The sequence below is a fragment of the Cricetulus griseus genome, chromosome 2, assembly GCF_003668045.3.
Source record: "Cricetulus griseus strain 17A/GY chromosome 2, alternate assembly CriGri-PICRH-1.0, whole genome shotgun sequence".
In the NCBI taxonomy this organism is placed as follows: domain Eukaryota; kingdom Metazoa; phylum Chordata; class Mammalia; order Rodentia; family Cricetidae; genus Cricetulus; species Cricetulus griseus.
This window is the reverse complement of record NC_048595.1, coordinates 60,711,124-60,999,481: the sequence shown is the minus strand read 5'-3', so window position 1 is coordinate 60,999,481 and position 288,358 is coordinate 60,711,124. Positions and strand designations below refer to the sequence as shown.

Genomic DNA, 288,358 nt, shown 5'->3' with positions numbered 1-288,358 from the left:
GATACCCAGTGTACATGTGAAAGTGACAGAAGATAGGACCACGAACACAAAATAAAATTTTAAATAAAAGAGAAAGGAAGAAAGGAATAAAAGGAAAGAAAGAAAAGGAAGAAAAAAAGCAAGATGATATTGATGATATTTGGTAGCTATTCTGTGAACAAAGCAAATCAGCATAACCACTGACCAGAAGGTGAAGAGAAACTAATGGAGTAGTCGCGCCACCTTGTGACAATATGTGGCAATGCCACCAGTGGTGCCTGCTTGTCTCAAAGTCAACTCTGACAAAATTTGCAAGCTATTTCAGGGTACATGTGTGTTGCCTCAGATGTTTTCAGCTGTTTCTCTGCTTTCATTCCCTCTTATTCCCCCCAAACTCATTTTTCATGGCCTAAGGTGTTGGATCTTTCTAGAATTTTAAAAAATAAAGCAAATGCACTCTTGCATGTACAACCAACTTAATATAGATGTGGTCTGTTTTTATGGTTTGTTTTTGTCTGTATGTCATCCATCCATGAATCTATCTACCTATCTGACATGGTCTTAGGTAGGTCAACCTGGCCTTAAACTCAGTATTACTTCAGGTAAATTCCAGAATGACCTGGAATTCCTGATCCTCCTGCCCCCACTTTCCAAGGCGGGGTTTATGTGTATGCAACCCCTGGTTTAGTGAGTGGGCTATTTGTTGTTGTTTATTTGTTTATAAGATTTATTTATTTTAAGTGTGTGAGAATTTTGCCTGAACATGTGCTCAGTGCCTTTGGGGCCTGGAAGAGGGTGTCAGAGCCCCAGAAACTGGAGTTATGGTGGGTTGTGAGCTCCCATGTGTATGTGTGGGGAGGGTCTCACACCAGAGAGAGTCACTGGTCAATACAGGAAAACAAAACTGACAGAAACAGGTAAAAAGGACACACACACACACACACACACACACACACACACACACACCAACCAGGGGTAGCCTCTACACCAGGAGTGGTCTCTACACATTCATCCCTGAACAGGCAGAGGGATCCAGTGATGTCTCACAGGGATCTGGGCACCAGATCAGCAGTCATGTCTGACCTCTCCTCTCTGTCCAAATAGAAGGTGCCTTAACCAGACTCACCTCTGGAGGTGACAGACCAGGAGACTTTCCAATTTGTTTCCTTTTGGGGTGGAGGAGTCAATTCCTCCATAAGGCATTAACTGATCAAAGGGGGTCTTGGAGACCTTGAGATCAGGTTGTGCCCCCTGAAGCTCCTTGAACATTGCACCCTTCCCAGATCTAAGGGGTTCTGAGATCCCTGGTGTCTTGTGGTCTTGCTCTGGGGATCTCTGTGGGATCTCCAGGAATGCTGTGGGGTATTCACCAGAGAAGATTGTTTGGGCATGGGCCAATAGAAAGTCTTTACTGGGCTGCTGTCGACTACACTGGGTGCTAGGGATCCCAGTGCAGGACCGAGCCTTTCTTGGGGTGAGATTTGAAGCACAAAAACCATGTTCTGGGTTGAGATACTGCAGTCAACAAGAACAGTTAGCCAGAAGTGGAGTGACAGAAACCAAAATGCAAGGTGAGTACATTTCGAGATTTTTCCCAGAACTATGGACTTTGATGGATTCTTTGTTTTCATTTTTGGCAGGTGGTGCTGTCTATGGGCTGAGCTTTACAGTCTGAATAGCACTTCCGTCATGGAGTCAGTTATCCTAAGGTCTGGGGCCCTGTCCCAATATGACTGACTGTGGCCTTGAGCACAACATACTGCCAGCCAGTATATCCTCACTGTGCCTGGACCCCCAGACACTGCTTTTTTTTTCTATTTTTTTCTTTTTTTTTTAAATCATTTTTTATTTGAATTAGAGGCAAGATTGTTTTACATGACAACCCTAGTTCCCTTCTCCCTCCTGTCCTCCCCTAACACCCCCCCCACTAAAACCCTACCTATCACATATCCTTTTTCCCATTCTTTCCCTGACTCAACCCAGACACTGCTTCTTTAAGGCAGGAAGCAAGTGAGCTTGTGAAAAGGGGGGATCTTGGGATGAGGTGGTGCTCCAGCGGCTATAGACAAGATTCAAGACCCATCTAACTTGGAAGAACAGCGGGCAGTGAAGTTAGCAAGAGCAGTTTGGCACATTCAGGCAGCCCAAGCTGAGTCAGGGCAGGACTCCTATTGCTCCCAAGGTCATTCCCCAGAAACTCTCTCTGTGAGTTTCCCGAGGATCACCAGCCTGCCAATCCTAGATGGGTTTCTGTGTCCTTCCTGTTTCCAAAGCAGTTTGTCTTTTCCTACCATAGATGCACCCAGCTGTTCCTGTATTTGCCACTGGAGAGGAGGAGACACGTGGCTCCTTCTCAAGTCTAGAATCAAGGGACGATAAGCAGCACATGCCTGTCTCCAGTATTTAGAAGTAGTGACAGGAGGTTTCAGCTGCTGGCTCATCTCCTATCAGTGCTCTAAGTGAGGCTCACTCAGAGTGTTGTATCTAGTTCTTGAGTGCATACACAAAGAAAGTGAGCGTGGTAGTTTGAATGTAATTGGCTCCCATAATCTCAAAGGGAGTGGCACTATTAGGAGTTGTGGCTTTGTTGGAGAGGATATGGCCCTGTTGGAGGAAGTGTGTCACTGTGGGGGTGGGTTTTGAGGTTTCTTCTGCTCAGGATACCACTCAGTGTCTCAGTTGACTTCCTGTTCCCTGCAAGATACAGGACTCTCAGCTCCAGTACCTCATCTGCCTGCGTGGTGTCACCATGCTCCCCATCATGATGATAATGGGCTGAACCTCTGAAACTTTCAGCGAGCTGCCCCAGTGAAATGTTTTCTTTATGAGTTGCCATGGTTATGGTGTCATTTCACAGCAATAGACACCAAGCCAAGACAGTGAGACAGCAAGACCTGAGGCCTGATGAGTTGCTGTAAGGATCGTGGGGAACCAGTCGGGGGAGTACTATGCCCATCAAGACAGAATAGGCTGGGCCAAGGCAGGGCTGGCCTGCAGCCGCTATTATGTACTCTGAGGGTCATGACTGTGAGGGGAGGGGAGAGTTCCAGTGTGCTCACAGCTGGTCCTTGGCACCGGGAATGGGGCCTAGCACGTAGCAGGCGTGTGGTGTCTCCATGGGATAGTTAGTTTTGGTGTTCAATCCAGTGTCCTTAAAAACAGTCTAGCCTGGCTCCCAAAGGTTCCTCCCGTCAGCCCAAATCAGAGTCCTCATTCTCACCAAGCGTTTCTCCTTTGTCTGACGTTTGAAGAGGACGTGAGAGCGGAGCTATGCCTTGTCTTACCTCCAAGGCTGAGCTTGGCATGTGGCCACGTGGCTGTGTTCAGCCAGGGAGGCCCCATGAGTGGCATCTGGAGAAGTTCTAGCCAAACTTGTGTCACTCTCTCCTTTGTTTCTTTGTGCTCCCTGCTGGTGAAGTGTGACAAGATGACAGGTCCATCCAACTTCCTACCCTTTCTTCTGGATAAAGAGAACCAGCGGAATAAAAGTGCTTAAGCTGCCCTGGCAACCATTTCCGTAGCTCTAGGGCTGCACTGTCCTCTTGGACTCTGTGACTTTGGAGAGGATTCTGTCATCTGTCTGAGCCCTTGAAATGGGGCTGGTGCCGCTGAAGACATGGCTAATTTCCTCTCAGCGGTCTGGGGATTCACTATGCATTCCAGACTGGCCACAGATTCCTGATCTTCCTGCCTCTGCTCCCTGGTGCCGAGATTACAGGTGTGTGCCTCCATTCCCAGCTAGAAGCTAACTAGAATTAAGTTCAACAGCCATGTCTGACATTGGAGGGCACTGGACAATGGACAGAGAAGCCTACTGTGAGGCTCAGAGGAGGGGAACTTCAAGGAGTCCAAGTGAGGTCCTGCCCTGGAAGTTTTCTCTTGGCCCTTTTCCAGGGGCTAGGGTCAAGAAAAGACTGAAAACCAGGGTGCCCCGGGCAGTTTAGAGTGATGACAACATTCATTTCACAGTCACAAATTGGGCTAAGGGCATCATAAACCCTAATCCACCCTTTTAAAAATTTTGTTCCTGGGATCTTCCTCCAGAGAGTCCCCATGGACTCCTTGTGGACTTTCTAGGCCTAAGGGTCAGGATGTCAGCTTCCAGGATAGAAACCAGAGGTCCGGCTTTTGGCTGCCTAGGATGGCCACGAGGTGTCACTAGTGGTTCTGCAGTCCCCATGGAAGGTGGAGGAAGTGCGAGGTGGGAGCTGGGAACCCTGAGTTGCTCCTGAATAGTGGAACCTGAATTTTGGACAGTCTTAGGGACACCCAGAGGTCGCTGTGCGTGGAATATTCGAGGGAAAGCATGACGGGGCTCTGAGACATTTGCCCTGTGGCTTTCTGCCTTGTTGGGTTATTCTAAGAGACCACTTTGCCTCCCTCCTGCGGCAAAAAGGGCTTTGAAACACCTGTTCCTGCCTCAGGGGACCCCGAGAGTGATCACCCTGGGCAAGGAGATTGATTTCAGTGCTCAATCCCTGCTTAGCTTTCTCTGAGATCGTCCTGGTCACCTGTGAGTGAAGGTCTCAAAGGGGAGGTGAGAGAGAGCCTGGGTCAGGTGTGGGCGTAGGTAGCCAAGGTAGCCACCTGCTTCTGGTGTGGCTGCAGGCCGGAGCGGGGCGCTGGCTGAGCCTGGCCCCGGTGCCTGTGCCACAGAAAAGCCCTGTAACACATTTTACAACTTTTACCTTTGCCTTCAAAATGATATTTTAATTTCTTGTTTATTGATTAGATACTAGGGCTCATACAACCGGTAGTTGATTGAATACATGTTTGAGAGCGACCAGGTCAACAATTCTTGCCACATTTCCAATTTTCTGGGGAGGGTCGGAGGGAGGGAAGGAGAGAGAGAGGGAGAGAGAGAGAGAGAGAGAGAGAGAGAGAGAGAGAGAGAGAGAGAGAGAGAGAGGGAGAGGGAGAGGGAGAGGGAGAAAGAGAGAGAGGGAGAGATGGAGAGAGAGAGAGGGAGGGAGACAGAGGGAGAGACAGGGAGGGAGGGAGAGGGAGAGACAGAGGGAAAGAGAGAGGGAGAGACAGAGGGAGAGAGAGAGGGAGAGAGAGACAGAGGGAGAGACAGGGAGAGGGAGAGACAGAGGGAAAGAGAGAGGGAGAGACAGAGAGAGAGAGAGGGAGGGAGACAGAGGGAGAGACAGGGAGGGAGGGAGAGGAAGAGACAGAGGGAAAGAGAGAGGGAGAGAGAGAGGAAGACAGAGGGAGAGAGAGGGAGAGGGAGAGAGAGAGGGAGAGGGAGAGACAGAGGGAAAGAGAGAGGGAGAGACAGAGGGAGAGGAAGAGAGAGAGACAGAGAGAGACAGAGAGACAGAGGGAGAGAGAGGGAGAGGGAGAGAAGGAAAGAGAGAGGGAGAGACAGAGGGAGAGAGAGAGGGAGAGACAGGGAGAGAGGGAGAGGGAGAGAGAGAGAGAGAGAGAGAGAGAGAGAGAGAGAGAACATGAGAGAGCGCTGAATTGCAATTATCTCCAATCAGCTGCTTTTAGCCTGTGTCTCCCCCATGCAAAATTAGGCTGCACCAGGCAAGTCCTGATATTCAGACATTATTGTGGATGTTTTCCTGAGGTGGGGATATGTTTTGCTGGTAGACTTTGAGTAAAGCTGATCCCTTGGGCCCTGTGGATGGATCTCACCAATCTATTGAGGCACAAATAGAAAAAAAGCATAGCTTCCTCTGAGCATAAGAGAAATTTCCTCTTATGTACACTGCTCACTATCATCAGCCACAGTGTGGCACCGTCTTCCTCACTGGGAAATATCAGTTGTTCTGGTCTCTAGCTCATCATCTGTTAAGTGGAACCACATAGCCTTGAATTTTTTGTGTCCCCAGCCTACCATGCCCCCTGTAGGTGCTGGACTTACCAGTTTATATAATTGTGTGAGACATTTCCTTATAATAAACCTCTTTCCATCTTATAACACATGCGGTGAGTTCTGTTTCTCTGGAGACCTCTTGCTATTGAGGAGCATTAATGGAAAGTATGAAACCAAAGTATCAAACCAACAGCATCCAGTCAGTTCTCTATAAAGGCTTCTTTGCAACCAGTATCCAGTTGGTGCTCTATAAAAGCTTCTTTGTAACCAGTATTCAGTTGGTGCTCTATAAAGGCTTCTTTGTGATTCAGCTTCTCAGCTCTCTTGCTCAAGCATTAAAAAAAATCCCTAAATTCATAGATTAAATACACTAGAGATTACCTCGGAGGCACCAAAATTCGACAGTATCACATTAAGGAAAGAAAACAAGGTACTTCCTCTTGGAGAAATTTGATCAAGAGCTAGCTCAAGTTTGAATTCTCCACTTTTCACTCTGTGTCTTCTATCTGTCTCAAACTTGTGGTTTCTGGCTTGTCTGTAATCTGTCTGTTGTTTGTCTATCATGTCTGTATGGAGTATGACTCTCTGTCCCTCTGTGTCCCCGATAGAAGGGTTTTGCTTGGTATTTATTGATCAGCACAGAAAACATTGCATGGGGAAAGGAATGAGGAATGTATCACAGAAGTTGCAACAGAGTTTTCCAAGGGATGAAGTCACTGATTCCAACTGAGCCCAACGGAGTCAGACAGCAAATAGTAGTGTAGCATTCTGTTTATCAAACTGCATCCATATACTCTTTCCAGGTTTGTGGTGGGCATTTATTGTACAAGATTTCCTTTGACGTGTTTGCAATGTTCAGCAATTTATCACCATGACACACACATGTACACTCATGTATCCCTCTGAGTCAGGGCATAAAAGAGTACATAACTTATGATTACAGTTATACATTAGCTTAGGTTGTAAAAGCTGATTACCTGGGAAATCCAAGGCATGTAAGGTTGGGTTTTACATTGTTCTCCACCCCTTCTTTTGATTTTTCAAGACAGGATTTCTTTCTGTAGCCCTGGCTGTCCTGGAACTCACTCTGTAGACCAGGCTGGCCTGGAACTCAGATCCATCTGCCTCTGCTGCCACTTCCTGGCTTACATTGTTCTCTTAAAGGCAGGTTAGACAAATAGACTGAGTGCACAGTAGGCTAGCAGCCTTAAATCTTAAATGACCTCCATATGTGTTATTAACCCTGTCTCCGAGGGCCAGCAAAAGTTCCAGTGTTTTAGAATGTAAGCAATATTTTCCCAAGACTATGTCACTCCATTAAGGAGAGGCAGCGCTCTTCCTTGGAACTTGGAAATCCACTGGCCAATCTCCCAACATTTTCTACTTTGAATGGACTGACTGCCTGGCTTCTGTCACATTATCCCTTCAAGGGGAACACTTCCCCCATTTCTCCCTTCACCCGCCTGTCTCTGGTTTCCTGAGCTTTGGAATGTGAGGTAGATGGCTGTCTCTGTTCCTTGTCACAAGTTTCTTGGGGTAGGTAAGAGTGAGAAGCAGCAGTTCCCCTCCCCCCACATCATCCATAGTCTCTATGCAGCCTCAGGTGCAGCAGTGCCTGGAAGGCGACAGGGTGGGTGTGTTATACTTTTTCAGATATAGACCTCTTTTCAACCCAGTGCTTCTTAGCACTTGGTAGCAATTAATAGACTCATTTTAAAGCAGATTTAAGAACTTTTATGTCGCTAGTGCACTTTGGAAATCTAGAATACTTTGCTACTTTTAACTCCCCCCCTCCATTTTTAATTAGCATTGTAACAAAGCCACATAGGGTCACATTTGAACCACAGGAAGGTTAGTCTACATGTTGATTTTCAGGGGCCATGTCACATATGACCACATGTAAATAAGCTCCCGTTTGTCGCCCTCTAGTTCTGTGACTCAGAAGCCTGCACACATTTCTATTGCTCAGGCCTTGTGAGTCAGATGGCTTTGTTTTCAAAAACTGTTAAGTAATAACTCATGTAGAAGTTTATGTGACATTCATGCATGGTCAAAAGGTTCAAACAACAACACTAACAACAAAATACAGGGACTGGAGAGATGGCTCAGTGGTTTAGTGCATTTGCTGCCCTTGCAGAGGATCCAGGTTCAATTCCCAGCACCCACATGGCTACTTATAACTGTCTTATAACTCCAGTTCTAAGGGATCTGGTGCCCTCTTTTGACCTCTGCAGGCATCAGGCACACATGAGATACACAGGCACACAGGTGACACACAGGCATACATGCTGGCCAAACATTCACATACAGATACAAAACCAACCAACCAACAAAACACAAAAAAATCCTTGTCCTCACATCCCAATGGCAAGGGTCAAAACATAACTGGTCTTTTCAAACCCATGTGTCTGGAGATTGCCTCCTCCTGTTCACCCACAACTGTCTTAGTTTTAGCATCAGGAGTTCTCTGTTTCAGCAAACCCCGTGTCTTGTGCAATCTTGGAAGTCAGTAGCTCTCCCTCCATCTCTTTCCCCCTTCCCCACAAGTTATCCTTGAACAGGTATAGGTTTCCCCTGCCTTTGAGCTTGTACAAATGGGATCACACACTATTCCATTTATGATTTATCCCCCTCCCGACCCCCTCATCATTTGTGGGCTTCGTCTTATTGATGTGTGTCATCACAGTTCACCCAGACTCACTAGTGACAAATCATCCCGCAGTCAATATAGCAATGTCTCCGCTCCTTTGTTATCGTGAGCAGTGCCCCTCAGAGCAGTCTTAGATGTCCCCTGGCACAAAGGGACAAGATATTTTCTAGGCTGTTGGTGAGAAGTAGTCTTTTTCTATCAACAGTGGCTGGCCAGCCAAGGGCCAGAACTCCGTAAACCTCCCAATCTTGTGAAATCCTTGTGTATGTGCCTGTTTGCTCCAACCCTGGATGCCAGAAGTTCCAGAGACTTGACTCTGTCACATCCTTCCTGTTCCCACTGATTATGAATTAGCCAGTGTGTCAGATTGTGAGGTCAAGATCCCACCATGGGGAGACACAGTGACCGTCTGCATTAGGATAAAAACCGAGTGACCGTGAACACCCCGCTCTGTGTCCTTGCTTATCCAGTTTGGATCCTTGTGTTTCCTGATGAGAAACTAAACTGCCTTGCTGAGTTACTTTCACTTTATTGTGTGTGTGACACTGGAAATATTCCCTTTTCCAACATTGCTTACTTGAGATATATAGTTAGAGGATAAGACAAGTATATCTTTCACCTTACCTTCAAATTTAATTTTTTTAATGAAAAAGTGATGTTATTGAAACCTCCCACCCCACCTCCCCAAAAACCATTTTTTTTGCTGTACGGTGGTGGCACACACCTTTAATCTCAGGCTGATCTCTGAGTTCGAAGTCAGCATGGTCTACACAGTGAGTTCCAGGACAGCTAGGGCTACATAGAGAAATCCCGTCTCAAAAAACAAACAACAACAAAAAAGGGATGTTGTAATTGGAGTAACAGCTTTGCTACTCACTGCTCTACCAGAGACAGGAATTGGTGAAAGAAAATAGATTGATTCATTTACAGTTTGAGCCAGAGAGACAGGTGTCTCACAGTCTTGCCTGTAGCAATGCTAGTTTATGGAAAAGATGAAACAGAAGCCAAGGAATGCCACGTGTAGAGTCTGCTGTGAGCTAAGCTATGCTAAGTGTGCAGTCTATAAGGTTAACCTTCTCCAGGGAGACAATCCCACCTCTGCCGCCGAGGCTTTGGGCTCTTCTCACCAGCAGCATGGGATTTCCTGGAGAGACTACAGCTCCACACAGGGCCCCGGTGCTAATTTCCACAATCAGCAATTATTGATAATACCTGTGTCCCAGGGTCTACTGTTGAGACTTAATTTTTTTTTTTTTGGTTTTTTTGAGACAGGGTTTCTCTGTGGCTTTGGAGGCTGTTCTGGAACTAGCTCTTGTAGACCAGGCTGGTCTCGGACTCGCAGAGATCTGCCTGCCTCTGCCTCCTGAGTGCTGGGATTAAAGGCATGCGCCACCACTGCCCCACTGAGACTGAATTCTTCAGAAGCTCATTGGATCTTCTAGTAACTCAGTGGGAAGGCTTACCCATGTCTTTTGTGCATTAGCTTTTCAATGGACCTTGTAGTGGTTTGAATGAGAAGGTGTCCCACAGGCTCTGGCATTTGGTCCCTAGTTGGTGGTGTTATTTGTGGAGGCTTAGGAGTTGTGGCCTTGCTAGAGAACCACCATTACTAGGGATGGGCTTTGGGATTTCAATGCCTCTCCACGCTTTTCAATTCACGCTCTCTGCTTCTTGCTTGTGGTTCAAATGTTAGCACTCTCCATCTGCTCCAGCTGCCATGTCTACTGCTTGCTGCCATGCTCCTGCCAGGGTGAATTCTTATTACTTTGGAACCATAAGGCAAGTAGACCTCACTTCTATAAGTTGTCTCAGAGATGGTGTTATATCACAAGACCACTGAAGCTGACTAGGGCAGGCTGTCTGCCTTTTTCTTCTACATTTATAACTCCACTTGTTTTGTTTTGTTTTAAACACAGGGCATTAACCCTGGGGTTAAGTGCTGAGATTATGTGTGTACCATACTCAGCCTACTTTTTGGCTTTGTCAAGGTTAAAGCAGGTTAAAATTGCTTTCAGAATCAAGGGGAAGGACTAAAAATCTGAAGAAATATGTGTATCCATGAAAAATGTATTTTTTTTTGTTTTTTTTTTGTTGTTTTTTTTTTCTCTTTTCTCTCAAGTTAGCCAGACAAAGGCCCACATATTCTGAACCTCCCTTTCCCATTTGCATAGATTACCCAGTCATGCCAGATTGGGAAGTTGAGCTCCTGCTGATGGATTGAAATGAAGTTACCACCTATATCAGGAATAATAGGCAGATGCCATCTTAGACACATGTGCATGCTAGCCTGGGTTCTGCTGCCCACACCATTTTGCAGAAGGAGATTGCCTTGCTGAGTTACTTTATTTTTGTGTGCTCTTTTGTGCAACATCACACTTACTCCTACAGATCTAAGACTTGGGCAATGAAGAGCCAGAGCAGAGAGATTTGTTAGGCAAGCCCCTTAGTCCTGTTTCCCTGAAAACTGCTAATGGCATGCACTTAAACAAGAGAGCTGTTAGCTTCATCTTTAGTGGGTCACAGAAGTGGAATCCCATACCTGGGGCACCAACTCTAGCTGGAAACTCATTCAAATGCAAATGGACAAACCTCACAGAGCTCTAGCTCTGGAATGAGACCTGCAATTCTGGAGTAGCCAAGTCCTAAAACACTGTTCCATGCAGGAGGAGCATCGGTTGACCTGTCGTTCTGCAGGTAGCCGGCTCCTCTTCCTCTACAAATATATGCTAGAAATGGTGGTTTAAAAGAAGATACTTGGATCCCTGGATAATGAATTTTTGTTGATCCAGCTGAGATTGCTCAGTTCCTCAGCTTATGGAGCATTCCAAGAACAGCTTGGACGTGACCAGAGCATTCCCCCTGCCAGAAGGAGCCATCAACAAGAGGCCAAAAAAGACTGTAAGGGCTAAAGCTTATGTTTTAAGTTTAAATTACTGTGCCTAGGAGATCTATAAAACAAAAATGCCTCTAACCTGTAAGCCCCACTTGCCCAGGGACAGATAGACCTGTAAGCCCCACTTGTGCAAGGACACACAACTTCCAGGAATTCTGGGAGCTGTTGTTCATTTAAGATAGCAAGCCATATGTTCTCACATTTGTAAACAAGTTTGGTTGCTCCAACTGTACGGGATGCACTAGATCACAGGTAGGCAGGGAGGTACATAGGCAGAAAGTACATTGGGATGTATGATTGCCCCCATTGCAGGAAGGTAGGAAGTATGTAGCCTTGTGGTCTTTCCTTTATAAGCACCTGACTAATGTAATTTGTGGCCATTCTCTGGGAATCCCGGGTATGGAACTGGCTAGTGTTCATCATCTTTACCAGTATTTAATAAATCTCACTTCAAATTTGGCTAAAAAATTGTGGTAGTGATCTTGATCTCACCCAGGGGGGTTTACAAGACCTCCTGAATATTTGTGGAGGTGTTTTCAAGGATTGTGTCCAAGTGTTTTCCTGAACCCATGTTTTAAGAATTCCTGTATTTGTGGTTCATGAGAGAAGAACCTGTTAATTCCCATCCTAGCAAGGAGGGAGAAACCATCCTCTTCGAGTTTTTCCTTGTCCATGTCAGCAAGAACCAGAATCCTGCCATCTGTTCTAGGGCATGATTCACTAATACCTAGGTTCCCTTCTCTGGATTCTTTTTCTTTGGAACCTCATAGGAAGCTGCTGGATCCAGGGCTCTGCCTGCGTTCACCAGTTCTTGTGCAGCCACAGAAGTCTGCTTGGACTGCCAGGCTGGGCACTGCTCCTGGCTTACCCTGGACTTGCAGGCAGGACAGAAGGGCACAGAAGACTGAGAGGAGGACATGGGAAAGGAAAGGAGTGCCTCGTCCTAGAGTGGCTAAAGTCTCTGACAGTGAACTGTCCAGAATTCCAGAACAGTTAACAGAAATTTTTGTGAAGGCTGTCTACATAAAGATATTATTCCTTTTCTATAGAGATATTTCAAATAAGAATGTTAAAACAGTAAAGAGTTGTTCTTAAGACCTAGGTGTGTATATATATATTCTCTTTTCTCAACTGCAAATCTGCAGTTTTCTAGGAATCTTACAAAACCCTACATTTACAATAAAAGACATGTCTTGTATTCCTTGTGCAACCCCTATGACCCATGCTTTTATGTAATCGGATTGCAATTTGTTCCAAGGTACCTCTAGAGCTATGTTATAATCTTTATCACTAAAGAGGAGGCTGGGGAGACAGCCCTGGCAGAGGACATGAGTTCAGTTCTCAAGTGTCTCACAACTGCCTATAACTCCAGTTCCAGGGGATCTGAGACTCTCAGTAGGCATAATTACACACACACACACACACACACACACACACACACACACACACACACATTACAGTATTCCTCCCCACATCACATGCACAAATAAAAATTAAATAAACTTTTAGAAAACAAAGGGAAAAAGGAGATGGAGGTGTATCCCTTAAAATCCCCTTGAACGATGTGACCTCAGAGGTTGCCAATTGGACATATGGCTACTCTCTTGAGCACAACTCACTCTGAGAAGCCCACTCCACCCTTGGCTATGTGCCATCCTTTTCGTAAGCACCTCTCCCTTTCCCCAAAACTTATGTTTAGCTCTTTCTAATATACTTCAGCTCAGCTCCATGCTAACTTGTCTGACTTAAGTCACTGTTCTATTCCTGTGAAGAGACCCATGACCATGGCAATTTACATGAGAAAACATTTAATTGGGGGCTTGCTTACAGTTTCAGAGGGTTAGTCCATGATCATCACAGCAGGAAGTGTGTCAGCAGGCAGGCAGGAGGTGCTGGAGCAGGAGCAGGAGCTCAGGCTTTATATCCCGTTCTGAAGGCAGGAGGCAGACAGGGAGACTGGGCCTGGAATGGGTTTTTCAACCCTTAAAGCCTAATCTCAGTGATACACTTTCTCCAACAAGGCCACACCTCCTGATCCTTCTCAAACAGTCCATCACCTGGGAACAAAACAATCAAATACATGAGCCTATGGGGGCCATTTTCATCCAAGCTGCCACATAGTCCTAAAGCTTTTTCTGTGATGAAGTCAAGAGTCCAAGAGTCACCTGAGTAGAGACTTCATATAGCTGCAGACTGCAGCATGGAGTTATGTCTCTGGTCCATGCCCAGCTGCTTCTGACAAAGTGGACAGAATGACTTCTGGGGTGTTGGCTGATGGGGAGAGGGTTCCTCATCTGTGACAGCTGTGTGACATGGAGGGATGGAGAGGCGCATATGGAGGTGTGAAGACCAGACACTGTTTTGTCACCCGCTCTCAGCAGTTTCTGGGTCGTTACCTGTAGTTTAAAATGCCTCTTCTCTTTTATAATTATTCCCTTCACATACAGTGGCTGTGAGGTTTGGTAGCCGATTCACCACACATCTCCCCAACTCCAGCTAATGAGGCCAAGAATGACCACAACTCAAGTGGAGCCTGCCAGCTCCTTGTCCCAGGAATCTGGAACTAAGGGAAGTGCCACTGTTTGTACATAGCCAGCCTCGAAGTAGCCATGTCCCTCAGTCTACAGATGGGGTCAGGGACAGTCTGGGTCAGACATGGCAGACAGCCTTGATAACCTTCCCGGTCCTTCCTGAAACTCTTTAGGGTCATGTGAAATAGTGTCTCTTGTGCTAATTTATTTTATTTTTCCTATCTTTAAAGAGTTGGGTCCTGATCCTGATCAAGTTGTATTGTGTTACTTAAAGCCAAACAGAGAATCCAGGAGTATAGGATTAATCTGCAGGGAGGATTATTGGGCAGAGTTAGGTCTCAGGCACACGGAACTAAAACAGGTGCTTCCCTTCCCCCACCCCGCTGTCCTCAGGACAATGAGAGCATGGTAGTGACTGGACACAGAATTTATTGCTATGCTCACTCACAGCGACACAACATCACTGCTATTTAGCAATCTATTTCCTGTCTTTATTAGCTCAACACATTCGAGAGGGGGAAAAAACATGAAAAAAACCCGATCTTCCCTGTCCCCTCCCTCCGCTTCTGAAATCACCACTGCAGCTGCAGACAGATGTGTCTGTGTGTAAAATGTGCTTTGTCCTTTGGGAGGAAACAAAGAATTACCGAAAGAGCAGCAAGCTGCTTGTATTGACAGAACGGGAAGGGCTGGTCAGCATCCACTCTTCCACCTTTCCTCAGCATCTTTGCCTTTGTCTGGATCACAGCAGCTCAGCTGTCAGGGTCTACACACATGGTCTGTGTTAAACCTGCCTAACTCTGATGTTCTAAACGAGCCTGATTCATAAACTCTATCTGCATGTGTAAGTATTTTGAAGGCCTTGTCTTTCACAGGGACACAGGTCACCCCAGGTTCCAAAATTCATCTAAAAGAATTATTTTTGTTGTAAGTATTGGGAGATTTTGGAGACTAGGAGCAAGGTGAGGCAGGGGGTTGCCAGTGATTTTCTTGTATGTCTAGCATACACGCCAGCTTCGTGTCCTAAATTTGCTACTTACTAAAACTATGTGGTTCTGGGCAAATTATTCTCTCCTTGGAGAGTCTCTGTTTTTGCACAACTTGGGTAATGAATGGCTACCTCATGTGGATGCCCTGAGAGTAAACAGTTTGAGCAGTGGGCGTTAAACTTGATTGTCCATTCATTTGAGTGACTGGAGGAGTTTTTTAAAAAATTGCTGTGCCAAGAAGCACCCAGATCAATTAAATTACAATTTCTGGGTGTGGGAGCCAACCATCATTTTTAATTTTCTTATGTTCACAGTGTTCAGCCTGATATGAGACAGTGAGATAGTATTTGTTGTTTTTTTGAAAATGTTTTTTCTTAGTAATTTTTAAATTTAAATTAGAAACAAGCTTGTTTTATATGTGAATCCTAGTTCCCTTTCATGCCCCTACTCTTCCCCCCCCCCCACTAACTCCCTATCCCATTCCCTTTCTGCTCCCCAGGGAGGGTGAGACCTTAAATAGGGGATCTTCAGAGACTGTCATATCATTTGAAGCAGGGCCTAGACCCTCCCCCCATGTGTTTAGACTGAGAGAGTATCCCTCTATGTAGAGTGGGCTCCCAAAGTCCATGTGTGTACTAGGGATAAATACTGTTCCACTACCAGAGGCCCCAGATTAACCAAACCTCCAAAGAGACAGTACTTCTAATAATCATTCACTGTGTAACAGCTGCTTTTAGGAATATAGCTAAAAGTTGATCAAAAGTCTCCCAGAATTAATAGACTATTAAGAGTCCAATTCATTTCCTTTTGAATGTATTCAGCTGACTGTATGTGAGCCTTCCCCGAGTGCCAGGCTTTGTACCAAAGTGTCTTTTTCCAATTCAAAATAAAAAGTTCATACTACGTTCAAGAGGAAACTTAAAGACTGGAGAGATACAGCTCATTTATTAAAGTGCTTGGCATGAGTCCCAGTTAGCTTTAGCTGTCAACTTGACTCAATCTAGAGTCACCTGAGAAGGGAATCTCAATTGAGGGCTTGCCCAGATCAGATTGGCTTATGGGCATTGGAACTATCTTGATTGTTAATTGATGTAGGAAGGTTCAGCCCACCGTGGGTGGCACCATCCCCTGGGCAGGTGGTTCGGAGCTATAAAAGAAAGCTAGCAGAGTGAGCTGGAGTGAGCCAGCAAGTGTTGTGGAATGTGATTTTAACAGGACAAAGATGTGTTACATTTGTTTATGCTGCAGAATATTACTTTAACTGTGTAAAGGTGTGTTGCAATTGTTTATGCTGCATTTGCTTAACGATGTAAGGATGTGTGTTTAATTATGAAAAGCTGTGTTACATTTTTTCCACCTTGCCTGCCTAAGGTAACTGATTGGTCTAGGAAAGAGCAGAATGGCCAATAGCTAGGCAGAGAAAAGATAGATAGGGCTCTGGTGGACAGAATAAATAGGAGGAGAAATATAGGTTCGCAAGAGAGAGAGAGAGAGAGAGAGAGAGAGAGAGAGAGAGAGAGAGAGAGGAAGAAGGAATGAGAGAAGAAGGAAGAGAGCCAGCCAGAGACAACAAGAAGGTAAGAAAAGGTAGAAAGCCCTGAGGCAAAAGGTAAAGAGAAACAGGTGTGCCTAAGCTAGGCAGAGCATTCAAAACTAGTATGTTTGTGTGTCAGGATTTCGGAGTTGGTTGGTGGCCCCAAAGGAAAAGCCTAGTACAAGCAAGAAGCATTACTCTGCAGTTCCCGCTCTTATTCCTTGGCTATGAGTCAGTTCCTGGGTCACAGATAATGTTGTGTGGAATACCAACATGTCTGCCTACAAGTTCTACTTTGAGTTCCTGCCCTGACTTTCCACAATGATGGACTAAACTACAGGTGAAATAAACCCTTTCTTCCTCTAAATTGCTTTGGTCAGAGTGTTTCATTAGAGCAAAGAAATGTGACTAGAATACCATGCCACAAGAGGACCTGAGCTTATGCCCAGAATCCATGTGAAAAACCAGTGTGGTAGCATCTACTTGTAATCCCAGACACTGAAGGGAAGACAGACAGATCCCTAGGGCTCATTGGCCAGCTAGGCTAGCCTACTTGGTGAGTTCCAGGCCAATGAGAAGCACTGTCTCAAAAAAATCATAAAAATCCCCCCAAACCCAAGGTGTGAATGGGTTCTGAGGAACAACACCCCAGGCTGGCTGTCCTTTGGTCCCCTGCAAGCATTCTTACCTATACAAATGTACATCCCCACAAACACGCATAGGTGCATGTGTGTGAGAGTGCAAAACACACACACACACACACACACACACACACACACACACACACACACACACACACACAGGTGTGGGTGAGGTTTAGGTTCTCTAGGGCAATCTGGCCTTCCCATTCTTCATGCCAACTGCTTGCTAGCACCATTGCAGGTAAACTTCAGGCACTTGGTACTTCTTGGAGTCATCCCAGGCCTTCCTGGGTCTCTATGCCCATCCCTGCATCCTCTCCTTTGTTAGCATCTCTCATGCTTCTCATCTGGAAAAAACTCACAAGATGGAATTCCCAAGCCTGGACTTGACCAGATGGATGCCCGGCATTGATTGGCTTTGCCTGTTCTTCTATAACAATTGAACCACAGCAGCTCTTAGTATTCCCAGAGTGCCTTGCAAGGAGCAAATGATGACTTCTCAAGACACCGTCCGGCAGGAGGGTGGCTCAGTGGTCTACTCTGCATGCCTCACTCTGATGAAAAGTGCTCAGGCCCAGGCAGGTTTCTTTCCATCTCTCTTGCATATCTGTTTCTATTGTTCCAGGATTCCGTGGAACTCCATGTCCCCTCAAAGGGAGCAAACTCTTGGACTATCCAAAGCAGCAGGGCCTCAAAGTCTGCCTCCACAGTGACACACTTCCTTCAAGACCACATATACTCCAACAAAACCATACCTCCCAATAGTGCCATTCCCTTTGGGGGCCATTTTCTTTCAAACCACCACAGTCACCATACATTGAATGGTGCTGACCTTAAAGGCAAACCATTGGACAGTTACATGAATGGGATCATTTTCAAATTTACTCATTTAATATTTATTTATCAAGTCTCATATTGTACCATGTACCCTGCAGAGTATTGAGCTAGAAGGATAAGTCAAATATGACCTCTGCTTGTGTTAGCTCTTGCTGCATAACATATACCTGAAAGTTGGTGGCTTAAAAAGGAAACTCTTTAGTGAGCAGTGGTCTGGGTCAGTATTTGGGCTGTGTTCAACAGATCACTTTTCTGGTCTTGGCTGAGCCTTGCTGGGATCTGTGGCCAGATGTCCTCTGGGGCCAGTTATGGTTAGCTGGCTCAGGGAACTCTTAGCTAGGGTAGCTCAAGTCTGACCCATATCCTCTCTTCTATGATGAGCCATCTTGGCTCATTTATGTGTAGTCAGCTGACTCTAAGAGAAGTGGAAACAGCTCTCCTGGGTTCTGCACTGACAGGATATAACAAGGTGCCATTGTAGGTAGTCTATGGTCAAAGCAGGTAGAAGGTCAGCCCAGTTTCCAGGGAGGGGTGAACACCCTTTTCACCCTATCTTAAAAAAGTAAATGTATTTCTAGACAATTTTTCACTCTACAGTAACACATGCTAACCTGAACTGGCAACCATCTTGCCCCTATTTCCTGAGTGCTGGGACTACAGGCAGGCATTGTCATGCCCAGCAGATTGCCTGTGGAAACTCATTGCTAAGGTATTCTAAATAAGTAAGGGAACAGTGAGGGTGGTCACAAATGCTCTAGTTTCCTGATGCTTGGAGCTCATGGCTGGTGAAAAAGACACAGAACTGTGTCAAGTATTTTTAAGAAGCACCTTCCCATGTTCTCTCCCTTCGTCTTTCCCTCCCTCCCTCCCTCCCTCCCTCCCTCCCCCTCCCTCCCTCCCTCTTCCTCTCTCTCTCTCTCTCTCTCTCTCTCTCTCTGTCTCTCTCTCCCCCTGTCTCTCTCTCTCTCTCTCATTCCTCTCTCCTCTTCTTCCTCCTTCCATTTCCCCTCATTTTCTCTACTTCTCTCCTTCCCTCCATCCCTCTATCTTTAACTCAATAACATTTGACACTTTACATCACGGAACTCTAGTAACTAATAATAAAACCCCTTCTATAATGACGACTCTGTATATTTAATATTTTAATCTATAAGAATAGGAGCAATGCATGGACTCTCAGTACCACTAAGATGCTGGTCTATCTTCAGGCGTTTCAGGGTACCATATCTACACTGTAATAGTTTCCAATTGTACCTTCGGTTTGTTAATATATGCTCTTAAGGTCTGGATATGAAATACCTTTGGGATGGTTGATTTTTGTCAACTTGACACACACTAGAGTCACCTGGGAAGAGGGAACCTCAGTGGAGAATTGCCTTCCATCAGATTGATCCATGGACTAGTTTGTGGGGTGTTTTCTTGATTTGGGATTGATGTGGGAGGATTCAGCCCACTGTAGGTGGTCCACACCTGGCCGGGTGGTCCTGGATTGTATTAGAAAGCCAGCTGAATGTGAACCTGGGAGCAAGCTTCCATGGTCTGTTTAAGTGCCTGCCTGAAGCTTCCTATTTTGAGCTCTTTTCCTGGTTTCCCTCCATGTATCCCATAAACTGAAACAAACACTTCCCCTTTTCAATTACTTTTGGTCAGTTTTTTTGTTATATATATAGATTTTAATTTAAATTAGAAACAATCTTATTTTACGTATCATTCCCAGTTCCCTCTCCCTCCCACCCTCCCATGCTCCCCACGACCCTTCCATCCCACTCCCCTTCCATCCCACTCCCCCATCCACTCCCCAGGGAGAGTGAGGCCTTCCATGGAGGATCTTCAAAGTCTTCTGTCACATCATTTGGGGCAGGGCCTAGGCCCTCCCCTGTGTGTTTAGGCTGAGAGAGTATCCCTTCATGGGGAATGGGCTCCCAAACTCCATTTGTGCACTAGGGATAAATATTGGTTGTACTACCACAGGCTCCATAGACTGCCCAGGTTTCGTAACTGATACCCACATTCAGTGGGCCTGGTTCAGTCCTATTCTGGTTTTGTAGCTGTCAGACTGGAGTCCATGAGCTCCCCCTTGTTCAGGTCAGCTGTTTCTATGGGTTTCCCCAGCATGGTCTTGTTGGTCAGTTTTTATCAAAACAACAGAAAGTAAACAACAATCCCCTAAGCAAGCTTGTGAATTGAAGGCTTTGTTTAGAGGCGATTGGTTAGGAGGGTACTAATCTCATGGATGGCTTCATCTGGTGACTTTCTAGCTGAAAGAGCTTGCAGGAGGTGGGGCCTAGTTGGAAGAAGTAGGTCTTTGGAAGGGTGACATTGAGAAGTCTATTCTGTCCTCCGCCACCCTCTCTGGTTTTTTTGCTTCTCTTTCTTTTTTTGCTATGCATTCTCCATCATGTCCCACACTTATTCCTGTCCCACAGCACAGGCCCACAATGACGGCAACAAGTGGTCATGGACAGACAGACATCTCTGATGCAGTGATCTGTAACAAGTTCTTCCATTTGCTGTTTCCTCACCTTGGGGAAAAATTGACACAAGCACTGTGCATGCACATCTTTCTTCAGCTGGAAACAGACACTATCTTGTTAAGATGCACAGGATGAAACCACCAAAAGCGGCAAATCCCCTCGCTTTTAAAGGGAAAGGCAGTGAAATGGTGTCTTTTCTAAAGTCAGGGAGATGTGACTCTAACCCAAATCTTTCAATGCCTTAATATTGCTACTTTTCCCTTGAAAACCAGGAGTTCAGCACTCAGTCTAGCCAAGGTCCTTTATGTGTGTGTGTGTCATGAGGCAGCACCAGGTGAGAATTAAATGTGTATTTGACACACATGAACTGCTAGATGAATGGGGCCCATTCGGATATTTGTGAACATGCCCATCTACCCTCCTACCTGGGGCCTCTCTCCTGTTTCCACTCACCACAGCTACCTTCCTGTCCCTACAAGTCCCTCTTAATTTCTTTCTGTTCCCCTCTCCCTTCCTTGTCTCAGGCTCTACTGCTTCATTTTTATACATGTTTGAGAACATGTGATACTTCCTGTGTTTGCCTCATCTCACTGAACATAATGCTCTCCAGTTGCATCCATGCCATTGAAATTGATGTGATTTAATTCTTTTTCATGGCCACGTACTATTCCACGGTCTAACTATACCACGTTTTTGTTCATTCATTGCTACGGGGCATCGGGGTTGGTGCTCTCTTTTGGCTTAGTGTACCTTTCTGACACTGCTCTGGAGGCAGGGGACCTGGGACCTGATTCTTCAGGATGCAGCAGTGCTAGGGCTTCCTCTGGGGTGTGTGTGTGTGTGTGTGTGTGTGTGTGTGTGTGTGTGTGTGTGTGTGTGTGTGTTGGAGGACTTCATGCTGCATGCACTCTGAATTGTGTGCAGGAATTATCTGGCCTCTTGCTCTGGGATCAGAGGCCACAGAGGCCATTTTGCGACACTGCTGTCCTCTCTGTCCTTATCTGTAGAAGTAGTGAAGCTGGATGGCTATTATCCCTGCTAAGTTCATTGTTATCCATCGAGCCTGTGGTGGATCTGTTTGGTTCTGTTCCTTTAGCATCATAAGAAATGAGGCAGATCAAGAAACAATTGGTAAATGATCTGATGCAATGGGTAGCTCTTGTGTGAGCGTTTGGCTTCTCCTTTGAGGGTGTTAAAGTTCCACTCTTACAATATATATATATATATATATATATATATATATATATATATATATTTTACCATGTCACCCTCCACTGGGTCACAGGATAGCTACTCAACACATGTTGCTGTTTAAATTTCAATTAATTAACACACAGGAAGGCTTAGTCCCCAACAGCATCTGCCACACCATTTTGAGGGTTCAAGAATCCCGTGTGCCTAGGTAGCAACAAATAAGGGGCTATTTTCACCATTGTGGAAAGTTTCTTTAGATATTGCTGACAGTGGCTTGGTGGGATTTGTAAGGACTTGGTTTTCCTAGTCTAATGCAACTTGGTCCAAATCTCATTTCCCTTCTAGGTAGCTAAATGACCAAGAATGTCACTTGACTGCCCTGAGGTCACAGCTCCTGAATCTATTAGTAAGTGATTTGTCTGCTTCCCAGAGCACTGTGAGGATGAGGTGGGATGGTCCAGAGGCTGGTGTGTGGCTGTGTCACTGCTTGTTACTTACACAGGGCAGCTTGGTTTCAGGGGGAAGATTGCTGTATAGATGAACGCAGGGCCCCTGAATTACTGAGTAGGTATTTTAACCTCTGTATGTGTTGGCTCTTACTAGTGTCCATATAAGAATAGTTCTCACCTCAAAGGGAACAAGAGAGTTCATATTGGAGCTAATATGAGTGACCAGGATGCAAGAACACAGATTTGTTACTGGAATATGGTGATATTCCAGTGTGGTAACCACTTCAGGGAAAAAAATTAATAGTAACAAAAAAGAAAGTTAGAAATTGAGATTTTTTTTTCAGATATCAGGTTGGAGGGTTACAGAAAACTGGAAAAATCTCAGCTCTCTGCTGACGTTCTTAGCTTTTGGTGGAAGCTGTAGACCTGTTTACATATTCTAAAAGGACTTAGCTAGAGGTCATTGGATGCTAGGTCACATGAAGAGGTGAGCAATAAATGTCTCTTTAGGAGTCTAAAAATAGCCCAGGATAATTTGACTCTCTGTAATAATCTGTCCATGGTTAGTGAATCAGCCATGTAGGGGGCTTATCCCAGCTACAGCCTGCCCTTGGGAACTTTAGTCCATCTGCACAGCTCATGCATGCATGCTATAAATCACTTTCCTTCTCTCAAACAGGAGTAGTGGGATGGTGGACATATGTGGAGGCATTTGAGAAAAGGTGGCACAGTGGGGCCCCAACAAAAGCAAGACCTTTCGGGTGTTTTTCATTGGGACTGCTTAGTGCTTAGAATACAATGCTTCATTTCTGTGCAGGTCATTTAGTATCATTGTGCTGGCTGTGAGACATCAGATGATGTATCAGAGTCACATCACTACTTCAAAACATTTTCATATATACATTTACATTATTATTATTGTTATTATTTATCTTGTGTACATACATGTATGTGTGTGGAGTGTGTTGCCACTTCATGGATGTGAAGGTCAGAGGACAACTTGCAGGAGACAGTTCTCTCTTCCCACCCTGTGGGACCCCAAGGGATCAAACTCAGGACCTCAGACTTGACAGCAAACATCTTTACCCTCTGAGCCAACTCCTCAGCCAATTTGCACACATTTCCAAAGCCCCCAGGCAGGACAGTCTTGCTCCTTTTTGTTAGATCCCTTGAGAACCCACATGAAGTCACACTTATTGTTAATGGCTTTATCTCTGCTTTTTCTGGTGATATTCTGATGACATCTGGCTGTTTGGATCCCCTGTTTCTGTTCTCTGTTACTCCTTGGCTACCTGGTAAGAAAGCCAGGGGCTGGCCTTGGGGACCAGCTTCCTAATATACAGTTTTGCCAGTAGAGGGCAGCATCATCAAGAACTTCTTTGCCATTTAACTGAGTAGGTAGGCAGTCAGCCTGCTATCTCGCTCTTGCCTTCTCTCACCTTGCCCTGCTTTTGGCAGTCACACAGAAAAATTTTCAAAGTGACTCTGTTGTTCCAGCAACTGATGGCCAGGAGGGTGGCCCACGAAACAGCAGCAGAATTGGCTGGAGGTCCACTTGCTATCTCTACACAGCCTGCGTCTGGCACTGCTCTGCCCCTGCAGGAGGTGGCTGTCTGGGAGGCCCATGCCAGCTGCCCACTCCTCAGACTTTGCTCACACATCTCCTCCGTGTGTTCTTGTCCCTAAATGCCTCTTCCCAGAAAGAATCTGAGTCAGTCCCTTGTCATTAAATTAGTTCTTGCTAAACTATGACAGATGTCAAAGCAGCCATGACATAACTATATTCTCCCTGCCCCCCTGCCAATAGGCAAAGACAGGTAAGGTGCAAGAGGAAGAAAGCTGCCAGAAGTTCAGAGAAGGGAGATGGCTTGGTTGGGCAGCTCAACATCCATCCCTCCTGGCTGGGGAGATGGCAGAGAGGAGTCAGACTCAACTTGTCTAAACAGTCCTGAATCCTTTGCTTTAATGTTGCTTCAGAATGAACCATCCTTGCTCCCTATTTCTTCCCCCAGGGACCCTTTGGCTTGCCCTGCATGGCTGTGTGCTTGCAGAAGTCATGGCTCTGCTGAGGAGATTTTTCTTGGTCCAGACTGAGTGGTCTTCCCTGGGACACTGGCTCTTATATGGTGTGCATTTAGTTCTTATTCTCAAACTTTCAATCAGTGATTCTTGACACACTGCCCCCTCCCCTTCCTCCCCAGGCTTCACAGGGGCTGGACTTCTCTCTGAAACCCATGGAGGTTATTCTTAGTGGTCCCAGGGTCTGATTTATTTGGGACCCTCCTGTGGATGACTTTACACTTGTCCATGACTGGGGTCCTGGGGTAAACCCTTTCTCAAGGATATGTGACATATGCTAGATCCAATATCCCACACAGATCTCTTAAAACCCCAGAAAACCTCTCCTCACTCAGGATGCCAAGCAGGCTCCAGGAATTCATGTGGTCACTTGTACCTTCTTGGTGGGGATAAATCAGTTAACAATGTCCCCTCAAAATTATCATCAAATCCTGGGTGAAGAAAGGGCACTTAGTACCTTAGAGTGAAGAAGAACTGCTTACAAAACTGCTTACAAAACCAGGCTCAGACAGGAGAGCAGGAATGGGCAGTGTGGGAGGTCGCTGGCTGCTGTCAGGGATCTCTCTCTCTCTCTCTCTCTCTCTCTCTCTCTCTCTCTCTCTCTCTCTCTCTCTCTCTCTCTCTGTGCTCGGCATCTGTGACTCCTCTCCCTAGATGTCTCCTCTCTCCTCCTCTCCTATGAAAATCCTCTCCTTCCAAACTCAAGTACAAAGAAGCATGACAAGGTCCGAGAGAAGATGGTTCAGGGCTTCAGAGAGCTCGCTGCTTTTGCAGAACGACAGAGGTTAGTTCTTATCATGTTGGGTGACTCATAACAACCTGTAACTCTAGCTCAGGGGATCCAGTGCTCATTCGGGTCCCTGTGGGTGCACGCGCGCGCGCGCGCGCGCGCGCGCGCGCGCACACACACACACACACACACACACACACACACACACACACACAGTGCTCTCCCTATACACATAGAAAAAAATATGGATGGTTTTCTCTGGGCTACCCTTTTAAAGATATTTGTGTATAATGGAAAGCTTCTGTCCAACACAGACAGTATGCCACAGTGAACTCCTGAGCAATCATCACTCTCCTCAGCAATGCTCAGTCAACAGACTGTTCTTGTACCCCTAAGTTATTTTGAAGTCAACCCTAGCTATTTCTTTTCACCATGTCCCCTGCTGGGGAGAACTTTTGGTGGCAGGAGAGCATCCAGACCATTTTCCACCTTTTCTCTGCATCTTTCTCTCTTTCCTAGCAGTCTTCCCTCCTTATCACATTGCGTGTGTTCCCCCAATAGTACCTTTCCCCAACTATTGCTAGGAATAAATACTTCCTTTTCTCAGATCTCTCATTCTTCCAGTGTACCTCAGAGGCCATCTCTTCTCTGGATAAAGTGAGACCCTCCTGTGAGAGCCAATGGCACAGCAGTGTCTGTTTATAACAATTGTTTCTGGGCAGTGTGTATGGCTTACCACACCCCGGAGAGTGTTCTAGGAGGCTTTCAAGAAACACAAGTTGATTTAATGAAGTCAAACAGTTATAGGTTATACACAGGGAAAGTGCGGCACAGAGATGTTCCGAACACTCAGCGTGTAAGTGGCAGAGCTGGGATTCCGCGCTCAGTCTGTCTGGCTGCTCACTGTAGTCCAAGGCCTGTATTTGATACCCATTTGCTTCTGTCAACTGTGCAGACTTGGGGAACAGGGATGGGAGTCATTCTCTTTTGCACTCTAGGCCTGAGCCCTCACTCCAGGCCTGAGCCCTCACTCCAGGTCTGAGCCCTCACTCCAGGTCTGAGCCCTCACTCCAGGTCTGAGGCCTTACTCCAGGTCTTAGCCCTAGGTGGCCGGACTGCACATTTGTGGCTGAAAGCATGTAACATAGAATTCTGTGCACTATCAAGGCACCAGCTTCCTAGAGCCAGCTATAATTCCTATGGTAATAAGGACCCTTAGCTGAAAAGATTAACCTTTTTCTTAATAACCAACACTTGTTCCGAACTTTTCCCTGAACAGAGGCAGTTTTCAGCTCTCACCTGGGTTGGGGAAATGGACCAGGTTAGGTTTTACAGGAATAGTTTACAAGCTTCCAGGTACCTCTGATTTGCAAACATGTGCAGACTCTTGGTTGGAACTTGTTGAGCTGCAGAGACAAGACACCAGAAGTCAGTTTTAGCAATGACCCGGAGATGGAGGAGGGATTTGAGGATGCTGGGGACAGACAGGTTTCTCTCTCCACCTGGAGGATCTTCTCAAGACCATGCTAGTTTAAGGGGAATGAATATAATTTTTTATCATTTTCCTTGTGGTCAGCAGTAATTTTTCCTTCCCCAAGGACCAGCACAGCTATAATTGCAATGGATAGCATGTTTGGGTGAGCCTATAGGAAGAAACAGAGACAGCCACATGTTCACATGTTTCCCTGACCCAAGTCAGCCATAAGGGCATGAGTCATTGCCTTGGGAGGCTGACAGAGTTGTATGCATGCACCCCAACAGTTTTGTGATATGCCAGGTCCATACCTAGTAGTTTTTTTTTTTTATTTTCTGTGGTAATTGTTGTTTACTGGAAATTCTAAGACTAAATTTTCAGCAAAACCTTTACCATTTCATGTGCAATTCTCAGCTAATTAGAGTACTATAATTTACTGTCTGGCTATGAGCTAACCAAAGACATAAACTTTAAGTCTTAAATGAGCAGGTTTCTTTTCACAGTACCTACCTCTTTCTTTCCCCCTCCCTCCCTACCTCTTTCCCTCCCCCTCCCTTTCCCTCCCTCCCTCCCTATTTGTTCTTCCTTCATGTATTACATATCATGACCACCGTTTCCCCTCCCTCCCCTCCCTCCACCAGATCCACTCCTCCTCTCTTTCCCTTCAGAAAAAGGTAGGGCTTCCAGAGATACCAACCAAACATGGCATATCAAGTTGCAATAAGACTAGGCACACGCCCTCATATTAAGCCTGGATGAGGCAACCCAATAGGAGAAAAAGGGTCTCAAAAGCAGTCAAAGAGCCAGGGACAGCCCCTGCTCCCACTATTAGGTGTTCTATAACAATACCATGCTACACGACCATTAACATATATGCAGAGGACCTAGGTCAGAGTCACGCAGGCTCCCTGATTGTCACTCCAGTCTTTGTGAACCCCTTTGAGACCTGGTTGATTCTGTGGGATGTCTTCTTGTGGTGTCCTTGACCCTTCTGGCTCCTACAATCCTTCCTCCCCCTCTTCTGCAGGATTCACTAAGCTCTGCCTAATGTTTGGCTTTGGTCCTCTGCACTAGTTGCTGCTGGATGAACCGTCTCTGATAACTGTTATACTAGGCTCTGGTCTAGAAGTATAGCAGAGTATCATTAGGAATCATTTCATTCGCTTTTTTTTTTTTTGCCGGTCATGTTTGGTTCTACCATAGGTTTCCAGGCTATCCAGCCTCTGGGTCCTCACCCTCCAGGCAGTGTCAGGCATGGGTTACATCTTTTGGCATGGGTCTCAAGATGGACCAGTCACTGGTTAGTCACTCCCCCAAATTCTGTGCCAACTTTACCCCAGCACATCTTGTAGGCAGGACAAATTGTAGGTTGAAAGTTTTATAGCTGGATTGCTGTCCCAATCCCTTCACTGGGAGCTGAAGATGGCCAGTTCAGGCTCTGTATCCTCTATTTCTAGGAGTCTTTGATAGTGTCACCATCATAGATTTCGGGGAGTTCTATTGCACTAGGTTTCTACCTCACCCCTGAAATGCCCCCAATTCCAGTTGTCTCTCCCAATACTCTCTCCCCACACCCTTTCCATTTGGTCCCTTATGTTCCCATTTCCCTCTCTCAGAGAGATCCCCTTGTTCCCCCTTGAGTCATCCTTGTTACTTGGCCTCCCTGGGTTTGTGGGTTGTACCATGATTATCCTTTACAGCTATTATCCATTTATAAGTGAGTACATAGCATGTTTGTCTTTCTGGGTCTGAGTTACCTTACTCAGGATGATTTTTTTTTTTAAGTTCGATCCATTTGCCTGTAAATTTCATGATGTTATTTTTTTAAAAGTTGAATAATACTCCATTGTGTAAATGTACCATGTTTTCTTTATCAGTTCTACAGTTGAGGGACATCTAGCTTGTTTCCAGTTTCTGGCTATTACGAAAAAAGCTGCCATGAACATAGTTGAGCAAGTGTCCTTGTAGTATGATTGAGCATCCTTTGTGTAGATGCTTAAGAGTGATATAGCTGGGTCTTGAGTATTGATTTCCAAAGTGGCTGTACAAGTTTGCACTTGGACCGCAATCTCTCCAGCATGAGCTGGCACGTGTGTGTTTTCTCCATTTTTAAATTTAAATTAGAAACAAGATTGTTTTACATGTCAATCTCAGTTCCCTCTCCCTCCCCTCCTCCCCTGCTCCCCACTAACACCCTACCTATCCCATACCATTTCTGCTCCCCAGGGAGGGTGAGGCCTTCCAAGGGGGGGTCTTCAGAGTCTGTCATATCCTTTGCGGTAGGGCCTAGGCCCTCCCCCATGTGTCTAGGCTGAGGGAGTATCCCTCTATGTGAAATGGGCTCCCAAAGTCCATTCCTATGTTATGGATAAGTACTGATCTACTACAAGAGGCCCCATAGATTCCCCAGGCCTCCTCACTGACACCCACATTCATGGGGTCTGGATCAGTTCCATGCTGGTTTCCCAATAATCAGTCTGGGGACTAAGAACACACCCTTATTCAGGTCAGCTGTTTCTATGGGTTTCACCAGCGTGGTCTTGACCCCTGCACTTGTGTTTTTGATCTTAGCCATTCTTACAGGTGTAAGATGGAATCTCAGAGTTGTTTTGACTTGTATTCCATGATGGGTAAGGATGTTGAACAGTTTTTAAAGTGTTTCTCCGCCATTTGAGAAGTTGGTAAAAATCTTTTCCCATTTGGTGGGCTGCCATTTTGTCCTATTGACTGTGTCCTTTGCCTTACAGAAGCTTTTCAGTTTCATGGGGTCCCACTTATTTTTATTTATTTATTCATTTTTTTTGATAGTCAATGGGAAGAATTTATTCCATTGTCCGCTTTTTAGGATTTGTTGCTAGCTAACATATGTGCTCATTTGTAGTAGTAAACATGATATGTGCAAATATAACATGAGGGATTTTTATTTACATCCACTATGTTTCAAGATCTGATCTCAAATTTCCCCAATATCATTACAAATACAGATTGACAACTTAAATTTAAAGCCACACAAAGTTAAAACAAGAACTTATTTCTCATTGAATTACAGTATTGGAGAATGGCAATGGTGGTTTTCACAGTTGATGAGTTATATTTTCACATTTGAATTGGACCTTGCTTAGATTATAGTAATTACAATATTGGATTGTTTATCTTACCCAAATTCAAAATGATTTTAAAATAGTTACATTAAGGTAGCTTTCTTTCATTGGTCAAGTTTTGTCAAACAATTTGTGGAAGTATCAAGATGAATTTGCTATACCTTTAAAAGGTTGGTATTTTGATTTTATAGGTATGACGTGTGATGTATTTAAAATAGCTATAATCTGGCAATGGTCACCATTATTAGTAAATTGCTGGAAGCAGAATTTTAACTAAGATAATGTCTTCATTACTATGAGTTACTTCCCCAGTTTTTTAATAACATAATTCTTTATTGATTCTTTGGGAGTTTCACATCATGTACCCCAACCCCACTCATCTCTCCATCCCTCCATATCTGCCCCTTACCACTGCAGCATCTCTCCCCTAAAAGGAAACCCCCCAAACTAATTAAACTAATTAAAAACAAAAACAACAATAACAATAACAACAACAAAAACACCATCACTCCTCCATCTTTCCAACACCTTTCCATCTATCCTAGTGGTATCAGGAGCTGCAGTGTGTCACATACTATAACCTTTTGTCCAATCAGTACCACCAGCAAGTGTTCATTGTAATGAGTCATTGGTCTGGTTCAAGGCTTCTGGTATACCATCATTACTGGGTTCTTACCAAAATTCCTCTCAGATATCCTGCTGTTGTCCCAAGTCATGGAGATTCTATGGCTATCATTCTGCAGGACCAGTCCCTTCACGTGCTCCAGCAGGTCATAGATGGAATAGATGTTAGGGTGGGCCAACCCAAGGCCCAGGATGTGGGTATGGGTGGTAACTGAGCTGGACACTCTGGGCCACTAGGACTGTTCTCTCAGGCCCAACTCTCCTAGTCCCATGTCATTGGGGTCAGCTGTCTCATGCTGGTGGTGGTGGGTAGGGCCATCTCTCCTGAGTGTGGGGCCAGCTCTCCTTCTGCATTGTACAGTGAGGGACAGGGACAGCTATCCAAGGCCAGTGAAGAGTGGGGCTGGTTCACCACAGTTCCCAGATTTCAACATACATGGTTTCTATGAACCCCTGTGGTAACACGGGCCATGGACATCAACAGAGACCTCAACTGCAGCAGGCACATGGACCCAGATATGGCCCTTAGCAGCAGCCCAAGCCCAGACATTACCATAGTTCTGGTGGCAGCAAAGCCACACAGATCAGTATGGCCCAAGTGGCAGCATGGCCCTCGGATACCAACATGGTCTCAGGTGGCTGGCCAGACCTGGGGCATTCATATAGCCCTAAGTGGTAACAGGAGCCATGGACATCAACTCAAACTCTGGCGAGGTAAGGCAATGAACCCAGACATAGCCCTCAGTAGCAGCCTGGGCCTGGATATCACCATGGCCCCATGGATATCACAGTTCAGTTTGGCCCCAGTGGCAGCATAGCCCTCAGACATCAACATGGTCTCAGGTGGCTGGCCAGATCCTGGGCATCTGCATGGCCCTTGGTGGTAACAGGAGCCATGGACATCAAGGCAGACTCTGGCTGAGGTAGGGATGGACCCAGACATGACCCTAGGCAGCAGCTGTGGCCCAAATGACACCATGGCCTTGTGTGATAGTACAGATCACTCAGATAGTCATGGCTCCCATGGTCGCATGGCCCTCAGACACCAGTGTGGCTATAGGTTGTGGCCTAGAACCTGGGCATCCATGTGGGCCTTGGTGGCAAGTTGGGCCATGACATCAACACAGACTCCAGCTGTGGGAGGAGCATGGACCCAGGCATGGTCCTCGGCAGCAGCCTGGGCCTGGATGTCAGCATAGCCCTGGTGGCAGCACAGACCACTCAGATCAGCATGGCTCTCTGGTGGCAGCATGGCTCTTGGACACCAGCATGGAGTCAGATAGATAACTAAATCCCAGACATCCACACAGTCTTCAGTGGTTACTGAAGGCATTGATATCAACACAGATTCTGAATGCTGTAGGGCCACAGACCCAGACATGGCCCTTAGCAGAAGCTCCAGCCCAGGTGTTATCATGCCCCCCAGCGCCAGGATAGGCCATTTAAATCAGTGTAGTCCTGGGGTGGCTTGGGCCTTGGACACCACAACGGCCACAGGTGGTGGCCCAGATACTGGGTATCCTTGTGACCTTTGGTGGAAATATGAGTCATAGATGTCAATACAGATCCCATTTGCAGTAGGACCACAGGTCCAGACATGGCCCTTAGCAGAAGCCTGGGCCCGGACAACACCCTGGCCCTGGGTAGCAAGCAGGTCACTCACATCAGCCTACTTCTCACTGCCTACACTTCTTTGGTTTCTCCTCTTTCCACAGCACCTGAGCCGTTCTGCTTCTCTTTCTTTCCCATTTCTCCACCATATATTTGCTCATCATAATGCCACCTACCCACCCAGTGCCACAAGGCCTGTGAATACCTTCAGCCAACACAGGGCACAGGCTGGCCTGTGGGTATCTTTCACCTACTTCAGCTGCATGGCAGCAGGTGGGCAAGGTCCCATTTATTAATTGTTGATCTTAAGTGTCTGCGCTATTGGTATTCTGTTCAAGAAGTCATCTCCTGTGCCAGTGCATTCAGGCAGTTCCCCACTTTCTCTTCTATCAAGCTCGCTATATCTGGTTTTATGTTGAGGTCTTTGATTCACTTGGACTTGAGTTTTCTGAAGGTTGATAGCTACAAATCTATTTGCCTTCTTCTAAATGTTGACATCCAATAAAACCAGCACCGTTTATGAATATGCTTTCTTCTTTTCCATTGTATGAATATGGCTTCTTTATCATAAATCAGATGTCCATAGGTGTGTGAATTAATGTCTGGGTCTTTGATTCCATTCCATTGACGAACCAGTCTTTTTATGCCAATACCATATGGTTTTTATTACTATAGCCTTGTAGTACAGCTTGAAATCAGGGGTGGTGATACCTCTGGAAGTTCTTTAATTATACAGAATTGTTTTAAATATCCTGGGCTTTTTATTTTTCCACATAAAGCTGAGTATTGTTCTTTCAAAATCTGTAAAGAATCATGCTGGAACTCCAATAGGGACTGTGCTCAATCTATAGATGGTCCTTGGTAAGATGGCCATTTTTTTTTTTTTACTATGTTAATCCTACCATCCATGAGCATGGGAGAGCTTTCCATCTTCTGATATCTTCTGTAATTTCTTTCTTTCTTTAAAGACTTAAAGTTCTTGTCATTCAGGTCTTTCACTTCTTGGTTAGAGTTAACCCAAAATAGTTTATATTATTTGTGGCTATCATTAAGGGTGTTGTTTCTCTGATTTCTTTCTCAGCCTGTTTGTCATTTGTATATAGGAAGGCTACTGATTTTTTTTTTGAGTTAATTTTGTATCCAGCCACTTTACTGAAGGTGTTTTATCAGCTGTAGGAATTCTCTGGTAGATTTTTTTGGGTCAATTATATGTACTATCATACCATCTTCAAATAGCAATACTTCAACTTCTTCCTTTCCAATTTGTATCCCCTTGAGTTCCTTATTGCTCTCACTAGACCTTCAAGTACTATATTGAATAAATATAGATAGAGTGGGCAAGCTTGTCTTGTTCTGATGTTATTGGAACTTTTTTGAGTTTTTCTCCATTTAATTTGATGTTGGCTATTGGCCTGCTTTAAATTACCTTTATTATTTCTAGGCTTGTCCCTGATCTCTACAAGACTTTTATCACGAAACTGTGTGGGATTTGTCAAAGGCTTTTTCATTATCCAATGAGATTATCATTTGCTTTTTTCTTTCATTTGTTTATATGATAGATTACATTGGCAAATTTTCATATATTGAACCATCTTTGCATCTCTGGGATGAACCCTACTTGATCATAGTGGATGATCTTTTTGATGTGTTCTTGGATTTGATTTGTGAGCTTTTTATTGAGTATTATTGCATTGGTGTTCATGAGAGAAATTGGTCTGTAATTCTCTTTCTTGGTTGAATCTTTTCTGGTTTGGGAATCAGGGTGACTCATAAAAGGAATTTAGCAGTGCTCACTTTGTTTTTATCTTGTGGAATAATCTGAGGAGTATTGGTGCTAGCTCTTTGAAAGTTTGGTAAAATTCTGCACTAAAACCATCTGGCCCTGGACCTTTCTTTTTTTTTTGGTTGGGAGACTATTTTTTTCTTGAGGAGTCACCATACTGATTTCCAAAGTGGCTGTACAAGTTGGCACTCCCACCAGCAGTGGAGGAGTGTTCCTCTTTCTCCACATCCTCTCCAGCATAAACTGTCATTGGTATTTTTGATTTTAGCCATTCTGACAGGAGTAAGATGGTATCTCAGAGTTGTTTTGATTTGCATTTCCCTGATGGCTAAGGATGTTGAACACTTTCTTATGTGTCTTTCAGCCATTTTAGATTCCTCTATTGAGAATTGTCTATTTAGTTCTGTACCCCATTTTTTAATTGGATTGTTTGGTGTTTTGGAGACTAGCTTCTTGAGTTCTTTGTATATTTTGGAGATCAGCCCTCTGTCAGATGTGGGGTTGGTGAATATCTTTTCCCAGTCTGTGGGCTGCCATTTTGTCTTGCTGACTGTGTCCTTTGCCTTACAGAAGCTTCTCAGTTTCAGGAGGTCCCATTTATTAATTGTTGATCTCAGTGTCTGTGCTACTGGTGTTATGTTCAGGAAGCAGTCTCCTGTACCAATTAATTCAAGGGTATTTTCCACTTTATCTTCTAATAGGTTCAGTGTGGCTGGGTTTATGTTGAGGTCTTTGATCCATTTTGACTTAAGTTTTGGGCAAGGCAAAAGGCTTGGGTCTATCTGTAGTCTTCTACATGTTTGCATCCAGTTATGCCAGCACCATTTGTTGAAGATGTTCTCTTTGTTCCAGCGTATATATTTGGATTGTTTGTCAAAAATCAGGTGTTCATAGGAGTGTGGGTTAATATCAGGGTTTTCAACTCTATTCCATTGGTCTACCTGTCTATTTTTGTCCCAATACCAAGCTGTTTTCAGGACTATAGCTCTGTAATAGAGCTTAAAGTTAGGGATGGTGATGCCTCCAGAACTTCCTCTATTGTACAGGGTTGTTTTGGCTATCCTGGGTCTTTTGTTTCTCCATATAAAGTTGAGAATTGTTCTTTCAAGGTCAGTGAAGAATTGTGTTGGGATTTTGATGGGGATTGCATTGAATCTGTAGATTGCTTTTGGCAAGATTGCCATTTTTACTATGTTGATCCTGCCTATCCAAGAGCATGGGAGATCTTTCCATTTTCTGGTATCTTCTTTAATTTCTTTCTTTAGAGACTCAAAATTCTTACGGTATAGGTCTTTCACTTTTTTGGTTAGTGTTACTCCAAGGTATTTTATGTCGTTTGTGGCAATTGTAAAGGGTGATGCTTCTCTGATTTCTTTCTCCACCAAAAATCCAGAGCTTTTAAACATCTCTGGGTTGAGCACAGAATCAAAAGGCCCCATTTTTGAGAAATGGCATTCACTTTTTGAGGCAAGGAGAGGAATGTAGAAGCAAGCTTCCCTTAAATGTGGCTATGCTTGTTAGCTGTGATGAAAATAACAGATCTTCAATCTCACTCCAGTGAGGAATCTAGCTACCAGGACATTAAATATCTCACCTAAGAATATGCCTTTGGGGATATGTTGTCTCTCCATTTTTAGCATGTAGAAACTTGTTTTTAGAGAGTATGAAGGCTCTGTCCAAGGAGAAATCCAGATACTCAACAAAGTTCACAACCAAAATTGTCCAAGACTGATTATTTGCAATGGGACGAGGAAGGAGCCATCTCAAAGCTTGAGTTTCAGGAGTTTTCCATTCACACAAGAGGCTACTTGAGGAAATAATGCCAAATAGTTTTTCTTGCTTGGTTTTTGTTGTTGTTCTTTTGAAACAGGTTTTTACTCTCTAGCCCAGGCTAGTCTGGTATTCAGTATATATCTCAGGCCAGCTTTGAATTCATGGCAATCCTCTGCCTTAGCCTCTTAAACACAGGGCTTATAGGCATGAACCACTACACTCAGCTTCCTGCCTGAGTATTAAATTTTGTCAAGGTGTGGAGTTTGGTGTATGTGAATGAAGTTACTTGTCAGTTACACAATACTTGACAAGACTATAACAGGGGCTACAAAGGTAAACATTAGCAGACATCTTGAGGTAGTGGACTGAATTAAATAGAATAGTAGTGATTCTCAACTGGGTTCTAGCCCCCCCCTACTATTTTTAGGAGAAATTTGGCAATGCCTGAATTTGTTTTTTAAATAAAACTGGTACCTATAGTGTAAAACATCCCATAATCTACAGCACCTATCAAGTCATTTGCTAGTCTCAAATGTCAATAGGTCAATATTGAAAATTATGTGATGGAGGTGTTAGGAACAGAAGGTTATAAGATTCAGTTTATGTTTAGACAACATGGCATTGATATGGATATCTGGTATAAGTCAGATAAAACATGGCTGACATTGGACATGGGGGAAGAGGGCTATGAGTCAGTACAAAATGGCTAACACCAAAGTTCAGGCAACTGTAAGTATACAGTGGTGTAATCTGTTATATAACCATTTTGACAGAGTGCTACTTTTGTATGGTTCTATGTAAACGTGGGTTTAAGGTTAGGTCCCAGATTCCTTAGCCTCTGTCTTTGCCAGCCTGCTGACCTTCATCTGTCCTAGGTTTGTAGTATAGTGGAGACACTAAGCTGTCAGTAGTAAAGTTTAGAACTATGGTCAGCATAGAAACGCAGGAAAAGAATAAAGAATCCAATGAAGTAATAAAGAAATTAGTTGAATATAATTCTATGTGATACATACATACATACATATATACATATATGTGCGTCACATTGTGGTTTAGGAATTGGTTTTATAATCATGTTATCATCTGTCTGTCTGTCTGTCTATCTATCTATCTATCTATCCATCCATCTTCTGCAAACAGAGATGGGACTGTTGAGTTCATGGAACCAAATGAGGGGACGAAGGATTTTGATAGGAAACCAGTAACATTGACAGGAACAGTGACTGCAAAATCGAATGGATGCTGAAAAGTGTGGGCAGGTAAGGAGAGGACACCATGGTCAGTAAGTGGGAATGGGCTCAGAGTCAAGAGTGAAACACCATCAGCCGTGGTTCCAGTAGATCTGTCCTCGTAGCATTTGGGACCCTGGGACTTTTGTGTTATGTCAGGGACTGATTCTCTCAATGGAAACTGACGGATGCAACTCAGTTATTTTACCTGCTCCAAGATGGCAGACCTGGGAAGATGCTACAGGAATGTGGAGATGACAAAACAAACCAAATTCATAAAATCCACACTGGTATGGTTTAGGAATCAGTTTTATAATCATTGGAGTATTTAAGTGTATGTTTACTTCAGTGTTTGAAAGAAATTTGACACACTGGATAATCTGATTATATTTGAAATGTGTAATTAGGTGTAGCCTCATGACTTTTAAAGAAAGATCTGGTTTATACTGTCAATAGTATTAAAATGCTTATGATAACCGAGTTTGATATAATTTAAATTTTATTTGTCATAAGAATTGCTTATGACATAGCAGATTTTGCTGTTTTGGTTTGTAAATCTATCAGGTTTTTTAGGCATCTGAGAAAAACTCAGTATATCAAATGCTGGAGAGAGTTGAATAACTAAATTTATAAATGACTCATTTAAAATTATAAGCCAATTAATCATATTCAAATAAAAAGATGAGCATATATGTTTATATAAAAACATTAGATTTATAGTGAGACCTTTATATTTTTATTTTATAAAATTATTTATTTATTTATAAGTTAAATAATGTTTTGCCTGCATGCATGTCTGTGTGAGGGTGCTGTATCCCCTGGAACCAGAGTTGTAGACAGTTGTGAGCCACCATGTGGGTGCTGAGAATTGAACTCAGGACCTCTGGAAGAACAGCTACTGCTCTTAACCACTGAGCCATCTCTCCAGCTTCCTCTGCCCCAGACCTTATTTCATTTTTTTTTTTTTTTTTTGATTTTTCGATACATGATTTCCCTGTGTAGCTTTGGAATCTGTCCTGAAACTAGCTCTTGTAGACCAGGCTGGTCTCAAACTCACAGAGATCCGCCTGTCTCCTCTTCCCAAGTGCTGGGATTAAAGGAATGTGCCACCACCACTCAGCTCTCAATCTTTTTGAGACAGGGTCTCATGTACTGGCTTTGACCTCACTGTGTAGCCGAGGATGACCTAGACGTCGTGATCCTCCTGCCTCCACTTTCCAAGTGTTGGGATCACAGGTGAATGCCATCATGCCATGACTTACAGAACATTTTTTTTTTTAAATAACAAGACTTTCAAATTGACATCAGAGACAGGTAACCGTGGTCTTTGGAATTTTCCTTTCCAATAATACATTTAATTAAAACCTAGTTTCCTAGGAGTAGATTTCTTAGTGGACAAAATGACCACGGATATGTAAAAGCTCAGTTGATATCAGCAAACATTCAAGAAGTGAAAGATGCAACTGGCAGTAATTCTGCATGCCCCTTGTGGGCTCTGAGACCCTGCAATGAAATTGCCATCACTGAGTGTTTATTTCATGAGATGCCGAGGGTCATGACCTGATGTAGGTAAGGATCAACACCTCCCTCCAAAAAGACACACTTAGTTTTGGAGTCAATTGTTTTATTGTTATTATTTTCACACTGAGGAGACTTAGTTACATAAAGTGTATTCAGGAGGTTGATTATCAGTAGTAGAAGTACAAGGATGCAGACAGTGGAACATGGAGGAATGCCCTTTATCAGAGTGAGAGCATGTGACCGAAGCACACCACTCCAAACAGCCTATGTACAGGTGCAATCCAAATTCCAGCTATGTACAGACAGAGTCACAGAGTAAATGACACAGGGTCGCTGTATATCTAGCCAGCCAGCGAAAACTGCTCACAACAAACACATAAAATGAGAAAAAACAACTTTAAAGTGCATCCAAAGGAGTCTTGAGGGGTGAAGACAGGGGCTAAGATGTTTCTTTAGCATCCAGGAAAACAAAGGCAGTGTGAGACCCTGACCTCCTCTAAAAAGATCCTTCACAAAAATGGCATTCGGATATGTTTTGATCCTTCCAAAATATATTCATTAAAAATTCTAGAAAAACTGCTTTTATTCTTTTGAGTGGCATAGTTGTTGTATGTATTTATTGGGTGAAATATCATGACCAAATCTGGGTCATAGGTTCTGCTCGAGTGCAAGAAAAAGGTATAGTTGGCAGTAATTTTGCATTTCAAAGCAGAAGATTTTGAGTACATTATGATATTTTAAACATAACCCGTTTAAAAGACATGTTGTGTCTTGTAGGCCACATATCTCTGTTAGAATCAACATTAACAGTATTTTCTGTTTTAAAAATATGCAAATAACAAATGCATAAATTTTTTTACACTAGCAAAGGCTTCATCAAACCAGGAGGGTAGTGTGTGTTACTCTTACTTTTTTTGCTGTTTTTGAGACAGGATCTCATGTAGCCAAAGTGGGCCAGGAGTTTCCAATCCTCCTGTCCCTGCCTCCTCTGTTCTGGGATTGCAGGTGTGATATCACACCTGGCTGCAACTCATATTTTTCATGCACCTCTCTGTGTCTGCATTGTGAAGATGGAAGCTGTTGCTTGTGGAGACTTGGAAAAAAAAAAAAACACGACTCGGTACAGGGACCACAATAGATTCTATGCAGAATGCAACAGAAACTATTCTTAATGGACAGCCTGACTCTTTGAGAACCTTTGGCTCCTAAACAGCCTGTACTAGAGGAACATCAGTGCCTCTGTATGTCCTTCTCTTTAGGGACAACTGTCTGTTACAGTCTAAGATTAATGAGGTTGTTCAATTTAATACTTGGGCTTATGTAGACAATTTAGATACCTTGTTGTGGTGGATTGTTCTAGGTTATTTTGTGCCTTTTAGTCATTATATTAGCTTTCACGCGAATTATATTACAAAGTGAAATATTAAAGGTTTTAGTTGTGGGGACATCTGTGTATATACGTGTGTGAACAGCTTCCCATCCTGGTCAGAAACTGTATTTTAATAGAATAGGAAATAAACCACCACTGCACTATGGAGTCTGTTGTTCTCACTTGTTCTCCCAGGGACATAGACAAATTTAGGTATATGCTATTATCAACAGGTTGCATATCTGTTTGCCATTTTTACAAGGGAACTTCTTAGACCCAACATATATTTATATAAAAACACAAACACATCCTAATTTTTCCAGGCATGTTTGCTAACTATCCATTTCAATTTCCATGTGGATGAATCATGCTTTACATAGCAAATGGATTCCAGAAAAAAATAATCTAGGATTTTTAAAAAGGAAGTATTTTCATTGTGGTAGTTTAACTTGCTACTTAAAGAAACCATGCGACAAGCTACTTTGAAAATGAAGAATGCTTCTGTGAAACAAAGAATTTCTTTGATTTTCAAACAGTTTGATTAAAATATACACCTAAAAATTTATTAGTAGATTAGGACTGTCTAGAAGAGTAGTTGAAACTAATAAAAAACAGAACAGATAAACATTTTACAACAAACAACATACAGAATGACTCATGGACTGTTTATTGACTATATTCAGAAGCCCTGAATATATGCATTATTGGTATTTTATGGCTTTAATTAAGACAATCGTCTCTTATGAAATACTATAAAGTGCAATATTAAAAAATTAAAAAAACCCAAAAGGCATCCACTGTCCTTCAGTTTTTCCTGATGGTAAGAACTGGAGATGTACTGAATTAACTGGCAAGGACTTCTCTGTTTTAATTCACACATGCAGTTTCATTCTGGAAATGATTTTATTCTGGGATTCGGACTTATTTCATTTTTCTCTTGTTAGTATGGGTGTAACATGATTTAAGAAAATTAGTATTTTCTTTTGGCTAGCTGAGTGTTTTACAGATCTGTAAAAGCACCCAAAGCCTTCATTACTTACATATCCATTATGGAGAAATTGCTACCCAAGAGGAAATTTTCATCTTTTGTTGACCAATTTCCTAGGTCAAGAAGTGTCCTAACTGTTTCTATCAACCTACTGAGTGGGAAGTAAATGCATTGTGGGACTCAACAAGAGGAGCTCCAACCTTTTCTCTGATTTCTCATTTAAAAGGAAAATGTTACTTCCTCTGGGTAATCAGTACAGACAAGCACAAACCCAGAGTCTTGGAATAATCTAACATGGCTCCCTTCTTATTTCCTTTGTGGCTATGGAATGAAGATGCAAGATGCAAAAAGAGCTGTGACCTTAACCTCACCAGCACTCTATGATAATGCTGTGCCCAGTGTTCATCTTGACACCAGACAACCAATTCCAGTTGGTACCATGTTCAAGTCTACTTACTGGTCCTTGAAACGTGTTTCTACTATTGTGCTCACTGTGGTAATAGATTCTGTCCACCATTCAACAGCAATTAGAATGGTCTCCTCCAGGGAATAGTCATGCACAGAAAAGTGTTGTTGGGGGTGAAGGTCTAGAATTTTTGAATATTTACATTGAGGAGGAACAGTGATAGCAGCAGGAAAAAAGGGAAGAGGAGAAAAAGGAGGGGGAAGGAAGAAGAAAACACCTAAGCAAACAAAAAAAGGTCAAGGACACTTTTGATGAAAATAAGTAGAGGGTCCCACAGTAGCAACTTTCAACCATGTCATGGATAAAGATCAGAAAGTGTTCAGATGCAGTTGTCTTCTGCCATGAAGGAAAAAAAATGGGTGAAGTCATCATCTGGGTGATCTTTGTGAAGCTGGATGGGGACTTTGCAGTCAGTGTTAAACACTGACCTTGGGTATACTAGCATCTCTTTGCTGATATCCCATGGTTTAATATTGGTGCTCCTTTGTATTACAGTGACCAGCAGACAGATTCCCCTTCTGGAATCAGTCCTTGGTGGGAGCCCACACAAGCCCATGGCACTTTTCTGTCCTTATGCATTTATTAATTTTCCAGTCTAGCCCATCAACGCTTTAGGAAAAGTGCTTTGGCTTAGGCAACATGCTTCTCCATTCAGTCCCTCGCTGTACACTAATTTGAACCCATCTGTCTAAACTTTCAGGACTGGTTTGGTCTCTCAAAAACTGGCTAAGTCATGCATGTGTTTGTCCTTTGTGTGGCCCTCCCTCCCACTCCTTCTTAAGGACACTCATTAGCAAGATTAAAGACTTTGGTGAGTGACATTTAGGTATTTTGGAGCAAGGTTGATTGTCCGTGTGTAAGAAAGGCATGTGGATGCGTGCTGTCTGGGAGGCCTACATGGAAAGCAAGCCGCTTCCAGATGTAGTAAACATGAGCACATCTGTGATTCATACAAGTCCATGTCCTCCTGTTGCCGAGGCACCACAGCCTATGTAGACCCAAAATGCCCAGTGACATGAAAGAAATACTTCAAAGGTGCAATAGTAAGTATTGAATCTGAGCTGGCTGTATTTCCTTTATTGCTTTTCTTGTTAGTTATGTATTTCAAAGAATATGAGGCTGTGAGATTAAAAAGGACCACAAAGATCCAGAGGCAGGAAACTAAACTCAGACAGACACTGGGGCAAGGCACGGGAACCCTTTTACCTGAGGCCTTCTTACTGTGTGGTTTTCAAATAAACCTAGGACATGTATAGGCTCTAGTAACTGTTTAAAAATTTCTGCTGTTTGTAACCACTTTAAACATCACAGATATATATATATATATATATATATATATATATATATATATTTCAATTGCTTTTTAAGAAATTCTATTACATGTAAATTATTTTTTCCTTTCCCCCCTTTGATTTTTATATCTCCACCCCACAACTCTGTCTTAGTGGGAAGGCCTTGCCTGCTAATTGAAGAAAATGTTGTGACAGAGGCATGGGAATTGAGGATGATAGCTTTAAAGATTATTAGGCCAGGTGAATATGTGTGCAACTAGGGGTCAGCTTCTATAGCACACTTTTTCTGGAACAGGCCTGCTGTCTGCAACATGCTACTTGCTGAAATCACAATCGTAAAAGGAAGGAGGGAGGGAGGGAGGGAGGGAGAGAGAGAGAGAGAGAGAGAGAGAGAGAGAGAGAGAGAGAGAGAGAGAGAGAAGAAAGAAAGAGAGAGCGCGCACCCACTCTGGAATTCTTATATTCAGACAAGCATCAGACCCTATGAAATGCTTCAATGTTATTATTTCAACAGAATACTTCAAATTACATGACAGTTGTCTCTTCTGTGATCAGTTTTCAGTTAAGGCAGTCTGGGTGTGGACAACCTTTTATAGGCCCTATTTTCCTTCACCTTAGGTTAGAGAGGTATTTACAAGATGCAGGAATTGGGTGGTGGTAGGGAGTCAGGCAGCCATTTCTCTCTGGCCAGGAGCAGATGTATACTAATGGTACCAGGAATCTAATCAGCGAGGCAGCAGTTTTGCTAAAAGGCCTCCAAACCGCCCCACTCATGTCTTCCCTAGGAAATAAATTCTAATGGCCGCTGTCAGGTGACACCCGTCAGAGGCCTTGTAAAGCATTTTCCTTGAATATGAAACAGTCCTTGCCTCTTTCATAGCACTCTGAAGTTAGACATCAGACATTCTGCATCGTCTGCCGAGCTCATCAACAACCCTGTCCCTGAGTCTCTGAACATGTATTCTGTTATGCTGACACTGCCTGGCAAGTTGGGAAGTTGAATAGCACATTTAATCTCATGCTTCATCTCATCAGGAACTGGCTGGGTCCAGAGGGCAGGTGGATATGTCATGGGCATTGTTAAATGCAAATCTAGGGGTTTCTATTTTAGAATCCTTAGTTTGGACCAAGTTTCTCTTCTATTCCAGCCTTGCCTAGGGCTATAGGAGAGGTGACAGCAAGCAAGACTAGCTGATTTTCTGTGAGTAAACAGACACATTTGGGTATAATTCCTTTATTTTAGGATGGATGGTAAATTTTGGCTTTAACTTTTGGTATTATTTTATACCCTGGTCCAGAGAAGCAAAGAGATGACAGTCTAAAATGTCCTCCCATCCCTCTTTTGCATATTTTTGCCTCTCTGTAAGCATTAGGATACAGCTGGCCATTTCCTATATTCTAGGGGTTAGAATATTTGAGTGGCATTTGAATGCTTGTGGATGTGCATAGAATAAAGAACCTTTAGTTCATAAATATTCACTTTAGTCGGTGGGCATAACTTGTCTTTCCCTTGGCTGTCAAATTTGGTGCCCTTTGCTTTAGAATTCTGAGTGTGACTGGGCCAAAAGGGTGACGATATAATTGATATTGTATGTCTGCAGATCTGGTACACCTGCATACACCAACATGCAAGAAAGAAATTAGAGATGGTCTGAAACTATCATGTACAAAGCAGTTTTACAATGATGTGAATGATTCCAGGTCAACGTGCTCACATATCCACATACTCAATGAAGGCAGCAAGAACCAGCAGTAGATGGTGTCTGAGTACCATTCAGTGACAGTGAACACTATGGAGGTGGGGACTGGTTTTGGGAATGTTGTCTTCTCAAAGCATCTTTTCACTAAAGACCATAACACTCCCAAAGAATCAGAATTCCCAGCTCCAAGGCAACTGGAGTGCTTCTTGACTTCTTGGTGAGGACACATGTAAGTGTGGGGATAGTAATGGTGGGACCAGATACTCTGTGATCTTATTTTACAGTCTATTTGTAGTTGGTTTTAAACAATTATCCATTTTAAGCAATAAACCAACGAGAAATCAGAATTTACCCATCAATCATCATGCAGCCAGGAAAACAATCTGAGATTTTAAAACTGAAAACCCACTTTTCCTTTGTCTTTCGAAGGTAGCAGCATAAATGCTTGCTTTAAAAATAGTCTAACCTTTGGTGAATGGGATGTGGGTTTCTCTCTCACCATTGAAAACTGCCAGCATTCAGGAAGCAAAGACAGGCAGATCTCTTTGAGTTTGCAGTCAGGCTGGTCTACAGAGTGAGTTTACAGAGAGAAAAAAACCAAACCAAATCAAACCAAACCAAAAATCCAACTTTGCATTGTTGGATATACTTGAAAGCCAGTTGGCAGACCTTTTAATTTCTTGTGTCCCCAGAGGGCCTCTACTTTGAAGTATCTTTTGCTTATGAGTGAAATGGTCTTGGCTCTGCCTGCTGTTACCATGCTCTGTAAATGAATGGAGGCTTTGTGGATGGAATGCTAAACTTGATCTGGTGTATTGGGCTACCTGGCCCTTTCATTCAGCTTTGAGCTCTGCATCCTGCCTCCCTGTGTGAAGTGTTAGTCACAACACAGCCAGGCAAGGAACAATGATAGATCAGAACTTGAATGCATGGTGACATTCTCCATGTATGATGGGTTCTAATTTACATGTAGCCACCTTCCATTCACCTTTTCAAGGATTTCAAGGAGAAAGCATGGTTTAGTGAAACGTAAAACTCTGAATGTTTTTTTAAAGTTTAATTTGTCCTGCAGCTGCCAACCCATTTCATTTTCTACTGAAATAAACTGGAGAAATTACACAAGATGTCAGATGAGCTTGGGAGTACTCAGTGAATGAGATGATCCCATGTGAAGCTGAGCAAACTCAGTAAACCATAATTTGTGAGTGACTGCTTCAAAGCAGTGTAAAGAAACCATGGAATACAGTCTCCAGTTCGCTGGAACACTAGAGTTCCAGATGGGGTTATGATTCGGGTGGGACACAGATGTTGCATGGGTCAATACCAAAATCATGACATATACAGGATTTGGAAACTGTTCTGGTAGGGGGGACAAAATAGGCATATGCCTCTGCAAACAAACCTGAACGGTCTCAATCAAGTACAGTCAGTCATTAGTTTAGCTCTACTGGGAATGATTCTTAGACACTGCAGCCCTTTGTGACCACACTGAGAAATGCTCCAAGAGCTGTGCCCTCATGTTCCCATCAGTGGCAACTCCCACTGAGCACCTCTGCTGGGCGGGGTTTCTCAGCACACATCTCAGCTCTCTTGGCAGGACTTTGGACTGTGTGTGAGCCCTTGGCATGAAAGCATGTCACATGACAATCATGGCTAAGATTGCCCTTGTTATTTTGATGATAACGGGCCATGCACTGGAACAATATTAGGCTCAGTTTATATAATTTTGTTGTCTTAGAAAAGCACTAATTTGGTTTTTCATTCATATCATCTACTTGCATGCTGGGGCAATACAAGAAAAAGCAAAACAAAACAACCTAACCTTCATCAGTCCCCCTTTGGTTGCTACCCGGTCTGAGTTTTACCTCTGTCCTAAGGAATCCCATGGGTATCAGTCAGAGCATCTCAGTGGGCATGAGCAGATGGGTTCTATTTGGCTTGTGAGAGTATTTTAGAGGTTCTAAGTCGGGCTCCTACAGACTTCCTCTACTGAGCTCTCCTCTCTGCAAACTATTTCACTAAACTCAGTATATCTAAGCAGGCTGGAGACCACAGCAAAGAGCGCTTTGCCTACTGATTCTGTTAATCCACCTTTTGCACTTGAGAGGCAAAGCACAAACTGAAGGTTGAAGGTTGATGCCCCTCTTCAAATAAGTACTATAAATATGCTAGAGCTATCCCTGAAAAGATGCATTTGCACTTAAATATATATGCTTTTATATATATATAATTTTTCTTTCTGTTTGTGTACAGTTATGTATTAATCTATAGGTATAGGAGAAGAGGTATAGTACAGATACAGGCAGGATTTGTATGCTCATGTGTATGTATTTATAGTATTTATATTTATATGCATGTATAGCCTCTGTCCTCTTTTGTGTCATCACAATGAACGTACCTCCGACCAGCGAGGAGTACCTGTTAGTGGTGATGGAGAGACGGTTCTCTTTGTCTCTTACATGGAATCATTTCAGCAGGCAGGGGTGAGGTGCCTGGGAAGTGAATGGCCCCATGAGAATCCATCCTTCCTCCAACCCTCCAAGAAGAGACGCTTGCCTCCCAAGGCTGTGCACAGGCTGCCTCTTTTCAAGACTGCAAGGAGCCTGAGCCCATAGCCAGGAGGGACCATCATGCTGTTGGTTTAAGATATGGCTTTTCCACTAGATGGAGACAGGGCACTCGAGAACTCTGTCTTCCAGGAGGACGCTGACGACCAGGAACACGAAGTAGAGGCCAAACATGATGAAACCGAGTATTTTGTTCATTCGCCATTTGCAGAGGGCAATGGAGAGAATGACAAACAGCAGCATGATGAAGAGAAGGACGATAGCACAGAAGAGGCCATTGCTGCTGACAGTCACTGGCTTGAATCTGTGGATGATGGTGTAGAGGAGCCAGGGCAAGGGCAGCCTGAGAGGAAGAAAAGCAGGCAGGAGAGGGAGGAGAGAGAGAGCAGTCAGGTGTGATGAGGAGGCACTAGAAGATGACAGTCTATGGCTTGAGGAGGATGATACTTTAGGGTCACTAGGACAAATGCCTGGCTCAGAAAACTATGTAAAGAAGTCAGGGAGACTTTTGGAATCTTGACTTGTTTCCCGACTCATTTGTTTTCTAGTGGAATACATCAAAGATGTGACTGCTACAGGTGACCTTGGGATTTGATCTGAATTAGTTTTTGTTTTCTTCCTGGGGGGGATTACAATGTGTTCCCAGCCCTGAAAAGATGAACCACGATTTGCATGGGTGAAGGGAGGAGAGGACAGCAGAAAGGGGGCATAGGAATGAGTGTGAGGATGGCGAAAAGACAATCAGACCTCCAGAGTGGAGATGGAGTAGCAAGGACTCCTCTGAGAACCTAAAATGCAGAGAGGTTGCAGGGTGGTGGTGGTGACCAAGGTACAATATGTCAGTCTGAAGTTTATTCTGGGAAAGGTGGTGACAATCATTTATTAAAAAGGGTCTTGGGCTGGGCATAGTGGTGTATGCTTTTAATCCCAGCACTCAGGAGGCAGAGGCAGGCTGATCTTTGTGAGTTTTGAGGCCAGCCTGGTCTATATAGTGAGTTCTAGAACAGCTATAACTACATAGTAAGACCCTGTCTCAAACAAACAACAAACAAGCGAGGTCTTATATTTATAACGAATTAAAAACTTTATTATAAAATTTACTGCCAGTTTCCTTGCATTGAAATGATCTTTGAAATCTGACAGCACCCACTGTTTCCTGATCAGAGCCACGACTCTTCGTATACAGGGAAGAGCCATTGCTGGGGACACACAGGATTTAGAATCATGGCTGTCTATCTGAATATTTATAATTATAGTAGACTTTTTTCCTTTTGCACTATAGGACATTCTCCACTCCCACCCCTCCACTTTACCCACTCAGGTGAGTGTAAATTTGTAATGCAGCATGGTTTATCCCAGAATAACTTCTGTTAAAAGCCTGTCCATTCTAGTAGCACTTATTAGACACTACCATGATTCTCTAATGGGCTAGGCTATGTTGAATTTGGTAGGGGATGCTTGAAGGGCTCCCAGACTGGCAGGGAGAAATAATTGTAGTGATAATACAATATGGACAGTCTATAAGAAAAGGGGCTCCTGGATTTGAACAGACTCCAGACAGAGAAGTCAGTTTCCTGGACTGCTCCTCGGTGGGCTCCTCGGTGGGCTGCAAGCAAAGGCCCCAGGAGAGGGCACTGTGGTGACTGACAGCAGAGTCAGACAGTGAAGGCACACAGCCCAGGAGAGGGCAGTTTGGTGACTGACAGCACAGTTAGACAGTGGAGGCACATAGCCCAGGAGAGGGCACTGTGGTGATTGACAGCAGAGTCAGAGAGTGGAAACTCGGTCAGTTTTTACTCTCTGGTCTAGTACTTGTCCTCAGGAACCATGCTCTAACCCCAGCTATGTTTACCACTGCATTAGCCCTGTGCCCTCCAGTTTCCATATTCAGGAACAAAGTTGATAACACGTGATCCACATGACTGTTGTGTGTCTTAAGTTGCTAACTGTAAGCACTATGAGCAATAGCAAACATATATACAATGGCTTAATGCAAAAGGAAAAAAGACAGAACATTCAAAATGTTCAATGAGAAAGTGAACGCATTTTAGTGAACGTCCCAATTCCAGGTTCAAGAGACCTATTATCCTGGGAGCATAGAGACTCTGTGACTTAAATTTCTCAGGAGTTGACATTTAGGGTCATTTGTCCTCTACTTTTGACAAGTTAGATGAAATGGGAGAGATAAAAGCGTCCCTGTCATACTATTTCAGCCCAGATACACGGAGGAAGGCCTAGACCCTCACTGTCCTTGAGGAGCGGGTGGAAGGTGGGTTGGGGGGGTTGGTAGGGGGCATGGGAAGATGGAAGGGAGAGGGAAGGGGTGATTGATATGTAAAATTACATATCAACAACAACAACAACAACAAAAAGAGTCCCTGTAAATCTGGTTCACTACAGATTATTCGTACTGAGAACTCCAGTTTGCTCAGCCTGGGGGAAAAGATCTCATCTTCTGCCTTTCACAAAATCTGGGTTGCCAACATTTTTCAAGCAAGGAGACAGGATGTCATTTCTGGGCCTGGATGTGTCCCAAGCTGCCTTTGAATCCAATCTTATCTGGTCAGGATGGTAATTAGGGAGTAGAAAAAAAACCACGAAATTGCCAGAGTATTCCAGTCCTATCAGGGCAGAGCATATTCCTAACTCATGGAGAGTGTAGTTATGAAAGAGAAATTCTTACTTTCTAGAACATTCTGTCTATGAGTTTCTGCTGGCTTAGAGATGACTTCATTTTATTAAGTTCCTAAAAACAAACAAACAAACAAAATATCTGGTAAAATGGAATGGTGCTCCCAGGAGTAAGTTTTTGTTGGCACTTGGGTGAGTTTTGGGTTCAGCTAGCTCATGTTTCTACAGCTTCTAGCAAGACAAAGACAGAGTTGGAGCAGGTGCACATGCTTATAGAACACCATACTCACCCCACGGTGATGTCAAAGATGTTGCTTCCAACAGAGCTGGACACAGCCATGTCCCCCAGCCCTTTTCTGGCCACTATGACACTGGTGATAAGATCAGGGATAGAGGTCCCAGCCGCCAAGATGGTCAGACCCATGATCTCTTCACTAATGCCGATTGTTTCTCCAACCTGAATATCATGGCAAGGACACATGTGAGGGCTGGAAGCCACAGAACCCAACATCACTATGTGATCTCTTTCTAATTAGTCCCCCCTCTGATATAATAAAAAAGAACAAGCTGCAGTCACTGATAGAGGAGTTTGTGTGCTTTAATATCCCATCCCAGGGAGTCATTGACATGCACAAGAGGATTAAACAGAGTGTTTCAAATAGTAAAGAGCTGGAGAGACCCTGACTGCAGCCACCATACTGTGTCTTCTAAGAGTGTCTGGGAAGCTGCAAGATTCATTTGAAAAGCTTAGGCTTTGAACCTAAGCCTAGCACCTGACAGTGCAATCAATTCCCAAGGCTCTTCAATCTACTATTGAGTGCTAAGATAGTGTCCCATTTTTTTCTTAATATCGCCAATTATTTCTCTCATCTTTAAACACTTATAACCTCTACTGTTTCCACAAGGAACTTGGCATTGGGTGAACTCAGGCTTAGAAATATAAAACTGAATCAACCAAACAGTTATGTAGAACTAACAGCAAGGAAGTCAGAGGGCCTTGTTGCCAGGGCTGCCTTAAGGACTTGACCAATTGATAATTGTGCCCTGTGCAGTGTCTTGATTCTTGCTTTCTTAGCTATCAAATAGGGATAACAATACTTACTTTACAAGAAGGTTGTGGGATAAATGGTAGTTTTCAGGAAATCCCTTGTAAGTACTACATCATTATTGGAAAATGAGCGGTGCAGTATTCTATTTCATTATGGGCTTTGCTTAAGACTGCTGGTTGTGTTTGGATAAGTGGTCTGGCCTCAGATAGAAGATCCATCCATCCATCCATACTGGGGATCAAACTCAGGGCATTGTACATGCTAGGTGAGCACTTTACCACTAAGCCACACATCTAGCCATGGTTTCTTTGAGATAGTATCTCACTATGTAGGCCAGGCTAGCTTTGAAGTTAGGATCCTCTTGCTTCTGTTTTTCTGCCTCCTGATTCTACCATAGTGACTGTAAGCTGCCACACACATTTCCTTTGTTTCTTGAGCACCTTATTTTGTGGGGGATTTTAAAAAACCTTATACATTTTCTGGAGCTGGTAAATTACTGTTATCAAAAAATTTAGACAATGTTTTCCAATAGCCTACTTTATGACATCCAGAGTTTTTTAAAAAAATAAATTAATGGGGAAAATTACACACAGGAATAAAGGATTTTAGGGAACAGAATACTTATTTCTAAATCTATTTTTGATTATAAGTATATAATATCGTGATTCCTGGTAACTTAAAAGGAGGCTTTTATTTGACAGTTGGCTCCCAAGTCTATTGAGCTGACTCAGTCCTCCAGGCACACAGATTCACTGCCTGACCCCAACTAGAAGTACCATGGCAGGCAAAGATACTTGCCACCAAACCTGTAAGCTGAGTTATATCTCCAGGACCCACATGGTGGAAGAAGAGAAGCAATTCCAGCTGTCTTCTCTCTGCCCCATATCCACAAATAAATGTAATAAAAACTTAAGAAATGAAAAAGAAGTAATCTACATGCAAGCAGCATCCATACTGTGGATTATATTATGTTAGAATATTATGTTACAAAGATTTCTGCTTGAGTTGCTTATTTGACTTTCTTAAAAAATTGTTAAGTAAGGGGCTAGGATGGCTTGGTGGGCAAAGGCTCTTGTCACCAAGCCTGATAACTGATCCCCAGGGCCTACCTACTGGAAAGAGAGAAATGACTTTGGAAGTTGTCCTCTGACCCCACCTGTGTGCTGTGCCATGTGTATGTCCAAATACATAAAATAAATGAAAAAAAGATTAAATAAATTCTATCTATCTTGGGATTAGAGTTTCTAACCATTTCTGAAGTAGTCCTAAACATACCTGTACCATATTGTACTGTGTATTTGCAATATGCAGGGCTCTCGGGCAATTCTAAAAATAATGATCAATTCTGAAAGACATTGAGGATGTGCTCCATCATATACTCTTCTGAGAATTAGTTCTTCATGCAACAACAAACAAGCAAGTCCCTCTGAGTAGTATGCAAATGTATTCAATCTTTAACAAATGGTTAAGTTATACACACACCAAAGAATTGTTTTAAGATTTATGATTTATCATGAGTAAATGTTTGACTTGTGTGTTTGTCTTATAGGGCATACCTCTGGGGTTGTGTAAAACATTTCCTCATGAGAGGAAACAGGTTAAGAAGCCGCCTGCTGTAGGCTCTAAGCGCCTACTCGCTGGGCAAATGAGTAGATCCACTCACACTGATGATTTCCCTGGGCAACAGGAGTGCCTTGCTTGAGCAAAATGGTCTCCTTTGTGCTGACTAAATGATTTTCACCCTAAGGAAGCTGCAATTGATTTACTACATTCTTAATAATTGAAATTCTTAGAGGGAATGCTATCACAGTGAGCATTTAAAACCACACCATTGATATATGGAGTTTGAATGCCACTCCTGACAGACACGTCCAAAACTGAAGAGAAGCATGATTGTGTGGTTAGTATGGGTTAGTCACCTACAGCCCAAGATACTTTCCAAGTCTCTGAGGAGGCTAGGTTTGAGTTCCCAATTCTCTTGCCTCTACCTCTCAAGTGCTAGGATTCCACACATGTGCCACTAAGCCTGGATGTTTGGTCATTTTTCTTATCAACTATAAACTCAATTTATTAATCTCCATGGTGTAGACAAGGATTGTTTTCCCCTCAAAGCATCTGAATCTGTGTGCAGGATTAAAAACAAGATAAAAAACAAAGAGATGTGAACTGTCCAGCATGGAGTAAACACTCAACAAATAATGGTTTCCACTCTCATCTTTGAGAATGGAAGTCCTCCAATCTCACTTATTCAAGTTTTTAAGCAGCAATTTCTGAGATTGTATCTTGGGATCAGCATTATGACTGGTAATGATTTAAAAGCGACAAAAATGATGCACATCATTACATTTACAAATTGAAGCTCAAGGATGAATATTTTGTCTTCAGGGCCTTTCTTAATAACCATTGTTAAAAGGCTGGTGAGGGTTGGGGAGGTGGCTCAGTGGGTAAGAGCAATTACTGTACAATCATGAGTACCTGAGTTCATATCCCAGGCATCCATGTGAAAAGACCTGTAATCCCAGCATGGGGCTTTGGGGTAGAGACAGGAAGAACACTGGAGCTTCCTGCCTGCCAGCCTAGCTGAGAAATGTCAATATATAGGTTTAGTGAGAGACCCTGTCTCAAGGTCATATAAGGTAGGGAACAATAAAGGAAAACATGGAAGACTTCCTATACCTATCATATGGACTCACACATGTGTGTATCATAACACACACACACACACACACACACACACACACACACACACACCACACCACACTACACACACAGAGCTGGGGACAGCCATGCTCAGTTTCTTGTCCAAGACAAAATAAAGCTATGAGGTAGGCAGAATCCTAACTTTCTTCCCAGCCCTGGTTGGCCAGGTCTTAGGTGACAGACAATAAGAAACAGCCACGCTTGCCTTCCTCCACATAGTTGTTTAACAGCTATGCTGATTTGATTTCTGACCACCAAGATAGGGGACTAGGAAAATCCAGTCTATACACACTCAGTATGGTGATAGTTTCAAAAGGCAAACACATTGAATGACCACTTGACAACCAAGACTAGAGACAAACCAGGAGGATGAGTGCCACCAACAGTCTTACCTGGTGTGCCCACCACACCATCAGGTAAGAGAAAACTGCAATCCAAGTGATGGAGCCAAAGAAAGTGATAGGGAAGAACTTCCTGGAAGCCTGCAAGACAACCAGAAGGGAGAATGTCAGTATTGTCCTCTGTGGTGGAGTGACAGTCCAAGGCTAAAGCCACCTTTGCCATTGCCGTGATTTCTCCCACATTTCTTACTTCTTCATTGGATTAGCAATCAAAAGATGCTACCTGCCCCTAATCAAACTGGGAGAGGAAAATTCATTCTTGGAAATTGAAATTGTGGGAGCTGAATGGTTGTAGAATTGGGAAAGAAAGCTACCTTTTTCTATCACTTCCTTCATCCCTCTTTCCCCCCCTTTCCCACTTCTCTCTTTGAGACAGGGTCTCATAGCCCAGGATAGCCTAGATGGCCCACAAATCATTATGTAGCCCAGGTTGTCTTCAAATCCCATCTTTCTGCTCCAGCCTTCTGACTGTTGCAACATGTGCACTGTGTTGGGATCTGGAAGTCACTTCTTGAGAGAGTGTCTGTTTATGTCTGTAGCTAGATGCCCAATGCCCTCTGCTTCCACCCTTTATAAGCTCTGGATTCTTCTGTCATTCCTTCTGCTAAACATCTTGCATCTTCCCTCCATCTTTTCCCTTTTCTTTAGTTTGCTTCCAACTTCACCAGAGTCAGGCCATCAGAATCTACTGCTGGCAAACCATGTGTCATGATAACTTATATGCTAAACCTCTTACATGAAACAAAAAATTGGAAGGATTAGGAAGGTTGGGAATGGATTAAGTCATCTTAGAGTCACATGAATTACCAGGAAAGGCAACACCACAGATGGCTGGTGATAGCTAATCTCCAGAACACTAACCATACCCATGAGCTGAAGTAGACACAGGTGGAGATGTCCAATAAGGGTGATCCCTACTAGGGAAGGGCAGGTCAGATATCGTTCTTGGGAACGTGTTCTCTCCAGTGTGCCACTCCTATCGATATTACAAGTCCCATTCTGCTTACAGCACTGGACTTCGTGGCATATTGGGCTTGGACAGTGTGAGCACACTCAAAGTTCCCTTAGAACATCAATCAAAACTCAGACACTTAGAAATGTAGTTTTTCAGGGTCAATAAGATAGCCCAGTGGGTAAAGGTGCCTGCTGCCTAGCCAGACAACCCATGTCCCATCCCTAGAACCCATGTAGTGAAAGGAAAGAACCAACTCCTGCAAGTTCTCTTTGATCACACAGACCAAATAAATGAACGGGTGAATGAATGAACAAACAGACAAATAAATAATAAATGCAGTATTTCTTACTCGATCCATTCCAGGGAAATTGTGGCTTGCACTGAACTAGTTTCTGCCTTGATGGAAAACATGGGACATACTGAGATAACAGAATGCTTTTTGAGAGCCCACCACTTATTTTTGCCAATACTTTTAATTTCAAAGCTTTTCTATGCTGAGAAAACCATACACTGTGCTTTGATAATGTCATCCAGTTTTGTTCAGGGCAACGGCTCCTGGGGTTGATGTGGACAGCAGCTGTCTCTGCTGTCTGAGGAGCTGGTCTGGGGAAGTCACAGAGAGTCCATTCTGCCATGCATTTGAAGGCTCATTGGAAGAAAAAATAGACTCATGTGTGGCAATCTTTTAAATGTGGAGCACAATGAAGACATGCTCTATGGTTCCAGACCAGGTTTGCAATCTCCTTGTAAATTCCAGGATTAGAGTAAGTCTTTTTGTTATCATTCACTAAACCCCCAGACTCTACAAGAATCTTTTCTCCCTCGAAATGACTGTTGCTTCAAGAGGAGGTATTCTCTGGGGTGACAGTAAGACCAAAAGGGCATGCGCAATTGGGAGAGGGCACCCTGTCACAGTGAGCAGGCCAAATTTCACCTCTAATTACTTCCCTATGCTCCTTCTCTTTCTTAGAAGAAAAGTATAAGGACTCTGGTCTGTTCTGGATACCTGAACACTTCAATGAGTGATGGGAAAACACTTTTTTTTCAGAGTGGAGTCTATACCTTCACTTCTCGAGGCAGATTTCTTGAAGGCTGTGAACTGAGTTCTTGAGCTAAGATTCTCTCAGCCAGAGTAGACACCAGGCTTGCCAAGGCAGGGACTGAACTGACTGGACCTCCCAGCTTTTTCCTTCTGATTGTGACTCACTGTCTCTGAATTCTAAGTGGGATGGAGGTTTCAGTCTCCCAGGGTCATTCTCTGTCATAGGAAGAAAAGGGCAACTCTTGCCACACAAGGCCACCCCAGAATCCAGCATCAACTAGACTAGTTCTCAGTGTGGTATGAGAATCACAGAGAACTGTTATCTACTTTATGGTGAACGTCCATACCTCATGTCCTGGAACGTCTTCGAAGGCTATTCTATTTCCAGGTTCATTTGCTTACTAACTATATTCTTACTGTTTATTTTTCATTTAATATATTTTTTAAAATATTTATTTATCATGTATAAAACATTCTGCTTCCATGTATATCTGCACACCAGAAGAGGGCACCAGATCTCATAACAGATGGTTGTGAGCCACCATGTGGTTGCTGGGCATTGAACTCAGGACCTCTGGAAGAGCAGTCAGTGCTCTTAACCTCTGAGCCATCTCTCCAGCCCCATTTAATATATTTTTAAATCCCCTGTTCATTGAGAAGACATCCTCAGTCAGAATTGAAATATTAAGATTTCCTTATATCACTGAACTGTAGAACATTCCCAGTCAAATGGACAAAGGGATAAGACTAAGGATGTAAAGAACCAAATGCAAATCAATCCATTAGTGAAAATCTGCCCAATTCGATATTTGATACTTATGATTCTGAAGATAACAATTAATAATTAATAGGCATCAAAAAGACAAATGTTGAATTAGAGGCTTAGTCAAAAAATACTAAAAACAAATATTCTTCTGAATTTCAACTCTTCACTATTGACTAGGAGCAGGTAAAGACTGGATACCTACTCTATACCCTACTCTTCAACTAGAGATGAAATTCAGGTCTGCTGACTACACAGTACTTATACCTAACACGCATATTTTACCAATGCTTCCTGGAAGAAAACAGGGTCCAAACTGGCCAAAATGCATCCGGCCACAGGCAGAGTGAGTACCACCATCACCATGCCAGGCTCTATGCACAACATCAGAAAATAAAAAAAGCATCAGGAATCAGAGGCCAGTGCTCCAGCTGTATGGCCATCTGCCTCCCCAGCCTCCCATATTGTTCTTGCTTTGGAAGTTGCAACCCTTCATGCACCAGCAGTTTGGCTAATTGTTTCTCTGTCAAACTGCCTTACCATGCCCAGTCTCACAATCCAGGAAATCACTTCTCTAATTTCTGTCTAGACCATTCTCCTTATTTGGACTCCATGGTTTCACTCTGGACATCACTGCCCGGGAGCATCTTTACAGGTATTAGGTTACCAGTCTCATTGGAAGAGAGAAAATAACCCTGGAAGTCAAGGTCTAACACATCAGGTTATGATCAGTAACGGTGGCTCATCCTGACATCTGGTAGGATAGGCCTCATACCAATTAGCAAATGAGCAAATTGTGACCATGTGCTGTCCATTTTGTTTCTAATGTAATGGTTAGGTAGCTAATTGACAGCTAATGTTCCCATTAGAAGCTTTTAGTAGAGCAGCATGATATTGGCTTGAAAAAAGTCACTGGACAATAGCCGGCTGAGCAAACTGGCCATGTCCTTGCTGTTCTAAATTTAATAGTCATTGAGCATCTACTTTGTGCAATGGTCTGAAGAATATGCTTTTGGTGGAAGGGATGGGAGTCTTGCTATGTAGCCCAGGCTGGTTTCAAATTTATAATTGTCCTACCTTGGTCTTCTGAGTAGCTGTGATCACATGAACTTACCATTAAACCTGGCTTGAAGTATTTTAAACTTATATATTTATCTATCTGTTCATTCGTTCATTCATTCATTCGGGTAGGTTCATGTTTATGCATATACAGATGAAGGTCTGAAAACAACTTGTGGGAGTTGGTTATCTCCTTCCACCATGTGGGTCCTGGGAATCAAATTTAGGCTATAAGTCTTGTTATCAATTGCCTTTACCTGCTGAGCTATCTTGCTGTCCTTTGAAGTATACACACTTTAAGAAGTTTTCCACAACAACCCTAATAAGACTCAAAGTATGGCCGCTGGGTTACGATAATGGGGGTTGAAATCTCTGCTCCCAAGTGCACACTGGGATTTTCACTTAGAAAACTATTTAACCTCTGTAAGTTTTGGTTTCTTCATTTGTAAGACAGAGGGGAGTGGCAATACAAATTTAAATGTTCTGAAGAGTCCTGTCCACAGAAAGTCTAGCAAAGCACCCAAGCCATAACAAGGGCTCTGGTAGCAATCATTGTTGTCACTGTGCATTGTTGTCATTGTTGTCCTCATTGCAGTTTTTTTTTCTGATTTAGTTTATTGGAAGCAATATAAATCATTAAATTCTCGTTAGGAACATATGCATATGTGGGAATGAGGTAAAGAGGGAAGGGGAAAGAGAGAAGAAGGGGGAAGATGGGGAGAAGATATCATTGAAGAGGGGACATTGACAAACAGAAAAATCAAACATGGTAAATTCAAGGACTTTGCCAAGATACGTGGAGAATGATCTGCTATACCTACAAATAGAAAACAAACAAAATGATTAACATTTTTGCAATTACCTGTAATGACATTGCCTTATTTGGGGGGATTTGTAGCTATATTTTTATGCATTTTTTCTTTCAAAATTTTGTTTTATTTTAATCATTCATGTGAGGGTGTGTATGGGAGCATGTGCCCATGGAAGCCACAAGTGTTGAATTCCTAAAGATCTATAGTAACTTAAAGTTGTCAGTCTCCTTATGAGGCTAATAGGATCAGAACTTAGGTACTCTGTTGAGCAGTAAAAGATTTTGTTTTGGTTTTTGGTTTTTTGAGTTCAGTCAATTGTCTCAGTTTATTTAATGCCCTTTTATTTTGTGACACAACTTGTTTATACTGTCCCCAGATCCATCCCAAGATTTAAGAGACGACCAGGCTGATACCTGGGGAGGCAAAGTGATTGTGGATGTTGGGTATGGAGGAGGCTTGGCTTTCCTCTTAGTAGCTAGCTGTGACTGAACAAACCACTAAACCTCCCTGGGTCTCAGTCACTTTAATTCTTGCTACATCATGTGCGGCTCCTGCTAGATCATCAATAAAAACTTGGTGAATAAATAAATGACCAAAAATGCAAATTACTAGCTGGGTATTCAGGTTCCTTTCCAGTTCTAATGGATCATATTTTCCTATCTTAAGAGATACACTCCTCCTTTGTATGAACATCCATCTCAGGACACGAGAGAAAATAACATTGAGTGTCTTACTGTTTCTTATTTTCACTTTTCATCAAAGGTATGTTTTGCATCAAGATTTACACCTTAGCCCTTTCTGTTTTCAAACAAAGTTGTTAATTTAAGAAAACTATAAGTGTGAAGCTCCTATTTAATATCTGAGCTGGAAGTATGTGTGATCCAATAAACAGCACCATAAAATTTGCATAGAAATGATGTAGGAAGGAATAAAAACAAGTGGGAGTAATATTTATTCTGAAATTAGAACTATACAATCATGCATTCCATGTAATTACTGGTAAGGTTTGGGATGTTTATCTCCATAAAGAATTAAAAAAAAAAAAAACTACTGTAGAGATAGCTGGTGGGCCCTAAGGAGGAGCAAATGTCTGTTTGCTAATTTTCCTATTCTTTTCCCTCTCCCTTGATAGTACCTCCAGTGGCCTTTGCAGACAGGACTTAAAAAACAGTACATTATTCTGCCTCTTCCATCAATAGGTGAGCTCTATTTCTCTACCCTTAGGTGTCGGCTGGCTTTATGACTGGCTTCAATCAATAGATCTCAAGAGCATTTCTTAGTTTTCATTCTTATAGCTCTTGTCTTTTACTATCCCGTGACTAAGTTCAGATCTGACTGCTTAAAGATTAGAGACCATGTTGAACGCAGGCAGACTGTTTCACTGAGATGCTCCTATGGCAATCTGCTCCCAGGAGAACTGTCGGGCTGAGCCTAGCACAAACTGTCAATCCTCAGAATCATGGGCTGAAATTAGCTTGTCTTAAGCTGAGTTTGAGATGGTGTGTTACAGAGCAAAAAGAAAACTGACATAAGAAACAATCTAATAAAACTCTCCTCTAATAGATATGATCAGGGAATATCTTAATGTCTCTTGTATCTACTGGCATGGTTTCTTTCATTTGGCCTCTTGTATGTGCAGAGAGGGCCACACAGTTTATCTTTCAACCAGTATGCTCCCAGAGTAAACTGAGACTATCACAGGCGAGTTGGGGTATACAGTCACCTTTGATTTGCAATATCATATTGAGGAAGATCTCTTTATGCTGTACTTAACAGAATGCCATAGCTGGTAAGGAATCTAGAGATCTTAGAAATCTTTATCAATAGTGGATAAAAATGGAGTTCAGAGAAGTATATTTCCCAAAGTTGCTCAGCTTACTAGGTAAGATAGGGAGAGAAAACTACCAGAGTCAGGGTAGTGGAATGAAAATGATCTAGAACCAGGAGCCTTAGGCTTGTCTCCATTAACTGCTTCTGTGAAATCTTGCTTTCAGTTATATGTAAGTGAATTGGTTAAGATTACTATTGCTGTGATGAAACACCATGACCAGAAGCAACTTGGGAAGGAAAGGGTTCATTTGGCTTACACTTCCATCACTGTTCATCATTGAAGGAAGTCATGGCAGAACTCAAACAGGGCAGGAACCTGGAGGCAGGAGCTGATACAGAGGCCATAGAGGGATACTATTCATTGGCTTATTCCTCACTGCTTGATCAGCCTGCTTTCTTATAAAACCCAGGACCACCAGACCAGGGATGGCACCACCCACAATGGATTGAACCTTCCCCCATCAATCACTAATTAAGAAAATGCCCTTCAGGTTTGCCTACAGCCCCATCTTAGGAAAGCATTTTCTTAACCAAGGTTCCCTTCTCTCAGGTGACTTTAGCTTGTGTCAGGTTGACATTAACTATGAAGCACAGGAAGTATGCCTTGGTTTAGTTATTAAACTTAAATATAGAGACTATGAATTTTGTTTTATTAAACCCTTTAAGAGCCTATGTTGTCCTTAGTGCTGAATATTTGCTGAAGAAAACCAAAGATAGCCACATATTCCCTTGGTATTCTCATTGCTTGGAGTAGCACACAGAAAACCCAGAAAGAGATAGAAAATAATCCATTTCATATTACGACTGGTGTTTGGGGAAGCAGGGAAGGTGATGGCCAATCTTCACTGTCTTGACTGGATTTGGAATCACACAGGAGAGATACCTTTGGGCTTGTGTTTGAGGGCACTTCCAAAGAGGTGTAGCTGAGGCTAGCCTCAAACTCAGAGATCCACCTACCTCTGCCTCCCAAGTGCTGGCATTAAAGGCATGCACCACCACCCGGCTGCCACTATGTTCTTTTAATTACAGCAGGTGTTTTGGCCAATAGAGTATAACTGAATTGTCACTACATAGCTTCAGAGACAAGTGAACCAAAGACCATGCAACTTCTGCCTTCTGCTGTTAGAATGCTCACTCTTGGAGGGCATTGGGCTATTCTGGGGCCATTATGCTGTGAGGAACCAAAGTGCAGAGACAGGCCATGTTTGGCTACTCTCATAGACAACCAGCCTTCACTCCATCTCTGCTCAGGTTCGGAAAAAAAATTGGCAAAGAAGATGAATGCAGTTCTCAGTTGGAAGTCACCTCTAACCATGCAAGTCTTCCCAGATGGAGTTCTAGGCATGGTGGAGTAGAGATAAACCATCCCCAGTGCACCCTACTTTAATTCCCATCCCACAGGATTTGTTAGCAGAATAAAATGGTGGTTGTTTTACACACCTAACTTCTTGGGTGATTCACGATGGCTAGCCACTGAACAATCATTGTGACTGAAGTTTCAGCCATGTATGACAAGAGACACGCTGGCATCACCTCATCTTTTAACACAACACAACTGGAAATAGACAATGGTGGCTACCATACTTGTTTTATTTTCCCCAAGGGAGCTGTTTAAACAGAGGTTCACTCACAGGTTTTCGGACATCAGGTAAAGTGATCCAGAGAGGGAACACGATGGGAAGAACGATCAGGAATGTGACCTGCTTGCGGGCGTTGGATGGCCAGGACAGGCTGAGGGGTTGGTCATCCTCTTCCTCAGCAGTCTCTGTGGCTGGCTGCAGAATGAGAGGACAGCTGTAAACAGGCAGACCCTTGGGGAGTGCTGGGGATTTCAGACAGCAAGACTGCAGAGCAAGTGAGGGTCATCCAGGCCTCACTGGGGCTTCCCAGGCCACCCAAGCTGCTTTCACAGCATTCTTTCTCTAGAAGCACCCCATATGTCACAGACCCAGGCTCAGGAACAAACAGTTCACCACTCCACCAGAGCACTGTAGAACTTTCTTTTCATTCTTTGGGTATCTTATGGGTTTTTCAGGTTTATCAACTGATCATTTAACATTGACTGTGGTTACTACTCATGACTTTTTTTTGGATCCAACAGTTATTCAACTGTTCAAAGTAACGAGTTGCATTATGATATTTCCATACACACATGATGTACTTTGAGATAATTCACCTTATCCTTTCAGAAAAAATCTTCTTTCATGAACAATTTGTGATTAACAGTATCTGCTGACATATTGACCTATGACCTCATCTCCTTTTCCCTAGGGCTGTGTTAAGTGACTTGGACTCCTTGACTCCTTGGGAGGAAGAACACAGGGGAAAAAATTAAAACCCCTCTCTTCCTCCTCCATTCTCTCCTCTCCTTCCCTGCAACTGCTATTCACCAGGTACAAAGCTTACTACAGAAACAGTTTAATGACAATCCAGGGATGCCCTAGCTCTCCTCACCCAAGAATAAACTCCGAAATGTTTGCATGGATGTTCCTAACTCACTTAACCAACTGGGTGAATTCTAAACCATTTTGCTTGTCACCAAAGGCACAGTATACAAACACACACCTCAGGACTCAGATGAGCAGGGCCAAAGCCTAGTATATAGCACCCACCCTGCCCGGCTTCTTAGGGGCCTCACATATGGCAGCCTACTGTCTGCATTTTGCTGGCCTCTGCTGCAGTCAGCTGCTCTCAAAGTCCCAGAGGAAGAAGAGACAAAATGTGGATCTGCCCAGCAGGATGAGCACTGGTCATGAAATGGAGCATAGAGTCACCCCCATAGCACTGCTGACACCAACCATCACTGCCCACCCTGCTTGTTTAGACATGCAGCAGCAGCAGCAGCAGTAGCAGCAGCAGCAGCAGCAGCACAGAGCACCAAATCTAAAAATATCAACAGGCACCTTTGCTGTGACATTTCCTATAGAAACCACAGAGAGCTTCTTGCAGGCTTGCAGCATTGCTCCCACAGCCTCTTCTAAGTAGCAGCAACAACTCTTCAATGACTGTGTCCCTAAGGAGTGGCAGGTGGGGAGGGTTTGGGCCACAGGTCTTAAGGGAGGGAATATTGAACTAGAGGTCACAGCTGGGTATGTATAGATTCACAGTAATACTACTGTTACTTTCTTTACTGTCACTCAATAGGGATGGACTAAGGGCCTGTAATTGTTTACAAAATCATCCACACCCTTCACCCTTCTTCAGGATACAAAACAAAACCAACAAAACAAAACAAAACAAAACAAAAACCCAAGGGGTTGAAAGCCATATTGAAAAAGACTGGAAATAATACATTTGTGGCAGTGGGTAAGAATCCTCAAAGTACAAATGCAAGAGAATTATAGGGATTAGGTAAAGAAGTTGGTGGTATATTTTGGTTACACCAAACCCTCATCAAACACACACATCACCCCACTCCAACCCCTTTGCTAATGTGACACAGAAGCTGTTCTGTATACCGTTGTCTTTGCTCTTTCCTGGGGGCTCTGTCCCTGATTCTAGTCATGTCACCCTTGGAGGAGAGGTAACCCACAGTGAAAACCATCCCCTATGAGCTCACACACCTAGGTTGCCATCAATACAAGAATGATAATCTGTGCATCATGGGGCAATGAAGACTAAGAAGGCTGGGGCATATTACACTTTCTTCCAATGATGTCTTCCTCATGTAACCAAATGAATGACTTTTCCTTCCACACCTGATAGGTATTCAAGCAATCAGCACCAGTACCAGTCTCATACCAAGTAGGGGGTTTAATCCAGCCGGACTGGTTTCCCCGAAGACCAATCAGCCCATCAGATGAATTTGCCAAGCTCCTCTTTCTGCCTGAGTAACCTCCCCTCCCCTCCCCACTCTGTCTCCTACCATCATCAACAATTTAGTGACTTCTCTCTAAACGCCAAACTACCCTTTTTTGAGAAAAGACAAAAGCAACTCTTTATGACTCATATCATTTTAATGACACCAACAGATGGTGACATTTCATCAATAACCCTTCTGCTTGTAACCTACGGATTAGCTCTTTTCTCCATCTGCCAAAGTCACCAGGCAGGCAGCGCCGCTAGCAAATAGCAAAAAATAATTGTCTATTTGGATGCCCAAGCTCTAAACACACTAGTGTCCAGTGCAAACAATTAGCTGTGTTGTATAAGGTCCAAGGGTGATGTCTAAGGATGCTGTTGCTAGGGCAGGAGTGGTCTAGGAGAAGAGGCTGTGCTTTAAGCTATGCCAACAGAAAACTTCACTCTTTGTGGGGACCAGTTCCTGCTTCAGGGAAGTGAAGGGGTCTAGAGCCCTGGGATGGATATGAGAGGTGCCTCAGGAGCAAGCTGTCATAACACCTCAGAAGGAATTGTTTTTGTTCTCTTGCCAAGGAAATTTCATTTTGGCTCAATGGGCAACAGCTTGCAAGTTGGCTAGAGACACTGCAGAAGAACACACTGTTCCAACAGGAGATACAATGCTTGAATTAGGCTTGGCCCCAAGCAAGAGGCCATTGAGGTCAGGGAAATGAGTTTTCAACTTTTCCTAGAGTTGTGGCATGCCAGCTTTGACCTTGTGATGACCCACTCTTGCCTCCTAAAGTGACTGAAAAGTGTCCCTAGGAAATACTGGAAGGAGAACAGGCTACAGCTGTATAAGCCAGAAAGACTCCAAGTGATTTTTGATATAAAGGCTTAACATGGTTTGCTATCTGCTGGCGTCCTATACAAGGCCTATGGTTACACAAAACTACACTAGTGACTAGATCTTTAGGACCTTGTCATCTCTGATATTTAAAACAAACAAATAAATAAACCTTAGAGGAAAACACCTTACTCCTAATACTCCAGAAGACAGAGACAGGAGGACCCCAGTCTTTAAGGCCAGTCAGGGCTATATAGTGAGCAGCAGGACAGCCTGTAAGAACTGTAAAGAGAAATCCTGACCACACACACACACACACACACACACACACACACACACACACACACACACACACACTCCTCTCGCTAGTTTCCCAAGGGATGGATGTCACACTGGTCCTCAGATATTGGGATGGGAAGAACAGGCATCAGAGTCAGGACTTGCAAGCTCCAGTTTCCAGCTTTCTCAGGCAGTCTCTCCCATCATCTGAAGATTTCCCAGGGTCTTTAGGTATGAAGGTAATCATGAAAAGTCTAGAGCTCCTTCACCCAGACTGTATTGCATTTAAAAGGAGAGGCAAAACCAGATGATCCCAAAGCACTGACCGATGGCTACTTGTAACACAAAAGAGAATCTCATGGGGCCCCACCCATAAACAAAGAAGTGCAGGCAATTAAGTAAAGCTGAGAGCAGGAGTAGTAAGTAGTCTCCTCCAGGGGTGAGTCCCTGATTGTTTTCCAACATCAAACGGTCATCCAAGAAATCAAAAATACATAAGGAACACTCAGTGGACTGAGCAAGTCATGTTGATGCACACACTCATATATGCACCAACAAAGAAAAAGAGGTCATGTATTTTCGGGGAACATGTGGAATGTTGAAGGAAGGAAAGGGAGGGAGGAACGATATAAATAACTTTAATTTCAAAATATTGAAAAAATGAAATGCAGGTGCTATAGTGACTATGGGCTCTCAAGCCCAGCTCTTCTGCACCAGCGGTTTTCCCTGGGTAGTTGAAGGGGGAGGTGGCAGCCAAACCCAATAAGGAGATTTTATGTGGGCCTCATTGTTTGATGCTACCCCAGACTCCTCTAACTGCGAATAATCCCATTTTGGCTACTTTAAAATGGATATCTAGGGAACATTGTAGAAAATGAACAAAACCCTTTACAATAATAAACCTTCCTGGGACAATGTCAGCAAGAACAGAAAGGGGAGCGGAGTCAGTCTCAAACTCTGTCATTCAGTGTTTGAAGGTCATGATGCCTCCAGGGAAGACTGCACAAAAAGCCAGCACCATCTTAAACCTGAGACTACCTGTCTCCCCTTTCATGCTTGAAGCATTAAATAGAAGCTCTTTGGTAACATGTATCATCTCTCAAAGTAGGTCTCCATGGGAACTGGTGACAAGGTGTGCAGCACTGGGCAGTGAGCCTGTAAGACGCTCCCAGGGGACATCCTGATGGCACCATATCTAATGATGGAACAGCTGCAGGAAGGCACAATAAACACAGATCCACCCTTCATATGGTTCCTATGAAACAGAGAGTCAGACAGAAAGCCGTTTAAAATATGAATTCTGTTCTAGAAGGTTCCCTTACAACATTGGTGCTACAGAAGAACTGCCTGAAATGATTCTTGCAAAGTACTTAGAACAGTACTTGGCACACAGCAAACATTCAGAACATGGCTGCTATCACTCTTAAAGAATAAATAGTCGGGAAAATAATTTCTTCTAGGAGAAAGCAATCTGATTAGGTGAATTATCATTTCCAACAATAAAGCCCTACAATTCAATTATTTGATATGAAAGTGGAAACTGCAATGATTTTCCCCCATCTGTTCTCTCATCCAATATTTATTATTTGTTGACTGCAGAGATATCAACAATCTAATTTTCTTCTCTCTTAATTAAAATGGATAAATAGAAGGCTCTGTAAACAAAGGGGGAAATTCCACAGCTCTGAGGAGAACCATTATTTTATTCAGTAGGTAGCTTTGAGCTGACTTTCTGTCGGAAACTGAGCTTCTAAACAGATGGTAAGACTCACAATATTGTGACACCTTGACTCTGAGTTCTGTGCAGACTTAAAAACAATACCAGTTCTGGGATTCTCAAAGGCGAAATTACCTCACATGCACAGGAACTCTTTAAAACAGTGAATGGCTCTTTGGTCAAAAACCAATTGGCTAGTAGAATGCCTTAAGAGACTTCCACAGATGTCCATCAAATATAAACACCAGTCCACCTGTGTTTGGCAGAGGAAATGGTGCAAACTGACTGGCTCCATTCTCCCACAAAATGTACTGGCCAACAGTCCACCTGTGTTTGGCAGAGGAAATGGTGCAAACTGACTGGCTCCATTCTCCCACAAAATGTACTGGCCAATTTGTAGAGGCTAACACGCTAACAGATTTCCTTGTCAACTAACTGCAGAAATAGAACATGGGTTATGAACAGGACTGACCCACTGTCCTGGCTACTTTTACGTCAACTTGACACAAGCTAGCATTATCTAAAAGGAGGGAACCTGAATTGAGAAAGTGCCTCCATAAGATCTTCCTGTAAGGCATTTTCTTAATTAATGATCAATGGTGGAGGGCCCCGCCCATTGTGGTGCCATCCCTGGGCTGTTGGTTCTGGGTTCTATAAGAGAGCAGCCTGAGCAAGCCATGGGAACCAAGCCAGTAAACAACACCCCTTGATGGCCTCTGTATTAGCCCCTGCCTCCAGGTTCCTGCCCTGTGTTAGTTCCTGCCCTCACTGCTTTTGATAATGGACTGTTATATGGGAACTGTGAGCTATGAGCGAAATTAACCCTTTCCTCCCCATGGTGCTTTTGGTCATGGTGTTTATCACAGTAATAGCAACCCTAATTAAGACACCCACATACACATTAACTACTGGCTTATGGCTCATTTGATTTCATAGACTTAAAATCTCCGGGTCACCATGGAATCTGAACTTCTGGGATCTCAAAGCTGCAACTCTTGGACCTGTCAAACATGGTATGCTGAGTTATGTTCAAAGCCATCTCAGAATTCTGGGATGGTTTTCTGAAGGGCTTTACTCCTCTAAAGAACAAATTTTTTCATTTGCCTTTCCTCCATGAAAAGGCAGCAAAACCAGGGAAGTCTTGAAAGAAGAAACATTTTTAGAGCAGGTGAAGGAAAACCACAGTCATGTATGGAAACTTCAGTTACCCAGAGGGAAGCATCAAGTCCTGGGCAAATACAAAACACTAAAGTATGTCAAGACTTTCCCTAGCGTTTGGAGATGGGGACTCGGAGGAAATTAAGGTCAAATGAGGTTGTGAGGATGGGGCCCTGACCCCAAAAGATTAGTACCTTATAAAAATTAGTACCTTATAAAAATTAGTACCTTATAAAAATTTACCTTATAAAAAGAGATCCTGGAGTGCTTGCTTGTTCCCTGGAGTATCCCTTAATGCCTTGGCTTCTGTCTCTTCCCTCTGTACCTCCCCTGTCCCTGCAGGTGTGCATGCATGGAAGAAAGGTCATAGGAAGGCTCTATAAGAAGCCGGGAAGAGAGTCTTGACCAGAGATCAGAAACTTCTAACCCTCATAGCCATGAGGAAAACAGGTTTGTATTGTCTAAGTCACCCCATCCATGATATTTTTATTATGGTTGGCCTGAGTAGAATGATAGGATGACCATATGAGTATCTATTCTTTCCAACATGTCACTGCTGAGTATGTGCTTTGGTTTTGAAAAAAATTGTGTTCGATTAACTTAATCTGCTTTTCAACTGTCCTTTAAAAACTCATTTCTGAGTCTTAGAACAACCTACTTCTGTGTTCTGAGATTCTCACTGATCTTGCATTCATAATTTCTACCACACGTCCTTCAACCTCTTTAGTTTGTCCTTGACCTCTAGATCCCTACCCCTTGTCTTTTATACACAAAGTGAGTTGAAAGGAGATGGAGTCAAATGGTATCCCACTTTAGAAGGGGTGCGCCATCTGAGACGTCTGCCTGGCTTTCTGTGTGGACACTCTGAACTGGCAGGGCTGATCTTTAACTAGAAAACAGATTTCCTTAAAAAACAGACACATTTGCTGCAGGTGGTAGGGAGGGATTCCCTCCCCTCGTAATGACATTATAAATTTCCTTTACATATAGAAGGAAAAAATTCCAGCATCATACATTTAGCACATAAAAACATAAAATGAGGTTCCACTGAGCGGTGGCACCCCCAAAACTTCATCTTGTACCAGACATTGAACCAAAATCAAGGTTTCAACATACGTTGTTGTGAGTGACAGAGCCATTGTTGTGAGTGACAGGAGCCATTTCCAAGCAGGCAGAACAGCACATGAGGGTCTCATTGAAATGCAGATGCTCTCCTCTGTGCGCATTTTGCCCAAGCGATTCTGAGGTGCAAGCTATGGTCCAGATAGATTTCTTTCTGCATTGCTGCAAACTGGTTTTGGTGTGTTTTCAGGGATTTGTGAATATTGCTGACACACTCATAAAAGATTTGTCCACACAGAAGCTAGTTGGAGATTCATGAAAATAATCGTAAACTCTTAGTATCATCTGGATTAGAATGATCCATAGAAATAGTGTATTAATGCTGATACTTTTTCCAGAGTGGTAATGAGGCTTTCCATCCTTTCATTGATAGTCAGTCACTGATGCACCATGTGAAAGATGAACAGATACTCTCAAAATTCCTCAGAAAGTAAATAATTATCATCAAGGTTCTCAGCGAGTAAGGTATAATTCTTTGTCAATATTCAAATTTAGGAAGATTTTCAAGAGTCTTAAATTTATATCTATTTCATGCTTAAACTATGTTAAAAGGCCTTTGAGTGAATCTTAAGCACTTGGTAAATATTATCCAGGTCAACAGATGTAGGAAACAGATCTCAGTTTTTTTTTTTTATTAAAAATATAAACTGACAGAACACTATTATCTGCCCTGGAAATGGCAGAGTCAGCAAAAGGCCTTAAGCTTTGCCTGTTTTGTGATTACTGTTGGGTTTTCTCTTCACAAATGGGTTCTTTTCTAAGAAAGTCACCCAGAAGATGGACTGGAGAATCACTTGCCATTCCATTGCCTTCACAGTAACATCTGGCCACTTTCTCCCACTACTGCCCTATGGCCTGGCTGTGTCAGATATGGAGATACTTCTCAAGGTTGTTAGAATCCTCTCACTGTGGTCCATGGATGTCTCAAGAGATGGGCAGTTTCACTAATAGGGAAAAGTGATGCTGTTTCTAAACTTCCACAGTGGTTGACCTACTCCATCCACGTGCATCCCCACAGATTAATAGGAGAGCATGGGGTCCCTGTGCTGGACTCACCACTGTGGAAAGAGATGTCTTTTGTTATGTTAAGGGGACTAATTTTTAGAAGAAAAAGAAAATACGGATTCCAGGTACCACCTGCATAGGTAATTTTGGAAATTCCTATCATGCCTGACAGTCTGAGCCACTTGCATTATCAAATCTTTCCAGGGAGCCCTCAGATCACAGCAGCACCAATCTGCAATAAACGACAAACTTTGAAAATGGTACTTTGTTTTTCTAAAGCACCCTTGGAAACCTAAATTTAAGAGGCAGGAGATATTTTTAAGCATTTAATTCTTTTTTAAAAAGGAAAAATTTAAACACACAGTCACCTCTATCACATTTCCTCTCTTCATCCTTTACTTAGTCACCCAATGGGGCTTGCAGAAAGCAGGTCTTGAAAAAACTATTGAGTTTAGGGAAAGTATCCCTATGGAGAAATACATCAGGCCTGCTATAAAATGAAAAAAAAGAGACAGCTTTGATACACTATGGAGATGCTCAAATTATAAGGTGAGGAAATAAGAAAAGAGGCTGCATTTTACAAACCCTGTGTCTGTTTGTCATTCTGCATATTATCCATCCATCCATCCATCCATCCATCCATCCATCCATCCATCCATCCATCCACACATCCATCCATCCATCCACACATCCATCCATCCATCCACACATCCATCCATCTATCCATCCATCTACACATCCATCCATCCATCCATCCATCCATCCATCCATCCATCCTTCTATTCAAAGATGTAATTTCCTTACCCCACAACTAAAAAGAGGACAATTAAGACATTCTTAAAGACAGAGAAATCTCAGGTGAAATCAAATCAAAGCTGAGCACAGATAAAAGGTCATTCATGCCTTTAATCTCAGCACTAGGCAGGTGGATCTCTGTTGTGTTTGAGGCCAGCCTGCTCTACATAGTGAGTTCCAGACCAGCTAGGGATATAGAGTGAGACTCTGTCTCAAAAGAAAAAAAAACAGGCACAATTTAAACCAGGGAGCTCTTTAGCTGGATCCTGAACTCTGCTGAGTGTACCTGCAGGATTTAGTAGCATCACAACAGTGAGCATGCAGCTGCAGCAAGGAGGCAGCACCATGGGACATGTGGCCAAGAGCCATCACCTGAGTGTTGTTTAGAATGGCAAAGTTAAAATGTAGCTAGGTGGTCCTGTTAACTACCCAGTTCTGGGGATCCTATCCAGAGCCCCTCACATGCACTAGGTAAGCTGTCAAAATTAAAACGGCAGAAAATGTTAGTGTCTGTCTATGCCTACGGAAATTATCCATTCTGAAAATTTGCGTTGGATGCAAACCTATGGCAGCTCTAGTCCACTTCTCTGTGCAGCACTGGGAGGGCAGGTGGAGAGAAGAGGATAGCACTGAAGTGTGGAAAAGGCTATGTCCCTCTGTAGTGGCATGGACTAGCACGTAGCAAGTCTTCTGCTGCACAGGGCTTTGTCTTCCATGAGGGCATTTTTTCATGTGCTCTTCCCAGTCATGGGCCATGGAGTGTCTGTGCTGGAGAAACCTCTGAGCCAAGGGGCCAAGGTGAGATCAACTCCCTTGTAAATGGGGATTTTTTTTTTTTAAATATAGCCGGTCAATTAGGAGACAGGTTGAACTCTTAGGAGAATAGCAACAATGAGTGTGCAGCATGGGCTCAGAATTTCCATGAATAAAGTTGGGATGCACACCCCACTTGTCATAGAACTTGATAAAAATATAACTTAGAGAGACACAAAACTAACAAAACAGAGGCACCAAATCATTTCTGAGAATCTGTGCCAGAGGGTCCTGATTGAAAATCTTGTTTTTTTTCTTACCCTGGAGTTGTAACCCCATTTCAACCTACCGCCCATTCTTTCCAGACAGGCAATCTCAGCCTTCTCTACAGTGTCCCCCAAACCCCCTTTTCCTGTTTACTTGTTATGGCCAGTTTCTGTCATAGCTTCTCAATTCTGGCTCTGAGATCCAGCCATGTTTCACCTTACAACCAATACTTGGTTGAAAACCTTGTTGTTTCTGCTACTTAATATCCACCAAGAAAAGATTTTTTTTTGAGGTATTACCAACTTCACTAACACCCCCCCCCCACCATATGCTACTGTATGTCAAGAACTGTTCAAAGAGAGACTGAGCCTCACACTAACACTATGAGATAAGCATTTTTTTTTTAAAATTACTGTTTTTATAGAGAAGGAATGTGGAGAACAGAGAGGTTAGTACCTTGCTCTGGGCACATAATCATAAGAAAAAGGGCTGGGATTTATACTCCAGTGGTTTGCCACCATAATCTATCCCTGAATAACTAAGGAATATTGCTTTAATTTAACCCATCATCACCATGATGTATTGGAGGATGTGTTTGAACTCTGACTCTCCTGCCTACACTTCCCAAATGCTGGGATTACAGGTACCCCCTTTTTGTGGTGTTAGGGGTGGAAGTCAAGGTTTTGTATATGCTAGACAAGCACTCTACCTACTGAGCTATATATATCCCCACTCCCAATTTAACCCATTATTATTTTTATTGTTATTGCTCTATTTTTTTTCTGACCAGGCAATTCAATTACTTGGTTCAAAATGCAAAACATGCAGAAGGGAACACATAAAGTCTCTGGAGGGTAACTGACACAGCTAATTTCTCCAGCAGCATCCCAAGAAAAGGCTTGTATGCTGATCCCTCTATTTTCCCATCAGCATCAGTCAGTGTACCGTTGTATCTCACGATCTAGGATACACTTTGGCACAGTGCCTTTTCACTTAACAACACATACAGAGGATCGTTCCAAATCGGAATAGAAGTACTTTCTCTTTAAAGACTGCAGATGGTCTATATTGGGCACAAGCAGTACCCCTCCCCCGTGCTCCACAAAGGGCTAGACAGTAAATATTTCAGGCTTTGGGGTCCATATGGTCCATGTTCCATATGCTCCTGCTTCCTTTTTTTACAAAAACATTTTGAAAACGTACAAACCACTCTCGCCCCTTGGGTCATATAGGCACAGGCAACAAGCCAAATTGGCCCATGGGCCCCAACACACTGATCCCTAAGCCTCTGTGTTCTTGACTCATATTTCTCAGTCTGGTCTTTTTCTATTATGCTGTCCCCCTTATTTTTGTGGTACCAGAGGTGGAGACAGGACCTTATGCGTGCTAGGCAAGTGCTCTACCACCAACCTACATCTCCAGCCACCTGGTCCTTTCTTGAACGGGATGAGCTATCTTCTTGCAAAACATCCAACAGCTGCCATTGGTTCCTAAATCCTTCAAGGTTCTTCACTCTCTAGAGCTGGACAGAACATACAGCATGTTTCATAATGCACATTTATCTCCTCCTCTGGGTCTACTGCACTGGTTCAAGTGCCATCAACTTTTCCCCTCTATCAAACCTTCAGGGACCTCTCTGCCTCACTATGGCTTTAAATATAGTCTGGATGCAGCCTCAGGAGCATTCTGGTAGTGCCCATATATCTGGGATGTCCAGTGGTTTGTTGCTGCTCCAAAAGAATCAACACCCCACCGGGCGTTGGTGTCGCATGCCTTTAATCCCAGCACTCAGGAGGCAGAGGCAGGCGGATCTCTGTGAGTTTGAGGCCAGCCTGGTCTCCAGAGCGAGTGCCAGGACAGGCGCCAAAGCTACACAGAGAAACCCTGTCTCGAAAAACCAAAAACCAACCAACCAACCAACCAACCAAACAAACAAACAAAAAACCCCACAAAAGAACCAACATCCCATTATCTAAAGTCTAGCCACCCTGCTGTTGTCCCCTTCTTTTGGCTCCCTCTGCCATCACAGGAATGCTGTCTCCAAACAAGCCACGCTCATTTTCGCCTCATAGTGCTGTACCTTTGAAGGATCCTTCCATAGGTTCACACTCAGTTTGAATGACACCTCCTTGGTGAGGCTTTCCTGAGGCTCTGCACTTCCCTGTGCCCTCATCCTCCTTTGCCATCGGTCTCAGCTCTGCTGGGACACTGTCTGACCCAGATGTACAATGAGTGCCTTCCGGTCTGATGGATGGCTAACAACCTCAAGCTAGTTTACACTTCCTGGGGTGTGCACTTCTTCTCAGCTTGGTTTACAGCCTCCAGTTCTACCATCTTGTTCAGCAATCATTAAACATAAGTTTTTGGACACCTGCACAGGTTGTCATTTCATTTCTTTCTTCTCGGTGTTACAAATTCCTACCATCCATCAATGCCCAGCTAAAATGGTATGTGTTCTACAGTTTTCATATCTTCCCCAGATAAAATCAATTTCTTTCTTTCTTTCTTTTTTTTTTTTGGCAGGCTCCCAGAGCACTCCACTGTGCATAGAGACCTCCATGATCACTCTGGGCCATTATTAATTACCCAAACGTTTGTTGGCTGACTTATTTATATCCTGAGTATACATAGACAGCCCCTTTCCATTTTTACCTGGAAGGAATCCTTAAAGGAAGGGGTGAATGCTGTTTAAGCAGCCAGTTTGGGCATATGATTTAAGTGGAGCATGGGGCTCTGTACCAAAGGCTCCTTTAGCTTTCACAATAGCACCAATGACGTAGTGTTTTCAGGATCTGGGCTTTAAGTAGGAGGAGGAGGGAGGGAGTGCCCAGTCAGATTGGCCACTTGCCCTGTGGCTCTGGAATGCATCAGCAGGTCACACTGTAGTCAGCTGTGGTGATGACTTTTTGATAGCTCGACTGCTCTCCAGTCAAATTAGCGCAAGTAAGCACACACATCTCTGCATCTCCCTGCACTGAGACCTGGGGCAGCTCTGTGGACAGAGGTCAGCAAGTCTCTTGCTCCCATGCAGCAAGGTCCTCCCTAAAAGGGACACAGATGTCCCTTGGCCAGCCAGATGGAGTGGCATGGTGATGAGGTGTCCCTCTGCACACCTGTGACTGCGCCAGACCCAAGGGCAGCCAGATGTCCTTGGGGCTTGCCTCCTGCCACCACATGCTGCTTATCCATGTGGACATAAGCTGCTCTGCCAGATCACTGCTGAGCTGACGTGGTGGCAGCCCAGGGCTCTGGGCAGCAGGGTGAGAAGGCAGAGGACACAAGGACAGACAGCTGAGCTCTCTTCAGATAAATGGAGAGACTCTCCTTCTAAATTGCTCCTAGAGATCGGGGCAACAGGTGAGAGGCAACGTGTTTTCCCCAGAGGGCAGAGCGTTTTCTGATATAAAGGAAAGAGGTACCAGACTACACTGGCTGGAGGCTCTGTTCTCTTTGTGGGGACTGTACAACAGCTCACTGAGAAAATTTTGGGACAAGACTGGCCTGCAAACTTTAGGGTGATGCTATCCGAAGTATGGTGCTTTGGCCAGAAGCACTGTCATCACCGGGAAGCCCAGTCCACTCCACACTCTGGGCCTGAGTCCAGCACTCAAAAGTCAGAATCTACATTTATCATGGCTGGTCTTCCCTATCTGCTCTGAGAACCTGGAAGTGCCTTTCAGTCTGTGCAGCTTTGATGGAGGCAACTTGGTTAGATGCAAAGCTGGGGCCCCATGCTGTAAGATTCTGATTTATTTGATCAGGACAAGCCCAAATATCTTTTTCCACTGTTTGAGCAACTGTGGCATTGCTCACAGGCAGTGCTCGTGGCGGAAGGAGCCCAAGCACTGCATGGAGACATGCCTGAGATGGAGTCTCAGCTCACTCTTCATGACTAGGTAACCCAGTTAATCACTTCACCTCACCCAGCTTGGCTTCCTCAGCTGCACGATGCAGGCACCAATGCCTGTACCTTCAGCTGGTAAGTGTCAGGATGGGCATTCTTTAAGCATCCAGCACCACATATGGGCATGTAGTAGATGTTTGACAAATGGTAGATACTAGTCATTACTTCCAGGAGGCACAGTTCATTGGTTGTGGTTGAACAGTGGGTGGGGCCAAAGAGTATTAATTTCAACCACTGAGGATCTCATGGAGCTGTGATGACAATGCGTTTTCTGCTATTTATCACTGGCTTTACAGACATAGCCATCAAGCTTTCTCATACATTAGCTCATGCCTTTTCATCCCCAGACGCTGATACAGCTGCCCTTTCCTTTGCCCTGAGAAAACAATGGCTTACATAGTTTACATATTCATTCAACGGACACAGAGTTTCCTTCATGTGAGGCCCTGCGAAAGACACATATGCACAAATCAGTTCCTCCTTGGTGTCCACACATCTGGGAGCTGGGCCACCGAGGAACCTGTACTGTCATGCTCAGGCACCGTACCGGGGCATCTGTAGCTTCAATGCTGTGGGAGAGGTTTCCATTCTGCACAGGTTCCGAAGCCTCACTTGATGGTGTCATTTCGACCTCTGTGCTCGTGCTGTTGGGGAGTTCGATTTTTTCTGTGGCATAATTTAAGCACAAAGAGAACAATCAGAATCAATGGGCAAAAGGGCCATGTTGGAAAGAATGTTCTAAAACATTGATCAGGTGAGGAGAAGGCATCTGAGACCTGAGCTGGTGTTGGACACTGGTAAAGTGTTTTCACCATTCGCCCTGTGCGGCCCCGTGTTCTGGTTTCCACCACACATGACATCACTGAAGGCCCTATCAGCTGCCTTATGCAAGGACACAGATACATATCTTTGACATTTAGATAGAGACTGAGATAGCTGCAACAGCACACTCTCACCCCACAAGGGATACTACGCTGTGCTCTGTCATCATCAGCCTGCCATCTTCGTCAGGCCCCTTTTCTGGGCTGGGACACCTCCTCTATGAAGTGAATGGTTCCTTGTGGCTGATGGCCAGGCAGGCACTGCTTTCAGTTCTAATACTTTCAGTCTTCATGCTACAAAACTGCCCCTGCCAGGAGGGGAGAGGGGGGAAGGAGGATTTGACCACCTGTCTCTTTTTACATCCTGAGAACACTCACAGCACATTCTGCACTGGCTGTCTTGTTCCAAGAAAAGCAAGGGGGAGCTGAGACAAGGAATAAGGACCAAGTCTGTAACACTTCTCAGACACAGAGAGGGGAGGGATAGAAGGAAGGATGGGGAGAGAGAGAGAGAGAGAGAGAGAGAGAGAGAGAGAGAGAGAGAGGAGAGAGAGAGAGAGAGGGAGAGAGAGAGAAGAGAGAGAGAAAGAGGGAGAGGGAGAGAGGGAGAGAGAGAACCCATAGATCAGCAAGTGCAGTCGTGAGAGAACAGAAGAGGCTCAAGGGTGCTGGTTAGGCCCTGAGACTCCGTAACACTAGGAACCAGATGGGCCTGTTTTTCCAGTCTCCCTCTACAGCTTATGCTTCATGACTCTCAGCAGAGGCCTCAACCTCTGTGGCATTTGGATTCCTCACCAGTCGAATTTCAGTAGTGGCTGCTAACAGTGCCACTACTTCCATCATTGCTATTGCTGCTACCACTGCCTCCTCTGGTAAGTGCATGTAAAGCACTCAGAACAGAGCCTAGGCAGAGCCAACAAGCCAGGCATGAATGATCTGATTCTCTCTCACTGCAATTGCCTTTTGCAAAATATTTCTTCTAGGGCTAAGAGAAGCACCTCCAGGTGACCAGTGTTCAGGCCCCATTAAGTTCAACTGGAACTTAAGTGAGCGTGAAATAGAAAGTCTTCCATTGAGACTGGAGAGATGGCTCAGCAGTCAAGAGCACTTATTACTCTTCCAGAGATCTGAGTTCAGTTCCCTGCATCTATGTTGGGTGGATCACAACAGCCATTCATTACAGTTCTAAGTGGTCCACCACTCTGCTCTGGCCTCCATGGGCACCGGTGTCTATGTGGGGCACATGTAGACACATAAAAATGAACATAAATTTTTTAAATAAAGAAAAAGAAAGGCACTGGCAACAACTCTGCTCAGTGTCAGGAGGCATTGCCTGTATGGTGCTGAGTTAGGAGTCAGGGTTGCTGGACAGCAGTCTGCTCAGCTGCACCAGATGTAAGCAAACATAGGATGCTCATAGGAGAACAGAAGGGTTTTTTGCCCCTTCCAGTAATTTCAGAAGAACCAAATATTTCTGTCATCAGTGCACACGAAAATAGAGAGTTATGTGGGGCGGAGCATAGTGGCACATGCCTAAAATCTCAGTACTTGGTAGGTAGATGTAGGATGATTGCCACAAGTTCAAGAGTTCAAGGCCAGCCTGGTTTAGGTAGTGAGACTCTATTACCCGCCCCCAACAAAAAGAACTTCATAAAAATGTTTGGCTCGAAGCAGTCAAATAATTGAAGTACTAGGGAAATGCTCATGAATTCAATTGTGGTGTCCTGAGGCACAAATGATGACATGGAAAGTGTAGGAATTTGGGTTTCCCTGATCCACCCATGATTCATAGTGTCGGTACTGTGGGATACTCTTTGCTTGTAGCCATGCTGAGTTATCTCAGTATGTTTCATTCAGTGATTTAAGCTAAAGCATACTAGTTTTGTGGGGGACATGAAAGACCTCATACAGGCCCAGTAGCAGATTGCTAAGGCCAGGCTCGATCCCAGAATCATAGGATCCAAAGATGTTCCAGGATAGACTCAGACAAATAAGAACCTATGTCACAGTCACAGCCTCTGACTTGAGTGTGCTTTTAAACCACATTCTTTATTGTCACAGAAAATATGAAAATAAATCCTGGGGTTCCTTTGGAAGGCATAGATTTTCCATACACATCCTGTTTGGTTACCACATCCTTCACTGGCCCCATCAGCAGTGGGGTTCCTTGGAGTTGTATGTCACGGATGATTAAATCTAAGCCTCCAGTCACCGGTCTGCAAAAGGAGGTCTGGGAATGAACCCAGCCACATAAATCTTCTGTTCCAAGCTACTTCATCCCACAAAAGTAAAACCAGCAAGCAGAGTAGAAAAAGTAGCCTTTGTAATTGAACCTAGAATGCAGATGCAGAGCTTAACCAGGCAATAACTTTCCCCGGTGACCTTACAACACAAAACCAACACTCTGCTCTGTCTAAAAAAATGTGTTCAGGTTCAGGTGGCAGAGGGGATCAGGCGAAAACCTGCAATTCATAATGCAATCCTATCCTAGTCAACATTTGAACTGATTTGGGTCCACTTTCTCCAAAGACATTTAGTTGACTCTTGTCTGTTCCCTGGCTGAAAATTTTGCCTGGGCTAGAATTCAGGATGGTAGGAGAGACAGGAAGTTGCCTATGGAGTATTTTGAGGGCAAAACTGTTGAGATTTGTCTGTAGATAATTTTAGTCACTTGGGCAATAGCTTCATTTACAGCATGGATCCAGATTAGGCTAAATTTAGTCTGAATTTAGAATTGAGAGCTATATTATAGTTACAGACAGGAGAAAGGGAACATGATGCCCCAAGTTAAAATAAGATGCCTGAATGTCACAATCTGGTCACACAGGAGTTCTAGAAAAGTCAGCCAAGACAGACCTAAGCTGATTTTGCCTAACTTTATTTATTTATTTTTTACCTGTGTATTTGTGTGTGGTGTGAGCACATGTGTACATGTGTTCATGCATGTGTGTGTGGTTGTACACTGTGCAGATGTGTACGGAGACCAGAGGTTGATATTCACTTTATTTACTGAGGCTGGGTTTCTTGGGGAACCCAGAGTTTGCTAATTTGTCTAGTATAGCTATCTATCTTGTCCTGGGGAATCTTCTGGCTCCTAAATGTTGGGATTGGGTGGGGCCACCACTCCTATCCAGCATTTATGTGAGTGCTGCCAATTTAGGTCCTCACACTTGGGCAGCAAGCACTGTATCTGCTGCTTCATCTCCCCAGACCCCATATTGTTGAATTTTTGAGAAAGAGAAGACAGTATGGTCTCAAAAGGACCCTGCTGGGGTAAGTGAGTGGTAATTTGGTGGTGGGGGTGCAGCAAGCAGTATCATAGAAACACAGTTTCATCACCAGTTAAGAGTACAGAAGCAGGCCCCCCATCGCTGGCTAAACATGACTTGGGTGTGTCTCTCTTTTTTTGTGGCTTTCCGAGAAACCAAGTGCCTGTCACCTCTTGAACAGAATGCCTGGTGATTTGGTTAGAATTACTGCTGCCCATGGACTTCCCTTAGCTTTATTGGTGACATACATGCACATTCCTGCCCTGTCTCAGCGAGAGAAGAAGAACTCATTTCATTGTTTAAGAAGGGCCTGGGCTGGCACTGGGTTGGGGTGCCCACACTGGGTTCTGTCTTTCTGTATCACACCTGCCAGCTTACCCATGGAAATCTCTGTACCCGCCCCCTGCTTACCCACCATGGAAGGACAAGGGATGGATATCCCTTACTCACCCACATGATTGGCAGCCCCGTTCTGCCTCTCATTCTCATCCACTTGGCATTTCTTCTTGGCAATCTTGTGGAGAATTGAAGCTTTTTCTCTGAATCTCCCTGAAGCAAGAGAAAGTGTCAGGAGAGAGACAGAGTGAGGGGGAAGGATTGCCAGAGCAGGGCTGTGGCCTCTCCACTTAGGTTGCATTACAACAGTGACCACACACTCCATCCGACCCAAATGTCTTTCAACCTGTATGGAGGAGGGCACTTTCTTACCTGGGTGGACACTTCAGTTCAATTCTCAGAGAGCGGCAAGCTGCTGAACCGTAGGGGAGAGGTGGGACTTAGACCTCCTTCTCCCCTCCCAGGTACTCATAAATGCATGAACACATCAAGCATCCCCCCCTCACGACACCCCCACTGCTGAGATGCCCAAGAGGCTGAAGACCCACAGCTGCTTTGGAATTAGATGCTCATCTCAGATTTGCTTTGGGCAACGGCTGGGAAGGAAAGCCAAGCCCAGCAATCTTTTGACTTGACTTTGGTTTTCAAGCATTTGTCATTATTGCAGCTTCCAAAGGAGTCAGGGACAGACACCACAGCTCTCCAGATAAGCCGAGTCAGCTGCAATTAAAGCATCAAGGCGGCGACTGATTCCATTTGGGGATTTAGGGCAAAGAATGATCAACTGAGCATGTTGGTGATGAGACACTTTGGGAAAGGTGCTGGACAAAAAACACACCATGCTCAAAGCAATCACTGTAAACAGCTGTGCCAGAAGTGTAGCGCCTTGTTTCTCCTTCATTATTGACGTAATTAATGGGTAAATGCATGCGATAAGCACACAAAATAGGCATGCAAAGTGTAGCCATTAGGGACACAAAGCACATCTCTCTTTTAATCTTTGATTTTCTTCCTTGGGAACATTCAAAGGTACAAAAGATTCTCATTTTAAACTGATTACTGCCTAAATTCCAGCATGATGAGTTCCTCAAAATATCCTTAGCCCCACAATTTTCTACTAGACTTTCCCTTTTTCTTTTCTTTTGTTGGCTGTGTTACCTAACAGCATATTATCGGGGGATCTTATTCTACTTTTCAAGTTAGAAGCAAATCATATGAAAATATTTCTCTTGGAGAGGGCGTCCTCCAAGGCTTGGCATGGCAGGCGAGCACCCAGGCCTCTCCCTTTGCCATGTATTGGAATCATGATGGGTTCGAATGACAACTTCTATGATAGGCTCAGAGTGATGAGCCTAGGTGAAGGTGAAACAGAATGGGGTCATTTCTGCTCACAGCTTCATTAGCTACTAACCTAAAATCTCCTTTTTCAAAAACTGTTTTGAGCAACACTATAAACTCATGAATTTAAATTTATTTTGTTTCAATCCATTGCATTTTTAAAACATTGTTTTTAAATTGTGGAGGGCATATACCTGCTATGGTATACATGTGATCAGAGGACAACTCATGGGAGTTAGTTCTCTCTTTCTACCATGCGGGGCCCGGAGATAGTAGTCAGGATGTCAGGCTTGGTGGCCAGCACTTTTACCCATGAAGCTGTCTTGCCATCTTTTATCTACCTTTGTTATACAAAGGTGTCAGTCTAGGCAATGAGTGTACTGCACAATTGTTCTCTCAAAGAGAGAACATTGTCAGGGAGACAATGAGAAACAGGTTAGAATATGGCTTGGACTGTGGGACAGCTAATTTTGATGGTCAACTAGACTGGGTAAGTGGTATGGAGGTTACTGGTCTCTCCACCACCCACTGTGTCTGTGAGTGGATTTTCAGAGAGAACAGATTGTGATGACCCCGGCCTCATCTGTGGCTTACTCCATTGATGGTAGGCCAGTGGAGGTGGTGGCACTGTGGCAGGCAAGATGTCATTGGAGGAAGACATGCCTTTGCGGGGAATAGCTAGAAAGCCTGCTACTTCTCTTTGTTTCCTGGCACTATGAAGTGAGCAGCCTTTGCCACAGGCTTCCACTGTCATGATGCTCTGCTTCCGCTTGGTCCCAAGCAAAACAACCAGATGATGAGGTATGGAGCCAGAATAAATCATTGCCACTGTGATGGAGAACTGATTAACTCAGACCACAAGGAATGGGAAGGATGAAGCATTGGGCAGGTGCTCATTCTGGAAGGTGGTGAACTTGTTTCTGTTTAATCTACATGGCAAACTGTGGAAAGAAAAGGGGGAAGGAAAGACACTCTGGGGACTAGGAAAAGGGGTGGTGGTGGTAAAAGGGAGCATGAAAGGAAGGGAAAAGAAAAAAAGAAGAATATGAAGGAGGCAGGTATGGGTGTGACTGCCTGGTGATGGCCCAGCACTCGGCTGCCGAGCATGTCCTGGCTGCCAATCACTTCCTTCCTGGCTGTTGACTGGAACCTTCTCTGAATCCTAAGCAGATGGGGAAGGTGCTCTTTTGGACCCTGCAACTTTAAGCCTAAAGGGCTTACTCTGCATGAAGACAAGCTCAAGAAGTTCCTTAATCCTGTGTTTTGTGCCCAGGGGAGGCAAAAGGAGGTTCTGTAATTTCATTGGGAGTTTCTGCTGACAAAAATCTTTCTGCTACGTTGTGTGTGGGATCCACTTTTGAGCTTAGCTCATGGTGTGGGTCTATGAAATAAACAGATCAAACACACTTTAAAACTTCGTACAACACAGTGACAAAGCAGACAAGGGTGTGGAAAAAAGCAAGTCTGTGTAGGCTAACCTAGCCCAAATCATTCCCTCAAGTCACGAATCACAGTTGAGAAGAGGCACCTGAAAGCAGTTCTCATGGATTGTCCATGCTCACAGCTTATATATGTGCCAGACAGAAATGATTTAAAAAATGGACCGCCAAAGTAGTCCAGTTACAGCCACTTGCTTTTCTTTGAGCATCTTTCAACACTGAGTTGGCCATACCTGGTGTGATTTTTCTCAAATTCTGCAAGAACTTTGGCAGAGAGAGCGGGAAACGATGGTGTGGCTGGGGTGTTGCTCATCTTAATCATGTGTGTCACTTGTGTGTCACTATTTTCCCGGCGGCAGTGGGTCTCCTAGTTTTCTGTGCTATTAAAAGAAAAGCCTGCTCTGTTGCCTTTTTCTCTTGGGGTTTAGTCGGGTGCGCAACCCAAAAGAGCTGCCAAGGAAGGCACGGAATTCTTCAGTTTCTTTCCTTCACATTGGTCCCCTGTTCTGACCTGCTGACTATCCTCATTCGGAATGCTGCTGATGACACCCCTGTCTAAAGGATTTTCTCTAGAAGCTTAGTTTTTTAGCAAGGTCCACCTTCAGCACTCTGCACTCACAGAGCCCGCTAAGGTAAGGTATGCTTGGTTCAGTGCCTTGGATTGGCACTCGAGTTCCAGGGAATCCTCTAAAAATCACCTCAAGTGTTAGGTCCACATTTAGGTGGGGGCACAGAGGGATGGGCGTAAGAAGCATGCGGCTTTGTGTCTGGCAAGAAGGAATCGAGACACCTTTGAATACTTTTCAAGGTGAACCACAGAGTGATTTTTTTTTTAAAGCCTGATTCAAAGCAGCCTTAAAAATAGCCCTCGCTGTGGTGCAAACCCTGAAGGTGTTGTCTTTTTATATAGCTACAGATATTTGTATACTTAGAAGTCTCGGAAATAGCAAACTGGGCTGGCATCGTGAGGCACCTACGTCAAACCTGGTACACAATTTTAGTATAGTTTAGTTTGATCTGAGATGTCAAGAGTACCAGCTGAGTGTCCTCACAGGAGGGTGTGTGAGGGGGTGGTCAGGGAGCTTGGAAGGAAAAGAAAGATGGGAGCTGAGGGCTGCTGGGGAATGAGAACAAATCGAGAAACACAGCCACCTAGATCCTTGGCTGGATCTCTTCAAGCTAAAACTGAATTCCCATGTCCCGCTGTGAAACAACCTAGAGGTCTGTTCACTCAAGGGCTATAGACTTGGCTTCTGTCCTGCTGTTAATTAGTTAAAACAACCCCTTGGCAGTCCTTCACATTTCCCCCACCAAGCCTGTAACAGGCAAGTGTCAAAAGGGACCCTTTGGGCTTGTGATCAGATCCAGACTGCAGCCTGAGCCTCAGCAATACAGGGGGAAAAAGGCACAAAAGAGACAGATGTAAGGGGAGCCAGTCACTTAGAGAAAAGAAAAATGAGCGAGGCGGGTAGGGGAGAGAAAACTTGAAAACAACTCTTTTCAAGTCTATTTCTGTGTTTCCAATTCTGCCTTTCCTGTCTCTTTCTTTGAAGTTCAGGGCTTGGCAGGTAGCTTCGAAAGCCAAAGGGCACCTGAGCTCCTGTCCCCCACGCTCATCTATGGCTTCTTTGTCTTTCCTTGTGAAAGCTCTGACTGGAATCAGGCAGACAGGCCCTCCTCATTCTGACAAGGCTTTGACAGAACTGAGGTGGTGCCACCGGTTGTCCCAAGAGCCTCTCTCTTACAGAAAATCGGAGTTTTTCTATTTTCACATTATTTCAGCCTACTTCTCCTTCCAGCCCTCACTTCCTGAGTCCCACCAAGCCACTCTACAGGACTAATTCAGCCAGCTGGTGTGTCCCTCCTCCCCTTCTTCTCCATCATTCTAGCATCCTCAAGGATAGACACATTGGGTCGTATTAATCCTTCCTTGGTTGAAAGGTCTGCAGTGGATCTCCAGAATACTCCAGGTCAGAGTGAGTATTCAGGTCCTTACAGTTGCCTGCAGGATTCTCTCTAATACCTGACCACCCAGACCTTGTCCCACCCCCTTCTTGCTCTGCTCCATCCAGGCTAGCCCCTTGTCCCCACTGTCCTTGCTCTGCTCTGTCCAGGCTAGCTCCTTCCCCGTTTCTTGAGAACACTGTGCACTCTTTACCTTTGGGTCATGACACTAGCTGACCTGCTCCTGTGCAAAACCCCCTGTCCCTCCCCTCTCCCAAACCAGAGGTTCACCGTTTTGCCTTTTTATAGTATCCGTTCAAATGTCACTGTCTCATCCTGGCCTCCCAGAGCAAACCTTCTGTATCATTTCCTATCCCAGCTTACTTCCTCAGAAGCAGATATTCCCATTATTGTTATTACTGATGTTTACATATTGCTTTCTACGGGTGGAAAAGCTGGGTGAGGGCAGAGTCTTTTATCATTGTTCCCTCTTGCACTCAGCAGAACTCAGTAAACCTTGTGCTCATGGTCTCCAGGCAAGTAGATAAGGCTAAACTTAGACTTCCTTCCTATTGACCATAACCTAAACTCAGGCCTCTCGGAACCTTCCAAGATTAGAGCCGTGCTGGAACAGAGAGATGTTCCAAGCTGAGAACTTTCTAGTGGCAACTAGGAGATAACTTGGGTGCAGTGAGTATTTGTAGTCCAGCGATGAAAGGCAGGGCTCATTCATTTGTTTCCCTACTCTGTGAATTTCCAGGGCCAGCGCCCCAAAGAGTCTTTGGGATAGGAGAGAAGGTTTAAGGAGTGTTGTGAAAACCTGGGGACTGGGCTCTGCCCGTCCTTTATATGTGGCTCCTCACTTATGAGGGACTAACCTGAAGGTTTCTGTTGTTACCCACCTCGACTTGTTCAAAATCATGGCCTTATGTCAGCTTCCTAGACACATACCCATTTTCACCACTAGAGGGAAGACTTCACTGAGAAGGGGCCTTCTCCCAGCCATCATCTGTCCCTCAACAATGTCAGGCATAGGGATGGATCAGTGGTTAAAAGCAACAATTCTTGGCTCACCAGATGCATACTGCAAAGAAACCCTCCCTGTACAAAATTGGCAGTCCTGAGAAACTTCCTCTCAAGCTAGCCTTGGAAATCTTAAGCAAACCTGTGCTATGTATTCGGTAGTGTCTGGTGGGTTCATCTGGCACCCCCGGAGCATTCAGCCTGGATTAGTCATAAGGCCTTCAGCTTCCTGCTCTAACAGTAGAGCCTTCTTGCAGGTCAGCAGGGGGTGTGTGGAAGCTCAGGGAATAAAAATGAGCACAGAGGCTACCTAGCAGCTAGGATGGACAAATGGATCGTTCTACAAACTGTGGGAAACAGTAATTTCTTAAATAGGCACTGGCTCGATTTTTATTCTTTAAAGAAAAATGTTAGATACTTTTTAAAATTTAAAGACTAATAATTTTATCTTAAACAAACTTAGGATTTTATTCACCACTAAATCTGTTATTGAAATACAGCGTCTGAATTATTTCCCTCATTCTGAGAATCATCATGTGAACGATCTCCTATGTAACATTGACATTATTGAAACTAACCTACCATTGTAAACTGTCTTTAGTCAATTGTGAGTGAATTCCATAGTAGAAGTGTTCACCATAATTCAATTGTCATTACATTTATAGATATGATCATATGAGTAGATCTGTAATGCATGAGAAAACACATCTGTCCAATGTGAATTTATCATATTACATCCCTGAGCTAGTTAGCTTATCATGGGGACCATGAGCACACTTTTGTAATCACACTGAAACATTTCCAGTGTTATACAAATGTTGGTATTTAAATACTGACATTTCTGTTTTTAATGTTACCAGTTTACAGACTTTCTTCTCACAGACATTGTATCATCTTCAATCTTCAGTATCTGCCTCTTCTCTCAAGTTCAAGGTCAGGATACAGGCCCTTTTGGGCCTTCCCTTCCTGTTGGCACTGCTCTCTGACAGTCTTCTTGCAGGCACCCCACTTGCAAGAGCTAGCATGCTGGTCCCGTGTCCTTAGGCTCCTTTGTTCACATGTGAACTGCGCACCTGCTGTCTGTCAGCATCCCTCCAGGGAACATACCCTTTCTTATTTTTTGCCTCCATAGCACCTGATTTCTCTGTAGCATCTGGCTTCCCTTACCCCATCCTCAAAATCATCTTTAATTTTCCCAGCCCCTAAGGGACCTCTTCAAATGTCAGAAATCCTCAGAACCCCTTCTGGTCCCTCTTCCCAGAGGCCCCAGGGCTAACACCCCATCAATGCCAACACCTTTTGACTCTACCTTTGAATGCTAAGCCTCCTGGGCTGCTTGCTGTTGGCTCTAGCATTTTCCCTGGATTCTAGTTTTCATAGTGCCTCCTGCACTCCCATTCATCTCCCACATGGCTCCCAATGCTCCATACTAAGTGGTTTTTCTTACTCTGCCAGATTCCATGTTAGGCATCATAGCCTTCAGGGATCTCTTTCTTCTATGTCAGCACATTGCTATTTGTCCTATTATGGAGTTCATCAGAGACCCTTCCAAATATTTTTCTGACCCTCTCCCTAGGTAGCAGACGGACATCCAGCACAGGACAGCATATCTGTTCCCCAATGTGAGGCTTGCTCTTTGGGGGTTTGTGGATAGGGGGTTTGTGGATAGGGTGCCACTGTTATAAACAACAGAGAAAGGGGTGCTAGTGGGTTGGTGAGGAGGAGCATGAATTGTTGTTTTAAACTCAGTCCTCAGTTTACTTTTGGGGAGTGGGCAAGAAAGAGGGAAAGGCCAGAGACACACGGCAGAAGCCTCAGGGGACCGCTGAAGTTCACACTTCGGTAGCTTTCCAAAGTTTAGCAGCATTAATAGTTTCTCTTGTCATCTTTGGAAGTGATATCTAATGAAATTCAGGGAAATTTGAAGTTGAAAAACTAAAAGTCTTATAGCAGGTTTTTACCACAGTGTTTCAGGAGACCTGGGGCCCCTGGTGAGGCTGAGAAGTTCATGCTTGTTAGCTTATCAGGGAGCCTGCTCTGTTTCAGGAACCTGATTCTGTGACCATTTCCAGCTGTCAGAAAGAGACATGGTTCAGGCAAGGAGGACTCAACAAAGCCCACCTGAGTCTCAGATTTGGATTTCTAAGCTAGGTGGGCCTGCCTATGGAAGCTTTAAAATCTGTCTTGGTTTCCATCACCTGGGTCCTTGTGATGAGCTAAGAGATGAATGGATGAAAGTCACTATTGACAAAGTAGGCTGCATACCTACAGGCCTGCCAACAGTTAAGCCAAGTATTTCCTAACAGGTGGCAAGGTCTTGTCTCAGGCAGCTCATTAAGGCTTGGACCTGGAGTATGTCTCTGCAAACTGGTTTAAAAACCACAGACTAACAAAAACCCCTTTCTGCTGATGAGGTAGTATTTCACCCAGTGATTTATCTTGATGTAAAGTAAAAGTCATTAGATTTGTTAAAACTTAATCTGCAGCAGTCACTATTTTGTGGCTTTTTAAATGTCATCTGTTGCCACCTGGGTTTCTTGTATATAAGGATTGGCACTTACTTGAGTTCCTAGTTTTTCTGTCCCCCCTCCATTTTCCCACCCCTTCTCCTGCAGTCTGTAATCTTGTCGGTTTGCAGCAGAAATGCCAGCACAGGCCAGAGCTCCTTAATTCAAGGTGCAGAGGCCCATGATTAAAATGAGACAATTCAGTTCATCTTATAGTAATTCTTAAGAAAAACTCACCATGCTTAAGTGAACATGCCAGCTTCCTTTGGGAATTCCTTCCTTCCTTCCTTCCTTCCTTCCTTCCTTCCTTCCTTCCTTCCTTCCTTCCTTCTTTCCCTCCCTTACTCCCTTCCTCTCATTTATTTATTTATGAGCACAGGTGTTTTGCCTGCATGTCTGTCTGTACACCTTGTGTGTGTCTGGTACCCATTAAAGCCAGAAGAAGGTGTCAGGTCCCTGGGGGCTGGAGTTACAGATGGTTGTGAGCTACCATGGGAATTGAACACAGGTCCTCTGGAAGAGCAGCCAGTGCTCTTAACTGCTGAGCCATCTCCCCAGCCCCTCTTTCTGACTTTTCAGAGAGAAAGAGACAGAGCTCCATGTGTGTTGGGGGAATAATTAATTTAGAATAACAGTATTCTGGTTTGACTGATGAAGGCAAGGCAACCTAACATCGTGGGCTCTAGGGATGTCAGAAACAGACAGGGTGAGGCATCCACAATTTGCCTTCTGCTGCCATTTAACACCTTCTACATATGCAGTGTGGCAAAATCCGCCTGAGCTTGCCAAGTCTGATCTTTCTGCTTTTACTGCTGACAGTTTAGATCAGGAAAATAAGATGCAATGCATTTGAGCAGCAGATGTATTCTCACAGGAAGAACTCCCTGGTCCCAGACTTCAGGAGAATGGCAGCTTTGCCCACAGGGCTGGGGCCGGTCTCTCTGACAGATCCAGTGCCTGGTACTAGCTGCTTAGCTTGGTTATGCACGTTTGCTATTTGTCTTTGTAAGATCTAGTCCCAGGGAGACACTTGCCAGAATACATCCCTGAAGAAGTCATAGTGAGTTCAGACACTTGTTTTCTGGATGAAGCCCAGCTTTCCAGAAAGCATCTGTTTAAGTGCCCCCCAAATTCCCTGGCCATGGAAGGTCAGACTGGATGGAGTTAACCATGAACTGGAATGAATGAAACATAACACATATTGGAAATGGTGTCTTGTGCATGGGCTCCTGCCTTGCTCACTGGAAGGTAGAGAGGGCAATGGTGCCTGTGTACATAGGGGACCAGCTTTCCTCACTAGAAGGTAGAGAGGTAGTCCATAGTGTCCTTGGCAGACTATCTATGACGTTGTCAGAAGTCTGGATGAGAAAACTGGATGTTCTGGGTAGGAGGAACAGCCTTGTCACCTAACTTTGAGAGGACAACCACTTCACCTATAGCAGTACCCTGGTTTTAACTCTACTCTGTTAAAAACCCATGTTTCTAAAACGAGTAGTTAGAAGGTAGCTCTATTACAAAGTCCATCTGCTTTACAATGGAGCCAGGAAACGTCTCTCTTCAATGGGCTTATTTAAATCTTGTCTTTGAGGCTCTCCCAGGCACTACAAATGGGAGTATAAATTGGTGCAGCCATTCTGGAGGGTACTTTGGCAGTGTCTTTCAGAACGTGAGATATGTGTGCATGCTCTATGATCTGGCATTTCTGTTTTCAGTTATTTGTATTATGTGTATGAATCTACACTGAAGCATTTAAAATATGGGCCCAGAAAAGGACCACCCAGCATTGTCACAATAACAAAATGAATAAAACAAAATGAAAATATCTCAAATGTTCATTGGCAGGAGGCTGATTGAATCCACCATGAAACAACTATGTAGCAACATACTATGTAGCTATTAAAAAAGAATGGGGTATGTCTGAATATGCCAATATAGATAGGAGTCCAAGGTGTAATTAATAAACAAAAACCAAGTTAGGACAATATACTCAACATGTAGGATTATGCTAAAAGATTAGGAGGTTAAAGGGTAAGAAGATACTTCATAATCTTCCTTATGGAGTGTCTCTCTCTTTTTTTTTACTTTTGTGTGTATGTAATGTTTTTATAAAACATAGTTTTAATGAATTTAAAATTAACTTGTGATTAAAATTTCTACTTTGATAAAAGTTTGGTTTAGAAATCAAAAGGGAACATAACACCTCTTATTCTTTCAAAGGTCTAGTAGCTGTCTTTCTACTTCTTGTGAACTGCACCAAACAAAACTTAAGATTTTTACCTTAGGTGTGTGACCCAGGAAGAACTTACTACTCTCCAGTTTGACCAACTACAAGGTCAGGTGTTCAGAGATTGAAGTAGATTGTAAGCCATCGAGTGATGTCATCCTTTCTAGAGGACAGTCAGAAATATGAGTGAGGGGTATTGGGTGTCCAGCATCTGAACACTCCTCTCCAGAGAAGGGGATTTGGATCTTTCTAAGCCAGGGCACTCTGCTAAGGATGCCAAGCAACATCCTGTCATCTCAGTAGAATGTCTGCATCATCTCAGCATCTGGACCACATCTCCAGATGGCTTTGAATGTTCCTAACCTGACATAACCTCCCAGTGTTGAAGGCAGTAAACTTCCACTGTCCTTGACTTCTCCTCTGCAAGTTTTGTTTTCTTTCTTCTAACTCAAACACTATGTACAGATGTCTCCCTTTCATCATAGCCTTTGAAAAAAACTCCCTACTCACTCCTTGCTGTTGGAACATCTCATCAACCAGCAACTCCACCACCTCTACACCCCAAAACACTACCTAGTCTTCCTTTTAGTTTCCTTAAAGATTTTAAACCTTTTCATCATTCTCCACCATTACTCCTGCTGCCAATCACAGTAACACGACAACATCACACAGGAGAGCCACCCTTAGCTCCTAACTGCTAATCTACACATTTCAAGACATGTTTTCTGTCAGCCACTTACCCCTCCACCACCTTAAAGCTAGTCTCTAGACCCCACCACTACTGTCACCTCACTATCTCCTAAACTGGCCTTCCTACTACAGTAATGCCCTGTTCTCACTGGTCCACGAATTGCTACTCTCATCTGTTAACTGCCCCCTTTGGAATGTTATCTTCTTTGGCTTTTTGGGGACATCTTCCTCACCTGGTAGCCTTCCTACTTGGGCCTCGTCTTTCTTTGTAGATTCACAACTTTGGAGTCAAAGGTCAGTCTGTGGCCATCTTTTCCCATTCACAAGTCACACATCAACATCCAATTGTGTAACTTTAGAGAATATAAGTATGACTTGCAAATTTACATCTATACTCCATCTGACAGCTCTCCCAAGCGCAGCCTTTTATAAAACCCTTCTCAGTATCACTGTGTGGTTATCTCTTGGGACTTTCAAAGCTACTACAAGCTCACATATAGCTTGTCTCTATCTCAGCTGTCCTCACCCACATAGGTATCTGAAAGTGGGATCACTAGACTTCAAGTTGCCAATCAGTGTCTCTTCTGTTTTCGCTTCCTAATGACTTAATTCTTAAGGGAGTATTTTACCAGGTTTTAAAGAAAATCTGCATTTCCAGTCTGTTTTGAAACTAGCCATGTGACAAGGGTTGCCTGTGCAATGCTAAGTTCATAGTGATAAGTGATGGTGGGGAGAGCAGTGGAGGAGGACTAAAATCTAAAAGTTTTATTGAAAAGACTTTCAGAGAGGGTTCCTTGAAATAAAAAGAAAATATCTGAGGAGGAGGGCTATGGCTATTTGAGGAGTTCGGGCTGTGAATATTTGAAGGGGTGTGCTGTGAATATCTGACAGGAAATGGGGATATGGAATAATTTTGACCTTTACGACTTCTGGGACTATGGATGTGATGTTGGAGCTTGTGCAGCAGACATCTTGGACCATGAGGTACCCTTAATGTACCTTAGGGTGTTGAAGCAGCAGGGTGGATAGAAGGAGACTGGATTTTGAATTATTATAGGGCTACCACATATTCCTGGTCCTACCCTTGAGAGTAAATGAACTTCCACCTGATTAAGACATCATTAATTTAATTTTTTGCTATTTATTGTTGAACCAATCCTATATGATAATATGAGTGTATATAACACAGTCAATGATTAAAGCAATGATTAAAATGTATAGGAAAGGCAACAGATAACCCAAGGACTTGTTTTATCTCTATGGTTTTAGAGGATGTATCTGGGGCAATGGAGAACACTCCTGAACAGTATTTCAAAATCCAACTGTCTTTGAAAGAGAAGTGTGTTAGCTCACAGCAGCTAAGAACACTGGATGGATGAAGTACTAAGAGAGTGGTTGGTGCTTTTTGTTTGTTTGAAACAATTTTTTTTTAAATCTAGCCACTTACATAGTTTAGTACCCCTGTGATTCATGGAAGACATCAGTAGTTTCTAGGGTAGGTAAAGGAGCTGTTGGTTGCCATGAAACAGGCTTAATTTCATTAGGGAAACATCAGGGAAAGGTCTTCACAATTTTTGTTCTCACTATCACAACTTTTTCTACTTTACTTTAACTTACACAAATGAACAATGATTGATTCTTTTAAACAGTGGTAAAACCTTCTCTTCTGCAAATGGCTCTGTTAAGTGGCAATGGATTCTGGACAATACGATGCAAGCAATTTTCACCACATATCACTGCTTTCAGTGATGTCAAGGAAACTGTCCAGCTTCCTACCAGTCTCCATTAAATGCTGATTTCCAAAGAGCAAAAATGATTACTTATGCATATTGCCTTTGCTTTAAATCCATTATATAAACTGGGGCTTGGGAAAGTAGGTCAGTCTGGGATAGAATACTTGCCTAGTATGCTTGAGACATTGGGTTTAGCTGAAAAAATGTTGAGCTAACTTTTTCTTGTGTACATTTGTTTATTTTGGGGAGGGTTAAGTGGGGTTTGTACTATGGTGTGTATCTAGAGATCAGAGGACAATTTGTGGGAATTGACTCTTTCTTTCCACCATGTGGGTCCTGGGGATAGAACTCGAGACATTAGACTTGGTACCAAGTGGCTTTACCTGCTAAGTCATATCACCATCCCTAAAGTAGTTTATACACTTGCATTTTGAGCAAAGTTGAGGGAAGAAGTCTGTAGTGGCATCTTGTTCCACCAGTGGACTTGGGGTGGTGGAACAAGCCACACCCTTTAGGATTTGTCTACCACCTCAAGTCATGATCAATTCATTGAGAATTCTCCAATGTGAGAATGCTATGAAATGTGTATATGCAAATGAGAAATGAACTACGGATTACTCACTTTAAAGATTTGAAGTTGCTCTTCCATGAATGTACAGTATTATTTTCTGAGAAGACAAGAAGATGGCGTCTCCTTTCTCTCTCTCTCTCTCTCTCTCTCTCTCTCTCTCTCTCTCTCTCTGTGTGTGTGTGTGTGTGTGTGTGTGTGTAGCTGATGTCATGGAAATACAACAATTAGGGTCATTCAGCAGAGTTTCCATGAATGTCTTGTTCCCGAAGCAAATACAGTCCCTGGGAAAAGCAAAGCTCACTAACCTCTCATGCTTATAAAATGCCTCCTAAGCAGCTTTTATTAAGGGGACACACTGGTTAGACAGCTTATCATCTTGGGACACAGGAGTGAAGCTGTGGAGGCAATGCTTGATTGGAGGCAGGGCTGGGGCTTTGGGGACCCTGCCTGCTCCAGGTTCCCAAGGCTGAGAGATGGACCCTGCTGAGTGCTCCAGGATTAATGTCTTAGAGCCGTTATCTCTCTTGTCTCCCACTAGGCATAAGTTCTCAGAAATAGTCTTTGACAGACACAGGTCCTGATCCTACCCTAGCACCATGTCTGTCCTCATGCTGATGAGGACTTGGGCTGTTGCATCTGTTGGGGCACTTTGTTACAGAAACAAAAAGAAACAGGTGGCAGACATTAAGACTTTCACTCCATGCACTGTATGTAGCCAACTTGAATGGCAGTGCTCCCAGAGCCACCTGCACAAGGCAGGGCTGAATGTCAGTGCTCCCAGAGTCACCTGCACAAGGCAGGGCTGAATGTAAGTGCTCCCAGAGAAACCTGCACAAGGCAGGGCTGAATGTCAGTGCTCTTAGAGCCATCTGCACAAGGCAGGGCTGAATGTTAGTGCTCTCAGAGTCATCTGCACAAGGCAGGGCTGAATGTCAGTGCTCCCAGAGTCACTCACACAAGGCAGGGCTGAATGTCAGTGCTCCTGGAGTCACTCACACAAGGCAGGGCTGAATGTCAGTGCTCTCAGAGCCATCTGCACAAGGCAGGACTGAATGTTAGTGCTCTCAGAGCCATCTGCACAAGGCAGGACTGAATGTCAGTGCTCTCAGAGCCATCTGCACAAGGCAGGGCTGAATGTCAGTGCTCCCAGAGTCACTCACACAAGGCAGGGCTGAATGTTAGTGCTCCCGGAGCCACCTGCACAAGGCAGGGCTCAATGTCAGTGCTCCCAGAGTCACTCACACAAGGCAGGACTGAATGTTAGTGCTCCCGGAGCCACCTGCACAAGGCAGGGCTGAATGCCAGTGCTCCCAGGGCCACCTGCACAAGGCAGGGCTAATGTTGTGCTCCCCAGGGCCACCTGCACAAGACAGGGCTGAATGTCAGTGCTCCCAGAGTCACCTGCAGAAGGCAGGGCTTTAGTGTGACTTGTACTGAGTTCAGGCCCCACACCACCACTTCCTGTCTCTGTATTCCCAGATGAATCACTTTGCTCCTTGGAACCTCAGTTTCCTCCAGTACTAAGATACTTCTGTGAACCTTGATTTGTTTTCCACTGTCATTACAGCTTACCCATGTGGTCATGATGCTGGGGAGACAATACAAAGTTTACACAGCCCACAGGCCTGCACCCAGCAGGTGAAGGTAATTAATTCAATGCCCGAATGGCCTCCTTGCTTCATCTTTCTCTTGGCCCAGTCAGTTGGTCCTTGCTATCTCCCTTCTCCAGTTTATCCCATATCTATTGACCTTCTAGGAATCATTCAAAGACTACCCTTTTCATAAGAATCTTCTCTCTTCCTTACTGGAAGATATTTTTCTCTACATCATCTTTTGAACCTCTCTGGTGTTTACCATTTTCTTCCTGGTGCCTCAGTCATTCTGTGTTATTGTTTCCCTTTGTCTATAAGTTTCGTAGGAACCAACTGCCTGCTCTCCAATCTTGTTTCCTCTGAGTACCCAGTGGGATGCCTAGCACAAGTAGGTGTTCAAAACTAATGTGCCAGCTAGGATAGTTCTGTGTATATGAGAATCTCCATCTTCTCTGGAGATGAGATGGCATGTATAATGCAACTTTCCATTTGATCTACTCAAGGGGGACAAAAAAGATTTGTCCCCTGCAAGAAGCTGACCTTACATCATGCTCAGAGAATCCCTGTAAATAGTTGTAAATAATGACTCATCACATGAGCTAACATTATAAAGCCTTACTGGAGGGCTAGCCACAGTGCTAAAACTATAAAGCTGCGGAAATGGAGCGGAGAATTTCCCAAAGGTGGTGAACCCATAGTTATTGCCCCAAACACCTCCATTTTTATGACATTCCCTTAAATTGAATAGTATGGAGAGTTGTAAATCACAGTTATGATTATTATTTTTAAGTGAGAGGTGAGAAGTACCTGAGAATATGTCTATTGTCATATCTGAGGGATCTATTTTGACTCTGGGTCTCCTTGAAGGATCCAAGAATTAGGTTTAAGCCAAATTTGGCATGTCCTGCCAAACAGTGTGGTCTGAAACTCTGTTCAACAATATCCTTTACGTTGGATATCTCAGAGGGATTGCTGTGTGTTTGGAAGACTTTACTGTTTCAGAGGTTTTCACTGCAGATAAAGGGTTAACCTTAGGTAGCATTTCCAGGATGGTCCCTCAAGAAGATCCACTTAAGAAAGATTTCTCCGACCAAAGCAGCCTGAGAATCCTGCACAGCTGAGCCCTCTGTGTGATTCCTTGTAGACTGTGGTATCTCAAAGCCAAGGACCAAGAGTCACCTGGTAAAGAAATCTAAGTCAAAGTCCCTAGTGCTTCAAACATGGCTCCTTCCCAGCTTTCCTTCCTTGTTGTTCAAATATACCTACTAAAACCACAAGACACTATTTCATGGAATACTGCTTTAGTTCTTACTTGCTTATAATGGGAATGAATGGTTAGCCAGGAACAAGACACTAGGAAACACGTGAGGGGAAGGAAAGTCAGAGATAGTGTTAGAGGTGACCCACGAGGCCACCAAAACACGTGGCCAAGCTTCCTAAGGACCACCCTTGGTTCTTAGTCCAGACAAAAGTTTGACTTCTATCTTCTTCCAAATCTCAACCATCAGCAGGTAATATTATCAGACTTCGAGGACCACTGCTGTATTTCCATGTGATCTAACTCTGGGGTAGCAGAGGAAGAGGAAGGAGATTCTGCATAGCAGCATTTGCTCAGATGGTTATACAAAGAGGAAGGAAAGAAACAGAGAAAGAGAAACAGAGATTAAAGGGACAAATGGGAGTTGGGGCTGGTAGGCCATGGGCAGGATGGGAAGGAGACAGTGGAGATTAGTGACAGGCCAGTAGAAGTTAACAAACCCTCTCCCTGAAGCCAGGAGTAACAGCCATGCTAGGCACCTCCTTTAATGTGCAGAGAGCTCTTTCTGTCCCCTGGTGGAAGGGCACTTTTATAGGCAACCTTCTGTTCTTGGGCCTCTCACTGCTCAAAAATCTGCATTTCTCTGGCTGTTGGCAGGACTCTGCTGAGATCTTCTTAGAAGCCAGAATTGCAAGGGGTTGAGGAGGGACTTCCTCTTACCCAGAACTGTCAGACGGTCCACTTTGGGCATGCAAAGCAGCTAGGAGATCTTTGGCAAACTAAGGCAGCTAAGAAATACTGGAAGCAAACGCAAGATATGCAACACATTTGGGAATTAATTGTGTTGAAGGACATCCTAGGGTACCTTCTGACTGCTTGTTAGTATCAGAGAAAGAGTCACATAAAAATGATTTTTAAAATAAACATTATATATTCCTCAAGATGTGGAGATATGTGTGGGGTGGAACATTGGCTAGGATAAGAAGACAACTCCCTTTTCAATAATCAAAAATTTCAAATTGCTGTTCTATGATTCTGTTCCAGAATTAAGTAATTATGAAAAGTGATTCTCCCTGGAACAAAGTTATCCTCTGAGATAGGGACTGGAATTCATTAGAAAGTGCATTTTAAAATAAATCTCTATTTAGGAAACTGTTCAAATGGCTCCCTGACCTCATAGAGTGGGAATTTCATATAAATTACTCAGGGCCTTGGAATGCTTGGAATACTCTGGCCTATCAGGTAAGTCTCTTGTCAGAGTTGGCAGGGGTGGCAGGGCCTTAGGACACAAGCCTACAGCTCTTTGCTTGAGAACTTGGTTTCAGGCTGGTTTAAGTTGTATGTGATACTTTAGGTGTTTCATTGCTTTGCACAAACCACAAATCCACCAGAACTTAATCCCCCTCTGAAATGTAGGGCATCTCAGGAGAGCACTGGGAAGAAGAGTTTCTGTATGTTCCTGTGAGTGCGTGGGTGTTGATTTGTGCTTGCATTGCCGACACCATTTCTCTGCGTGTGTTATATAATTGGGATGGTTTGATCGTTTGAATGGAGTAACATAATTACCCATGGTACTGCACGTCTCTAATTCCAACTAAACACAATGGCAAAAACTAGACAAAATGTGGAACTAAAAAAAAAAAAAAACAACCTAAAATCAAAACAAAAAACCAAATCACACAATGTTACTGAGGTCATGCAAAGAAGAAAATAAAAAGGTTAAAAATGGGCAAGCAACAGACACTGTAAATGAAAGGAGGAAAAGAAAAAGCCAATGGCATACAATTCTGAAATCATTCTTACCTTCTTCAGTCATTGTGTCATAATATTTTAGTTTTCCATATGATCCAAGTTCTACAACATCACAGTAAAAGACACAAAGATAAGGCACGAGCTATAATGCAAGAACTTGTTTTTACACATTCTTAATTAATCAGATTCAGAGTTATACTGTCAAATTCGGCAATCGTAACTATATGGAGATGTGCAAACATGAGCCATGTGGCAGACGGCTTCACGGCCCATTTTTCAGAATCACTGAAAATATATTATTCAACAGAGGGTGGGCTGGGCCCTGCATAACAGAATAGGACACTTTGTTCAACACGAAACAAAACAGAATACTTGGCAAAGGTGTTTCAGCCCAGGCCTTGCCTCACCTTTTATACAGATGACACTCTAGGAGGAAAGGACTGAGCAAGGACAGCCTTCTAGAACCAGAGAACCTTGTAGACACTTGCCATCTTCAGTGGCCTCCAAGTCATTACATGGCTTTCCAAACCCCCATCAGAACCATCTCTTAGAGAGTTAGGAGGCTACCTGGAGAGAGGCAGTGTGAATGGCCCAATTTTAGCTCTCCTATCACTGGAGATCTCATAGTTTAGATGAAACACCAAGGGCCACTTGATGCTGGACGAGCTGCCAGTGGTACCAAGGGCACAGTGAGGCATCTTCCCAGAGCAGCACACCTGGCTGAGACAGGTGAGAGAGTAGCACAACTTGGAGGCCCACTGTGGTGCACAGAGCAGGGGTTGGGGAGCAGCCTTCAGGCTTCTGAGTGGAGATGACCCTGGAAACCTGTCTGTACTGGAGATCACTTGGAGGCAGGGATGGTTGGAGTCATCTGGTGACTGGGGGAGGGGGTATGTATCATTTCTCTTTTTCTTTAGTTTCTAAAGAAAAACTTTGATTTTTGTTCTTTTCAAAATTCCAGATTATTTTGAACAACGTTATAAGCAGATTAAAAATGTTTTGGTTGGCCATAATGATGTTCTACTAATAATCTTCAAGAAATATATGCTCATGGTCCACTGCCTTGGCTAGATACCAAAAACCCACACATGAATCAACCAGTAATCGATGAGTCTGTGTGAGATGCAGGAGCCTGCTTAAAGCAGATGACAAACATCCCTGCGATGGGTATTTATACCATACATTCTCTTTCTATATATTCCTTCCCACATGTCTAATTTTATCTAAAGCTATTTTGATACACCAGTGTAAAATTATGCCCTTAGGGAGAAAAATCTCCCCATCTTTATGTTCTTATGAATCTTACCTAGTCTGCCCTTTGTTAGAATCATTGCAAAAGAAGCAGATGCTTCAGTGAGAAGTTGAGTTTTATGTAAATAAGAATTATTTTTGGAGATTTCTAGGGATTGCTATTAGTGAAATATTTTTTCTGTAATTTTAAGAACAGTTGGTGTGTATGTTTACAAAAGAGAGAATTTTTAAGTGATGTACATATTTCATAAATATTAATTATATGTTCATAGTAGCATTTCAAAATAGGCATGTGTGTCTGTGTAATCTTGCAGTAAATTGATAAATTCTATCAGCCAACTAATAGTGTTTTTTTTTTGTAGGTGCCCTTCCTTCTGCCAGATAAAGCAGGGGAATAAACAGCTGGAATCCACTATGATCTGCTTAGGAAACAGGATGTGGGTGACCCTGTGTTTGCAAAGCTGGCTGTCAACCATGTTCTGCACAGAGATGTCACACCACTGCAAATCTTTCTATACGCAGCCACCTGTTTTCATGTATTGATCCTAATCTTGAAACATCTGTTCATGGCAGATGATATTGTGTTGAATTTCATCTTTAGTGCAACCATATATAATAAATACATTTACATTACTTAATTGTCATTCTATGTTGACACAGAATAGAAACTGCTCACACATAACAAGCCTCACAAATTCTTGCACCATGGCGATATCTAGATTGTTTCTGAGCTGCGTCCTTGGATGATGAATGGGACAGAGGGACAAGAACAGGGCACACTCCATGGAAAAAACAAGGCAGACAATGGGGGGATGAAGGCAATGAAAAGCTGCATAGCAACACATTACATGGTTATTCAAGCAGTAGGAAGGAGGAAGCCAAAAGGGATAGTATTCACTCAAGCAGAGGGGGACCATATTTGTGAGAAAGGATGGAGGGTGAAATCAACCCATTAAAACACAGTCTTCATCACTGGCTGCCATGGGATGGTGAGATGGAGAGTTCAGCAGCCACATCCTGAGAGAAGCAGGGCAGCATCTCTATGAGCCAGGCAGCCCTGTTCCCTGATCCTGGGGCCATGGGTGGTGCAGGGTGAGTGGTGCAACATGCAAGCAGGACAAATACAGTGTGCGTGCAGAAGCCAGAGCTCCTCACACATCTGGCTACTGGCCCATAGCCCAGGGATACCTCACGGAAAGTGGTCTCAGCCACTGTTTGCTGACAGTCTGTGGCCAGGCCTAGCCTGACTGTAAGGGCCCAGAAGGCATAATGAAAACTCACCTGTGTAAGAACTTGACCTCCAAATCACTCATCCCCACAACCCATTGACATCTTCTCAGGCCACCTTCATTCATCTTGCATCTGTCTGTCTGTCTGTCTGTCTGTCTGTCTGTCTATCTATGTATCTATTCATCCATCTATCTGTTTTTTGTTCTTGTTTTTGTTTTTGTTTTTTGTTTTTTTTTGATACAGGGTTTCTCTGAGCAACTCTGGCTGTCCTGGAACTTGCTCTGTAGACCAGGTTGGCCTCAAATTCAGAGATCCACCTGCCTCTGCCTTCTGAGTGCTGGGATTAAAGGTGTCTGTGACCACTGCCCTGCTACCTTCAACTTCTTTGAACGAAGATTGAGTTTCTTGAGGAAAGGAGAGGAGAGGCTGAGAAAGCTTAGAGGGTTAATGTTTGGTCCCACCTTGCAGCGTTCACTGTAGCAATTGAGTAAGAGGAAGCCAGGACTGGAAGAGTGGTGTGTCTCCCAAGTTTGCATTCTAGGAGTCACCTGGTGCCTTTTATTTGAAAGGTTTCTCCAAAAAGAGCATGTTTGGGGTGAGCCTATATCTGACTATGGATGACTTCTAGTATAGTGTCATACAAACCCACTGATGCATGCCTTCATTGGGCAAGAAGGCTGACCACTGACAGTGCCTACCATGGTGTTATACTAGATTTTGGGCCATCTGGAGATCTGGGAGCCAGGGTGGGGACTCAGTTCCTAGATCTCCAAGGAACTGAATGCTTTATTGTCTTTCTGTTCACCATGCTCCATGCTTGCCAGCAATCTTTCTACCTGACTTTAAGGGGCTGGACTCTGTGTTCTTGTTCATACCTCACACTGAACAAAATCAGAGAAGGGGTTTTGCTTCTAATCATAAAAGTCTGTACACAGAGCAACTAGGCAGCAGTATCCTCTCCTGCCAACCATCCTCTGCTGTCTCACCAGCAACTACCCCACCTGCAGGCTCTGCCAGCACCTGGAGGGACAGTGACAGCCACAGGCCCCAACTGCACCTGGAGGAAGAGACCCTAACTACACCTGGAGGAAGAGTGCCCACTAGAACTACAGGCCCCACCTGTACCAGTTGGAGGACGAGATCGTAGACAGCAGTATAAGAACACACTCAACGACACAAAGAGCAATATGGCACCATCAGAAACTATTGGTCCTTCATCAGCAAGACTTGAATAGCCCAACACAGATGAAGCAGAAGGAAATGACCTTAAAATAAATTTATGAAGATGATAGAGGCCCTTAAAGAAGAAATGAAAATTTCCCTTTGAGAAATGGAGGGAAAGACAAACGAAAAATTGGAATAAACCAATAAATCCCTTAACAAAAGCCACGAAAACCAAGAAAAAACATCCAAACAAGTTCAAGACTTGAAAATTGAAATAGAGGCAATAAAGAAAACACAAGCAGAGGGAATTTTGGAAATGGAAAATCTGGGTAATTGAACAGGAACTACAGATGCAAGCATCCCCAACAGAATGCAAGAGATGGAAGAGAGAATCTCAGGCATTGAAGTTGCAATAGAGGACATGGATTCATCAGTCAAAGGAAACATTAAATCCAACAAATTCTTAACGTGAAACATCCAGGAAATCTGGGACACTATGAAAAGACCAAACATAAGGAGAAGTCATCCAACTCAAAGGCACATAAAATATATTCAACAAAACTAAGGAAAAAAAACTTTCCCAACATAAAAAAAGAGTATGCCCATGAAGATACAAAAGCTTACAGAACACCAAATAAATTGGACAAAAAGAAGTCCCCTCACCATATAACAATCAAAACACAAAACATACAGAGTAAAGAAAGAATACTAAGAGCTGCAAAGGAAAAAGGTCAAGTAACATATAAAGGCAGACCTATCAGAATTACACCTGACTTCTCAGTGGAAACAATGAAAGCCAGAAAGTTATGGACAGGCATTCTGCAGACACTAAGAGACCACAAATGCCAGCCCAGCCTATTATACCCAGCAAAGCTTTCAATCACCATAGACAGAGAAAACAAGATATTCTACGACAAAACCATATTTAAGCAATACCTATCCACAAATCCAACCCTGCAGAAAGTACTAGAAGGAAAATTACAACCCAAGGAAGTTAGCTACACTCACATAAACATAGGCAATAGATAATTCCACATTATCAAAAGTCAATAAGAAAGGGAAACACACACACAATACCACCACCACCACCAAATCCAAAACTAACAAGAATCAACAATCAATGGTCATTAATATCTCTTAATATCAATGGTGTTAATTGGTCTATAAAAAGACACAGGCTAACAGAATAGGGAGATGAAGGCAGCGAAAACATAGGCAATAGATAATCTCACACCAGTAAACCCCAAAGAAGGGAAACACACAAACACTTCCACCACCACCACCAAAACCAAATATAACAGGAGTTAACAATCATTGATCATTAACATCTCTTAATATCAATGGTTTCAATTCATCTGTAAAAAGACAGAATGGATACAAAAACAGGGCCCATCCTTCTGCTGCATACAAGAAACATACCTCAACCTCAAAGACAGACATTACCTCAGAGTAAAGGGTTGGGAAAAGACTTCCCAATCAAATGGACCTAAGAAACAAGCCAGTGTAGCTATCCTAATATCTAGCAAAATAGACTTCAAACTAAAATAAATCAAAGGAGATGGAGAAGGACATTTCATATTCATCACAGGGAAAATTCATCATGATGAAGTCTCAATTCTAAACATCTATGCCCCAAATACAAGGGCACTCACATTTGTAAAAGAAAAATTACTAAAGCTTAAATCACACATCAAACTCTGAATACTAATAGTGGAAAACTTCAACACCCCACTCTCACCACTGGATAGGTCTGCCAGACAGAAGGGAATTTAACAGAGAAGGGAACTAACAGATATTAAGTCTCAAATGAACTTAACAGACATCTATAAGACATTCCACCCAAACACAAAAGAATGCACCCTCTTCTCAGCACCTCATGGAACCTTTGCTAAAACTGACCACATACTTGGTAACAAAACAAACCTCAACAGAAACAAAAAATTGGAATAACCCCCTGTATCTTATCGGATAATCACAGATGAAAGTTATAAAATTCAACAACAACACTAGTTGCAGAAAGTCCATAAAATCATGGAAATTGAACAATGTGCAACTGAATCATCACTGGGTCAAGGAAGAAATAAAGAAAGACATTAAAGACATCCTAGAATTCAACAAAAATGAAAGCACAGCATACCCATACTTATGGGAGACTATGAAAACAGTGCTAAGAGAAAGTTCATAGCACTAAGTGCTTACATAAAGAATGTGGAGAAATCTCACACTAGTGACTTAACTGCACACCCGAAAGCTCTAGAACAAAAAGAAGCAAACTTACCCAGGAGGAGTAGAGGACAGGAAATTAGCAAACTGAGGGCTGAAATCAATAAAATAGAATCAAGGAAAACAATTCAAAGAATTAAGGAAACAGAGTTGGTTCCAGAAAATCAACAAGATAGACGAACTCTTATCCAAACTAATCAAAAAGGAGAAAGAAAGAGAGAGAGAGAGAGAGAGAGAGAGGGATGGAGGGAGGGAGGGAGGGAGGGAGGGAGAGAGAGAGAGAGAGAGAGAATATCCAAATTAACAAAATCAGAAATGAAAAGGGAATAAACACAACAACAGACACTGAGGAAATCCAGAGAATCATCAGGTCATACTTCAAAAATCTGTACTCCATAAAATTGTAAAAATGTAAAGAAATGGACAATTTCCTGGATAGGTACCGCATACCAAAATTAAATCAAGATCAAATAGACAATTTAAATAGGTCTATAATCCCAAGGAAATAGAAACAGTCATCAAAAGTCTCCCCCCCCCCCCCCAAAAAAAAAGTCTAGGGCCAGACAGTTTCAGTGGAAAATACTACCAGAATTTCAAAGAAAGCTACTATCAATACTCCCCAAATTGTTCCATGCAATGGAAGGAACATTGCCAAACTCTTTTTGTATGATGTTAGGGTTACCCTGATACCCAAACCACCCAAAGATGCAATTAAGAAAAAGAATTATAGACCAATCTCCCTGTAGAACTTTGATGCAAAAACACTCAATAAAATACTGGCAAATCAAATCCAAGAACACATCAAAACAATCATCCACCATGATCAAGTAGGCTTCATACCAGAGATACAGGGATGGTTCAACATACAAAAATCTGTCAATGTAATCCACCATATAAATAAACTGAAAGAAAAAAACCACATGATCATTTCATTAGATATTGAGAAACCCTTTGACAAAATCCAACACCCCGTCATGATTAAGATCTTGGAGAGATCAGGAATACAAGGAAAATACCTAAACATAATAAAAGCAATATACAGCAAGCCAATAGCCAACATCAAACTAAATGGAGAGAAACTCAAATTGATCCCACTAAAATCAGAAACAAGACAAGGGTGTCCACTTTCTCCATATCTATTCAATGTAGTACTTGAAGTTCTAACTAGAGCAATAAGACAACAAAAGGAAATCAAGGGGATTCAAACTGGAAGAAAAGAAGTCAAACTTTCACTATTCACAGATGATATGATAGTATACATAATTGACCCCAAATATTCTGCCAGGAAATTCCTACAGCTGATAAAAACCTTCAGTAATGTAGTAGGATACAAGATTATCTAAAAAAAAATCACTAGCCCTCCTATATACAAATCATAAATTGGCTGAGAAAGAAATCAGAGAAATATCACCCTTTATAATAGCCACAAATAACGTAAAATATCTTGGGGGTAACTCTAAGCAAACAAGTGAAAGACATGTATGACAAAAACTTTAAGTCTTTGAAGCAAGACATTGAAGAAGATATCAGAAAACAGATCTCCCATGCTCTTGGATCGGTAGCATCAACATAGTAAAAATGGTAATCTTACCAAAAACAATCTATTGATTGAATGCAATATCCATCAAAATCCCAACAAAATTCTTCACAGACCTTGAAAGAACAATACTTAACTTTATATGGAAAGAGAAAAAACCCAGGATAGCCAAAACAATCCCATACATCTGGAGGAATCACCATCCCTGACTTCAAGTTCTACTATGGACCTATAGTAATAAAAACACCTTGGTATTGGCATAAAAAAAAGACATGTGGATCAATGGAATCAAATTGAAGACTCTGATACTAATTCACACACCTATGAACACCAGAGTATTGACAAAGAAGCCAAAATTGTACAATGGAAAAAAAGAAAGCATATTCAACAAATGGTGCTGACATAACTTGATGTCAACAAGTAAAAGAATGCAAATAGATCCATTTCTATCCCATGCACAAAACTCAAGTCCAAGTGGATCAAAGACCTCAACACAAATCCAGGTACATTGAAGTTCATAGAAGAGAAAGTGGGAAATAGCCTTGAATTCATAGGCACAGAAGACCACTTCTTAAATATAATACCAGTAGCACAGACTTTGAGAGCTACAATCAATATATGGGACCTCCAGAAACTGAACAGCTTCTGTAAAGCAAAGAACACAGTCAACAAGACAAAATGGCTCCCTTCAGCATGGGAAAAAGATCTTCACCAACCCCACATCTGATCTCCAAATTATACAAAGAACTCAAGAAACTAGATACCAAAATACAAAATAATCCAATTAAAAAAGAGGTACACATTTAAATAGAGAATTTTCAACAGAAGAAACTCAAATGACCAAAAGACATTTAAGGAACTGCTCAACATCTTTTGTCATCAAGGAAATGCAAATCAAAACAACTCTGAGGCACAATCTTACACCTGTCAGAATGGCTAAGATAAAAAACACTGATGACAGCTTATGCTGGAAAGGATGTGGAGAAAGGGGAACACTTCTGCACTGATGGTGGGAGTGCAAACTTGTATAGTCACTTTGGAAATCAGTATGGTGGTTTCTCAGAAAATTGGGAATCAGTCTACTTAAGGAAGGGGAGAACAATGAAAGAGATATCTTGATAGAGGGGTCATCATGGGGTTAGGGAGAAACCTGGTGCTAGAGAAATTCACAAGGATGACCCCAGCTAAGAGTCCTAGCAACAACAAATAGGGTGTCTAATGGGCCTTCTCCTTTAACAGATTAGTGATTACCCTAATTGCCATCATAGAAACTACATCCACTAACTTATGGAAGCAGATGCACTGGGCTGAGCTCCCGGAGTTCAGTTGAAGAGAGGGAGGAGGGAATCATATTAACAAGGGGGTCAAGACCATGATGGGGAAAACCACAGAGACAGCTGACCAGAGCTCATGGACTATGGACTGACAGCTGGAGAACCTGCACGGGACCGAACTAGACCCTCTGAATGTGGGTGACAGTTATGCGACTTGATCTGTTGTGTGTGTGTGTGTGTGGGCTGGCAGTGACACTAGGACCTATCCCAGAGGCATGAACTGGCTTTTTGGAGACCACTCCCTATGGTGTGATACCTTGCTAAGTCTTGAAACAAGGGGGGGGGGGTCTTGGTCCTGCCTTGACTTGGTATTGCCAGACTTTGTTGACTCTCCAAGGAAGGTCTTACCCCCTCTGAGGAGTAGATGGGGGATGGGTAGGGAAGAGTCTGGGGTGGCAGAAGAGGAGGGAGGGGGAACTGGAGTTGGTATGTAAAATGAAAAATACTTTTTTTTAAAATAAAAAATAAATCTGTGAATGACATCTGTATACAAATTTTCAAGAAGTGTAAAGGAAGTTTCACTGTCTTATTTTTGTTTTGTGAAATGTGCCATTTAGAAACCTTTAGAAACCAGGCAGTGTGGCACACAGCTTTAATCCCAGCACTCAGGGAGGCAGAAGTAGATCGGTCTCTTGTGAGTTTGAGGCCATGAGTTGCAGAACACCTAGAGCTACACAGAGAAAGCCCTATCTCAAGAAACAAACAAACAAACACAAAGCAAGAAACCTTTAGAAAGTCATTTTACCTAGAGCACAGAAAGCAGTGGGCATTGCTTTGATTGAATGAAGTTTATGCTTTATCTTCTCTCTTTAAAAAATTATGTGAATAAGAATTAGTATTTGGGGCTCCTGACTTTGGCCTTTCTCAAGGAGCACATGGTAAAGATTTCTTTCCTCAGCTTTTTTTTTTTTTTTTTGAGGCCTTTGACATTCTTCATCCCACAGCTGTCACCAAACCCTAGAGATGAAAGCAGCAGAAAAAGGACTTCTCATGTTTGAAGATTTAAAATTCAAATGTATGAAATGGAAAGTCAATAGAAGGGTATATGCTGAGTTCATTTGATTTGAATGAAAACTAGAGGTGGAGAAATAAATGAGAATATACATTTATTATTTAAGTGTCATCTCACTGGAAAAAATTAATGGTTGATCCTTTATTCTTTTCAAAGATCCAGCTCTATTTCTAGGTCAAACCTGGAAATCAAGGTTTTCTTAGAACTGACTGTAGCTTCTTGGTAAAGTTTCCCAGTGCTTATTGAAACGTAGGGATGAGTACTAGCTTGTGTGGAAGGGCTATGTCCAGCAGTGCATGGAAAAAAATGGGATTTGAAGTTGGAGCTATAGTTTTGGACCCAAGATCTGCTGCTTCTGGGACATGTGAGTCTGAGCTAGGTATTTCCTTTCTCTGAATGCTGGCATCCTCAGCTGTAAAGGTACATGACAACTGCTTTGTCCTATAAGTGAGGCAGCAGTGAAGGGCATACTGGATGACCCACACAAGGCAGAATATGAGAAGTTGCCATTATTGAAAGTACCACAAAGATGAGAACCACTAAGATGTGGAGCAGGGCAGTGAGACAACTTGGTACCTTATCTAAGCTTGTTAAGACAAATTCAATATGACCAAGATATTTTCAATATTGATTTGTTGTTCAATAGCAAAGGATATTCATCATGTTGGGCCAATACCTAACATCTCTTCCTTAATGCTGAAATCTTCTCTCAGACCTAAGGAAAATCAGAGCACATACCAAAAGGAGAGAGAGGATGTGACACGTGGTCCTTTACCTGCCAGGTGCCGATTGGAGCCCAGACATTTCCCCTTTGAATGCTGGCCAGTGAGCTGGTCTCTGGCTAACTGGTCTTATGTTGGGAGCAAAGACTCTACTTCACTTTAAATCTGTCTAAAACAGAAAACTGAGTTCTCACACCACATGCTGCGCTCTCCTCACGTTTCCCAAATAAAAGTTTTCAAATGTACAGCTCCCCAGAGACAGTGATATTCAGAATGCTTTGTGTGTGGAGTTTCTCTGGACTTAGTAAAATCAAGAAGGTCAACATTGATGCCCAAGGTTTTCGACTGTGGCCACTACAATATTGCTATACAGATTAAGAAGACTGGACAGTTTAAAGATAGGCTCAATTGTCATGAACTGGGTAATCCTCCCATGCCCCTGTGCCTCTGTTCTTTCTGTAGAATGCCATATGGGGCACATGGAGAGGCAATCAGGGGCATTTCTATAGGATCAGATGAAATGATCAATAAAGCACTTTGGGCTGGGGTGTTACAAACATCTTTAACAGTTGGTCTCCTTCCACTGTCTGCTGAAGGTCCGGCAACAACATGTAAAATTTAGCTTAGTGCAAAGTAGTAAAGTCCTATCTGAAGGCTAAATATTTCCACGGTAGATATTATTCATGAGTACTTTGAGATGTGCAAATGAAAAAACTACCTACACTTTGTCTCTTATACACATAATGTGGTAAAAGGTGCATTGGAAAGCTTCCAGAAGCATGTCTGCAATGTGTTAATTTAGCCCCAGAATGAAGGTATTCTATAAATCTGAGGATATCATTTCTTCCTTTAACAATGGACTAAATGCTTGCTTCGAAGGTTTTATTTATCTGTTGTTACTTTGGGTTTTGAGACAGTGACTCATGTGGCTCAAGCTGGTCTCAAACTTGAGACTTAGCTGAGCTCAGCCTGGAACTCCTGCTCTTCCTGCTCCTCCCCCGACCCAAGTGCTGAGATTAAAGGCATGCACCTATCAGCCAGCGTGAATGTTTCTAAACGACAGGACTAGGGTTGATGATTTGTAATTTCCCATAGCATATAGCACTTGCACTGATTGTAGATCTTACTGTTTTGTGAGGTGTTTGGAATAAATTGGTTACTACTTTTTTTTTTTCTTGTGACTCCTCATTTGAAAAACTTTTCTTCATACTAAACATAAGTTCTTAACTGAAAGGTATTTTCTAATGAAGCCCAATTTTAAACTTTTTGGATGAACTTTTCCACACATGCACACATACATACATACATACATACATACATACATACATACATACATACATCACACACACACACACACACACACACACACACATACACACACACACACACACACACACACACACACACTTTGTATGGACTACCAAAATTAATGGCTTTTTCTTAAAAGGTTTTCTTTGGTCATTATTCTTTTGTATCAAATCTTCCTGAGCAAAAGAAGTATTTTTTTTAAATTAGGAAAGAAAACAAAAGAAAACCCAAACCACTTAAGAGATGGAGGTTAAATGAGGAAACAACCACAAATCCAACTTCCTACTCCAGTGAGAAGGGAAGGAATATTTTAACCTTCAAATTCAAAGCTTTCAAAGCTTCTAGAGTACTGACTCATTACAGCAGCTCTGCTTGGCATTCTGTGGGAGACTGACATTCGAGATGAACTTCCCTATGCGGCTCTTCAACACATCCTTGGTACACAGTTGCCTGGGGAGAGCTGAACTCAACATGTGGAACACATATGTCATACACGAGGTGTTAGCAGAGATCGATTTTGCCCTGTGGAGTTCTTTTTTATCCAAATCTTCCAAACCTATGCTAAAAGATACTTCTTTTTGTTCTATGAGCTTAAAACCTCTCCTTTAGGTTTTCAAAGCAAGGGAAGAACTTGACAAGTGAAAATAAAGAGCTGACCTTGGGGGCACTGCTAGGGTTTGGGTGTGTCCTCCTGAATTCATGAATTGTAACTTAATTTCTAATGCAGTGAAATTGGGAGTTGGGTAATCAGACAGGTTTGGGTCATGAGAATTGATTCTTCTGGCATACATCAATGCCACTATGAAAAAGATTACCGGGGTGGTTTTCTCCTTGCTTTTGCAAGCACCATTCAATGCCTTCAGAGGACATGTGTTCAAGGTGCCATCTTGAAAGCAGCCAGCCACCTCTCACTAGATACCAGATTCCCGGAACCACCAGCAACAGAGCAACACAGTTCTGTGCCATGTAAGTTACCCAGTCTTAGGCATCCTGCTAAAGAAGCACAAAATGGACTGGTACAGTAATCCTACACCAGCTAGTGAGTTCCAAATAGGATGCATGAACTGGACAAACATACACACTCACACACACACACACACACACACACACACACACACACACACACTCACACACACACACACAGACACACACAGACACATGCACACACACACACACACACACACACACACACACACACACACAACTTTGAGCTCTTAGAGAGGTACCACTGATTTTCAAACCCTCTGAATCCATCCTTTTGTGAAATTCTTACTCTCCTGTTTCAACTTCCCTGCAAATCCAAGTCTCATGGTTTGTTATTGCCAACATTTTTGTCTCCTCACTCATTTGCTTCCTGGCTTATGTACATATGTAAATGGATACTGCAAACACAGCATTCACAGGTCTTTTCTAGATCTAGATACCTGGGTTCCTATGTGAAATCTCTAGGTTTTCAAATACCAAATTTAAAAACATCTAATAAATCGAAGCTATATCCGGCCCATCAATTTTGTAGCTCTTGCTTTAAAATCAGATTGCTTAGTCCAATTTTCTTACAAACATTAGTTGAATGAAAGACACATTCAGGTGGCTGGCATGGTGGGGATGCTTGCCAGACACTTTTCCTCATCAGATCAAGGTCTGCTTCTTAGTGCCACAGCTGGCTGAGAACAGGACTGAATCTTATGATGGTTTCCCTTGGGAAACTGTAGTGGAGCCCACACTGGGAAACCTGAGCAGTGATGGTCCTGTGATCAGTTCCCTGTAGTATGGACATTCCTGGGCTCTGCCATTGTTCAGGTGGAGAGCAGAGAGTGACTCTTCTTCCTGTGTTTTAATTTTCTTTTGGGAGGGATGGGAATTGCTGATTAGCTCTAACTGTCCCCTGTCATTCTTCAGAACAGTACCTGGATTAGGCAAAGCACAGCAGAAGACTGTGAAAGCTCCGTTAGGATCACAGAGGGAGGCGTCAATATAATTATGTGGGAATTATCAGCCTTGAACAGTGAACAATAATGCGTGGTTATTACTGTAGATCATCCAGATGGCTCATAATAAAATGTCCATGCGAGTCCCCAGATACTCTGTCTTCTTATAAATTTGTCCCCTAATTTGCAGCCAGCTCCTCTGTGGTGTTGCTTAGCAATGTCACAGTGCTTGCCGAGCTCTGTCCTGTGAGGAGCTGACTCAGACCATATTTCACCATATTTCACATGCTCTGGATGAGCATGCAAGAAAACTGGAGCCTGGGTGTGCTGTTCTGCTTTCTTTTTGAGATGGACTGGGGAGGAAGAAGGAGCAGAGTAGAATAAGCCTTTTTCTGTGAAGGATTTTTTTTCTTCCAGAAAGGAAAACAATGAACATCCTAAGCAAAAGACCTAGCCTAACACAGTGTGATCAGAAAGACAACCTTCTCTTATGAACATCCTTTTAACTGTGCCATTTCAAACCTCAACAGCAATCTTCAGATAGTTTGACATCTTGACATTTTGCTAGAGTGTGGTTTGTTCCTTTTTCCCAAAGTCAAGGTGAAAAACAATTGATCATATAGTATGATAGCTATGAGTACAGCTGGTGGCCCTGAAGATCTTAACTGTACAACAGAGTCTGCTCTTCCTGACTAGGAGATGTGTGTGTGTGTGTGTGTGTGTGTGTGTGTGTGTGTGTGCATGTATATGTGTATATATGTGTGTATGTGTGTGCACATATGTGTGTGTATGTATATGTGTGCATGTACCTGTGTGTGCATGTGTGTATGTTTGTGTGCACATGGGTGTGTATGTGTGAATGTGTGCGTGCATGTGCATATATGTGTATACATGTGTGTGTATGTATGTGTGCATGTGTATGTATGTGTGTGCATGTATGCACGTGTGTATGTGTGTGCATGTGTAGTGTGTGTGTACGTGTACGTGTGTGTGTATATGTGTGTATGTACAAGTGCATGTGTGTATCTAATTTCCTAGTGATTCAATTTCCATCCTTCTGTCAATGGTAACAATCATAGCCATCCCATAGAGTGGTGCTGAAGATTACAGGTATTTATTGGGTTTGGGTTTAACAACTTGTTTGGATCTTCTAAAAGCACATTTCTAAAACATGATCTTAACAATTTTTAGGGCCTGTAAAGAGGGTTGGAAAGCTGAGCTCTTCACTGATAATATCTACAAACATCTTGACTACATTTTTACATCTCTGTAAAATGAATAGTTGTGTTTACAAAATCAAGCAAAAGCCCTCTGTGGTTCAATTCCACTAAATCTGGGGTGATAGCACCAGACACATTTGTTGCTCTTAAAACTGGTAAACTATTCAAGTCTCCTGATTTTTTAAAAGTCTTCTGAGACTGCCAATGCAGACAGGCCAGTATGTTTCATAAACATACAACTTTGACCAAGATCTATGGCTGGGGAGGGGCAGCTAAGGCAATGCTGGGCTACTCAGCGACTGGTGAGGAGCCTTAGCAATGGGACCTGGGGATGAGTTCCCCCAGTTCTGTTGTCTCATCTGCCCAGTCTTCTGTGCCCCATCCCCTTTACCTGAGGTCTGTGTGTATTGCTGCAATGGTCTTATTTAAATTCTGCTTTCCTGATTTTTCGTACCACTTGTCAAACTGCAGTAGCTTCTTTGATTTTTTTTTTTAAAGCAGGGTAATATTTTCAAAAGACAAAATGAAAACCCAGTATTTCTTAACCCTACGATACTATCTTTCTGTGTTGGAACTTTTTTTGCTCCTCCCAAGTTACTTCTCCCTCCAAAACCATGCTTTGAGGCTCCCTCCTCTAGGCATTACTCCCTGAGTGCCTCCAACCCTACCATAAGCCACTGTCTTCCTGCTTGTCTGTGTCAGATACTTGCTTCTGCTGTTGTGCTTGTCAGGTCTACCACAACCCATTTGTATCATAACCTGTTTGCTTTAGGGCAAGGAACCACTGCACTCATTTTGTTAATTCAGCCTCCAATAGAGTTCCTGGTGCTCTGTAGGTGATCAACAATTGAACCCCCATTTAAAGTGCTCTGATTGTCTCCTTTTAGCCCTGTCTTTGGTACTGCTGCCTACATTCTCTTCAGTTTGCTTCTCTAATTCTGCAGGTTCAACCCTCTTCAGCGTCTGTGGGGAGGAAGTATGTTAAGAGAAAAATGTGGCATTACTCTTAAGATGCCATTCATTGCTTCCATAGTGGGAGGAGTTACATCATGCAAAAGAGGCGTAAGAGGAGTGAGACCTCAGTACACAGACAACACCTAGAAGACAGGAGGGAAAACACTGCTGAGAACAGCAGATACTGCATCCTGGCTGGAGGACATCTTGGGCACGCTCCTGGATTTTTCCGGGGGCTTGGCTGGACCCAGTGGTTTGCACCACACAGAGAATCAGATATATAGTATATGCAGATATTGGGCCAGCATAGACAGGCTTCTACCCTCCAGTGCATGAAGCATCTATAGGGAAAGTATTCAGAGGTAGGCGATGGGAGAGATGTCAACAAACAAACAAAATCTTATCATTCATTCAAGAGAAAATAAAGGCAAAGAGTAAGTCAGAATGTGAGAATGAGAGGATCTGAGAGCAGATTCCAGGGGTAAAAGACAAGAGAATGGCAACTAATGCCACTGATGTAGAAGTAACTAAGAGAAACAACCTCCTTCTAATGAAATATTCTATTGGATAGTATTGCCTTGGCTGTTATTTCACTAACTACCTAGCTCTTGACCATAGCAGAAACAAGCACCACAAATGAAGACAAACTTAGAAGACTGATTTAAAGTTGGAAGAAGGCTAACATGAATCTCAAATACTTTTCTATGTGATAGGGACCATACAGATGGATGGAATGAAGGGACAGGATTGAGCTATAGTTCACAGGTAGCCTATTATATACCTGAAGTTAAATAGCAAATATGACAAAGCAGGAGGCAGGAATGCAGTAGTCTTCTAAGCTCAGCAGATCCTAAGGGTAGCCCAAGGATGCTCTAGTAGGCTTTAAAATTAGTGCAGCAACTGCCTTTCTAGGTTTTTATCACTGTGTTGGAAAAGAGTTTTTTTCCTGTCTGCTGACCATACTAAAGATACACACTCTAGGTGAAATTAGGACCTTTCAAAGAAACAAATGAGGTACTATGCCACACAATTTCCTCTGTGCACAAAAGACAGGAGCAATTTGTAGACACAGAAGCTCCAACTGTGCAGCTCCAGGACAACTTCTGCCCAACTAGAAGGTGAATGACAGAAAATCAGCCATGCTGTCATTCATGGCCAAACAGGTTCCTTTACAAGTGAAAACAGAAAAATTCGAGGATATATTTTGTAGTATTTGGGGCTGAACCTAGAAGTACTCTTCTCAGTTCTCTACTGCTGTGCTAGCTACACCCTCAGAACTCTTCTGTCTTGTAATTTGCATCCACACTCTTCCTGAGTTGTTGGTGGGCCTAACCTCTCCAGAAGCTGTCTTTGGTGGTTTGAATGAGAGACGTGTCTACTATTTGAATACTTGCTCCTCTGTTGGTGGCAATATTTGGGGGAAGCTGTAGAAACTTTGGAAGGTAGTGTCTTTTCAAAAAAAAAAAACTTATGTGTGCAAATGTTTTGCCTGAATGTATGTATGTGCACCATGTGTGTGCAATGCCCACAGAAGTCAGAAGAGGATGTCAGAGCCTCTGGAACTGGATGGTTGTGAACCACCTAGTGGGTGCTGGGAACTGAACCCAGGTCCTCCAGAAAAGCAGTCAGTGCTCTTAGCTACTAAGACATCTTTCCAGCTCCTGGAAGGTGGAGTGTTGCTGGAGAAAGCATATCACCCAGGGTGGGCACTGAGTGCTTATAGTCCTACTCTATTGCTAGCTGGCGCTCTTTGTTCTTGTCTGCATTTGAAGATGTGATCTCTCAGTTTCCTGCTCCTGCCTCCAAGCCTGCTGAGCTCTGCCAAGCCTCTCTATCACAGGGGAGAATTTTCTTCTCAAAAGTTTTCTGACATGAGAGCCACTGTGTACTGTTGAATTTAACTCTTGCTCATGAAAAATGTTTTGGCCACAAGGCTTTGAAGTTAAAGCAAAGCTCTTTCCACTACTAGTTGGGCATGAGAACTGCCACCCTGGAAATCAAATGGAAGTAACTGTGTAGATACTGCAACTCTTATTAACAAAGGTCAGGTTTGACCATGGCATTGAGCTAGCTGTTCACAAGTAGTCTGGCACAGGCATTGGTTTATATCTCCCCAGAAACTTGCTTATAGTGAGAGTTCCTAAAAGAAAATGTTCTGAACGGTGTTGTCACTCATGCCAGCTCGTGACAGAAAAGTTTTGTGAATGGAGGGGTGAATGCATGAGTCTCCCTTGCCTCGCCAATTTGATGTAGACCTGAGAGCTTTACATAAGTAATGATGTTGTTTGGCTCTTTTCAAAATCATGTATGTTCACATGAGCATATAATATAGTCTCGTTTGAGCACAACAACCTGTGAAGGACAGTGTGGTGTGGGTGAAGGGATGATTTTCGATGGCTGCAATGAAGAAGCCAGATCTGGCAAACTTGGTCATGTAAGGTCAGGAAAGACATGGACCTGAGAGCCACTTGAGGTTGTATGTTCTCCATTGGATCAGCATCAATAGGATAGTGGCGAGCACCTCCCAGATGGATGGGACAGGAAGGAAGGACCATCTTGCTACTAAACATAGTGTAGTCACTCAACTCAAATTCCTTTCCGTTGGAAGGAGACCAGTGAACAGCCTACGTTACAGGTGATGCTCATTCATCAAAATGAATCTGCATTTTGAAAATGTCTTTTCACCTTCAGAATTGCCTCTGTCCTTTGCTCCACTCCTGTGTCCAAGGACTGTCTGGAAAACTGCTTTTCATCTCTGGAACTCTGAGTCCTGCCTTCTGAAAGAGGGGCTGCTGGAGCACAAATTCCAAAGAAGCAAATGAGGTACAATGCAATCTTGAGCATTATAGTCTATCTCCTTCATGCTACATTGAACCTCAAATGTCATCAAAATAAATTGTTGGCTTGGGAGGGGATGAGGAGAGAGAGAGAGAAGTCATTCCCATACTCAGAAGCATTTACTTCAATAAAACTACCCACATTCCCTTATGCCCTAATTGATATTTACTTATAATGTGCACCGCACAAGGAGTGATTCCATTTCAATCATCTTTGATGTTCAAATACAGAAGTAAGCTTTGTTATTCCCGTAAAAGAGGGGTTAACCAATTTGTCCTGTCAATAGCCTGCTCACCTCTATCTGGAGGTTTTTTTTTTTTTTTTTTTTTTTTTTTTTTTTTTTTTTCCTACTGTCACCTTATTAAACCGTGGCCTGTTGTTCCATTTTCTTCTCCAGGCAGCTTTCCCCTCCTGTTGCCGAGTCACTTCCCTGGCTGAGGCTGAGTGCAAACATTTTTCTTGCTAATTTACACTGAGGTAGAATGTGGGAGAGAAAGAGAGGTCACACTACTGCTCCTAGGGATACCGCCATAGTTTGAACGCAACAGGCATGAAATGACTTTCTTTGGGGATCAAATGAAAATATGTAAAAGCTTATTTTGTAGCTCTTTCCTTAAAAAACCAGAAGCTGGGAGGAATAAATAACAAGCTCCAGTATCTGGTAAGAAAAAAGAAAACCCAGCAAGAGAGTGAATTCAAGGAAGTTGAATCTTCACGTCAGCTCCTCATTGACATTCACATATGTTAGAGAACTGTAAGGCTACAAAATAGAGAGACAGATGGCTCAGTGCAGAGATGATGGGCGTGTGTACTGTGGACAAGAGCCCTGTGTGGGTGCAAATGTCTCAGCTCTCAAGCCAAACATCAGGCCTGGTTGGCTGTTAGCACTCACAATGTTTTTGAATATGTTTCCTCAGAGGCAAAACACTTCTACATTCTTAGCATCATTGCTAAGGGACTCCCACAGATGACCATCAGCTGTGTGACATGGAGTCGAAACTCAAAGAGCCCACTCTCCCGAGGACAGGAGATTGCTCAGTGGGTTAAGTGCATGCTCCCCAAGCATAAGACCTGAGTTTAGAACCCTAGCACCTATACAAGCTGGGAGTGGCAGCTCATCCATCCCCCCATCACAGCACCTGGGAAGGGGCAGAGACAGAAAGAGCATGGAGCTCATTGGCCTGTCACTCTAGACAACTGTTGCTCCATGTTCAGTGAGGTCCTACCTCAAAAAAATGTTGGAGAGCAATAGAAGAAGACAGCCAACATCAACCTCTAACTTCTACACACACACACACACACACACACACACACACACACACACACACACACCACACACACACACGTAGCACATGTTCACACACAGATTCACAGATGCACAAGGCACATATACACACATACACAGGTACATGCACACACATAAAGGCATACACTCACTGAGACACACTGACACACAATGCACATACACACAGACACACAGAGGCTCACACAAAGATGTGCACTCACAGAGTCTCTCTCTCTCTCTCTCTCTCTCTCTCTCTCTCTCTCTCTCTCACACACACACACACACACACACACACACACACACACACACACACCACACACACACACGTAGCACATGTTCACACACAGATTCACAGATGCACAAGGCACATATACACACATACACAGGTACATGCACACACATAAAGGCATACACTCACTGAGACACACTGACACACAATGCACATACACACAGACACACAGAGGCTCACACAAAGATGTGCACTCACAGAGTCTCTCTCTCTCTCTCTCTCTCTCTCTCTCTCTCTCTCTCTCTCACACACACACACACACACACACACTCACACAAGTACACACATACCCTTTGATGGGAGTGGCTGCCAGACCTAGTCTTGTCAGCAATCAAGGGCATCCAATATGTCCACTCCTCTCAAAGGAGCCCTCACTTCTGTTGAGCCTACAGTCCACATTTTGAGTGTCCCTGAACCAACCTGCTCCTCAGATATTCACATTCCCTCCACTTCTACAATCTACTCTCACAGCTCGTGGTCTCCAGGAATGTTACCCAAATGGCCCTTCTTCAGGCTGCAAACAGCAATATGGGTACCTCAGGACCTGGCAAGCTACACTCACTTGTGTCAGAGGCTTATGTTACGTCAGCCTCAAGGTTTGTGTTGTACATAGGCACGAGGACACCTGATGAGACACGTAAGTGCATGCAGGGGGGCTGTTTTCTTTAATACTCAGAGAAGAGGCCCCTCCCCTGTCCTTCACCAAGAGCAGGTCACAGATTGTGGGATAGCAGAGCTCACACAGGTTCCAGAAGTCCCTCAAGGGCCACCCAGACACATCTTCACTGCCTTGACCAAGTTTCCTCCTTCCTCAGAGTTCAACTAGAGCATTTAACACAGATGTGTCCTGAGTGACTCTTCAGCTATGGTCCACATACCTTCCTTTCCTCCTCTTTGTTCCCAAAAAAATATCTCTTGCTCTCCTCATTTAGTTTACATAAATTTACAAATCAAATTAGGAAGTCTCAGGCACTATCTTTTCAGGATTTCAATTAGGATTGTGCTGCCTTTAGAGTTTAATTAGGAAAGAATGGACATCTTCCTACACATTGTCTTTTATTTTGGTTTTATGTTCATCAGGAAGGTTGATGGTGTCAATTATTTTTGCCACAGAATCTTTAAATATTTATTTCAAGTTTATTCTTTGTCCTTTGTGGCTTTGTTGGTATTCCGTGTCTTTGTTGTGTCTGTTCTTTGACTCTCACTGCTGGGCCACAGGGAGGGTACTGGATCAGGGACAGTGAGAAAGTTGATGTTCAGTGCTTGGAGTTATACCCATTTAAAGACCTATCGACTCTTCCATTTGGGAATTTCTTTAAACAAAAGAACTCTGCTGATTATAAAAAGGAAAATCCATGATATACAGTGTAAGGAAGATGGTGAAAGAATACATGTTCATTTTTCATTTGTGAAGCTTTGATATCAAGACATACTGCAGTTTAGGTCACTGATGTCACCTGCTTACCTCTCATCACCTGAACCATCAGGCTGACATGTAGAGAGGGAAAGAAATGAGGGTACCAAAGGTCTATTTAAAAGGCATGGTGTGGCCAATCTGCAGGAAGGTGAAGCAGCTGTGGGCTCTTCTGGGGAAGTGAGCATAGCACAGGGGAGTCTGCCTAACTGCAAACAAAGAATATATCCTATGGGAAGGTGGAGTCAGTTGACGACATCTCATTACAGCATTTTGAAGGTTTTATCATGAAAACCAGCCTCAAGAAGTCCATATGGGGACTCCACTGGGACCTGCTGCTGTTCTAAACCTTCTCACATACTGGTACTACTAATAAAAAATAAAAAAATCCAAGCCCAACTTTTAATCTCCATAGGATGGAGAAAGTACTAGACTTAGAAAAGAGTTCAACTCAATGGAAGAGGAGCTATGCTTTTCTGCCTCTAGATCACCTTAACCTCAAGCCATGCTCTGTGTGCCTGATTACAGGGCTCAGGGATCAGGGGGTTTGCACTGTGAGGGAGGTGTGCACTGTGAGTGACTGACACAGACAACCTGCTTCTTAGACACTTGCAGTGGTGGCAATTGTTTTGATTTGTAAAACTAGGCCCATGGAATGCAGGGAATGGAAGGACCAATATCAAGGGGAAAAAAGGAAAGAAAATGAAAGAAAAAAGTATTTGGAAGAGTTCTGGGACTCGTGAGGAAGTGAGAAGCGGAGTGAGCCTGTTTCTCCCTGTAGCTGTGATTGAGGGGAGGGTTCATCTAACCATCCAGCCAGGGGGTGCACCAAGCATCTGCTCCAAAAAGGTTCTATGCTAAAGGCTGTGAATACAATGGGAGTCAAAGCACAGAAGATTGCTTCTCACTGGTGTAAGATGAACAACGAATAGGACTTTATTGATCACAAAAAAAAGAGCCCTTCATCAGAGCACAGTTGTATACACAGTCGTTCAGAAGAAAAAATTATAAAGCCAGTATTCATTCTATTCAGCACACATATACATACACACAACACATATACAGCAACAACAACACATGCGCGCACACACACGTGCACACATGCGCATGCATGGGTACACACCGAATGGGTCTATTTGAGCCAGGCACTGGGAGTAGAATACAGCCTGCCTCAAATCCTGTCCTATTGGACATATAAGGGGAGACACAAGTGGGAAACAACAAATTAATGTGATAAGTGTTATGGAAAATGACAGAGCAGAGCAAAAGAGATTGGGAACTCTGATTTATTACCATGGTTTTTATTTCGATACAGTTTTCAAGGTTAACTAAAACCTCTCTGATTAGGTAGCATTTGGAAGCTGACTCAATGGAAAAGAGAACAGGAGACATGCCGATGTCTAGGGGAAGAGGGAATGTGTGCAAAGGGCCTGTGATGGAAGTTTGCTTGGAGTCTGTAGGAGCTTCTAGGCAGTCAGAGAAGTATAACAAAGGGAAAACAATGAAAGAAGAGAAATAGGGACAAAGGAAGATGAAGGGACATAGGCAAAGAGGAGTAGCAGGAACAGGGGTGAAGAGAGGAAGGAAGACAGAGGCAAGGAGGACCAGGAGGAGGGTAGTTATGTAAGTCACAGTGGACTCTGCATCAGCTTTGTTGGTGAGATGCTTTGAGCAGAGGTAGGTCATGACTTCATTACTTTTTTGTGGCAGTGATAAACATCATGACCAAAAGCAACTTGTAGAAGACAGGGTTTATTTGGCTTACATATCCTGATCACAGTCCATCACTGAAGGAAGCCAGGACAGGAACCTGGAGGCAGGAACTGAAGCAGAGACTATGGAAGACCATGGAGACCATGTTGCTTACTGGTTTACCTCCCATGGCTTGCTCAGCTTTCTTTCTTATACCACCCAGGACCACACATCCAGTGGGTTAGCCCCTCCTACAGCAATTATCAAGGAAATGCCCCCACGGACTTGCCTATAGGCCAATTTGATGGAATTACTTTCTCAATTGAGGGTTCCACTTTACAGCACCATGTCTGCCAGCATGCCACCATGTTCCATGACATGATGACACCATATGGACTAAATCTCTGAAACTGTAAGCTTCCACCTCAACTAAATGTTTTCCTTTATAAGAGTTGCCATGGTTATGGTGTCTCTTCACAGTGATAGAAACCCTAACTAAGACAACAATACATATACTTAAAGCAGTCCAGTGAAGCCAATGAAATAGATAGTAGTATTCTTATTTTAGAGACGAGGACCTCACACAGCTGGTGAAGAACAGAACTAGGTAGGTCTGGAACCCTCAGGGCCTGGATCTAGAGTCAATCTACCTTTCTATAAAACCCTGTGCTACAAATATTCTCTGATGATTCAATACCCACAATTTCCCATAAAGATCAGGAATCAACCTGCATCTCCTTGAGTAGTATATACAATCTTATGCATTTGGTACTCCTGCTCAGTTAGCAATAGGTCCCTAGGGTAAGGACTTTGGAAACTGTGCAGTATGGGTCTAGATTGATATCTGCCTGGTCAGGCCATCAAAGTGCTCTTGGCCTCAGTAAACATCCAGGAAATGGAGGTGATGGTGTTCACATGAGGTTATACAGAAGTGATCAAAGAGTGGAGGCTGCTAATGCCAATGATAATTATATTACATTTCCTTCAGCCAAGTAACCTCTACATAGTTAGTACTCTTTCTTATTATTATTAAAATAACTTCACCAATAACTTGATTGGTCCAGGGGGTAATTTTTAAAATGTTGTCATGTATTTAATGCTGATATTTTATGTTAGAATACATACAATTACCATGAACACCAAAGCCATTCTGTTTTAAACTTTTCTTTCCATTATGCTATCCTTGGATCTCTACCAGTAATTTTTCCTGTGGTGAGTGCGACTGATCAATAGCAAGTACTGTAGTACTCCTTCCTCTTTGGGGGACAGAGGGTCACCTGCCTGACAGGTGTTCCTACCTAGAGCAGTGAGTCTGGGCTTCAGAAGCTTACAGGAGTGGCTCAAGACAAATCTGCAATTCTCACTTCCATGAGACACAGCTAAGGAGCCATGAGATCAGCAGAGCTTACAAGGCTGGGAGCAGGAAAATCGCACCATTTCCCCTCAATGCTTTTTCCTATAGAAGGTCAGTCATGAACATCTTTATTGTAAGCGTACTTGGTCATTTTCCAAAAACCAGAGAAGAAAGTTTTCCTCTTTTCTGGAAAACCAGGCACTTCATGCCATGCTAAGTAACAATGACAGTAGCAAGAATAAGTGCCATTTTCCTGACTCCCACATACCATTTGTCCTTGCAAAGCCCACCCTTCTTTTGTTGGGAGACTAAGAGTTTGCTTCTGGCTCCTTTGGACTTTGAGGTGGTCACATAGCCCTGTTCTGGCTCTAATGAGGTACATGGGACTCAACTTGTAGGAATTGTAATGATTTGCTGATTAAAAAAGGAACCTACCCTCTTTCCTCCTAGAATACAGAAACAATGGTGGGGAGTTTGCTGAGGGGACACAGCTGCCATCCTACAGAGATGAAGATGAGGGGCACAACTACAGATGGAAGAATGAAGAAGAGATAAACTCCTGAGGCTGAGGCAGGCAGGAAGACGAAGACTGTGAGTTCTATGCCATTCTGGGGAGCATTTCTTTTTTAGAGGAAAAAAAAAAGAGGAATGTGATGTGACAAGGTCCCTAAAAGCAGGGCCTTATATTTACTACTGGACTGTGTTTAAATATGAGTAATGAAATCTTTAAAAAACTTAAATTCACTGGAGTCTATTACATGCCATGACATTTGACTCTTTAACAAATCGCAATTGCTGGTAAGCACAGAGCACCCCTTGTCAGCTCCTGAGGAGTTACTGCATAGGATTCTTACCATAAGCCACTTTCAATAGTGGCTCTCTCACCATCTCCTTGTATATCCGAGGAAACTAAGGCCTGAAGAGGCTGCCTAACTCTAATCACATAAGTATGGGTGTAGTGGTATACACAATCTATTTTAATGAGGTGGAGAATGGAGGCCCAATGGTGTCAAGTGGCTTGCTCAGGTAGGATTTTAACCCAGGCAGTCTGATTCTTGGATCACACACAACCCAGGTGTACTGATGTCATCCCACCTGTTTTGTTCTCCAATGCAATCACTAGGTCATGGGCTTTCTCAGAAATTTAGCATTGGGTTATGGGTATTTTCCCTTTCTCTTACTCCCCAAATATAAATCTGGCTGAACTCTGCCTCTCCCCTTTCGTGCCTTTTTTCTTTTCTCTTTGTGGTGCTGAGGGATTGAATTTATGGCCTTGTGTATGCAAGACAAGCCCTCTGTCATTGAAATCTGACATGCAGAGCTGGCTATGGGGTTTCTTTTCTGGTATAAATAGTCTTCATGTCACCCGAAACAGGCAGACCAGGGGTAGCTTTGTATACAAGAGAGGAAAAAAGCTTGGGACACAGACTGGTAGGAGAGGAGGGTGAGCTGGGGAATGATAAAGCGTGGGGTGGGTGGGAGGGAGTGCCTTTAGGTCTTAGGGTGAGGGAATATGTGTGGGAAATCCCGACCTCATGAATTGAATTGAATATGCCTAATCCAGGAATGTGCTGGAGTTGCCAGGATTTAGTGTGTTGCCTACACCACGAATACAGTGAAGACAGGAGGCTGACTGATAGAGAACATTGCAGTACCTCTTCCTCTTTGGGAGACAGGGAGTCACCTGCCTGACAAGTGTTTCTGTCTGGAAAGTTACAAGAGTAGCTTCAAATATATGAAGTGCAAACACAGACTTTGAGAAAGGCAGATCCTGGCACTACCATTTCATTCTTGTGCCACCTTTAGGCAAGACTTGGCCTCTTTTCGATGTCTGTGTCCTCTGCATGATGGAGTGGGTCCAGGGGAGAGTGACACTGCTTCACACAGAGCTCATAGCAGAGTGCCTGGTCTGCAGTAAGCATCCTGCAAATATGTGTGTTTCTTTTCACATACATCCAAGGCAGAGGTACTTCCACCCAGCACCTCATATTTTAGGTTAATAAAGGTGGCTTATTTAGAAAAAACATTAAAACCAATACAGAACAGTGAGTTTATTTGAAGAATAAGTTCAGACAGGCATGGTATAACCTCAAAGACTGAGAATTCTGGTTCCCCAGGACTGTTCTATAAAGGAAAATAAATTGTATTTCAATCATTTTTCTCTTACTCTTCTGTCCTCATTTTGGGTTTTTGATACTGGGTCCTACTTTGTAACCCAGATTAGCCTGGAACTAGCAGCAATACTTCTGTGTTGGTCTATTTCAGCAATCTTAAGAGCCTTAGGCTGAGTCTGAAACCTTGTATTCATGAACAAGGCATGCTCATAGTTTTGTGTTCCCGAAAAGACACAGGTCAGTTTTGTTTGGTAGACTGACTATGGATTGTCACTCCACCAAGTGTGGATTGCTTCTGGCACACCAAACAATCACAAACAGGTGAATAAAACAGACTGTGTTAAATTAAAAGATGGTTTCAAACCTTCTGGTATTGCTCTACTGGGAAGCAGAGCCACGTATCCTTCGTCATGGTCTGGGTCAGCTTTTGTGATGCCTGACAGAGGGATATAGTAGAAGTGAGGTTCTGTGACTTCCCAGGCCGGACTTCCCAGTTATACTCCTAGAACCCTTAGCCAGTAAGTGCGACATCTGGCCATGGGCACAGGACAAAAGACAACATGGAGAGTCAGAGATCTTCCTTTAAAAGATTATGTGTGAGGGAGGCCCTCTTGGATCTTCCAACCTATTTGTTGGCTAGATAGACATCACTAAATAAACCTCCATTGACACTGTGTGGAATTGGAGAATCATCCAGCTGACTGCAAACCAAATCCCCATCATATAGTCAAGCTCTGAGACTTGGGTGCTTTGTGATTTATCAATGGAGGGTGGGTACACACACAGTTGGGTTGTGGGACTCAGGTCTAAAGGCAAAGCCAGCTGCTGATGGAGGATGTTAGCCATGGCTTAGTCAACCCACCTGTGTGGCACTGATGAGACTCCAGGCCTGTTCCTACAGGTCATCTGTTCTAAATGTTTTCAGTCAAACTGAGCCCTTCCCTTTGTGAACACTGGCTGCGCACCAGTGGTGCCAATGTGCCTCCCAGCCAGGTGAGTGCCAGGAGCACCGAGAACTGTCTGCATATGGAAGCTGTTACAGTGTTAACGGGGTCAGCCTGGGGACAGAACTGGCATGTTTTATATTTTTCAAAGATTGTAGCTTGGCACAAGGACATGAAAATTCAAGTGTCAAAACATATACTAAGAAAGGTGACTATTTCTGGGGAAGCAGTGGGTTAAGTTTTTGGCTGTTCTTGAAATGGAAAGTGATTTTTTGGGGGGGGGACATATCAGAGCAAGCTGTTTTCTCGGCTTTGTGCTATAGGGCAATTTTAAAGCGTCCAAGTGCTTTCTGTATTTTTCAGTCACTCAAGTCCGGAACTGATTATCTCTCAGATTCATGCCCCTGAAGCCCTTGTCTTTCAGGGAGAGGTTTCACCTTGAAAGCTGGTGCCCAGATTCAGAAAGCGCCTCTTGCTACAGCAGCAGGAGCAAACAGCTTAATTGCAGCTTAGCTCCACAAGGACCAGGTGTTTTGGAAAATCACTGATGGCCCAACTCAGAGACAACCCAGATTCACTTTTCCTTATCTCACAGAAACAAAACACAACCTCCCCTCCAAGCAGAAAAACAAAAACAAGCCCTTTCAGAAACTGAATCCTCCCAATTGAAGAGACACTTAGGCTTCTCAGACCTGTGTGTGGATAAAGGCGCTTACAGCACGCACACACATATACATACCACAACACAGACACACACATTTATACACAACACACACAGAACACACACAAACACACACATAGATACATGCACAACACACACACACACACACACCACAAACACAACATACACAACACATACAGACACACACAGACACAAATACAGACACACACAACACACAGACACACAACTTGCAGAGACAACACACAGCACACACCACACAGACACACAACACACAGATACTACACACACACACAAAACACACAGACACACAACATACACAACACATACACACACACAACATACACACAACACACACAACACACAACAACACATACACAACATAAACACAACACACATACAACATACACACAACACACACATAGACAGATACACAACACACATAGCCAGACACACAACATGCACACACACACTTACTTAAGATAGAATTTCTCTGAAAGGAGCCCCAAGAACTTGATAATGGTTTCTTTGAGGGAGAATTGGGGACTGGAGAAAACTGGGGTGGACAGTGGATAGAAAAGGAAAGCTTGTTTTTGACGACAATCCTTTGAACACCTCAAAGCTTGACCCCCACCCCCACCCCACACACTATACTAGCTCATCACAATAATGTATGTGAACAACCCCAAACCCGGTTAGTATGTTGGCAGCATTCTCTGTGTATTCATACCTTCAGTCTTTATATAGCTTTACAATGCAGACATCATGATCATTCTGATTTTATAGGTGAAGAAACTGAGATAGGGACAGGTAGCTTGTTCAAGGTCACATAGCTAGTAAATGCAGATGTGGGATCTAGAGTCAGAATGTCTGGACCTGGGGCCTTTCCTCTTTACCATATAATATTGCCTTTTCAGAAATCAAACTCCTCAGCAGCTGCCATGGCAGAGCCAGGACAGAAACAACCATTCTTTTCTCAGTTGATTCTCTAGGGCAACAGAGGTAGACAAGATGGTGTCCCCAAATAGCCCATGATCAATTCTTTGACAGCCTCAAGCCTGAATTGGCTTTCAGGAGACTTTAGAACTGAGCCTTAGTAGCAATGATGTGCTGGGTGCTCTGCTAGGCTTTGGGGACAACTGCTGAATGACACAGTACCCATGCTCTCAAGACCCTGGACATTAGGAAGCAACCACTCGGACTGCAATGGGTGCTGAAAGGAAAGCGGAAGAGGAGCATGCATAGGTGAAGGTTGGAGGCCCTGGTTTGTGCTGGATGGTCAGAGGGCTGAGGGGTGGGAGGGGGGACATCAAGGGAAAGTGGGAGATGGGTGGAAAGAAGGAAGAATGTTCTGGTGGTAAAAACAGCTAAGACAGTAAGACTGGTGAGAGCAACTATCTGAATATGAGACCCCCACACGACTAAATGAAACAAGTCCAACCAAATTTGCAATGAGATACTTATCCTGGTGACTGTGGTGAGGGTTTCACAGTTTTCCTAAGAACCCTAGTAAGCCACTGAAGGTTGTTAAGTAGGTGGTTACATAACCTGGTTGGCTTTTAACGATGACCTGGGCTGCTGTGTGGGAAACAGGAGGAAGCTATGCAAGAGGACCAGCTCTAAGGCTGCAGAGGAAGCAAAAAGATGGCCAAAAGAACATGATGGCAAAGGGTGAGCAGTAGGCACATTTGGGATCTCTGCTGGTCATACAAAGGAGAATAATGCAGTGTTGTGATGGATCATAAATTCATGAGCATGAAAATGCTGTCAACTGTAAAGAGTCCAATAAAGAAAAGTGCTATGATAGATGAAGAAGCCAGATTCTAGAGAGAGAGACCTTAACTTGCCAGAAGTCACATGGCTGCATAGTGGCAGGATGTAGGAGTAAGTGAAAATGATTCCTTCCTCCTTTTGTTGGGGATGAGAGAAAGGAAGGATAGAAGTTGTGTCTAATTCCCTTATCAACTGGACCATTGGGTGAACAGAGTGATGATATCTCGGCTGTCCCAACAGCGATCACTTCCTTCAGTTAAAACCAGGAGTGTGGAGCATGGTTTCTTGGGAAGCATCATGACAAGTCTACTCTAGGAGTAGATGGGTGCTTTGTAACTGAGATGCTCTGTGTTTTGAAGTGGGATGTGACCTGTGGTCTTCACTTATTATTCTAAGAAGATGCTTGTGTCCAATGGGATAGACAGGGTCTGAGGAGCTGGTCTTTGGATTCCCAGTTGTCCTTTATACCATGTAAGTCTTGAGTACCTCTATCTTGGAAAGATCTTGGCAGAGGTTGATTTTCGGTAAGATATCTGATGTATGCAACATGACAGACAATCAGATCCCCCCTGTCTGTCCAGTGACACGTGCCTACTTCTTAGTCTACTCATCCCACAGTCTCTGTTTGCTTCCTTGGGAAGGATGATAAGGTTCAGGAATGGAAGGATAGACTTGTGTGAACCTCATGCTCATGGCAGAGATCTGATCACTTATTTATTTTTAGCAAATTCTACCTACAACAAGAATCATATTTAGGATACCTAATGCAATGGAAGAAAAAAAAGGTAGGTTTGGCTTTTTGACTAAGTAAAATTGGAAAGACATAATACTGGCTTCTTTATGATAGGTCTTACAATTGCCCTGAGAGGTCTCCAATGACTGGTCTCAAGGAGTTACACTAGTCTCTTTGAATGCTTAGATGCTACCCCAACCTACCTGCCAAAGTACCATGCATGTCACTGGTCTTCAAAGAACATCATTCCCTAAATCATTCATAGACCTCCTCAGGAATAGAGTTCTTTTTCCTATTCTTTTTAAGGTACACAATTTATCTTCACAAACAATTTTGTTTTGAAAGTGATAAAGGGAAATACTGGACAGGAGGGAGACCTTTCTGTCCCTGCCTCATAACAAACTGTGTTTATGCCAGAGGCATCAAAAGACAGAATCAGTACATGGAACTCATATTCTACTCCTGGTATAAAACCACCCTGCCAGGAACTGAGCAGTGGTGAATAAAGCGCATGGCAGAGTCAAGGTTTCAACTAACGATGTTAACCAAGAGGAGTTTGACAGGTGCGTGTAACCTCACCATAATATGCTTTTTTTTTTTTTTTTTAAAGCAAAGCATTTGACATCTTTCTCTTCCCAAAACAACAATCCCAAACCAAAGCCTGATGGTTACCTTCAGCGAGTGGGTCAAGGGTGTGTATCATGAGCTGGAAGATGCTATTCCTCATGAGACTGTTGTGGAGGGAGGCAGAACTTCCACCTCGTTGGAGGCGCGGCTTAGCCTGAGCAGAGAAACCAAAGACACTATTAGTTCTCAGAAATGAATGTCAAGTGCATCCCAGAAAGTAGCCTCATCCAGCCTATGGCCACTCATTTCCATTATTCGATCATATAGAGTTGAACCAAAGAATTTCAAAGTATCTTTCAAATGTCCCAAGGATGTGGCTTTTCTACTACATGAATCCATTTTTCCCACCCTCTGTGCCCTTTTAACAAAAGAGGTTAGTATAAGGCAGGCAATGTGTGGCATGCTTCACACCATTCACTCATTAAGTTCTCAGAATGAGCCTCATGGGATCAACACTGTTAGTATTAACTTGAAGTCTCTGACAAGTGAAGTGAGGTTCTGGGTCACACAGACAAAGGGTGTTGGATACAGGTGTGGATTCCAGGCTTGCTTTTCTTAAAGACTCTTCATAACCTAGCAGACAGTCTTTAAAATTTTTGGATTGTGTATCCTATCAGCAAGATCTTTGTCTGTATCTGTGTCTGTGTCAACAGACATGCCTACATCTATATCATCTTACATGTTTTTTGGGGTTCCTATCTCTAGCCTTTGATCCAGAAAGTTCTGTGGTACATGTTAAGTGAGAACCTGAAAGGGAGTTTCCTGTAGTGACTTCATACAGACCCTTCCTGGCTTCCAGGAAGTTTCCATGGCACTGAGTCCTTCGGGTTGTGATATTTTACTCCAATAGCTGGAACTAAGATATGAGGACCCTTGCGAGGTTGAGGAGGTGGGATTACCAACAAACTTTTACTTTTGTCTTCAAAAGCAAACAGTCTTAAAACAAACCAAAGCCACCCAAACCTCCTTTATTTGGACAGCTTTTTAATCCTGACTAGACATTACATTCTTCTTTGTGGTTGGCTTTGTGATGGTGGGCACAGGGGACTTAGAGGCAGACTTGAGGAGGAGACCCACTGTAAGTAGATTAATTTCTCTTTTAGTTTGTTTTATTTTTCAAGACAGGGTTTCTCTGTGTAGCCCTGGCTGTCCTAGAACTCCCTATGTAGGCCAGGTTAGCCTTGGATTAATAGAAATCTGCCTACCTATTCTTCCTGAGTGCTGTAATTAAAGGTATATGCCCCCATGTCTGATTTAGATCTTTTTAAAAAATTGAACTCTTGGTCCAAAAACTTGACAAGAAAATTTTCTGTGGTCTGGAAAAATTAAAAAACCCCATTTTCACCAAGTCTTCCAAAATTCTCCATCACAGATATTCCATGAGACTCTATAATTAAACACATTTGGACAGGGTGAGGTCTTCTAGAATAACCCATCCTTAGAATAACTCATCTTTAGAATACTTACATCAGATATCAACCCTGTGTAACACAAAAGAAATATAGTTCCAAGTTACTGGCCTTATGTCTCTTACACCATAAAATACTTACTAAGGTTTATGGTTCAAAAATTTGGTGGTAAACCTAAAACCTATTGCAAGATTGAAGTGTGGGTAAAACCTCAGAATATACGGGCGGTGGTGGCGCATGCCTTTAATCCCAGCACTCGGGAGGCAGAGGCAGGCAGACTTCTGTGAGTTCGAGACCAGCCTGGTCTACAAGAGCTAGTTCCAGGGCAGCCTCCAAAGCCACAGAGAAACCCTATCTCGAAAAAAACAAAAAAAAAAAAAAAAAAAAAAAAAAAAAAAAAAAACAAAAAAAAAAAAAAAAAAAAAAACCAAAACCAAAACCTCAGAATATAATACAAGGAGAAATCAGCAGTGATTTTTATTATAATTCCTATTTTAGTAAAGCTGCATTCCCAACCCATCAGAGTTTGCAGATGAATGAAGGAGAATACTGGTGTCTGAATGATGAATGACATTTTGAGCTCTTCAAAAGCAGCTTGGAGTTCGAGCTGTACCTTGGTCCTGAGTCTGAGTCTAGTGTATCTTCTGGGCACTCAGTGAATGTCATGTCTTTGCTTTGAGTGTTAATGGAAGGCAAGATTACAGGGTCACAAACATTTTCATGGTTATCCCTTTCATCTTTAAAAGCCTGTAACATTTTCAAATGCACTGTGGCATTTAGTTATAGGGGATTAGGATCAGCAAGGTTCAAATTATTCTAGGGGCAAAGGTAGCAGACTGAAATCCAGTGGAAATGTAATAACTGTTTGTTGAACGCAAAAAATCTCACAAGGTCATTTCCTTGCCAGAAAGCACAATATGAAATGTCATGTGTTAATTGGAGAGCAACTGAAAATGTGGTCGTTGTTAGTAATTTGTCACAATAACCACTGCTACTATGGTTGTTATTCTGGAAAACCACAAGAACTCTGTTGTGTGTATCTTCTTTAGACATGAATTATGTCTATGGAAGACACTAAGCATTCTTTCAGGCAGTGTTGGAATACTGAATCTTTACTTCTCATGCAGCATTTCAAAGGGGGGTGTGCATGCAGACACACAGAGAAAACATTTCTCAAGCATCAGATCCCACACTGTCCCCACATATCAGCCAGCATCCCTTGGAATGTAATTTAGACATTTCTCACCCCTTCAACACTTAATAAAGCTCATGTCCAATGGAAGAAAGAATTCAAGGTTTTGAAACATAAGACCAGAAATAATTTATGAGTGAATCCCAGAGTTCAATTGTTACTAATTGTAGAACAGAAATATATACCCCCTCCCTCCAGTGGATCAGACTACACATATTCCAAGGGAGAGGAAGGTTTGCAAGCATAGAGCTCCCTTCCCACCCCTGTCACACACTCTCCACAGGCATAGGAATTGGCAGGGCTGCTGCTCCCTACCGGTAAAGCTGGCTCTTCCTTGTCCCCAGCTGTAGATGACTGCATAAGGAAAAGGCAAAAACAAAACACAAAGAAGTAAATAACAAATCCTACACAGGCTTTACATTTAATAACAATCACCAATATAGAGAGTGTTATTTCTACTTCTGGTATGAGTTAAGTCAAAGTAGAGGTACACAGTTGATATTTTGTTTTTTGTTTTGTTTTTTTTTTTTTTTTTTAGATATATGACCCACTCCCTTGAAAAGTCAAACTTGAATTTCCAACTCTGATGTCTAGTAATAAAAGTGCTCTTAACAGATGAGTCATCTTTCCGGCTCTGTGTGATATAATTCTTAAGACTAATAAATTTGTTACTTAATAAAGTTGATATTAAATATTTCACAGACATTCAATCAAATATTTAATGATCTTTAATTTTGTTGAAATACCTTTTTGGACTCTGAAATCAACGCAGTGTATATTCCCTTCTGTCTCCAAACATTGTCAGAGATCCATGTAGAACTTGTGTGTGTCAGACACAGACAGACAGACAAGTTCTGGGTTGGAGATAATTTCCCAGCACAGCCCATGGGTATAAGTATATTTGCTATAAGTTCTTCTTTGGGGGTTATCTCTTAGTGACTTCTTGAAAAGTATTACAAGAAACTATCTCTGATGCCCTAGCTGCCAAGAACAAGCTTGGAAATGGAAGTGGACCAGAAGTTGTCCTTTGATTTCTCTTTCTGCTCTGAAAGACACCCTGTGAGCCCATTTCTCTAAAGCAGCTGCTTTGTTCTTCCACATCAGACAGCTCAACAAATGGCTCCACATACTACAGAGTAACCCTCTGAGGAAATTTTCCAGTGCAGCTAGCTCAGCCTTTGGACATACATGGAGACTAGCTGCCACAGCACGCCTTTTCAGTTAGCAAATTTATACCTTGTGGCTAAACGGGAAGCACATGACTATGAGCTAGATTGATATCACAGCGATACCACAGAACATAAGAGAAGAATGAAACCTAAGAAGAACAAAGGGCAGCATCAGAAGATGAAATATCCTCAGCCGAGAGTTTGATTTTTAAAAACGTATGTAACAAAAGTATTTGAGGAAGAAAAAAACCCAAGCTACATTTTGGTCTGAATGAAAGAACAAAATATTTACCTCACTGACTTCTTCTCTTACAAGCTACAGGGATTATATAGTAAGCAAGCTGAAGGAACACGCCCAGCACACAGATTCTGCAAAGAACAGGGTACAGAGAAACATCTGGAGCCTTTACGAGATGTCCTGCTCTTTAATGTCAACAGAAGTTGATGCCATTAGTTTTCTTTCACTTATGATTTGCAGACATGCATGTGCATCAGGTTACAACATGTAAATGTAGGTGACACAGACATGGCAGATGAGTCCACTTGGACTGATGGGCCACTTTTCTGTAGTCTGCTGAGAAGTGTAACATGTGACAAAGACCACTCCCCACCCCGTGGTGATGCCCAGTGCTCACTTCTCTTAGGCTCAGTCCTGACAGTGTGCTACTGATTGAGTTTGGAATTCAGTGGTGAAGGGACTTTAGTGACACTGAAAGTGAACAAGTGACAAAGAAACTGTGTACCATTGTATGACATGTGTATGGCCAATTGGGTTGACATTGGTGTCACAGATTTATTTTCAGGTCAAACACCTTAGAAATTTATTGTCTTGCGTGTTAAGCAAGAGCAGTAAGACTTCAACCTTAGTGTTCTAGTGTGCTTTAAAAATAATCTAAATTCAAACACAGTCCATTATCTCTTGTAAGAAACTCTTTAAAGGACATTCTGAAGGGTCTTAGGTTGTGGTTTTGGTGACCAAAGCAGGCCCTTCTCTCCTATAGTAACAGGACCCAACCAGGATAGGGTGTTAAAAAGAATTTCTGCAATTCAACTTTGTAGTCAATGTAAATGGTCCCCTCCATCATTACTCCAGGTTAGACGTGTGGTGACTGCATTGGACTTGAGCAACAGGGATCATGTACTATCTGCTGTCTTTCTTAGAGAAAATATTACTTGCACATGGGAATTTTGTTAGCTACTTATAACTGTTTTGAAAGTGTTCTGCCCCCAGATGATAAGACCTTTAACCCATTTGGGAGAATTTTAGAGATAAATCTCCCACAAGTCTTTAAATTGTCCCCCCCACCCCCCCGGCCCATTTGATCCTGGGAAGTCACTGGCTGGACAATGGTTTCACTGTATGGCACATGGGGTTTTGATGGAACTCTATACACAGCTTTACCATTCCTCTGTTCTTTTCTGGATCGGGAAAATGAGGCAAATATTGCATAATACAGCTGCTTTGGATCACACAGTGAGACATGCCTGACTTGTAATTACCTGCAAATTATACAACCACGTGGGTCACCGTGAAGACTTCACATGCCACAGTCACAGGTCTGGAAAATGAGAGATGGTTTCCTGAGCCAGTGACTGGGTGTAGGACAGAGGAGAGAGAGCGGCATTCTGAATGCCTCAGCAACAGCCATTAACTTCTATTTCAAACCTTCTGCCAAGCACCGTGAAGTATACCAAAGACCAGGTAGCAGTAAAGATAAAGCACATGTAGATAAACTTATATATATTCATAAATGTGACCAAAGCCAGATACTCTAGTAACTAAAATGTGAATCTAACATTTAACTGGCATAATTTTAACATCCTAGGGTTGAGAAGGCTGAGCAAGAGGTGACTTGATTGAATGACAATCATTAATAATGGTGTGTACCTTTTGTGTCAATGTACTTTTCTGTAATAAAAACACATTTAAATAATCTTTCCCAGATAAAGGTGGATAAACCTCAAAGCCTATTGGGAAGAGGAGGTAACAGGCATAAAACCTCAAACTAAAAAGGAAGGAAAGAAGTCCTACCACCTCTTAGATGGAAACCCATCTCCTGGCTCCTCCTCCTACCAAGTACCAGCATAGTCCTCAAGACATCAACAGAGGGGAAGTTAAGTAATTGCTTAGTGAAAGAAAGAAGAGGTGAAAATTCAGATGACTTCGGACCGTGTACTCATGCCATACTCTCTGACAGTCCTTCAGGAAAATAAGAATTAAAAAAAAAAATCCTGGCTGAAGCTGGAAGCCCTGGATGACAGAATATCCCTGTAACAGTTCTGCTTTGCAGAGACATCAGATGGAAGAAAGGCTAGAAATGACCCAAGTAAAAATATTATTACAGAAGCTAACATTCTAGAAGCAAAGTAGTTTGATCATTTGTTTGGATAGGCCATCTCCATCATCATGAAATATTTGGGTCAGTAGACAGAGTTCTGAAAATAGATAAACCCTGAATGGAGAGAGTAGACAATATATTGCCTGGAGATAGAGAATATCATTTTACTTTTTAGATCATTGTACAAGAGAAGAAATCAAGTCAGCTGAGAAGTGGTATCACATGGAATTCAGGGCCAGTGTTGGTGTTCCTGTTTTTTGTCCTGTCTCTTCTCAGCTATATGGCCTTGAGGAAGTTATCTCATTGTTTAGCTCCTTTATCTGTGAAATGGGGATAAGAATATCTGACATATAGTGCTGTTGTGAATATTAGGTGACATACATATCTGAAGAACTTCAACAAGACAAGGGATAACAGCTTAAAGTAGTTTGAGGCATAAATTAGACTTGGAAGTAGAGTGGCTTCTTTGGAAAGTAGGCAAGTCGATTGATTAGGGTGGAGGGAGGTGAATTAAGTTAGAATCTAGGCAGGGCCATTTAGGCATGTCCTAGCTTGGCATCCATGGAAGGAGACGACATAACAGAGTCTATTTTCTTGACTTAGCTCCTGACCTAGTCCCGGTACCTTCTGGAAGACACAGCATGGACAAGGTGAGGTTAACATCTCATATCTCCTATGCCCAAGGCTCTCACAGGAGGTTGAAGACTGTGAGAAGATAGAATGCAGACTTGAACCCAGAGAATCTCAAAACTTGAGTGTTCTATGATGCTTTCCTTTGTAGGATGCTGCTCACATGGGTGGAAAAAGGAGCATGGGATCAGAAAGCTGTAGGCCCATACTGAATTCAAGCTCACTTGGAGTGCTTTCCTTTTCTGGCTGAATTCTGAGTTAGAGGTTCCCACATGCAAGAAGCCAGTCTGTACACAGATGATTTGTGAGTGTATCTGGTACAGGCAAGCATAGGTATGCTATCTATCTCTTAGAAGTCATGATTTGGCTAAAGAGGGAAGTAAAGTCCCTACACAACTTGAAAAGTTTACCATACAAGAGGGCAGATTGTTATACTAGAAGGTTAGAGGAGGCATGGCTTATACTCTCCTAAGATTGTTAGGAAATGTAATTTGGGAATGATCAGTAAGGCAGACACTAGAGTAACATCAGGATACAGAGAGATGTGGAATATTATTGACAAACTTATATAATTATATATAATCAATGTTGCTAACTGTTGATCATATGTGGTTATCACAAGCATTTATGGGCACTGACTCTTGACCATCCACACCTCTGTCTACCTGTTATCCATCCTTTGATGGGAAAGTGCTTCTGTGTATGTGTTTGTCTTATTGGATGATAAGTAAAGTACTGTTTGGCCAATAAGACAGCAAGTTAGGTGGGACTAGGAGTCAAGGAAGATTCTGGGAAATGTAGTAAAGAAGTGGTGATCTGAAGGAAGTGACATAGCAGGGAGACTCATATATAAACAAGGGTAAGAAGAAAGTGGCCCCTTCTCTCTTCCTCCTGGGCTCTGCTCTGGAGTCGCCATGTGATCCACCAGCAAGAGAGGGCGGTAGTGGAAGGCATCCTCTATAAGATAAGTCTTATAAAATATATAGGTTTACAATAATTAAGACTGATCTAGCAGATGAGAAATCCTAGTCATTGGCCAGTTTGGGGCCCTAACTCAGGCGGATGACAGAAAGCGCCCATGTGGCAGTAGGGCTCGGGTGACTTTTGGCGGAAAGATTTATCGTAACAATCCTTTCTTTCTATTATCTGTCCATCCATCCATCCATCCATCCATCCATCCATCCATCCATCCTTTTTCTATCCTATTGTATATCATTATCATCTATCTGCTACTACCAACCATTAAGTAAACATAGGCTGATTTTATTCTTAAATAATAATAATTATTGTTGTGTATGTGTGTACATGTCATAGCTCAGTGTGGAGGTGTGAAGACAACTTGTGAGAGTCTGTTCTTAAACTTCAACACTGGGAACTGAACTCAAGTAATCAAACTTGGTGTAAGCATCTTTACCCGATGAACCATCTGTCCGACTCTCTCTTGAAAGATAAAAATAAGTAGAAGTCAACCTAGTATTTTCTTCTTGCTTACCAAATAGTCATCTTGTACACTCCATTGGCACATCAGCTCTGAGCTTTAAATAGGACGTCTTAGTACCCCTCGAAGAACTGACAAGCTATGTTGGGTGCATCTGTACCCAGCTCCTCTGCAGAGCCTCCCAAACACTGTAAGATTTTTGTGGACAGAATTTACCTCTGTGCTTTCCATGATCTCTGACTGTGGCAACTTAAAATGGAACCAGGTGGCATGCCTGAGTGGATCACTCAGGTGGAACAGGAGCTGTGTGCTTCTGTGTCAGCAAGTGAAGCTCCACAGCTGCCTGTGACATCAGTTAAATTAATAGTCATGGTGATTATTTAGGTCCACTTCTTCAATGAGTACTTAATCTTACTTATTAAGTAGGTACATGGAAGACAGTAATGTGTTTTACAAACATAGAGTGAGAGGCAGGAAGGGCCTCAGGCTGTTTCTGTTCTCAGGATATGTAGCACCAGTGCCAAGTCATTTAATTTAGGAATTAACAGTCCATCTACCACTACTATCTTTTGCCTCCCCCTGAAAAATCCAGATGATGCTAATTGACTTCATTGAATTGTATTGTTCTAGCAACTCTCATAATTGCTAATGAACAATTTTATATGCCAACCAAACACAGTCTGTTGGTGTTGGTATAAGACATGTACATTGGCATTGATTGGTTAGGAACCAGAACACATTCATATATTGTCTCCATCACTTTGTTTATCCCTTTGCAGCACTGGTAATGAAACTCAAGGCCTCGTACATGGTTGACAAGTACTCTACCACTGAGCCGGACTCACGTTTTCCTTATTTTTAGGAAAGAGTGTCTAAGAGAATGTGCTGTGCTGTGTGTGTGTGTGTGTGTGTGTGTGTGTGTGTGTGTGTGTGTGTGTAATGCATGTGACGTATTTGTACACGGATGTCTACAGATGGAACATGCATGTGATTGTATGACTAGAAGTTCACACAAGACACCTTCTACTCTCTTCCCATCTCAGGTGTTGAGTCAGGATCTCTCACTGAGGGTGGAGATCATCATGAAGACTACAGATTAGCTGGTCAGTGAGCATCAGGGTTCCATTTGTTTCCACCTCTGCAATCCTGGGAGGCAAGTTACCATATTCATTTCTTTACATGGATGCCAGGGATCCAAACTCAGGTCCTTATGTTTGTGCAGCAAGCACTTCACAGACTGAACTATCTCCCCAGCCCTGAGTTCTTTTTAAGATCCACCAAATGCTAGAGTTGGACAAACTAAAGACACTTTATGCAAATCAGGCATCATTCAGTAAAGATAGGTATTATTTATGGAAAGAACAATACATGCCAGATATATGTGGAATACCTCACCAAATCTTTAATAAGTGTTATAATCACTTCTATGTCCTTTATTACATTAAGATCCTGAGATGATAGGGGTTGGGTGGTTTATCCAAGGTCACATGGCCAGTGTATGACAGACCTGGGGTCTGAGCCCAGACAGCTGGGCTCTGGAGCATTCCAGTGTTGGAAAATAAGAAAGTGGAATTTTCCTTATAGTAACCCATGGGAAGAAAGCAGCAAGCAGCAAGCAGCAGAACTCCAAATGCGGTGGAAATAATAAGAACTGTTTATGAGCTTGGACTTCTAATGGAAACCAGACAATGACAGTAATCATTCAGAATTTAAGATGACAGATTTTATTTGTATTGATTAGGTGCACATTTGTTTTGTTGGGAACTGTGAGTGAGTACTTGAGAGTAGAGAAAGTATGGGAATTAATTTTCTTGTCAGTTGTCCCTTTCATAATTATAATTCAGTCTCACCCAAACTGTCAGAGTGTTTTAAAAATATCATTTTTGTCTCCTGTGGGTCACAGAGGAACTCTTTATGACTTTCACAATGTAACAAGTGCCAATGAGTTTCTTCATACACCAAGCTGACTTGTTTTAGAACTCAATAGCTCAGCAATAGGTAGGAGGAAGGTAGTCTAGTGGCCTTGCTCACCCTGTGGCCAGGAACAGATCCTGCTCTGCATGTTGTTTATATAGAAGCACATGGAGGCCTAATTTTCTGGCCCTTGAAAGACTGGTGCTCTTTCTCCATCTGGGAAATAAGCTCAGAAAATGAAGAATCAGCCTTAGTGTTTGAAGCATCGATGGAGACTCTGACTAATAAGATGTGAATAAAGATATCTATCCATTTATTTAACAACACCTATTTCATAATATTTATTGTACTCTTAATATTATGCCAGGCTATTTTCTAGGTTCTAGGAATTTAGGTGTGACCAAAACTGACCAAGTGTCTTTGTCTTTGTGCACCTCACACTTATAATTATATGCTATTATAAAATTAAAAAGAAATAATGTAGTAGTTGCATCACTTAAAATTAAATATATTTACAGATACACCAAGCAGGTTACCTAGGATCTAACTATCATATCTGTAATCGTATGTTGTGATTGATCTTTAATCCAGGACTTAATATGTTCTCTCATTTGGAGAGATGTTGGTAAAGACAATTCAAATATGAAGAACATGACTGTGTCTATAGAGTCGTAAACTAAATGTATAGAATAATTCGAGGATTAAGAGGAACCAGATGCTTAAAGCAATAAAAGGAAAACTGATAAAAATTCAAGTATGACTCAGGTTTTCATATCACAAAGTTCCTTGCTAATATTTTTTTAGAAGCCTTCACAGACTGAAGTGTGAGAACAAAAATCTACAGGGGAAGCAAGGCAATGTAGTCATTGTATGCATTATAAAACTTTTCATATGGTCTCTGTGATGTAAAAGTCTAGCTTAGTAATGCAATGTATTTGTCCTTTACACATTAAACTTTTTATCTTGGAAATGCTGCTTGTCTTGCTCACCCCCGATCCCTGCAGCACCCTGACACAATTCCACAGATGCAGAAAAATAAAGACACTCTGGATTTGAGGAGTTTCCAGGAATCAAATGAATACAATACAGCACAATTTGAATATTTAAAAATATAAGTGTTAATGTAAATGCATTTTGGAGAAAACAACAAAATACACAAATACCAAGTATAAAGCTGATGGGAGAAGTGCTTCTGTGTATGTGTTTGTCTTATTGGATGGTAAATAAAGTACTGTTTGGCCAATAAGGCAGCAAGTTAGGCGGGACTAGGAGTCAAGGAGGATTCTGGGAAATGTAGTAAAGAAATGGTGATCCACAGGAAGTGACATGGCAGGGAGGCTCATATATAAACAAGGGCAAAAAGGAAGTGGGCCCCTTCTCTCTTCCTCCAGAGTCATCATGTGATCCTGGGATGAGGAGGCCAATGGAAGGCATCCTAAATGAGATAAGTCTTATAAAATATATAGATTTATGATAATTAAGACTGAGCTAACAGATGAGAAATCCTAGTCATTGGCCAAGCAGCATTTGTACCTAATATAAGTCTCTGTGTATTATTTGGGGTCCTAACTTGGCGGGCAGAACTCGGGTGGCTGGCAGAAAGCGCCCACGTGGCAACAGGGCTCGAGTGTCTTTTGGCAGAAAGATTTATCGTAACATAAAGCCTTTTCTGTTGAAAATGTACTGATACTGAAAATTAGTGGCACCTTTTAATCTGCTCTTGGTTGAGGCCAAGAGGCAGCTAAAGCCATTCACACCACAGCTGTGAATGAAAGTGGGGACATAACCATGTGGCTGCCTCTGCAGACCCTTCCCACAGGGCCTTCCATCTCCTCTCTAGTCTGTTCTTCTGTATTGTTTATTTCATCTCTCTTCTCCATCATGGATCATCCTTTTGACAGAACACACCATTTTTGGTTTACTTTATTTCTCAGTATGTACTGTAGTGATGCTAGAGGCTCAATAAATGCACACTTAGTAATAGATAAGCCATATTCTCATCTATAATAGTGCTGAAGGGAAATGACTTTTGGTCATTGATATGTGTCACTTTCTTCTCGCCTCAGATACTTCTGATGGTCCAGTGCCTCTTGGGTCTCTTCCCTCATGACAAGATGAATACTCTGGCTTGGCCCCCATCTTCTCAGTCTTTGGAAAGGCACTGTCTTAAACCTTCCTTCCTTGAACTTTAGTCAGGATGAGCATTTCATGACACTGTGAAGAGTGACTGGATTTGGACTCACTTGGGAGATACAACCCTGAACATGTCTGGAGGGTGATTCCAGAGAGGTGTAACTAAAGAGGGGAGGTCTACCCTGGATGTGGGTGGCACCAAGCCATGGCTGGGGGCCTGGACCAGAGACTAGGGAGAAAAAGAGGAAGCCACTGAATGCCAGCTCTCCTCTCATTCTACTTCTTGACTGGATGCAATGTGACCAGCTGCTTCACACTTCTGCTTCCAAGCTCTTCCCACCACAATGGGCTGTACCTCCAAACAGTGAGCCCCAGTAAGCCATTCCTCCCTTAAATTACTTTTTCTGTCAGAAATTTGGTCAGAGCAACAACAAACAACCCCTAACTAATACAAAATAATTCTTAATTGCATAAGTGTGCCATTTTCTATGATTTATTGGTATTGTAGGCTTTCCTAAGCAAGTTGTCTTACCTCTTATACACCTTTATTATACTCCATATTTTGTCTGCCATTATGCTACACCACACACAGGCCTGCAAACTGACCTTTTTGGTGCTGTTCACAAGGGGTTGGTTCAGAATTAGCAAGAAAGGATGATGCTTAAGTAGGTAGAAAAACCATAAGGAAAAAAAGTTTGAGGTATTTGGATCTGGTATTTTACGTCTAGGTCATAGCCAGCAGATATTATTTGACTACTATACAATGGCATCCTTGATCTATTCTCTCGCTTCATCCCTGGGATCCTGCACATATTTCAAACAAATTTCCGCATGAACATAAATTATCTACTATTAATGCCAAGCCTACAATTTCTAGGCCATATGATAAGATCATTTTTAGTTTTAAAAGGATCATTATACTATTTCCTATAGTAGCTACCTGCACCATTTCACACTCTCACCAGCAATGTGACTGACCAGGGTTTTCTTCATTATGACAGGCATTGTGGTGCCGTGATAGCTGTTTGTGATGACACCCTCACTTTGGCTTTCTTGGATAGTTTTGATGGTGAAAGTCCTCTCATGTACTCATGTGTCAGCTGTGGACTGTCATCAGAGAACTGTTTGTGCACATCCTTTGTCTACCTTCTAACTGGATTGTTGGTTTTTTCTTTATGTCTTTTGCAAATCCGATGTATACTCTATATACACTTTTTGTCAGATGTCTTGTTTGAAAAACATTTCTCCTTTTCTATAATTTGCCCTATTAGACGTTATTAAATAAAGTTTTCCTTGTTGCAAAAAATTCAATTTTGATGCCATCCATTTTTCCTTTTAGATCATAGCATGTGATTTTTTGAGTGATCTATTTTTTTGTTGATGGAAGATCAATTTTATTATGCATGCTAAATTTGTGTGTGGAAGTGCAGGTACATGTGTATCATGGGGTGTGTTCGGAAGTCAGAGGACGACTCTTGGGAGTTGGTTCTCTCTTGTTACCTTGTGGTGTCTGGCTATCTAACTCAGGTCATCAGGCCTGCATATAAGTGCATCTATCTGCAAAGCTATTACACATTTTAGAGAAGAAGGTTGAGTATCTTCAGATTGTATAGGTTGTATGGGGGACACGAATTGGACAAGCAGAAAGTCTAAATTGAAACTATATGCTTCTCTTCCCCCATGTCCCTGCCCTGCTTGATTTGAATGTGGAGGACTGCGATCGAAGACCTTCTGCACACCGGGGAAGCACAATGGCACACATTCTTAATGCCCAGACTCCCCAGGTCCATCACTCTCTTAGCATTCCTCAAGGAGTCATAAAACACACTCCTAATTACCTTCCTGGCAGGATAGTGGAATGTATTTAGAAAATGTAGCGCCCCCCCCCACCATCTTCATAGGGATATTTAAGGAAACCTAGAGCTTTCGTCATTAGCTTTGCTTTGTACAAAAGTTACAGGGTTTTAAAAATAAACTTCATTATTTTCAATGTCACAAATCCTTCTAATCTTACAAGATGTGAGCCATCTAGTCTTATGAAGTAGGAAAGGAGATCCAGAGATGAAATTGAGGTTTGATACTAGGATAACATTTCATATTTGCTTTAAATGTTGGATAAAGCTTAGTCTCAAAATAAAATAAAAATGAATCTGGTTCCAAGCAGTGGCTTCGGTCTCCCAGGGCCTATCTTATCTGTTATCTGTCAATAGAGCAACGGAAATTGTGTGCAATTGAAAACAGATGTAGCTCGGCAATAGCAGAAATGGAAAGATGTACTCTGGAAGGCCTAACTGCATTATTGTTACAAGCAGCCAAGAAGTGACCAGTATTACATCAGCAGCATCTTCATGGCCAAAGCACTATTTTCAGTTCTGGAATTAAAAAGTCACTGCAAGGTTGGGGGGAAATGACGCTGAATCTCCTAATGACTGCTTGCCTCAAGTCTTGGTTTGCGGGCGACAGTTTCTCAAGGTGGCTGCAGAAGCTTGGAGGAGAGCATTCACATGCTTACAGCTCAGACAGCATCTCACATGGGGAGCATAAGCTTCAGATTGTGCCACATCAGCACCACACATTCACTGTTTAGTCAATGGCAACAACGCTGGATGTCTCTGCACAGGACAGTGGAGGATGTACTAGAGCCATGGGGCTGATTAAAGAAGATCCAGTCCCCAAATCAGAGACCACCTGTGCCGACATTTCTCTCAAAATGACGTGCCTTTGTTCATTTTTAAAGTTTTCATAATGAGAAATGTCAACCTGAGAAAAAGTTCAGAAGAGCCGCATTGCTGCCACTTAGGCCAAATCACTGCTATTTTCTGTACTTGTTTTGTTAACATAGGTATATATATATATTTCCTGAATAATTTAAAGTGAACTACAGACATTGTAATATCTTTAGCCAAGAACATTTTACAAGTTCGTGTGGAGTGTGCAAACATACTCCTATGCAGCCATAGTCACTGTGCGTGCTCTGTATGCATGCATGGCACGCTGCAATAACAGGTGGGCACATCTTAAGGGTGGTGCTGTTGATTTTCTTGCCAACACTGTTAGTGACTCTGCTTTTTAAGGCTTCTTCCTTTTCCTTTTTTTTTTGTTTTTTAATACTTTCTCACGAGAACATGTAGTCGAACGTCAGTAAATTCACTAAAATATTTTGCTGTGATATAAGTACTCTGTTTTAAAAGGCTTTCAAATTACATTTGTTTATTTTATTGTGCCTGTATGTGCATGGACCTGCATTTACCAAGGTGTGCGAGTGTAGGACAGAGGTCAACTTGCAGGAAGTTGGTTCTTTCCACCACCCTGTAGGGTCTGGAAATCAAACTGGGGTCTTCAGGGTTGGGAACAGGAACCTTTACCCACTGACTCATCTGTAGGACTAAGTACAGTTTTCTGGCCACTGCTTGGTGTTTACCCATAGCTGGAAAATACTGTTCACAAATTTGTAAATATAAACATTATATACTGCCTTGACACATACACTCTCTCTCTCTCTCTGAATGGGAAAGGAGCTACTTTGTTACAAGTGAGATGCAGGGGGCCTGGAGGAATACAATACTGTATGCCTTGTGGTGGCTTGGCTCTACCAGCAGGCATAGAAAGAAGCAACTGCTCTGTATTCTAAACTTGGGAAGAGGGGGGTCTGTGGAAGCCTGAGACCAGCTAGGTTTTGAGAGCATGTGAATTTTCAGGGGACAGAAGAACAAGTGTGAAAAACTCCCATCAGATTCTATAAAGTGTCCTGCACCCTAAATAGGCCAAAGGTCACAAATTTTATGCTTTTGAAGTACAAGTCATTTGGGAGCTGGAAGATACCATAGGCCACATGGGATCGTTGCTCACTGGCGGAAAGATGGAGCCGTGAAGTGACCCTTCCAGCCTATTCAATCAACAGCCCACACTTTGGGAATGGGATCTGGCCTAGGTGAAAGAGAGCAGAAGGCAGCATGGAGCATTTTACACACACTGTCAAGTTCTCAATTAGTTCACACTCTTCAGGAAAAAGCTGGGATATCACTGCAGATGGTCTGACTCTATTCAGTGGGCACAAACTGGGCAGGGTGCCCACGGTCTGCTCTGGGCATTAGCTGCCTCTTTGCTGACTGTTTGTTCTAAATGCTGCCTCGGCAGGCGCTGGTGGCCTTGAGGGCAGTTTATATCTGTGATTGGACTCAGCTTTAAAAACACACAAGGGGGAGACAGACCCCCTCAAAGCCCCCCAAACAAAAACAAAAACAATAAGAATACTGTAGGCCTCCTTTTTTTCACTTGTGTAGACATTTTGAAAAAAGGGAATAAAACAAGGGTTCAGAGAAACACCAAGCATCATGTTAGGGTTGTTTCCTGGCTTTAGAGCAATTAGTAGACTCTTTTGAATCCCTTTTTCTGAAGTGAAGCTCAAAATGATGAAGCAACTGGACTGGGCAAGGCCAGCCAGTGACTCAGCAGATGGGGCTGGGTCACAGTGTACCTGATGAGTACAATTTCCCACCACATACATCTCTGGTGTTTAGAGATAGTCAGCTGGAGAGGCCAGCTGGAGACCTGACCGAGTGGAATCAGGCTGCATTTTTGGGTGGTTGGCTTCTTGAGCTTTGTGCTAGCTTTTGTCAAAAAATGGACAGTGAGAGATAGATCAATAGCACTTAGATTGGAACCACTCAATTTACATGAACTCATTTAATATTTATAGCTCCGTAAGCATTATTAATCCCATTTTACTGTTGGAGAAAGAGAGGAATGAGCCCAAGGCCACAGGCGTAGACTCTGGTAAAGCTAGGGTTTGCATCCAGCTATGTGGCTAAGAAGCTGGGGCTCTCTGTCCCTGCAGGTTTGATACCATGAAACAGGTGGGCTTACTAAATAGTTAAACCTCCAGGAGGGCACAAAGTTTCAGATCACTGGAGGGCACTTAATTACATGAAGGAAACTTTCTTCTCTCCAAGGGAATCCCCTTCAATCCAGTACATTCTCAGGAAGATTTATGGGAAATCAAATTTTAGCAAAGTGAATTTATTATTATTGGTAGATATTAATTTTCTAGAATAATCTTAATACTTTTTAATGCTTTTTAGCTCTTCTGCTATTGAATTGGAGATCCACAAATAATCATTTGAATATACTGGAAGATCTAAGGGAGTCTTGGTTTTATTAATTTTCTGGTAATGGAATAATTATTTCTCAATGGGTTTGATTTTGATATTCGTAATTTTTTCTTTTGGGGGCAGTGGATGGGTGAGCAGGTTCTCACTATGTAGCTCTGGTGGCCTTGAGCTCACAGAAATTTTCATGACTAGTCTCCTAAAGGCTAGGGTTAAAGGCATATGTCACCATGCCTGGCCTGATATTAGTGTTTCTAATTTTGAAGTATTAAGTATAAAAAAGAAACATGGTAAGTCTGGGGAGATGTTTCAGTTGGTAAAGCACCTGCCACACAACATGAAGACCTGAGTTCAGATCCCCAGAACTGACATGAAAAGCCAGGCATGACGGTGTGTGTCTGTAAGCCCAACACTGCTGGTATGGGGCAGGGGGAGTCAAGGCTGAGATAGATAGATTCCTGAGATTCGTTGATCAAACAGTTTGGTTCAACTGATAAGCTTCAGGTCCAGTGAGGTACCCTTTCTCAAAAAAAAAAAAAAAAAAAAAGGTGGAGAACCTTGAGGAGAAATACCTAACATTTACCTTTGGACTCCATATGTATACACACACAAGTGCACATATGTACACTAAAGAGTCCATATGACACACACAATATATATTCATAAAACAAACACCGAAATACTGTAATTCAGAGGCTAAAGTTGAGGATGACACTGGAGAATAACACAAATCATTCAAAGAGTCCTGTCAATTCCTCGGACTGTGACCTCCACTGGATGCTAGAGGGATGTAAGCCTTAGAAATCACACATGTAGAATGGGGATGAAAGCTGTCTCAGAGGATTGTTTAATTATCAAATTAAATAAGATGACATATAAAATCCTCTCCCTACAGGCATTCAGTAAATGATTTTGAGGTATAAAATGATAAGCATCTCTGATTGGGCAACTTGTTTCCAGACTCAATGATGGCTGGTAGCCAGGTTGCAATGCCTACATCTATATGAATCTCTCCAAAGCTTTAGCTAAGAATTTCAGCTTCATAAAGCTACAGAGAAAGGGCACGTCAAGTGTTATCCTAGACAGACAGGGACACAAGTGCTCCAATTTCTCTGTTTTCCTTCCACCGATGGCCATTTTGCATCTGCAAATGTTTTTTTTTTTTTTTTGTTTTTTGTTTTTCCAACAAAAGATTTTTTTGCAGGGCTCTTAATTTCTTCTCTCCCCATACTGCCACTTTATTTTAGCTAATTGAGTTGGTCTCCAACTTTATTAGCTGTGGTACTTTGTAGAATGCTCACATCCCTTTACAAAGGTGCCTTCCAGCTCACAAACCCCTACCCCAGAGGGTAGTGATATTTATGCCATTTTATTTACAAGATCTTGTGACTTATTGGGCCAACAGAGTACAGTGGAAGTGGCACATGACATTTGTTAGCATAAGCCTCAAAAGGTCTTGTATAAGTGAAGATATCCTTCAAAACTCTACCCAGATTTCATACGAACATGTCCACAATACGCTTCCAGCTGTTCCTTGAAATTCCAGACATTATTCAGGTAGTCGATAGAATTAACAAAGAAATGAGACAAGTACTTTGGAGGCATGTATCCAGGTAACTTCTAATGGATAGCCTTATATTGGACTTCTAGGTCATATTAGTAATAGATCTAGATAACCAATTTCATAAAGTTCCACTCCTCCCGAGCAGCTTGTGGCAGTTCATAGCTGCTGGTGGAGGAAGAGTCATGATCTTTGGTAAATGGACCTTGCTCAAATAAACAGCCCTCACTCCGATCATGTAGTGAACTAAAATAAAAATAAAGTAAAACAAAATAAAAAATTCAAAAAGAAAGGAAAACATGAGAAAAGATTTGCTGGGATGGAGGGGTTAGAAGGAGAGGGAAGGAGATAAAGGAAATGGGGGCTATGGTTGAAGTACAGGACACTTGTGCATGAAATGGTGAAAGAATAAATAAGAGAAAAGAAAAATGTTCTTTCTGCTGAAGAAGTCACAAGATAAAATTATGATCCTAACATATTTAAGCTGTCAAAAAGCAGGATGTCTTCTGCAACTTTAATCTGCCTGGAACGGTTCCATGCAAGCATCATCGGCTTCATCTGAAAATGGCTCTCCTGCTGTTCCTAATCCATGGTCCTTTCTGAGGATTCTCAGCAAGGCAAGATCAGATCCAGTGGGAAAACTAGAAGTTTCCCCCTGGTTTGATATGCAAGTTTGGTGTGTTTCTCTTTGTACTGCTGGGCAAAACTTCTTCTTATCCTTGGGTTTATTTTAGGTGGCCAAAATATTTTTTGAAAAGCACTGATGAGACTATATTTTTTGACTACGAAAGGAACCCATATTCACTGGTAAATACAGATAGGTCCTTATGAAAACACACAGATCAGGTGAACGCCTCACTGTCTTCATACATCGATGTAAAAGGGCACTAAAATAACAAAAAAACAAACACCAAGACAAAAACAACTAATAAACCGACCAACCAACCAACTAACCAACTCCCACAACCACAATAAAACAACAAAATCAAATGAAACAAAGAACTAAAACAATTTCATAATACAGAGATAAATATTACATAATATTAAAAATGATATAATGTAATACCTAAAAATCCCAGAATCAATGTAAGAAAAAATGATGATGTCAAAATGTTAACATTTTAAATAAAGAGAGCCCCTGCCTCTATACTTGCATAATCCTTCCTCACTTCTTAACCCTAATATCCTGGCTCTGGTTCCAATAAAGCTTTATAAAAACACAAGGCTAGTCTGCAGGCTATAATTTGCCAATTCATGGTTTCAAAATATTACACTGAATAAAAGGTAGATTTCAAGCTCCGTTACACATTAGACTGATCAATATAATAGTGATGATCAGGAATGCTAGGGATGAGGGCAACACATAGATCAGTGATTCTTCTGTGGTCCAAGTCACCAATGACCATAGATAAAAAGATAGTGACCACCTCCCTGAGCTCATATGCCACATGGCACTCTCCCATTATCTTATTCCTGAGATTCTTCTATGACTTCTGCCTTAGTTATGGTTTCTATTGCTGTGAAGAGACACCATGAGCATGGCCACATTTATAAAGGAAAACATTTAATTGGGTGGCTTACAGCTCAGAGGTTCAATCCATTATCATCATGGTAGGGCATAGTGGCATGTAGGCAGACATGGTGCTGGAGAAGAAGCTGAGAATTCTTCATCTTTGATTCACAAGCAACAGGAAGTGAAGCGAGTGTCATATTAGGCATGGCTTGAGCATATATGAAACCTCAAAGCCCAGTCACACAGTGATACACTTTTTCTAACAAGGCCATACCTACTCCAACAAGGCCACACCTCCTAATAGTGTCACTCCCTATGAGCTTATGGGGGCCAATTACATTCAAACTACCATATTCCACTCCCTGGCTACAATAAGTTTGTAATAATATAATGAAAAGTGCATTCAGTCTACCTTAAAAAGTCCCCATTGTCTATCACAGTCTCAGCACTGCTTAATAACCCAAAGTTCAAAGTCTCTTCTGAGATTCATACAACCTCTTAATAGAAATCCTCTATAAAATCACAATAAAAAACAGATCACACACTTCCATCATATACATTACTGTTCCAAAAAGTAGGGAAGGGACACAATGAGGAAATACTGGACCTAAGCAAGATTGAAAACCAGCTACTCAAACTCCAAACTCTGTGTCTCCATGTCTGATGTCAAAATGTTCTTTAGATCTCCAACTTCTTTTTTCTTTATTGACTGCAATACACTTATTTCTCTTGGGCTGGTTCCATTCCCTGTTAGCAGCTTTCCTCAGCAGGTATGGTAAGGAAAAAGGGCCATCCAAAGAAACACACTCTGAGCAGAGCCAAAGAAACACACTTTGGCCCTGCAACCAGAACCAAAGAATGTACTCTGACCCTGAAACCAGTGCCAATGAAACATAGTTTGTCCTTGGAATCAGAGCCAGTGAAAGAAATATACCCTGGCCCTAAAAGTAGAGCCAAAAGGCTAAAAAGGACCAGTGAAAGAAACACACTTTGGCCCTGAAACCAGAGCCACATGTGACCTTAAACCTGTGCAGAAAACTAACCAATCCCTGAGCAGGAGATCTAGTCATCCTAAGCTCAAGGATTGAAATCTGACCAATTCCCACCCTGGAAAAACTCTGCCCCCTACGAATCCCTATATAAACCCTGTCTCTGTTCAGCTTCTGGCTGTTCAGGCTGCCCGGCTGTCCTCTGCCACTCAGGCAGAGGGCAGCCACTCTCCTGGATTCTTCCCTCCCAAAAAATTTCTTGAATGAGGTTTGGGTGAGACCTTCTTTTGCAGAGACTCTGGGCAGAGCAGAGCTGAGTGGAGCAGAGTTGAGCTATAACATTTTTTTTTTTTTCTGGGGAAACCTTCTCTGGGCAAGCGTGGGGAAGCTCTCTCCTTCTGGAGCAGAGCCTATACACTGGGAAGCCTTTCCCTGAAGCAGCACTGTAAGCTGCTATGTTTATTGTGACCTGTGGTCCTGTGGTATTCCTTGGCTCCTGATTGCCAGAATACCTTTCCATCTGAGCTGTAACACTCAGTATTCTTTGGCTCCTGAGTACCATAATCCATTCCACCCAATCTGCCACAATGCTTACAGGTATCCCAAGGCTCTGGCATCTTCACCATCTTGGGGTCTCCAAGGCAATCTAAACTTCACCTTCACAGCTTCATGCAATAGCCTCTCTGGGCCTCCATTCAGGGACATCCTGACACATGCCTGGCCTCAGTGCCTTTCTTTAGACATAGGGGAAAATTTCGTAGCCCCTTCCTTCTATCCTTAGCTCCACAACCACATGGCTGAAGCTGCCAAGTTCTGCTCCTTACTGGGGCTGGACCATGGCCCTCTTGTTTAGTTACATCTTCACCAGCTTTCTGTTTTCCTTCACAGCCTAAGCATGGCTGTCCTTGTACTTGCTCGGTAGACCAGGCTGGCCTCAAACTCAGAGATCTGCCAGCCTCTGCCTCCTGATTGCTGGGATTAAAGGTGTGCACCACCATACCTGGCTCTAAAGTTTTCTTTAATTTCTCCTCACAAGTTGGAAACTTAGCTGGATGGGATCTTGCCCTGGGGTCACCACTCTCTTTGTTCCACTTCTTAATATGTTTATCTCCTTGAACACAGGACTTAACTTTGTTCTACTTAACTACATTCCTTTTCTCCTCAAATTTTATATTTTGTTGGCCTTTTCATTATAAATCTTCTTTAGAGTTACCAGTAATAACAACACAACAGAGTCTATACAAGGCTGTTTTGAGATTCCCTCTGCCAATGGAATTAATCCAAATCTCTTCACTATAGCCTCAGGCAGACTCTTTGGACAAGGACAAAAAGCAGCCACATTCTTCACCAAAATATCACAAGAACAATCTCTAGGCCACATATTTGTATTCTTCTTCTCTGAAACCTGTTGAGCCAGGCCCGCACAAATAATGCTTAGCACAACTGTTTTCCATCCTCCTACTAATATGGCCAATTAAGAAATGCTTAAAGTGTTCCACTGCTTTCCTGACCCACACTCCCTAAGTCCATATTACACCAACCAAAAGCATGGTCCAGCCTATCAGGAATATCCCAGTCCCTGATACCAACTTCTGCCTTAGTTAGGGTTTGTATTGCTGTGAAGAGACACCATGACCATGACTACATTTATAAAAGAAAACATTTAATTGGGTGGCTTACAGCTCAGAGGATCAATCCATTATCATCATGGTAGGACATGCAGGTGGCATGCAGGCAGATATGGTGCTGGAGAAGGAACTGAGAATTCTATATCTTTGATCCACAGGCAACAGGAAATGAAGTGAGTGTCACACTGGGCATGGCTTGAGTATATATGAGACCTCGAAGCTCAGCCCCACAGTGACACACTTCCTCCAACAAGGCCATACCTACTTCAACAAAGCCACTCCCTATGATATTATAGGGGCCAATTACATTCAAACTATCAAAGCATCCCCATGCCTTACCGACTTTTTGTCAGTCACAGGTAGTCTACTTTGGTCTATTCTTAATGAACCTTCAGTTCTCTTAAATGATGCCTCTAGTCATGATGTTGTGCACTACAAATATGGAGCTCTAACTGTTCACCTGCTGTGTCCATTCAGTGTCTATTAAGCAGAGAAAACTTAGAGGCTGACATTAACTTCCCTGGATGTTAGAGGTAAGAGTCCTTTGGGATGGTGAGGCTAGTTTCATCACTAATTTGTATGTCATGAAAACATTTCATATCTTTGGTTTACTTCATGCTTCTTAAACATCTATTAAAGACATTTAACTTTAACTGTATGTGTGTGTGACTGAGTGTATGTATATGCATCAAAGCATGGAGGTATTAGAGGGGGCCAGAAGATGTTGTTGGGCCCCTTGAACCTGGTTTTATAGGTGTTTGTAAGCCACCAGATGCCAATAATTAAACCTAGATCCTCTGTGAGAGCAGCAAGTGCTCTTAGTCACTGAGCCATCCAGCCAGAACCCCTGTAAACAATTTTTTAAACAATTAAGGTAATTTATGTGTTGAAATGATAAAAAAGCATGTTCACTGGGAAGTTTTGACTTTTGACTCTTCAAGTCCAAATCTATTAATCTCCCGTATCTCTTCTAAGGGAGGAAAATATCACTAATCCTATTGGGCTTTCTTTAAGAAGAAAAAAAATCACTTAATTCCTATTTCTCCTCTTTCTTCAGCATCTATTTTATCAGCAAATGACACAGATTCTCCCAAAATATGTCTCATAATTTTCCTAAAATAAGATCAGCATCAAAACTAGGCTTAAAAAGGATCTAGTTCCTGTATATTTAGGGTAGGGTCTCCCACCAATAATGAGGCAGGGGTTGGGGGGAAGGAAAGGGAATACAAATAGAAGTGCTCAATTTCCAGATGAGTAGGTAGGGGCACTGACATGCCTTTGGAAAGTTCAAAACTGCCCAGTGATGACCACTGGATTATGTACTTGGGCTTCCTCAGGTAGCACAAACACTAGAAGATATCCCATCTTTTGACCTACTGCACACTATTCCTGTCCTGTCATTTGCATGCATGTATCTGGACCTGAGACCAGAGTAGAGGATATTCAAGCAGACAGGCCTCATGGGTCTTGGAGAGAGCTGAATAATTTCAATAGCTATGTCTCATCACTAACTGGCAAGGACCCGAGCAGAGGAGTGCTGACACACCCAATATCCATGGCTGAGGCCAGATAAACGTGTGTACCTGAAACCACAGGGTCAGTTTTCCAAGCCAACAGTACATATCTCTGGGAGCTAAGTCCAGTCGTAGAGTCCACTTAACAGTAATTATGGCAAACTAGTCCTTCTTCCACGGAACAAAGAGAGTTCATCTTGACTGCTGATTTCAGTTTTGTGACTGCAAGACCCTGCTTCTAGAGACGGCATCTGTTCTTTATGTTACAGGTCTAAATAAATTCAACAATCATCTGCCCACTTGTAAAAAAAAAAAAATCAGTGAATCTGATTTAGTAGTGACTGATTAGCATGCCATTTGCATATCAAATGTAAGCTGCCAGAACCCTATTAAGAAGAAATTTTCATCTACATATTAACTGTTTTAAAGATCATAAAAATATGCTTTACTTACTTAAAACTAGCATTTTACTAATTCAGGGGACGCTAAAGTATAAAAGTATTATATTTAATCCTCCTTTCACACTGAAATGTCATGGTTTTCCTATATATTATTTTTTGAACTTTCTCTAGCTAAATTTTTATTCATCATCATCATTTATGTGTGTGTGTATGTGTGATGTGTGTAGTTGTAGGAGGTATGCATTTTACCTAGGTTCACCTACTGTATCCTTCCAACAAGCCTGTGAGAGGAGATGGAGGAAACTGAGGAAGGGAATGAATAGATCTGTTACTCAATGGATGTAAGAAGTAGAAGATCAGAGCTGAGAGTAATTGGCTGTGCCTCAGGTCTGTGCCCTTGAACAATCAGCAATACACCCTCCACATTAGCTTTTTAATTTCAGTTATGTTTTTTTTCCCCTCACTTGACTCCAGCTTATACAAGTTTTCATGTGAAATAATACAACCGAAATGTAGAGAGCTCACTCACATTTACGTTTTTTCCGGGTTTTTGTGTTTCAGTTACTGAATGCTAGGGAGTATCTGGTCGTTTATGTAGGATATTTGCCACCATTGACAGTACTTGTTTGCTCGGGTGCTTTTCTAAGTCTGTGACTTTATTGGTCTTCTCATTCTGTGAGCTCTCAAGCCTAAAAGCATATTTACCTAAACAAGGACTTTTTCTCTACACTAACCACAATGAAACATTTCAGAACAAATTTTGAGCAAGTATGAAACTAAACAAGGAGATTAATGAACGAGCAGTACTTGCAGGTGAGAAAACATCCCATTCTTTTATTACATCATTTTGTAAAGTTTCTCTAGATGATCCCTGAAGAGACTCTGATGAGTTTTCAAGCTATCTACTGTATAAACAGTATACAGAGTTAGATCAGCAAGCCTTTCAGACACCTTGGTGCACTATAAATGCTACTCCTGGAGGTCACTTTTAAGGGATAACAACACAGTTCTATTTACATTCATCTGCAAAAGCCACTTCGTTGGGCTTCCACCACACTGGGAATATCATATGCTTGTGGCTGGTTTTGAAAATCAACACATTTTTTTTAACATCTCTGCTTTCATTCACTATGCTGAATTGTTATTATTCATAAATCAGGGCTGTAATATCCTTACAGGTAAGTGTAGAACATATGTAGAAGGGGAAAAATGGTGATACTTTTCCAGATATAATAAACATAGTACCATTTCCAACATGGTCGTAAACAATAAGTGTGCTTAAAATGTGATGCCAAAGAGGGTTAGTTAGGTGTGAAGGAGTGGAGCTCAGAAACAAAGGTGAGAAGCTTAAGGACAATGGTCCCTAGATTGGGCAGTGGGTGACAAAAGTAGAAGAGTAAAAGCCTGCCTCAGAGTGAGGACAAGAAAGCAAGATATAGAGGCAGACAGACAGACAGACAGACAGGGAGACAGAGGGAAGGAACAAGATCTGGGCTGGCTGGGGGTGTGTGTCACTAGGCAACTCTAGGCAACTGGAAGCAATAGTGGAAATGCACTACACTAAGCAGCAGCAGCAGTGGTGTGTGTGTGTGTGTGTGTGTGTGTGTGTGTGTGTGTGTGTGTGTGTGTCTGTGTCTGTGTCTGTGTGTGTGTGTGTGTCTGTGTGTGTGCGTGCACCCAATTTACATTAGTGCCTACAATCTACCTGTTCGGTTCCTCACAAAGTGAAAAACCAGTTGGGTTTCTTGCCTGCCCTGGGAATCTCCTTGCAGACTTAACAGTTTTGAAGATGTGTGCTTTCAACCCGCATGCCATTTCTGTCCTCTGAAATCGGCCTTGCCACAATAATCACAAATCTGCATCCTTCTGGGCTGCGAGCAGGGGGTGGGTGGAGCAGGGGGTGTCATCTGGAGATGGACACATTTCCCCCTTTTCTCTTCAGACAGAAATTCCTCTCAAGCTCTGGATGCTGGATTTAAACATCACTGGTGTCAGGCCAGGATTGTCTTTGAAGAAAGGTCACCACTGTGAGGGACAGATTGGTGCAGATCTGTGTACAGGGCCTCAAATTGAAGAGGGGGGTGACAGGCACGGCGACATCAGATGCTCCCCATTTTAACAGTGTGCATAATCAAATGGGAGCAAGAGAGAAACATAATTTCGTCTTCCATCACCATCTTTGCTTCTCACAAGTTTACAATGAAAACAAGGTTCTGTGACCTTAAAAATGCAACTTTAACCATTTGTTCTAGGTGATTATTCTCTACCAATTTCTTCTCTCATCCTCAAACAAACACACACACACGCACGCACACACTCACACACACACACACACACACTCTGAAGGAAGATGCTGTTACATCTTCAGCTGGTCCTTTATCTAGAGTATTTTCCTTGGCCACTTCCCTGAATGTCACCTTTCTTTAACTCTGATATCTTTCAATATGAATCTTCCAAGATTTTCCCATCTAAAATGAATTTCCCTTTACATGGTACCATGAAGAATCCCCCTAGTGCTTCAGCAGTGTTTGAAGCCTGGCTTTATTAACAATTGATTTTTATGTTTTGCTTTCTCACGATGCTATGAATTCTTCATTATTCAGGAGCAAGGAGCAAGGATTCAAGTCTTGCCCACAGAAAAATGAATACTTCATAAAATTACATTACAAATCTTTTGAGTTTCTGTATGTATGCACACATATGCACTCATGTGCCATGGTGCACACTTCCAGGAGTCCATTCTCTCCTTCTACCATTTGGGGCTCAGGGATCAGGCTCAGGTAATCAGGCTTGGCAGGCACCTGCCTTCTCACTGAGTCACTCCACTGGCTTCGGAAGCCGTCCTGGAGAACTTACAGATGTTTTTGCATTAGGCTTTCTAAATTTCTTTTATTGGAAAATTCAGTCAAAGAGGACAGGGTCATAAATCTATCTTTAAAATTGGAGAAGGAATGCTGGGAAATATGAGGAAGTTGTGGGTGTTCATGACTGTGTCTTCATGTGACAGATGTCCCTGAGAGAGAGGGTGGAGCAGCAAGCTCTGCCCCAGTTAGTATAGTTGGCTCCAGAAAACCATGGGGTAGGGAGCACAGGAACAGTGTTCTTAATCAGATGGGAACAAGACAGAAACACGGTGCTTCTTGATTTTCTCCTGCCCTCCACAGTTATTAGCATGAAGGTTAATTAAACAGTATGGTAGCACAGGTATCTATCTATCTATCTATCTATCTATCTATCTATCTATCTATCTATCTATCTATCTATCTTTGTGTCTGTCTATTCAACTTGACACAAACTAGACTTGCCTGGGAAGAGGGAATCTTCAAACTAAGAAAATGCCTTCATCAGAGTGGCCCATAGGCAATCTGTGGGGCATTTTTCTTGAGTAATGATTTATATGGGAGGGCCCAGCCCACTGTGGGCAGTGCTACCCCTGAACAGGTGGTTCTGTATTATTTAAAAATAAAGCAAACTGAAGGAACCATGAGGAACAAATCAGTAAGTAGTGTTCTTCCATGGTATCCCCTTTAGCACCTGCCTCCATGTTCTTGCCTTGGATTCTCTCAATAATAGACTGTGTTCACTATGTGTAAGCCAAATAGGCCCGTGCTTTGCTCCCCAAGTTGCTTTTGGTCTCGGTGTTTGATCACAGCAGTAGAAAGCAAACTAAAACACTGGAATAAGAACAAAGAGGAAATAAGATTTATTCCCAGCAGGATAGGATAGGATGATTACCAAATTAATCACCTGAGCGCTGTCTCTAGCATTGATTCATCACTTTCAGGTGAATATAGGTTGTCTACGAGAATCATTGCTCCTGTCCTGAAAACACTTGATTCACAAGGAGCTGAGGGCTGCAATAAGCAAGATGACAGGTGCCTGAGTTAAGTTGTCTCAGACAACTCCAAAGTGCACACTCATGTTGGATGGTGAGCCCGGAGTTGGAACCCTTTTTCTCTCTTCACAGTAGTAGTGGAAGGCAATAAAGGAGGACAAAGAAGAGATGAAAAGCCAAGTAGCCCAGACAGCACCACTTATTAGTTCTCATGAATAAGATGGCAGTAACCTTAATGATCAGGCCCAAAATGTAATAGGCATGGGCAGCCATTGGTTTCTATGACAGCCACAACAACCCACTAAGTTAGCTATTATAGACTTCATCTTGCTGACGGAGAGCACAGGTACATCAAGGTGAAACACCCTGTTTTAAGGCCATCTGATTAATAAATGGTACTGCTGCATGTCTTTGATCTGAAAGAACTGCCAAATTAGGATAATACATTTCAGACAAGCTATATAAAATGAATTCACAGAAGCAGCAGGAGAAGAGATGAAGAGATTAAAAACAAAACAATCATATATATATATATATATATATATATATATTATATATATATATATAGTCTGTGCACCTAAAGAATTTGTATGCCATGAATGAAGACAATGGGAAACACAAAACGAAAGCAAGGGATGGGAATCAAGTGAGTTAAATTCAGAACCTGTACAATAAATACAACAGGAGACTTGGAAGCAAGGAATCTGAACTAGGTCACCTAAGGAGACCAGCAGGAAACAAGTCACAGGGCTAACCAGTTCTAACTGGACTAGAGAAAGCATCACTGAAGTCTACTGGGCAGAGGAAAACCAAGGCAAACAAGTCACTGACACGGAGGGGCAGCTAACTAGAGGACATCTTTTAAGACTGAGGGCTGCGGGCTGGCTACTGAGCTTCATGTTTCTGAAACTTCTATAAAAAGTGTTGATCAGTATTCCGTGTTACAGACAAGATGTCACCCACACGTATTGACAGATTGGGAATGCTAGAAATAGGGGAGGAAGTGACTCAATTTTTTTTTAATAAAGTTGATTTCACCCAAATTGTCTGAGCCTAGAGATACTTCAAAATAATGCAAATTAGTAAATTTTACCACAATCGATTAAAAATGAAAAACTGAATCTTTGGAAGATGTTGAGCATTGTTTTGAAAGTTCAAAGTCAAGGGACTGGTCATCACAATTGAAAAACTAGAGAAGCATCAGGGTTGCGTGCTGGATGACATCTAAAGAGTGCAAGCGTTCAGAGGTTTGGAGTTAAGGCTGAATGATTAATAACGAGGCAACGCAAAACTGTTTCTTACGGAAGCAGAAACAGGCACCCACAACTAAGCACTGAGCCATATTCCTGGAATCCAGTTGTGGAGAGGGAGGAGGGAGGACCATGCTGGAGAAACTTACAGAACCATCTGATTTGACTTAGAGCATATGGACCCCAGTCGTAAAGCTGGGCAACCAGCATTGGACTGAACCAAACCCTCTGAATGTAGGTGCCAGTTAGGAGGCCTGGGCAGGCTATGGGACCTCTAACAATGGAACCAGTATTTATCCCTAGTGCACAGATGGACTTTGGGAGCCCATTCCTTATGGAGGGATACTATTGCAGCCCAGATACACGGAGGAGGGCCTAGGCCCTCCCCCAAATAATGTGACAGACTTTGAGGATCCCCCATGGAAGGCCTCACCATCCTTGGGGAGTGGGTTGGGGGGGTTGGGGGGGTTTGTAGGGGGCATGGGAGGATGGGAGGGAGGGGGAATGGGGATCGATATGTAAAATGAATGTTTCTAAATAAAAGAAAGGGAATAAATAAATAAAACTGTTTAATTTCACATACTAATTTGATATAGAGTCTGAGTATGTGGTAAGTACTCAGTAGCCAGTGTTAGACTTTTTGAAATGTTTATTATTAAACTTAATGTTTTACTATAAGACATACATAAATGCTTGTTTAATTAAAAATTTTGAGACTTTCATATGAGTTCCATATTTGTATCATTTCCTCTTCCATCTCCTCATTCCAGCTCTTCCTCTGTCTCCACTCATCTTGACCCTCTCAAATTTATTACCTTATTCTTGAATTATTATTGTTACATAAATATAAGTAAATACAACTTCTTGAGGCCAGTTAGGGTTGTACATATGGATATGTGTTTAGAGCTGACTATTTGGTATTGGATAACCAATCTTGGGGATCTGCATTCTAAGTACCTATCCTTATGTCCTTAGATAAATGTAGCTCTCATCCCTGATCAAAGAGATTTCTTTCTGCAGTAGGCAGCATTACAGAAAACCATGGGGTCAGCATGCAGAAAACAAGCGACTCTAGGCTGCCTAGCCTAGCCCAAGTGATGCATCTATGACACAACTACTACACCCAGGGCTTAGGGAACATTCTGGAAGAGTAGGTGGAAAAACTGTAGGATCTAGAGAACTAGGATGTCTGCTATCAGATTGTGTCTTCTATGTATGACAGGGAAGCTGAGCCCGTGAAATCTCAGCAACATGGCTGCTTAAGCAAGACCTGAGCAATGACAATACCAGCTGACATGCCAATGTGGATGGCAGAGATCTCACAATGTTTCATCCTAGATGAAGAGCTAAAGGCAGTTAATGACTGCTAAGAGAAGGAGAGTCAGTCAGTGCTAGCTTTTGTTAGAGTCTTTGGTAACAGACTTAAGAACTGAAAAATGTACAAAATGTTAAAATACCTTCTAAAGACAAAAGGGAATTATTACTAACTGGATTACAGAAGTATGTGCTAGCCATAAAAGGGAAGGAATGACAAAATGATTTAGCCAATCAGACATAGAGCACCCGAAATGTATTTTTGCAGGACTCACCCCAGGGTGGTTTAAGAAGGGCTCACAGGAGCACAAAGCCAAACACACCAGTGAGTGGTTTAGCTGTCACTTCTCTAGGTCTGTGGTCCGAAGTAGGCCCTGGCTTGTGGTTGTGTATCAGCCTTGATAATCTGCTTTACCTACCACCCTCCCCCTCTGCTGAGACAGCTTGGATTTCATAATTAGGGAACAGCCTAGCCTGTGGCTATGAGCAAAACTAACTGGCCAAATGGGAATTGAAGCTGTGACCTTGGCCTCATTAGACATAGCAACGTCCTTGAGTGGACCACTTTCACACAAACAATCTGGCCACCTTCATAGAAAATGCAACACGGCACACATAAGCTCATAGATCAAAATACACAAATAACCATGACTCACAACTAAAATAAAAACTAATTCACAGATATTTTTACAAATCTGTTTCTAGTCTAGTGTATGTGCCAGTACCCAGAGGTCTTCTGTGAATTCTGCTGTCGGGCTTCAAACATCCCTGAAGTAGAGAGCTGTGGCTGTCATTTGCATTTGTAGAAATCTCACAGTTAAACAGTCAGTTTTCATTGGTAGAATATATATATGCCTCAGAGGTAAATAATGGGCTGTCATCTAAAAATCTGAAAATGGGAAAATTAGTACAGCTCCAGAAACAGGCTCAGATGGGAACTTGACAGGTATCACAGATCTGAAGCCTTGATCATTTGTCTTTATAGTATGATGTAAAAGAAACACTCCCAGTAAAGTGATCACACTCTACTAGCATGTTAGCTCTGATAGTCCCTGGTTATATGAAACAAGTATGTACAAGGTACAGTAGTACCCTCTATTTCAAGGACCTATTATTTATTACCTAGTATATTCCTGTGTCTACCTGATGCAAGAGGTATGTTATTATTTTACAGACTCAAGTGTGATATGGAGAGAAATTTACTGACTTTCCAAAGGCTGTCTGGTGTGTGGGATGATGCTGCAGACTGGTGGGGGGAGGCTGCTCAATAGCTACTCTCTAACCCCAGGGTACATCCAGTCAATGGGGTACCTCAGAAGAACTGACATTAGGAATTAAGGAGCACACAATAAGCTGTGGGGAAACTCTCACTCATCCTCAGGTTTCTCTCTTCCTTTTCCTAATTTTCTTTCAGACTATTACTTTTGTGAGGCTAAGTTTTTGGTAGAATTAGGAAAAACCAAAACAAAAACCCAAACCCAAACCCAAACCCAAACCCAAACCAACCAACCAACCAACCACAAAAACAATCTCAAAACCAAGCAAACAAAAAATCCAAAGCAAAGCAAAGCAAACCAAACAACTGCACAAAACTATCAAAAGAAAAACGCCCTAAGAAATGTGAATCAAAACAACTCTGAGATACCATCTTACTCCTGTCAGAATGGCTAAAATCAAAAACACTAATGACAGTTTATGCTGGAGAGGATGTGGAGAAAGGGAAACATTTCTCCACTGCTGGTGGGAGTGTCAACTTGTACAGCCACTTTGGAAATAGTATGGCGACTCCTCAAGAAAATGGGAATGAGTCTACCACAAGATCCAGCAATTCCACTCCTAGGGATATACCCAAAAGAAGCACATTCATACAACAAAGACATCTGTTCAATGATGTTCATGGCAGCACTATTTGTAATAGTCAGACACTGGAAGCAGCTTAGATACCCCTCAACCGAAGAATGGATAGAGAAAATGTGGAACATTTACACAATGGAGAACTACTCAGTAGAAAAAAACAATGGAATCTTGAAATTTGCAGGAAAATGGATGGAACTAGAAGAAATCATTCTGAGTGAGGTAACCCAATCACAAAAAGACAAACATATGTACTCACTCATATGTGGATTTTAGACATAGAGTGAAGGATTACCAGCCTACAATCCACACTGCCAGAGAAAATAGTAAGCAAGGAGGACCCTAAAAGAGACAAACATTGTCCCATGGAGAAGGGGAAAGGGTCACGGTCCCCTGAGCAAATTGAGAACATGGGAAGAGGAGAGAGGGAGCTATGAGAATGAGAAGGGAAGAAGAGGAAGGATGCAGAGGTCATGAGGGAGCAGAAAGGTTGAGTCAGGTGAAGATTAGAAGAAAGGATTATGTGATAGGTAGGGTTTTAGTTGGGGGGTGGTGGTAGGGGAGGAAGGGAGGGAGAAGGGAACTGGAGTTGTCATGTAATTCAATCGTGTTTGTAATTCAAATAAAAAAAGTAAAAAAAAAATCTAAAAAAAAGTTTTAAAAAGACCGATAAAAAAGAAAAATGACCTAAAACAACAACCAAACAAACAATCAAACTACCACCAACAAAACTGCAAGACACCAAACTGTGAGAAGTCCTGGATACGATCCACCAGCACATTTGTTTTACAGATGAGGAGACCCAAGAATTAAGTCAAGGCTCTTCATGAAGGTTCTAAAATATTATTAGGTCCTCAAGCCAACAGCTGTGTGTTGTTCACATTCCTGTCCACTCTCAGTTTCTACAGGCTTCAGCCTCTTCCTTCCCTATTATCCCCTAATTTCTCCCTTCCTTATTATTTTCATTAACATAAAAAGAACTGGGTTTCACTAAGACATTTTCACATGTGCTGTAGTATTTTGTTCTTTTTTTTTTTCCAAACCTGACTCTTCCCAATCTTTCTCTCTCCTCTTGCTGGTTTTCCTCTTCCCCCAAGATGATCTTTCTTTCTTTTGATTTTGTAGCCCTGGCTAGCCTGGAACTTTCTACATAGACAAGGTTGGCCTCTAATTCACAGAGATCCTACTGCTTCTGCTTCCTGAGTGCTGGGATTAATCCATATGCCACTACACCTGCTTTCCTTCTTTTATGACACATATATGCCATGGCCCTCTCTGATCCCTCTTCTCTCTCTCTCTCTCTCTTTTGATTTTTTTCTTTTTTGTTTTATTTGAGTTACAAATACGATTGAATTACATGACAATCCCAGTCTCTTTTCTTAGAGGTTATAACTATACTTTCTTTTGTTTTGGAGATTGCAAGATTCTTCCAGACATGGATTTTGGTTGAGTGATGGAAAAAAATAGACTTGACATTACCTCAGTACTCTAAATAATGGTCCCCAAAGATGGTCATGTCCTATCCCAGTCCCAGAAATCTATGAATACTTTCTGTGGCAAAGAAGCCCTGTATAAATGGTTAAATTAGATATTTTGGAATGGGGAGATTATTCTGGGTTCTCTGCATCCCAGTGTAATCTTGGGATCGTTCATAAGGGAAGCAGAGTTATAGAGAGAGAACATGTGACCATAAGTGCAGGGTTGAGGTAATGAACTTTGAATATACAGAAGGTGCCACAGGCTTAGTCTTCAGAAAAGAGAAAAGGGAAATGAATAGAACCCTTCTGAAATATCCAGAGTAAACCACCTTGATAGCACCATCTTGTTAGCTTTCTTAGCTCAACAACTTTAGTACTCAGTATGCATTGTTAAACTACAAAATTCATGATAACTTACTACAGTAACAATAGGAATCTAGAACATTCACCATGGTTTAAGTCCTCATGCCTCTCAAAACTTCTGTCCCTGATTTCAGTCTTGCCTCTTGTTTATTCCAGGTTCAGTGACCACTCATCTGTCCAATTCAATGAACATATTGAGTCCCTACTGCACAGCAAGCACCCTGTTATGTAAGCATAACTATCCTTGTTCTGCTGTGCTCAGAATAATCTCCTTACCTTTTATGTTTTGACACATATTTGCTAGGTGAAAGGCAACTCATGCTATGGGGCATCTCAGCTGGATTTGGTCCATTCTCTGATACTCTTGATTTTGATGATCCTATGTAGCTAGTCATCAACTTAAAAAGATTTTTAATTTTTATTTTGTATGAGTTTTGCATAAACGTATGTTTGTATACCAGGTGTTTGCAGTGCCCAAAGAATCCAGAAGAAGGTAATGGATAGACCTGAAACTAGAGTTGCAGATGTTTGTGGGTGCTGGAAATCAAACCCAGGTCCTCTGGGAGAGCAGCCAGTGCTCTTAACTGGTAAGCCATCTGTCCAGGCCATAATTAATAAACTTTTACCACCTCATGTTATACACTGTACAGCCCTCAATCTTGGACACACACACATTTGTGTTGTAAATCTGATTCCTTTGAGGACAGAGGCCTTTACACTCAGAGTTCAGGGTAAGGTAACATTGAAACAAGAGTAAATATGAGTTACCCTTGAATTCTCTCTCAGAAGCCCAATGAGAAGTTCATACTCTTCCAAGGTCCTACCTGCTCCTGGGTCAGGCTATGGCCTCTACTTCCTGATTTGTGTCATGTGAACAATGCCACATGCTCCCTGTAAACCAACAGGTGTCCTGAGGGCCACTTGGTCTTGCGCCACCTCTGATAATGGTGTCTGGTACTTTTGCTTTTTATTGCTGCACTTCTCTGTTTTAAATGGGGACTCATTCATATGTGTGCCATCTTTCATGCCCAAGGGTGCACTAGAAGGAGACTAGAAGCTGATCTTCATTGAGAAATCTCCAACTGGGGTATGGGATACTCAGAATATACTAACACAGATTAGTAGTTATATTAGCTAGCCTTTTACCTTGCTTTGACATAAGCACATTTCAGAGGGTCACAGTTTATCATGCTGGAGAAAGCAAAACAAAGTGGCTCTGTCTGTGACAGTGAGAGCATGTGCCATTGTTCACATGGCATAGATCAGGGAGCAGAGACCACAGTCTGAAGTAGGAGCATGTAGAACCTTGAACCTCAGTGAGCTACTGCAGCAGTAGGCCCGCATGTGGGCATGACTACTACGTGACCTGTGGATCACGTATAGCCACAGATAGCTATGAATGTAGCCCAAAAAGGAATCATAACTTGCTTAAAACATGAGATTTTTTTTTGAAAACTCAGCTGTTGAGGTTCTCAAGCAAGACTTTTATAGATTGCCATGTTATATCATAAGGTCAAAAGGTTGCCTCCATAGCACCCAAATTATCACCACTATCTGGGGGAACAAGAGCTTAAGTCTTGGCTTGTAGTGGGCTTTGTTTCAGACTTAAGTCACGACAATAATCTCCATTCTCAAGCTTTGGCTTTTCTGGAAAGTTGATCTCTGTAAGGTACCCAAATGACCACGCAGTGGAATCATGCAGCTGAGTTTCACTTTATTCTGAGTCCCAACCTTTTTTATTATTTATCTACAATCACTGCACATCTGTAGCTTATCATAGTGTCTGGCACATAGTAGGTATGCAATATGAATGGACTAAACATGTCCAAGGCCAACAGCAGGCACTGCATCTATGTGTACCCAGCTTCATCTGCTGATCATCAGAGTTGCAGCCCTGATGTAGAGCTATTTTGTTGGGGATTCCACCTTTGCGTCAAGCCTAAACAGCTGAAATTTTAAAAATCAATGCATTTTAGACATAATTTACATGCAGTTAACTCATCCATACTAAATGTGTGATTCAATAAATGTCAAGGTTATATCACCACTACTCTCATGATATAAAGCATTTCTACGTTTAAAGAGGTTTCCTTAGGCCCCTTTGTAGTCAGCTCCTCCCCTTGTCTCAAGAGACTACTAATCTGCCATTTGTCATCATAGTTTTGACTTTTCTAGACATTCACTTAAGTGAACTCACACAGAATGTACATTCTTTTCTTTTTTCTTTCCCTTCTTGCTCCCCCATCTCTCTTTCAGTGCTGAGGATCAAGCCCAGGTTGCACATGCTAGGCAAGTACTCTGTCACTAAGGCACATTCCCAACCCTTAGTTTTTTGACAGGTCTAGCTATATAGTCCAGGTTGGCCTTGAACTTGGGACTCTTCTCTCTCTGCCTCTGAATGCTAAGATTGCAGCATTGTATCATGATGCTTCACCAGAATGTAATCTTTCATACTTGGCTATTTCACATGTTTTTGAGATGTGTCCATTCTGCTCCTTCTAAGTTCACAGGTCTATTCTTTGTCTTGCCATTAGCTTGGTGCTTTCTTGACATTTGTTCTGATGACTTGTTTTTTGTGTGTGCTTCTTCTGCCTGTGTGCTCCTAGGAAGATGAAGTCATATAGTAGATGACCTCCAAACACCGGGAGAACCTGCCCTTCTCACTTAGATAAATTTCTGTTTACTTAGTGGCCATATGAAGAATATAAGGTCTTCCATCTTCCTTTCCTTAGACATCTTATCTGCAGATTTTATCTCAGGTAAAGAAAGGGGTCATGACAAAATGTGGTATAAGCTATTGTCCTGACAATATCTGTCCAGTAGGGTTGAAGACCACATGCAAGCTGGTGATGCTTTGGGAAGTGTGGATACCCTCTGGATGTGCCCGCAATGCCAAACTACTTTATCACCCTAGTTCTGCCTTTTCACTTCTCAGCCGCCTTCTTCCACTGATGATTGACCACATTCACTCCTGAACTGCACAGGTACTGATCACTGAAGAGTCACTGAAAAGAATCTTATGGGCAATGTCTGCAGCATGCACACATGGGCTTATTGCTTCACTTCATCAGGCCCCCATTTAGAAAGGCCACTCTCATTATGGATACTTGTTGCTTGTAGACTATTCCTTTACACTGTGTAAATATATGTTGCATCGATTGGCTTAATAAAGAAGCTGACTGGCTAATAGCTGGATAGGATGAGGTTAGGCAGAAGAGCCAAACTGAGAATGCTAGTAAGAAGAAGGGCAGAGTCAGAGAGCATCTCAAGGAGATGAAAAGACAAGCAAGATGGGCATGCACTACTCTGAAAAGGTACCAAGCCATGCGGCAAAGCATAGATAAGAAATATGGGTTAATTTAAAGTGTAAGGGTTAGCTAGTAACAAGCCTGAGCTATTAGATAAGCATATTTATGATTAATATTAAGCCTTTGTATTGTTACTTGGGAGTGGCTGGTGGGGCAGAAGCTTCCACCTACAGTTGCTTGCTGACGTAGTTAGAATGATGATTCAAAACAAATAATGCAAACAAAACAAAACTTTTAAGTAATGCCTAAACATTCCATCAACATTGAAATTACAATTTAAGGGTCCCATGCTTTGCAAAATAGCTGGGAGTTCAGAAGTATGTAAAAGAAGTATCTACCACTGTTGGAGAAAAAATATACTTCACTTGTCACTTTGATACAGTGGAAAATAAGGTGACTGAACAGTCTTAGTTTTCTGGGGTCTTTGTTAAATTTCATTCTGCCTAGCAGCCCCAGAGAGAAAATTAAAGATGATAAGGTTGCAGAACCCACTGATCTCTATATATCTTTAACAATGCAGGAGATGGTTTAAAGAGAGGTGGACGTCTCCCGGTACACTGATACATAATTACAAAATACCTTCACAGATGGTAAAAAGCTGAGATGAGGGGTAAGTTGCACAAATGTTAAATGATGCCCAATACACTCCATTTCCTATGCAGAGAAGTGTAATGAATATTCTCCAAAGCACTTTCCATTGGAAATGGCCCTGAGGTGAACAGGTCTCAGTTTTCTGGAAAATCCACTCATTTCTAATTCTTAGTCTTGGGGGCTGGATAAATGAGGTACAGACGAGTTTTCACTAAAAATGCAGGGTTTCTTCCTAGCATAATAAGCTGCAGTCCCATAAACTTGCTCAGGGAAGGCACATAAAGAAACCTTTTGCAGGCTGGTGGCAAATGGGTTTCATCTCCCCTGCCAATTACAACTGGTGGGTGGAGGTTGCCTGACATGCTGTGCTGAGAGCATTTCTGAGTTCAGAAATGGCTGAGCTCAGCGGGAGGCATATGGGAGGAAAGCACCACAGCTAGGAAAAAACGTCTTTGACATTCCAATCTGAAGGTGCGGCACTTGTGAAATATGTGAAAATATGATCACCAGTGTCCACAAGTTCTAACTGCCCGGGAAGAGCTGGAATTGTTCATCCTGGTGGGGGTGTTTATGGTAAGCAGGCCCTTTCAGAACTGTGTGTGCAGACCCTTGGACTGGAGGCCTCTATGCTGCATACTGGATTGTGCTTCTCTCTGACACTGGAAGATAGATCATTTCCATAATGAGAGCTTTCATCTAAGTCAAATTGTTATGTTGGTTACTACAATGAACAGAATACAGTCTTCGTGGTTGTCAAGACTACAGCCAGCATAAAAAAATGAAGGTAGAAACACTAGAGGCATACCTGGGAAGTCAGGATTGCTATGTGATTTTTGCTCCCTACTTGTGGCAGCCATAATCTATATTTTCTCTGGCCTTCAATATAGTGGGGCTGTCTTCTTTCATATTGTATTCTAATATCTCATTTTTCTACAAGTCTCTATTCCCATTCAACTGTGATTATTTATTTTTGTTTAATTAAACATTTACTGTTCTCTATTAATTTTACTTTTTATTTTCTCTTACATAATATTTCTTAGCCTAACAACATTTTTTTGACAATGTCATACATGAGTTAGGAATGGTCTATTGTGGTTGGAGAGGTGGTTTTGTAGTTATGAGCACTGGATGCTCTTCTAAGGGATCCAGGTTTGATTCCCAGCATCCACATGGTTGCTTACAACCATTTGAAACTCTAGTTCCAGGGGATCCAACAACCTACTCTTCCCCATCAAGCACCAAACACGCAAGTGGTGCACAGGCATACATGCAAACAAACACACAGGCACATAAAATAAAATATTTGAAAATTATTAAAGAATTCTACTATGAACTGAAGATAAAAAACTTAAGGAAACCCTCATCTCTTGTCTCTGATATAGGAAACACCCAGTCCACTTAAATAAATCATTATAAAACAAGGTAGAACATTTTATCATTATTTTTTAAAGACTAATTTATTTTAATGTATATGAGGGTTTTTTGTATATAAAAGTATAGGGACCATGTGTGTGTGTCTGGAAGTCAGCAGAGGGTATTCAATTCCCTCGAACTAGAGTTACAGATGGCTGTGAACTGACATATGGATGCTGGGAACAGAATCCAGGTCTTTCAGAAGAGAAACAAGAGTCCTTAACCTCTGAACTATCTCTTCAGTGCCCAGGTAGGACACTGTAATGTGCCTTATTATTTTTTGATCCTAGAGACTTTTCTTGAAATGTTTTTTCCTAACTCCACTCCTGTTCACAGATTCCCATTTTCTATATGGAAATCATCTATCTTGTATGCCCTACCTTCAGAGTCCACATGAAAGTCAGTTGCTTCTACGTTTCTGATGTGTGTCCATACTTTCTTCCAGATCGGCTGCCTCTTTTGCAGCCTGATGCATAGCTGAGCCACTCACCTTCTGATCCTGTCCATTTGCAGCAGTGACACTGAACAAGCTTGTTCTGCTCATTACTCCTGACTACACCACATCTACCTTCACTGTCGTACCCTACCTGCCATGATGTTCTGCAGAACCTCTTCTTTCTTTAGATTTCCTTCTATTGGGGTGACTGTCCATGTGGACTTACTGAGTACTTGTCTTTGGCATGTGATGAACTGTTACCCAGTGGTTCTAGGATTCTGCACACTTTTGGATTCTAAAGAACATTTCTCTCAATTCTAGACTGTAATTTTAGTTCAATTTCAGGCGCATCTGTAAATAACTGTGAGTAGATAAGTGGGGTCACCATGAGAGAAGAGTCCGCTTAAAATTAGAGAATGACAGACATATTATTTTGACCTAGAGAGCAGAGTACTTGTTCTATATTAAATGCTAATTAAGCTTTAGGTGGAAATTCAGTCTCCTTTTTCTAGTAAGCCTCTGTCTTCCATCTATCTCCGTTTACTCATAGTTCCCTGTCTATTCTTTGTGCAGCCCCACTCTTGACTTTCCATAGTCTGTTGACTTTCTCCTCCTCAATCTTGATGTGCTCAAACCCTGCCATGTCAGGGCACAGCTCAATCGTCACTCTTCCCACAAAATTCTCTCAGACATCTTCTCAAGGGTGAGCAATCTTCTGAGTACTAAAAACATCAGTGTTTTCTACCTGCGAGAGTTGTCTGTGACCCACACTCCGAGTTCCAGAGGGTCACAGCCATGTCATCCTCCGAAATATTATACACCAGGAACTGAATTACTCCAATCTTTGATTTAAATTTCTTTGTTGTTCATTTGTGTATCTGTGTGTTAGTGTGTGCTTGTGTGTGCCAGAAGAGGGTGTCACATTCTCTGGAGCTAAAGTTACAGGCAGTGCTTAACTTCTGAGCCACCTTTCCAGCCCCCTCTTACCTTTTTTATGGAAATCACCAAGTCTTTGATCAATCTGACTGCTGACAGTACTAGTTCAAACTACTGAACTAGTACTGAAATGCCAGCACTGGTTCAAACATTTGAGTTGATGACTCAGAAAAATAGAGAGCACAGTTGAGCATAGTGTCTACCTTTGTGTCACTTCACAGCATGAGATATGAATTTCTCACTTAGGTTCATAAGGCAGAAGCAGGACAGTGGAGTGATTGAAGAACTTACAATAAAACAATAACACTTAGTCTGACACGCTGGGTGGCAAGATAATAACTCTATAAAGTAGCCACTAATAGTATCCCAATGTCCTGCCAGGGGAATGGAAGCTTGAAAGAGTTAGCAGGTTGTATTACTCATTTTCTCTTCACCTCCCCACACCCACTGTTCCTCCATTACTGTGTCATATAACCCAGGAGTATAATCTTTAGTCACTGCATCACTGGGCTCCTGACCTTGGATTTTCTGTTGGTTCACTCAGGGTGAGGCACTAGCATAAGCATCAGGAGATCCAACTGGGAAAAGAGAGGTCAAAACATCGATTTTCCCAATTCCCTCCCTAGTGGCCATGGACAGCCAATGGCCATTTTTCTCTTCTCATGACCTCAACTCCTGTCCAATAAACATCTGTCTCTCGTGTCCCAATTCAGTCAGCAGAAGGACCCCAGAGTATCATGGATCTGTATGGGTTCCAAAGAGACATTCTGAAATTCTAATGCATTGTGTCTCAGAGTACTTATATTTGCAAACAGAGTTACTAGGGTATAAAGAGACAAGAAGGAGGGAGAATGGTGTCTAATACAATTGTTCTATTAAGAAGGGAGTATAAGCTAGATTATAAGTATAAATGTACAAATACACACACACAATATACATATACATATACATACATATATATATATATATATATATATATATATATATATATATGAAGACAGTATAAGCAGGGGAGAATGCAATGGGAAGAGTCCTAATATGTACACCATTGCAGTCAGAACTGTCTCTGGTGTTCTATTGTACACTAAAGTAACTGTAGCTAACATCAGTTCATTGTATATGTCAAAACAGCTGAAAGAAAGGGCCTTTAGGTTCTCATAAAGAAATTATAAATGCTTAAGCTATGTTAGTTACTCTGATTTTATCATTATAAAATGTCTACATATTGAAACACAATATTGTAACCTACAAATAAGTTCCAGGATGTGCCAATCAAGAATAAAAGAGTAAGAAAGGGAACAGCTGAGTGAAGGCAGACAGAACAGGGGGAGTAGCTAAGGCAGAGATTACAGGCTTGCCAAGGAGCACCAAGGACTTCTGGCCATCAGAGGAAATTAAGAGGTGGCAGCAAGGACTCTCCTCTGGGTTTCAGGTAGGAGCAGGTCCCTTCCAGCATCTTTATTTTACTACCCTCTAGAGCTCTGAGACAACAGACTTCTGTTGTAAGTCATCCCATCTGTGGTCCTTTGTTACAGCATAGAAAGCCAGTACTTCCAACAGAATGTTCAGTAATTACCCAACTGCAAGTTCTTTTTAATTAACTTCTTTTGAGTGTGCTACATGCTTTTCACTGTCCCCACCCCCAATTCTCCTAAAGTGAAAACAGCCAGGAATGGAATTTAGGGGTTGATGGCATCAAGCCTTTATCTTCCAATAATTACGGGTAACTCCCTAGTGCTGTTTGGCTTGACACTAACGTCCAGTGTTGGGAGTCCTGCCTCCTGTACTAACTGGCAAAGCTTTGATGAAGAAGTGTGTAAGGAAGTTGATCTCTGAAGAAGCATACACACCTACAGAAAGGTACAAGTGGGAGTCGGGGTCCCTGGCGTTTCAGGGTTTTCCAATGTGCTTCCCATGAAAGTAGGTAGAATACCAGTGGGGGTGCAGGTCCCCGCCTTTGTGACCATCAGGGCCTTGGACTTCAAGAACTGTCCTCATTTCTAAAGTGGACTGTAGGGGATTGTGAGGGAATTAAACCCCCTTTAAATGCAAATAGGCTAGTCTGTAAGTACCAATTCCTTCAGATGAAAAAGGAACAAAGAGCAGACAGAGGAAAGGTGTAGAGCTGAAGTTTTCCTGTGCCACAAAGTATCCCCTGGCTGTTATTCTCTCTGGACCTTCTCTGGCCCCTGTCTTCAGCACCCTAGCTCCTGCCCAGGTGAGCAGGGGAAGGAAGCTGCCATCTCAGTAATTACTGCTCTACCATTTCTTCTGAAGGGCACTACTATTTTTAGCAGGAGTGATTCATTCAAACAAGTAGGTACCAGGGTGGAGAAGGAGGTTCTTAGTAATGATTTAACCTCTATGCATGGGGATGTTTAGATCCATCCTCAAATTTTATCATTTCTTTGGATAATCACCACAGGTGAGGGCACCAACGAAGACATACAAACTTCTCCTTGAAATAAAGATATTGTAGCATATTTGAGAAATGGGAAAGTTCTAAAAAAAACGTGGTCAGGAGTGAAGATGAAAAGGAGAGCAGAAGCAGTGGGGTTTCCAGCCTTCCTCAGAAACAGGCCAAGTATGTGAGCTGCCAAGATTGGGGAGACAGACTCTGGCTTTCTACTTTCCCCTGGAGAGCAGTGAACACACCTGACTAGGCACCACATATTAGGACGCTCTGGGACACATTCCCTACGATGGGATGCCTTGCTCAGCCCTGATGCCAGGGTGTGTGTGTGGGGGGTACATACTCAACTCGATATGTCAGGCTTAGCTAACTCCCTACGGGAGGCCTTACCCTCTCTGAGTATTGGATAGAGAGTGGGGGATGGCGAGGGGGAGCAGGAAGAGGGGAGGAGGAGGAGCTGTGGTTGGTATGTAAAATAAATAAGAATTTTAAAAGGAAAAACTATAGAAGCTCTGGGAGAGATCGTATCCTGATTCCGAGGCTCTATTTTTCTCTTCTCAAAGGAAAAGTTGCACTCAACTCCTGGGACAACCAGATGCACCACCCTGGCATGTGCAAAGAGTGTTGGAGATGCTCTTCTGTACTCTAACAGCAGGGTGAAGAAACTGGCAGCTTTGCCATTAGTAACATAGTAACAAAAGACAGGCTCGACCTGTTCTTCTGAGCACAGAGATCCAGTAATTCTGGCTCCAGTACACCAGAGCACACAAGATGTGATTCGGTTGCAAAAGCCAGCCTAATTTTTTCCAGAGCTTCCCATAGGAAATTGACTGCTCTCCCCCATGTATGTGTTTTGTGGGCTTGCAAGATGAAAGAAGTATCCTAGAAATCCTGCTATTTCTGGGGCTTAGGTTTCTTATGATCGCACCTCATCTAACACAGGTCAATTAATCAAAATTGCATGTTTTATATCAGTATATTTTGCATATTTCTTATTCAGCTGGCATGCCCTCCTAACAACCAGTTAGACTATTGCATAAATACCATGGACAGTTCCCTATAAACTTGGTCTACAAGGCAACGGACATAGTACTGGGAAAACCTTGCATTATCAATCTTTGGGTGGTAAATGAAAGGCAGAATTAATTATAAAATTAATTACTCTAAAAGAAAGAATTAAAAAACCACATTGGATCAATTCAGTTCAGTATTTGTAGCGGAAGCGTAGACTATTAGAATAGACCCCTTTTGATTTTTCTCTAAGGGACTCCTTGACTACAATGCCACCAACAATAAAAGGTTAGAGCCTCTCTTTACAATCCTCCATTGTTTTTGTCAGTGACAGACATTCCTGCCGTCTGCTGATATGAAGCTTATCATCATATCTGACATGGATTCCTGAGAGTGTGTTCTGTCAAAACACTGCTGAGGGTTCTCACCTACTTCTCCAGATGGCCCCGGTGTGATTCCTAACTAGACCTTGGCAGTCTCATGTTAGTGCTGGTGCTTATCATTCTCTGTTCCCCGAAAATCCTTCCTTTTTCCCCATTCCCTGAGCTCTCCACATGATGTACAGCAGTGTTCAAATTCCCTGTCCATTGGTCTTAGCCAATTCAGGCTAAGACCTCTCACCATACCAATACCCAATTCTAATGCAATCTGGGCCACATACGTCACTGTAAATGTTTATTTTAAAAAGTGAAAAGAAACAGGTGAATCTAGTTTTCACCTTATATTTTACTTGATAAAATATATCCACATTATTGTAATTTTAGCATCTAATCGGCATATAAGTTAGTAACAAAAGGTGAGATACTTTGTTGTAATATCAGCTCCTGAGATACTAAACTACATTTTATCAAAGGCCATCTCCATTTGGATGAGGTGCATGTGGTGGTTTGAAAGAAAATGGCCCCCATAGGCCCCTAGGGAGTGGCACTATTAGGAGGTGTGGCCTTGTTGGAGGAAGTGATCACTGGGGACAGGCTTTGAGGTATCAGAAGCTCAAGCCATGTCCAGTGTGGCAGTCACTTCCTGCTCCCTGTGGATCTGGATGTAGAACTCTCAGCTCCTCTCCAGCACCATGTCTGCCTAGGTGCTGCTAGGCTTCCCACCATGATGATAATGGACTAAACCTCTTAACTGTAAGCCAGCCCCAGTTAAATGTTTTCCTTTATAAGAGTTGCCATGGTCATGGTGTCTTTTCACAGAAATAAAAACCCTAACTAAGACACTGTACTTGAAGAGTTCCGTAGACCCTTATATTAGACACTGCAGCATTAGACTCCACATATTTAGAAGACAGGAGTAGCACCTGGCACAAGTTGGACTCAAGATAGCTGTTTCCCAACCTGTCTTCTCTAATTATCCTCATCTTTGCTATGGCATGAACCATCCTCATGCCCTGTGCCAGTCACTCTCCATGTCGTGGAATTTGAAAACTCTTTAACAGAGACTCAGGGTACACTCTCCCATAGTATACAAGATACTTGTTGCCTCTGAACCTGGAGTATCACCCCAGCCTCCTGTCTGTGGACATGGTGTTACTTCCAACCAGGATGCTCTTTGTACTTTTTTTTTAAAGAACACCTGTTCTGAAACACCATCCTGTCCTCTGCCACCTCTCAATTTGATTTAATGCCCATTTTCTGAACATTCTTATTAAATTTATGTTATACTCTCATACTTAATGTGCTCATTTATCTCATTCATTGGTGGTTGAGTGGTTTTGTGCAAGTGTGTGTGTGTGTGTGTGTGTGTGTGTGTGTGTGTGTGTATGCACTAATAAGTAATAAGTACCATACTGCAAAAATGATATAGGAAAAGATAATGTAAATACATTATTGAATGAAAAAGCTTCTGACTTAAAATAAATTGTACACCCATCACCTGCCAAGTAAGTGAATTGTTAGGTAGTCAACGTATACCATTCCTTGGATGAAAGAAGGAAAAATGATCTACACCTGTGCCATCTCATTAAGCTCCATGACCACTCTGAAGAGGAGATATTATTACCTCTACTAAGAGTGCCAAAGAAAAGGGCTCAGATAGGCCACGTGATTTGTTCAAGGTGGCATAGCCAGTGAATGCCATAGGAGGATTTGAGTTCAGGTCTGTCTCTGATGATGCTGTTTGTGTTCAGGCCTCAATTCCAGCAAAGCTCTGAACCAGGAGCCTCAGATTACTGCAAACGAAGTGTGGTTGTAGGCATTGGCTATCTAGAGCATAAAGAAACGCAAGCTACAACCCCATGCCTCTTCTGTCTCCATTTTTCCTGCTCTGACAAACACACACAGAGGTGAGTGGCCGATGTTTCCTGATGTGGGTAAATTGACTTCCAAGTTCAGATTTATGTCTGTGTCTTTTAACGCTTTATAGGGAGGCTCAGCATATGGAAAAGAGAATGAAAAACTAGAGGCCCCTGGCTTTGTTTCACAAGGGATTTAATGCAGGTTTTCTTAGATAAGAGGTAAACTTACAGACAAAGGATTTTTTATTTGTTTGTTTGTTTTATTTTTTGGCAATCAATCAAAATTGCTGTTTGTCAAATCTCCGAGACACATAACTGTGACAAACACATTACACGAATCAACTCAATTACTGTTCACAGTAACCCTGAACATGGACATCAGAATATCTTCTGTGAAACAAGAAACCAGGTTTCAAAGGAGTGTAAAATCATGGTGGCAAACCCAGTACATGGGCAGAATTGCTCCCTCTCCCCATGATGCACTGAAGGCCTAACTCTTGGTGGCTGTTACCTTATTTGGTTCAGGGTCCTTGCAGATGAAGTCAAGAAAAGATGAGGTCATCCTGGATCTGGGTGGGTCCTACATTTGATTACAAGTGCCCTAAAGAATAGAAAGATTTAAGCACAGAAGACACACACATGAAAGAAGGCCACAGGATGACAGACACAGATCAAAACTGCTTAGCTGCAAGCTGAAGAATACTACACGCTGCCAGCAGCTAGAAGATAGGAGAAAGCAAAGGAGTCTCCTGAAAGCCTGAGAGGGAACATGACCTTGTTTAGAGTGTACAAGCCCCTGGGTTTGATTTCCCATGATGATGATGATGACATTGATGAGGAGGAGGAAGAGGAGAAGGAAGAAGAGGAGGAAAAGACAGATATAGGGGACAGTGTTTAGAAATGCAGCTGGTGTCCGAGGAGTAACTTAGGTGGCCTATACTCACCAGGAGGCAATGGAGGTGAGAAGCAAGGCATGACTTTGGAGGTGCTGAGAAGGTAGAGCTGAGAACTGCTCACAGTAGATGTGGGCTGTGAGTGAAGCACTGCTGTCTATGAGGTTCAGGTTTCTGGCTAGGGCAACTGGTATTTATGTCATAGTGTGAGATGAGAACACTTTGTGGTGGTGGATCTAAACACCACAGACTAGACATTAGCTGAAAGGGGCTCCCTACAGGATTCTGTAAGAGGACAAACTTACAGAATCAGAGAAAGGAGTTATGACCTGGGGTGTGGCAGCTCACTACCTGGGCAAATCTTTTAACTCAACAGAGCTTCACTCATGAAAGTAGAGCTAACATGAAGCTATATTGGTATAATATGAACTGATGTATGTAAAAAGCCCATGGTAAGAAAATATTCCAAAGATTTTAAGATTTTAGAAATAATTTGATAACTAACACAGTTTTTTTCCTAGGACCCTTGTATTTTATACGTATGGGTGTTTTGCCTGCACATTTCTCTATGTATGACATGTGTTCCTGCTACATACAAAAGATGGAAGAGGAACTGGGATCCCAGAGGATGCTGGGAATCTAACCTGAGTCCTCTGGAAGAGCAACCAGTATTCTTAACTGTCCTCTCTTCAGCCCTTCAGCCTGGGACCTTCCAGTGATGCATCGTGTTAATCACCAATTATCTAGGTCCTTGTTAACTCTCTGAAGCGAATGGAAGAAAATCATGTGAGAGATTGCCTGGTATATTGTTAAGGACGAGTGAAGGCATACTTCAGAAAATAAAAATTGTTGCCTAGCTGACCGAGGAACCACAAATCACCTGTCATATTTCATGCAGTTTTACAATTTTGATTAAGATGCAGATGAGTGAAAGCTGGGGGGCACAGAGGATCCAAAGTTTCCTTATTTGCAATAATTAATGAGAACAGCATGTACCAATAATGAAATAACAGAAGTCCCACCCTCTCCAGGGCTGCAGAGACCATCAGGTTCTGCTTGCTGCTGAACATTTTGTCCTTTTCCCAAGGTGACAGTGTGTGGTACTTTTCAGGGCTTCAGATAGTGAACCCTCCCTAGTTGGGCCTCTATTCTCTTTCCCTCCTCCCTCCTCCCTCCCTCCCTCCCTCTCTCCCTCCCTCTCGGGCATTTTATCACTTCCAAAGCACAGTGTCCACCATGGCAGGTGCTATTTATGTGCACACTCTCAGAACTACAAAACAATAATTCTCACTCTTTTCTTGAAATATTGAAGATAAAACATTAGCACACATTGCTAAAGACCAGGCACTTTTTAGTATAACAGGGTCTGTTTCTTTTAGCAGAGGTACCAGTGAGTCTGCATGCCACTGTTATGAGAAATTTACTTCCGCCTCCTTTAAAAACACAACTTACGTGATTTGTTCTATAAGATGAAAATAAACTCTTGAGTTAAGCCTTATCGTGAAAGGAGAAAATTGCTAACTCAGTGACAGAGATCTTGTTGAAGCTTTTCTGCTCCAACCTGTTTTTTCCCCTCAGGGTTTTTTAAAATAAATTATTCAGAAATGAATGACTTGCTCCTTATTCACCCTGTCTGACTCAGATCTACTCTGTCCCCCACATTTCTTGTCTTCGTTAATGACACCACTGTCTGAGCTTGCTTTGTGTTACTGTGATTAAAAATAAAACAACATAATCAAAAGCAATTTGAGGAGGAAAGGACTTATTTAGATTTCTGGTTATAGTCCATCATCGGGGGAAGCCAAGGCAGGAACTCAGGGCAGGAACCTGGAGGCAGGAACTGAAGCAGACACCACGGAGGAGTGCCACTTACTGGTTTGCTCCTCACAGCTTGCTCAGCTTGCTGTCTTGCACCTCTCAGGACCACCTGCCCAGGGGTGGCACCACCCACAATGGGATGGGCCCTCCTACATCAATCAAGACAATGTCCTACAGACTTGCCTATAGGTCAATCTTATGGGGACATTTTCTCCATTGAGGGTGTCTTTTCCCAGATGACACTTGTTTGGATCAGGTTGACAAAAAACTAATTAGCACACTCACCATGAACCCAGAAGCCTGGTGTCCTGAACAACGCCATTGCCACAGCCTGAGCAGATAGCTGCCATAGCACTGTAGCATACCTCCCACTGTCCTTTACACTTTGTTTCCTCCTTCTCCACACTTGTCTGCATTGAGAGTCCAGGGATGCCTGCAATGGCATTAGTGGTCTTCCTGCTTCAGGCCTTGCTGTTCTTGCATGTGATCCCCACTGCAGACCAAGGCTTTCTGAACTGACATCTTCTCCCTTGATGAAACACTGGACTAGACTGAAGGGCCAGCACTTGGAGTGGCCCTGTTTCACTCGTCCTGCAGCCTCGAAGCTCTGCATCTTACTTCTGTCTTTGTCTGTGTCTGTCTATCTGTCTCTCTGTCTCTGTCTCTGTCTCTCACCCTTCATTCCTTTCTCCCCCTCCTACCTGGAAATGTTTTCCTGCATATTGCTGACCCAGGAAATGGGTTTAAACTTGTCATCAGTTCTGATGGTTGATCCTCTAGGAAGCCTTCATCTCCCACTCTCCTCTCAGTGTCCCCTGAGTCTTGACTTTATTTCCATCTTACGTATTTCATGCTGCACTTTTAATACTTTAGTTTACATATCTACCTCTCTGGCTGCATTGGAAGTTCCTTGGATGTAGAAATAGCTTCTGATTTGAGGTTGCTTCTTTAATACACCCAAACCCATAAACATGTGCTGAGGAGAAGAGGAGGTGGTAGATCTGGCCCACATGGTCCAGGGAGAGGCAACTGTTGTCTGTGAGACATCTTCACTTCACCTCCCAGGCAGCAAGAGGGAGACTTGTGGCTTTCTAAGGAATATTTCTGACTTCTCGGGTAAAAACTGTTAATCCAGCCACGAGTGCCAACATCTCCAGCTAATTAGCCTGAAGCAGTCAGATGAGTATGGAGTCAACGCTATGCTCATTGAAGATTATTTGCTGATTTGGGGATAAGGATATTAATAATAATAAAAACAAAGCCTTTTCCAAACAATGGTACTTACAGATTAAGTATGTAATGATTTGTTAAATGTGAAAATAGCATCTAAAAATTAGATGCTTTAAAAAACTAGCAAGTCTGTAGAGTTTAAATCAACAGCGATCTTCTCTGGATGATATAATTATAGCTAGTTTTGATGGCTGTTGCCCCTCCCCCCAACACTCACTGCTGTCTATTGGAATCTTCTATTTTTATTCACAGTGAAGGCACCCCTTTCTATATGTTTATCTCTATGTTTTTAATGAAACCAGTCTTCTCTATATGTTTATCTCAAAGGGGTGGCATGTGTTTTTAAAATAGTTTTTACTAAATAATCTGAGATTATGATGAGGGAAAAGCAGATAAAACAAGATAAATTAACTCTCAATCCATGAATTTTTACTACCTTGCATTCCCATAAAAACTAAAAATCACAGAAGACAGATAAAATTTTGGCTACTATTAAATTACCTAGTAAGAAGAATCCGTTTGGCTTTGAAAATAATTTTATTTTTTAGCAGTTGATTTCTCAAACGAAGAGACTTCTTTGTAAGAATTATCAATAATAAAAATGTTTTAAATCAGAAAAATCTAAAATAAAGTGACTAAAATCTTCATGTACTTTGGCAATTCAAAACCAAATAGTAGCTTGGCATATTGCTACATGCCTTTAATCTCAGGACTTGGGATACAGAGGCAGTGGATATTTGTGAGTTCAAGGCCAGCTGATCTATATAGCAAATTCTAAGCTAGCCAGGGCTCCATAGTCAGACCCTGTCTCAAAAAAATATTTGAATTGTATTCTAAAAGCATAGAAATACATTTAGTATGTAATACACATTGTACTTTATATATGTGTTATAAATTATTAATTTAGTTATTCTAATTTAAGTAGTTTTGTACCAATGTATACATATTTTTATACATAAATACACACTTATGTGTTTCATGCAGAATTTTTTAAGGTTCTAGTTTACACATCTGTCTCTTTGGCCATACTGGAAGCTCACTGGATGTGGATGCTACCTTTAATTCACTGTTGCATCCTCAATTCTTAAAATGATCATATTTTTATATGTGTATTTATATTTGCTCATGTACATATGCTTGAACATATGTATTATGAATGCATACAAAAACACATTAAACAATGAGCAGTAACAGAAGCAGGTCACTGGTCACAAGAGTGCCATAGTAAGGACATTGGGCTTGAAGATGACAGTGCTCATCTCTAGTCCCTCTGTGTCATAGAAGCTTTGTAGCCTTAGAGAGATGACTCTGTCTCTGAATGTCATACCATCTCAGGCTAATGATAGGACTCTTGAATGAGATGAGAGGCTGTATGTAGCAAGCATAGCATAGAGTAGGCACTCAGCAATGACAGCCTACAGTGACTGAGCCATCCCTGTGTTACTCTGACTTTAAATTTCATATTTTTTTGACTCCACTATCCAAGGCTCTAGTTCAAGTAGTTTGCAGTACTTTTTCACTCAACTATGTCCCATGAGAGCCATTGTTCCTCACCCTGCTGCTGCCTCACTGGTAGGAGGACCTCAAAAAGTGTGCACCCCTTGTAGTATTAGGCTGCAGACACCAGTACTTCAGATCTGTGGAGTGTACAGGCAAATCTAGACCTTTGTCTTCTCTCTCTTTTAGCAATCTCATGCAATACTTTGTTTGGGTCTTTTTGTTGTTCTGACTTTTGGAATTTTACTCTTTTGCCCAAATCCAAGGCACTACCAAAACCTGTTTGAAAGACTCAATTTGAAGAGTTTATAATATGCAAGTGTAGACACTCACCACATCCACCAGAGTGACCCCCCAAATGTCAAACACCATTCTCCCCTGCTAAATGTCTTCCAAGTACCCCCATATCAAGCATAGGCTGGATCCTTTGAAGGTGCCCCAGCTCCACAGGGATCCCCCATGTCACCTGCCTTGTTCAACAGTTGTCTGGTGATACCTTCAGATCTTGACTTTTGATATTCTGCTCTAAGATACTTTTTACCAAGGTATCCACACAGACCTGACGTTTCCCTCCCTGACTTCCAGATTTTTTTCACCACAGATGCCTGTTTGTAAAACACAGAGAATTTATTTTTTTCCGGGATGGCTTTTCATGACCAGCCTCCCTGCTCCCCATAGTTCCCTACTTAACTTCTCCGCCTTATGCTTCTCTGTAGCCTGCCTCGTCTTTCAACAGTAAATTATTTATTTATTTATTTCAAAGTAAATAAATTCAATTTATTTACTTTATTTTTTGAGTCCCTTTTCCAGAATGTGATCTCTCTAAGGGACAAGGTTACTGTCTCTTTTGTCAGTTGCCACCTCCAGCTTGTCTTAGGAATGGTCTGTGGGGGCCGTACAGAGAGCCAACCACATGTGCTCCTGCAGAAGCCGGTCTCTCTGGGATGCTGATGTCCTCCTTTTTCATTTTCCCTGGTTCATACTGCTCTGGAGGCAAGACACTCTCTAGGTAACATAAATAAAATAAAGTTGTACACAAAACAGAGCTCACTAATACTGTAGCTTTGGCTGTTCTTTTCCCCTCACTAACCATGAACATTTCAGATATATAGCAAGGATCTCCCCACCACTGAGTGAGGGAGATTGTTTGATTTTATTTTCTAGAGACTTATCGTGTCAATCTTTATCCAGAAAACAGGACATTTGCTGGATGTTTGAGAAAGGAATGGGCAGCATGAGTTTATACAAACAGCTTCTTTGTGTAAAGGAAAGAAACACTGGTCCAGTTCCAGCAGGGTGATTTATCATCATTGTTTCTGCCCAGTCCCAGTAGCTTGATTTCACCGTTGACATTTCCTGTGCCCCTCTCTGCCACAGGTTAATTGGACTTGGGACTTAGCTAGGGGCCTCTGAAACTCATTATCTGGTATCAGGGATGTGCTTTACCAGAGGTAAGGCTCTAATTATAACAATGCTGCCTTCAGTGATGAACATCTAGAGGTCTCCCATGACCAGGACTCTGTTTCTCAATGTTTAAAACCACACATGTGAAATTACGTCTAATGCTCCCCCTGCTATTGAGAGCAGTAGCCTGTAGACTGGAGATAACATGGTACGAGATTTTCAGCATTCTGGAAGTCTGTCTGGGAGCAGCATCAGAAGTCACACTGTGTGTGAATAAAGATACCAGCTCTGTACCGCAACAGTCATCTCCCTTGTTGCTGTCTTTGTCCCCTTGAAAGGCTCCCTTAAAATGGTAAAGAGGAACACCTTCACCAGAAAACTAGACGTTTTCAGTCTCAGCCTCCATGGCCACGGTATAGAGAAAGCAACAAAGAAATGGCCATAGTAGAAACACCACGCTGTTGTGCTGACATAGCAATTCCCCGGGCAGGAGATGCACATAGCAGAGAGGGCTAGCTCTCCCTAAGTGCAGGGTACATCAGAGGAAGCATCCTCTCTAAATGGGATCAAACACACACTTGTAGGTGACATCAGAATGTGACTGTCAGAACTATTTCATACTATTCTAAGTAGGTGTCTGAGGATGTGGTAAAGTTTTGAAGGTAGATCATAGCAAAACCCCAGAAGAGCCATTGCTACCTTCTTTTATTTTAGATATTGTCTGTCTTGGAGTGAGATCGATTAAAAAAATCAAAACAAAGCTAAAAGAAGATGTTCCCCAAAGGTTTACTTACTGGAAAATACCCACAACAACAAACAAACAAACTGCAGCGCAGCAACAACAAAACCCAAAAGCTCATTAAGATTTCGGGAAAGCTATGAATCCATAATGAAAATTTACTCCAAAACTCATTTATAGCGTTACACTGATATAGGACATGGTACAAGGCATTTACTAAAGAGAGTAGAGAGTAAGATAAACTATCAAGCCTTTTTAAAGGGCAGTAAGTTAATTACCCAGCACTCACCACATGTGCCAAACACGTACCTATGTGCTTCATTGAAACAGTACCAGCAAAGGCCCCAAGGAAGGGAGATTAGGGCTTGGCAGATGAACAGGATCAATTAAGAGCCTGATACTAAGAAATATGGAGCCATTTGAAGACAGGCACCGGAGCAAAGGGCAAGGAAGATCGTCCTGGCACAGGTTTAAGAGGGATGCCATGGATGCAGAGCTGCATCATAAAGGATGTAGAGATTTGCCTGTGCTGGAACTGACAAGGCTTGAGACAAATGAATGGTACTTGGTCTGACCAGAGGAAGCCATTTTTAAAAAGCCAGGTCTTATGAAATAGTCTTTCCGCCTTGGAGGGTTAATATTCTAGAAAGCTGTTGGTGATCTGGTGTGCAGGACAGCCAGCATGAGCCACAATCCTGAGCATTAAGAGATCAACACTTCCTTTTCTTTTCCTACTTCTGCAATTCCCCTCTGTGTCTCTGGCTCCTTACTGTCTTCCCGTTTGGGGAGTAGATTTCAAACCTCTAAGATTATGAGCAAAAAGAATCCTTCTGCTTAAGATGGAAAAGGGTATGGTTTCACAGGACTTGTCCCTTCACACTCTCCAGCAGGTCAGAGATGGGGTAAATGACTTGGATATCTGAGAGAAGTTCAGTGAGGGGCTAGTATTGGCGATGCACCAGAAGCCAGAGGTCTTGAATCCAGATCAACATCCTCTTGCAATGAACATTTGCAAATAAAGCTGTTTGGGCAAAAGGGTATACTTCCTGACATACCGCAGTGTCCAATGCCACTACGATAAATGGATATATGATGGAGAGGTGGGAAATATGGAGGAGTGAAACATTTTTCCCCTTTCTCTTTTTAATTTTGTTTTGAGGAGGGCAACAAGGGTAGAGGGCAGACATGGAAGGACTGATAAACGAGTGGAATTGGGGTGCCTAAGAATCAGTAAAAATTATGTTTTCAAAAAGGGTGGAGAAAGGGAGCTCTTGATGGAAAACTCACAAGATTGGAGAGAACCAAGTAACTGGACTTGGAAGCAATCTGCAAAGGGTGTTCAGGAAATCCAGGCTGCAGGATCTGTTTGGTGATTCTGTCAAAATTTATTCTCCAATTATTCTTCCCCATTTTGTGCTGTTTTATTCACATTTCCAGTGCCCAAGAGAGAGACAGAAACTCTTCCTTGGACCATGCCACTTGTACTAAAAGAGGCAGAAATATCAACCCCCCCCATCATTAGTGAGTGTTGGAATGCTGCACTGGAGGAAATCCCCTGCCAACCCAAGGCCATTCCTGGGACATTATCCTTAGAGCAAACTCTGGTTCTTTCCTGATGGGGGCCTTCTGGACCAACAGGACCAAGACCATGCCTTTGCTGGTCCAGGAGAGATGGTGTTCTTTTCTTGAAGCAGTCAGTGCATGGTGCTGAGAGAGAGCAGTGCTTTTCAGGAACTATGGCAAAGATGGTATCAAATAGCCAAAAAAGTGGACATCTAAGTCTATTTAATGGGTGAAGTGGTCTTTGTTTGGGACTGGGTTTCAGGTCAGTGAATTTCTTCTAAGGTTCTTGAATTCAAAACTTCCTGTATGGAAGCCAAATTGTGAGGAGAACCCTGGGGAAAAATTGATGCTGGAAGAAGACAGCAGCTGTGAAGAGTTGCGTTCCAAGCTGATCTGTGTATGGGTGAAGAGATTCACTGTGCTTTGTGGTAGACTATATGCAATGGCATGTTATTTGTTCTTGCAAGCATAGACCTGAACTTTATAGGGAATTTTGAAATATTCTAAGAACTTATGCCACCCTCTTGGAGGTGAAATAGTGAGGGATAAATAGAAACATAAATCTTCTGGCTCACTTGGGTGGCCACATGCCTTAAGCAACAGATACAACCACAATGATCCACATTTTTCATGTCTGGTGTATCCCAGGTCATTTTTTCTTTTCTCCTCTTCTTCTTTTCCCCCCTCTTCTTTTGTTTTGTTTTTTGAGACAGGGTTTCTCTCTGTGTAACTTTGGCTGTCCTTGAATTCACTCTGTAGACCAGGCTGACCTCAGACTCACAGAGATCCACCTGCCTCTGCCTCCTGGGTGCTGGGTAAAGGTGTGCGCCACCACTGCCCAGCTCGGGTCAGCTCAGGTCATGTTTCTTAACTTGTTTTTGAGCTTCTAAAGTTTTGGATCTGATGGAAGATGTCCTTCTGTATATATGTTTCTCTTATTGGTTGATGAATAAAACACTTGATTGGCTGACTAGGAGATGAGGAGAATTCTGGGAAACATAGGCAGATGGGGTTGCCTTTTAACCTCAGGAAGAGAGGTTGAGTCAGGCATTCTCCAGTAAGTCAAGACCACATGGCAATACATAGATTAATAGAAATGAGTTAACAATTAAGACAGAGCTAGCTAATAAGTAGACCTACTCATTGGCCAACAGTTTCATAATTAATATAGCAGCTGTGTGTTTATTTGGGGCTGGGAAGGATGGTGGGACCCAGGCGGACAAGACAACTCTGCAACACGGATCTTCTGCTCATGTTCCTGTTTGGGGTTTTGCTTTGTCATGGCACCTGATCTTTGCTTTGCGTTCTTCTCACCAAGTCTAGTTCATTTTTCTGTCAGTTAGTACTTTTGGCTATTTTGCTTAAGTAACAAATGTTTCAACTGGGTGTCATTTCTCTAGAGGACCCAGGCCATATCTAGCAAACTCAGACTACATAAATATGAATTCAGCCAAAGCAGGCCAGTGGGGAGCCAACCTCTGATAGCCTATGTGACTTCTATTGTTTATGCACAAACACTCTGTAGTTCCCCATAGTTTCTCTCTGCCTTTTCCATTTCATTAGACTGTCAGGCAATATTTTTGTATGTTATTTAAAGAGGCTGCTTTCAGTGATGGGTGAAATGATTTCTAAAAATAACTTGCAAACCCATTTGTTCAGCTTACAGAAGTCTTGATAAATGAAGGTGCTATTAAATATGTGGAATGAGAAAACTCCTTTTCAGTTTGGAGCACACTACTAATATTCTGTGCAGAAGCCCCTGGTTCAGGTAAGTAAGTGCTGTGTGGGACTGAGTAATCCTGGCTTTAGGCAAAATCAGAAAACCTCTTTGGAATCTCAGATTCCTCAGTTTCAAAACAAGGGAATGGCATCTCTCTCACTGTATTGTGGCAAAAGCAGAAATGAGAAGCACATGGAAATGCTGCCAGCAGACTGCTGTCTGTCTGTTGGTAGACTCATTGGACCTTTGTGAATATGTATTTGAAAGCAATACTTGAAAACCACATTAAAGTAGTAGTTATAATAGTATGCATCTATATTATCCCAGCACTCAGGGGCTGAAGCAGGAAGATTACAAAGTTGAAGCCAGCCTTGGCTAAATAGCAGAACCTTGTCTTAACCCAAAAAAGTGAATCTAAGTAGTAAATGGGTGCTATGAAGAGACTCTGACGACTTCTGTAAAAAAGTTGTATTTCAGTTAAGCTGACTAGAAAAATCTTACAATCAGCTTCGTTTTCATTCTCACTTCAAGCATACAGATCAGGATGTGTTCCTAGAGAAGCACCTCCCTTTCATAAATATAGAAGAGGTGCATTTACAGATCATTTTATGATCTCAGTACTCTGACTTTCTCATTTTTCTATCTCTCTCTAAGCTAGAGGAATACATCCCATTCAGAGTTTTCTTGAATGTTCATCAAAACTAAAATTTCTTAACAAAGGTACTCTATTAAGAGGAAAAGAACTAACATACTGTGTCGGTATCAGCTATTTTCTTAATTGTTCACAAAGAGAAAAATCATCGTTATTTCCTTGTGATATAGTTGTCCCAGAGAATCCTAAATCAAGCAGAGTAAGTCACAAGGGGACCAGCATCCTGGCCCCAAAGCCAGTGCCCTTTACGTAGTAGTTAGACCAGGATACTCAAAGAAGATCAGAGAATGAGGAGAGCATCCCCTGGCCATAACACTGCCATGGTGTTTTTTCCCCCAAAAGGTGAGCCTTTTAGTTTATTTAGTTTAGCCTTAGTGTGACTGACACAACTCTGATGGCTTGACATTATCATTAGTAAGGGGAGCAAGTCCAAGAGTCCCAAACCAGGATATTGGGCTCCTTTTTCAATGCATCAGAACAATTCTGAAAATATTAATTCTATTAGAAGAAAGAGTAGTGTGACATATGACATCATGTTTATCCTAGTTTGGGGTGGATAAACACCACAGGTCAGTTGGCATGATGGGGGGCTTACATGTGTGGCACAGCTAATATAATCTTCATATAAACAAAGGCTTACACCAATGTTCTGAAGCTTCCTTCTATACAGTATCTATCCCTTCCTCCCCTTGGAACAGAGCCTCAAAATTCTTGGAGGACCTCTTTGTGTTGACTAATTTAATATGTCAAAACCGAAATAACTGATAAACAGATAATGGGTTAATTATTATTGCCTTGAGTTTTTGTGAAGGTGTTTATGCAGAAAAAATGTCTGTAAATGTGGGGACACTAAAGTGGAGACACTATTAAGTCTTAGGGTATTAATGAGAATAAAGTGGAGTAACATCCATGAAGGTGCTGGCCTCTATGTGACTGGATCTGTGGACTTGTGTATGAATAGGACCTTTATCTGCCTCATAGTAGATATGCAGTGGTGAGTGATCACTATATTTTGTTGTTGTTCACTACTACAGAACATATTTATTTCTCCTTTGGCTGTTGATGGCTCTGCCTAAAGCCAAGAACAAAGAAATCAACAGAAACATTGGCTTTATGTAGTCAAAGTCTTACCCTTGAAACATCTGCAGGATGAAGAGGTTTAAAAAACAGTGTTCTCTACAGTCAAGTGTATCTGAAGGACAAAATAAGAACAGGACATTGACAAGGTTGGGAAGAACCGAAGTCATCCTTTTGTCCCTCTTGAAAGGTCACTTTTGATTTTTGGTTTCCTCTTAAACACAGAAAAGAACACTGGGAAAGGGGACTGGTTTTTTAGAGAGATGCTTTCCTTGCTGCTCTTTGTCTTTTTAAAGTCAACTTCCCCTCTCCTTCATCTCCCCACCTCTCTAGTGGTATCAACTGGAGTTAACTGGAGTTAAATTAAGTTTGGGTTATTTTTTCACTTAAGGTGAGTATCTAAAAAACAGCTTGGTTGGAGGTTTAAAAAATTGTCAATGACAATCTTTCTTAAAAGATGAATTATGAGCCAGGTGGTGGTGGCACAAGCCTTTAATCCCAGCACTTGGGAGGCAGAAGCAGGCCGATCTCTGTGAGTTCCAGGACAGCCTGGTCTTCAGAGAGAGTTCTAGGACAGCCAGAGCTACACAGAGAAACCCTGTCTCAACAAACAAACAAAAAGATGAATATGCATTAAGCCATTTTTAAATCTGGAATTTTCAAAATCTTACCAGTAAGGAAAAATAAACTTGGTGAATTATAACAGAATTATAATTTCCATTTAAATATGGTTAATCAGGTTGCTCTAAACAAACAAATAACCCCCCCCAACAAACAAAAAACCTTGTAGGGCTAGAGAGATGGCTCAGTGGCTAAGAGCACTGACCACTCTTCTAGAGGACCTGGGTTTGATTTCCAGCACCACATGGCAGTTCACAACCCTTTGTAACTCCAGGCCCAAGAGATCCAATGCCTTCTTCTGGGCACCAGGCACCAGGCACACACATGGTGCGTGGATATATATGCAGGTAAAGCACACACACATAAAAATTAACAAAATTAATAAAAACAATTAAAAAATCTCTGGATCATTTCAATGTTCATCCTAAATAAACATTTTTAAGACACTAGAAAGTAATACAATTTGCACATCAAAATACTACATGAAATGTTAAGTATCAGCTTAAAGGCATTTATTTCTATTCAACATTACTTTAGCAATTGCCTTAATGACATCCCACTCAGTTTAAACACACCAACAAAAGATGTTTTATGTGCTAAAGGTCTACATTGAAGTTTTACAAATTCCACTGAGAATAGCTATGCTCTACTCTACTAGGGGATTTATTTTTCACTTTAATATCTACTCCATTTGTTTTGGGGAGATCCATTTTCTAACACTTGTTCTTTAAAGAACTGACAGTTTATTCTACGGAGGAAGAGAGAGCCATAGTAAACTAACATGGTAAAGTGTTCCTTAAGATAAGGTTTGACCAAAGGAAAAGAGCTTTGAGCAAGAGACTGTGTCCTTCACAGAGAAAAGCTTGGAATGTACATATTGAGAAAGGGATTGAAACTGAGCATTACAGATTTTTCCCATTATTTATTTATTGCCTGTGGCACATGATTTGTGGAGTCTGGTCTCACAGTTTCTCATGTGGGTTCTGGGGGTCTAAATCAGATTGTCAGCAAGAGCCTTTACCTGCTGGTGGTGTTGGATATCTTTTTGTACACTGAATATGGCTGCTCTCATTGATTGATAAATAAATCTGTTTTGGCCTATGGCAAGGCAGGATAGAGCCAGGTGAGAAATCCAAGCAGAGATACAGGAGAAGAAGGGTGGAGTCTGAGAAAAGCCACCAGCCGCCCAAGGAGCAACAGGGCCAGAGCACCACTGGCACGCCAGGGGCCACGTGGTGATACACAGATTAATAGAAATGTGTTCATTTAAATGTAAGAGCTAGCTAGTAATAAGCCCCAGGCATTGGTCAAACATTTATAATTACTATTAAGTCTCTGAGTGATTATTTAGAAATGGCTTCAGAGCTGGGTGGGACAGAAAAGCCCCCAGTTAAATGCTTGGCTACCATTACAGCCTAGCATGTATTTAAATGCCAGTTTTAGGCATGTATGATGAAAGAATTCAGACATGGGTAGAGATACACTATAAGGTCATGCCAATGTTGGTTAGATATAGGGATCTACAAACCTGTGTTTCCTACTCCATGCAGTTGGTGAGGACACCCTATGGAGACAGGAAGCTGAGGGAGGGTAACATTGGGGGCTTTGGGGTCAAGGATGCCAGAAACAGTTCAGCAGAGTGTGGAGTACTGGAAGTAATGGAAGGGCTAGGAGAAAGCAGTTGACCTCAGAGAAGTTGCTGAGTTCTTCAGAGCACAGCTTAGCTTTCCCAACAGAGTTACACCACCCCAGAGGCCAACTGTCAAGAGTGAAGCCTACAGCTAAATTGTTCATGTCCTTGACACTCATACATCCCTTCAAAATGCTCAATTACAGAAGGCTAGTCTTTCAGCAGACATTTAAATAAAGCCTGAGTAATGCAAGTCAGAGTGAAAAAGAAACAAACACCAATCTAACAATAAAAACAATGGAACTTAAAACATAAGAGGCACTAGAGATCATGGGAAAAAAAACACATACAAAGAGAAATTATGATAGGTACAACCAACCCAAAATGTAATTTGGCCACACCCAGCCAGCTAGAACTGGAACAAAGATGCATCCTTGATGCTCTCCTTTCAGGGACTTCTCTCTCAGAGAAACTCTCACTTGTCACTGGACACGTGCACAGATTATTACTCTTAGCAGCATTACTGAGTAGTCACAAATACCTAAAATCAATGTAATGGTTTACCAAATAAAGAATGGATAGATTAATTGTAATCTAGTCACATAATAAATACCACCAGTCACTTAAAGTGAGTGATACAGAGGTATTTAAAATGCATATAAGGATCACAAATATGATAATGGTAATGGACTGAAATGCCACACTGTACCCTATCAATATGGACAATTATATGCTAATTAAAAACTTCAGAGTCCTTCACTCAGGAATATATCATTGATTTAAAGTTAAAGAGGGGGTAGAAACTTTATATCCTTTAAGGAGTTGTTCCTTATCTACATAGCAGATCCTTCTTGCTCTATGAGACTCAGGTGAAAGCTCCCCTGGGAGGCAGAGCAGCCAACATGACTGGGAGGGATGCAGAGTCCTTCAACTTGTCATATTTTATTTCTTTTCATGCATTTTGAGCTTCCTAGTGCTTGCCATATATCTTTAATATTTTTAGTATGCTTTAGATTACATTTAATATCTTCAGAAATATAAAAGAGAATATTGTGTCCAGTAAATTCTGTGATCTTGTTAAAGAAGTAGGAATATCATTTAAAAGATGTAATAGTTACAAAAAATCCTAACCCAACATGTATAGTAGTCATTAAATGCCTCAAAATATAACCTATTCGGTGAGAGGGAAGGTGCAGAAGTTAAGAGCTCTGGCTGCTCTTCCAGAGAACCTGGATTTGATTCCCAGCACCCACAGGTTGGCTCAAAACCATCTGTAACTCCAGTCACAGGCGATCTGATGCCTTCTCTGGCCTCCATGGGCACTGCACAAATGTATATATAGGCATAACACCCATACACATAAAATAAAAAGTAATGTGTGTATATGAATATATAAAAACACAAAATTAAAAAATGGAATTCATATGTTTTCCTTTAAAATGTCTAATTTAATTTCAAATACAAAGTTAAATTTAATCTCAGTGGCATCATTTTAGAACTGAATTTTCTTTTCCATAGCTAAGTATATGAAATAATGTGCTACATGCCAGGAGGTGTGACATGTCCAGTTACATTCTTTACCAACTAACAGTTGAGATAAATTACCCACTGCTATAAAAGATGAACATCCTTTTTGAGGCATTTAGCAGTTAATGGTATTTTCTACAAATGAGGAAAATCAAGACAAACGTGCTTTATTAGTGATTTGGATGAACTAAGCCTGGAGACAAGTGGCTACATCAATGTTTTAGAAATTGGAACAACTTCTGTAAGCATTTAACAAATACCTTTTCTTTGGCATTACAGAACTCTATAGGGACTTGTATAAAAATTGTCACTTAGGATTTAAATGATAAAAATAAACTTGAGAGTTAGGTAGGTAAATATTTTAATCTTGTTATATCAGTTTATCTAAAATTATCATTTTATTCATTTGGTTGCAAATGCTATATTATTTTACCAAGTAGTGAAATTTAAAAATACACATTACTAGTTGAAATATACATACTTTCTCATTATTTTATTCAAAAGGGCCCCAAATTGACATGGCCGTGAGTTCTTGCTTTCCAAAGGCTTCAAGTTCTCATTCAGAGAAACTAGTTCTGGTAACTAATTTGACAATTTTTTGAAAATAAGGTTGCGAATTTCATCAGGAAAAAGTTAATTTCTAGCATAATTGTCCCTGTATGGCAAGCATCCTCTAAGACCGTTTTACTCCTGAAATCTATAAATAAACATGGCCAGTAATAAATCAAAACAAAATTGATCAAAATTTTTTTTAATTAAAATGCTTACTGCATTTCCATACTCGTTACTGAAATACATTTTATTTAAATAATTAAGATTTTTTTGTCTTATAAGTGCTTATAAGGTAAAAATGCCAGTACAGATGATTACAAAAATTTAAAGGACACTGAGATTCTGGAATGAGTTCCGTGAGGGCTGCTTCAGCTTTCAAAGTTCATGTACTCATTCTGTCATCATTGGTGATGCCACCAACTCCTACCGACCCTAGAGAAGGGAATGGATGACAAATCCATGAGACATGGGATTCTGCATGAAGGAAAACAAGTACTGCCCAAGTGATGCACACATACAAGGTAGCTGTGCATGGAACACATCCCATTTCACTGACATCAACTTTCTACTCATGACTAGGTGAAGGTCCTGAGGTCAGAGAGGTGGCTGGATTTGTTGAAATCTCAGAGCAGTTTAGAAGACTATTTTCAAGAACTGTGTTGGGAGGCTGCCACGTGTCTGACTTAGAGCCAAGATGGGCACAAGAATGGAGAATAAGACCCAGTTTGTGCCAGGAGGTATTTATGCTTTGGTGTTGGTGGTGGCTGGGCTGGGGGAGCTCTGGGAATTACTATAACATTTAATCATCTTAGTACCAACTGTAGTGTCTCTGAGGACTGCAGCATTACACAAACAAGCCTGGCACTCTGTGGAGGCCAGAACACCTGGTAAAGTAAATAAGGAGAAACAAATTCAGCTAAGCTGCAGTCTGAAAAAATGCACATTCGAAGAATAATTTGTGTTCACCTATCAATCTTACAAAGCCTTTAAAACAACAACATTCAATATGGGGAAACTGGCCCCATCATCTACTGCTTTTGGAGATCTAAGCTTCCAGATTTAGATGTAAAACTGGGGCATCATGTACAATGGCTTTAATGGGGCAAACTATGGTCACAGCAAGCAAATGCCACAAACTAAGGCTTCATTCACAAAGCATCATGTTACATGAAACAGTCTGCTAAAACATCTGCAAAAGAACCTTCACCACACCCAACAGTATTATAAAACCACCATACACATAGCAAATACCTTCTTTTATAAAAATGCAATGTGTATATGAGTGTGTGTGACAAGCACTAGAAGGCAATGTAGTAAATGAATTTGGTGATTATTTGCAGATATACCCAATCTTCATTGTTTCAATTTCTAGAGTTCCTAATCCCTCTCTCTCTCTCTCTCTCTCTCTCTCTCTCTCTCTCTGTGTGTGTGTGTGTGTGTGTGTGTGTGTGTGTGTGGTGGTGTGTGTGTGTGTGTGTGTGTGTGTGTGTGGGAGAGAGAGAGAGAGAGAGAGAGAGAGAGAGAGAGAGAGAGAGAGAGAGAGGGAGAGAGAGAGAGAGCACAGAGTTCAATGGACAACTTCTGGTGTCAGTTTTCATGTGTTTTCCATTTTTTGTTTGTGATAGGGTCTGCACATAGCCTGAAACTTTGCCAAGTAGGCCAGCATTGCCAGTAGGCTTCCAGGGATCTGTTATTTCTGCCTTCCTCCTCATTGTCCTGGTATTACAGGCCTGACTCTGACTACATTTCTGGCTTTTTATATGGGCTCTGGGATCTAAACTCAGATCCTCTGCCTTGCAAGGCAAGAGCTTTACTGGCTGAGTCATCTCTCTATCTCAGTTTCCAAATTTTCTACACAGAGACTCCTTTAATCTAATAACTATGCTAGTGAACTGTTTTTGACCAGGACGATGCTCTGAAATGAATTTCTGTCTACTCACTGGCTTCAGGCCACTAAGTGACTCAACCCTTTTGTTTTGAACACAATGAACAAGAAAGGTCATGAGACCTGAGCCCATGGCCAGGACTTGCTGTTTACTGGCTCAGCCTATGTAATGGTATCTTCAAAATGTAGCCACTGATAGCTCTTCACAGGTGAAATGAAAATAGCCTAAGAAGATGGTCAAACACTAAGTCACTCACTTCTTAGTTTTATGTGGTCAGACAAGTTATATTACCTAAGAAACTCCACTTTTTATTTTTATCATTGTAATTAGACCAATTTTAAATTAGAGTATATTCATGCCAAACTTAGGTTTGGGTTCTCTAGTACTGATTGATAGGTACATGTCTTAAATGTTTCCTTTAATTAACCTTCTCCTTTTTCTTTTTTACTTTGCAGATTTTTTTATTTGAATTAGAAACAAGATTGTTTTATATGACAATACCAGTTCCCTTGTCTCTCCTGTCCTCCCCTACCACCCCCTCCCCCACTAAAACCCTACCTATCACATATCCTTTCTGCTCCCTCTGGATGGTGAGGCCTTCCATAGGGTGTCATCAGAGTCTATCTTATCCTTTGGGATAGGGCCTAGGACCACCCCCGTGTGTCTCGGCTCAGGGAGTATTCCTCTAAGAGGAATGGGCTCCCAAAGTCCACACCTATGCTAGGGATAAGTACTGAACTACTACAGGAGGCCTGTAGATTTCTGAGGTTTCCTCACTGAAACCCATGTTCCTGGAGTCAGGTTCAATCCCATACTGGTATCCCAGCTATCAGTCTGGGGAGCAAAAGTTCCCTGATGTTCAGGTCAGCCATTTCTGTGGGTTTCACCAGCCTGGCTGGACCCCTTTGCTCTTCACTCGTCCTCTGCATCTGGATTCTAGTTCAGTTCAGTGATTAGTTGTGGGTGTCTGCTTCTACAACCGTCTCCTTTTTCATATGGATTTTCTCACTTGCCCATGGTGCTGCTGCTATTCTCAGAAAGTGGACCAAAGAGATCAATAGTTCAGGCTTCTCAAGTTTTGCACACTAAGCTTGGAACTTTGCACACAAACAGATACCCAAGCACACTGTTTTCCCCTTCTGCACAACCAAACTTAGAAACATAAAGACCAAGATTGAATTGTCAGGGGGTCTGGGCCCAACCATCATCGGCTGACACTGGGGCTTCCTTTCATAAGGGTCTTTGCCACAGGAGCACTGGGAGAGTTCTGAGAAAGAGACCCTATTGGAGGATCTCCCTGTTGTGGTAAGGTAAGCTTGACAGGCACCTGAGGACTGACTGGGATGCATGTTCTATAAGCATCCACCTGGAAGACACATTTGAAAGGAAGAGGCCAATGAAGGGCACGTTGCAGCAGTGCATTCAGCTGGTGCCTGGTCCACTCCCTGGTCCTTTGGTGTGTTCTGACTTGTAGCTGAAGTGAAGTGACAAGGACTTAACTTTGCACATCCAGCAGCCAATGGCAAATAACTGACAGAAGTCAATACACAAATGTTTGCCTTTGAAGCAAAGAGCTCTGGCAGTATTTCCTATTGTTGCTCTAAAAATATGACCAAATACCCTCAATGATGAAAGAAACATAACTATATTATCTTAGAGCTTTGAAGATCATACTTTTGAAGTGGTTCTTATTGGGTTAATATCAAGGTGTTGGTGAAGCTGATCTACTTTTGGGGGCTCTTGAGAATAATTTATTCATCTGCCTCCCTGGTGGCATCTGGATGCTGTTTGTATTCCTTGGATTTGTAATTTTTTTTTTTTTGAGACGGGATACCATGTAGCCCAGTTTTGCCTTGAACTCTCGTTGTAGCCAAGGCTACCCTGGAACTATGGATCTACTTGCCTCAACCTCCCAAATGGGGGGGCAGTTTACAGGTATACATCACCAACCCTGGCTTCCTTGGCGCTTCCTTGGCCCTGCCTTCATCTTCAAAGTTAGCAGGGTAATAACTTCAACTTTCTCTGCGACTCTGACCTGATGTCTCTCTCTTAAAAAGCCCTTGGAATATTTTTTGGGTCTACTTAGGTAATTAAAGATAATATTTTTTAAATAAAGATTGATTGATTTATTAATTATGTGTAGAGTGTTTTGTCTGTCTGTTTGCTTGCATGCCAAAGATGACACCGGATTTCATTATAGATGGTTGTGAGCCACCATGTGGTTGCTGCCAATTGAACTCTTGATTCCTGGAAGAGCAGCCAGGGCTCTTAACCTCTTGAGTCATCTCTCCAGTTCCAATTCAAGATAATCTTTCCATCTCAAGATCCTTAACTTAATTGTATATGTGAAGTCCATCATATAAGGGAACATATTTCCAAGTTTTGGGATTAGACCACGGGCAGGGACCATTACCTTTACCTGGGAAATGTATGCTACTTCATAGAATTTCTTCCCCGGGAATAAGGTTTCATCACCTTCAGGGGCAGTGGCTCTACAATGTACCTCAGTGGCCTGCTTCCTCACCCTTCATTATTTCCCTACTTTAGTGTCAGTGCTTTCTAGAGCTGTTGAGTAAGCCACTTATACTGGAAGCCTTGTTTTAGGGTCGCTTCTGGAGATCTCTTAGTAAGGGCATAATGGGGAGAAAGTCCGTGGGAATTAGAGAGATGCATCAAGGAATGTGTCCTGGACCATTATGGCAGAAGAAAGCAGTGGGAAGCCAGATGGCAATTTGACTTAGACAAGATGATACCAACTTCCAAGTTAGCGGTTGAAACATTAGGTGGGCAGAGAAGAAATGGTAGTTACAAGTGTAGAGTGCCTCCTTGAAGGCAGAGTGCTGAGTCATGCTGGGAAACAATGGTTAATGAAATAAACAAAAGGTCCAAAAGACATTACCATTGTTCAAAGGAAGAGAATCATTTCCACCTAAGGGGCAGGCCTTGTAGTCCTGGAGGAGCCTGAAATGTCTAAGACACTAGCTCACACTTTCCTTCTTAAAATCATCATCTCATAGTGTGTACTTTCTGTCTTGTAGACAGGCTGTCTTACAAATGTACTCTGTGTTTACACATTAAATCCCATCATCACCACCTGAAGTAAACACTACTATTCTCAATCTGTAGTTGAACTAGAAACCAGAGGAGTTATATAACAAAGACAATGGCAGAAGCAGGGTTTAGAACTGAGTTGCTTCAACTCTGAGGCTGAAATTTCCATCTCACATTCTTGTGCTTTGGTTTTGATCACAAGAAGAAAGGATGGGGAAGCTGCAAGTCTCCTGAAAACAGCTGTCCACACTTTGGTTTAATTTACTAGATGCTCTCTCATCAGCCTTTATAGTGAACTCTCATTCCCTTGTACACTGTTCAGACAACACCAGACACCGTTTCAATCCCACTTAATTCATTTCATTCTCCCAACTTAATTTAATTTATATAATTTAATCCCATTTTTGTACAACTTAGATCTGGAACCCTTAAGTCAAATCATCTAATAGCCTCAGATAAGCAAGGAAAGAAAAATATTTCGGAAACCTATGCTGAATAGATATCAATGACAAGTTATCTAGTTAAGAGAGTAAGCATTTTTTATTTCTTATTCCACCAATAAATACCCAATGGCATTAGACTAATTCCATAATCTCTATTACTTCATTTCTTTTGTCCTTTTACTTATTGATAGTTTCATACACATATAATGTATTTTGATCTAATTTGCCCCTCTTACCTTTTCTTATTCCATTTCTACTCCCATTGCACCTAGTCTTCTCCCCAACATTTTATTTTATTCTTCATAAAACTGCTCCTTCTTTGAGAGACTTTGTAAGGTTAAAAGAAAAGCTCTACGTGAATTTGCTTTGAGTTCTAATTTAATCGTAGTAATCATGGTGACTCATAGCTTAGTAAGCTTGTATTTCTAATGGATGAAGATTTGAGTCAAACTTTTCCTGGTGAAGTTTTGGTGTTCCTTAACACTTGGCTGTTCTAGAAAATGGGAAAAACCATCTTGTTGCCAAGCAATCTATTCATTTTCTCTAGATTGGAAGCAGTGTATGTTGAACTATTTACCCCAGTTACCTTAATGAACCCATTTTCTACATTTATATCTAACTTCTTTATCAGAAACTGGTGATTTTGTCTCTGCTTTTTGGATAATTCTGAAAGGTAAACAATGGGTAATGTGACGGTTTTAATTGTCAACTTGACACAATCTAGAATTGCTTGGGAGGGGAGTCTTGAGGGATTGCTTAGATTACATTCAACTGTGGACATGTCTATGGGGAACCATCTCGGTTGTTTTAATTGAGGAGGGAAGACTCATCCACTGTGGGGAGCACCATTCCCTGGACAAGAGGTTCTGACCTGTACAGGAGAGAAGAGAGCAAGCTGAGCAAAAACATGCAGGCATTCACTCATTGCTTTCTGTGCTCGACTCTGGTGTGATGTGACCAAATGCTCCATGTTTTTGCTGCCTCAAGTTCTTCACAATGATGGATGGTAACCTGGAATTGTGAGCCAAATAAATTCCTTTCCTCCCTAAATTTTTTCGGTCAGGGTATCCTATCACAGCAACAGGAAGCAAAACTAAGACAGACAGACATTTGTTAAATAGTGAGCACTCATCTGTTTGGTCCATTTTCCACACAGATAAGTTTTAGTTAGACTCTATTATATCTAAGACTTGTTAGACAGGAAACATCAGATGTGGTCAGATAGTAGTTTACGTCATAATATCTAAGATAACAACTGATGTCTGCATGTCTGCAAGTTGCTTTACCTATAGGTCAATGCGTCTCAAACTTCAGTCATTTTAACATTAGCATGAGGGGTTGCTATATTTTTATAATCTAAATGATTTATAATTTACAAAGACTTTTGCTTTAGCTGCATTTTTTTTTACCTAAATAAGTTTATTTAAAATGTAAACTTTGGGCCTGGGGAGATGGCACAGTGGTTCAAAGCATTTACTATTTATCACTCTACCAGAGGACCAGAGTTTTGATGCCACCCATCCACCCACATCAAGAAGCTAGCAAACATTTGTAACTCCAGCCCCAAGTGATTTCATGCCTCTTCTGGTCTCCACTGTCACCCGTGCAGGCATTTGTGCACACACACACACACACACACACACACACACACACACACACACAATCTTTTTTGTTGTTGTTTGTTTTTCGAGACAGAGACAGAGTTTCTCTGTGGCTTTGGAGGCTGTCCTAGAATTAGCTGTTGTAGACCATGCTGGTCTCAAACTCACAGACCTCTGAGTGCTGGGATTAAAGGTGTGCGCCACCACCGCCCGGCACAAATAAAATCAATCTTTTAAAAAAGTAAACTTTATATCACTACATAACTGTTTGCTATAAGTAGAAAGTAAATAAATACACTGATTTAGTCTTCCACAAAATATACATATAATATTTAACAACATATTGTGTGAGTGTGTATTGTGTGGACCTAGAAGGAATTAGGGGAAAGAGTGGGGGAATGAATATGATTAGATTACATTGCATGAAATGCCCAATAATTAAAATACAATATTAAAAGCATAATATGGGCTAGAAGGAATAGCTCAGCCATTAAAGGGTAGGCTCACAACCAAAAGCATAATATTGTGAAACATACACATATACATTTTACTTATCTATTTTAATATGAATATTAACTTTTAGGATGTAAAGAAATGAAATGAAGAAAGTCTAAGGCATCTCTTCATTGAGGTGTCTGTGGAGAGGGAGGAGACTCACATATATCAGTGAGAATTAAAAGATAAGCTATAGCATGAAATGTTTTAGTAAAACATGTAGGTGAAGGGCATGTTAAAACAGACTGTAATCTCAATTTGCATGAAAACTTAAACAAGTGAAGTAAGCCTTGAAGATACTGTTGCTATTTTATAGATGATGAGACCATGGCTCCTGGAGCTCAAATGAATTGCTCCACAATTATAAGGTGGTGAAACTTATGATGGGGACTCAAACCTTAAGCTCTACCCCGGCACCCAGTTCCTTGCCTGGAGGGAGGGGCATGCCAGGGACCAAACACTGAAGATCCTCCTCAGTCTCTTATAATCAGGTAAAGGAGGTGAGAAGCACAAAGTAATCTGTCCAAATGGCATTAGGAGGAAGTAGGTAAGTGTGCTTTGAGATAATTGACTCAGAGAATAATGGTGAGTACTTGGCCAGTGAGCTCACCACAGCTTGGGTTGTTAGGAATGACTTTGCTGGTACGGAAGTGAGATTATAACTGTTTGATGAAGGTAGATGGAATCAGATAACCTGAAGTACAGATAGAGGGAAAGGCCTTCCAAATAACATCCTGCTGACATTTAACAAAAGTTAAAGACACTCTGGCCTTGGGTCAAGGCAGATTGGGGAAAAATTATTAGAAAGTGCCAAGGCCACTTTGACAGTCCTATGTGCTTCTCAGTGGAATTAGCTACTCCTGTTGCATCTTTAAAAATGAATAATTTCCTTTAAACATGTATAGCATCCGTCTTACAGTGTTTTCGCTTGAGGAGAATGCTGGCATGTGTGTGCTTATATTTATAAGGGAGTCCTTCATTTTTACTGGGAAAGTCATAAATCACTCGAATGCCTGGCAATTTAACTGTGTTGACACTGGGATTCTGTGCAGTGTTCATAAAACATGTCAGTCTCTGTTGCTGAAATATGGTCCTTGGACCATACCTTGCTTTAATTTGGAGCTTGTTAAAATGCATTTTCTAGGGCAGGAGGTCTGAGGGGCTCTGAGACGCAGCCTCTACAGTTAAGTTCCCTAGTGACTCATGGCATTGAAGTCTGAGCTAGGGGATTGAGGCACAGAAAGACATCAGTAATGGCAAGAAAGAGGTTGCATCCACAAGAAGAAAGACAGATTTAAAAATGTATAAATTCAGATCACATAGAGACAAAACACAAGACAGACAGATGAGAATATAGACCCAAATAATAGTGAACCATAAGAAATGATGTACTTTTTTTTTTTTTGCTGATTTATACTTTCTACTAGTAACTTGCCTTAAAAAAATAAAAGTGGGACTTAGATGGCTTGGTGGTTAAGAACATTTGCAATGAATTCAGGTTCAATTTCTAGCACCCATAAAGTATCTCACAACTATCAGAAGATCCAAGTCCTTTTTTTGCCTTCACAGGCACTGTATACTGTGTGTGTGTGTGTGTGTGTGTGTGTGTGTGTGTGTGTGTGTGTGTGTAAAATAAGAATAAATAAATCCTTTAAAATAAAGGTAATACAGCTATATTTTAAATTCCTTTTTCTGTCTTCAGAATTTTATTGAATTCTTTCTGGAAAAAATAAACATGAGACAACCAGCCATTTGGAAACAAGAAACTAAGGAACTGTTGAACAAGATGAAGACAAGAGTTTTACCTAAGTAAGTCAGTGTAATTTTCATGACCCTAAAGTCCTTGTGAGAAGTGTGTGTGTGTGTGTGTGTGTGTGTGTGTGTGTGTGTGTGTGTAAAATAAGAATAAATAAATCCTTTAAAATAAAGGTAATACAGCTATATTTTAAATTCCTTTTTCTGTCTTCAGAATTTTATTGAATTCTTTCTGGAAAAAATAAACATGAGACAACCAGCCATTTGGAAACAAGAAACTAAGGAACTGTTGAACAAGATGAAGACAAGAGTTTTAACTAAGTAAGTCAGTGTAATTTTCATGACCCTAAAGTCCTTGTGAGAAGTGTGTGTGTGTGTGTGTGTGTGTGTGTGTGTGTGTGTGTGTGTGTGTGTGTGCAGAGAGAGAGAGAGAGAGAGAGAGAGAGAGAGAGAGAGAGAGATCTATGCATGTGTATCCATCCACCAGCCAACCTTTCTTTTTCTCTTTCAACAAGGCCACAAAGATATAGACATTTCAAGGATCCCAGCTGAGACAATACTTTTATGATGAACCAGATCTGTTTTCTGAACAATTATTTTCAGTGGCTTTATTTTAAGCTCTGGCTGGGACTATCTCAGCAGTATCTCTCAGGTTGAAAGAGGCCCCAGCTGCTTTTGGAACAACTCTTCATCTGTATGCTCACTTGGAAAATCTACCTACCCTACATGTTTCTAACAGTTCGTCCTCACTCTGGTGACTCCCTATCTCAGCCCACAATAACAGGAAAGTGATTGGAAATCCCAGCTTCGATATTTCCTAGCTGTTGGGATGTTTAGGCAATGGAAGCAAAGATCCCACACTCCTTCAAATAGGGAGGTGTACTTTAATCAAGAGTATTAAGTGAAATAATTAATATAGAGCATAAAGGAGATTTAAAAGTTGACTGATCCAGTCATTAATTTACTCTGTAACAACTTTGTACCATGTATTCATGCAGAGGGCATAAATGATGTCAGCCATAGTCCCTTATCTGGGATATTTTTAAGTACCCTGAAGGGTACAGTGCTACCATGATGAAAAGGCCAGGTCTTATGAGGGGGGCTGTAGTGATATATTTTCATGAAAATGTCTCTTGAATCCCCAAATACTGAACTTTTGCTGGATTTTGCAGCCAAGTTAATAATAACATGCTTTGAGGTCACTTAATGTATTTAACCTGTTGCCCTACTGCATACTCAGCCTATTTAGGTTTTGCAGACTCACAAGAGAGCAATGTAACCAACATTACTAAGTCTTGAATTACCTATGCAACCAGCTTTTTATAACCCAAGCTAAATGCACAGCCTTAATCTTAAGTTATATACTTTTCAAACCCCGACTCAGAATAATGTGTGTTGTAATCATTTGCTGAGAGTAGTCAACAACCTTCAAACAACCATATTCACCATAAATGTTGGAAGCCACATGTGACTATAGGTTGATAACATCTGCTGGCGGTTTGGGGGACTGGGTCATCTGGGAGCTGTAAAGTTCTCCTGAAAAATTCCCCCCTCCCACCCCCTGCAAAACTCTGTTAAAGATTTCTAGAAAGAGGCCCTCATTTGAAGGGAAGATGGGCACAGAGTGCCACCCCTAATCAAGACCATATTTGCAATTGATAGCTGCTGGGAGAGGAAAAACCAGTTTCTTTCAAAGGAGTGATTTACATAGTAAGGGCCAGACCTCAAGCTCAAGACAGCCAAAGCTAAACAACAAACTCCATAGTCTTTTTTTGTTTTGTTTTTTATGCTCTTTTTTTGGGGTAGTGGTGGTGGTAGTTTGCTGTTGTTTTTGTTTCTTTCTTGAGAGAGTCAGAGAGAGAGAGAGAGTCAGAGAGAGAGAGAGAGAGAGAGAGAGAGAGAGAGAGAGAGAGAGCTTGAAACAGTAATGAAGGTGTCAACAGAGCTTGGCCATACATGGACCTTGTGAGCCATGTGGGAAAACGTAACTTTATCCAAAGGGCAGTAGGAAAGGTCATGGTCAAACACGATCAGTTTGAGGGCTTAGGAAGGTTGTTCTGGCTTCTCAACTATAGTCAAGTTGAGGGGATGTGGATTGGAGGCTGTGGACTTCAGATGGCAATTGGCTAGGAAGCTGCTGCAAGAATTCAGGGGAGAGCTGATTCCATCCTGAAGTAGGTCAGTGGAGATGGACAACTGCAAAAGGATTGTGACCAGCATTTGACTGGAAGAGTGTGTGATGGAATAGGTACCAAGAAAATCCTTCATACAGTCTTAGTTAAAAATAACAAAAAATAAATACTATAAACTTAAGCTCTTTGGGATCTTTCTTTTCACTCTCTGGAGATCTCTTAACCACTCCAGGCCAAGGGAAGATTAACTTAGTGGTATTGAAAAATACCCGCCTCTTCTTAGCATTTCTCAAAGTAAAAGCTGTTTTTTTCCCACTAAGATCAAAACTATGTTTATAAGACTAAGATGCTACTTTTGGCCCTTTGTAGCATCAACCAAATAGGAGGCAAACTATTTAGTGAAAAAAAGCATCTGTATCAAATTTTCAGATTTTTGTGTATTTTAAATAATTTACTTAACTTTGTTTTATGTGCATTGGTTTGAAAGTATCAGATCTCCTGGAACTATAGTTACAGACAGTTGTAAGATGCCATGTAGGTATAGGGAATTGAACCCAGGTCCTCTGGAAGAATAGCCAGTGCTCTAACTGCTGAGCCATCTCTGTAGTCCTCTTTTTGTTTCTTAAAACAATATGGCAAATGTATAATTTACATTGTGTTGGGTATTATAAGTAATGCAGAGAGGATTTAAAAATATGGGGGCTTGTGTACATTATGTGCAAACACCATGACATGTAAGAGACTTGCATACTTCAAGATTTATGTTTTCTTGAGACTCCTGGCATCATCAAATCTCTCCCAGATACTGAGGGACCACTACATTTTTCTGTTTGGTTTTATTTCTCCAGGAACACAGAATTTTTGAGAGGCTGTGAAATATGTGATGATGACATTGTTCTTGATGGCTGACGCTCTGTATTAGTACTGAGTTTTAATTTGGAGTACGGTAAATGCAGAAAGAGAAAAGCCTATAAACAAAAGCTCTTTGGGATCCTCAGTGACATTTAAGATGTTCCAGGGATAAAAGTCATCATCATTTAAAGGCCAACCATTACCAAGAGTGGAAAACTGAGAGAAGGCAAATAGCGCTGACCGAGGAAGCTAATCTCTAACTTAGCTTTGCTGTCTCTTCAGATCACAGCCCCTGTCTGTACAGCACAAGCATGATGCCGCCTCAAAGTGGAATATGAAATCTATATCTGCAATTCTGAGGACTCTTTGTCCATTAAACAATGTGAGAAAACAGAGAAAGTGAGTAATACCCAGAGATCAGAACAAGATTTGTTGTGTGGGCAGAAAAGCAGGAGGCTGTGATGTGGGCAGGTGGAAAATAACACAGCGATGAGAAATGGTACAGAGGACACCCAGAAGCTCTGAGCCCAAGTGCCCACCCAGAGGGATGTCAGCATTCCTTGTGAACCAGACTTTCCTTTTAGTATTGATATGTTTTGAACATTCTGTTTAAAAACTGGGGGCAATGTACTAGCTAAGCAAGCACACCCTAGCAGTCACCCATACTCCATCTACAGAGGCCAGAAGAAAGCATAGTAAGCTGCTTTGTGTCCTGAATGGTCCTGGCATGTCCACCCTTTCCAAAAGCCACAGGGAATCTCAGTGTGAAAAGCCCAAGAGACGATGAGAAGAAAAGTAAATGGATATATAGGGAATGACCTAGGAGATGAAGGTCAGGATCAAGGCTTAACACTAGGACTCCCTGGACTAACTGATAGGAATGAGTTTTGTGTCTTATTTGACTTCAATAACTTAAATTCAAAGTGGAGTAACTATCTTAGTAGTGAATGGTATCCCACAGTTTGAGTAGAATGATTTTCAGAGAGCCAACTCTAAGATTCCCTATCAATGGGCAAGAAGGATGTGAACTCACTCTTTATGTTGGTAAGTATGTGAAACCCCTCTTTCTCATAAAATTCTGAAGTCAGCTACCTAGAACATCTACTAACAAAACCAGCATGGTCTCCTAGGAGAGGTGTGTGACGATCCCAAATGAGAAGTGGAATTGGAGTAGAAAGTGACAGAGGCCTTGAATATTACCATAGGATTTGGTCCTGAGCTGTTTTTTAAATCTGTTTTCCGCTGTATATGTCTCTAGTGTCACATAAGCCTTCTAGGTCTTCCAGAACATTCAAGCAAGTTCCTGTCTTAGGACATGGTCCTGTATTTACTGTCTTCTTAGCCTAAAATGTTCTTTTCTAGTCCCTGGCATTTTAGGCCTCTTTGTCACAGAGGCCGTTCTTGTGCATTTTAAGATGTTTAAGGTGGGTGGAGAGATGGCTCTGTCAGTAAGAACACTTGCTGTGCAAGTATGAGGACCTGAGTTGGAATCCCTGCCATCCATGTAAAAGCCAAGCTTACAGTCTAAGTATCAGTCATTCCTACAGAGAGATGGGAAATGAAAATCAGAGTCCCTGGAAGCCTGTGGGTCACTCATTCTGGCATACACAGTGGCAAAACAGCAAAGAGACTGCCTCATAAAAGATGAAAGAGAAGGACAGAAACCCAAATTCATCCTCTGAACTCCGCAGGGTACTGTGTGTAACTTACACACACACACACACACACACACACACACACACACACACACACACACACACACGAAAAGACGTTTAACATCATTCCTGGCTTGCCCCACCCTGTATAGCAAAAGTCAGTAGGAACTCCATCTTTGGCTTTGACAATTAAAACATTCCAGATGCCAAATGTCCCTTGAGAGGCAAAGTCACCCCTGGTTAGGAATCACTGCCCTAGATATCTGCCTGATTCACTCTGTCACTTAATTTAGGTCTGCACTCAGATTTCACCTCTAGGGAAACTGTCAAAACATGGTCTGAAACAGAAGCCCTCACTCCATCTGCTCCACCTCCTATCTTATTTTCTTCCTATTATTTATCACAACCTAATGTTCCATCAGATACTCTGCTGGGTAGTCACTTGTTTTACTTGCTACGGTACCCCTAACATCTAGTGCTCAGAGAACTGGGAGATGTTTTGGAGAAAAAAGGAAGGAACAAAGTACTGACCAGTACTGTTTGGAGACTCCAAAGAGAGATGGGAAGTTCTCTTGGGGGGCGGGGGTGGGGGTGGGATGAAGACTTGCCACAATGGAAAAAAGGCTTCAACTTAACCCCTTAAAAACTGCAATGGTCATTGTCTACATGACAATGAGGCTTTAGGCGATGTCCTAAGGAGAGGCACATTTTCACTCACTCTTTCTAGCATGGTGCTTTGAAAGCAGGAACAAGTTATTGTCAAACACTTTTATGAGCAACATACACGTTTCAGACCTGAAACTGCAGTCCTTTCACACCATCAAAAGGCAGTGTTCTCAACCAATATTTACACGGATGTCTGTTAGCCACAGAGTGAAACTCACGTTGACAATTAGGAAAGTATCTGATTAAAGGTTGGCCGCTTTTCCTCATTCTTCTAATTTGGAAGTGTGTTTCTAGTTTTAAGTTGTATCATCATACAATCAAAGCAGGTCATAATAATCTGGCTGACTTCAGGTGAGGTAAACTCAGTCATGCTCCGAGGTCTTTACTAAGAGCAAGATCGAGGTCCTCCTCCACAAAGATTCACTGCTCTCTTCCTGAATTCCTGCAGGCACCCTGGACCCAATTCTAAGACAGTGACTTTTTTTCTGGAAGGAATTTCCAAGTATTGAAGAGAAATATAGGTGCCAAGTAAATTTCACATTTTGGAGAAGCCACGGGCAGCTCTCTCTTGTCTTCTGGCAGATCTTAAAGAGTAGCCATCCTCTTAAGACTTGGGTCTAGTCAGCTATTAAAAGATGTTTTTATTGAAGCTCTGCTCCTGAGAATCCCCAGGGAATGATGACTTCTACACACACTAAATATAACTTCTTAATATTAAGTAATTCTATATTCACATTTTCCAAATGTAAGAGGATGGACATGCTTTGGTAACACTTTTTAAGACAATAATAGAAATCTGGTGTGTGTGTGTGTGTGTGTGTGTGTGTGTGTGTGTGTGTGTGTGTGTGTGAGTGTGTGTGTGTGTGTGTGTGTGTGTGTGTGTGTGTGTGTGTTCGTGTTTGTGCATGCAAATTGTAAGTGCACTAGTGACATATGCTCATCTTTCAGCAAAGCTTTCTATAAGGACAACCAAAGGTGGATGTGAGTTTCAGAATTTGGGACTCTAAGGCTTGCTCTCTCCTGCAAGGGTTTATGCAGGATACCCAGAGGCATGAAGGTAAAGTAGCAGCCTGCCTTTTAAAATCTGATCACCTAGTCAAAGGCTGACAAGACTCTAGCTTCTGGGGTCATCAGCTTCTTCTTTATTCCTTTTAGTTTTGTCTGTGGTTTTCACCACTGGTTATTTTGTTAATTCATCACTCATCTGTTTCAGTGTTTGAGTGGAGGGAATATTCATCATTACTTGAATACATTTTACATATAAATTTATTGTGTATATCTAAGGTATATCACATGATGCTATATGTATATACATATCAACTAAAATGTTTTTAGATAATGAAACAAGTTAACATGCATTATCTTGCATAATTATTCACTTTTTCTCCTGTGGCAAGAACAGCTAGACTCTACTACACTATTTTTTTAAAACTGTATTAGATTTATCTATTTTATTTTTTGCATACAAGTGCTTTACATGCATACATGCACACCAACTGTGTGCCTGGCACCCTCAGAGTTCAGAGGCATCAGATTCTCTGGAATTGGAGTTATGTATGGATAATTGTAAGCCGCCATGTGGATGTTAGGAATTAAACTTGGATCCTCTACAAGAACAACTGAATCACCTCTCTTTTAGGAATTAAACTTGGATCCTCTACAAGAACAACTGAATCACCTCTCTTGCTCCACTACTATTATTTCTCCTTTTGCAGATGGACTGTGATGGTTATTGCTAATTCTCTACCTGAGAATCTAGAATCACAGGGGAACCATGCCTGAGAGGGATTATTTTGAACTTGTTAAGTGATGTGGGAAGGTCCACCCGCTGTGGGTGGTTCCTTTCCTTGACTGGGATCCTGGACTGCATAAATGGAGAAAGGGAGATGAGCAGCAGTGTGCATTCATCTTCTCTGTTCCCTAACTGGATGCAATGTGATCAGCAGTGCACATTTATCCCTCTCTGCTTCCTGACCAATGCAATGTGAGCATCACCGTGCATTCACCCCTCTCTGGGTGCTGAGTGGATGCAATGTGAGCAGCAGTGCACATTTACCCCTCTCTGCTTCCTGACTGGATGCAATGTGAGCAGCTATTTCAGGCTCCTACAGCCTTGACTTCCCTGACATGATGGATGGTAGCCTTGTGCCACAAGCCAGAAGACTTTCCCCCTGTATTGCTTTTGACAAAGACATGGTGTGTCTCACTGTAGCCTATGCTGGATTCAGACCACAACCCTCCTCCTGCTTCAGAGCTGGGGTTTTAAGAATGCTCTGACACAGCTGATTCTTAATACACTATCATGAACTATAATTTTTTAATGTTGAAAATTAGGTTTCTAAGCTTCTTTATCCCATATATCGGCTACTTTGTATAGAGATAAAGAATAAGCAATGATTGGCTATAGGAAATATGGTGAGGGAGCAAAGAAGAGATGTAGGTTAAAGGGCACAAAATATGTGACCCCAAACCCTCTGTTCAGTTCTCCCTTTACAACTGCCAGTAAATTACTGTCATCAGAAAATGAACACTTCTTGACATTTGCCACAAGTTTGTATTGTTCTGAAACTCCCAAATCTAGTTTTGAATAGAATTCCAGATACCTAAGAAATGACTTCTAATGGATAGAGAGTTGGGTATTTTGTATAGTATTTTCGAGACACATCAAATTCCTCTTGTATTTGGCTCTTAGGTGATGCACTGATGGGCAGGAAGATGATTAGATAGGGTAACCCTGCCCTTCAAGTCTAGCACTGTAATTGCCTAGCTGGACTCCAATTTAGAAGGTACCTAGCAGAAAATACCTACATATTACTCAACTAGGGAGAAATGTATTTATTGCTAAAAGGCTTCTGTCAAAATGTTTGCTTTGGAGATCAGCAAGGACATTGCAGCAATTTTAAAAAGCCTATTTGTGTGATTATGTTTTTAGGATTCTAGAAAAATGTATTCACACAAACTGCATTTGAACGCTCAACTGTTCAATAACATGGTTGTGTTGAATGGCTCAGCATCTTGCATGAGATTTGGGACTTCCTTTTATTATTTTCTTAATTGCTCAGGAGATCTTCTCTCTTTTTTTTCTCTATGACTAAGAACTCCAAAATTGTCCACACACCTATGAACACCTGATTTTTGACAAACAATCCAAATATATACGATGGAACAAAGAGAACATCTTCAACAAATGGTGCTGGCATAACTGGATGCAGACATGTAGAAGACTGCAGAGAGACCCAAGCCTATCGCCATGCACAAAACTTAGGTTAAAATGGATTAAAGACCTCAACATAAACTCAGCCACACTAACCCTATTAGAAGACAAAGTGGGAAATACCCTTGAATTAATTGGTACAGGAGACCACTTTCTGAACATAACACCAGTAGTATAGACACTGAGATCAACAGTTGATAAATGGGACCTCCTGAAACTGAGAAGCTTCTGTAAGGCAAAGGACACAGTAAGACAAAACGGCAGTCAACAGTCTGGGAAAAGATATTCACCAACCCCACATCTGACAGAGGGCTGATCTCCAAAATATACAAAGAACTCAAGAAGCTAGTCTCCAAAACACCAAACAACCCAATTAAAAAGTGGGGTACAGAACTAAATAGACAATTCTCAATAGAGGAATCTAAAATGGCTGAAAGACACATAAGAAAGTGTTCAACATCCTTAGCCATCAGGGAAATGCAAATCAAAACAACTCTGAGATACCATCTTACTCCTGTCAGAATGGCCAAAATCAAAAACACCAATGACAGTTTATGCTGGAGAGGATGTGGAGAAAGGGGAACACTTCTCCACTGCTGGTGGGAGTGCCAGCTAGTACAGCCACTTTGGAAATCAGCATGGCGACTCCTCAAGAAAATGGGAATCAGTCTGCCACAGCAATTCCACTCTTAGGCATATACCCAAAAGAAGCACATTTATGCAACAAGGACATATGTTCAACGATGTTCATAGCAGCACTATTTGTAATAGCCAGAAACTGGAAGCAGCCTAGATGCCCCTCAACCGAAGAATGGATAGAGAAAATGTGTTACATTTACACAATGGAGTACTACTCAGTAGAAAAAAACAATGGAATCTTGAAATTTGCAGGAAAATGCATGGAACTAGAAGAAACCATTCTGAGTGAGGTAACCCAATCACAAAAAGACAAACATGGTATGTACTCACTCATATGTGGACTTTAGACACAGAGTAAAGGATTACCAGCTTACAATCCGAACTACCAGAGAAGCTAGTAAACAAGTAGGACCCTAAGAGAGACATACATGGTCCCCTGGAGAAGGGGAAAGGGTCAAGATCCCCTGAGCAAATTGGGAGCACAGGAAGAGGGGGGAGGGAGCTAAGAGAATGATAAAGGGAGAAGAGGAGGGATGCAGAAGACATGAGGGAGCAGAAAGGTTGAGTCAGGAGAATAGAAGATAACTAGAATGGAGATACCATAATAGAGGGAAACATTTTCAGTTTACAGAGAAATCAGACACTAGGGAAATGTCTGGAGATCTACAAAGATGATACCAGCTAACAATCTAAGCAACAGAGGAGAGGCTACCTTAAATGCCCTCCCCTGATAATGAGATTGATGACTGACTTACATGCTAACTGATAGCCCTCATCCAGCAGCTGGTGGAAGTAGAAGCAGACACCCCAACTAATCCCTGAACTGAACTGGAATCCAGATGCAGAGAAGTGAAAAGCAAAGAGGTCCAGCCCAAGCTGGTGAAACCCACAGAAATGGCTGACTGGAACATCGGGGAACTTTTGCTCCCCAGATTGATAGCTGGGATACCAATATGGGATTGAACCAGACCCCAGGAACATGGGTTTCAGTGAGGAAACCTCAGAAATCTACGGGCCTCCTGTAGTAGTTCAATACTTATCCCTAGCATAGGTGTGGACTTTGGGAGCCCATTCCACTTAGATGAATACTCCCTGAGCCAAGAGTCCCGGGGGGTTGGGGGGGTGGGCCTAGGCCCTATCCCAAAGGATACCACAGACTCTGATGACACCCTATGGAAGGCCTCACCATCCAGGGAGATCAGAAAGGATATGTGATAGGTAGGGTTTTAGTTGGGGGGGGTGGTAGGGGAGGATGAGAGGGAGAAGGGAACAGGAATTGTCATGTAAAACAATCTTGTTTCCAATTCAAATTAAAAATTAATCTGAGAAAAAAAAAGAACTCCAAAATCTCTTGCAGTGATCACACTGTACTAAGTCTTTCCATACAAGAGTCATCAAAGGTTTAGCTTTTCAATGCTTTAACTAAATCAAAGTTCTGTTAGAATTTAGTTGCAAGAAGAAAATGCATGTGTGACATAAGATCAAATGTGACTGGGTTATATAAAGGTAAATATGAATTGGGCATCAGTTGAACAGATCTGGGGTATCTCACATGGTTATAGCATCACTGTATCACTTAGATAGGCACCTGAGGCTCTTGTCAACCAGCTTTTGGCATTATATTAAGGACACTGCTAGACCACACTGGAAAGTGGAATGTATTTCTAAACACCTGGATCCACAGTATTCACTGTGAGAATGCCTTTCTATCTGTTCACTAAAGAAAAAGAGGTCAAGAACTTGAGAGTGAGCAAGGGGATTCATGGGAGGGCTTGGAGGGAAGGAAGGAAAGAGGGAAACAATCTAATTATAATTTCAAAAATAAATATTATGAAAAAAAGGTGACCCATTTTCATTTCTCTTCAACTTTTCGAACTTTGGAGTATGATTTCAACTTATTTCCCCCATGACTCTTTCCGAATTTATACTGGCTTTTTGCCTTTTGAAACTTTAGAGCTGGTCTGAGAAAGTGGGACATATTTCCCTTGACATATTTCAAGCTATATGAGAAGGAAAGACCCATCTGCAATAAGCTGTTAAGCTGAATATTGGCAGAAAGCAATCAAGTCCTCCGCAGAGTGGATCTTTCCCAACTCTCCTCCACCCACACTTCATGTAACACCCCAAATGCGAAGGCTCATGATGCATCCTCCTTCTGGGCATGGAGTTCCAAGAACTGACTGATTGGTGGGACATTCAGGGGTATGGTTTGCTGGCCGTGTGTTTACAGTCATAAGACAGTTTCTGCCTTGGTTTCTGGCGCTGTGCTTTGGGAGGGAGGGGCTCCCTGTTGCTCAGTGTGCTTACTGCAACAGTCTGATCACCAAATTAGTGGATGATGAAGTGTGCTTAACTTCTTAAGACCGTTAGGACAATGAACTACCTTGTTCTAGTGACTTTAGCGTCAGTGTAATTCACATCTGAACTACACCATTCCCTATTACTATTTGTCTTATGGGTTCTTTTTAAGGCATTTTATTTATTTACTTTATTCAGGGGTGGAAGGCATGTGACAAAGCATGTGTGTGCAGGTCAGAGGATAACTTTTGGGAATTGCTCCCCTGCACCAGGTGGGTTCTGAGAATTGAAATCAGTTCATTAGGCATAGCAGCAAGTATCCTTAGCCTCCTCACTGGCTCACATGTGAGTGCTCTACAGGCCTCCCAGATAAGCAGAGGTTAGCTTTTGACCATTTTTTTCAACCAAACTTTAATTTATTACATTGTGGTTTGTATAAATTCTACTTCTCTGCATTTTTTTTTGTGTGGTGGCCTCATAAGAAGGTTCTAGAAACTATGATAATGATTTTGGCTTGTATGATAAAGGGGAGATTTCACATATAAGATGATACATCACTGTCACATCTCCCAAATCAGTCATTAAGAATATTTTAAAGTCACTTGTGCTATGTATCAGATCAGGGTATGTGTTTAAGGTCATCTCACTACTATTTCACTTCTGTTCTGCCATTGATTGTCTTGCTTCCTAGACCTTCTTTGATGAGGACAGCTGAGGCTGAGACACAAGAGGAACTGGCTTCCTTGAAGACGCACATTAAAATTACCATGCAGGGGGGTGAGGGGGGGAGAAATGGTCTCCAGTGAGAGGCAGCTAGAGAAGGAAGGGCAAGCTATTAAAGCTGTTAAGTTTAGGAATTTATAGAAAGTTCCCACCTCCTCTTTCTCTCTCCCTCATTCTCCCTCCTTCCCTCCCCAGGAAAATTTCCTCTGTGTCTCCTCTGTCTCTCTGCCTCGATCTCTTTCCAAGACATGGTCTTGCTATGTAGCCCAGGCTGGTCTTGAACTTGAATTTTCAGCAAACCTCCTCCTTATCTTACCAAATGCTGAGGACGTTGCTTCATTTTGCAATTAAGGTAAAATCCTGAATACTTTTATTTATTTTTTATCTTACTGTAGCATTTTTAAATATGGTCTCACTATGTATCCCTGATTGGACCATTACTTGCTATGTAGACCAGGCTTTAAATTCACAGAAATCCACCTGACTCTGATTCCTGTATTTTGGGATCAAAGGTATGTGTCACCGTTACTGGCTTGAGTATTAAAAAACAAAAAGATCAGCAACTTTAGAGATGAAGTAAAATGGACTTCAGACTCAGGCAAACTAACATAAATTCTTTGATGTCTCCAAAGACTTGATCACACATTATTATTCATTATTTGAATTATGCTTTTGGGCTCTATATAGCTTTAACTGTCAACTTGACCGCCTAGAGTAGTAGTTCTTAACCTTCCTGATGTTGAGACCCTTTAATATAGTTCTTCATGTTGTCCTGACCCCAGGCATAAAATTATTTCATTGTTATTTTGTAACTGTAATTTTGCTAGTTATGAATCATAATGTAAATATCTGATATACAGGATATTTGATATGTGATCCCAAAGGGGTCAAAACCTCCAAGTTGAGGATCACTGGCCTAGAGTCACCTAAGATAGGAATCTAAAATGAGAGCAGCCCAGATTAGACTGGCCTGTAGTTGTGTCTGTGGGAGACTGTCTTGATTGTTAATTGATTTACAATAGTTGATTGTGGGTGGCATAATTCCCTGGGCAGTTGGTCTTGAGATGTATAAGAAAGTCATCAAGGTGTGAGTCTGTAAGCAAGCCAGCAAGCAGTGATTCTCCATGGCTTCTGCTTCAAGGTCTTGCTTGGGTTTCTACCCTGCTCTCCATCAATGATGGACTGTGACCTGGAAGTGTAATCCAAATAAACTTTTTCTTCCCATAAGCTGCATTTTGTCTGAGTGTTCTACCACAGCAACTGAAATCAAACTAGAGCAGTTTCTCTTTAGTACATACAATAGAAACTGTTCAGAATATGTGCAGATGCATGCATTTTTCTGTGATGTCCAACAAGATTTCTGGTCTTGGTTTTCAGCCAAGACAGTCCTAAAGCTCCTGTGGGTCCCACAGGAGCTCTGTGAGGCCAGGGAGAAAACAAGTGGAGGAGTCCAAAGCACATAAATGTCATGCTGCTAGTGTCACACCGCTAGTGCTAGTACCTCTCCAAGCAGCAGATGGAAGGCAGGGGAGGGGGGAGGTGGGGGAGCGGGAGGAGAGGAGGAAGGGGGAATGGGGATTGGAATGTAAAAAATAAATTAATAAAAAGCACTGTGACCAAGAAATGCATTGAGTCTTTACATTGTTTTTTAGAAATCCCTGGGTGTGGGAAAAAAGTCTGATCTGAAGGCTTTTGAGTTATCAGTTGGAGTTACTCTGCATCAGGTACTATGAAAAGAACCACAGAAGATGGTACCCAAATCTCAGCAAATGAGTAAAGATGGAAGTACTGACTTGAGACAGCCTTGTCTCAAAACTCTAATTTGGAACTATACAGTGAACAGATAGGAGATCGGAATGAACTCTTAACTGGCCCACAAGTGTTGAGCTACAGATCTGCTGGAAGAGGGTTGTGGCTCACATCCATCCTCAATTCATATTCTTTACAACGGGAGCTTCCTCTCAAAGCTTTTGTGGTGAACATGTTTTGTGAACAAAAATGGAGAAACTAACAAGGAAAACCTCCATCATGTTACCTTGGTATAGTTTAAGATCCAGCACATTTCTGACTCTATGGAAAACACTTCAGCAGAGCTCATCCTGATTTCATCTCTGTAGTTCTGAAGCAGTTTTCTCTTCTCCTTTGATTTTTGGGGTGTAGAGTGGTGTGTGTGTGTGTGTGTGTGTGTGTGTGTGTGTGTGTGTGTAAAGTGGCATGTATATGTGTAGACTGGTAGTGTCTGTAAAGTGGTGTATGTGTGTACAGAGTGGTGTGCACACGTGTGTGTGTGTGTGTGTGTGTGTGTGTGTGTGTGTGTGTGTATAGTGTGTTTGTGTGTAGAAAAGTGTGTGTGTGAGGACTGTGTACGTGCGTGCGTGCGTGCGTGCGTGTGTGTGTGTGTGTGTGTGTGTGTGTGTGTGTTGTATCTCTGAACACTGAACATATTTATATTTATCCATTGCTAGTATTATCATGGTGTGATTGTCTTTTATTTCCCAAACACAGTGCTCAGAACAAGTACCTACCATGGTGCCCACAATTCTGCTCTGGCATGTATACAAGAAGCACTCATTTCAGACCTTTCTCCTTGCCTGTTATATTTCATGGCAATTATCTCCTTTTGTAAATCCGAGAAAAATCACTTGTCTCAAAGTGAAGGGAATTTAAAATGTTTCACTGCAAACTAAAAAAGGAAAGAAAGAAACAAAGGAAAAGGAAAGAAAAAACAGAGTTAAAAATAGTACCTAATTCAGATAATTTCCAACTCTGAAAATTTCACTCTAAAAATACACTCATGGGTTATTCTGAAAACGAACACCAATCCTATATATTCATAAAGACTCAGTATGGCGACCCCAGCTGGATCCCAGGCACACATTCTTTATGGTATAAATATTCTGAAAGCTGATCTCTGTTGACACTGGCTAGAGGAGCTTTTGTGTGCATCTGGAATTGTTTTTCATTTTGGAGATAATGTTTTGACTTAATTGGAGTACCAACAGCAAAAGGAGGAAAACAAGGAGACAAAAATATTCTCGATAAAATAAGCAAACATTAATGTCGTCTCCCTCTTTTGAAAATGAAGTTTAAAAGCTTCACTCACGAGATGATGATACATATGATGAAATCAAAGAGGTTAATCAAGAGATTAAGTAATAAATGGAAGGAAATCTTAAGCATCATTGAATCAGGGGGCTCATAAATGTGCATTTGACTTCTACATGCCAGACACTCATGTCTCCGTATTCTTGTTACTTCCCAATGGAGCATCTACCATTCCAAACTAATCATTTCCACTAGGTAACATCTTCATTTTTAGGATATTTTCGTTTTATCTAAAATCAACCTTGCATTCTGAGGCTTATTTTATTTTTGCTAAGACTCTGTCTGTATATTTATAGAGAAACACTGATCACCATCTTCATATAACTGTGTAGTTGAAATAATCACCAAATTAGTGACATTCCCTCCCTCCCTCCCTCCTCTCCCTCTCCCTCCTCCCTCCTCTCCCTCCTTCCTCTTCTTCAGACAAATAGGCTTTGCTCTTCAACCTCACTCCAGGGCCCCCTTTGTTCTTCATCTTCTAATATAAGATAATCTCCCATAACATCCTTTCAAATTCTTCACACAATTCTTCAATGGCTACAGTCTTTCTTGAGAGGAGAAAAAATTATAGAAATCACCAACTGTTCTTATGTTTTATGTGCTTGTTACTTTTACAGTCATGCTTAAGTCAAATGGAAACTGTGGAGAGTAGTTTTAAGTCATTTCATGTGTAGTATGAGGCACAAGCCTGTGGATTAAGTAATTCTGGAACAGATGAACTCAGACACTGATATTTATAATGTCTCAGATTCAGGGATATTGAAAATATATATATATATATATATATATATATATATATATATATACACTCTTCACAGGAATTAGCTGTGAATACTAGGTTCAATATATTTTGGGATCTCTTTAAAATAAAAAGATGTATTGTGACTTGCAATAGAGTGCCATGAATAAAAATTTTGCTTTCTTTGGTCCCATTGCTTTGGTAACAGGAAAGGTGAAAATAGGTGATTAATATTTAGTTCATAGTTCTTAAGCAATATCTAAAACTGAATGACAAATCAAGACAGGTGCAAAAGGAATCATGGGGTGTTTCATGAAGAAGAAGCCGCTGTGACCAGATGCCCATCAGATACAGAAATGTGAACTGTGCTGTCTGTTAAATTATCAAAGAAATAAGGATATTCCAGTCACATCTTCTGGGCTCTCACACTCATCTTTACAAAAGCCTTCTTGACAATACAGTGTAAGTTTCAGAATCACAGACGCAGGCAGAACCATGGAGAGGATGACTTCCAAAGATCCTTCACACATTCTTATTACTGACTCTGGCTGGGAAAATCAAGGAGACGAGAAATGTCAAAGATAGAGTTTCTAGAACATTTGGAGGTGCTAGAATCAGGTGAAGGCAGGATAGGAAGACAGGTTTTAAGTGATGTTGTTAAGGGTTATTTTCCTGTCCTAATAGAATCTGGAAGGTCACCTCAGAAAGTAATGAAACCTTTTCTGCAGTGCAATAAGATTGTTCAATTTTTAACTCAAGGAAAATCCCAAAGCAAAAAGTACATAAAATACCAGGGCTTGGGGGTGGTAGTGGTAAAATTATCATCAAAATTTAAAGACCTGTCAATCTAAGCAGTGCATACGGATCCATTTTTAAATAAATTATATTGCTTTTAAAATGACAGATGCCACTTTTATCATGTAATTCCTACAGTCTGATTCACAATGAAGCTGCAAATAGCTTGTGACAATTATTTTCAGTAGTGCTTTATCTAGCACTGTGTTGTTTGCTCTCTCTATTTCTGTTGCACAGTTGTGAAGGGAGTTTTATTTCATATTTCTACTCAAAAACAAAGAAAAATAAGATGCACCCAAAAGAGCAAGCCCACGGAACATCTGGTATACCTTCCTCATTTCAAAAATAACATTTAATGTAGGTGTTTCTATTCTAAATATCCTATCACCTTTCACTTAATTTACAATCTGAGCTTTTTCCTTGTCCTCTGTCACAAATTACTTCTTCTTTCACCAACTCAAAATGACTTCAACACAGTCTTTCTGAAAATAAGATATTTTTGCCATATGCCTTTAGGATCTGCTGTAATACCACCAGGGACCCCAGAGAAATACGAATGCTATTATCTCATCTCCCTCTATAGATGAGAGAGACAGGCTTTTTATTGTCCTATTTGTGGGACTCTCACTGAAGCTTAAGTGGAAGGGAATTTCTGTGAATAATTAATAACAGAAGTTTAGAGTCATAGTCAAAGAAATAAAAAAAAACACAAGGCAAAGTTAATTTTGAAAAGCCTTCTATCTATTGTTGCCAGGAAAGAAATGGCCTATATTGCTTACTTAATTCAATGAGCACTGATTAACAGTGTACTAGACACCTGCCCTGGAAGATGTCTTCAGTGGTATCAGCATTTCCACCACTCAGATCATTACTGATTTTTTACTTGAAAGCACTTGATAGTTAGATGTGTGAAATGTAACCTAGCTCATGATGTAATCTGATTTGCAGTCCGTCTTTAGTTAAGTTTAGTATCTGCTACATTCCTCTATTTTAATTTCCAAGCATCCATATTGGTACGCACACAATTTGTATCCCTGAAAGAGAATGAAAACTCACTGAAGGGGAATTAAAGGGCAAGTCTTCTGACTTAGAAGACTCCTAGGAATGATCCAGAGTCACAACATTTGGTTACTGCAGGATCAGAACCAACTTCAAATGTGGTTAAATGCAGAGCTTTGAGTTGCCTGCTCAGACTCTGGGAGTGACACTGGAAGGAAGAGAATGACACTCCCACACAGCAGCATGTGATAGTGTCTGGATTTTCCAACATGATAAAATGTAGAAAGTCACTTCCTTTGAGGAAGGATGACTTCAAAGTTAAGATTAAAGGGAAGATGCAATAAAGCATTTGAAAATCAACTGTGCATAATTCTGCTCCCCAAAAGATGAATTGGGGAACAGTATAAAATGTTTAAAGAGTATGGTTGGCACTGGGTTTTTTCTTTCTGTGGAGGATGGAGGGGTGAGGAAAAAGTACTTTCATATGGTAACTTTATTGACATATATGTCTTTCTCCTTTCAGTAAGCATCCCTGTGGCATCTATAAGTGGGGGACACTGTGCTGACACTCAATTGAATTACTTCTAGGTGCTTTTACTTTGCTCATTATTAAGTTCAGAAATCATTCAGTCTTCATCTAAATCAGTAAATAAAAATGATTTAAGTTTTTCCCATTTTCTCACTTGTGAACACATTCTAATTTTTGTATATTTAGAAATTTAAGCATCTTTGAAGTTAAGAGAACATACTTTAGAACCCCAAACCAGCTAGATCATGCACCACTAATAAGACCAGTCATCAAGCCACAGTTTGATTTAACATCTTTTAACAACTTCAAGGACATGCCTAGCCTACCTTCTTCCCTCTCTCTGGTCTCTCCATTCCCTGGGAGGCATTCCACCACCCTCAACACCCTCCAGTCCTGGTCTACACCCCCTACACCCCTCAACAACTCTGTCTTATGTTTATCCACTATGTTATGTTTATCCACTATGTTATATATCCCAGCAGGGTAATTTTGCTCCCTCTTCCCCACAGGGGCATTTTGCAATGTCTGGGGATATTTTTGGCCATTCCAGTTGTAGGGTGAGTGTGAGGTTGGGAATGCTGTTGAATGCCTCAGGGTGCTTATGACTGTGCCCCATGATAAAGAAATGGTGCCTAGGGTGAGAAACCCCAGTGTGCACCTAGCACATAAACATTTGATAAGTAGTTAATTTTACCCTGCACATTTTAATTACATGTAACTCAGTCAGGTGTGCCCACTCACCCTCCCGGCCCCCAACAACCATGACACAGTTAAAAGAAGCAATGCTAATTTGCACATGCCTCCTTCAGAATGAGTGAATAGTTTAGGTAAAAGAGTTTGCCTAGACATTTTATTTTTACTGTATTTTGGCATAGGATGGAATGTGTACAATCTCTGTTGTATGTTTTGATAAAATTCTCAGATTTGGAGGTAAACTGTCTACAAAATAAGCCATTTCCACAGTTTCATTTATACACACCATGACATTTTACTTCATTTTATTCAGGGCCCTTTTTATGTACACATTATTTTTTCCTGTTTTAAAGGAAATATCCACAAACGTGATGAGATGGTATATGAATAAAGACTGATACATTAACAATATAAAGAAGGAGCCATAACTGCAGAATTTTTGGGGTGCGTGCTTGAAGGGGATAGACTCCTTATGCCCTCCACACTTCTAAAGTCTTCTTACCTGACCTGGAGGAACTAGAATGCACACATGGGCAGCGAGTGCGGCCCCTCACAGCACCTATTTCTCACTAGCCAGATACATAGCTCAAGCTGAAGATGCTTCTAGTGTAACATAAGACTTGAAAGGAAAGTCTAGCTACCCCTGTTCCCCAGCCCTTTATGTTCAGATTTGGATGGCATGGGGCAAACCAAAACAACAACCCCCCCCCAATGGCCTTATGCTCCTAGTGCACAAGCTGCTGCTGTCCCTCCTCATCCTCCCCCATCCATTGCCCCCCTTTTAAGACCATGGTCTCATCATGTAAGCCAGCCTATCACCTTGACACCCATGGCAACCCTGCCCCCTCAGCTTCACAGAGGTGGTACCACATCAGTGACATTTGCTTCTTCGCTAGGTGGGTTTGTGAATGTGGTGATTGCTGGACTTTTGACTCAAGCACAACTCCAAGGAAAACAACCTCACCAAGGAACAACAACAAAAACAAACCCAAACCAAAAGCCACATGTCTTCATCTAAATTTCTGCTTTGAGCTTTATAGCACCCCTAAATGCATCTTGCGGGAATCACCCATCTCATGACAGGAGTCGGCCAAAGTGAAGGATGTATGAAAATCCCATATAGAAACCTACCTAAAAATAAAATACTTTTTAAAGTTACATAGGCTCATACTTCCTCTCAATGGGTAATTTCCTTGTTGATGAACTATTTTAATTTCCAGGGAAATACTGGAACTTCAAGAATGTAACTACAGGGTGGCAAGATTTAGTTCTAAAACCAATGTGCCATCTTCGTCATGTGTCAGAAGAGTTAGTGTTAATATCATGAATACTGCTTTTGTTGGCCCCCTCGATTTATATTTGTAAAACTCAAATTAAACTGCCGTGTGTCTCCAAACAGGAGTAAGAAGCCTTAGAACCCCTCCTGAAACCAGAGAAAGGATAGAAGTGCTTGTGCCTGGAGACCTGAGTGACCTTCTCCAGCCTGAGCAGGGAGTGGATATGAGGCTGGCTGACACACCCGTTTGACATTACACATCCTCTGCTTGTGAAGATGACTCACTTCAAATCATCGCAGGACTCCTTGTTCACATATGCTTAACATAGCCGAATTCATCTTCAGTTTGCCAACTGTTCTATAGAATTATTTTGCACCCTGGAGAATTGATCTGTTTACCTCAAGGCAAGTCAATGTGATATATATTTTCTTATATGAAAAATACAAGGAAAGTTTCTGGGCTAGCTTTAAAGTTCTAATAAATGCACTTGGGCACATTCTGTTTGCTTTTCTTGTAAGAAGGAAGGCTTGTTGCCTGGCAGATTTTTACTTATTGCTTGGTGCATGGTGGATCATCATGCAGCTCGAAGCTTCCCTGCAGTCAGTCCCAGAGTTATTGCTTTTTCTTATTTCACCGAGCCTCCTAAATATTTTGGGATGGAACTTCATCAACAGTGAAGGAGTTAAGATTGTGCCACCTCATGTATTAGTCAAGTGGAAAGGGTAATTTTGTATTCACAGGCCTCACCACCTCTGTGTTTTCATCAGGAAGAGCTGTTCAGCTTTAAATGCTATAGTCTCTGCTTTTAAGTTGCCATAAAAATTAAGACATTCCTATGTGGACAGAAACAATGAATGGGAACCTTTATGGAGGGACATTTTATTGTCCTCACAAAATAAAATGCAAAGGAAGTGTCAGCATAATCTTTATGGTTAAGAACAACCTCACTCTATGTGGTATTAGGCACAGTCATTTCACAGGAGAGCCTGGCCGCCATTCTCAAATCCTTTGTCTTTATTTTCCTATGTAAAAACGTCGTCTATACTTTATGATTTACTTACTTAGTTTGTATTGTCTGTCTTCTCTAAAGTGTGGAAGCTCCAAAACAGAGGGAATTTGTACCTTGCATTTCTTCCTGTAGGAGCCTGAGCAAGCAAAGCAAAGGCCAGCATGAGTGGACACTTGCATCTCCTGACTGGATTCTACATCTCACATTCATGCTCCAATTTTTAAAAGGTGTTCAAGTAACTTTGTTGCAAACCCTTTTCTAGAGGAAATAATTTTAGAAAAATTACACATACCTTAAATATTAAAAAGAGGCATTTTTTTCTGGAAAAATACCCTTATTTAAAAGTATGGCCAATTAATATTAAAAAGCAGAAATCATAAATGGAGACAATTCCCATCTCTCTGTGGGTAAAGTGGCTGTTTACAATGTTCATGGCATACTCTCAATTTCACCATGAGGAGAGGAGCAGCTCACCCAGAAGGCCTAGCCAGCTCCGGGAAGCAGGTGAGGTGGCTGAGACTCAGGATGGTCCTACTGCTATGTGGGGGGGTGGGGGTGGGGCAGGGTTGGGCATGTGTGTGGAGGCTGTAGCCATCCTAGGAACAGCCATTCCAGCCCAGACCTGGGAGTACAGCCACTTTGTTCTTTGTGGTGAGGTTATCCTTATCCCTATTCCTGTGTCCTCTGGCTAGTAATACTATTTGTACCAGTAAGCTAACTGCCATTATGGCATATAGGCCAGTAATTGGCATATTAACATCCTCCTTAAACAGTGAATTTACGTAATAAGCAAAAATATTACCAATTTTAGTAAATGATAAATATTCTGCCATAATTTTACCTGATTTTTACTCCAGATGTAGTAAATATATTTGATCAGCAGGTAGCACAGGCGTTTAGTTATTTTGAGGCGTTTTGTAGCAGTCGGTCAGCGGTGGAGAGAGGTCACAAAAGCGGCTGTTCTTATCTTAGAGAGTATATGGCCTTGCGGCTACAACCATTGAAACAGATTTGGCTTTCCCGCAGGCCAGGGGAAGCCACAGCTGAAAGCCGAGGCCTACCTGGACTCTAGGCAGCTAGAAACTGTCTCTGAGCTGGGTGGATGGTTCTGAGCAGCTCAGCAGCAGTGGGTCGGCTGCTAGCCGGGAAAGCCTGTGGAGAGAGTGTGCTTTCCGGGCCTAGGCGGCGGGCCCGATGGAACCATAGCCTGTCCCAAATGGGGTGTGGATTTCCAATATCCCGCTCCTGACACCAGATATAGTAAGAAATTACCAATACGGAGTCAGGTAGAAATATAAGGGTATTTAATAGGGAAAAGCCTTACTTACAGAACGAACCAGCCAGCCGGTGGTAGTCTGTACAGCAAGAAGCAAAGAGAGAAACCAAAACCAAAAACACAGTCCCCCTACTCACTCTGACCACGCCCTCACAAGCCCTCAGGTACTCTTGTAGCCAGCCCCTAAGAAGGCATGGCTACAGCTTCCCCTACACAGATGTTCTCTCTTGAGTTGCTTTGTATGACTGACATTTCTCATGAATTAGTGACAGAAAAATTAAATGGACTCACTCCCAGCGTGAATCATTTCAGAAATGCCGAATCCAGCAGAATAGTATCGCATAAATCCAGGCAAATAGGGCTAAGTTTGCTGTGGGTGAATACAAAACACTGGCATCTCCCAGGGCTCCAGACCAGGAAGTATTATTTATTTATTTATTTATTTATTTATTTATTTATTTATCTTATGCTTTGCTACAGTGAAAATACCTAAGTTGCCACACAAGTAGGTGCAGAAGATTCTTCACTGTAGAGGAAAATAGGTCAAACAGGTAGACTGAAGCATGGTTCAAAATTGTAAAAGCCTGTTAATACATTTTACATTGTTTGCACAAAATATTCATCTGGAAAAAACTTAGGATTAGGAAGCTCCAGATATTATTAGGTGCTAGAGTTTTATGCATCCAGTGAATTCCATCCTGGCTGATTGTGTTCATTGAAGGGATAAAGGGCATTCAGAAACAAAAACTGTTTTTATTTGTTTGACTTGGGACTTAAAAGGTAAAGAGTTATGCCAGCAATGAGCTTTGCTGTTTATAAATCAAAAGGTAAAACAACTGCCTTCCAACACCCAGTATGCTGCTTCATAGAATGTGGTTAATTTATTTAGTGACAACATGAAAAAATATCCAACTCACATATTAATTGTGGAATCTAATGCCTGAGAGTTTCCCCATACAAATACGCAGGTGTGTATTGATCCTAGGTTTGTTGCATCTTCTCTTGCTCAAACTGATAAAAATAGAAATACCCTACATTGAAATTAAAGGCTTTAAACATACTTAAAAAGTATTATTTGATGGATACCTGGCCATATGAGTACATTTAAATTCACATTGAACAGTGTTTTAAACCATCACTCCTTCTCTCTTCTACCCTTTAATATCGTATATATCTTGGGTTAATTTTGACAGAATAGTTTAAGCCATCCCAGGGTGCCATAGAATTAAAATGTGAAAACAGTATTATGAAAAATAGAAGAATTATATGGGATCAGAATAGCCTAGAGTTTTTATTAATTGAAATAAAAGTGGTGACTAATTTATTTATTAAACTGAATATGCATTATGTATTTAATGTGTGTGTTTATGTGTGAATGTTCTTCTGTATATATGTTTGTCTTATTGGTTGATGAATAAAACACTGATTGGCCAGGCAGAATGACAGGAAGGACTAGGAGACAAGGAGGATTCTGGGAAGTGTAGGCAGAGAGGAGTCATCATGTGATCCCAGGAAGTAATATAGCTGGGCAGAAACTGCCACTAGCTAACCATAGAGGTCTGGAGGTCTGGTATATACAGACAGTCAGGAAATAATGTAGCTGGGCAGAATCAGGATAGAAGCAGGGACAAATAGGAAATTGCTCTTTTCTCTGCAGAGACACTGAGCAGTCATCATGCAGCAGGCAAAGGAGTTACAGGTCCAGCATTCCTGGTAAGCCAAGACCACGTGGAAATACATAGATTAGAAGTTATGGGTTAAAAATTAAGACAGAGCTAGCCAATAAGAATCCATAGTCTCCGGCCAACAGTTTCATAATTAATATAGCATCCGTGTACCTCTATGGGGCAGAGAAGGGTGGCAGGACCTGCCGGGTCAGAAACATTACCGTAACACGAACCACTACCATGTGCAGAAGTAGGAGAGTCTTAGATACTGGTTCTCACCTTCCATCTTGTTTGAGGCAAGATTCATTTGATGGTTACCACTGCAGTATGTATGCCAGAGTGGTTGGCTCAGGAGCTCCCAAGATTCTCCTGTGTCTTCCCCCCCCCATTAGAAGCACTGCAATTACAGGTATGCATCATTGTACTTGAATTTTACATGAGGATTTGAACATAGATTGTCATATATGTGGCAAGCACTTTATCCACTGAGCAATCACCCCAGCCCTTTTCTACAGTTTTAGTATAAAGAGACAAAATATAATTTTTCGTCAATGTAAAAAATAGCAAGCATGAGAAAGAGAACACAGAGACAGAAAATCAGATAATGGATTTAAACACCAAATATACCCATAATTACATCAGATTGGAGTAGACTAAATGTTTTATTTAAATAAAAAGATTTTAAGCAACAGTTTGCAAACAGAACTCCAACCATCTACAGCTTACAGGAGATATTTTAAATATGAAAAAGTGGAGAATAAACAGTAGAAAATTTCCAGATAAACATTTAGGGAAAAAAGCCTTGATTACTATGAACTACATCAATGATCAGCACAGCACATGGCACAAAAACTCTACAGGTGCAGTAGTGGCACAAAGGTGGTAACCAAACAGATCTCTAAATGCATTTAAGACTTACTTAAAAAAGAGAGATACTATGCCTGGTACTGGAAATCTAGCTAGCTACTCAGTACTAGTGAAATCATAGTTATTGGAGGAGAATCTACACCCGCTAATTGACTAAACCAGGGATAATCCCTAATAGTAATCTATGAGCATTTTTCATTATATCCATTGATAAGTATAGTTTTCACCTTCATCAAGGAAAATCACAACCAATCAAAATGCAGAGTTGTGGAGCTCAGTCCCAATGGATACATCTACCAAAAACTCCCACACCTAAAGCTCAGAGAACATTGCATAAGACAGTGTGGAAAGAAGGTAGGAGCCAGGGGATCAAGGAGTTTGCTGATTGTGTCTCTAATAACATCAGTAAAGTCTCAACATTGTGACAGCCTAAATGTGAGCTGAACAAGGAGGACACCAACAAACTTGCCAAATTGGACAGAGAAAAGCCGAAGAGGTCTCAACCCTACACAAAGAACTACTGGCAACTGAGTAAAGCTGGGTGGGGAGAGGTGGTTCCCCCCTAAAGAAGAGCATACCAATTGGCTGTCCAGTACTCAACAGTTAACCCTTAAAAACATATATACAAGTAATATTATATGAACTCAACACATCATATTTAGGAATATATATGTATGTATATGCAAATACATATATGCATGCAATGAAGGAGAGTGGGGAGGTGTATTTTGGAAGGTTTGGAGGAGGAAGGGAGAAATGTAATTAAAGTACAATATCAACTACAAACAATAAAAAGAAGCTCAGATTAGGAATTTTAAAAATGAATAAAGTAGACTTTAAAGTCAGAGTAATTATTATAATCAGGAGGGCCATTGCATATCAATGCCAGGGTTAGCCTAGTGCGATGACACAATTTCCAACGAATGCATTTGACAACATATATACAGCAGAAATAAATAACTAAATGGAGAAATACGCTCATCTACAGACTTAGTGAGACCTTCTAGAAGGTGACAGGAAGAGCATAAAAAAGCCAGAGCTGAACTAACTAAACATTTATCTGAACACCATGGTGAACAAGGATGCCCAATGACTTTTCTTCTTTGCAACTTTGTACCAATGTCTTTGTCAGATTTACCAAGGCTCATTTCTGAGAACAGCAAGACAAATGGAGTTCTGTGTTCCACATACGTAAATATGTTAACATAATAAATCAATCTAAGACTCTGTCAAGATACTCTCTTCCTTCCTACATTGATGAATAGACCTGGGTGAATAAAATACAAAACTATCATTAACACATGATTAAAAATATCAAAGATGGCAGATTACCAAAGATGATTACCTTTAATTAATTATTATGCTACACATCTAGATATCCTGTTGTTAGACTGGGCATGTTTGAGGAACTTATATAATTAAAAGAAGAATAAGCCATTTATATTAATTTTAATAATTTTAATGTCCTTATATTATTTGTTAAGAGATTTTCATTTAGTTGATATATTTTGATATTAATGCTTTAAAGGATAAAAGTAACATGCAATTGTACTCAAGATGAATAAGTTTTGAAATATTCCATTAGAAATATATTTTTGATGGTTTAGAAATGTTATTTTTCTTCAAAGAGTTTCATTATTACATATTAAAATAAAAAGAATAATACAGGCCGGCCTGACTCCTAGTGAGGTGAGTGTACCCTCTGCTCCTGTCCTATTCCTACCCAACTTCCCATTCACCCCGGATCTCTCTGGGCCTGCACCAGTTTATAGTGGACACACCCAGGCAGGGAGGAGCTCCCTGAGACTGGAAACACCTCACTCTTTCTTCCCTTTTCCGCTGCCGGCCAGACCCTTACCAAGAGAGGAGACTACCAGGAGAGGCAAGACCACCCAGAGCTGCAGACATTGAAGTCTTGGCCCACACACACCACCGGGTGACAAGAGGAGATAGAGAGACCCCACCTGCACCCAATGGACGGAGACATGGTAAAAAGAGTGAATAAGAACACACTCAACAACAGAAAGACCAATATGACACCACCAGAATCTAGGGACTCCACACCAGCAAGATCTGAAAAGCACAACACAGAGGATGAAGAAGAGATGGACCTGAAAAATTATCTTAGGAAAATGATAGAGTCCTTTAAAGAGGAAACAAGAAAATACCTTAAATAAATAGAAGAAAAAACAAGCAAAAATTACACAAAATGGAGGAAAAGACAAACCAAAAGATTCAAGAAATAAACAAATCTCTTAAAGAATCTAAAGAAAGCCAAGAAAAAACAACCAAACAAGTGAAGGAAGCACTCTAAACAGTTCAAGGCATGAAAGCTGAAATAGAAACAATAAAGAAAATACAGAATGAGGTGATGCTGGAAATAGAAAGGCTGGATAAATGATCAGGAACTAAAGATGTGAGTATAACCAATAGAATTCAAGATATGGAAGAGAGAATCTCAGTTGTTGAAGACTCTCTGGAGGATATACAGTCATCAACCAAAGAAAATCTCAAGTCCAACAAATCCCTAACACAAAATATCCAGGAAATATGGGACACGGTGAAAAGGCAGAACCTAAGAATAATAGGTATATAAGAAGGTGAAGAAATATAGCTCAAAGGTACAGAAAACATATTCAACAAAATCATAGAAGAAAACTTCCCCAACCTACAGAAGCATATGCCAATGAAAGTACAAGGAGCTTACAGAATGCCAAACAGACTGGAACACAAAAAGAAGTCTCCTCCACACATAATAATCAAAACACCAAACCTACAGAATAAAGAGAAAATATTAAGAGCAGCAAAAGAAAAAGGCTAAGTAACATATAAAGGCAGACCTATAAGAATCACGCCCGACTTCTCAATGGAAACTTTGAAAGCCAGAATGTCCTGGATAGATATCCCACAAATACTAAAGGAGAATGGATGCTGACCCAGACTACTATACCCAGCAAAACTTTCAATCACTATAGATGGAGAAAACAAGATATTCCATGACAAAACCAGACTTAAACAATACATATCCACAAATCCAGCACTACAGAAAGTTCTGGAAGGAAAACTCCAACCCAATGAAGATAACTACACTCACAAAAACATAGGCAATAAATAATCCAATTTTACCAAACAAGAAAAGAAAGCAGGAGGGCAAAATCCACAAACAATGACACCTCCAACAATAAATCCAAAGCAAACGCAAACCAACAATCAATGGACATTAATAGCCCTCAATGTCAAAGGTCTTAACCTGCCTATAAAAAGATACAGGCTAACAGAATGGATACGAAGAGAAAAATCCATCTTTCTGCTGTATACAAGAAACACACCTCAACTTCAAAGACAGGCATTGCCTCAGCGTAAAGGGTTGGGAAAAGATTTTCCAATCAAATGGGCCCAAGAAACAAACTGGTGTAGCAATCCTAATATCTAACAAATTAGACTTCAAACTAAAATAAATCAAAAGAGATGAAGAAGGGCATTTCATACTCATCACAGGAAAAGCCCATCAAGATGAAGTCTCAATCCTGAACATCTATGCCCCAAATACTGAGGCACCCACATTTGTAAAAGAAACACTACTAAAGCTCAAACCACACATAAAACCACACACACTTATAGTAAGAGACTTCAACACCGCCCCCCCCCTTTCACCACTAGACAGGACCAGCAGACAGAAACTTAAAAAAGAAACAAAGGATCTAACAGAAGTTATGACCCAACTGGGTTTAATAGATATCTATAGAACATTCCATCCAAACATAAAAGTATACACCTTCTTCTCGGTGCCACATGGCACCTTCTCTAAAATTGACCACATAGTTGGCAACAAAGCAAACCTCCACAGATACAAAAGAATGAAATAACCCCCTGTATCTTATCAGATCACCATGCCTTAAAGTTAGAATTCAACAGCAATACAAATTGCAAAAAAACCTTCAAAGTGGTGGAAATTGAATAATACTCAATTGCACCATTCCTGGGGTGAGGAAGAAATAAAAAAGAAATCAAAGACTTCCTAGAATTTAATGAGAATGTAGAAACAGCATACCCAAACTTATGGGACACTCTGAAAGCAGTGCTAAAAGGAAAGTTCATAGCACTAAGTGCCCACATGAAGAAACTCGAGAAATGTCACACTAGAGAATTGACAGAACAACTGAAAGCTTTAGAGCAAAAAGAAGCAAACTCACCATGGAGGAGTAGACGCCAGGAAATAATCAAACTGAGGGCTGAAATCAACAAAGTAGAAACTAGGAAGAGATTACAAAGAATCAATGAAACAAAGAGTTGGTTCTTTGAGAAGATCAACAAGATAGATAAACCTCTATCCAAACTAACCAAAAGGCAGAGAGAGAGAGAGAGAGAGAGAGAGAGAGAGAGAGAGAGAGAGAGAGAGAGAGAGAGAAAGCACGCTAATTAACAAAATCAGAAACAAAAAGGGGATATAACCACGGACACTGAGGAAATTCAGAGAATCATCAGGTCATACTTTGAAAACCTGTACTCACAAAATTTGAAAATCTAAAGGAAATGGACAATTTTCTGGATAGATATCACTTACCAAAATTAAGCCAAGAACAGACAAGCAGTTTAAATCGACCTATAACCCCTAATGAAATAGAAGCAGTCATCAAAAGCCTCCCAACCTAAAAAGCCCAGGCCTGATGGTTTCACTGCAGAATTCTACCAGAAATGCAGACAAGAGCTAAGTACTGGTGTACTCCTCAAATTGTTCCACACAATAGAAGCAGAAGGGACATTGCCAAACTCTTTTTACTAGGCTACAATCACTTTGATACCCAAGCCACACAAAGATACAACTAAAAAAGAGAACTACAGACCAATATCCCTCATGAACATATATGCAAAAATACTCAACAAAATATTGGTGAATCGAATCCAAGAACACATCAGAAAAATCATCCACTATGATCAAGTAGGCTTCATCCCAGAGATGAAAGGATGGTTCAACATACAAAAATCCCTCAATGTAATCCACCATATAAACAAACTGAAAAAGAAAAACCACATGATCATCTCACTAGATGCTGAAAAAGCCTTTGACAAAATCCAACATCTCTTCATGATAAAGATCTTGGAGAGAACAGGAATAACAGGAACATATCTAAACATGATAAAAGCAATGTATACCAAACCAACAGCCAACATCAAACTAAATGGACAGAAACTCAACGAGATTCCTCTAAAATAAGGAACAAGACAAGGCTGTCCACTCTCTCCATATCTCTTCAATATTGTACTTGAAGCTCTAGCTAGAGCAATAAGACAAGAAGAGGAGATCAAAGGGATACAAATTGGAAAGGAAGAAGTCAAACTTTCACTATTTGCAGATGATCATCTACATAAGTGACCCAAAAAACTCTACCAGAGAACTCCTACAGCTGATAAACACCTTCAGCAAAGCGGCAGGACACAAAATTAACTAAAACAAAATCAGTAGCCCTACTATATACAGATGATAAATCCAATGAGAAAGAAATCAGAGAAACATCACCCTTCACAATATCCACAAGCAACATAAAATATCTTGGGGTAACTCTAATCAAAAAAGTGAAAAACCTGTACAGTAAGAACTTTGAGTCTTTAAAGAAAGAAGTTAAAGAAGATACCAGAAAATGGAAAGATCTTCCATGCACTTGAAAGGTAGAATCAACATAGTAAATAAAAATGGCAATCTTACCAAAAGTAAGAAACACAATCCCCATCAAAATCCCAACACAGTTCTTCTCAGACCTTGAAAGAACAATACTCAACTTTATATGAAATATCAAAAAACCCAGGATAGCCAAAACAACTCTGTACAATAAAGGGTCTTCTGGAGGCATCATCAAACCAGACTTCAAGCTCTATTATAGAGCTGTAGTTCTGAAAACAGCTTGGTATTGGCACAAAAATAGACAAATAGACCAATGGAATTCAATTGAAAACCCTGATATTAACCCACACACCTATGAACACCTTATTTTTGACAAAGATGCTAAATCTATACAAAGGAAAAAAGATAGCATCTTCAATAAATGTTGGTGACACAACTGGATTCAGACATGCAGAAGATTGCAGATAGATCCATATCTGTCACGATGCACAAAACTTAAATGCAAATGGACCAAAGATCTCAACATAAATCCAGCCACACTGAATCTTCTAGAAGAGAAAGTGGGAGATACCCTTGAACGAATTGGCACAGGAGATTGCTTCCTGAACATTACACCAGTAGCACAGACATTGAGATCTGCAATTAATAAATGGGACCTCCTGAAACTGAGAAGCTTCTGTAAGGCAAAGGACACAGCAAGACAAAATGGCAGCCCACAGAATGGGAAAAGATATTCGCCAACCCCACATCTGGCAGAGGGCTGATCTCCAAAAACATACCAAGAACTCAAGAAGCTAGTCTCCAAAACACCAAACAATCCAATTATGAGTGGGGTACAGAACTAAATAGAGAATTCTCAACAGAGGAATCTAAAATGGCTGAAAACACTTAAAGTGCTCAAAATCCTTGGCCATCAGAGAAATACAACTTAAAATAACTCTGAGATACCATCTTACACCGGCCAGAATGGCTAAAGTAAAAAACACCAATGACAATCTATGCTGGAGAAGATGTGGAGAAAAAGGAACACTCCTCCATTGCTCTTGGGAGTGCAAACTTGTAAGACTAATTTGGAAATCAATATGGTGGTTGCTCAGAAAAATGGGAATCATTCTACCTCAAGATCCAGCAATTCCTCTCTTGGGTATATACCCAAATAATGCACGTTCATACAACAAGTACATATGTTCAACCATGTTCATAGCAGCATTGTTTGTAATAGCCAGAACCTGGAAACAACCTAGATGTCCCTCAACTGAAGAATGTAGAGAGAATATGTGGTACATTTATACAATGGAGTACTACTCAGCAGAAAAAAGCAGTGGAATCTTGAAATTCACAAGCAAATGGATGGAACTAGAAGAAACCATCCTGAGTGAAGTAACCCAGTCACAAAAAGACAAACATGGCATGTATTCACTCATATATGAATTTTAGACATAGAGCAAAGGATCACCAGCCTACAATCCTCTTCACCAAAGAAATAGGAAACAAAAAGGACTCTAAGGGAAAAATGCATGGACCCCTGAGAATGGGAAATGGCAAGATCTTCTGAGATAACTGGGAGCATGAGGATAGGGGAGCGGGAGCTGCCAGAATGAGAGCAGGAGAAGAGGGGAGAGGAGGAAATGGAGGAGCAGAAATGTTGTGTTGGGGAAAGAATAGAGGAGAGCAGGATGAGAGATACCATATCAGAGGGAGCCATTATAGGTCCGAGGAGAGATCTGGCACTAGGGAGATTTCCAGAGATCTACAAGGATGACAGGAACGAACAATCTAGGCAGTGGTGGAGAGGATAACCTAAATGTTCTTCCCCTATGATGAGACTGATGACTACTTTTTATGCCATCCTAGAGCCCTCATCCAGTGGCTGATGGAAGCAGAGGCAGCCCCCACCCCCAGATATACACTGAACTGAACTCTGGAACCTAGGTGCAGAGAGGGAGGAATGAAGATCAAAGAGGTCTGTATCAGGCTGGTGAAACCCACAGAAACAGCTGGCCTGAACAAGGGGGAGCATATCGACCCCAGACTGCTGGCTGGGAGGCCAGCAAGGGACTGATCTAGACCCCTGAACATGGATGTCAATGAGGAGGCCTCTGCACTCTACAGGGCTCCTGGTAGTGGATTAGTATTTTTCCCTGGTGTAAGAAGGGACTTTGAGAGCCCATCCCACGTCTAGGACTGGACACATGGGGGAGGGCCTAGGGACTTTGAGAGCCCATCCTATGTCTAGGCCTGGACACATGGGGGAGGGCCTAGGCCTGGCCCAGGATGATGTGGTGGACTTTGGGGAGCCCCCATCGAGGGGGCTGGTGAGTGGATGGTGGATGGGGTGGGGTCAGGTGGGAGGTTGGGGGCGATGGCTGGGGAGGAAGGAGGGATTGACATGTGAAGCAAGCTTGTTCCTAATTTGAACTAAAATAAATTACAAAAAATGATGTTTCTCATTAAAAAAGAACAATACAAATCAGTAAATTTCAAAATTTCAAATAAAAATTATTAAGTAAATTTGTCATTTTAAATTTTATTTTTGAAAATTTTACTTGATGGTTTTGTAAAAATTAAACTTTTCAACTATAACATGCAAAGAATCAGCTTGACTCATTGCACATAGATCTAGTAAATGTGTGCAAAATTAGGAATAACATAATTTGCTTAATTGGGAAAAATGTTCTTCAGCTGGCATGTACAATCACTACGAAGTATGTAGAAATTTAGGAAGGAATGATTTATAAAGGAATAATTTTCTGGTCCCAAGAATTAAAAGTATGATTAAAAGGTTAAGAAAGCAAATAGGACTCCAATCTTTTGGAAAGCAATTGGTTCTAATAAGTACAATAAAACAAGGAAAAGAAAAGCAAGACAGAAGAATTAGGAAGGCAAAAATAAATCTGTCATACATTGTGACAAACACAATGGACACAATCTATGTACTTATGCTATTTTGAGAAGAGACTTGTCATAATTCATCATCTATCTAAGTGCTTCTGTCATTCCAATCCTTCACCAAAACCTTGTGATTGTTACCACTATCAACATGAACACAATTTACAGACCATCACAGAATTGGTTTGCCAATGTGTTTGTTTCAAAGATGTAGGGTAAGGGATCTTGAGAACTCTTTTTTGGGAGTTTGCTGATGTTAGGGTAAGCATGAACATTATTTAGAGCAACAGATCTCATGTGAGAGTGCCCATATCCAGTGTGCACTTGTGATAATCTAAAAGCAATAGTGATTTTAACCAATGCAATAAAGCAAGAAAAAGAAGTGAAAGGCATGAGGTGGAAAGACACAAATAAAGATACTGTCAAAATTGGTAGCCAATATGATTATATGTACAGAGAAAAAATACTTATCTCCAAATAAGCTATTTGAATTAACATGAATTAGCAAATCAATTTCCATATACTAATAAGACATAAAATGATCCCATTTACAGTACCAAAGATATTTGTCTAGAAATAAACATAATAATTCATATGGCTTACATAGAATTTGCCTTATTAAAGAAAATAAAGCTGTTTGGATCAATGAAATAGCATAGGATGTTTATGAACAGAATCAGTTTATGTTGTAAAAAGGCCATTTCTAGACAAGCTCTAGACTGAATCTAATCCTAATTAAAACTCTATCAGATAATTTGAAAATTATACTAACTTAAAATACATGTAAAAACTTAAAAAGACAAAAACTGTTCTGAAGGAAAAAGTTTATGAATGTGCACTAGAGATCATGGGTCAGCAGTTAAGAACACTTGCTGTTCTTTCAGGAAACCCAGGATTGGCTCTCAGCATCCACACAGTGGTTTATAACTATCTGTAATCCGAGGTCCAGATGATCTGATGCCTTCTGGACTCCAAGGATATTGCCTGCATGTAGTACGAACACATGTATTGAGGCAAAACATTTACATACATAAAATGCAAATAGTTTAAGATTTCTTTAAAAGAATTTACCCTACCAGATATCCCCTTTCATATTACAATTAAAATAGCCTAGTATCCACACAGGGATATACAGCTAGGGAAACCACAGATAGTCCTGTCCACACTGTCAATTTATGACTGAGGGAAAATTCATAGTGGGAAAATGCTAGTTTTTCTACTACATGATGGTAGGTCAATCTATCTCACTTCACAAAGTTCAGTTGCAGGTAGACAACAGACACAATTCAGAGAGGCAAGATTCTCACTCCAAATAAAACACTAACTACACAGAAGTTTGATATATTAAAATTTTATTATAAAAAATACCATCAAGAGAATGAAAAGGTAAGTTACAGTGGGGAGAGTATACCTGCAGAGTTCTTGTCCAACCAAAAAAGAAATTGTATTCTGGATATGCAAACACCTATCAGAAAGAAAAATATAACTTGATTTAAACACTTTACAAAATACATCCAGTTACCAAGTTAAGCATCAGAAAATGTACTCATTAAGGAAATGCAAATTAAAGTGAGACTGAAATATGATATAGTTCATAGAATAGTTAAAATTAAAAGTATAGATAACATCAAATATTGGCATATGAAGCAACTAGAATTAATAAAAGATAAGCTGCTTTAGCCATTTTCAAAACTATTAGACAATATTTATTGAAGTTCAACTTATCCATACCCTAAGACCTATTTTTTGACACATTCTTAATAGAAACACAGACTGATGTATCCTAGAAGACATTTGTGTTCAGAATGTTTATAGTTGTATTGTTTCTAATAGCCAAAGGCTGGAAACAAGACAATTATGTATAAACAGAACAAAGAGTGGAGAAAACCGGGATATCCTATGATGCACTACTAAAGGACAATGAAGAGAAATGAAACATGAGTAGACCTTAGCAATAATGTTGAAGTTGAATTTAAATAAGAACACACAGAAGAAATGAAACTAGACTCCTCTCTCTCACCCCATATGAAAACTAACTCGAAATGGGTCAAAGACTTTAATATAAGATCCAAGACTCTGAATCTGTTACAGGAAATAATAGGAAAAATACTTCAAGATATCAGTTTAGGTAAGGACTATTGGACTAAGACTCAAGGAAGTCAAGAAATAATAGCAACAGCTGACAAATGTGTGAGGTTCTCCAGCTCAAAAGATGGGATTCAAAAGAGGGACAAAGCTGAACACACTATCAGGTAGAGGGTTTTTTAGAACTGACAAGGAAGAATTGGAAGGAAAGCCTCAACCAAACCAGGAGAGTAGGAAGGATGTGTGTTGTGGTAAGGGAATGGGTCCATGGTCAGCGGACAGCACCTAAATTAAATAGAGATACTATATCTTCTTATAGCTTCAAGGGCATTCCTGGACATGTGGGTAGAACTAGTTAGTATGCAATGTGACAATGGTTGTTTTTCTGTTTGGGACTTAGAGACTAGGAAGGGCAATTCTCTGGGTTGGGGGTGGGAAAGGACTTGACTCTTGAAGAGCTGTAGGAGAAAAAGGCTTGGTTGGAGGTGGCCTGTCAGTTCTTCACAGCCTCTGTGAGAAAACGCACCTGTATCTAGAGGGTCTGCTCTAACAGAGTGGTATCTTAAAAAAAATAAAAAAGCTGCTGCACAATACAAGAAATGAGTGAAGAGATGGCCAATGGAATGGGAGGTTTGCCAGCCACATATATATATCTGACAGAAGACCAATATGTAGAACATAAAACACTAAAAATATTAAATAACGAGAAATCAAACAACCAGTCAATAAATAATGAAAACAGTAGAAAGTTCTAAAAAGATAAAATCTTCAAGTGGCCAATACACATGGTAAAAAATGTTCAGCCTCACTAGCCATCATGGAAATGCATATTAAAACTACATTGAGATTCTATTCCCCCCCAGTCAGAATGGCAGTCATTAAGAAAACATCAAATACTTATGAGTATGTAGACAGAAATAAACCTTATACACTGCTGGTGGAAATGTAAACTAAACAACTATAGGATGGCTATTACGTTCCTCAAAAGGCAACAGGGATTCCAAAACTGCAGAGATCCTTGCACGTCAATGTTTACCACAGTACTGTCCACAACAGCTAGCTCAGAATCATCCACAGAGGAATGCATAAAAAAAATGTGATAAATAGACACAATGGATTTTTTTTAAGCAACAAAAAAAATCAAAGTAATGTTACTTTCAGGAAAATTTGTATAACTGGGAGAATCATAGTAAACAAGTTAACTCAGTCTGAGAAAGACAGAAACTGAGTTTTCCTCTTACAATGGGTCCTAACACTTATACAGATACATTAAAAACCAAATGCTTATAGATGAGGTGAAAGCAGAGGTAAAAGTATTATGGGGGATGTCATGGGGAACAAACAGAATTAGGGGAAGCAGGACATGGAGGAGGGATTTGCTGTAAGGATATTGCATCCTTGCATGAAAATGTACTCATGTAATCCAGTGCCATGTACAACGGAAAACAATAAAGCAGAACCATCAAGAATTTAAACTAGAGCCGGGCGTTGGTGGCACACACCTTTAATTCCAGCACTCGGGAGGCAGAGGCAGGCGGATCTCTGTGAATTCGAGACCAGCCTGGGCTACAAGAGCTAGTTCCAGGGCAGCCTCCAAAGCCACAGAGAAACCCTGTCTCGAAAAAACTAAAAAACAAAACAAAACAAAACAAAAACCAAAACAAAACAAAAAAAGAATTTAAACTAGAAAAAGCAAATAAAAACAGCTCCGAGATACCACCTTGCTCCTGTCAGATTGGCTAAATTCAATAACACCAACAACAGTTTATGCTGGAGAGGATGTGGCGTAAGGGGAACACTTCTCCACTGCTGGTGGGAGTGCCAACTCATACAGCCTCTTTGGAAATCAGTATGGCGATTCCTCAGGAAAATGGGATCAGTCTACCACAAGATCCAGCAATTCCACTCTTAGGCATACACCCAAAAGATGCATATTCATATAACAAGAACATCTGTTCAACCATGTTCATAGCAGCATTATTTGTAATAATCAGAACCTGGAAGCAACCTAGATGCCCCTCATCTGAAGAATGGATAAAGAAAATGTGCATTTACACAATGGAGGAAAAACAAAAACAAAAGAATGGAATCTTGAAATTCGCAGGCAAATGGATGGAACTAGAAGAAACCATCCCGAGTGAGGTAACCCAGTCACAAAAAGACAAACATGGTATGCACTCACTCATATATGGATTTTAGACATAGAGCAAAGGATTACCAGCCTACAATTCACCCTCCAGAGAAGCTAGGAAACAAAGAGGACCCTAAGAGAGACATACATGGTCACCCAGGGAAGGGGAAAGGGACAAGATCTCATGAGCAAATTGGGAGCATCGGGGAGGGGAGAGGGAGTTAGGAGAAAGAGAAGGGGAGAAGAGGAGGGGGAGGAAGACATGAGGGACTAGGAAGATTAACTGGGGGGTGGAGAATAGAGGGGAGCAAGAAAAGAGATACCTTAATAGAGGGGGACATTATAGGTTTAAAGGGAACCTGGCGCTAGGGAAATGTCCAGAGATCTACAAGGATAAACCCAACTAAGAATCTAAGCAATAGTGGAGAGGCTACCTTAAATGCCCTTCCCCTATAATGAGATTGATGCGTACCTTATATGCCATCCTAGAGCCTTCATCCTGCAGCTGATGGAAGCAGAAGCAGACACCCACAGCTAAACACTGAGCCAAACTCCTGGAATCCAGTTGCAGAGAGGAAGGAGTGATGAGCAAAGGGGTCAAGACCAGGCTGGAGAAACCCACAGAAACAGCTGACCCGAACAAGGGGGAGCTCATGGCCACCAGACTGACAGCATGAAACCAGCATAAGACTGAACCAGGCCCCCTGAACGTGGGTGTCAGTTAGGAAGCCTGGGCAGTCTAGGGGCCTCTTGTAGTGGATCAGTATTTATGCCTAGTATGGACTTTGCGAACCCACTCCACATAGAGGGATACTCTCTCAGCCCAAACCCACGGGAGAGGGCCTATGCCCTGTCCCAAATGATGTGCCAGACTTTGATGATGCCCCATGGTAGGCCTCACCCTCCCTAGGGAGCAGAAAGGGGATGGGATGGGGGGGGGGATCAGTGAGGAGCATGGGAAGATGGGAGGGAGAGGGAACTGGGATTGATATGGAAAATAAGATCCTTTCTAATCTAAATTAAAAAATCAGAAAAAAGAATAAAAACCGTAAGAAGGACTTTTAAAAAGCACATGTTGTCTACACACAAAGTTTGAAACTGGCAAAAGGGACTTCTTCTCTGGAAAACAGGCCAGGGGAGACCCCAGAGAGCTTTCTAAAGGAAGCTCTGAGTATTTGCAACACTATATGTTTCAATCTAAATGAAAGTTACCTGAGCAGCTTTGTGAAAATTCATTAAGTGGGAGTTAAACTCAATGAATTGTTTATGTATGACAGTTCAATGCGAAGCTGGAAGTGATGTGGAGACATAAAGAGGGAACAAACACTCACGATTGTTACCGTTGGACATGGGGGTTCAGTGTGTTTTTACCTGCTTTTTATACTTTTGGAACTTTTCACTACAAAAGGGTTATCAGCAGCAGCTTATTTGTTGAATCCTACAATAGCTACACATTGATTTTTACAGCCTTCTTTCAAACCCGTTTTACTGGCTTTATTTGAAAGTAAATAAACACTGTTAAAACTGTCACACAGGGACAAAAATTAAGAAGATGATGCATTCTATAGGCTTTTCCTGACAGGTAGACTATGCCTCAGCCTTCACTGGTGGGAGCTCACAGGTCACACTCTGCCTGAAGGCTTCCCTGCTGTGCCTGTAAGTACCTTCCTTCCCTCAACCTGCCCTGTATTCTTGCTTTGTGACAAGGGAGAGGGGGGGGGGGCTCTGTAAATTTCCTTTACTTTTCCCACCTGGCCTTCTGGTCCTTCTAAATACAGGATGCTAAAGGGAGAGCGAAGCCTCTAAGAGGATGCAGGAAGATGCGGTTTGTTCTGGGTGTTTTACTTCCTGTTTCCTGATCCTTTCTGTGTCACCCCTGTGACAACAGGTATCCAGTGCACAGATTTTCTAACACTCAGGGGTTTTGTCGCTTTGTGCTCCAAACACTAGCTGAGCCACTACCTCCTCTGAGTTTCTCAATTTTAATAATTTTAGTATTTTCCTTTTGTTTCCTCAGTCCCAAGAGCAACAGTGGCTTCCTGCAATTTTATCTCACTAGTACCGTTCACTTGAGATAATTAACAACTGTCTACCTAGTTATCCATTCTTTATGGGAAGACTGCTTTGCTTAAACAGCAGGTGTGATTTCTGCCTCCTAATTGGATCTAGACTGACAAAGCTTCCAGAGTTACACTCTGTTCTTGCTTGCTGCTCTCCTGACTTCACATCAAATTATCTTCTTATATTGGGCACACTATTGAATAAAAAAGTCAATTGCACCCCTGGCCCCATTCCAAGTACATGGAACACTTTTATCTGTTTGAAAATTCAGTTGTCTCAATTAGCATTTTAAAACATGACTATTGGAAATCAAGCCATTCAAGTTAACACTGTTGTTAGCTTAGTATGTAAGATGGGATAACTTGGGCTATAAGGCATGTCATTTCTTGCATGTTTACACTACTTTTCATAAAGCTTCTCACCGTCAATGAAACTGATTGGGTATTGCTTGAGATTTAGAGATCAGAAAGTCAGCTTCTTCCACCTTGAATCAATTTCCACTAAAGTTCAGGTACCATTTAGTATATGAATGCTATCAGGGAGCTGTCAAATTTACAAGTGGGTGAGCAGAAAGTTGCATAGTGCAATGCTGAATACTGCCCAAAGCAAAAGCTCCATATTGGGGATCCAGTCACAGCTCATTGTGGAAAGAAGGACAGGTATTATCCTCAGGGAAAAATTCAATAAATGATAATGAATTCACCTGGATTAGACTAACTGGGAATGAGAGACAAGAGATTGGCAGCTCAGCTCTTCCATATTAACAGTCTGTCTTCATCTTTCCATCTTTTCTGTGGGCTTAAAGACAGGAAATGAGTTCCTTGCTTATACAGGAATTCTTCTGGAGCCTTCTTCACCTAATGCACAGTCCTCAGGTAGAAACCTGGGGGAAGACCTCATTTTTTTTTGTTTGTTTGTTTTCATCAGGTCATAGATAGACACATTGTCAGTTGTTCAGAAGAAAATCTTTCTGAACAGAATTGTAAGTGCTCCCACTCCTGACACTATTTAACAATAGATGGTATCTGTATACCTAGATCCATTTCCAAAGAACAGATTCACTAGCCTGGCCCTGGCGAATTTCCATGGCAATCCTACAGAATAAGCAGGCATTACTGCTACCCTTATTTTCTAAAATAAGTCTTTTGGCTAAAAGATTTAGTTGCCTGAATTCTGTACTTTTACAAAGTAATAACCTACAAAAATCACATTCCCCATGCAGGATCAGCATTGAGGGATTCTGCTGAGCAAGCAGTTAGGGTAGAGCTGGACAATTACTGTGGAGGTTATATCACCAGGTCAATGCGTTTATCACTCCTGTTCAAAGCAAGCTTGATCATGCGCTCATTTGTAATTCACCTGATAAATTGCACAGGGTTTTAGTGGGCTGCTTTTTAGGGAAACTATTTAAAACACTGCAGGCCCAATTTCCTGAATTTTTAAAGCAATCATCTTTCACTGTGCTGCAAGTTTAACTATGAAGAATGAAATTTTTTTTTTCCTTCAGGGGCATTTCTCAAGCTTTGCTATTGTCATACGACAGAAGACAAAGTGTGTTAGCCATGGAGGCTTAGCAGAGCTGTGTAGATAAAGTCATTTGAAACTGATACTGCATTAAAGAAGATGGAGGGATTCTATATCCATCACACATTTGCTAAATTATCTGTTAGGGAAACTGTTTAACTGCTGTCCTCTTTTAAAGAGTCTACCAATAAGGGGCTGGGGAGACGCTCAGTGGCCGAGCTTTGCTGTCCAAGGGTGAGGGCCTGAGTTTAGAGCAAGTAAACTCCAGGTGGACAGACTAATCTATCTGAAATTCCAGCCCCAGAAGGTGGAGACGGGATCCCAGGGTAAGATACACAATAACACTAACATGTCATGGAGTTTGGATTTGACTGAGAAAACCTACCTAAGTGAGTATGGTAGAAAAGCAACTGAGGATGACTCCTGACAACAGCCTTGGCCTACACACACACACACACACACACACACACACACAGAGAGAGAGAGAGAGAGAGAGAGAGAGAGAGAGAGAGAGAGAGAGAGAGAGAGAGATTTGGATGGAATTCTTTATAGTACCAAGGTGGACAGATCACACACAGATAAATATCTTGATTTGGGGATTTCTCAGTCTCAGTTTACAGCGTCCACCTCTTCACGTTGCTGCTGATGCAGAGAACCTCATATTCTTCCTGCAAATGGGCTGGCAGACCTGCTTTGTGATATTTTAATACACCTGTTAATTTCTCAACACATTCTTCAGCAATCAGACCAAATTCCCTGTCTGTTTCCTAGGACCAAAGCCTTCCTCCCTCAAGTTCACAAGAACTTGTGTTACTGAGAAGCTGCAAGTTACCATCATAGTTCAAGACAGTCTATTCTTTACCTTTTTACTTCCTTAGCACATGGTGGAAATAACTGTTCTTGCTTCTTCCCAAAGTCAACTCTTCCACTTGTGTTTTTGAGTCCATCTCTTCCTGCTCTTACTGTCTATCTCATGATGTGGCTACAGCTCTCCAGCATCTTCTGTTCTTTAGATCCTCAAAAAGCATTGGATTTTCTGAAAACACTCAGACCTACAGAGATCTATTGGCATGCCTAGGAGGGAAGGACCAGGTGGGCTAGAATAAATGCTCCAGGTAATGGGAACAGGCGGTCTTTTCTTTGCCCACTTTCTGTCACATGGGAATTCAGATCTCAAGTTGCCACGATAGTTTCCATAAACCAGAAAGAAACCCGGATTTCCACATGAAAACAGATATTTTTTTTAATGTTGGCTACAAACTTAGGAGATTGAGCAATAAGGTGCGTGGGTGAAATGAATATCTCATGGACTCCCATCAAGCATTTCATCTTTTGCCTAAAAATTCACTTACCTGAGCTTCCCACTGAAGTGCTGTGTGATTTTACTCACATTTGCAGAGCATCTAGCCTGAGACCATTGACATCTTTCCCACAGCTAGATTTCTCTCCTCAGCCAATTTTAACACATCTTCCAGTCACTGGACATGTACTTTCCAAGGTCATCCATCAGTAAGGCGCTAAAGACCCAAGGTTTTGGAATACCTATGTATATGCATAAACTTTTATACATCTTTCAAACAATGGTTCTTGCATAGAAGCTTGAAACTTGGTAGAAATGCATAATCTCATGCCCTTTCCAAGACCTATTAAATCTAACTCTGAGGGTTGACTGTGCACTGACAAGCTCTCCCAGTATTTTTGATGACTGTAAGTCTGAGCTTTGCGGCCCTCTGTACCTACGTAAAGATAAATAGGAAGGGAAGTTAATCTATTCCTTGGATCTTGCTGTTCAACTTCAATTCCTCTTCTACATCCTAGGGAAAGGCTTTTTGTAGATAAAATACTTTTTTATTCTTTGATTTTCATATTTTATCAACCAACTTTTACATATAAGAACTTTGCATGCTAGGAAAGTAAGTCAGTTCATTTTCCTCATTCTGACAATCTTAGAAAAGTGAAAGTCAGTAGTAAGAGATGTGTCAGAGTAAATATCAGTCTAGTTTCATGACATAAATCATAGCCTTTTCTTCCCTGCAGTCTTTTTGCAATAGTATTTAAAAGACACTTATACCCATTTAGCAGAATAATGATAGTAGGTTCTAGGGCCTAGGGCTTATCTAGCCATAGGTTCTTGGCCAGATAACGGTGCCATGTATGAGTTCCATCTTATGGAGTAGGGCTTAAATCCAACAAAAAAGAGTGGTTGATTACTACCATGATGTTCATGCCTCTATTGCATAAGTGGACTTGTTTTGTCAAACCAGTTAGTATTGTAGCTCACAGGATTCACAACTGGGTGTGGTTGATGATTACTTTTCTCCTCTAGAAGTGTGCACAGTTCCTTCCAGCACTACACAAGCTAGCCACTAGGGATGACGCTTCCAGGTTAGTATCAGACTCCTAATGATTTTCTGTTATACCCATAGGCCAATGAATCTCGCAGCTCTCATCCGAGAAGCTTTTATTTTCAGCTGATAGTGGTTAACACAGAGACCCACAAACTGGTCAAGACACAAAGAACGAGACTTGAGAATGCTTAACACTAAATCAAACATTTGTAATGAACCCCTTTCTCCCAAGACTTAAGAATCATTTCAGTAGTGTGTATGGGGGTATAGAAGCCAGAGGTGGTAGATGACTACAAGGAAACAGTGTCATCTGGACACAGCAGGGTGGCTGCACACAAGAACTCACAGCAGTTGTGACTGCATACACGAGACCTGTATTTTTCTAAGCTATCATGAAGTTGGGCACCAAAATCTCACCTCTAGTCATGGCACAATTGGCCATTGTTAGCTATGCGGAGAGAGATGGTTCTCTCTAAGGGTACAGCCTCTGACAAGCTAACCATACTCCTGTAGTCTACATATCCAAGGCTATTTGGTCAGTACAAATTGGTTTTTAGTTTTTATTTTAAAGATCATGAAATTGGGTGTGTGGTGAAGGAGAATGAATATGAAACTAAAAACATAAAAATATGAAAATAAAAACAATACTTGTAGTAACCAGCTATATTTGTTGCAGAAAATCTAGAAAACACATGAATACTAGAGAAGAAATCTTCCACAATGCTACACTCCTACTGTCCATAAGATGCTTTCATTTTAGCCTTTTTCCTTTTGAATGCATGAGTGCATAGTGTTTAACTACAATCCCTTTTACAAGAGATTGCCTTTTATAAGGCTAGCACAACTCTAAGGAGATACAGGGTTCCTTGGCTCTCAACCTGTGGTGATACCAACCTTTATGAGGTCACAAGTGAGGAATAAATTTTATGTGTCTTTGTTCACCAGACTTCTGAGGAACTTTAAAATAGGTGCACATACAAATAAAGTCAAACCAGCTGACTTTTCTAGTGCTATAACAGAGGAAATTGCCAATCCTTATATAAAAGTATTCAATATATCTTATAGAACCGGGGGCAGCTGAGGCAATTCTAACTGTAGAGAACATGTATAGACTCAGTGTGACTAACTATAATAGACTTTAATAATAATCCTTTATTACCATAACTGTACTGTGTCAAACAGAATTGATATTGCTTTTAAAATAAAAGAAAATAGTACTCAAGGTTAGGCATTGAGAAGATTTTGATTTTTAGCTATTGATCCAGAGAATTGTTTATTGTTGATTCTGGAATTTCTTTAACTTCCAGTCTTTCCTTAAGTTCATATTCTGAAGCTGAGGCTGAAGCGCTCCTGGGAAAACCATAGAAGACCAAGATGGTGCTATTTCTGACTTATGGGGCTCACTTGCAGGTCTTTATTTAGCTACACTTGTTCATCTTGCTGACTGTGAACAAGGCTGTTTCCCAAGGCATTCTCAGTTCCATGTGGGCAGTTGAGGTAACTTCCTTTATCTCACCTCTAATGTAATTCTAATACAACAATTTTGCTTCCCGGCTGAGTTTTTTTTTTTTTTTTTTTGTTCTTATTAATTAAGTCACTAAGAAATGAACTCTTTATAAAATCACTAAATATTCTAATATTTAATCATTGAATTATTGCTTTAAATTTTAATATTGCTTCATATTCAGTTGTTTACAAGGAATAAAATTTCACAGATAAGATTGAAGAACCTCTGGGCTCCTTCCTAAATCAATCCTCAATCATCTCTCTTCATTACCACCCCAAGTTTGCTATTTATCACCCTCATGCCTCCCTCTCCCTCTCTCTCTCTCTCTCTCCCTCCCCCTCCCTCCCTCCCTCCCCTTGTGTGTTTGCATGTCTGCGTGTGTGTGTGTGTGTGTGTGTGTGTGTGTGTGTGTGTGTGTGTGTGTGTGTGTGTATGATCCATGTGAACATATGTGAAGGTGAGAGAGCATTAGGTGTTTTCCTCTGTCACTCTTCATTCATCTACTTTTGCTTGTCTGTTTTTGAGACAGGGTCTCACTTTATAGATCTGCATGTCCTGGAATTCACTATGTAGACCAGACTGATCTCAAACTCACAGAGATTTGACTGTTTCTGCCTCCTGAGTGCTGGGATTAAAGGCAGGAACCATGGCACTTTACTTCTCCATCTACTTTTTGAAAAAGGGTCTCTCACTGACCCTGAAGCTTGTAATGGCTAGGATGGCTAGCCAAGAAGTGCTTGAGATTTTCCTGTATCTTTCTCTCAAAGCTAGCATTGGAGGCATGCTCATGCCTGGCTGGTTATGCCTGATTTTATACAGATGCTGGGCATTCAAACTTAAGTCTTCCTGCTTACACAGCCAGAACTCATACTCACTAAACCACCTCCCAAGCTTCTCCCTAGCGCACTGTTTATAGCATTACTTTCTTTTCATTATATGCATATATGGGCACACATATGCATCTTGTCTGTATCAATAGTTATATAATAGCCATATATAATTTACCCTTTTGCTCCTTTATTCTATTATGCATTCCTTACATACACATTCAGCTTCTTTAAATCTCAAATTTCTCCTATGTAAGACAAGGAAAATAACCCTACCTACAAGAGGAAAACGTTTAGCACAGTGTTCAGCAGGTAATAAGCATTTGGGAGAAGTTAATTACAGAATGTTCTTATCTGACACAGCCCTCTGCCTTTCAAGAGATTAGCTACAGCAAATTCTTACCTTATCTGAAAATTCAGTTTTATTCTGTCTTTGGTAAATGTTAATATTTCTACCTTCTTCGTGTGACAAAGAAACAGACCAAGCATAAAGATAGCATCATGGATTGATGTTACACATGGATGGTGCTGATACAAATGTGTGCACACACACACACATGCACACACAGAGGCATTGTGTCAGAATTCATGACAACTGCTCTATATCAAACCATTTCAGGAACATAACACTATGAGGCAGCTTCTTCATCACATTCATCTTACAGATGAGGAAACTGAGGCACACAGAGTTTAACTGTCTGATATCACAGAACTAATAAGAGGTGCCACAGCAGGATGCTCCAAGCACAGATTTGCTCATGAATCTCTGCCTGATGATGCTTGCCACTTCTCAACCTCTTTCTCTATACAGATTTCTCTATTTTATGATTTTCCAAAGGCTACAAGCTCAAAGAAGAGACATGTGACAGTGAATGTCATGCTTGCTGCATTGCATAGGTTATCTGATGGGTTATTTACTAAAAATAAATCCACAGAACTATTTGCATTGGAAACTAGCTCACTCTCAGTCCAGCTGGAGTAGATAGAATTTTTTTTTTTTCAGGAGAGTGGATCTTTTGCCTGAGTCCTACCTGAACATGCAAGCACCACAACAGACATGTTTTCCTCTTTACCATCAGGCTAGGATAAAAAAATGCTTCACAAATGACAAAAGAGTCTCTGCAAATTTATCACATGGTTTTAAAACTGGTACTCCATTGATATTGTGAGGTAAGGCATGCTAAAACTCATTGGGATACCTGTGGTGGTTTGAATGAGAATGGCTCCCAGAAGTTCATATAATTCAAGGCTTAGTCCCCAGTTGGTGGAACTATTTGGGAAGGATTAGGAGGTGTGACCTTTTTGGAGGAAGTGTGTGACTAGGGCATTGCCAGGCCAAGTTCTCTCTCTCTCTCTCTCTCTCTCTCTCTCTCTCTCTCTCTCTCTCTCTCTCTCTGTGTGTGTGTGTGTGTGTGTGTGTGTGTGTGTGTGTGCGCGTGCGTGCGCGCGCGCGCGCGCGCATATTGTGGATCAGATGTGAGTTCTTACTGCTCTGGCAACTTGCCTGCTGCCATGCTTCTTGCCATGATGATCATGGAAGTTACCCTCTCAAACTGTAAGCAAGCTCCCAATTAAATGCTTTCTTTTAAAAGTTGCTTTGGTCATGGTGTCACCTCACAGTAAGAATGATTAACTAAGATTCTGTGTGGTCACTGGAAGCAGAAATGGGTGCCACACAGGTGCCAGATGTGGATGGGTAGAGCCAGAATTAAGATTGTCCCAGTTTAACCTGATAATTAACTTTTGGCAGGATTAGGCAGTCTTTTCATCTAGGCAAACCAGGCCTGATTACTTTTTGTTGTTCTGTTGTTTTATACTACACCTCAAGAACTCCCCAGCTTCCTGATACTGCTGGGTTGACCAGAAGGAGAAAATCTCCAGGTGAAGAAGGAAAGGTGACTAGTTAAACTTCAATGAAGGGCCACCAAGCATGCTTCTTCCTTTCCAAATGGAGAGAACACAGGAGGAAGCAGCACTGTGTAAGTGAGAAACAAGAACCCCTTACCAACTCTGCAGCATCTGTCTCTCTGGGGATCTTGGGGTAAGGGAGGAGACACATTTGATCAGCACAATCAGCTCCCAGAGCTATTTCCAGACACCATCAATATACCCCTAAGATTTCCACGAATCAGCAAAATCAATGTGTGTGTTCCAAGTATTGACCCAGCTCACTTCTCTCTCATTCTCAGCTCCAGTTGTTTACGGGAGGAAGGGTTTCATCTGCAGTCAGATTCACTAATTGTTTCCAAAAGACACAAAAAAACATATTTGCTTAGGTCTCTTTCCCCATGTGAATGATATTAAACCAACCCAAATTACCACTGGGTGTTGGCTGTGTTTTGTATCACTTTTGATATCCTGCTGTGGTGTGGATGTGCCCACCAAATGCCCATGTATTCAAAGATTTAGTCGCAAGCCCGTAGCACCATTGGGATCTGTCGGAACCTTTAGGCAGGGGCCTCTCTGTGAGTTGGAAACTAACATGGTCTATATAGCAAGTTCCAGTTCAGCAAGGGCTTTTATAGTGAAATCCTATCCAAAACAAAACAAGACAAGACAAGACAAAAGACAGGTTTTGCTTAGTAGAAGGAAGTTGGGCCACTGGGGAAGTACTTCCAAAGGGGGAATTGGGACCTTGACCCCTTCCTGTCTTTCACCTTGCTTCATGGTTTCCATGAGGGAGGTGGCCTTCCCCATGTACTCCTGCCATGATGGACTGTGTTGCCACAGGCCCAAAGGCAACTGGAGCCAAATGGCTGTGGGCTGGAACCACTGAAACCAAACTCCAAGTCAACTTTTCCTGCTTTGGCTCCTTTGTCTCTGGTATTTGTCAGCATAGATGGAAAGCTAACTAACACAGATTAACACAGATTCATCTTTTAAAAAGGTGGATGTGTACATTAAAGGGATAAAACAAATACCACCAAAGATTTTATTTAAAAAAAGAAAGCAAATCACCAAAGTGGAGTCTACTGCTTGTGGATAAGACAGAGGTGGAGAAGCACACATTCAGCTGGCCTCCCTGTGCTAAAGGCAAAGGGAGTTATTCTTTTCTCATCAGGAGATAACACAGGCTTTCCAGGACCTGAACAAGAAGTTGGGCATGTTGGTGAATGCTTGTGATCCTAGCACCTGGGAGGCTTAGACAGAAGGACTGTCACAAGTCTTTGGCTAGCTTAGGCTATATAATACGTTCAAAGTCAGGTGGTGTGGCACTGTGAGACCCTGTCTCAAAACAACAAACAATGGGAACACAAAACATAGATTAGGTTTAGGGTAGCCAGAACTAGCAAATAAAAATCCAAGGTCCTCAAGTGAATTTGCATGGTAGAAAAACAAGAGGCCATTTTTATTAGACTGTTTGCCCCAGGACTTTGAATATTACATATATGAACAAATTATCCAGTATTTGTGGAAATTCAAACTTTCTTGAGCTTCCTGTATTTCTTCTAAGAACCTATTAGGACAGGTGCTATAGACTTATAGGCCACGTAGCAGCAGTGTGCATGTGACCATTTGGGGGACCTGGTAACACTGTTCTTCTCTTCCAGTGTACATTTTCACCTTGACAAATGTGCTAACGGAACCATAACCCAATTTTCCAACCTGGGATCACTGTTCGTGAGAAAGTTCAGTGGAATATGCCAATTTGGAGAATGACTTATGCAGTTTCCAGACCCCTTAGGAACTCAAGGCAAGGCAAGAGAATTCCAGTTATCCATGACCACCGGATGATGCCAAGTGGATCAATGTTTAATGAGAGCAACGTCATCAAGGAATGACACAGACATTAACAACAATTCTAACTAATAGCTTTTGAAGCTAGTTGGAGCGTGATGTTTCACTGAACTCCAGAATTTAGGAAGATTTACTGAGGAGACTGGAGAGATCTAGGGGAACAGTGATTTCTGTGTCCACTCTAGCTGACTAAAGAATACCTTTACCTAAATACCTTCCTGTACAGCCAACATCCCCAAATTCAACAGAGTTCATTGCTTAATTTACTCTTTTTTTTCCCAACACCCCTTGTTCTCCTATGATCCTGTTCATCTACAGAAGCCATAGTAAGACTCCAACAGTCCTGGACAAGAGGCCGAAGTCATCCCAGACACCACTTTAAACAGCAGACAACCAAATGGCCGTTCCTCATAAAGCTGCCGTCTTTCAGTTTTAAATGTTAACCTCTGGACTGCCTTAACAGCAAGAGAGTCTGGACTAAGCTGTTCCTGCACAGCCATTTTCTTTTCTGAACTGACTCTCCTTGCTAGGTGAGCTATCTTTCTGAAATGCAAGTGTGAGGAAGCTTCTCTTATTAAAAACCCAAGTTGTTCGCTTAGAGAAAACAATCTAAATTGCCTCCAGGCAAATGCACAAGTCCAGCAAGCTTTAGCTTTGGTCTTTATTTCCAGCCTCTTGACCATCACTTTTCCTAACAACAGATCATGTCAAATGATCAGCCATCATCTGATGCCCTGATACCAAGACAGCTTTGCATAAATTGCTCCATTACCTGATAACATCCGTCTATGCTGTCTTTGAAAGACCCGGATCTTGTGTGGGTATTAGCCATGCATCCTGGAGGCCTGTTTCCTTCTTTGATGTAGAAATTCTTTCCTGTTTCCTATTCCACAGTATGCAGCATGGGCCTCTGCAATGGGGCTTACCATCTCATGCTGAGTTTATATTCCACTTAGTTTGATGCACTCGAGTGCCAAGGCCATTCTTTTCTCACCTTTCAGCCCCTGGGATTCCTCACAAGCACTGACTGTAATAATTACAGCAGTAGACATCACTTTAGCAAATGCTGGTAAGTGTTCTTGTGCTGGGCTATTTTCTAGACCCACTTCTATTTTAAATTTCTAATGCTGACAACAACAATTTTTTATCTCTATTTGACAGAGCAAAAAAATATAAGCAAAGCTGTAAAGGGCTGGCCAAAGTATTCCAGTAGGAACCTGAAGGTTTAAATTCAGTTTCATTGGTGAAGATTTTTTGTAAACTTTCATGCTCAATCTTACTTGGGAACTACTGCCAAGAACCTGAGGGCTGGGGCCTGGACAATCTTATGGAAACATGCTGTTGGTTTTCATGTACTGCTAGAGTTGAGAACCAGGGATCCACTTGCTTCTTGCAAAACTTAGTACTAAGAAAATAGAACAAGAGCTGAAGAACATTTTTTTTTTTGGTGGGGGAAACACACACACTGGCAGCTGAGTCAGTAGCTCTATATTCATGGTCTCATTGTACCATCAGCACAAGGACCTTGTAGGTGATGTCAGTCCACCTGATATACCACTCCAAGTCCTTCCTGAATGCTGCAGAAGGGTCCATGCTTCTTTCCCTAGTCAATGTACCCTGGGAATTGAAGGTGAATGGGAAGGTGGAGATGGGTACTTTCAATCTGGGAGACAGAGGCAGGCTCAGGGTATATCCGACATTTCAGAGCGCATGCAATGTGTTCCCCCCTAATCTCCATTGACAGGTCAGGTCCTGCTCCTCTCTGTGTATCAACTGCTGCTTTGCAAAGAGCCGATTTGTCCACAGATGAGAATGTACAGCACAGGAACCACTTTCCATGTAGTCCAAAGTTGTCAAATGACAGAATCTGACCTTAAAAATGTTCATTTGATGAGTATGTGACAAGTTATCTGGGTATATGGCAGCAAAACGGGCTTCCTGCCAGGGAGGAAAAAGAAAAGAACTGGAAACTAGGCAGAAAGACTTGATTCAGAATGGAGAGACAATGGTAAGAGGGCTTTCTTTGTCAGATATAAAAGACCTAGGAAAGATGAACCACTGAGTAGGTACCAACAGGATCCCATGTGGGAGAATGATGAGGCTCACGAAATGATGGAAAGATCAATTCTAACCCAGAAATTGATGGCTTATAGTAGGAACACAATGAGAAAAGGCAAGGATTTCCGAATGGCTGTGGCCAAGAAGTTGCTGTTTCTTTCAAATGTACACTGTCAACGGACTGTCACAGGAAGCAAAATGCCATTTGGTGTGGAATATGTGGTCAATCAATCCTGGGACTTAGCCTCTGGCTCAGCTCCTTTATAAGCTGTGTCTCTATGGGATAGCTTTATAACCTCACTAACCCTAAGTTTATCCACACACAAATACTCTTAATAAACACTTCCACCACATGTTATGAGGAAAAAGAAATGAAAAACTCACTTCAACCACAGTTATCACTTATAAAGGGTGTTCTAACTAGTTTTATGTTAACTGGCACAGCCTAGAATATTTGAGAAGAGGGAACTTCAACTGAGAAAATACCCCCACCAGGCCTGTGTGCAAACCTGTAGTGCATTTTCTTAATTAGTCATTGGTGTGGAAGGACCCAGCCCATTGCCAATGGTTCCATCCATGGGTTGGTAGTCCTGACTGCTATAAGACTGAGAAAGCCCTGGAGAACAAACCAGTAAACAGCACTCTTCCACGGCCTTTGCATCAGTTTCTGCTTCCAGGTTCCTGACCTAACTTCCCTTGGCCATGGACTGTGATGTAAAAGTTTAAGATAAAATAAACTCTTTTGGTTATGGACTTTTATCACTGCAATAAGCCCTCACTAAAATCAAGACTATTTGTATATGTGTGTAATCAGTTCAGTTACTCTCCCAACAACTCTGGGCAGTAAGAACTATCACCACACTTATTTTGCAGATTAGGAAACTGAAGTGGAAGAAACTGGACAATTTCCCCAAAGTTAGACAGATAACTAGTGGCCAGACTGGATTTTGAGCAAGGATAATTTGAGCTCAGAGTCTTTGAGTATGTGCTGAGACTACTACTCAATGCTTGAAGTTCTCTCTGGGGATTAGAAGACAAAATGAGGACAACTGCAGATGCAAGAGAGATGACAACACCAGAATCTTCAAGATGCAGTTTTCAAAGGAGGTTCCTATTCCCCCAGATGCCAGCAGAATTTAGGCTTACATCCACTTTCACCTCCTGAGTTTTCTTCATGCTGTGGGCTGGTAAAGAAAAGCCTTGTATGAAGATACGGAGGGCACCTTTCGAAGCCCTCAGACCACCGAGGGCTCCTCTGCACCAAACGACAGAGAGGACAGGGACAATAGCTGAATCATTCCTTCAACACTCTCCACTTAGCCTGCAAGGACAGTATCTCCAGTTTCTCAGATTCCCAAGTTCCAGCATTTTAGAACCCTGGATTTTATCTATGTCGACAATCAATAAGTCTTTTAAAAATAGATTTAGCTCCTACTTTAGAGAGTTCTGAGGGCAGGAGAGGAGATCTAAGAACGAAGGGGGGAAACTCTTAAATGATTACCACCGATCACATAAATAGTTTCTATACAGTAGTACTTGGCTGTCGTAATGGCACAGGACAGCTTGTACTCTAAAACACCATCTTTCTACGATGTGGGGCTCTCCTTTGGTTTTTCAGGGCAGTAATTAAGGGCTATTACAGTGGTATCTCAACTTCTGATGCATCAGCATCTTCCAGTACTTCCTAGAGTTTAGAATTTCTCATCCTTTCTGCCCGTGTTCGCTTACTGAAGCTACCTCTTTAGAATAAATTATTGCTTCAAAACTACTGTCTCACCAAAGGTATGTAGTAGTGACAGCATACACCCAAGGACCAGATGGGCATCCCACATCATCTAGGCAGACTAGATGGGAGAGAAAATGAGTCTCCCCAGATTCCTCTGTTTCAGCTTCCCGATTCCTTACCTTCCTGACTGCGGCAGACACAGCAGCTGTTCTGGGAGGCCAGTCTTAGAGAACAGTCTGGGAAGTTTTCTCAGAGCTTCAGCCTGCCACTCCAGCCCTCCCATTGCATTTGTAAGCACTCAGCTCCTTCATTAAACACTTACTCTCTTTAAAATAACAGAGTGTTTTGTATTTTCTTTGATTAAGTGCAGAATGATACAACTCATCTTGCCATCCTTCAGTGTGGATATATAAGGACCAAAAGACTCAAGGAAGGCAGCAGAGTTAGCAGTTAAGAACATAAGCTCTGAGCTCAGATGGCCTGGTTTAAATCACGGTCCTGCCTCTTGCTTGCTTTGTAACCCTAGGCAAGGGCCTTAATCCCCAGTTACTACATAATACGGTTATTATAGGATTCCATGAAATCATATATGTTGTACAATCCTTGCTGTAATACTTGGTCCATAATATTGAATGAATGTCAGTTTCTTATTGTGCTGGGTTCTGATAGAATTATAGTCTATTACAGCATTTATCAGACTGTATCGGTTAATCCTCTTGACTACAAACCTAGAGGATGCCTATTAAATGTCAATAAAGAGTACAGGGATATCACAACTTCAACAAAAGAGACACAGGCACGACTTTGAAAGAGAACTGAAAATGAATATAAGGCAACAAAGCATAATTGTGTTGTGCTGCATTGTAAAAACAGAGTGTGATAAGTGAACAACACAGAATACTGCAAGAGGTGGAGCTGGCCAGGTGTGCCCTAGGCCACTCAAGGACAGAGGAAACCTTTGCTGAGAAACTGCTCCATTTTCCTCAATAAGGTCACCCCTGCTGTGGGTGAGTCTGTCAAGGTATTTTAGCAAAGTAACACATTTGAAGACATCATGATGGAATCATCTGGCTCCCCATTTGGTTATCTATGAATGAATGTGTTGGATAGACTGGTCAACTTGACAGCTCAATTTCTCATTGTAAATTAATAGGTCACCCTGATTATTATAATTTGCTTTCTATGTTCTTGCCTACAGGCCAATAAAACACAATTCACTCAGTAATGGAGATGTAGCTATGATTATGCTTTAGGGGCTCTAATTGGATTTGTATACTGTAAAGAGCAGTCATAATGAGCATGTCAATGTGAGTTTATACTGTTTGCAGTGACTCGCACAATCAGGCTTACAGCACTGGCCTGCACACTAGATTCCTGAGCATGGTAAACTTACCAAGCTACTTGGTCCCTGTGCCCAGTGCCTGTTGTAACCTTGAAACCCAAGCATCCAAAAACCATGATCTATTTCATATTTGTGAGTTCCTGAAGTACAATGACCATTTCTAGTCTGACTGTACCTCCAACATATGCAGCCAAGTGCCAGGCACATACATAGTTGATATATAATAAATATTTGATGAGGGAATCCATCAACACATAGATGTGTCCTTCTTCAGAGTTGTTTTAAAAAGCTAGAGAAACAAAAATAAGAAGAAAACAATTCCAAGGGGACTCTAAGTAGCGGTGAATCATGGACTAAATGTTCTACAATCATTCTCTGAACATGCTCAAATCTTAACTGTTGATATTCTGTCGCTGGATAGCTTTTCATAATGGCATCCTGTACTTCAAATTGAAAAAAAAAAAACATCAAAAACCTTGAAGCTTACATCATTATCTACTTAGTGTCACAGATGCCATGGGTCAGAAGTCCAGGCCCAGCATGGCAAGGCAGGATTTTCTCCTGGGGCAATAACAGTATTGTGTGACAACTAATGTTCCCCTGGGAGGCACTGAAGGTTATTCAAGAGGTCAAGATTATTCTGGAACAAAAACAAAAAACAAACAAAAACAAAAACAAAACCTATTTTATCTGCTTATTTCAAACTAGAGCCTTAAAACTTTGACTTGGGTCAGTTTGCTCAAAAAAGCATCACATTTCTATATTTCTTCTAACAATTGCTCCAATTTAGCAAAGACCCTGGGAGATAAGAAGGACAGTAGTACCAGAAGTATCTAAACCCAGACATAGAATCTGTGCCCTGGACTTCCACTGTAGCTTCCTGAAGATACAAATGCCTGTCTAAAGATTCTGGAGCCATCCAATTCCCTATTTAAACAACTGACTCACCAGCTCACCCCATCCTGCAATGTACCTTTTCTGGGGCATCTGCAATGACCCACAAAAGTGCTTGCATCACTCTTCCATGTGGGGATGGCATAACTATCAGTGTGCGGCCTATTGATCTATGTGAAGACACTCTTGCCAAGCAAAAGGAAATAAAGTACAGTTGGCTTACTCTGCAATCCTGTCATTTACAAAGAAGATCAAACAAAAAACAATGGCAAACTGGTACTCAGACCAGGAATACAAAACTTAACACCTCTATTTTACTGCTGAGTCTTTTTTTTTTATTTGAATTAGAAACAAGATTGTTTTACATGTCAATTCCAATCCCCTCTCCATCCCCTCCTCCCCTGCCCCCCCCAACACCCTACCTATCCCATACATTTTCTGCTCCCCAGGGAAGGTGAGTCCTTCCATAGGGGTTCCAAGTCTGTCATATCCTTTGGGATAGGGCCTAGGCCCATCCCATATGTCTAGGCTCAGGGAGTATCCCTCTATGTGGGATGGGTTCCCAAAGTCCATTCTTATGCTGAGGATAAGTACTGATCTACTACAAGGGGCCCCATAGATTTCCGAGGTCTCCTCACTGACACCCATGTTTGTGGGGTCTGGAGCAGTCCCATGCTGGTTTCCCAGCTATCAGTCTGGAGACCAAGAACTCTCCCTTGTTCAGGTCATCTGTTTCTGTGGGTTTCACCAGCCTGGTCTGGACCCCTTTGCTCATCACTCACTCCTCCTGCTCTGCAACTGGATTATAGATCAGTTCAGTGTTTAGCTGTGGGTGTCTTCTACTTCCACCAGCTGCTGGATGAAGGCTATAGGACGGGATATAAGTTAGTCTTCAAGATCATTATCAGGGGAGAGCATTTAAAGTAGCCTCTCCTCTGTTGCTTAGATTGTTTTTTTTTTTTTACTCCTGAGTCTTACTATCCCTGCGGTATGGAGACAGGTTGGCATAACTGAAATGCCAGAAGACCTTGGTCTCCAGTGTAGGTGTCAGAATTGCCAACAAGAAGTGCTTGGCACATTAGCGACTAAAAATTGTGATCACTGTCAACATTTAATAATGAGATTGGACCAGATAACATCAAAGAGAAGGTCCACATTCCTAATAGAGAACCTCCAGGTTTTCAGTTGTCAAGGGTTGCCACCTCTGAAATGATCCCATAAGCAGAACTATAAGCAATGCCTCTTAGTCATTCCATGGGAAAAAGAATGATGGAAGGAAAATGGCATTATTGCAGCCAGATGTACCCTTTCATTGTAGGAGGGAAAACTGAGAAAGGAAGAGACGACTTAAATTTTTTCAGTCCCTTTTAAATAAAGCACAGTCTGGTTGGATTTTGCTTTGATGCTTGTCAATTATTCAATATTTTTTACTGAGCACCTAGGGTTTGACATAGATGCACATGTGTGAACAAAACAGACTTCTGCCTTAATAAAGTGTAGACTTCATCATCCTCTGTGTTTTTATCATAATCCCTGAGATCCCTGGGGTGGAATGGGGGGTTGAGAAAACTACTCTGGAGCTCCATCAATATGCCTACAAATGCCCTTCCATATAGCCCATAGTCTTGGTTTCAAGAGGATAATTAAACTTTTTTTTTAAAACTTGGCTTCACAAGCAGAACAGATTTTTATAATTCAAGCAGAGCCATAGAACTTTATTCTGGTCAATGTTGGTTTGAGTGACAGATGATTTGTATTATTTTCAATCAAATTTTGGAAATATGTTGCCTGCTATTTTACTGATTAAACAGAAGCAAAAAAGATAACTCCCATAAACCCATCAAGACATCCATCATGTAAAGCAAGCGTTGCTGGGATACCAGTCTTCCTTCCTCCATGTGTAATGCTCATCAACCCAGCCCTCCCATTTAGGATCTGCTCCTCTCCCCATTTATTCGAGCAAACTGTGCCAGCAATCCTCTCTTTCCACACATCACTAAATCTTCCCTGGGCTATATCATTCCCATGTGAATATGCTATTTTTTTCTACTTAAAATATAAGCTAGGTGTGGTGGTTCATACCTGTAATCCCAACATTCGGGAGGCTAAGAGGGCTCTGGTGCTACAAAGTAAAATAATGAGCAAATCATCAATAACAAAACCTCCTGAACTTATATCTTCTTCTAGTTTCTACTTGTTTGTTCTCCACTGTAAACACCTCCAATTCTTATTCCATCATTTCCTTTTAAGATGTGTTTTTAACCCATATGCACATGAATATGTGTGCCTGCAGAGTCCAGAAGAGGATAGGATGTCAGATCCCCTGGCGCTGCAGTTTTAGGCACTTGTGAGCTGTCCCACATGGGTGCTGGAACTGAACACAGGTTCCCCTACAAAGACTAGTAAATGCTTTTAGCACTGAGTCATCTCTCTAGCCCTTTCCTTCATTTCTTAAATGTGCTTTCCAATTTTCACTATATCACTATCAAAATTGCTTCTATCAAGGCACTATTGACTGTCATGCTGCTGACTCCCATGTCTTTATCTGCCACCTTGTCACACAATCACCCCCTTCTTGAGATACTTTCTTCATCAGCTTCCTCATTTCCCAGGTTGCTTTCCTCCCATTTCCTGCTGTTCCCAGGTTCCTTTGATGGGTCCTCATTTTCTTTTCTCAGTGCAGTGATGACCTCATGCTTCACTCTTCAAACTCTATCTACAATCATTCTTGAATTATTTTATTCAAGACAGTGACTAAAATGTCTCACAAAATTATCGACTATCTATGATCTCTAGATTTATCTAACTTTCTAGTAATTTCTGAAATTGTATTTATAATCTAAATTTCAGATTCATATCCAAATGCCTTCTTTGCATTCCCTTAGATATTTAACTGCCATGTAGATGTACAACTTAAATCTAAAATTAAATTTATAACATACATTGGACACCTGCTTCTCTGTGATATTTATCTCAACTAAGGCAATTTTTCCTATCACAGGAACAAAAACCTTCATCATCCTTTATTTCCTTCTTCTCTCTCTCTTAATTTTCATTGAACCCATCAGAATATGATATTAGTTCTACCTTCAATATATGTCTCAAATCTGAACACCTTTTTCTACTGTTTTGCTTCCTATCCTCCTGGCCAGGTCATCATGGCCACTTATGTGGATGGTGGCACAAAGTGGCTACCCATGTGTCACTATGTTCTCACTTTTGACTTCACAGCCTATATCAATAGCCCTACTCCCTCTAAAAAAAGCCAGAGTGAGCATAAACATTCTCAATGTTTAACATTCATCACTATATGCCACTGTCATATTCACAGGTATTATGATAAAGTACAGTAATTTGATTCTATACTTCAGGCCCCAGAGAGATTCTTGTATGTTTCTAAAGTTCCTTTGATCTTCCCCGGGATGTCTTATTGCTATAATCACTTGTTCACTGCCCAGAGCTGCATAACTAAGGGTGGAGTGAAACTTGTGTGGTATACTGTAGGCTGTGAACTTTGGTGCACACTGTATCTGGCCACCTAGAGAAGGCACCGTTTGCTCTGGGCAAAGGTGCCTACTGCCTATCCATATATATATATATATATATATATATATATATATATATATACATATATATATGTTTGTACTTACATGTGTACAATCTTCTCCAAATTGAACTGTACAGGGCAGAAATATTTTAAAATCTATTTAAAGACTCTGAAGAGACCAGTAGCTGACATGGTTGCCACTGTGCACATGGGAGTCATCATGAACTCAACATCCTTAGAGAGCACATTTCCTACTTCTAGTTTCTTTATGTGATGGGGAACAAAGCAGGCTAACTTGTTTGAATTCTGAATATGGCAAAAGCAAATATATTGTAAGGAGAAGCCTTAAGAAGCTGCTATATGAATCATGGAGAACAGATCTGGTATGGCTTTATGCCTTGTTTATGCTCTGAGCATTAGAATAAAGACCCCAAGGATGAATTGCCGTTTCTGCAATTAAAATCATGTACACATACATTAGCATCTTGAGATTACTACTGAACATTTAACAAAGACAGTCATACTAGAACAACCCTTCCTAAAAGGCCACTTGGATTCAATACTAAAATGTGCATGCAACTATTGTAGACCTGCTTCCTAGCAGACCCACTTAGCACCCCTTACTGTCTCTTCCTGTCTGCAGTTTCATTTTGACATGAGCTCAGATCGTGAAACATCCCATTACCTCATTAATATTCACACTCTCCTGCAAAGCAAAAGGAAGGCCATCTGCTCCCATTTTTTGATGTAGAAAACTGGGGACAGATAAATGCATATGTAACTCATGCAGTGTTGGAGCCCTGAGATAGTAAGAGCATCCCAGCATTTAGAAATAGGGAATAGGACACAGGAACTGAAATTTACCACTGACCACTCAGTGGTCAGACTGGCATTCATTTCCCATGGCTGAGCAGATTAAACAGAGAACCAACCATTCAGAGGGCATTGCAAATACTTAGTATTTTTTTTAAAGGATGACAAAAATAGCTCTTAGAATCTCTATAACCCAACTCGAGGACTTGGAGCATCTTAATAAGAGGCCCCATGCTGATAATATTTTTTAAACAAGCTATTCAAGTACAGAAGATTCATCTTGCTATCCACATTTGTAAGAAGCTGAACTGAAATTGTGGTTTGGCACTCTTGGCACTGTTTTACTGAAAACAAAGAACCAAAGCACACAGTGGGACTACAGAGGGGAAAGGAGCATTTCCTGGTTGTGGCATGTGACAGAGGCACCGGTCTAATGTAGTCACACAATGAGCATCACTGGAAATCCCACACACTTGGGGCTAACCTCACAGAGCCACCCAGAGACAGAGGGATAGACGGGGTGAAATGTTATCCCAGTTTGTGGTTATCTGCCAGTGAAGCATGCGCTGCTCTTTCCTCCAGCTTTTAAATTCTTCCCCCTACAGCACAACACTATCTGGTCCTGTTCTGTTTATTTCTGTAAATGTATGTGACTTGCAGAACATTAACACATTAAAACATACGTTTCCTAAGCCGGTTATCACATCTCACCTTCACTTAGACTTTCAAGGTCAGAGCTATTTATGGCTGGCCATATAATTGGACTTAAAATAAAAGGCAACAAAAAATAGTAGATTTGTAATGGTCCTTTATAGTCAGTCTAAAAAGAACAGCCTGGCTCATCTGAATGTCATTTAAATAAGCCAGCTTCTTGCTCAAGGCTACAAAACTCCATTTACCAGGCCACCAGCTACTATGTAGCTGATGCAAGCTAGACTCCGGGGAGAAGATGTTTCCTGGACCCCTGGGAAACCACTAGAACTTTGAACCAATTTTGCATTGAAAGCATAATCACGTGGCTAAGTTGTCTCTACCCTCATATTGTGCACATCAGTCAGGTTGGTGGAGTTACTGTGCATGCTAGACAATGCCAAAGTAGATCATTTCTGGTATCATTATTTACTGTATAAAGTGCCATTAGCTTCACAGCTGTGTTCAAGAAAGATGAAAAGGTTGCCAGGGCCTGGAATGGGCATGGGCTATATACATTGGGGGAAAGCAGGAGGGTGGGCCTGATTGGTCCATAGCCAAAACGAATAAGCCTAAAGGCTAATGCTAGACAGCAGATGAGGCAAAAGTTTACACCCAGGGGCTGGAGAAATGGCTCAGCAGTTAAAGAGCACTTGTTGCTCTTCCAGGGGACCAGAGTTCAGCTCTCAGCACCCACATCATGCACAATGGTCTGTAACTCTAGTTCCAGGAGATCCAATGCTTTCTTCTGGTCTCCACAGGCAGCAAACATACATGTGGTACATAGACATATATGTAAGCAAAACATCCATACACTTTAAAACCAACCGGCAAACAAAATGCCCACATTAGGTGGTGAAGAGAACTATGGCCTAGGTGTATCACTGGAAGGGCTTCCATGTAAGAAGTAGAGAAGGGGACTGGAGGCTAGGAACATCTCTCTCAGATGCTAATCATGCTGGGTCTAATGCTCATGTACACACACTCCCAGGCTCTCCATAGTCAGGAAGTAGAGACCCCAAACAAGCTCTGTATCCAATGTAGGCTTCAGATTCAAGGGAATCAATCTTCTCCCAACGACCAACTTTTTTTTCAAAGTTCCCAGACAGGATACAGCTTCAGGGTTGACCTGAAGATCCCAATTGCTTTCCATAAAAGTTTGCCTCAAGAACAATATGACATATGTTAGATCTTCAGGGGATCCCAGGCTAGGAGTAGACTTTATAAAGCACATAAAACCCATACAGTTGTGGAAAATATTTGTCAGCGATTTATCATATATATAATAAATATGATATATACATATATCCATATTCTAGTAGCCAAAACACTAAAGCAAATAACCCAATTTAAAAACAAACGAGATTTTTACAGACGTTTCCTCAAAGAAGATATTTAAATGGTCTCAAATCTCCTTCTTAAAAAAGCTTAACATCATCATCCATCAAGAAAATGCCAGTAAAATCACCAAGAGGTACAACTTCACAAACATGAGGGTTGGCATGCAAAGAAGGATTTTTAAAAAATGATATGGAGAGACTGGAGTGGGATGTGGTAGCTTACATCTGTAAACACAGCAGGGTCAGGGTCAGCATGACTGCTGCAAGCTTGACATATAGCAGGAGGAGATGATAAAGAGAAATTAGAATCCTCGTATACCATTGGTAAGATTGCAAAAGAGAACAAAGCCTGGCAGTTCCTCAAAATGTTAGACAGATCATGGTAGCAGCTGGCCAGCAATTCCACCCTTAAGTATATTCCATAGAATATCCATTGCATCTATCCACAAAATCTGTAAACAAATGCTCATTGCTGCATTATTCCTAATAACCTAAAAGGTCAAACAACCCAAATGCCCATAAACTGTTGAATATACAAGATGTGTTAAATTCATGTAATGGGATATAATTTTGCCATTAAAAATATAATTCTGCAAAAACATTATTCTATGTGAAAGAAGCCAAACACACAAGCTACATATTACATGCTTCCATTTATGTGAAATGTCCAACATGGATAAGTCTTTACAGGCAAAATAGATTGTAGTGACTGGGGGATAATGAGTTATTGATGATGAAGTAATACTATTGTCTTAAGGGCTTCTTTCTGAGGTGATTAAGATTCTGAAATTAGGAGTGATGATTTTACAAATCAAAACATCCTAAAAATCTCTACAATACATGCTCAGGGTGTATATTGTGGCAAATTCATTTTATTTTAAAGGAGCTGTTACTTAAAAAGTCAACAGAAAAGCACAACAGAATATTTTGGGCCATAGCTGGAACAATGCAGTTGAGGCTCCTTCTTCATATAACATATCTCCATATCTGCACTCTGATGGGGGAATAAATGACTTCTAATGAATTCTGTTTCCTACTTAGGAAAACTGTCATTTACCAGGCCAGCCTTAGCATGTAGACCACTGAATTTTAGGACTTATCAGGACAAGAATGCTCATCATGAGCAAATTTTCATTAACTTCCATGACCCTGGGCCAGGCATCAACTCTGCAAATGCAACTCAATAGTTAATAAGGGGAGGGGTGTGGCTTACTTAATCTAAGGCAGAAAACAGATACCAGTAAACCAACATAGGAACAAGTCCAAGGAGATGGACAAAGGAGACACTAGGATTAAATATTGATGCTGTATGCAAGCAATAGTAAATACAATTTCAGGGGCAGACATAGGAGAGCTTGGAATAATTTCATGGTTGACAGAAGCTCGGTTTCATAGATAAGGAGGCACACTTCCTTAATCCTCTGCAAACATAAAGGGAGGGCAGGTTTATGTCCAGACATGAAGATATGACTGTTAAGGGTTTGTTGAGCAACTGCATATTTATATGGCTGCAAAGGAGACATAGAGAGGAAGCCCCAGGTGTTAAACAAAGGCCTGAAATAGCAAGAGGAAAACAAGAAGCAGAAGAAGAGAGCAAGAAGCAGGAGAGAACTTTGGGAGAGGAGGACGACACACCGACTCAAGAGGGAGAGACATGGAGTCCAGCAGGTGGCTTGTTAGTGGTAGGGCCTGCAACTGGGTTCAGCTAAACACCTACTCTATTCTGTCTCATTCAGTTTCAGCCTCTCTGTGAAGCAAACTGCCCTAATGTTTTAAAAACATGGATAAGCAAATATAATCCTAACAGGTTTAAACAGGACATCCATGATCACACTGATATCTTAGTCCTAAATGTGCTGGTTCTAAACCATCATACTCAGAAAATAAAATGATGGGTTTCAGGAAAACATTGTGTTCAGTGCTGATTCTAGGCCTAATAAAATAGAAATCTTGTTCATTTGCTCCTTCCCCCACCAAACAGGCTCTCACTGGGAATCTCAGGCTAGCCTACTACTTCCTCTGTAGCCCAGGTTGGCCTGGAATTCTGTATTTTCCTGTCTCAGCACCCTGGAATGTTGGGGTTACAGGTTATGCCATACCAAGATGAAACATTTTTTTCTCCCTGCAGTACACATGCCCAATTCCACCAAATACAAACAGAGAAAGTGCCAGAGCATCATAGGCTCACCTGGCCCTTTCCAAGGTCTTGTGGACAGGTAAAGAAGCCCTTTATACCCATTTCATAGGCATTAATCCACCCTGATCAAGTTTCTCAATTAAAAAATTGCTCCAAGGGAGGTAAATTCAGGGCTTCAGTACCTGCCCATTTCTGCTGCTGGACAATCCATGATTATAAACAAGTCTTCATCCATAGATTCAACCAACCATGGATTAAAAATACTTGGAAAATAAACTGTGTTTGTATTGGACACATACTTTTCTTGTCATTATTTTCTAAACAGTACAGTCCAGCAACCACTTCTATAACAACTTATATTAGGTGGATGTAACTGAGAGACAACTGGGAATACAGCAGAGGCTTATGTAGTTTCTATGCAAATACTAGGCTATTTTATGTGACTGTACTTATAATTTCCCATTAACAAAGAAGCATAGTTATGTGAGCTGCTGGGGACATCAGAGATAAGCCAGCCTTTCATTTCCAGAGAATGGAGGCTTGGTGCAAAGTGGCTGGTACGGTCTTACACAGCCAGGGTGTGGGCTAAAAGGCATGCCATCCCTCTAGGCTTACTCCCTGCCAATGCATGGTTCTGAGTGCGTCCGATAAAGCTGTGAACATGGCATTAAATGTGGCCTGATGCCCAGACTCCTCCCAAACCATAAATTTTACCTATAAAAGAACGGTGTCTGCATTATTTGGTTCACAAATAGAATACTTTATAGAAAGGAAGCCAACCTAACAAAATCACAGCCTCAGCTCTCTTGACAGAATTCTGCTTCTCTTTGACTTTGTAACCCCCTTACAGCACTCATGTTTCTTTTCCACCTCCTGACGAATGCATGAAAGCATGAGTTGAGGTTAGCTCAGGATAAAACCATCACCCTTTGTCCTAGTCCACTTCCTACTGTGGCAAGGAACAACATGAGCAAAAGCAAGTTGGGGAAGAAAGTTTTTTTTTTTTTTTCATCTTACAGTTTACAGTCAGTCCATCATACAAGGAAATCAGGGCAGGAAATCAAACAGGAATCTGGAGGAAGGATTGATGCAGAGACCATGTAGGGATGATACTTACTGACTTGCTCCCTATGACTTGCTCAGCTTGCTTTCTTATACAGCCCAGGCCCACCTGTCCAGGTATGGCACCACCCATAGTGGCTGCACCCCCATCAATCACTAATCAAGAAAATGTCCCACAGACTTGCCCACATGCCAATCTGACATAGGCATTTTCTCCATTGATGTTCCCTCTTCCCAGATGGCTCTATCTTGTGTCAGGTTGACAAACAAAACTAACCATCACCCTCCTGACCATGCGAGAGCCACAAAAGAGCACACAGTTTGCTGAACGCTGGCTTCTTAGGGCTCTAATGTCAACATCAGTTAGATCACTAGGTACCCCACTGGATGCAGACTTCGTGTATGTTGGGGAAGGAAGCTACAGTGATACATGGACACGTCTCAAAAGTTTTGGGAGTTCCTATTGTTAAAAGCAGCATGGTTTTACTTGTACTTAATGATCTCTTTGGATTTGTGGTTCTGAAACTAAAGTCATAAAAAGGGAAATGAGGTGGTAAGATGCAAGGGACCCACTAGCCCAAAGAGCATCTTTGTTAAATTAGAAAGAGCTGGCAAGATGACTCAGCAGATAAAGGTGCTTGCTGCCAAGCTTGATGAGCTGTGTTCTATTAGCTCTGGGACCCACGTAATGGGAGAGTAGTGACTCTTACAAGTTGTCCTCTGATCTCTACATGCAGACACACATACACACACACACACACACACACACACACACACACACACACACAGAGAGAGAGAGAGAGAGAGAGAAAGAGAGAGAGAGAGAGACAGAGACAGAGACAGAGACACAGAGAGAGACACAGAGAGAGACAGAGAGAAGAGAGTGGATCACCCATTCCCTTGGAGGCCACAGAGCTGGTCCAGTGGGGGTGACTTCCGGATGTGCCCTTATTCATCCCTTTGGTCAGACAGATGTCCTTGAGCACTACACAACTAACACAGCTGCAGAGAAGCCTTACTGATAAGAAGAGAATATGATAAAGAAACTTTCTAACAGACTTAAAAGCTCGGACCACAACTCATTAGTCAAAAGATGGAAGACGATATTTTTAGTGAATGGAAAATGCAAGCAGTGTGAAAATGAGACTAAGTAAGTGCCTTTACTTCCTTGGGTTTATTTTATATGTAAATGTGCATATACCTGTGTACATGTGCACATGCATATATACTGAGTTGTTAAACCTGACTCTTTGTCACTATGGACTTTTTTATACTGAGTTGTATTTTTAAGGGGTGAGGATATATCCCAGTGGTAGAGCACTTGTTGAGCCTGTGAAAGTCCCTGAGTTCAAGTCCCAGGACCTCAAAAACAAACATTTTTTTTTTAAAACATGAGTCATAGTAAAAAAATATTTGAAAGATGCTGACTTAATAGAGCCTAATGTGAAAAGTGACTCTAATTTGGAGGTGTGATTCGTCTTTGTTCCTAATCATCCCCAGAAACACTAAGATCTAAGAATCAGGATGCACTTTGGAGTCAGTGGAACACAAGTTCAAATTCAGTTTAAATCTAAACTGAAAATCATCTATATTTCCAGATCCTTTGATCCCTGGATCTGCAGGTGGAAATGATGCCTACTTCAGAGTGTTGAGATGGGCAAGCACCTGCTGGGAAGTGCTGCCTAGTTTCAGATCCTCTCTGCCCTTGACTCTGGAAGGCCAGCAGGGCTCAGCAGTCTCCAGCAGCAGAGGGAGCCAGATGCAGCTGCCAGCAAAGGTGTTCACTGCCAGAAGTGGAGAGTGCCAAGGAGGCCTAGTGTCCTGCAGTAAACTTTAAATGACTTTCTGGCATGCACACTGTTCCCCATCTGTCCAGAAGAACTATCTCCCAAGGCATGCTCAAGTTAAATCACAGCTTAATTAAGTTGATTAAAACACTGAAGTGAAACATCACATGTAGTTAGTGAGCAGAGCTAGGTGGTGTGGGTATGGTTAATACCCAGTCTTCTGTTAGTTTAAACATATGAAATTGCTAGTTGGCCCAGTTAGCATACTCAACAGAGTATTAGGGCTTCTAAGTACAGAAACAATATGCTAAAAACACTGATATACTAGGTCATCTCAAACATACTAGAACTTCTTAATACATTTGATCATCCAAGTCCCAGCTCTATTTCTCTACAGAGAAACAGAGATCTTGACTGGTAGAAAATTCTCCAATGTCATACGACCAGGGAACACATGGCAGACCTGGAATCTCCATCTCAAGGCTTCTTATTCAGAATAATTCACCCATTCAACAAAAGCAAAAACTTCCTGATGGTATTTAGGTATGGAAATGGGAAAGATGAGAAATCTAAAGTTAGGATTCTCAGCATATATTTGTAAGAAATCTCCGGGTTAGTCATCAGAGTGAACTTTAAAACTGACACAAAAGACACAGGAAACTGGCAATCTATACAAGAGAAACCAACTTGTCATATGTTTCAAAGCAGAACCTCCCAATTAATCAGAGAAATGCAAATGAAAACTAATCAAAATTCTTGACTTCACCTGTGGAATTAGAAACCATTGGAAATTTTAATATTCAACACTGAGGAGTGTAGTAACACAGTAAAAACTTTGAAAAGCCAAAAGACTTCTGTGTTGAGTTTCTGCTTGTATAGAAACCCATATGTAATCTGTTGTAGCCTTTTTTATAGCAATAAATAACAAAGATGACAAAACTAAACAGCACCTAGCATATTACAGGAGGAAGACATGCTCTCAATAGGCTAAGACCTTTTAACACCATGTTAAATCACTATAGTCAATATAAGTTCTAAATCATGCACACCTAATATCTTTTCTCTTTGTGCAAATATGTAGGTATACATGTACACAAATCTGTACATGTGGAAATACATATGTATGAGAAGTCTGGAGGCATAGAAGCAAAAGTTATGTTTGGATGGTACAATGAAGAGATTAGATTTTCCATTTTTAGTTTTTTTATTTTTTATAGCCTTGTAAAATAAATATGTTATTTTAGTTTCTTGTAAAAATACAATTTAAAAGGCAAGTCTAATGTTTAACATGTCCCACATGAGTTCGTATTAGAATTGCCTCTTTAAATTGATTTGACTCAAAATCCTGCTGTTGGTAGGATGTCTGTAGATGAGGGTCCTTTCTTTCACAGTCAGGCTGAATTAAACACTCTGGGGGTACATCATTAACATTTGCGTCACTATCACTTGCTACATGCACTATCTTTTAGCAAACCCACAGGATGAAATGCATTTCTGACAATATGGCAGATTAAATACTCAGAAAATCTCTTCTTAATATATTATACCCCCTAATACTGGGTGACTTCCCCAAACAAACAAATTCCCCAAATACAAGACAGTAACAACAAATATAGAAACATGGTTAATAAATTCCAAAATAGTATATGGAAAACAAACTTAAAGAAAGAAAAAAAATGGGCAAGAAAAAGATAAGGAAAAATGCAAGATCAGACAACAGAAAGTTGTCTAATAACAGAAAGAGTCCAGGTTCTAGGACTCACAGTCAAACAAGCTGAGCCTCCAGTTCAAAGAAAATGACTGTCAATCTGCAAAAAAAGCTGCTACATTCTGCATATGATAGACAGATTCAAAACAAAAGAAGATGGGAAATCAAAGACTGGGAAAATTAAACCTGCCAAATGCCTCTAGGAAAGAGATGAGCATAACAAGCCCATTCTTCTTCAAAAGAGATTTATTTCTTGTGTGTGTGTGTGTGTGTGTGTGTGTGTGTGTGTGTGTGTGTGTGTGTGTGTTTAAGTGTATGTGTGTGTGTGCTTATACACACACATGTGGAAGCCAGAGGAGAGCAACAGGTGTCCTCCTCTATCACTTTCTACCTATTCCTTTTGAGGATCTCTTCTTGATCCTGGGCTTGCATTTTTCCCACTAGGTTGGAAGTCAGCAAAACATTGCAATTCCCCACTGCTCCCACCTACTGGGGGCTGAGATGGAAGGTGTTTGCAAACCCCTGCAACCCTTCTTCCTTGCCTGCTGGGGACTGGGGCTGAAGATGTGTGCGGGACACTGGGCTTCTTATTTGGGTGGTGCGATCTGAACTTCTGGACTTACACAGCAAGAGCTCTTAACTTTTGAGTTGTCTCTTCACCTCCAAACTGGTAGTTGTTTTGTGAAAGTTTAAATGCAGACCTGTACCTGGCTGGTTCCACCAAAAAGGAGCAGGAGAGGAGAGGGAAGGAGGAAGCAGGAAAGGAGAAATGGTGGAAGAGAGGGGCAAGAGAATTGCTCTTCTGCACTGTCAATGGACTCAAGGTTGAAACCAGAAAGCAATATTGTTGGCTTTGGGGGTCTCCCAAAGACCTCAGTTGTGTGAATCCATGACTAGTTATTGACTGGTTAATAGCAGAAAACAAAGCAAGGAAAACAGCAGTGTGTTATATCCCTATCTAAACGAATATGCAACTCTCTAACAATTTAGCTGATTAAGGATTTGTGTCCTCTACATTTTCTTTCTGTTAAAAATGATGATCAGTTTTCACATCTGTTTAGAAAGATATCCTGCCTAGTTTGGTGGTGCACACCTATAAACCCAGCACCCCAGAAACTGAGCAGGATTGAGGTTGCCAGTTCAGCTAGGCAACACAAGCAGACCAGGAAGATAGGAAAAAAAAAAGATAGGAAGGAGCCAGGGAGAGGAGGAAAGGCAGGTAAAATCCTTTTATCTATGTAATAATGATCTTGACTTCCTTGAAGTTTGTACATCAGCTTTACTAATTTATATGCCAGGTTTGGAAGGGCTTAGGTTTTCTAACACATTCTGAACCTTAAGCAAGCTTTGGGTTACACACTGGTGTTTATACAATTATTTATGATTTAATGAAAGAAATACTTTGTGAGGGATATTTATAGTGTGTTAATTCTAATTTTCTCAGGAATGTAATGGTTTAAACTGCAAAAGCTGTTGTCTGCTTCCAGGAGCACTCAGGTTGAATAAAGCAAGGTGTGCCCAGATGACTGGAACCCAGCTTCCCACTGCTGTTCTCAGCAGCCTTATTTGGATCACTCCCTTGATTAGAACTCAGCTGACTTGCTGTCAGATTAGTGTGCCAAGTCTAAGAAGTTAAATACCATGGACAGCTGCTTTCTGGGCCAGTGACAGCCTAGTACAGTGACACATCAAAACCAGATCTCAGGAGCCAAGCCAGATGCTCCCCAAAATGTTTGCATGTCCTGAAATGAGACATCCAGCTCTACTCCCTGTACCATTCAAATTACTGACTAACCAGATAGGAAGGGGCCAGGGCCCCGATGATTATAACCAAAAATGCCTTATAGAAGTTACACTTAGTATAGACATTTCTGAGCCACTTCTAAATGATCTCCTGATTTCAAGCAAAATTCTAGGCAGTAAAATTTCAGGCCAAAAACAAAGTGGTTTCATTGGAGTTTATGATAACACATGAAGCACAGATAGTAGTCACTGTACACCAACTAGATTTTTGAGTGTTATAACATGGTAAATACATCCCCTGCCCCCAGAGACACGGCAACCTGCTTTTATAAATCCAACCTGGAATCCCTCATTCTGATTCACTTTCATTTAAGAATGGAACAGTAAAGGAATGGAACCAACATACACCTACCAAGCCAAATTTGCCACATGTGACACATCACTTGCCACACATTTGCCAAGGACTATACTTGATGCTTGTTACATAGAAGGGTATAAAATACCTTCATGATATTCAGGGAAGTCAGGAAATTACTCAGGGTACTTGTGGGACAGCTTTCATGGTAGGGGAGACAGAATGCAGTGGTATAAAAGGTTCGAGAGGGAGTAAAGGAACGGGAAGGGTTAAACTAGGGCATGGGGAACAGTGAACAGGGTAGAGGAGGAAGTACAGAGATGGATAAGCAACACTAAAAACCCTTTTAAAAACACACAGAAATGTACTGCAGTAGAAGCTACCTATTATAAATACACAAAAAATGAGAGATAAAATGGAGTTACCCCATATCAGGGCAACAATACTCCACTAGACATCACAGGCTATCAAATAGAAAGCCCAGTACCAGGAATGGGTTATTTCTTTTGGAGTCATTGGCCAGAGAGGTCTCATAAACCCCCAAACACTACATGCTATTTTTCATGCCCCTGGTTCTCCACCACAGCTTGACCATAAGATCCTATTTCTGAAGATGCCATATACTTGAGTCACAATACGTAGAGAAATCAAACTGCTACTGACCTGAAGGCTTTATCTCTACTAACTAGTTTTCATAGTGATGAAAAGCACCAGGCCTGCTACCAGGAAGAAAACTAACAAGTAATTATTCTCAGCTATGAGTCTAGTAAGCTGCAATAATTCCTGGACTGGCAAGACATATGTACTGGCATAATAAAGGCACTAATATCATGGGAGTAACCAACCCCCCTTTTAAATTGGATTTTATTCTCCATCCCCAAGATGAAACCTATACTTGGCACCAATATCCAGCCAAGAGCCTGTGCCTAGATAGGTGAAAGGCCCCTGAGTACTTACTACTATTATTTAGCTAAATGGACAGAGTACTAAACCAACCCTGAATGGCTCATTATTACACATATAAATCAATTCATCTCTCAGTCCTCACCTGAGCAGCTTCAATTTGCAGTAGACAGTGGTTAACAAGAGACCCACAGCTGGCCATGGTGCAGAGAGTAAGTGACTGAAGAATGCTCAACCCTAAAGGGAATGTATGTACCACATCCCTTTCAATGGGAGACCACACACCCAAGAAGATTGGGCAGCACAAATTGGTCCTTAAGGATTAAAAATAAGGACACAAAATTGAGTAGGTAACGAAGAGGGGTCACAACTGAGAAAAGTTGGGGGGGGGATAAATATGATCAAAATATACTCTATGAAACTCTCAAAGAACTACTTAAAAATGCCAACAGCAAAACCTTTCCTGTCCAGGCCTCTATATCATATCACGGCACTCTGTAACTTTTTAAAGTGGGTAGTAGTATCACCAAAGGAAGTTTAAAAACAAACAAACAAACACAAAACCTGAAAAGCACACATGGGGCAGCAACACTTTATGAAAAGGATTCCCAATTTCTTCTCGTTCACAGCCCATTGCTTCCTGGCACAGATCAGATCATCCATCATGGAACCAAATTAAGATTTCCAGCTTCCTTATTGCAGTGAGTCATTTGAAAGCCATTTCACTGTGTTGAGCCCAGAAGAGTTTATTAGCTGTGTGAGGTTATCTAAAAATGTGTTTTCTCCATTTCTCTCAAACTCTTCTGCCCATAATCACAAAAACAAATCAACAAGGTGAGTTTACAAAACAACATGCTGCATCTATAGTATACTTCTTCTTATGGAGATGTCCATATGCTACATTGGGACTCTCCATCTAAGGGTCCAGATGACAACAGAGTGCTGACTCCTATAGGATAAATGAGCTATTCGGGCCAAAGTGAGCTCAGTACACTAGAAGGCAAACAACTATCCTCAAACCAGCCCTCCTGAGACATCTGTGTTCAGAGCTGGGGAGCAAGCTCCATAGGATTCTGAAACCTGGAAGGTGATAAGGGCTGCAATTATTTCAAAGTTCCAGCAGTGATTCCAAAGAGAAATTGACAAGGTAAATTTTATTGAAGGAAATCAGATTCTTATGAACCATTCCACATGAAAATGTATGACTGTGTTCAAACAAGACACAGCTCTGTTAAGAGAGAAACCCCATCTACTCAAATTAGTTATCAAATGCCAGAAGAAATGATGACGACTGAATAGAGCAATAGTGTGGTGTGAAAGGACAATTAGAGAATCAACCTATGTGGAAATATTTAAGATTATAACCACTATCTTTATAATAAAGTTAGGCTATACTCAGAATTTCCAAATTAAAAAGAAAACAGAGTTAAGAATAAAATTATGGATATGAAAAACATCAAGTAAGGAATGTCAGCTTGAATTGCTGACTTACAAATGCTCAGAGACGTGACATGACAATCATCTAATTAAGCAGGTAAAACCTTTAGTGAACAGATTATAATTGGCTGAGTGTACTCTGTGCCCTGTGTTTAAAAAATTATTTCCCACATGCATGATGCCAGCTGCATTCTTACCCTGACTGAAATCAGAATACAAACTCCGAGTTTCAACAACATTTTCAAAAGTGGCCAACACAATTTTCAACCAAGTATGTATCTAAGTAAAGAAGGTCCACTGGAGTCTAAAAAGAAAATCCCAAGGCATAGTTTCTCAAAAGACATTTTATTGTTGATGTGCCTGGGATGTTTCTATGGTGCCAGAGTACTTCTTTGCTTCTCAAAAATATGACTGTTCTTGAGAACTGTCCAGTACTCTGATTGAAATAGACCACCGACTACTAAGCAAATCACTCAAACATACTTGAGGAGAGGTTGCAGGACAGCCTTTTTGTTATTAAGGTAGAGCACAGAGCATAAAAAAATAGTCTTTGCCAAATGCCATGAAGGGCATGTTCTCGATTGTCACAAGTGAATGCACGCTTGCTATATACTTTGCTAAACAACTTTATAAACTACAGTTCTGGATGAGCACACACAGATATAGATGTTAGAAGAAATATATAGTATAAACATGTTTTGGGCCCAGAGAGAAATCACAACAGGTTAAGGCGCTTATAACAAAAATCTGGTGACCAGAGTTTGATTCCCTGACCCCGAAAGAAGAAAAGAAGTCCACAAAGTTGTCCTCTGACACATACCGTGTCACCCACCATTACATATCGTTCACATGGCATGATAAAAATGATTAAAAACATTTCTCTTTGTATATTTTAATGTATACTCTGTCTACTATGTCGGTATTACTAATGATTTTTTCCACTATGCTTTTATTCTGTGATTACTACAAAAATTATGACCATCAACCTAGTCTATAAAGGATTTATGCAAATTTAACTGAAATAGAATCATTTTTTTCTTTATGATCAAATCTCCTACTGCTACTCAAACATTTTTTATATGTGTGAAATTTTCCCACATACAAACATGAAAAGTTTCTGTTATGAACTTGAATTTTCTGTTTAAAATCACATTCAAAGATTACATTTTTATAGTTAGGATATAAATCAGAATGATGCATAATTATGAAACTACATAAAAATTCATTGATGTTGTTCATCTATTGTTTTCCTTTCAAAGTTATATTTTTTCAGGTCAATTTCTTTTAAGCTTTTTACAAACCTGCTTCTTAATTAAGCGATACTACCTCAAATTCTCCTGTGAAAGTACACTGGGTCATGTTTATTATGGTGTGTAAAATGGGCTACTGCAGTACAGAGGCAGGTGCCAGGTCTGGCCAGTGATTTCCTTTACAGAGGATGCTGATCTGTTTCAAATAAGACCACCTGGATCAAGAAAAGTAGGCAGAGGTCTGGAGTATCACTCAGAGTGCTTGCTTAGTAGTGTGTGAGGTAGTGGGTTCAGTCCCCAGTACTATGAAATAAAACTGACTTAAAGAGAGAGGACCAATAGTTATAGCTACTGTGATGAAGCCACATTGCTGTTAAGCCCAGAGACGCCGCTGGAGGGTACAGATCTTATAAAAAAAAAAAAAAAAAACTTTTCCCCTAAACATCTTTAAAGAGACGGTTCTTGGTGTCCATCATATGCTCATCTAAAAAACAAAACCCTATCACTTACTGAGAATATGCCCATAAGAACTAAATTGCTCACAAAATTACTGGGTCCATTTTCCTAAAATCAAGTCAATGCTGAGTCTGCCCTGGGATACTTATGTAACCTGCATTTACATTGTTCTTTTCAACTCTGTAGTAGCTTGGAAACTTGGTAGACTTGTAGAACAATGTTCCCCAGATTTCTATTTTCTACTGTCATTTTCATTGGCTCTCACAAAACTGCAGGATACAATCTGTTACCACTATAGGCCAAAGATAATTATAGTTTTTTTAAAAAAATATACAAATAACAAAAACAAGCTGCCAATTGCCAAAACATCTGCACTCTGAATGATGGCTAGGAAAACAGTTAAATAAAGATTACTTCCACCAACCTTTGCTTGGGCTTCTGGGGCTGTCACCTTGACAACTTTATTGCGATTTATCATTTGCTTCACCCATCTTTCTACTTGGACGTTGAACTTCATGAAAACCACATAGGCAAAATAAGCTGTTAGGAGGAGTAAGCTTTCCCACCACATGATAACGTTATCCAGGAAAAATATGATCAACATGATCAAATCAACGATGTAGAAGGACACATCCCGAAAGAGTGGCCACCACGTCAGGTTTAAGATTTCTCTAGAAAACAGAGCACACATGCCAATAACAAAGAGAATATTGAACACTGCCGAACCTACGATGGTGCCTATGCCAACATTGCTGTGAGCAATGAAGACCCCTATAAGAGACGTGAAAAGTTCTGGGGCTGACCCGCCTGCAGCCATGAAGGTGGCTCCAGCCACATCATCAGAGATGCCCAGTTTTTCAGTGATGACAGTCAAGGAAGGAACAAAGAACTCATCACAGACTATGGCTAAGGCGATGAACATGTAGATCATCCCACAGACATGGAGGATGACGGCACCTTTCCTGCGCTCCTGCAGGGAAAAGATGTCCTTTGGGTAGTCTCCCTGGGCATGATCAGTGCTGTTCTCAGTTTTGTCTTCCTGAGAAGCAGGTGGCTGTGGAGTGTTATCTTGAATCTTGTAATCTAAGAGAGTTCTTTGATGATGACCCTGCGCTACCCTAGGGCCACTCACATCGCTGGCTTCTCCTGTGTTGCTCTGAGTGTCTGTCTCAGTAAAGGCACTGATTGAAAAAGGGACAGTGCTCATAGCTACCAGGCCCATGACAAGGCCAATGACTCGAATTAGCTTCAGTTTTTTCCTGGCATTATAATGTCTCCTGCAGCCAGATGGTGACTCACTGGACCACCGTTTCTCCAGGAGCTGGACTGTGGTACTTTGGTGCAGATCCATCCTGGGTTTTCTGGTGGATATGGTGGTCTTCACACTTCAGACTTGGCTAGATGGTTCTGTCATACTGTTCCTTGCTTTCTAGTTAATGATGCTTGTGGGGCCCTTCTTACAATTAGGGATCCTTATTCTTCCCAGAAAGATTTCACCAGCTATGGGTAAATAAAAGCAACAATGAAGGTAAGTAGGTCACCAAAATCTTATCTTTCCATAAAATAACTTTGCAGGTAGGTCTTGTCCTATATATAGTATGTTACTTAAATTCTCTGTGCCTCAGTTTCCTTATTTTATTTTCTAAAGATTTCTTTTAATTTTAGTTATGTGTGAGTCTCTGTGTGAGTGTGTGCACGTGCTAGTGCATGGGTCTTTGGGGGTCCAGAAGAGGCCCTAGAATTTCCTGGAGTTGAAGGTACAGGCAGTTGTGATCCATCCAACACGGGTTTGGGGAACCAAACTTGGGTTCTTTGCAAGTTAATAAGTGCTCTTAACTTCTAAGCCATCCCTTCAGCCCTGGGTTTCCTTATTTTAAAACTGGGGAACAGAGCTAAGGTGAAGAAGGGCTTACTTAGCATGTGTGGGACCATGAATTTGATCCCTAGCTACACACACACACACACACACACACACACACACACACACACACACACACACACAGAGAGAGAGAGAGAGAGAGAGAGAGAGAGAGAGAGACAGACAGAGACAGACAGAGACAGAGACAGAGACAGAGACAGAGATGAGAGATATTGGGACAGTTATAGACAATTAAATTCTTTGCCAATCATAATTGCTTTTAGTGTGTGTGTGTGTGTGTGTGTGTGTGTGTGTGTGTGTGTGTGTGTGTGCTGGGGGAGGGGCTGAGGATTAAATTCAGAGTCTCAAATGCTCCAGACAATAACTCTGCCATTGAACTACATCCTCACAAATTGCTTTAGGATGAGTTAAAACATAAGTAGCACTTGGAAGAAGTGGCAGTATCTAGAATGGACTCATAATCACATATGTATAAAACCAAGTAAATATTTCAACAAATCTGATGTTAGGTTGAGACAGCTGAGATGTGTGTAAGTATAAAAAATTTATAGGTGAAAGTCAATTTATCCATTTGAAGTCATGCAACATCTTTCAGTCTTAAAATGGTCCCACTTCTTTCAGAAGTAAGTTCTTGACAACTGACCATTATCCATTATGCTTTCTTCTAGAACAATTATGTAATTCGGTGCATTTTCTGATTGAACCTATCATTTGGTCAGGGTGGTTTGGGGAGGAGGTAATACTGCTTTCCGGTTCACATAATAATCACAAGATGTTATTTTTTTCATGAAAGTGTCTCATATCAGATACAGAAAGCCTGCTTTAAATATTTAAGCTTACAAAAAGAATGTCCTGGCGACATGAACAAGCTGTTTTCTTAAAGAATCTAAATACTGTTTTCAGCTGGAGCTTCAGAACAGCAACAACCCAAACCCTTTGGTCTTATTTTCTATAGCTTAACCAAAAGCTCAGCGCAATGTCTAGGAGGCTATTTGGAGAGACCAAGTGTGTATTTCGTAAACACCATGCAAGTTGCAGCAACACCTCTGTCCGTAAAATCCTCCCCCAGTAGCTCCAACACCTATCCTTTATGCCAGATATGCAAAGTAGAGTTTTGATTCGTTATTCCACAGAAGAGGTGGGTAAAGTACCCCACACAACTGCTCCTACACTCAAGATTCTCTCTCTAAACAAGCCTTTAATTTCCCTGTTTTTGTTTTCTTTTTCGGTGCCAATGATTTCATTTTAGGAGCATTCGCCGAGATCACTTCAGGGGTAAAATAAGCTAATTAAACACACGCCACTCACACACTGGAATTAGCTGGAGCAGAGCAAGACTAGCAGTCAGTGCAGGCTGAGTTGCCACTGCTCCTCAGATAACCCTAGCCCAGCGGATGCCAGGCAGGCTGCAGATGTCTATGCTTAGCACCCGTGATTAAGCGACTCTAGGGATTGTCACAGTGCAGGGTCAGGGCTAGCAGCAGGGTTTGACTCCTAGAGCGCAAGATCAGCTCCAGGTTGAGCTCTGAAAACCCACTGCTCTGCTCTCTGGCATGTGCCCCCAGCTGCGCCCCAACTTTGCCTTGAATGATCTTAAACTTTTTCCATGGAGGGTCAATAAGAAAATATAACGAAAGGGTTGCTGGACCCCACCTGCGAGCCTGGAGCCGCGATGCCTTTGGGGTGGTGCTTGCTCCACTGCTTCCTCCCGGATAGCCAGTGATGGTGGGGCGCCTTTGCGCATCCCCTCCTAAGTCAGGCTCTTGTGGGTGCTCTCGATCCGAGACCAGCCCGGGTGGGCCACGCAGGGGCTAACAACCCGCGCCCCCGAGCGGAGAGAGTTGGTTAACTAGGAGCTGGGCCTGGGGCGCCACAGCCGCTGCGGGGCCACCTGTGAGCCTGCGGCGCAGCAGCGCGATGCGCACGACCCGCCTGGGGACCAGCAGCTAGGCGGCCGCAGAGCCGGAGACCCGCACTTACCCGCACCGGTGAGCACGGCTCACACGCCGGGTCGCTCGGGTCGCGCCTCCGCCGGTCTCTGCCTCTTGCGCCCGGGCCCGGGCTCGCGGTGGCCGTCGCCTTCGCCGGTCGGAGCTGGGCTCGCGAGGACACTGAGCAACCCTGAGCGGTGGTGAGCTGGGCTGGCGGGCGGCGTTGGGCCCCTCCCTCTCGGCGGCGCGGGAGTAGCCGCAGCTCCGCGCCCTCCCGCCCTGCGCGCCTCTTGCGCGGGCCACGCCCGCCGTTGCCGCCTGTCAGATTTCTCTGCAGTGGGGACCGGGTCACGGTGTGCAGGCAGGCAAGGGCACAAAGGAGAAATCGTACAGGTCTCTGCAGCACCCGGTTCCTGAAGCCGGAAAGTGCTGTCAAGTTTGGGGTCGCCTATAGGGGCCACCTCTTCCCCAATCATCTGAAGTGGTCTCTCTTTACTATGCAAAGGTGGAAAAGATGGTCATTAGAAAGATACAGGCCTTGGGTCAGGGTTCTTGGCCCCAGGGTGGAATTGAAGCCCCTGGTTTACAAGGATGAAACAATGAAGGGTCTTTAGTCTGGCAGGCTAACCTTTGGTTACCTTTATGATGATACTATCCAAGGCACTGGGTCACTTTGGGGTACCTGACAAGACACATGTTTTGCCTCAGATTTCCAACTCAGTGCTTCTTCCTGAATTGTTTGCAAAGATCCCCTTAACGGGGAGAAACTGAATCCAGCTCGCTGGGGATCAAGTCAAGAGTCTGGGCCAATGAGTAGGGGGTGAACAAACTAATTGTTGAGGGAAACAATTTTTTAACCTGATGCATGAGGAGGGCCCAGACTGGGAAACCTCGGAGGTTTTCTATGCGCTGGGGACCCTTCTTGCACTCCATCTTTCTGCCTCTGCAGCCCATCAGAGGTTTACTCAGACATCCATGGTTGTCTTGCCAAGTCAAGGGAAGCCTTGGGAACCTAGAGCCCTTCGTTTTGCAACAGAGCCAGATGATCAAGACTGCTGTCTTACCGAGAAGTTAAAATTTTTATTTTGAAAGTCATGGACTGAACTTAAAAAGAAAACAAACCTTTACTTTTTGTTCTGGGAGATTTCAAACTGCACAGATGTAAGAAAAGAATACAGAAAGCCTTTATGGGGCCCATCATTGCCTTTCAAAATTATTGACTACCTGGCCAGGTGTGTTTTATTTATACTTGTCCCCTTTCCCAGTGCCCTCACCATGAAGCAAATCTCAGACAACACTTCATTTTATTCACACTTAGCAGAAGGAAGGACGCAGTTAACCAATACTAAGATTGTGTGGAGAAAGACTCCAGAAATGACCCAGATAGACTCATATTGATCATGATGAGTCAACTTCAATATCAGGAGATCGTTGCAGTTGCTTCATGCCCATCAACAGAAGTTCATAATGTTTCCAAAACAACCCAAAAGATTGGTCACTGTTGATGACAGAGAGAAAACCAATTCATATTGCAAAAACACTTTAGGAGGAAGAAAACAAACATGCATTTATTCTACCTTTCTATACAAATGGAACCCAAGGCTACCCCATTCAGCTTTCCCTGCCCTTGTTTTTTACTTTATTGACTGAGCAATCTCCATCCTCCCCTGGCAGCAGACACTAAGAAGAAGAAAGTGGGAATAGTCTAAACAGGCTAGCTGTGTAGCAGTTTCCTCTGACATTCAAACCTTTCATCTTAGTTGAAAATTTAAAATATAGGATATAAAAAGGAGGCAAAAAAACAGGATAGTTTAAGACAGGAAGTTTACAGGAAAGTGAAACAACTGGTGTTATAAGGGGAAGTGAAACACTCCATCCTGCAGGGAAGCAACTAAGGGCCTTAAGGCCAGAAATAAACAACCTAAGATAACTTCAGGAAGTCCCTGAAACAGACCAAATTCACTATCCTCCCCCAAAGAGTACATAAGCAGTAAAGACTACTGAGTACTGAGCATCATTCTCAGACCAACTAAAGGAAGACTCACAGATAAGACAAGGTCCAACCAAGTCTCCCAGACAAGCTTTGCTGCCTAGAAAGAGGCCTACACCAGACCAACCACCTGGAAAAAGCAGAGATCTGCTGAAGTGCCATGAAGAAACAAAGACCAGCCAAGCTGCCCAAAATAAGTTCGGACCAAATGAGTGACACACATCCTCCAATATGTTGAGCTGTAGAGTATGGTCCAGGCTTCTAGCTTTTGTGAACTGTCACTCTGGTAGTGTGGGATTTTGGGGCTGTAGCTGTGTTTAAGTTATTTCTAATCCTGCAATTAACCCCTCATCCATATTCCTGTAAGTATCACCGATAAGCCTTATTGGTTCACCAAGTTGGACTTTAGTTGTTGTGGTGATTTGAAAGAAAATGGTCCCCAGAGAGAGTGACACCTTTAGGAGGTATAGCGTTGTTGAAGTAGGTGTGGCTTTGTGAAGGAAGTATGTCACTGTGGGGGTAGGCTTTGATGTTTCTTTTGCTCAAGCTTCACTCAGTGTGACATGACAGTCTACTTCCTGTTGCCTGCATATCAACATATAGCAGCTCCTTCTCCAGCACCATATCTGTCTGCCTACCATCATTCTCTCCAACATGATGATAATGGACTAAACCTTTGAAACTGTAACCTGCCACTTGTAGAGGGAGACTTTCTCCATCTATCTTGGTCCCACTGTGCCAATTTCTCTGCCCACTGGGTCACTATAGCTGCTTAATAAAATTGCCACTCTGAGGCTTAACATCTGTTAATCATTTAGCCAATGGCTTAGGCTTACTGGCTAGCTGTTTTTAATTATTAACCCATTTCTATTAACCTTGTATCACCACCTAGCCTTGGTTTACTGGTGGTGATGCCCTACTGTCTTTTTTCAAAATTTAAATTAGAAACAAGCTTGTTTTACATGTCAATCCCAGCTCCCTCCCCTTCCCTTCCTCCCCTTCTCCCCACTAACCTCCTATTCCATCCTCTTTCTGCTCCCCAGGGAGGATGAGGCCTTCCATGGGGGAATTTTCATCGTCTGTCATGTCTTTTGGAGCAGGGCCTAGGCCCTCCCCTATGTGTCTAGGCTGAGAGAGTATCCCTCTATGTGAAATGCCTCTCAAAGTCCATTTGTATACTAGGGATAAATACTGATCCACTACCAGAGGCTCCATAGATTGCCCAGGCTTCCTAACTGACACCCATGTTCAGGGGGGTCAGGGTCGGTCCTATGCTGGTTTCCCAGCTATCAGCCTGGGACCCGTGAGCTCCCCTTGTTCAGGTAAGCTGTTTCTGTGGGTTTCTCCATCCTTGTCTTGACCCCTTTGCTCATCACTCCTCCTTCTCTGCAACTGGATTCCAGGAGTTCAGTTCATTGTTAGCTGTGGGTGTCTTCTTCTCCTTCCATCAGCTACTGGATGAAGGCTCTGGGATGGCATATAAGGTAGTAATCAATCTCATTATAGGGGAAGGACATTTAAGGTAGCCTCTCCACTATTTCTTACATTCTTAGTTGGGATTATCCTTATAGAACTCTGGACATTTCCCTAGTGCCAGATTTCTCTTTAAACCTATAATGGCTCCCTCTATTATGGTATCTCTTTTCTTGCTCTTCTCGATATTCATCCCCAGACTCAATCTTCCAACTATCTCATGCCCTCCTCTCCCATCCTCTTCTCCCCTTCTCTTTCTCCTAACTCCCTTTCCCCTCCTCCCCATGCTCCCAATTTGCTCAGGAGATCTTGTCCCTTTCCCCTTCTCTGGGGGACCATGTATATCTCTCTTAGGGTCCTCCTGGTTCCTTAGCTTCTCTGACATTGTGGATTGTAGGCTGGTAATCCTTTGATGCCCTAGTATCTTGACTCCTGGCAGCTACATGGAGTCCTCCCCCTGTCTTCCTTCTTCCTGCCGTGTTTGGAATTCCAGCCTAGCTAAATTCTGTCTGATCCATTGGCTGAGACAGCTTTATTCATCAACCAGTAAGAGAAAGACACAGTCACAGCATACAGAAGACATCCCCTATCAGCCACCTCAATTACATTTTTCCTTTATAAGAGTTGCCACGGTCATGGAGTCTCTTTATAGCAATTGAAACTAAGACAGAAGTATCTTTGGTTTGTCATCAGTTCCTAGCTGGGGTAAAATTACTGTTTGTTCATGTCTCCTCAGGGATAGTATCACACAACACTTAAAACTCAAGAGGCAGAAGCAAGTGGATCTCTGTGTTTGAAGCTAGCCAGAAAATTCTCAAGCATAATCATGTCATATTGCTTTCTACCAGGACCTCTGTCAGTGTTGTTCAATTACCTTCACCTTTAGCCCAGAGAGGTCACCAACTCTCCATTTGGTAGAAAGTGGAATGAGACTCAGATGAAGAACAGAGTCTGCAGGCTGTATAGCCAAGGTTCACACTTGCCCACATATAACAGAAACTTAGCTTCCATGTTTTAACCAAACAAAACTATTTTTCTCAAGTAAAAAGAAACCTGAAAGCATGCTGTCTAGCATTTTTCTGATAGCTCTATGATGCCAGCCTTAGAATCAAGTAGTCCATGCTGTCTCATCTTAATGTATAGCTTTTCTGTTCAGTGCTACAGAGTTGTTGCCTCTTTGGGGTTCTCATGCCTGTGTTCCACACAGAAATTAAGAAATAATGAAGGGTAAAAAAAAACAGACTTCCCAGCTGATCTTTACCTTTTTATTTATAGAAGAATGTTGTCATACTACACCTTCTTGTGAGTGGACATGTCTTGGTCATGGTCACACTTAGCTGCAAGGGCATATGAAGTATTTCTTAACTGGATTCATATTCATGTTTTAGAGAAGCAGGACTTAGTTTGAAACAGAGGAGAAATGGATGTTAAATGAACAGCTAGCAGTAATTGACAGCTTCGAAGTATCTTAATTTGGCAGTTGAATAAGAACTTGACAATGAACTGCTGTGAAAATTGAGAAGGCTGGAAGTGCATCACTGTAGTGTTGGAGAGCCTTCACTTGTCTACGCCACATCCCCTGAAGCCAGAACCAAAGGACAGCTGTATCCATCCACCCACTTGTTATGTGATCATTGAGAAAGTGGCATTCTTGAGAAAACTTGGGTTGTCAAGCATAAGCTTGAGCAACTTCTTTGTCAAGAGTCAGCAGTAAATCTCTTTAGATAATTATTTTAAAAGCCTCCTTTAAAAATGACACATATACACTATGTACTTGTAAACATTGGTTGGCATCATGCTTATGCTTCCATTAACTAGCACTTTGTTTGAATATAGAGTTAGTGGGAGTGGTTAGTAATTACCAGTTGAGAATTACCCATTGGGCTCTCTGGGAAATTCCATAGGAGCCTTTCAAAAACTACTATAAAGTTTTCAAAAACCATGGGTCCCACTGGATTTCACTTTAACTGCCTTTCCCTCATTCTACCTGTATACCCTTCCTTTCTGTCCACCGTGTATTACAGTGTTTAGCTTCCATGCTATCAAAAGCTGTGAAGGATGCCGTGTTCACAGCATTAGCAGTTCCCAGGCTTCCCTCAGGCTGAATATGAAAATCCCCTGCTAACATCTCGCCGAGTCCAGACCACAACCCTGACATTTCCCCCTTTAGGAGCCCTTGAAGTCAAGAATCGGGGGCCCGTGCAGTTCAGCCTGCACAATAGATGAGTATCTGTGAGATGAATAATCAGAAGCTGTTGAGTGTTTCTTAAAGCCAATAAGGAAGGAGTAGCTTGTGCTGTGCTACAGGGGACTCAGAGATCACAGTGGCCTAATACACTGAGTGGGCTTGCTCGTACACACTTGACCCTGGTGAATTTTGCTGTATCACCCTTGTTTTGGGTGGCATGTTGGTTCCTAAGTGGGAACACTGCTGTTTGTGGCCATGGAAAACATGGACTGGCTTTTAAGGCTTCTGCTTGGAAGCCCCGCACCATGGCTGCTCACTGCTCATTGGCCAACAGCATAACCAATCTACATTCAAGAAAACAAAGGAACGATTATTCTACATGTCCAACTCTTGTGACTACCGTATCTGGCAACAGGTATGAGAATAAAAGAATATTGTCTTAAGCACTGACTAGATTTTTTCACTGGAAAACAGCTTTTATTTATCTTTTCATTTTGCTAGATTTTGATCGATTATTACAATTCTCATTTTGCAGATGAAGAAACCAAGGGCCTGTAAGATGGAGGAGCTTGCTCAACATCAAACTGATCACCCTTGAGTGTTACGATAAATCTTTCTGCCAAAAGCCACCGAGCCCCACTGCCACGTGTACGCTTTACGCAAGCTGCCCGCCCGAGTTAGGGCCCAAATGAATACACAGAAACTTGTATTAGGTTCAATGCTGCTTGGCCAATGCCTAGGACTTCCCATCTGCTAGCTCAGTCTTAATTATCATAAATCTACATATGTTATAAGACATATCTTATTGGACACCTTATTGGCGTCCCTCCTTGCCGGTGGCTCACATCCTGGTGCTGGAGGAGGCAAACAGGGAAAAAGGGACACTTCCTGTTTCTCCTTCGCTTAAATATGAGTCTCCTTGCTATGTCACTTCCTGCCTGGATCACACTTCTCTACT

The 288,358-nt window shown here is 41.9% G+C and overlaps 1 protein-coding gene and 1 long non-coding RNA gene across 4 annotated transcripts; one reads left to right on the top strand and one right to left on the bottom strand.

Moving 5' to 3' along the window:
• Positions 1 to 46,395: 46,395 nt before the first annotated feature.
• Slc24a2 (solute carrier family 24 member 2) lies at positions 46,396 to 279,290 on the bottom strand. 3 transcript variants are annotated; one of them, XM_035439811.1, is made up of 10 exons: positions 278,364 to 279,290; positions 132,210 to 132,248; positions 129,339 to 129,447; positions 97,720 to 97,770; positions 79,712 to 79,810; positions 75,719 to 75,837; positions 61,176 to 61,319; positions 53,075 to 53,164; positions 49,224 to 49,390; positions 46,396 to 46,645 (listed from the first exon to the last, which is right to left on the bottom strand). In XM_035439811.1, the coding sequence occupies exons 1-10, from the start codon at positions 279,288 to 279,290 to the stop codon at positions 46,396 to 46,398; spliced, it is 1,995 nt and encodes a 664-aa protein (XP_035295702.1). The 3 variants fall into 3 exon arrangements, with proteins under 3 accessions (XP_035295702.1, XP_035295703.1, XP_035295704.1); XM_035439812.1 differs by having other exon boundaries at positions 61,176 to 61,307; XM_035439813.1 differs by lacking the exon at positions 97,720 to 97,770 and having other exon boundaries at positions 61,176 to 61,307.
• LOC103160608 lies at positions 140,919 to 142,828 on the top strand. The gene is made up of 2 exons (XR_003482228.2): positions 140,919 to 141,891; positions 142,519 to 142,828. It is a non-coding gene; the product is annotated as an uncharacterized LOC103160608 (long non-coding RNA).
• Positions 279,291 to 288,358: the final 9,068 nt, after the last annotated feature.

What these genes read in the sequence shown, in the direction of transcription:
- Slc24a2 (XM_035439811.1), bottom strand. Translation starts at nt 279,290, where the DNA reads ATGGATCTGCACCAAAGTACCACAGTCCAGCTCCTGGAGAAACGGTGG. An exon ending in CCTTGACCCACTCGCTGAAG is followed by an intron (nt 97,771 to 129,338) that starts GTAACCATCAGG and finishes GTGATGTTGTAG; the next exon opens with AACTTGGATCATATGGAAAA. An exon ending in TGACACAATGACTGAAGAAG is followed by an intron (nt 79,811 to 97,719) that starts GTAAGAATGATT and finishes CTCTTGCTTCAG; the next exon opens with GGAGATTCAGAGAAAAAGCT.